Source organism: Engystomops pustulosus, chromosome 7 (genome assembly GCF_040894005.1).
Source record: "Engystomops pustulosus chromosome 7, aEngPut4.maternal, whole genome shotgun sequence".
In the NCBI taxonomy this organism is placed as follows: domain Eukaryota; kingdom Metazoa; phylum Chordata; class Amphibia; order Anura; family Leptodactylidae; genus Engystomops; species Engystomops pustulosus.
In genome coordinates, this window is record NC_092417.1 from 122,083,380 (window position 1) to 122,323,807 (window position 240,428).

Below are 240,428 nucleotides of genomic sequence, written 5' to 3' on the forward strand. Positions count from 1 at the left end.
TGTTAAATTTTTTTAAATGTATTAAAACACAATAAAACCTATATAAATTTGGTATCACCGCGATCGCACCGAACCAAAGAATAAAGCTATTTTGAGTGCACAGTCAAAGTCGTAAAAACTGAGCCCACAAGAACGTGCACGTGCGTTTTTTTTTTCAATTTTTCTACATTTGGAATTTTTTTTCAGCTTCGCAGTACACGGCATGTTAAAATAAATAACATTACAGGAAAGTAAAATTTGTTACGCACAAATTAAGCCCTCACACAGCTCTGTACACGACGTAAAAATGAAAAAGTTATGGATTTTTGAAGGTGGAGAGCGAGAAATGAGCGAAAAAACCCTGCATCCATAAGGGGTTAATGCCTTGGTATATAGAGAGGGATCTTCTCAGAGATTATTGTAATTATTGCGACTATTATTATTATTATGGAGATTATTATTGAGATGATTATTATTATTTTTTCTATTATTAATAATCGTCTCCATAATAATAAAAATAATAAAATTTATAATAATAATTGTCTCAATAATTACAATAATAATCTCTGAGAAGATGCCTCTCTATATATTAGTGCAGTAAGTCTGTGTCACAGTTTGACATTAGCAGATAACATGTCTTAGTTACCAAAAATCCTCAGCTCTGTATCACTGGGTACATAGCTCAGTTAGTTAAGCTACTGTCTACAGTGCAGAAGGTCCAAGGTTCGATTCTCAGCCTGGGCAAAACTTTATGTAATTTAATTAAATAAAGAGCTTGTGTCTGGGGAAGCCCTGGAGACCATATATGGACAGATGCTGATCTGACCTGATGACGTGGTCCCTGCTCTCTCTGCTAAGCCGACACTTCTCTGAAAAGGATTCCCTGCCCGATGTCTGCTCTGGGGAACCCTAGGAGATGCAGTGACCATATATGGACAGAGATCTGAAGCTGATGACGTGGTCCCTGCTCTCTCCGCTAAGCCGACACTTCTCTGAAAAGGATTCCTTGCCCGATGTCTGTAGAAGCCATTCTGTACTGTGAGTTCTGGCTTTCAAAGTATTTACTATGGGGACACAGCGGGACCTGGGGGGAAAATCCGTGACAATCTCATAGCTGCCCGTGACGCGGGGCAGAGGTACGAAAAACGGGAAAGTCCCGTCAAAATCGGGACGGTTGGGAGCTATGCATTTAGTCCACCTCCTTCATTGGGATGGGAACACCATGTAATACAAGCTCACTTTTGCAGCGCCTGTAATCCATCTGCGTTCCACCACACATAACGCAAATCGCGTCAGACTGGAAGTGGGCGGAGCTTGCCTGGAAGTGATGCTCCGTGGCAATTGATGATGATACAGGAGGAGGGCGTATCATGATACTTATCAATATGCTTTGAGCCAGGATCGAAAAGTACTTCTTACCCCACAAGCTAAAGAGGAGTAAGCCTTTGAACCTCTCAGGGCCATTATGACATTTGGTAAAGGTGCTGAGGAGGTCCATAGAATTTTTAATGAACATTGGCACATCTTACAGATGGACCCTGACATTCAGGAAGCAATTGGCTCTATTCCTCTCATCACATACAGGAAAGGCCAATTGCTGTAAGATAGACATGTACATAATCACTTCAGTACTCGGGATTACACCTGTAGTATGGCAGTGTATGGTAGGATCAATCAGACAACCTAGGTTTAAAGTACCATAGGGGGTCTGAAAAATAGTAAAAATAAAAAAAGTTTTAAAAAAAACATAAAAATTCAAATCACCCCCTTTCCCTAGAAGTCATATAAATATAAATAAACAGTCTGCGTTGTCCGTTGAGGATTCGGGTCTTCTGGGGATTCACTAAGGTAGTGCGCCCGATATCCACCAGGTGTCGCTAGAAGTCATATAAATATAAATAAACAGTAAAAATCATAAACACATTGGGGCAGATTTACTTACCTGGTCCTGTCGCGATCCAGCGGCGCGTTGTCCGTCGAGGATTCGGATCTTCCGGCGATTCACTAAGGTAGTGCGGCCGATATCCACCAGGTGTTGCTGCTGTGCTGAAGTCCGCCGGAGTTCACTATCCTATTCCTGGTGCAGGTAAGCGACACATTTTTTTAAAACATTCCACGGTTTTACCGAATCCGTCAGGTTTTCCGACGGCCACACCCCCAGATTTCCGTCACGTGAAAGCTGGCACCGATGTGCCACAATCAGATCGCATGCGCCAAAATCCTAGGGCAATTCAGGGAAAAATGGCGCAAATCGGAAAAATACGGGAAACCCGACGAAAATGTGCGAATCGGACCCTTAGTAAATAACCCCCATTATTTGCCATTTAGGAAAATATTAAAAAAAAATAAAAAGTGATCAAAAGGTAATACAGTCCTAAAAACGATAGCATTGAAATCTTCATCAAAAGTCACAAAAAGTGACACCACCCACAGAAGTATGAAAAGTATGTATTATAGCACAGAAAACAGAAGAAAATTGCAGGCAACTACGTCTTTTACACATATATGATCCACCTTGACAACTGCTGGGTCTGCAAATTCACTGGGTGGTGCACTCCGGGTAAGGTATGACAACCACAGTATGTAGGACAAATCCAAAAAATGAAGAAGAGACGGGTCACTCACCACAACGTGAAGGTTTATTTCAGCCGGTTGGAGCAGGTAGAGAGGTACCGGACACGCCACAAACGACGCCGTCGTTTGTGGCGTGTCCGGTACCTCTCTACCTGCTCCAACCGGCTGAAATAAACCTTCACGTTGTGGTGAGTGACCCGTCTCTTCTTCATTTTTTAGAAGTATGAAAAGGTTATTAGTGCCAGAATATGGCAAAATAAAAAAGATTTTGTACTGGAGATTTTAATGTTTGTAAATGTATGAAAACATTATAAAACCAATACAAATGTGGGGATAATAGACATGTCATTTGGGATGCACAGTGAGAGATGTAAAATCCAAGCCCACAAGAAAGCAATTTTGTTTTTTCACCATTTTCACTGCACTTGGAATGTTTTTCCCGCTTCCCACTACACAGCATGGGATATAAATACCATCACTATGGAGTGCAATTTGTTACATAGAAAATAAGCCCTCACAGACCCCTTACATGTAAAAATAAAAAAGTTCTAGATGTTTGAAGAAAGATAGTAAAAAATGGAAATGAAAAAACAGGTCGTTAAGGGGTTAAGACTGTTGCTCAAGGTGTAGTCGATGCAGCCATCCAGATCACTAAGCAAACTGAATGAGGGCAGACAGAATTCATGGATAGTCAGAGTCAGGACTGCTTCTGCCATGAGACCGGGTGAAGTTCCCGCCGCAGACAGCAGATTGAGGACCCTTTAAGAGGCGGCATTTTGCCACCAGTAGTACGTACTTGCAAAACTGGCAAGTCCGCACTACCTGAAAAATAAATTATGCCTGCGCCTTTAAGGTGCTGATGTATTTCATAGGTAGAGAAGTGCAGCACATCTGGCTGTGCAACGGCATCACGTACACCGGCCTGTGTCACTATACACAATGCGGCTGCCAGCGGGAGTGGAGCTGGAGGTAAGTATAAGGTCTATTTTTTTATGGGTGTCAGCTGTATATACTAGCAAAGGGGGGGGGGCAAAGGCTGTATACAATTGTACTGGGGGCAGGCTGTATATAATAGTACCGAGGATGGCTGTATATAATAGTACTGGGGGAGGCTGTATATAATAGTACTGAGGGCAGGCTTTATATAACAGTACTGGGGGAGGCTTTCCATAATAGTACTGGGAGCAGGCTGTATATAATAGTACCGGGGGCAAGCTGTATATAATAGTACTGGGAGCAGGCTGTATAATGTAGTAGTGGGGGAGGCTGTATATATTATATATATATATATATTATATACAGCCTCCCCCACTATGTTATATTAAGCCTGCCCTCAGTACTATTATATACAGCCTCCCCCAGTACTATTATATACAGCCATCCTCGGTACTATTATATACAGCCTGCCCCCAGTACAATTGTATTGTAGTATTATTATATACAGTCTTCCCCCCCAGTACTATTATGTACTGGGGGGAAGACTGTATATAATAATACTGGGGGAGGCTGTATACAATAGTACTGGGGGAAGGCTATATATAATAGTACTGGGGGGAGGCTGTGTATAATAGTACGGGGGGAGGCTGTGTATAATAGTACTGGGGGAGGCTGTATAGTACAGATGGTCCCCTACTTAAGGACACCCAACTTACAGATGGCCCCTAGTTAAAGACGGACGTCTCTGCACACTGTGACCTTTAGTGAAGTTTTCTGAATGCTTTACTATAGTCCCAGGCTGCAATGATCAGCTGTAAGGTGTCTGTATTAACTTTTAATACATTTTGAAACTCCATTTTGGTCTGGAACTACAATTATAAAATATACAGTTTTGACTTACATAAAAATTCAACTTAAAGTGTAACCGTCATTTCAAAAAACTTTTCATATGTTGTAGGGCAGGCAATTTTAAGCCCTTTTGCAATTAGATTAGTTACCCGAATCCTACTCCTTCCTCTTGTATTCTTCTGACTTCCCCTAGATGTCAGCAATCTCACATATGTCTGTTACTATGGACATAGTAACATTCTTATCTCTCCTCAGCTTTCCCTACACTTGTGTATAACAAATAATCCACACTGACAGAAACTGCAGCCCCCCCCCCCCCCCCATCACCTCACACAAGGAAGTGGCAGGAGACTCTCTCCAAGTCTACAAGCTGTCCTGTCATGTGCTGTGCTGGAGTGTTACTTAGGTAGGTAGATAGATAGACAGATAGATATGATATGATATAGATAGGATATACATAGATAGATAGATAGATAGATAGATAGATAGATAGATAGAAAAATATGAGAGATAGATAAATGGATACTAGATAGATAGATAGATAGATAGATAGATAGATAGATAGATAGATAGATAGATATATGGATAGGAGATAGATAGATATGATATAGATAGGATATGCATAGATGGCTAGGAGATAGAAAGATATTAGATAGAGGATAGATATGAGTAGATAATAGATAGATATATAGATATATAGATGGATACTTAGATAGATACATATAAGATAGATAGATAGATATGAGATATACAGATAGATAGGAGATAGATAGATAGATAGATATGGGCAGGGCCAGTTCTAGAAGTGGGGCCCTGGGCAAAACCTAAAAGTGGGGCCCCAAAATAAACCTATCTTATGATTAGTCACAGTCAGTAAGAGGCTCCTTTTAGTATGGTAAAACAAACTGTAATATGGGAGAATTTTATCGGAGATAGATGGATGATAGGGAGATTGATTGGGAGCACGGTGGCTCAGTGGTTAGCACTACAGCATTGCAGCACTGGTCAACATCTGCAAAGAGTTTGCATGTTCTCTCGGTGTTTGCGCGGGTTTCCTACGGGTCCTCCAGTTTCCTCCCACACTCCAAAAATTACTAGTAGGTTGAATAGATTGTGGGCCCCACTGGGGACAGGGACTGATGTGACATCTCTGTGCAGCACTGCATAATCTGTGTGCGCTATATAAATAAAGAATTATTCATTATTATGATAGAAGATAAATATGAAAGATGAAGAGAAATAGAAGATTGATTAATAAATAGAGAAAAAATGAGATTTGTAAATGGTCAGATTGTAGGAGATGATAACTAGGCAGATAGATGATAAGCATCTTCACCCGGGAATTCAACCAAGGGGTACTAACCCTTTCACTGCCAGGCATTTCTGGATATTTTGTCGCGTTATTGACCAGAGCTATTTTTACAATTTTGACGTTCAAAAATTAAAATTTAAATTATAGCAAAAAGAATTAAAAGAAAAACCCAACAAACCACATAATATCTGAAAGCAGACATTTGGCCCATTTTCAAAATTGCATTAAAGGAAACCTACCATTTAGAATGGCAGGGGTAAGCTGTAAGTACCGAGCATCAGCTCAGGGTGAGCTGGTGCCGATACTTACTTTCGTTAGTGTTATAAACCACGGTATTGCGGTTTTAACACTTTTTAAACTCTAGACAAGAACAGGCTTCGGCGCTGCGTGCGCACGATCGTGCGCGCGCCTACATAGGGAATAGCGGAGATGTTGTGCGCGCACGGTCACGCGCAGCGCCGAAGCCTCTCCTGCTCCAAAGTTTAAAAAGTGTTAAAACCGCGATACCGCGGTTTATAACACTAACAAAAGTAAGTACCGGCACCAGCTCACCCTGAGCTGATGCTCGGTACTTACAGCTTACCCCTGCCATTCTAAATGGTAGGTTTCCTTTAAAGAGTTTATAGACAAAGGCGCCTTCATGCGATTTTGAATCAAACTGAAACATTTTATTAAAAAAAACTAAAATTTGACTTTGATGTAAAAAAAATGTGATCCAAACTGAAAATATTTACCTTCACATCTCCTAAATGTAATAGATGGACATGTGTAGAGTTCACAAATGTCCCATATTGATATGTTCACATAAATAAATCCACATAATATCACTAAAACTGTAATAACTAGATATCTGCATTTCAGCAAGAAATTTTAAGACAGTCACAACCTGCAAAATACAGTATAATAATAAAACAGAATAAACAGTAAAGGCGCCATAAATCCTATAGAATTTTGAAAGCAGACAACCAGGCGATGCATTTGGCAATTAACATGTAAAATTTCCTCTAAAATATGTACAAATCCAGATACTTATATAAAGAAAATATATTTTCCTAAAACAGTAAGATGTGAGGAGGTCATACATACCCCACATGTGTATATTCACCAAAATATGCAGCAAATGGAACGTTACATCCACAGGGGCACCAGACAAAATTGCACTGAGCGTCACCCAGTTATATTATTGTTTTCTCCTTACACAATGGTAACCCAAATAAATAACTAAATATCTATAAACCAAGCTACCAAGTAACATATAAAATGAGTATTTCATTATGTGTGAGGTGCAGCAGCTCCTGTGTGCAGTGGATTCTCCCTGCAGCCTGATGGCCAAAAATTTTTTTTTTGGGGGGGGGGGGGGTCACACGTCAGAGGGCTGTATATTTGGCTCTGTGACACATAGAACCTCACTTTTTCTCTGGATCCCTGGCACCTAGAAACAAAATTCTAGATTCATTTGAAACAAGAGATTCTCCCCTTTCAGGGGGCCCTGGGCAATTGCCCACTTTGCCTACCCAAAGCGCCGGCCATGGATATGGGATAGATAGATATAAGATAGCTCTGTTGTCATTGGTCAGCAGCAGGCACTTGTGATGAGGTGACAGGAGGCAGGCTCCGCCCCTCAATCTTGCTGATTGTAGTTTTTTGAGAGCTGGAAACCGTGGTTGCTATGTGCCAAAAAAGGTACTAAATGAGGACCGAGAGGGAAAATACTTTGAGGAATGATTCCCAGGGACACCTGGAGCAGAATTATGTATTTTAGTTTTTTTTTTGCTCAGAATGACGGAACAAACAGAACAGCATTTTCAATTTTCGTCTCAAGCAGCAAAAATGCTAGAAATCGGCCATGGTCAGAGACCAAGCAAAAGATATAGACAGTCAGAATAGATTCAGAGGTGGAGTCCAATAAATGGGCAGGATGTCACATTAGAAACACAGGAATAAACAGTGGTGGATACAAGCCATGTGAGGGGGTTAAATACAGGAGAGGACACTACTGGTAATTTGGGATTTAACATGTTGCATTTTTAATGCATTTTGAAACGTATTACAACAGCTGAAAAGAGTGGATTTTCCTAATTACATTACTGTTAACATTTTAATTTACAAAATGCATAGTAAACGCAATGTTAACACATGTGTTAACGTCACGGTTTTTGCGTTTTGTAAACACAAATGTTAACAGTAATGAAATAAGGCAAATCACCTATCCTCAGCTGTTGTAATTAGTTTCAAAATGCATTAAAAACGCAATTAAACTGCTATGTGTGACCTCACCCTAAGAAGTAACCAATAAAAAAAATGCAAAAATTAAAAAATATTGACAAAAGAGATTACTGTGCAAAATGTTAAACAGTTAAAGCATGTGAAATAATTCCAATTTACATTTTAAAATTGGGTTCATGAAAAAAAAAATTCCTTTGCACCTGCCCTGGACCAGGTGCAGAATTGTCGCTAAAATTGGCGCAAAAAATTGCGCAAAAAGTCGCATGGAACATCTGGAAAACAAAGATACATAAGGCACACTGCGTAAGGTGCAAACAAAGGCGTACTTAAAAGTTGCAAAAATGGCGCAAAAACTGCAAAAGTCGCTAAAATTAGACAATTTGGCTAGCTGAAACTATGATACATGTACCCCAGTGAGTGAGTTCTGAGGAACACAGCAAGGTATTCTATGCTGAGGAGTGTAAGGGGAGATGAAGAAGACGGGCAGAGGCAGAGTGAGTTCACACAGCTAGCAAAGTGCAGTGCATGTGAGGAGCAAATTGAGGAGGATAGCTTACCAAGGTTGCTGGTGTCCCTGCAGTTAAAGCTCAAGTAGAGAGTTGTTTCTTTGGGAGCCTCCATTACCACAAGGCAAGTGATATACTCCTCTATACATCCCCTGGGAGCCGGTATTAGTTGGAAAGAGTTAAACATCACGTTGACCCACAACACCTATCTCCCAGGGGCCCAAGTCAGCAATTAACCGCATCTGGGTTTGAACATCCCGACTGCGGTCATGAACAATTTCCCCTACCAGTCCTTTCCCCGCTTTTGAGCACTGTATGTGGCAGCCCCTGGTGCCCCTCTTTGTGGAGAACCTCGGGCCTGGGAGAAGGGATGCTTGAACTTGGCATCACCAACAGGATCAACACCATTCCGTGAGGGGAGTGATTGAATAAGGCCAGCAGCCATATTACAGCCTACCATGTGGGCGAACGACTCCATGAGTGAAAGAAAGCATGGTCTGTCATCTTGCGGCCTATTGCATGTAGAGATGCACATGGGCTCCACAACCAGGCCTGCTCACCCTGTTGGAGCCCCAGAGACCCCAAGCAGCTATCGCCAGCAACAGTAAGTGGTACCCTTCAGAGAGGGATAAGGAGAAACAGCAGTCAGTCCAGAGAGGCCCGCAGCAGTAATACTACCGCTGACCATGCCGTACATTTCAGGTGCTGCATGGCTGCCACAGTACACCGGCAAGCTACATACCCTCAACGATTTTAAGTAAAAGCTTACTAGTTTATTTGGACTTCCACCAGTCCTGGCCATCCACCAATAAAAAGACTGTAAAAGATATCTTTATTAAATTGAAAGGCATATTTGACAACAAAATGACAGCAGAAATAAAGATGCAAAAGGCCAAGGATACAATCTGTGACTATGCCCTTAACCTGCTGGAGGCACTGCGGGCTGTTAAACAGATTGATCCAGATGAAGATAAGATGTTAACGGAGCAATTTGTGAAAGGCCTGCTATCCGAGTCCATCAAAGCCCAATTGCGTATGATGTCCCTTAAGAAACCGGACATGTCCAGTTTAAAGACCAAGCCATCCAGGTGCTATGGGAATATACTCATGCTTATAGTGAGCCAGTAAAGCAGCCGTCTATCAGGTGTCACCAGGGGGCAGTGTCCTCCCTGCAAACATTGCCTAGTTTACATTGCCAGATTGAAGCTGAGAACCCCTCTGCAGATTTGAGGTGGCAGGTACAGGAGTTAACCAAAACTGCAAAACTGTACCGCTTCTCCAAACAGGTGCTGTCACCGAGGAAATACAGCGGACTTCCAGTCCAGATGAGCTTCCCTGGCATCTACCACGGCAGAGACTACGCCATAACAACTACCTTCCACTGGATGTTGTCCCACTGACCAATTTGATCCCACTGGATAACCCATCTGCAGACGCTGCAATAAGGTTGGTCATATTGAAAGGGAGTATCCTTTAAATGGGTGGGCCCTGGAAAAGTGGACCAGTCCCCAAGAGTAAGACAATCTAGTCCATCTAACTGGAGCAATAAGTATATAGGAGGTTGACAGCTAAGAGCTGCTATAGTAATAGATAAGTAATAGATGGTATCTCCTTCACAGTCCTCCTGGACACAGGTTCACTGGTAACCATAATTCCATATGCTGTGTACCAGAGGTACTGGAGTGACAAAGACTTCAACAACTTCGCACAGATGGTGACCTATCTGTGATATCCAGTATTGGCCAGCCACTGAGGTAAGTGGGCTACAAAGAGGTTACCATCCAGGTGGGATGGGCAGAACTCAATGCATTGTAATTGTTGATATGGAAAGAGGTGAGAGTAACCCCCATAACCTTGGCAATGAATGTTATTGAAAACTGCTTGGGTGAGGTTTTGACTAGTTTATGGCATATGACCATGTCAGACCCACACAAAGAAGGAAATATCCTCAGCAAAGATTAAGGCCTTGGTGCAGCAGCAGAAAGAATTATCGGAAGGAGAGATTGACAGTTTTATGCGGATAGCAATGGATATCCAGCACCGTTGACAGATTGGTGACAACAGATGCAGGTTGCCATTAACACCACTCCCCAGCATCAGAGGGATGGCATGTACAGAGTCGCACAAGAGTACGAAAGGGTCTTTAGAAAGCACCCCTTAGACTTTGGTCAAGTGAAGGGCATCCAGAACCACATTCCCACTGGGGACCATCTGCCAATCAAAGAAAGGTACCATCCTGTACCTCCTACCCATTACCAGTGAGCCAAAGGTATGTTTAGAGAGATGAAGCAAGTCGGGTTGATTAGGGACAGTTGTAGTACATGGGCAGCTCCCCTCGTGTCGGTGAGAAAGAAAGATGGTGCCATGTGCATGTGCGTAATTAATCTGATTATGCATAAGGATGGTTACCCCATACCGCGCATAGAAGAGTTCCTTACATGCTTAGGTCGGTTACATTCTTCTCTACACTAGACTTCACCAGTGGGTACTGGCAGTGCAGCGCACCAGGAACATTTCATTGTCAGACAGTGCTGTTGTGCCTAGACCAGTGTATCACAACCTTTTTGTACCTAGGGACGGGCTGCACCCAAAATCTTTTACCAGGGACCGGGCCGGGTCTTGGTCCCTGGAAAATAAAACTGTGCCCTTTTAATGTCATGATAAGAAGAAGGCTATAGAAAAGGGAACAAAATAATACCCCATTTTCTATATCAACCCACACACATCTATAATGTCCCGTTGTCTTTGGGCTTTTCACTATGAGGAATAAAATATACATACCACATACGCAAGCCGACCTAATTGTAAACCTAGGTACCTAATTTTACCACAAAAAAATGGAATAAAATTTATTTTGAGTATAGGTCTAGGGTGGAAACTTCAGCTGCTACTCTTTAATAAAATGTCCAAGCAGCAATCTCCATTCACAAAAAAAATGCCTCAGCAGTGGCCTCCCTTCACTAATAACATGGCCAGCAGTGGCCTCTCCTCACTCATAACATGTCCAGCAATGACCTCCCCTTACTAATAAAATGGACAGGAGTAGCCTCCCCTCACTAATAACCTATCCAGCAGCTGCCTCCCTTCACTAATAAAATGTACAGCAGTGGTCTCCCTACACTAATAAAATGTACAGCAGTGGCCTTGATTAATAAAATGTCCGCAGCAGCCTCCCCACCATTAATGAAATACCTGCAGCAGGCTTTCCGCCATTAATGAAATGTCTGCATCAGAGCCTCAATGAAATGTCTACAGCAACTCCCCTTAAAGAATTGTCCCCAGCAGTGTCCTCCCCATAAAATATCCTCAGCATTGCTTGCCCCAGAAAATGTCCCCAACATTGCTTCCCCCAATGTTCACAGTGGAGGCCCCATAAAAATAAAGAAAACACTTACCTCCAGAGCTACTCTTCACCCCGCAATACCAGCTTCTTTTGTCCTCAGCTGCCCGACACAGAGGGCAGAGGTCCTGTCGCCACTTGATTACATCATCATAATGGGTGTGTGTGGGTAGAAAGCATAGACATGGCTCTGCCTGCACTGCAGGGAATCTGAGGACAGAAAAAGTTGGGGCTAGGGGGTGAAGGGGAGCGCCGAAGGTAAGTTATTCCAGGACTTATGAAGAGCACTTGCAGCATCTGGCGGAAGTCTTTCTAAGCCCTCTCTAACTTCGGCTTAAAGGTGAAGCCATCAAAATGCCATTTGCTGAAGCCTAAGGTACAGTACCTAGGTCACGTCGTAAGCACCGAAGGATAGGCACCAAACCCAGACAAGGTGACTGATCAAAGACTTGCAGAGACCAGCAACAACCAAAGAGGTACAGCAGTTCCTGGGCCTAGTCGGCTACTAGCGAAAGTTCATCAAGAACTTCACTAAGATGGCCGGGCCCCTTTAAGACCTCCTAGTAAGCCATACCAAAACTGAGGCTAAGAGTGGACAGATTGGAAGAATCTTTCCAAAATCTGAAGAAAGTACTCACAGGAGAAGAAGTTTTGGCATATCCAGATTATGACCGCCCTTTCATCCTCCACACGGTTGCTTGCAATACATTGCTCTGAGCTGTATTGTCCCAAGAAGAATCAAGGAAAGGAGAAGGTGATCAACTATGCGAGTAGGAAACTTTCCCTGACTGAGAGGAATCCTGCAAACTACAGTTCTTCCAAGCTCGAGTTCTTGGCCATCGTATGGGCAGTAACGGAAAGCTTTAAGCACTATTTGGATATCAAAATTTTGAATGCGTGGATCCACTGGACCACCATAGGAGGTGGTACTAGCCGACACCTGGGATCGGAGTCTAAGTGGCACCTGGTCTTCACCAGCGGGTTGGACTTGCTGCAGCAGGGTACCACCAGGTCGTTCCACAGGTGCGACTAGCCTGCGGTGGCAGCTGAGGTCAAGGTACATTAGCAGGAGACAGTCTTGCGGTCAGGTCCAGGCACAAAGTCAGGGCAGGCGGCAGAGATGCATCGTCAAGTCCAATCCGGAGTCAGCAACGGGAGGTCCAGGCAGATGGGGAGAGGTGAGTCGCGCGGCGAGTGCAACAGCCCGCACGGAGGTACTCAGGTGTGCCTGCGACCTGAGACAAGGGTCGCAGGGGCACCCTTGACTTTGGCATCCGCCAAGTTCACCATCTACACAGATAACAATCCGCTAACTCACTTGGATTGGAGATGAGCACATTGGAACAGAGATGAATGGCCGACTTGTTTAACTATGAGTTCAGGATCATCTACCAGGCTGGTGCCAAAAACAACAATACAGACGGCTTGTCCCACGTACCAAACACTCCTGACCCAGATGAATAATCAACTGATGTGGAAGAGATCGAGATGCCAGCATACTATAACAGGGACATGTACCATTTTGCCATGTAACGAGAAGGAAAGCTCTGGAAGAGTCTTTAAATCCCTTGCCACACCATGATTGGGCTGAAACCCAGAGAAGTTATCCAGCCATCTGCATGATCAGAGACCTTATTGAAGTTGAAGGTTCATCCCTAGGTCCAGATGCACAGGGGGATGCACAGCATTTGTGGATGGAAGGGAAGAGGCTCTTCATATTCAAAGACAAGTTGGTCAGGCTAGCTATCAATCCACACACCCATTAGCTAGTATGGCAGATTGTGGTCCCGAGGAAAGATGTGCCCATGGTCCTTAAGGTATACCATAACCAAGCAGGCCACTTCGAATGGAAGAAGCTTGAGGTCATGATTCATAATCGCTTCTATTAGACGGGTATGAGACAGTCCAATGAACATTGGTGCAGGTAATGCATCCCATCCTGCCAATCAGAAGGCTCCTTTGCAGCAGATTGTGGCATTAGATCACATACAGCTGATTCTAAGTCTTTTCTTGACGATGGTAGACCACTACTCATGTTTCCTCTTGGTCACCCCAGTGTGAGAGCAAACAGCAAGAACCACTGGAAATTCATTCCAGGAGTATTTCTGCAAACCTCATGGCTACATAGATCAAGGTGCAGCATTTGAAGCGGAAGTCTTTCATGAGTTCTGTTCACTGTTTTGGTGTAAAAAGATCCGTACAATGCCATGTCACCCCCAAGGCAATGGTTTATATGAGAAGATGAATCTTCTACAGACTTTGTCATTAGAATAGAGAAATCAATGGCCAGAGGAGCCTAGAGCCTGTGATGAAGATGTACAACCAAATCCCCACAGGGTATGCCCCTGCCTATCTGATGCGTGGTTGCCCAGGTAAACTACCAGTTGACCAAGAGATTGGAGTTTTTACCCCTGAAACTATATCTAACATGGAAGATGGGACAAGACTGGAATCAGATAATGTCAAATGATGATACGAATGTTAAATGGGAGAAATTCAAATCTATCCTGGGTTTTTATACTTCTAAATTTATTCCAATAGGTAATAAGTATAGACGGGCTAGATTACACCCCGCGTGGCTTACAGCTACAGTTAAAAGGGCAATTAATGAGAAAAAGAGGGCATTCAAAAAAATAAAAATCTGACGGGTCACCTGAGGCTTTCAATATTTACAAAAAACTTACCAAAATCTGTAAAAAGGAAATCAAATCAGCCAAAATACAAAATGAAAGACAGGTGGCTAAAGATAGCAAAACAAATCCCAAGAAATTTTTTAAGTATATCAATGCAAAAAAAAAAAAAGGTTGGACCCCTTTATTCTGAAAATGGGGCATCGGTGACTGAAGACCAAAAGAAGGTGGAGATACTTCATGGGTTTTTTAGCTCCGTTTATACGGTGGAAGAAAGAACTTCTGACGTGGGTGGTGCCAGTGCGGGTCTTGCATCCTGTAATATACTAGACTGGCTGAATGTAGACATGATCCAATCTAAGCTCAATAGAATCAATGTGTACAAGGCTCCTGGACCAGATGGGTTACACCCCAGAGTTCTTAAAGAACTCAGTTCTGTCATTGCTGTACCGCTGTCTAAACTCTTCAGGGATTACGTAATGTCTGGTGTGGTGCCAAGTGACTGGCGCAAGACAAATGTGGTGCCAATATATAAAAAGGGCTCTAGAACTTCGCCAGGCAATTATAGGCCTGTAAGCTTAACTTCCATTGCGGGGAAATTATTGGAAGGGTTAGTAAAAGACTATATACTGGAGTATGTGACATCCAATAATATAATGAGTGACAGCCAGCATGGGTTTACGAAGAATAACCCTGCTTCTATGAGGAGGTGAACAGATGCCTGGATGGAGGAGCAGCTGTGGATATTGTGTTCTTGGACAAAGCATTTGACACTGTCCCTCATAGACGCTTGATGGGTAAAATTAGGGCTATTGGTTTGGCAGAAATCATTTGCAATTGGATTGAAAACTGGCTAAAGGGTCGTATCCAGAGAGTTGTGGTCAATGATTCCTACTCGGAATGGTCACCAGTTATGAGTGGTGTACCCCAAGGTTCTGTGCTTGGCCCCCTACTATTTAATATATTTATTAATGATATAGAGGTAGGAATTAATAGCACTGTGTCTATTTTTGCAGATGACACCAAGCTGTGTAGTGTAATACAGTCTATGTAGGATGTTCATAGGCTGCAGGGTGACTTGGACAAACTGAATGTTTGGTCATCTACTTGGCAAATGAGGTTTAATGTGGATAAATGTAAGGTTATGCACCTGGGGGCTAATAATCCAAAGGCAAAATATGTCCTTGGGGGAGTAAATCTGGGAGAGTCCCTTGTTGAGAAGTAGATCATAAATTGAATAACAGCATGCAATGTCAATCAGCTGCCTCTAAAGCCAGTAGGATCTTGTCATGTATCAAAAGTGGTACGGACTCTCGTGATAGGGATGTAATATTACCACTGTACAAGGCATTGGTTCAGCCTCACCTGGAATATGCTGTCCAGTTCTGGGCACCGATCCCTAAAAAGGATGCCCTGGAGCTGGAGAGGGTTCAACGTAGAGCCACAAAAATGATAAGGGGTATGGAGGGTCTTATTTATGAGGAAAGATCAAAACAACTAGATTTATTTAGTCTGGAAAAGAGACGACTACGAGGGGACATGATTAATTTATTTAAATATATGAATGGTCCATACAAAAATATGGTGGTAAGTTGTTTCAAATTAAATCAAATCAAAAGACAAGGGGGCACTCGGGGTCTCCGTTTGGAGAAATCAAGGTTTAATCACCGGAGGTGACAGGACTTTTTTACTATGAGAACTGTCAATCTGTGGAATAGCCTGCCCACAGGCTCTGGTCGCAGCAGAAACAGCAGAGAGCTTCAAGAAGGGTCTAGATGCCTATTTACACCTAAATAACATTGATGGTTATGTTATATAGAATTGTTTCCCCTAAATCCCTTCCTCATCCAATCCCTTGATGGACAAGTGTCTTTTTTCAACCGTACAAACTATGAAACTATGTTGATTGGAATGCTGCAAGGCAGCTCCAATTCCAGAAAGTACTTGAGTCTTGCACAAGCCCGTGAGAAGCAAGCCAGAGACTTCAACAAATATGTTGTGGCTGCTCCATTATCCCCAGGTGATCTAGTCTAGAAGAAAAGAAGATTCCTTAATTGGATGATCAGTGGACGCTCAGACCTATACCATTGTACATTTCTAAAGACGGAGGCAAGACATATACTACAGTTCTATTGCCATGTACCAATGTGAATGTGTACTAAGCTAATTGTATTCTCTATTCTCAGATGTAAAATGGAGTATCCCTCTTCCCAAATATCTAAATGTAAATGTATGGTGCCTCAGTAGCTTGTATGGCCTGTGGCAAACTGAGTCAGTTGTTTGGCCTGCATGTCAGACAACCCCAAACCTAATACCCAGGGGTTCAGCAACCGTAGAGAATCAATGATATATTGTTTCTAGAAGCCACTCCCGACAGTGGATTAGTGGATGCCTACCCGCTGGAAGGGATATTAGATCCAGGTCCAAGTTCCGTTAGTGTCTTAAAGTCTTAAACTATGTGATGTTTAAAGTGCAGAAAGGATAACCTATGTGAGGTTGAACCCACCAGCATTTTAATTGAAGAACCATTTTAATTGAAATCATATGTTTGTAAATTGTAATTTCTGCCCTTGTAAATATGTATATTAGAGATGGGGGTAGTGTTCCTCACTGTAAGGCAGTAGTGTTCCTCCCTGTAGTGAGGTAGTGTTCCTCACTGTATGGCGGTAGTGTTTCTCACTGTATAAGATAAGATAATCCTTTATTAGTCCCACAGTGGGGAAATTCACAGCGTTACAGGAGCAGAGGGGGTACAGAGCGTGAAGTACAAACTATAACAACAATAATATTAGGGATAAATGAACAAAAAGAAAAGGGGGATAAAAAGACAAAAAAGAGACGACAGTTTGATGTTTAGTCTGTGGATGGGACCGACAGGGACTGGTTAGGTGGGGGGCACAGGTTACTTCTGTTTGGGCCTTGTTTGTTGAATAGCCTGATGGCAGCGGGGAGCAGGGCCGGATTAAGGTTGGTGGGGGCCCCTGGGCGCAAAGTCTGGTGGAGGCCCCCACTGAGTGTACATGTCCTCCTGATGCCATTCCACTATCCCAGCAGTAACACAGCTACATACAGCCGCCTCGCCCCCAGTAACACAGCTACAAACAGCCGCCTCATCCCCAGTAACACAGCTACATACAGCCGCCTCATCCCCAGTAACACAGCTACATACAGCCGCCTCATCCCCAGTAACACCGCTACATACAGCCGCCTCATCCCCATTAACACAGCTACACACAGCCGCCTCATCCCCAGTAACACAGCTACATACAGCCGCCTCATCCCCATTAACACAGCTACACACACCTGCCTCATCCCCAGTAACACAGCTATACACAGCCGCCTCATCCCCAGTAACACAGCTACATACAGCCGTCTCGCCCCCAGTAACACAGCTACATACAGCCGCCTCATCCCCAGTAACACAGCTACATACAGCCACCTCACCCCCAGTAACACAGCTACATACAGCCGCCTCACCCCACAGTAGCACAGCTACACACAGCTGCCTCTCCCCCAGTAACACTGCTACATACAGCCGCCTCATCCCCAGTAACACAGCTACATACAGCCGCCTCCCCCCCAGTAACACAGCCATATACAGCCGCCTCATCCCCAGTAACACAGCCATATACAGCCGCCTCATCCCCAGTAACACAGCTACACACAGCTGCCTCTCCCCCAGTAACACCGCTACATACATTCGCCTCATCCCCAGTAACACAGCTACATACAGCCGCCTCATCCCCAGTAACACAGCTACATACAGCCGCCTCATCCCCAGTAACACAGCTACATACAGCCGCCTCATCCCCAGTAACACAGCTACATACAGCCGCCTCATCCCCAGTAACACAGCTACATACAGCCACCTCACCCCACAGTAGCACAGCTACATACAGCCGCCTCATCCCCAGTAACACAGCTACATACAGCCTCCTCATCCCCAGTAACACTGCTACATACAGCCACCTCACCCCACCGTAGCACAGCTACATACAGCCGCCTCATCCCCAGTAACACAGCTACATACAGCCGCCTCATCCCCAGTAGCACAGCTACACACAGCTGCCTCTCCCCCAGTAACACAGCTACATACAGCCACCTCACCCCCAGTAACACAGCTGACTACAGCCTGGCAGGCACACGTTAGGCGTGCTGAAGAGGAGAAGAGGTGATCGCGGCTCACCACTCCCCTCTCCATAGAGAATAGAGCTGCATGGTCGTTCTTACTGCACGCTTTATCTCTTTTGCGGGCGCAGCACGAAACAGTGAGTACTCGTTGTGCTCACCGTACCGAGCCAAGGCGGTATAGAAGCCTATGGGGGAAGTATATCCAGTAGCAAATTTGTGGCCAGATATACGTCCCCCATACGTTCTTGTGAATGTACCCTTATACAGACATGTTTATACAATTACACACATTTATACCCTGATATATACACACCTTTATATACTTATATACACACATAAAGTTCTACACTCGTATGCTTGCACCCATACATACACACAAGTATACACTTATACGCACACATTTATGCACTCAAATACATTTATACACTAATACACAGAGTATACACAAACTCAAAGTATATACGCACATACAGCAAATACACACACATTCAGTATATACAGCATATACACACACATACGGGAAATACACACGCACATTTAGTATATAGAGCATAAACATACATACCATATACCCAGCATTATGTATATATATATTTAAATGTACACACATATATGCGTTTATAAATACAGTATATGCATCTATACATAGTAGATGCATATATACACATATACACAGTGCATACACCTATACACAGTGTGTGTGTGTATATATATATATATATATATATATATACACACACACACACTGTGTATAGGTGTATATACTGTGTATATGGGTATATACAGGGTATATGTGTATGTATGCATCTACTGTGAATATGGGTTCTTCCCGCGGGGGGCGGGGGGCGGGGAGGTCGAGCGGGGCTGCTTGTTCGCGCGGGCCGGCTGTGGGTTGGTAGCTCAGCCATGCATGGCAGGGTATGGGCGCGCCAGGAGGCGGTGACCTGTGCCGGGGGGGAGGGGAGGTCGGGTGGAGAGGCGGACGCAGTGTCATCTGTGCCGAGGGGGGCGGGCGTGGAGGTGGACGCAGTATCATCTGTACCGGGGGGGGGAGTCACCTGTGCCAGGGTGGGCGGGCGGAGAGGCGGAGGCAATGTCACTTGTGCCAGGGGGAGCGCTGCAGCCGCGCTGCAGCGGCCATCTCAGGAGCGGGGACGCGGCATCGCAGGGGGTGCGATCTGGTGGGGGCCCTTAGGGGGGGCAAGATGGTGGGGGCCCGGGGCTCTAGCCCCGGGAGCCCCGCCTATAATCCGGCCCTGGCGGGGAGGAATGACTTACGATAACACTCCCTTTCACATTTGGGATGAAGCAGTTGGTCTCTGAAGGTGCTCCCCAATGCCACCACAGTCTCATGCAAGGGATGGGAGCTATTCTCCAGAATAGACTTCAACTTACACAGTGTCCTCCTCTATGGCGGTATTGTTCCTCACTCTATGGCTGTATTCTTGACCACATGCCTCCCAGTAGATAGGTAGTCCCAGCACATACCCCCAATAGATAGGTAGCCACAGCACATGCCCCCAGTGGATAGGTAGCCACAGCACATGCCCCGAAGTAAATAGTTAGCCACAGCACATGCCCCCAAATAAATAAGGTAGCCACAGCACATGCCCCCAAGTATATAGGTAGCCACAGCACATGCTTCCCAGGAGATAGGTAGTAACAGCACATGCTTCCCAGGAGATAGGTAGTCACAGCTCATGCCCCCAGTAGATTGGTAGCGCCAGTACATACTCCCAGTAGATAGGTAGCCACAGCACATGCCCCCAGTGGATAGGTAGCCACAGCACATGCCCCCAAGGAGATAGGTGGTCACAGCAAAAAAAAAAAAAAAAAAAAATAGAATATTCACTTACCAGCGCTCCCTGCAGCCAGCTCCTCATCGCTTCTCTTTGACCCAGGCTCATGGCGCCTGGGTAGTACAAAGGACGTAGGCAGCGCATGTGTCCACTGATCAGTCTAACAGACACACAGCAGCCATCACTATTTATTAAAGATCTGCCAACAAAAGAGCCATATCTGGCTCCCGAGCCATAGGTTCCCAACCCCTGATCTACTATCTCACTACCTAGACGACTTCTCATCTTGGAGACCAGGAAGGCGGCCGGACCTACACACTTACTGCAACCCAAGCCCACTAACATGTAGTACCGGTTGTACAACCAGTTAAGGTGAGCGTAACTAACTTGAAACACCTACCAAGTTTTCTAAAATAAATTTCACACATTTGCCGCCCACTGTGTCCCGATCATAAATCATTTATACTCTTAATAATAAATTTAAACATCTTGGATAGTAATTTTTTCCTCCCCCTAATTTTTTTTTTTAAGTCTATTATGTATTGATTACTTACTTTTAAATCTCCCCTAAACTCCTTACCCTGTGAACTAACCGAAAATAGTTTTTGTTACCAATGTTGTATAGTTCCTTCAATGTATTAAAGGGGATTAACCTACCTTCTATAAAAATTTGTAAAATTAACTGTATTCCCTTATTTTCCCCAAATAAATCTGCTGTGAAAGTGCTCTAAATCTTTCAACCTCTGATTCTGCCATAGTGGCGAGAATTTTGTGCTAGTATTTATTTCAAAATTTTTTTTAACCCATTCTCATACTTTCTGAAAACAACAACATAGTGGTAAACCTCTACCTACAAGGAGGTCCAATCGACCTGATTCCAATAAAACTAACCCATTACTAGTGTCTATTCCCGCTGCTTGAATTACTATCTCATCTACCCTCCTATTAGATATTACAAAATCGCCGATGTGAAGTATACAAAGAAATTGGGCATCGGCCACCCCCCTTACCCTCCGGTTTATAGAGTATTTTAAGTTTTATTCTTGCCCTTCCTTCCCCAAATGAGATCATATATTAACCTCTCAATAATCTTAAAAAATTTACTATTTACTATAGCTAATTTGTGAGATTTTATTAACTCTTTGTTGGAAATGAAAATTAGGAAGATTTTTTTTTTTTTTAGTATATTATTTTTACTCTATGGGTCTCCACGATTACGAAAAGACTTCATTTTTATAGGTTTTTTAAAGTTTTTTTCCATTTTTACTGAATAAAAAGTAATTTGGCGAAAATGTTAATTTTAGCATCACCGATTTTCATATGCATAACTTATCTGGTTAAGGACTTATTTTTTGAGAGAAGGATTGTTTTTTAGTGATCTTATTTTAGAGTCCGTAACAAATTTTTATCACTTTTAAGAGCATTTTTTGTGGGGGGTTTTTACGCGGTTCACTTTCAGTTTTATTATGCAGATTGTCACGAACGCAGTGATACCAAATATGTGGGGGGTTAGCATCACCATATTTTATATGCATAACTTCTTTATTTTTCGTCTGGCAAATCTGTTTAGGGGCTTATTTTTTGCGAGAAGAGGTGTTCTTTTTAGTGGGTTTTGTGTGTTTGTGTTTTTTTATACTTTATTAAGTGTTTTTATGGGAAAGTGACATTTTAGGGGCTTATATTTTTATGTATTTATTTTTTATCTGTGTCTTCATCACATCCAAGGCTGTCTGGTTTCTGAAGATGTTACAAGAGCGCATGTGTCCACTGATCAGTCTAACAGACACACAGCAGCCATCACTATTTATTAAAGATCTGCCAACAAAAGAGCCATATCTGGCTCCCGAGCCATAGGTTCCCAACCCCTGATCTACTATCTCACTACCTAGACGACTTCTCATCTTGGAGACCAGGAAGGCGGCCGGACCTACACACTTACTGCAACCCAAGCCCACTAACATGTAGTACCGGTTGTACAACCAGTTAAGGTGAGCGTAACTAACTTGAAACACCTACCAAGTTTTCTAAAATAAATTTCACACATTTGGCGCCCGCTGTGTCCCGATCATAAATCATTTATACTCTTAATAATAAATTTAAACATCTTGGATAGTAATTTTTTCCTCCCCCTAATTTTTTTTTTTAAGTCTATTATGTATTGATTACTTACTTTTAAATCTCCCCTAAACTCCTTACCCTGTGAACTAACCGAAAATAGTTTTTGTTACCAATGTTGTATAGTTCCTTCAATGTATTAAAGGGGATTAACCTACCTTCTATAAAAATTTGTAAAATTAACTGTATTCCCTTATTTTCCCCAAATAAATCTGCTGTGAAAGTGCTCTAAATCTTTCAACCTCTGATTCTGCCATAGTGGCGAGAATTTTGTGCTAGTATTTATTTCAAAATTTTTTTTAACCCATTCTCATACTTTCTGAAAACAACAACATAGTGGTAAACCTCTACCTACAAGGAGGTCCAATCGACCTGATTCTAATAAAACTAACCCATTACTAGTGTCTATTCCCGCTGCTTGAATTACTATCTCATCTACCCTCCTATTAGATATTACAAAATCGCCGATGTGAAGTATACAAAGAAATTGGGCATCGGCCACCCCCCCTTACCCTCCGGTTTATAGAGTATTTTAAGTTTTATTCCTGCCCTTCCTTCCCCAAATGAGATCATATATTAACCTCTCAATAATCTTAAAAAATTTACTATTTATCCATATTGGAGTAACAGTAATGACATGTCATGTAATGAATCTGTCTACCACTGAGAGTGATAATTTCGTCCCTATTTTAACTTTCTTCCTAATCCGCTGTATTAGTGGAACTAAGTTATCATCTATATAAGTACTGGGACTTACAGATACTTTTATCCCTAGGTATTCTATACGTTCACCCCTCAATTGGACATTCACGTCATCAGTAATGTTAAGCTCAAAATCATCCAGGGAAAGATGTTTCTTGACTTAAAGGACACCTGTCATCAGGTCAGTGTCACTTGTCCTGTCACCTCTACCTGTTGGAGCAGCTCACAAGGATCCCATCCCAGCCTTTATCTAGTTATTTCATACATTAATCATTGTAAAATCATCTATTCTTTATTATGTAAATGAGGCTGGTCACATGGTCAGAGGCAGTGACGTCACCCCTGTTACCCCTCCCCTCTCCTCCCCCTGCTCATGTCTGTGTGTAATGTATAGTAAAGCATGGCTAGTGTGTGTGTGCTGCATCTGCTGACATGCTGCATCCTCCTAATATACAGGTGAGAGACACAGACATCAGCTACACATGAATCTGACATGTTCTGCTGTAACATGGCTGCCTGGAGCTGCTGTATCTCTCCCAAACACACACACATGCACACACAGGCTGCAGGGGGTGTGGCCGCCAGCACCAGGAAGCACATCATTATACAGCCTCACATCATTATACAGGCTGTCAGTCAAGCACTGGGGGTGTGGCTGTGCCTCCCACTCATGAATAGAGTGGACAGCTTGAATATGCTAATGCTTCATTGGACATTTCACAGGTCATTTGCATACAGATTTAGGACCTCATTGCTTAGGTTTACAGGCATGTAGAGGGACAATGAAGGGATAGAGGCAATGCTCTCTAATGGCAGTTTATGAAAATATATTTAGTTTAGTGGGGTTATTTTGCATGACGGGTTCTCTTTAATGTAATGTTTGTGAAACCCTTATTGAATGTACAGCACCAAGAAATTAATGGTACTCTATCAATAAATAATAATAATAATTAGTCAGTTTAATCAGACCTGCAATTGTATTCTTTTATTTTCATTTAAATGTATGTTCATTAAAGTGTTTTTTTTACATTTTTATAAAATGAAATAAAAATTCCAGCAAATTGACGCCCCTAGCTACTAGCTATGGCTTTAATTAACCTGGGTTATCCTCCTGGCCAATCATAGCCCTGGCAACTTGCTTGGGGCATCGCTTAGTCAGATTGGCTGCTTGGCCTAGCAATATGTCTTTGTCGCACGGGCAAAAAATGGGGGGTAATCAATGTACACCTTCTATATAATTTCATGTTGTATGAGAAAAAAACTATAGAAAAAAAATGTGTGAGTTTGCAACTCATGATGGGGACAGATTAATCAAAAGTGGTGCATGGTCTTCAATAATATGTTGCAATCTGCGTGCGACACAAATGTCTTTATAAGTAAGAACTCGTACACATTTTCATCAATTGGTACCTATCAACCGAGGAAAGAGGTCTAGGAGCACATACCTATAACCATACATTTTCCCCAGGAGTATAAGCAGGTGTGTTCTAACACCCAGGTTATACCTTCCACCCTCGGGTCTGTACCCCCAGCCTGCAATCTGCCATCAGCTCTTGTTGCTCCCTTCCACTATGTTTCTGTTGTATATGAGCTTTCTTCAGGCTCAGATGATGATGATGATAGGCCTCACTTAAAGAAGCAGAACTTTTCTGATTAGAAAATGTTTGTGGATGAGGTAATTTTTGGGGGATTTTGGTTTACTCTTGTTGATGTCTATTTTTCCTTTGTTTGTTGTATATTTATTTTGTTGGGTTATCGCTTAACCCCTACGGGACTCAGCCTATTTTGGTCTTTAAGACGCGGTCCCATTTTCCAAATCTGCCCTTCATCACTATAAGTCCTTATAGCTTTGGAATGCTATAAGATGTCCAGGGGATTTGGAGATTGTTTTCCCGTGACACATTGTACTTCAAATTAGTTTAAAAATTTGGATGATATCTTTTGTGTTTAGTTATGAAAAAAACGAAATTTGGTTAGGAAAAATTCTTTCTTTTCAACGTATGAAAAAGCACTTTTGAGAAGTTTTTTAGCCCTTAAGGTGTGTTATAGGAGTTAAAACAAAACGGAGGTGCGGTCTACAAATTGAAATATTTTTTGACAATACATTCATTTTGGGTGGAAAATTAAACATTTGCAATGGATTAAAAGAAAAAAGGCTCCAAAAAGTTTGATACCAAATTTCTCCCGAGTACACTGATACCACATATATGGTGGCTTATTTTTTTGCCACATGAGATGCACTTTTCTGATACATAATTTTGGGGCATCTATAGCTAATTTGTGAGATTTTATTAACTCTTTGTTGGAAATGAAAATTAGGAAGATTTTTTTTTTTTTTAGTATATTATTTTTACTCTATGGGTCTCCACGATTACGAAAAGACTTCATTTTTATAGGTTTTTTAAAGTTTTTTTCCATTTTTACTGAATAAAAAGTAATTTGGCGAAAATGTTAATTTTAGCATCACCGATTTTCATATGCATAACTTATCTGGTTAAGGACTTATTTTTTGGATTGTTTTAGTGATCTTATTTTAGAGTCCGTAACAAATTTTTATCACTTTTAAGAGCATTTTTTGTGGGGGGTTTTTACGCGGTTCACTTTCAGTTTTATTATGCAGATTGTCACGAACGCAGTGATACCAAATATGTGGGGGGTTAGCATCACCATATTTTATATGCATAACTTCTTTATTTTTCGTCTGGCAAATCTGTTTAGGGGCTTATTTTTTGCGAGAAGAGGTGTTCTTTTTAGTGGGTTTATTTTAGAGTGTGTAACATTTTTTAATCACTTTTTAGAGCATTTTTTAAAGGTAATAATTAAAAATAATCTTTTTTCGGAAATTTTTTTGCGTTTTTCCCTGGTGTTTACAGTGCAGGTCCAGGAACAATTCTGTTTTATTATACAGATTGTTACGGACACGGCAATACCAAATATGAGTTGTTTTTTTGTGTGTTTGTGTTTTTTTATACTTTATTAAGTGTTTTTATGGGAAAGTGACATTTTAGGGGCTTATATTTTTATGTATTTATTTTTTATCTGTGTCTTCATCACATCCAAGGCTGTCTGGTTTCTGAAGATGTTACAAGAGCCAGTGGCTCATTGTAATGAATACTGTGCAAAAATGCCATATACTGTAATATGTTCAGGCCATCTAGGGTTCATGTACCCTAGAGGGTCTAAAAAGTAGTTAAAAAATTAACTAAAATTATTTTAAAAAGTAAAATACCTGAATGTTCAAATCACCCCCTTTCCCTAGAACTGATATAAAATGTAATAAACAGTAAAAAGCACAGACACAATAAATATCATCACGTCCCAAATTGTCAGATTTATCAAAATATAAAAACAGTTATTGCTGGTGGTGAACCACACAACAGAAAATGGCGCCCAAATGTCCGAAATGCGACTTTTACATTAATTTACATAACATAAAAAATTAAATAAAAAGTGGCCAAAAAAATGTCACACAGACCCCAGTATGGTAGTGATGAAAACGTTGGATCATTTCGCCAAAAAATGACATCTAACACAGCTCCATACACCAAAGTATTTAAAAGTTATTAGCATCAGAATATGGCGATTTTTTTTCTTTTTTGTACACATTCGTTTAATTTTTGAAAATTAATTAAAACACAATAAAACCTGTATAAATTTGGCATCACCATGATCATACCAAACCAAAGAATAAAATAGAGGTGTTATTTGGAGCGCACAGTGAAAACTGAGCCCACAAGAACGTGACGCGAACATGTTTTTTTTTCCAATGTTTCCACATTTGGAATTTTTTTCCAGCTTCCCAGTACACATCATGGCATAATAAATAATGTGTTAAATAAATAAATCTGTTACGCACAAAATAAGTCCTCACACAGTTCTGTACTTGGAAAAATGAAAAAGTTATGGATTTTTGAAGGTGGAGAGCGAAAAAATTAGAGAAAAAAACATGTATCCTTAAGGGGTTCAGTGGGGAAGAAGTGAATCCACCTCTCCCTGCATAAAACCCGCCCATAAATGATAATTTATTCCTGCAGTACATGGTACACAATGAGGCATTTATGGGGAGAATCTTCAATACACAGAAATTAATGATTCGTATAATTGAGTGGTGAAGAAAATTTGTGGTCCCAATTACAAATGCTGCCACAATTCGTTCCCACACTTGTCATCTAGGACATCAGTCTCATTTTGACAGTGTGAATATGATACAGATCCCTCCCCCCTGTCGGAAAGGTGAGTAAAGTGTTAGTTTTTTTTTAAAGGTTGTTATGCTTGGGGCAGGGGCTGGCTGGCTATATACTTGAGGGATGGGCTGTCTATATACTGGGGGGCAGGGGCTGCTGGCTATATGCTAAGGGGCTGGCAGGCTTTATAGTAGGGGGGCAGGCTATATACTTGGGGGCATGTGCTGGCAGGCTATATACTGGGGGCAGGGGCTGGCTGTATGCTGGGGGGGCAGAGGCTGGCTGTATACTGTGGGGCAGGTGCTGGCAGGCTATACACTGTGTGGCAGAGGCTGGCTATTTACTGGGGCCAGGGACTGGCAGGCTGTATACTGGGGAGTAGGGAGTGGCAGGATATATACTGGGGAATATGGGCTGGCAGGCTATAAACTGGGGGCAGTGGGCTGGCTGTATATTGGGGGCAGGGGGATGGCCAGCTATATACTGGCTGGAGGCTGGGACCAATGCATATCCAGTTTTTTGTGTTAAAATAAGGTACCTTGGCTTATACTTGGGTCGGCTTATACTCGAGTATATACAGTATTAAACAGAATGTATATAACAAAACATTATAGAATAATGCAAGTTAACTCTTGATGTAAAATAAAGTAAGAAGTTTTGAGTTTGCATAATTGAAACGTTCAAATGTCCACTAATGTCCAGGTTAATGCTCCTCTAATACAGGGCACTACACTGTTGTCATCATTTTGTAGTTAACAGTCAACTGAATATTAATGGACCAGAACATTTTCCTGTTGCTGTAGATGACCTCATTAGAAACAGAAGGCACCAAAACCACATGGGTGCAATTTATTAACCCAATGACATGTGGAATACCCTCAATTTAATTTGTATGAGTAGTTGGCATTCAAGCAACAAGACGCAAAAAAAGTAAATTATGCTGTGTAAATTTTTTGCATAAAATAAAATATTGTCATTTGTGCTTAAAATGTACAAAAAAAGGTGAATAAACAAAACAGAACACAGAACCCAAAATATAAAAAAATCTGAATGTTGCACACATTTGCACCAGTTCATTTGTGGAGCACTTTGAGAAACTAGTGTACGACATAATTCTGTCAGACACAGAGGCGTAACTAACAGCCGACATCCCAGTGTAACACACGTGGTCGAAGTGGGCTCCAATCCCGGGCGCTTAACCAGTTAAATGGTTAGCGTGACCACAACATTTAAACTGCCTTCCGGGGGTCTTTCCTCCACAATCACCCGCCGCCCCATGCCCATCTTCGTGGGGCGCAGGAACTTTCCTATGGCAGTCCTGAGGTCCGATCAGGACTCCAGGGCTTTCTGCAGGCAGTGCCTGTAAGATGACATCTGTCACTACATCGGTGCATAGGCTGATGCTTCTAATACTGTGCAATACATCAGTATGGATTCATTATCATGAACAAGCAATGAGATGATTGATTGTTCATTTCCCATCTTGGGAGAAATAAAAAAGTAAAAAAAAATGTTATTCAATAAAAAAATAAAAATTTGAAAAATGCCCATATGCCCCATTGTCAGGATCAGTGGTAGTGGCTCCTCTGGACCACCACGGATGATGAAGTAGGCCAACACTTGGGACCAGAGTCTAAGTAGCATCCAATTTTCACCAGAGACCACCACAGAGAGGGTAGGGCTTGCTGTGGTGTGGTACCACCAGGTCATTCCACAAGCGCGACTTTGTCGGTGGTGGTGGCCAAGGCAAAGTACAGAATCGTAAGACAAACTCATGGTCGGGGACAGGCAGTAGGTTGCCACAGGAAGCATGGAATCAGAGTCAAGGACGTGGCGGAAGTTCAGAACAGACAGTACGGGATCGGAGTCAGGAACGCAATCGAGGTCACAACGGTAAATCAATTTAAACGCAGAGGATATAAGAACAAGCTGTCTCAATGGCAACGAGGCACAAAGATCTGGAAGGGAAGACAGGAAGGGGCTGTAAATTTATCAGAATTGGCAGCCGGCCAGCAGCAATTATCGGCACGCTGGCCCTTTAAAGCTCTAGAAGCCGGTGTGTGCTGGACTGTCGGAGCAGAGTAAAAGTAAATAATTATTGAACCCGCACAATGAACGCCGTAAAAAAAATTGTTATAAACGTGCAGTTACATTTATACTCCTGAATGATACTCTTGCAAAATACAACATGTCCTGCAAAAGATGATAAGCCATGAACCAGGTCCACAGCCAAAAAAGGAAAACTGTTATGCCATTCGGAAGACAGCGGTGCAAAAATAATAGATTTTTCCCCACATCAGGGTTTTATTTGGCAAATTTAGTAAAACATAAGAAAAACATTAAAGTATGGTATCCCTGTAATTGTATTAATCCATAGAATAAAGATAACATGATTATGAGGCTATACAGTGAACACCAAAAAAAAGTAAAAAATCCAGCACAGAATTGATGCTTTTCTACTCCTGCCCTCTGGAAACACTGGAAAACACTGGAAAAAGCATTGCATCCCGCAAACAAAATGCCATCACATGGTCACAATAACCAAAAAGCAAAAATTTTATAGCCTACAAAAGGGGCCAATAAGGAAACTGAAATGGCCACATGTGGGGGTCTCTGTACTCGGGAGAAATTGCATAACAAATGTGTGTACGTATAACTGACAAAATTTGACTATTCCAAATTTCACCTACATTTTCATAGTATCATAGTATATAAGGCTGGAAAAAGACGCAAGTCCATCAAGTCCAACCTTTAAGAATTAAATACATCTTTTATCCCCATAACCCGTGATATTTTTTCTCTCCAGAAAGGCATCCAGGCCTCTCTTGAACATGTACATAGAGTCCTCCATAACAACCTCCTGCAGCAGAGAGTTCCATAGTCTCAATGCTTTTACAGTAAAGAACCTTTATCTATGTTGATGATAGAATCGCGTAGAGCAGTGATGGCGAACCTTTTGGAGACAGAGTGCCCAAGCTACAACTAAAACCTACTTTTATGTCGCAAAGTGCCAACATGACAATTTAAGCAGTAACTTATTGTTCCCTGCTGTATGGCAGGTTATAATCGTATTGGCGTACTGAGTTCACCAATAAAATAGATAGATGATGGAGAAATTTGGATATTAGCTTCCCTCCAGGGTCCCCTGAAGAGGCAGAATCAGGGGACCAAGAGCAGGAACTCCAATGACAATCCATCTCTATCCACACCTTCTTGCTCCTCCTGTAGTCCAGGCAGCCAAGGAAGTCACTTTAAAATAGCACTGAGCATGACGTGTCCTGGGACACAGGAGAAAGCATTAAGTCCTAGCTGGCAAACTCTGTGTTGGGGTGAAGGCCTGGGTGCCCACAGAAAGGGCTCCGAGTGCCAACTTTGGCACCCGTGCCATAGGTTCGCCACCACTGGCGTAGAGGATGCCCCCTTGTCCTGGTCACAGGCCTAGGTATAAAAAGATCTTTGGAGAGATCCTTGTACTGTCCGTTCAGGATTTGTACATTGTAATGAGGTCTCCCCTCAGTCGTCTTTTTTCTAAACTGAATAATCCCAAATTTTTGAATCTGTCAAGGTATTCTAGTACCCCCCACCATTCTCCTAATAATCTTGGTTGCTCTCCTCTGCACCCGTTCCAGTTCTACTATGTCCTTTTTAAACACTGGTGTCCAAAACTGTACACAATATTCCATGTGTGGTCTGACCAGGGATTTGTATAAGTCCTTTTTCAGCTCCAGATTTACAAATCCCTCTGTAATGCTAAACTATCAACCTCAGTATTTATTACTTTACACAGCCTAGTATCATCTGCAATATTGAAACTTGGCTGTGTAAACCCACTACAAGGTCATTATTAAAAATAAGTGGCCCCAATATTGACCCCTGTGTCAACCCAATCTGAGAATGCTCCATTAATGATAACCCTCTGTTTTCTATCACTAAGCCATTTACTTACCCAAATACACAGATTTTCCCCTAGTGCCAGCAGTCTCATTTTATGTACCAACCTTTTATGCTGCGCCATGTCAAATGCCTTTGAAAAGTCCAGATATACAACATCCCCCAGATCCAGTCCGGAACTTACTTCTTCGTAGAAGCCAAACAGATTAGTCTGACAGGACCGATCTCTCATAAACCTGTGCTGACTCTGGGTTATAAGGTTATGTACAGTGAGATACTCCAGGATAGCATCTCTAACAAACCCCTCAAATATTTTCCCCTACCACAGAAGTCAGACTCACAGCTCTGTTGTTTAGAGGATCGCTTTTTGAACCTTTTTTGTACATTGGTACCACATTTGCTATGCGCCAGTCCTGTGGAACATAACCAGTCCTCAGTGAATCTTAAAATATTAAAAATAACGGTCTATCACGGTACATAGTTCATGCAGAATTTTGATTCTATTACTATGAAGATCTCAAGGGGTTAACAATCTTGTTAAAAGTTGTTTCTGATAGTTTGAGGGGTGCAGATTTGAAAATAAGTTGATTTTTTTAACTTATTTTTTTAATGCTAAATATTTAAAATTTCATTCAAAACATTAATTATCCCCAAAATAGTCAATTCTGAAAATAAGGGAAAACAATATTTGATGTGACATCATAATAAATTATCCAGACATTTCAAAAATTATGAAAATGTAAAGTAGACATATGGGAAATGTTATTCAGCAACTTATTTAGGTGGTAAGTCTATCTGCATCAAAACACGATGATTTAGAATTTAGAAAAAGGCAAATTTAAAAAAAAACGAAATTTTTTTTCTTTTTTTTGTAAATAAACGCAAAACTTATCAGCCAAAATTTGTGAGATTTCAGAATCGCTTTGATAAGTAACAGTGTTTAAAAGTTAATATCATATTAAGCAATGCAAGTCAGAATACAAAAAATGGGGCTGAGCCTCAAGCTACAAAATGGCTGCATCCTTAAGGGGTTAACATTGCTAATAATGTTGATATTGAAAATTAACTAATACACCAGATAGCTGATTTGTTAAAACCAAAACAAGACTTTATCCAGCTCACATCTTGGCAACACAAGACAGAAAGAATTTAGCCCCTGTCATTTTTACTTAATAGCTTATTGTTTGCTCAATTTAACAGCAAGATCATCTGATTGCCCTTGGCCTGACATTTGGGTAGAAAGTGCAAACAGAAAAATAGATCCAACAGAGCGAAACACATTCTTCTCTAAAAATCTAGTCTAATATGGGACAGAAGCAACATGTAGGGAGAACGTCATGGACAACACAAAGAACATGTCTATATGCCTCCTGCTAGCTGGCTGATATGCTCTCCAACACACAGACAAAACAAACAAAAGAGGTTTTATTCTTCATAAAAAGATCTTTTTTTTTAGAAATTTTAACTCAGGCATTAAATTAGGGCATAGCTAATATGCTTTATCTCATTAAATTGGGTTAATTCATCAAAGTATAATGTGTTCCACATACCTTTATGCTTGAATGTTTAAACAGACAAAATAATAAGCTAATTTAGCCTTTAACTAATGGTATAGAAATGTTCACACACTGACCTGTTACTGACTAAAACACAACAGCAAGAATCGGAAAAAAGAAAATAAATGATATGATGTCATGTTTCATATTATGTTCTTGCCTCATTTTACATTGAAATATTGAATCTAATGTAAAAGGTCTACTAAACTAAAAGCAATGACAAATTGCAAACAATTAGAATATTACCTATATATATATTGCTACTTAAAAAAAGGGTTACCCAGACTATTTCAATATTTCTACCAATCTTCAGAATAGGCCATCAGTATCTAATCAGTTGGGGAGTGACAGTCTGATCTTGTTGCAGTGAACACAGCGGCGTAGTGTGGCAAAGCGAGTGTGGAAAAGAGAGTGTGCAAGTTTTGCGATTGATATAAGTGTGTGCAGTGTCCAAAGTGGGATTTAGGATTAAGGGACTTAAGTTTGAGGGACGTTGGTAGGTAACTGTTGTATTTTTGTGTTACTTTACTGTGAATTCTTCTTTTCTTCCTTATTGCCATGTATGCTTTCCTTGAACAGCCGTTCGAGGGGGAATACTGCTATGTGGGACGTGTGAAAATTGCTCATCTGGAAGGACAGATTCTGGATCTAAATGTGCAAGTTTCGAGGCTGCGGCAATTGACAATATGGAGCAAAGTTTGCTGCTCCGGGAGCACAAACTCTCTGGGGAAGATGAGTGTTAGGATGGAAGTATGGAGGTGCAGAGTGAAGTGGCAGCTAGTTGGGTAACATCTAGAAGGCGGGGTAGAGGGAAGAGTAGCAGGGAGTCGAGTCCTGATGTGGTGCACCCAAACAAGTTTGCCAGGCTGGCGGATGAGGGGGATATCAGCTTTGGGGTAGCAATGCTGGAGCAAGACATGGCCTCTAGCAACCAGGGGACTGTCTGCTCCAGTAAGAAGGGTAATGGGAGCACAGGCAAGGTCATACAGGTGCTGGTAGTGGGAAATTCGATTAGTAGGGGTACAGAAAGGGCAATCTTTCACAAAGACTGTGCATACCGAACAGTGTGTTCAGGGTTTGGCATGTTGCGGATCGGGTTGCCAGACTACTGGGACGGGCTGGTGAGGAACCAGTGGTCATGGTCCACATTGGCACTAATGACAAAGTAGGAGGTAGGTGGAAGGTCCTTAAAAATGATTTCAGGGATTTAGGCCATAAACTCAGGGCAAGGACCTCAAAGATAGTTTTCTCCGAAATACTACCTGTACCACGTGCCACACCAGAAAGGCAGCGGGAGATCAGGGAGGTAAATAAGTGGTTCAAAAGTTGGTGTAGGAAGGAGGGCTTTGGGGTCATGTAGAACTAGGCTTACTTTTCTGATGGCTACAGGCTCTACAGTAGGGATGGGCTGCACCTCAATGGGGAGCTATTTTGGGGGGAAAATGGCTAGAAGGTGAAGGAGTGAAGACTTGGGGGGAGGGCAACTACACTTGTTCAGGGCAAAAAGACAGTGTAGATAGAGAGCTGGGAAGAGTCATGGGCAATTGGGGAGGAAGGGGGGCTGGGGGAACCCATATAAAGTGCATGTACACGAATGCCAGAAGCCTCACAAACAAAATGGAGGAAATGGAACTCTTAATGTTGGAGCGCAAATATCATATAGTGGGTATCAGCGAGACATGGCTGGACAGTAGCTTTGACTGGGCTGTTACTATAGATGGTCATTGTCTTTTTAGAAATGATTGTATAAATTAAAAAGGGGGAGGGGTTTGTTTATATGTGAATTCTTGCCTCAAGCCTGTCCTGCGAGATGACATCCGTGAGGCAAATGAAAATGTGGAGTCCCTATGGGTGGAGATAAGGGGAGGGAAAAAGACTAATAAAATATTAGTAGGGGTTTGTTATAAGGCTCCAAATATAATGGAGGCAGCAGAGGAAATGCTGATAAGTCAAATGGATGCAGCTTCACAGCTTGGTGAAGTACTTCTCATGGGGGACTTCAATTACCCAGATATTGACTAGGAGGCAGAAACCTGCAGGTCCTTCAAAGGCAGCAGGTTTTGTCGACAACAAAAGACAATTACCTGTCGCAACTAGTCCTGTAGCCAACAAAAGGAGGGCACTGCTGAACCTTATCCTAACCAACAGACCTTACGGTATCAAAATTACAGGTTGGGGAGAACCTTGGTAATAGTGATCATAATATCATTGATTTTGTATTACGCTTTACTAAGAGCATTAGTGGAGGGGCAACCAACACTCTAAACTTCAGGAGGGCAAATTTTCAGCAACCAGGGGAAGACTGTCAGAAACACATACCATATGGGAAAAAGCATAAAAGGAACAAGAAAAAGCCAATGTGGCTAACTAGTGTTGTAAGGAAAGCAATAAGCGAGAAAGATAAGGCGTTTAAGGTAGCTCTGAGGCATTACAGGATTATAGAGAGAAAAATAAATCTTGTTAAAAGCAGATAAAGGCTGCAAAAATAGAGACTGAGAGAAATATTGCCAGGGAGAGCAGAAATAATCCCAAATTATTTTTTCAAGTATATAAATGATTAGAAACTAAAAACAGAGAGTGTTGGCCCTCTTAGGAATAACATGGGGGTCATGGTGGAAGGAGATGAAGAAAAGGCCAATCTACTGTTGCCTTCTCGAGTGTCTTTACCCATGGAAAATCCCATGGTGGAAGACACGATAAGGAATGATGTAAATTCTCTTTGGAATGTCAACAGTTTAACCCAGGAAGAGGTACGGCACCACCTCGCAAACACTAAGATAGATAAATCACTAGTGCCAGATGGAATACACCCCCGGGTTCTACATGAACTAAGTACCGTGATAGACAGACCGTCATTTTTAATATTTGAAGATTCGCTGAAGACTTGTTATGTTCCACAGGACTGGCACATAGCAAATGTGGTACCAATATACAAAAAGGATCCTGGAAACTACAGACCTGTGAGTCTAACTTCTGTGGTGGGGAAAATGTTTGAGGGGTTTGTTAGAGATGCTATTCTGGAGTATCTCACTGTACATAACCTTATAACCCAGCGTCAGCATGGGTTTATGAGAGATCGGTCCTGTCAGACTAATTTGATTGGTTTCTACGAGGAAGTAAGTTCCAGACTGGATCTGAGGGACGCTGTGGATGTTGTATATCTGGACTTTTCAAAGGCATTTGACACATAAAAGGTTGGTACATAAAATGAGACTGCTGGGACTAGGGGGAAATCTGTGTATTTGGGTAATTGGCTTAGTAACTTTAACTGTTTATTACTATCTCAGTTTGTTACCTAGAAACTCAATACTGGCATAATATTAAAGGGGGAATCTCCATTTTGAAATGACACTGTTTGGGGCATTTGTTATGTTGGGCGCAGGGTGGTGCTGAAAATGTGCTATTTTTACAGTGGGATGTAAGTTTGTGGCCCAAAGGCTTAATGATGGCGCATGGACTAAAAGGTTTAGAACTTCCAAAACTGCTTTTTTGCTGCACTAATTTTGTGCCACAAATTGCACCACAAAATAAGTCTGAAAAATAGAAGTGCCGGATTGTGTTGGATTCAGAAGTGGGGCCACAATTTTGTGCCCAAAAAAAGAACCAGACTGTTGGAAAACAGCTAAATTGTGTCCAACCCTAAATTTAGATGCAAGAGATGCAGCAAGGGAGAAAAAAAATTCTGGCAGTTTTCTGCACAAAGAAGGTGTGAGATACAGGGAGACTTACAGTTTGCAGAAGTACATGGACTCTCTGAATCTGCAGCTGAACCTGGGGCAGGGTGACAGATTGAAGCCATACATAGTTTTTACACATTTTGGTATAGGTTTATTCCAATCTACTGTTAATTAAAAAACTTGAGAACATGAGAAAAAAACTGTTATGGTTAATCATTTATCTGCTAATTCTTTAACCCTTTCAGGACCTGGCCCTTTTTTGTTTTTTCATTTTTCACTCCCTTTGATCAAAAATCCATAACTTTTTTATTTTTCCATGTACAGAGCTGTGTGATGGCTTATTTTCTGCGTAACAAATTGCACTTCATAGAGATGGTATTGAATATTCCATGCCGTGTACTAGGAAGCGGGAAAAAAATTCCAAATGCAGTGAAATTTTTAAAAAAACGCATTTGTGCCGTCTTCTTGTGGGCTTGGATCTTACGGATTTCACTGTGCGCCCCAAATGACAGGTCTACTTTATTCTTTGGGTCGATGCGATTACGGGGATATCAAATTTATATAGGTTTTATAATGTTTTCATACATTTAAAAAAATTAAAATTTTGCCAGGAATTTTGCCATCTTCTGGCGCTAATAACTTTTTTATACTTTGGTGTACAGAGCTGAGGGTTATGTCGTTTTTTGAGGATTTTGATGGCGTTTACAATGTTATCAATTTTAGGACTGTTCGACCTTGTGATCAGTTTTTATAGAATTTTTTTTTTTTAAATGACAAAAAAAGTGCCATTTTCGACTTTGGGCGTGATTTTCCGTTACAGCATTAAACACAGTGAAAAACCGTTATCAAATTTTGATAGATCGGGCATTTTCAGACGCGGCGATACCTAATGTGTTTATGATTTTTACTGTTTATTTATATTTATATCAGTTCTAGGGAAAGGGGGGTGATTTGAGTTTTTAGGGTTTTTTATTATAATTTTTTTTTTTTAACTTTTTTTTATTTTTAGTATTTTTCAGACTCCCTAGGGTACTTTAACCCTAGGGTGTCTGCACGATCCTATCATATACTGCCATAATACAGTATGGCAGTATATGTGTATTTTACTACTCATACATTACAATGTGCTGATAGCACACTGTAATGCATGGGTTAACCCTTCGTTAGACCCGAGGCTACCATGGCGACGGATCGCCGCTCCCCGATGATGTCACGGGGAGCGGCGATCCCCGAAAAGATGGCGCCGCCGCCATCCTTTTGAAGCCGCCGGCAAAGCTGCACCCGCGATCGGTGCTGGCACCGATCGCGGGTGTTACCGGTAAGCCTTTGCTGCAATATGCAGCAAAAACTTACCGGCTATGGAGAGGGCTCAGCGCGTGAGCCCTCTCCATGCACCCGCGGCCGACCCGTGACGTGCTATTACGTCACGGGTCGTGAACAGGTTAAAGTCTCAAATCTTTGTACAACATAGTGGATTGCTGTGAGATTTACCCCTGCAGTAATCATGCACACATCAGAAACCCCACTCGAGTGTGATCAGTTTTAAAAGTGTGTTACTACGAAACGGCTTGGACACAAAAATGGCTTAAAAAACTCCACAGATAATATATTAAACACAATCATTGTCTATACTTAGCATCAATTCACGCTTTGGGGACATCTACTTTCTAGAATACCCACCAATAATTACAATAAATGAAGTAACTTCAAATTTTTATCACAGCTCAGCATTGGCAGTAGCATATAGACTCCACAGCTATGATCACACAGTGCTGATGATGTTGCACCGTAGCTAGGGGTTCACTTAAGGACCCCAGGGCTGCCTGTATTAACTGTCTATAACTGTCAGTAGCTAACAGTATAATGCACTGCACTACATGAGTAGTGCAGTGTATTATACAAGATAAGTAGAAAAAGAAATGATCGCGGCACTCACCGATTGAAGGTTTCTTTATTCCATTTGAAGATAAAATCAGTCCGACATATTTAGTCAAAGTGGGGTACAGGTAGGAGCAGGGGATTAGGCAAGGCGACAGCTAGAGGCTAGAGAAAGCGCTGGAAGGCGTGAAACGGCTGTCGCCTTGCACCCAGGACTTCACCCCAGCACAGAATTTGCTAGATGTGAGTCAAGGCTTCCTCCTGTGGTCCAAGACAGCCATGGACAAGCAATGCTCAGCGCTATTTTAAAGCAACACCTCTTTGGCTGTCAGGACTACACGAGAAGCTAGAAGGTGTGGACAGAGATGGATTATCATTGGAGCTCCTGCTCTACGTCCCCTGATTCTTCCTCTTCAGGGGACCCTGGAAGGAAGCTATAATCCAAATTTCTCCATCATCTTTCTATTGTATTGGTATCCTCAGGACGCCAACACGATTGATACAGCTTGGATCAATAGGTTACTGCATAAATTGTCATGTTGGCACTTTGAGACATAAAAGTAGGTTTTGGTTGTAGATTGGGCACTCTGTCTCTAAAAGGTTCGCCATCACTGCTCTATATGTTTTGACCCAGAGTAAGAAAAGTTTTTATGTTATTTAGTTATTAGAAAAAAACAATATCATATTTGTGTTCTTTTTTAAGTATAAAGTACAAAAAGGGTTGATAAAAGTTCAGTAGGACCTATATAGCAAAATTGTGCTATAAAAAAAATAGATTCCGTCACAAATAAAAAAAACAAGAGCCAATACAGCTATAGTCACAGAAAGACTCTACAAGGCACCAGAAAAATAGTTAAATGTCATTGCCAGTCCATGTTACACCAAAGTAGGTAACTTTTATTATTTAATAATAATAATAATCTTTATTTATATAGGTAGTCCCCGATTTAAGGACACTTGATTTATAGACAACCCCTAGTTACAGACGGACCTTTCTGCCCAATGTGACCTCTGGTAAAGCTTTCTAGATCCTTTAATTTACTACATCCTTTACTACATTCAGACAAATGTATGCCTGTCCGGCTATGCATCAGGAGCGCTGTTTACCATTCCCCTCCCCATAGAAAATAATGCCGCACGGCCGTTTTTATGACTGAAGATAGAACACGTTCTATCTTTTTTTGCGGCCATGGAACGGTAGGTTAAGCACTCATTGTGCTCACCGAACCGAGGGAGGGTTCCATAGATGATCGGGAATGTATATGAGGCTTCAAATTTGCAGACGGATATAAGTCTCACATATGTTGGTGTGAATGCACCCTCACTATGCAATGATCAGCTGTAAATTGTCTGTAATGAAGATTTGTTGAAAATCCTTGTCTCCAAAACAGCAAAAAATTTTGAGAATCAAATTGTCACTGGGATAAAAAAATTTTTTGTCTGAAGCTACAATTATAAAATACAGGCAGTCCCCTACTTAATGACACCCGACTTACATATGACCCTTAGTTGCGGACGGACCCCTCTGCCGACTGTGAACTCTGGTGAAGCTCTCTGGATGCTTTAGCTGCAATGATTAGCTGTAAGATGTCTATAATGAAGCTTTATAGATACTCCTTGGTCCAATTACAGCAAAAAATTTAGAAAATCCAATTGTCACTGGGGCAAAAATTTTTTGTCTGGAGCTACAATTATAAAATATACAGTTCCGACTTACAACAAATTCAACTTAAGAACAAACCTAAAGAACCTATCTTGTACAGAACCCGGGGACTGCCTGAATAGCGTCATCATATTTTGTAGTGCTCAAAAAGTCATTGGATATTATGACATGTGGAACAATAGGAGTGAGGGCCCTGCTAGCAAAAGAGCTCACAGTCTATGAATTAATCTTTTATTTTACTGGCCTCTAGTACATAGAACTTTTTTAGTATTAACCCCTTAACACTGAAGCCACTTTTCACCTTCCTGACACGGCCCATTTTTTCAAATCTGCCCTGTGTCACTATAAGTGGTTATAACTTCGAAACGCTTTAACATATCCAAGTGATTTTGAAATTGTTTTCTCATGACACATTGTACTTCATGTTAGTTACAAAATTTTGGTTGTATGTTTTGCATTTATTTATGAGAAAATCAGATATTTGGTGAAAATTTGGAAAAATTCTCAATTTTCGAAATTCAAAATGTTCTACTTTTTCCACACATGAGTCATAACACCAGAAAACATAATAACTAACATTCACCAAATGTCTACTTTATACCTCCGTGGTTTTTTATACATACTATCATTTTTGTAGGATGTTATGGGGCTTTGAACGTTAGGTGCGATTTTTCACATTTTCATAAAAAAGCAAAATCCTGCTATTGAGGGACCTGCTCAGGTTTGAAGTCACTTTGAGAGGCCTAAATAAAAGTAAAACCCCATAAATTACCCCATTATAGAAACTACACCCCTCAACGTACGTAAAACAACTTTTATGAAGTTTGTTAACCCTTTAATTGGTTTACAGGGGTTAAAACAAAATCGGATGCAATTTTGAAATTTTTTTTTTTACTAAATTAATGTGTTTTTCATAAAATGTACAAATTCTCAGTGGATAAAATACCAAAACGCTCCACAAAATTTGATACCCAATCTCTCCCGTGTATAGTAATACCCCATATGTGGTGGTAACGTGCTGTATGGGCACACGCCAGGGCATCGAAGGGGAGCTGCGCCATTCAGAGCAGATTATGCATTGTCACTTTATAATGGCTATACAATAAGGACTTATTTTTTGCGACATGAGATGAACTTTACAAATACTTCATTTTAGTGGGTCTGTAGCTTTTTGATGAGATTTTATTAACTCTTTAATGTATGGAGGAAAAGAAAATTGTCAATTTTGGGTTCCTTTTTTTTGTATATTTTGGGGGTCGTACACCATACACTAAAAATACTATAATATTTTTATTCTCTAGATCACTACAATTACGGTGATACCTCATTTATATAGTTTTTTATATATTTTACAGGAAAAAAACAAATATAAAGAAAATCTCCTTTGTTTTTGCATCGCCATCTTTTCGGAGATATAACTTTAATATTTTTTTGTTGACAGTGCTAGTTTAGGGCTTATTTTTCATGTGTTGAGTTGTCCTTTTCAGTGGTACCATTTTGGTGCACATAACTTTTTTATGATCACTTTTTGGAACATTTTTGTGAAGGGATTTTATGAAAATTTACATTTTTGGCGAGTTTTTTCGCGTTTTGTTATTACGGCGTTCACCGTACGGGTCCAATAATGTTTCTGACTTATTGTACAGATTGTTACGGACGCGGCGATACCAAATATGTGGGGTATTTTGGAAATTTTCAGGTTTTTTTCACTTTATTAGATGTGTATAGGGAATGTTTGTGTTTAGGGGGACTTTAACTTTATTTAATTAATTATTTTTATTCAAAAGTGTGTTATTAGTGTTTTTTTACCTTTTTTCTTTACTTTTATAGGTTAGCTTGAACAAGTGATCCATTGATCACTTGTTCAAGCTATTCTTCACCTAATACAGTGTAATACAGAAGGCAGGGACAGAAGGCAGGGACCCGGCTCCCGGCAGGAGGATCGCGCAGCCCCGGGCACCGGCAGTCCCAGGGCTGCGATCGGAGCAGCGGACCCCGTTCAGGAGCCGGCGCCAGAAGCTTGACGTACTATTACTGCATTTTGCGGGAACGCACCTCCCGCCATGCAGTAATAGTATGTCAAATGTCGGGAAGGGGTTAAAGTGAGTTTACTATGTGTTTAAATTTCCCATTCTTAACTTTGATTACTTGACAGCTTATTTTAACTCTTTATGAATACATTCCTTTGTAGAAATCATGTCAAAGCTCTCTTATGGGACATAAGAAAAACCTTTTTGTATAAACTATTCTTCTTTCTCAGCAAGAATTCAGAATATTAAAACTAAGGACGGGGCCATAGAAGTCTTCACCAGAAGTATAATAAAGACAAAACAATAATTATAGGCCTGTTCTTTACATTGCATGTAGCAATGGGTAAATGTACACCATGGGTAAATGAATTTAGAACAATAGACATAATGGGATCTTTTGGTAAATAATTTTGTTATATTTTATGTACTTTCTCAACCATGGGTTTCTTTAACCATTGTGAGAAAGTGAGAGGTATTGTGTGGGAAAACCGCTATCTGTCTTACAGGCAGATGAAATACATGTGGTAAAAGCCCTGGGTTTGTCTGCAGTAACCCAAGGGTTAATGCAGACATGATAAGCAGGAATAGTCTGTTTTGTCTGTGTTGGCCTAGCTAACACAGACACATTTGTAATGTCCGTACTGGGCCTGCTTATTATGGAGTAGGGGTAGGCTGGTAGTGGGACTCCTACTCCACCCGGGCTTCGGTCCTGGGTTTGTGAATTGCCCACAGGTGCAGGTCACAGGCCTCGTTAGGGTCTGATTTAGGCTGCAGGCCAGAAGCAGTAGGAGAGGCCCTACCTGGAGAGCTGAAAGTGAGATTGCATTCTCACAGCAAAGGTAACTGAGGGTCTCCTGTCTTGCTGCTGGCCAAGAGCGTGTGCCAGGCAGCCTGGTACCCGGATAGCTAGGGTCCTCAAAATGTATTAGACAGCGCCTAGCCGGGCAGGAATTACTTTTATAATGTTTTTGCATGTGCCTAAGCCAAGGCTGAATTTGTGTTCTGTTTTGCAAGTGTGAATAAACACTTAAGTTGGACTTTTAAACCTGCGTGTGTCACTGCTTCCTGCACTGCTACCTGTCAACTACCAGAGCAATTCCCCACACCATGCATTGGCACTTTAATATGGCAGGCTGATATGTATCAGGAGTTAATCTTTGCATTTGCACTTTTTTGAGAGATTTGCACATATTGATGCGCTTTATATTATTTTATGTATTCTAAAATATTATATTTTATAATTATGACTTGTTTAGTGTTATGCTGATGAACCATATGGACCTTCAGGAATGATTTAATATTTTTTTGTAGTCATCTACAAATGTTGTAATGAGGTTTTTTAGATTATTTTCTTTTGTGATTTAATATGTATGAACCAGTTCACACTCTTATATCATTGGATTGTGGTAAATTGTAGTATTATGTCTATGTCAGCTGTAGGTGCAAACTGTATACATTTTTACAAACTTTAATTCTATGTTGCAAATATTTTAATATTATCAGATATTTCTGTTTGACTTTCTACTAAAAAGAACATAAAAACTGCTTGAACATGTATATAAAGTGACTGTGCCAGTTTTGTGGCGTGGCTGCACTGTCTGCCTGTCAAAAAATTCTGTGCATAAAGGGGCATTCCAGTGCAGAGTTGGTGGTACACTCAATTTAGGCACGCAGGTGCTTGCAGGGTGCATGTAGGGTGTGTCAAATTATTGAAGACTGTTCATCAGTATTCAAGAATCTGGCAAACTCTGCACATTAGTGAGGCAAACTGAACTGGAGACAGTCCCTCCTCCCCTACCCCGCAAGTATATAGCTGGCCTGCCACTGTCATCCAGTATATAGCCAGCACTTGCCCTCTGGTATATGCCGCCCTCTGGTATATTGACAGCCAGCCCATACCCCCCAATATATAGCCAGCCAGCCCCCTTCCCCCAGTATTTAGCCAACCCATACCCTCTATTATATATCTAGCCAGCCCATGCCCTCTGGTATATAGCCAGCCAGCCCATTCCCCCCAGTATATAGCTCGCCAGCCCATGTCCCCGAGTATATAGCCAGCCAGCCCATGCCTCCTAGTAAATAGTGTGCCAACCCATGCCCCCTAGTACACAGCCATCCTGCCCATGCCCCCCAGTTTATAGTCAGCCATCCATGGACATAGAGGTATGGGCTATGGTAAAGAAATTGCAATTAATGCTGCTTGAGAAGGAGAGATATGGGGTTGCATGGAAGGTATGTACTTTATGTTTTTTATGCTGTATTTGTGTATATGGTGTGTGTATTTGCTGTATGTGTATAAGTTTATAAATTTATATATATATGAGTGCATAAATGTGGTGATTTTAACTCACGCATAAGTTTACAAATATGTATATTTTTTAAGTGTGAAGGGGCCCATTCAGAAGTCTATTATGGGGCCCTGCCTCTCCTAGTTCTACCCCTGAAAGTGATCAAAAGGTTTTACAGTTTGCTAACCCCTGCAAAGATCAGGTTTTTATTAAATCCTCCATTTTGCAATGTACTAGGAAACAGCAAAACAAAGAAAATTAAATAGTACCACTAAAAAGCAGAATTTGTCATGCAGATAAAGAATACTCATTTATCTTTTCAAAAGGAAACATAAAAAAGTTATGACATTTGGGTTGCAGAGGTGCAAGGAGAAGAGTCTTGTCCTAAAGATAGATATATTGTATGTATATATAATAAACTTCTCTTATGTCTTAAACTATGACATTTTTGTTATTTCACTCAATGACTTGAACATAAAATTTTGTATTTTATTTCTTTGGATGCAGTTTTAATTGCAAAGGGTATTGCAGTAAATTTACTTCATATGCTCTTGCTAATAAAATATTAGCAACATGGAATTTTACAATGCTCTTCACCAATCAGAATTAAAATTCATGTCTTTGGGAACATCGAGCAACAAATTAAAGCCAGCAACCCAGTATTTTGGCACCAGAGCTGGCTGTGTAAGTTTCTGAGGGAGATAGTAGTGATTCATTATCTTCAGTATACAGCATAAATCTGTACTATTTATATTTAAAGTCAACACTGTCTGTACCATTCAAATGTATTCATCTTATGTATGGTGGTCATGCACCTCTTTGTCCCCTTTCTGGAACAACATTTTATCTACTTAGATATCCTCCTTCTTGGGATCCACATTTAACCATATTGGTGGTCACTGACTTACATTCCCCCTGTAGTTCACTGAAAGTGCATTGTCCGACGATAACGCACTGTGCCGCCATTCACTAAGATCGTGCACCCGATATCGTGCATGTGTCGCTCAGGTCCGACATAAATTGGTGCATATAAGTGCATTGTCTTGCAACACAATTTGAAAGTTAAATCCTGCGCTCAGTCCGAATAAGTCGGATCGTCCGATGGCATGCCCCCTAAATAGTGTCGTATGGAAGCCAGCGCACCTGCACCAAAAAAGGATTGAGTGCACCAAAATCCCAGCGCAGACACCTGTTAAATAACTGTCCAAGCTGTGCTCCATTAACTTTAAGGTTAGAAAACTTGCTAAAAGCAGATAGGGTCCTTACTAGAGATGAGCGAACATGCTCGTCCGAGCTTGATGCTCGGTCGAGCATTAGGGTACTCGAAACTGCTCGTTGCTCGGACGAATACTTTGCCCGCTCGAGAAAATGGCAGCTCCCGCCGTTTTGCTTTTTGGCGGCCAGAAACAGAGCCAATCACAAGCCAGGAGACTCTGCACTCCACCCAGCATGACGTGGTACCCTTACACGTCGATAGCAGTGGTTGGCTGGCCAGATCAGGTGACCCTGGGATAGACTAGCCGCTGGCCGCGCTGCTCGGATCATTCTGTCTCTGGATGCCGCTAGGGAGAGAGCTGCTGCTGGTCAGGGAAAGCGTTAGGGTGTTCTATTAGCTTACTGTTAGGCAGGAGTGATTCTCAAAGAACCCAACAGCCCTTCTTAGGGCTACAATAACGTTCTACTTTTTTTATTTTAATTTGCATCTTTTACCATTTTGTGAGGAATTAGCAGGGGGACTTGCTACCGTTGTGTTTAGCTCTTAGTGGCACACATATCCATAGCAAAGACCGAAGTGGGAAAATTCAGTAGGGGTTGGATTTCTATTAGGCAATAACTCAGTGTCATCTCATCTGGCATAGTAGTGTGCTTCCTTTGATACTTGGCTAGAAAATAGCCATAGGAGAATACAAACAGCTTCTTGAAGCCTACAGTAGCGTTCTATATATTTGATTTCTGGTTGATCTGCTGGTGGCTTTAGTTTCTGCAGTGCATGTACTTGCCAATTCTGAGCAATTTGTAGTGAGACTTGCGACCGCTGTGTTCTGCGCTTAGTGGCGCACATATCCATAGCAAAGGCTGAAGTGGGAAAATTCAGTAGGGGTTGGATTTCTATTAGGCACTAACTCAGTGTCATCTCATCTGGCATAGTAGTGTGCTTCCTTTGATACTTGGCTAGAAAATAGCCATAGGAGAATACAAACAGCTTCTTGAAGCCTACAGTAGCGTTCTATATATTTGATTTCTGGTTGATCTGCTGGTGGCTTTAGTTTCTGCAGTGCATGTACTTGCCAATTCTGAGCAATTTGTAGTGAGACTTGCGACCGCTGTGTTCTGCGCTTAGTGGCGCACATATCCATAGCAAAGGCTGAAGTGGGAAAATTCAGTAGGGGTTGGATTTCTATTAGGCACTAACTCAGTGTCATCTCATCTGGCATAGTAGTGTGCTTCCTTTGATACTTGGCTAGAAAATAGCCATAGGAGAATACAAATAGCTTCTTGAAGCCTACAGTAGCGTTCTATATATTTGATTTCTGGTTGATCTGCTGGTGGCTGTAGTTTCTGCAGTGCATGTACTTGCCAATTCTGAGCAATTTGTAGTGAGACTTGCGACCGCTGTGTTCTGCGCTTAGTGGCGCACATATCCATAGCAAAGGCTGAAGTGGGAAAATTCAGTAGGGGTTGGATTTCTATTAGGCACTAACTCAGTGTCATCTCATCTGGCATAGTAGTGTGCTTCCTTTGATACTTGGCTAGAAAATAGCCATAGGAGAATACAAATAGCTTCTTGAAGCCTACAGTAGCGTTCTATATATTTGATTTCTGGTTGATCTGCTGGTGGCTTTAGTTTCTGCAGTGCATGTACTTGCCAATTCTGAGCAATTTGTAGTGAGACTTGCGACCGCTGTGTTCTGCGCTTAGTGGCGCACATATCCATAGCAAAGGCTGAAGTGGGAAAATTCAGTAGGGGTTGGATTTCTATTAGGCAATAACTCAGTGTCATCTCATCTGGCATAGTAGTGTGCTTCCTTTGATACTTGGCTAGAAAATAGCCATAGGAGAATACAAATAGCTTCTTGAAGCCTACAGTAGCGTTCTATATATTTGATTTCTGGTTGATCTGCTGGTGGCTTTAGTTTCTGCAGTGCATGTACTTGCCAATTCTGAGCAATTTGTAGTGAGACTTGCGACCGCTGTGTTCTGCGCTTAGTGGCGCACATATCCATAGCAAAGGCTGAAGTGGGAAAATTCAGTAGGGGTTGGATTTCTATTAGGCAATAACTCAGTGTCATCTCATCTGGCATAGTAGTGTGCTTCCTTTGATACTTGGCTAGAAAATAGCCATAGGAGAATACAAATAGCTTCTTGAAGCCTACAGTAGCGTTCTATATATTTGATTTCTGGTTGATCTGCTGGTGGCTGTAGTTTCTGCAGTGCATGTACTTGCCAATTCTGAGCAATTTGTAGTGAGACTTGCGACCGCTGTGTTCTGCGCTTAGTGGCACACATATCCATAGCAAAGGCTGAAGTGGCAAAATTCAGTAGGGGTTGGATTTCTATTAGGCAATAACTCAGTGTCATCTCATCTGGCATAGTAGTGTGCTTCCTTTGATACTTGGCTAGAAAATAGCCATAGCAATAGGATAGGATTGTTTGGTTCTAAAAACTCAAAAAAAAACAAAAAACACAAAAAAAAACAAAAAACACAAAAAAACACAAAAAAAAAAAAAAAGTTATAACTCTCATTTTAAAAATGTTTAACCCCAGGGCTAGGGGTAGAGGACGAGGGCGGGGACGTGGGCGTCCAACTACTGCAGGGGTCAGAGGCCGTGGTCCTGGGCGGGGTGAGACACCACCTGCTGATGAGGGAGCAGGGGAACGCCGCAGAGCTACACTCCCTAGGTTCATGTCTGAAGTTACTGGGACTCGTGGTAGAGCACTGTTGAGGCCAGAACAGTGCGAACAGGTGATGTCGTGGATTGCTGACAATGCTTCGAGCAATTTGTCCACCACCAGTCAGTCTTCCACGCAGTCCACCCATGTCACCGAAATCCCCACTCCTCCAGCTCCTGCACCTCAGCCTCCTCCCCCCCAGTCTGCCCCCTCCCAGGAAAATTTGCCATTTGAACCGGCATACTCTGAGGAACTGTTTTCTGGACCCTTCCCACAGTCACAAACCACTTGTCCGGTTGCTGCTGAGCAATTTTCCGATGCCCAGGTTTTCCACCAGTCACAGTCTGTGGGTGATGATGACCTTCTTGACGTAGTGGAAGTGTGTAAAGAGGTGTCCGACGATGAGGAGACACGGTTGTCAGACAGTGGGGAAGTTGTTGTCAGGGCAGGAAGTCCGAGGGGGGAGCAGACTGAGGGATCGGAGGATGATGAGGTGACAGACCCAAGCTGGGTTGAGAGGCCGGGTGAACACAGTGCTTCTGAGACGGAGGAGAGTCCTCGACCTGAACAGGTTGGAAGAGGCAGTGGTGGGGCCAGACGGAGAGGCAGGGCCAGAGCTGGTGCATCAGCGCCACTGTCAACTAGTGAAGCTCCCGTGGTGAGGGCTCTTGCGGCGAGGGCTAGATCTTCAGAAGTGTGGAGGTTCTTTAAGGAAACACCGGATGACCGACGGACTGTGGTGTGCAACATTTGCCAAACCAGGCTCAGCAGGGGTTCCACCACTACTAGCTTAACTACCACCAGTATGCGCAGGCATATGAATGCTAAGCACCCCACTCAGTGGCAACAAGCCCGTTCACCTCCGGCCGTGCACACCACTGCTCCTTCCCCTGTGTCAGCTGCTAGTCAGCCCCCTGCCCAGGACCCTGCCACAAAAACCCCATCGTCGCCTCCACGATCCTCCACAGCATCCACCAGCGTTCAGCTCTCCATACCCCAGACGCTGGAGCGGAAACGCAAATATAGTGCAACCCACCCGCACGCCCAAGCCCTTAATGTGCACATCTCCAGATTGCTTAGCCTGGAGATGCTGCCCTATAGGCTAGTAGAGACCGAGGCCTTTCGCAACCTCATGGCGGCGGCCGCCCCTCGGTATTCGGTCCCCAGCCGCCACTACTTTTCCCGATGTGCCGTCCCAGCCCTGCACCAGCACGTGTCAGACAACATCATCCGTGCCCTGACCAACGCCGTTTCTGACAAGGTCCACCTGACCACGGACACGTGGACGAGTGCTGCCGGGCAGGGCCACTATATATCGCTGACGGCACATTGGGTTAACTTGGTGGAGGCTGGGACCGAGTCTGACCCTGGGGCTGCTCATATACTGCCGACGCCGAGGATTGCGGGGCCTACCTCGGTCCAGGTGTTTCAGGCCTACTATGCCTCCTCCTCCTCCCACCCCTCCTCCACCTCCTCCTCCGAACTACCATCCGTGGGCACGGCGCCATCAGTCGGTAGCTCTAGGCACAGCAGCAGTGCAGTCGCTAAGCGACAGCAGGCGGTGCTCAAACTGCTGAGCCTAGGCGACAAAAGGCACACCGCCCAAGAGCTATTACAGGGCATCACGGCGCAGACTGATCTGTGGCTGGCACCGCTGAACCTCAAGCCGGGAATGGTTGTGTGTGACAACGGCCGTAACCTGGTGGCGGCTCTGCAACTCGGCAGACTGACACATGTGCCATGCCTGGCCCATGTGTTAAATCTGATAGTGCAGCGTTTCCTCAAGACATACCCCAATCTGTCTGATTTGCTCACGAAGGTGCGCCGCATCTGTGCGCATTTCAGGAAGTCCAGCCCAGATGCTGCCACTCTCAGGGCAGCGCAGCGCCGCCTCCAACTGCCCGCTCACCGACTGTTGTGCGACGTGCCCACGAGGTGGAATTCAACACTGACCATGTTATCCAGAGTTTACCAGCAGCGCAGAGCGATTGTAGACTGCCAGATGTCAACTTCCACCAGAACTGGTAGTCAGGTCAGTCAGCTTCCTCAAGTCTACAATGAGGAGTGGACGTGGATGTCTGATATCTGTCAGGTGCTGAGTAACTTTGAGGAGTCAACACAGATGGTCAGTGGCGATGCCGCCATCATCAGCCTCACCATCCCGCTGCTTGGCCTGTTGAAAAACTCTCTGGTCAGCATGAAGTCGGAAGCTTTGCGCTCGTCACAAGAGACGGGGGAAGAATATTCCCTTGTTGATAGCCAAAGCACCCTGAGGTCTGTTTCTCAGCGCATATCGGAGGAGGTGGAGGTGGAGGAGGATGAGGAGGAAGAGGAGGAGAATGTTGGCGAGACACAAGAGGGGACCATTGTTGAGTCCTTCACTGTTCAGCGTGTATGGGCAGAAGAAGAGGAGTTGGAGGAGTTGGAGGAGGAGGAAATGGACAGTCAGGCCAGTGAGGGGAGTGAATTCTTACGCGTTGGTACTCTGGCGCATATGGCAGATTTCATGCTAGGCTGCCTATCCCGTGACCCTCGCGTTCAAAGAATTTATTCCAGCACCGATTACTGGGTGTTCACTCTCCTGGACCCACGGTACAAGCAAAATCTTGCCACTCTCATCCCTGCAGAGGAAAGGAGTGTGAGAATGCATGAATACCAGCAGGCCCTGGTGCACAAGCTGAAACAGTATTTCCCTTCTGACAGCGCTAGCGGCAGAGTGCGTAGTTCTGCGGGACAAGTAGCGAGGGAGAGTAGGCGAGCAGGCAGCTTGTCCAGCACTGGCAAGGGTACGCTTTACAAGGCTTTTGCCAGCTTTATGTCACCCCAGCAAGACACTGTCACCTGTCCCCAGTCTCGGCAGAGTAGGGCTGATCTTTACAGAAAGATGGTGAGGGAGTACGTAGCTGACCATACCATCGTCCTAAATGATCACACAGCTCCCTACAACTACTGGGTTTCAAAGCTGGACATGTGGCACGAACTGGCGCTGTACGCCTTGGAGGTTCTTGCCTGCCCTGCCGCTAGCGTCTTGTCCGAGCGGGTTTTCAGTGCAGCTGGTGGCATCATCACCGATAAGCGTACACGCCTGTCGACTGACAGCGCTGACAGGCTGACGCTTATTAAAATGAATAAAGGCTGGATTTCTCAGAATTTCCAATCTCCACCAGGTGAAGGAAGCTCAACCTGAATAATTGATCCACTCCTCCTCCTCCTCATTTTCCTCCTTCTCCTCCTCTTTGTACAGTAAAGCAGAGGAAAATGGCTATTTTTTGACAGGGCCCACTGGCTCTTGCTATAGTACTTCATGCATTTAATTTTTCTGGAGGGCCACCTACCCGGTCCTCTGTTTGAAACAATTTTTGTGAGTGCCACATACAGGCACTCAATCTATTCCATTTTTCTGGAGGGCCACCTACCCGGTCCTCTGGTTTGAACAATTTTTGGGACTGCCACATACAGGCACTCAATCTATTCCATTTTACTGGAGGGCCACCTACCTGCTCCTCTGGTTTGAAGAATTTTTGGGACTGCCACATACAGGCACTCAATCTATTCCATTTTACTGGAGGGCCACCTACCTGCTCCTCTGGTTTGAAGAATTTTTGGGACTGCCACATACAGGCACTCAATCTATTCCATTTTACTGGAGGGCCACCTACCTGCTCCTCTGGTTTGAAGAATTTTTGGGACTGCCACATACAGGCACTCAATCTATTCCATTTTACTGGAGGGCCACCTACCTGCTCCTCTGGTTTGAAGAATTTTTGGGACTGCCACATACAGGCACTCAATCTATTCCATTTTACTGGAGGGCCACCTACCTGCTCCTCTGGTTTGAAGAATTTTTGGGACTGCCACATACAGGCACTCAATCTATTCCATTTTACTGGAGGGCCACCTACCTGCTCCTCTGGTTTGAACAATTTTTGGGACTGCCACATACAGGCACTCAATCTATTCCATTTTACTGGAGGGCCACCTACCTGCTCCTCTGGTTTGAAGAATTTTTGGGACTGCCACATACAGGCACTCAATCTATTCCATTTTACTGGAGGGCCACCTACCTGCTCCTCTGGTTTGAAAAATGTTTGGGACTGCCACATACAGGCACTATCCAAATTAAATTGTCTCCATAGCAGCCTCCACACGTTGTCTCCATTGCTACCTCCAAAAGTCGTCCATATAGCTGCCTCCATACATCGTCCCTTTATCAAACGAGGTGTGTCAGGCAGAAATTTGGGTTGTTTTCATGGATTCCACATCAAAGTTGTTAACTTTGTCGCCACCCTGCTGTGTTATCCACAAAATATACTGGCAAACTTTTACCATTTAGGGATATTATTTCAGCGCTTCTTGCGCATCTGTTTACATTCCCCTCACCCGGCATATCCTAAACTTATAAGAACGCTACTACACTTGATCTTATACAAAAGGTTCTTAGAAGTGCTGTTTGGGGAGTAGCCTAGAGACAGGGGCTTGGATTGGCGAAAGCTCGCCTGGCAGCGGAACGCCAGCTCCATGCGCATCATGCGCTTCTTGCGCATCTGTTTACATTCCCCTAACCCGCCATATCCCAAACTTATAAGAACGCTACTACACTTAACTTGGTGCAGGCTGGGACCGAGTCTGACCCTGGGGCTGGTCATATACTGCCGACGCAGAGAATTGCGGGGCCTACCTCGGTCCAGGTCTCAAAGGCCTACTATACCTCCTCCCACCCCTCCTCCACCTCCTCCTCCTCCGAATTACCATCCGTGGGCATGGCGCCATCAGTCGGTAGCTCTAGGCACAGCAGCAGTGCCGTCGCTAAGCGACAGCAGGCGGTGCTGAAACTGCTGAGCCTAGGCGATAAAAGGCACACCGCCCAAGAGCTATTACAGGGCATTCCACATCAAAGTTGTTAACTTTGTCGCCACCCTGCTGTGTAATCCACAAAATATACTTGCAAACTTTGACCATTTAGGGATATTATTTCAGCGCTTCTTGCGCATCTGTTTACATTCCCCTCACCCGCCATATCCTAAACTTATAAGAACGCTACTACACTTGATCTTATACAAAAGTGCTGTTTGGGGAGTAGCCTAGAGACAGGGGCTTGGATTTGCGAAAGCTCGCCTGGCAGCGGAGCGCCAGCTCCATGCGCATCATGCGCTTCTTGCGCATCTGTTTACATTCCCCTCACCCGGCATATCCTAAACTTATAAGAACGCTACTACACTTGATCTTATACAAAAGTGCTGTTTGGGGAGTAGCCTAGAGACAGGGGCTTGGATTGGCGAAAGCTCGTCTGGCAGCGGAGCGCCAGCTCCATGCCAAGATCCAACTAACATAGTTTTAACTGCAGCACCTTTAATCTACTACTAGTTCACTGCCTCCATACATGGTCCCCTTATCAAACGAGCTGTGTCAGGCAGAATTTTGGGTTGTTTTCATGGCTTCCATGTTAACTTTGTCGCCACCCTGCTGTGTAATCCACAAAATATACTGGCAAACTTTTATCATGTACCGATATTATTTGAGCACTTCTTGCTCACCTCCTTTGGTTCCTCTCTGCCACCCATTGGTTTGAAGCCTGAGTCCATTTAGAGTATGTCGCCATGCCACTCTCTAGCCTGCCGCTGCTGCCGCTGCCTCTGCATGCCGTCCCCTATAGTGTCAGGGTCAATTATTGGATGTTTTAGATGCTATCTAGCTTCATTCTGTCACTCTGTCATGGCCATGCTGTTGCCCATAATTTTGGCATAATGGTGCGTTTAAGCAGCCTCAGAGGCATCCATGCATGCTGCCCCTGCTGTTTCCTGTCCATTTCCGTGGTGTTTCCATCCTTTTCTGAGGTTCCCAGGTGTTTGGCCAAGCTTCCCTGTGCAGAGCCTTGGTCCCCTTGAAAAATGCTCGAGTCTCCCATTGACTTCAATGGGGTTCGTTATTCGAGACGAGCACTCGAGCATCGGGAAAAGTTCGTCTCGAATAACGAGTACCCGAGCATTTTAGTGTTCGCTCATCTCTAGTCCTTACATTTCATATACTTACTACTGTGAGAATTAACATTGCAAGATTAAAGGGGTATTCCAGGAATATGAACGTCTGACACAAAAACCCATGATGATATAACTAAATGTCATTAGTCACAAAACAAAGCTTAAATAATTTGATTTTATGATTTACAAAGTTTATGGTCTCCCTAAAGTAGGTGGAGTTATCACTGAGATGGCCGCCACTGGAAACTACAAGTTCCATGATCCTTTAGTTCTCAGTAACTCCTCCTACCACTTATGCTCTGCTAACAGTGATGATATAACAGACTTTCTTTACCATAGTAATGATGTGTAACTGCCATCACCATAACACTGACCATACTGGATGCACTGCAACCAACCGACTACAGCCAAACATAGTGGTGATCACATGACCTACCCAGGCAGGTTCAGGCCATGTGATGTGGACATGTGACCAGCAGCCATCTTCTGTCCTGCAACGGACCGTGTGGAGGAAATTAACGGACTGATTAAAGGGCCAGTAGCATTTTAATTCTTCATTACAGTGTATGTCATCAGCATTATCTGCTAAGGGGAGCAAAATTTTAAATAACAACTAATTACATATTAGCTTATATTTTGAGTGCCCATTTGTATATGAATTATGCTGATTCCTGGAATACCCCTTTAAGGATATAATCTCAAACCCCGAATAAGAGAACTTTTACGCAAGAGATTTTAATATAATTGCACCTTAGAGCATCTAATGCAGGGATAGGGAACCTATGGCTCACGAGCCAGATATGGCTCTTTTGTTGGCTGCATCTGGCTCTCGGACAGATCTTTAATACATAGTGATGGCTGCTGTGTGTCTCTTAAACTGATCACTGAACACAGGCAGTGAGGTTACCGCAGCCTACATCCTTTGTATGACCCAGGCACCATCGCCTGGGTCAAAGAGAAGAGAAGAGCGATGAGAAGCTGGCTGCATGGAGCGCTTGTAAGTGAAGGCTCTTTTTTTTTTTTGCTGTGACTATCTATCCACTGAGGGGCATGTTCTGTGGCTACCTTTCTACTGGGAGTATGTGCTGTGGCTACCTTTCTACTGGGAGTATGTGCTGTGGCTACCTATGTAACAGGAGTATGTGCTGTGGCTACCTATGTAACAGGAGTATGTGCTGCAGATACTTATATACTGGGGCCGTGTGCTGCGGCTACCTATCTAGTAGCCCCCGGTCCTTATAGGTACCGGGAAAGTGCCCCTTTAAATCCGCGAGTGATGGCGCACATGCTGGCCAGCCAGGATGGGAGACGGAAAGTGGTGGGTTGAGTGAGCTCGGAAAGGGGCGCCGCTACAGAGAGGGGCATGGGCGTGCCTGCGATCCAAGACCTAGATAGCAGGGGCACCCGTGACACTGGGACTACCTATCTACTGGGGGGCATGTACACATGGTACGGCTCTTCCGGAATAACATTTTTAAATATGTGCCGTTCATGGCTCTCTCAGCCAAAAAGGCTCCTGACCCCTGATCTAATGCATAGTAATATTATTATCATGTGTACTCTCACTTGACTCCTATTGCTTGGAATGTACTCTTCCCAATCATTCCTCCCTATTATTGTGTTACTTTGACAATTCTTTGACTATAGTACTTTTAACTTAATTTCTTTTATGCGGTTTCATCTATGCTTAATATATAGTGAGAGATGTCTGAACCTCGGGTATTGATTGTTTTATGTTGTTAAAAAATGTTGAAAAAAAATCTACAAAAAATACCATTAATAAATGAATTAATCTTAGCTTGCAGAGTAGCATATCCAGTTAATAAAATGCAAGTGGGTTGTTTAAGAGGCAAAAACCTTGGGTTAATTCATGCATTGTAGGTTTTTCTAATATTGTAGATATACCAAATAGAACTGGATATTGAAAGAATGTAGTTACATCTTTGTGAATTTCAATTTATCACAGCTGAGGTAACATAAAGAACTGAAAGAACTCTAAAAACCCCTTTGTCACATAAGACGACAGTCATGGCACATAATAGCTGATGTTCGGGTGTGTCTCGTGCGACCCAGACATGTGCAGCCAATCCTACAAATTGAAGCCCCTAGCTACTATTCATAGCTGTGATTTGCCAAGGGGACACCCCTGGCCAATCACAACCATGGCTAGTAGCTAGGGCCTCAATTTTCACGGCCACCAATCTGCAACATATTTTGATATGATAAATGGCATTTAAAGAAGAACATTGCAAAAATGCTAAATTTGACCTGCTACTTGATTTAACTGTTGATTAGTTCATATCGTTAACTACATGTTTCATTTACAACATTTTTTATAGTCATTACTTGTGTTTTAATTTGTCATTTAACCCCTTAGCCACCAGCCTGTTTTGGGCCAAAATGTTCAAGGACTCTTTATAATTTCTCACCCTCACCTTTCAAAAGCTATGACTTATTCATTTCATTAAAGGTGTACGAGGGATTGGTTTTTTCAGGTAACATTGCTTTTTTCTTTTTTAAAGGTGCCATTCTAGTGTACAAAGAATTTGTTGATGAATTTTTTGCCTGACCCTACAAGACTAGAAAGATGCGCTTTTTATTTATTAGTGCTGCATATATGCCTAAGGTAACAAGTATGCATGACCCCTTTTATTAGCAATGCCTTTTTATTTGTTGTGAGTACTTTACTGAGAATATTGACTTTTTATCTTTATGATTACATTTAATTTTTTTTTCTCTTCCCCTTGCTTCACAAATATTAATTATATGGTGATATTTTCATAGACTTTGGTTTGCTTTGTGTAATTCCACGCACACAATTGTTTGCTTGGCTCCTGGCATTGGTACACTCCCATTCCTGGAGGTATAGCTCTGTCTTCACATTCCTTGCCACAAAATATCCTTCTTACAAAAGGATAAAGTCAGTGTCATTGATACACCCGCGATTCCTGTCGCGGATTGTGGGCACATCCGTGCCCCCCTATGTGCCACAGTTCCCACTGCTGCTGTCCCGCTCCCCGGCCTGGACTCACCACTCGACGCTCCTGGCTGTACTCTGACTAGGCCGCCCGCTCCAGCCCCTAGGGCGCGCGCTGGCTTTCCTGTATTTAAAGGGCCAGCGTCCTCCTGATTAGAGCTCAAGCTGATTAGGCTCGCCCTTATAATTTGGCACCTGTTGCTACTCTTCCTGTGTCCTGCTGTGCCTTCCAAGGTTCCTGTCCAGTGGAATCTTCAGGCCATTCCAGCTTTACCAGTGTTCCTCTGTGTGCCAGCATTACCAGTAATCCTCTGTGTTTCCTGCTGTCACCTAAGGTTTTGACTGTTTCCTGCATTTCCTGCCGTACTACCTTGGGTACCACCGCGGGCCTAGCCGCACCCGTGGAATGAACTGGTGGCACCCCGCCGCAACAAGACCATCCCACTTTGAGGCAGGCTCTGACAAAGACCAGGTGCCACTTAGACTCCATTCCCGGGCTGCGGCTAGTACCATCATCTCTGGCGGTGGTCCAGAGGGTCCACAGACTCTTCCCTAAGAGACTCTCAGACGGTTCGACCCCTAACCAAACCGTGACAGCTCACCTGAAGATTGTTAGCACTGAAAATTCCAAGCAAGGATATCCCTTGGTTCCAGGTTTAACAAAAAAGTAACTTCAAGTTTTTAAAATCACAAACTTTTGTCTAGTGCTTTTAAATTCACTTCTAGCATGTAGACATAAAAAGAAGACTAGGCAAATCCTATGTGTTTCAGTAAGATCACCTTATTGATGTCTTATTCTGAGTACCTAGAATGCGGTCAAAGTAATTGGGGACCTCTAAATGGGGCCCCTCTTCCCACTTTAAAATATACATATCACAGACAGGTAGGGCTAGCCTGTGGGTTCAGAATTAGGGATCACTGTCTTGTCTGTTTATCGGTTCCTAGCCCCCCCCCCCCTTTATTGCATTAGGCTTCAAAGTGGCAAAACAGGCCACAGACAGATTTCATCCATAACCTGCCCATTGTTATGTGTTCCCATTGAGTTCTAGGGGATTGCAGTCAGTTCATTCACAGGGTTGTAAAAACAATGGCTGTGTAAAAGAGCGCTTGGAAAATAATAGTATTAGCAATATGAGGCATCCAACATATCTCCCTAATAATTTATAATGAAAGATTGTCTACATTTTCCCAGCATGTTATACACCCTTTTGATTATTCATATTTTAAGTCTTCTTCTAGTCTTCTTTTTGTGATTCCAAATGGCATGTTATCAAAAAAAGATTTAAGACTTACAGGGCAATACTCCAAGTTCATGTTCTGAGCTGATTAGGATAATACAGTCCCTAAGTACTAAATCCAGAAGGTACTAAATAGAGATGAGCGAGCACTAAAATGCTCGGGTGCTCGTTACTCGAGCCGAACATTTCCAGATGCTCGAGTGCTCGTTTCGAGTAACGAGCCCCATTGAAGTCAATGGGAGACCCGAGCATTTTTCAAAGGGACCATGGTTCAGGAATAAAATGTGTTATTTAATTGAAAAATAATGTCTTCTGATAATTTGCAAACATCTGCGATCTATTCTTCACTGTTCCGCGCGTATATTATCTCCCGACAAGTTAGCAGATGTAAAGAACAGTGAAGAATAGAATAAAAACAGTGAACACAGTGAACACAGTGAACACAGGATCATTTAAGATAAAAACACAGTGCAGAACACAGTGCAGAATAGATTACAGATGTTCGGCACATCTGCTTACTTGTCGGGAGATACGCGCGGAACGGCGCGAACAAAATAGCATGTGAAGAACAATATATATGTGTGTGAAGAACACATTGCAGATGTTTAAATACATCTGCAATGTGTTCTTCACACATATATATTGTTCTTCACATGCTATTTTGTTCGCGCCGTTCCGCGCGTATCTCCCGACAAGTAAGCAGATGTGCCGAACATCTGTAATCTATTCTGCACTGTGTTCTGCACTGTGTTTTTATCTTAAATGATCCTGTGTTCACTGTTTTTATTCTATTCTTCATTGTTCTTCACTGTGTTTTTTTTAATTAAATGCTCGATCTCGAGCAGGGGAAATACTTGTCCGAGCAACGAGCCGTCTCGAGTACCCTAATGCTCGACCGAGCATCAAGCTCGGACGAGCATGTTCGCTCATCTCTAGTACTAAACCCTTTGTATCCAATTAGTACTTCTTCAGGATGATGATTGATCACTTCTTATAACATTGAGAATTTTCTCGTGGTGACAATCTAGAGACTTGAAAGTATGAAGCAGAGGATAAATCAGGATTTAACAGCACTATTCAATTCTTAATTTTTTTAAGCCTACTCTTTGTTAATAACAATGTCATTAAAGAAGAATTTTCACCTTTTTGTCATACCTTTCCACTGTTATTCCTACTAGATATTTGTCCACGGACATTTCCGATATAGAACATGCAACTATAGAACAGAGTAATAAAGGCAAAGTACGAACGAAAAGAGGAAAGGGTAATGAAAATATAAACCAAACATGGGGAGACACACAGATCCATACGTCTCCATCCCAATCAATTACATTGGCCCCCTGCTCATGTTCATCTTTTTTATAGACCGCACAAGTTTATCCATTATGACACAGGAATATCAGGAGACGTGTGAAGGCTCCCTGATCATTGATTTATGACAGCGGAGTTTAACTGATCAGAAATCTCCATTCTAAATAGTGGGTTACCCTTTTTTCCCTACAAACAGATGTGATATTTTCAATTAGATTAACCACATTTTATCCACCTTTTTTGGAGAAAATTATGCTGGCACAAATATTTTAAGATTAAAGAGTGTAAAGAAAGCTGTCTGATGTACGATTACTCACTAGTCTACCAAAACCCCATGCACTATCATTATGGTTAAGCCCCTTTACTAATCTTAAAAGTCATAGTTAAAAAACATCCTTTATTGGTGACGTTTCCAGCATTGATGTCTTTGCTATATTGGTCCTTGACGAATCAGAGGTTACAAACCTGACTTCGAGAAGGATCAATTGTAGCAGGGAAAGACTGGCCCTCATTGCATTAGAGAACAACGATAATATCATCATCAAATCATCGGATAAGGGGGGTAATGCAACCTTCGACTAATGCAATCTACTGATTAATGCAAAATGTGTGCAGAATTCCTCAAAGACAGAGAGGGATATGCGATACTTACTTCTAACCCCACAGAGTAATACCACAGGGAACTCGGGATCATTCTATCCACAGCACTCATGGAAAGACTTGCAACCTTCTATGGTCTCCCCAAAATACACAAAGGACCCAACCTTTGGTAAAATGAAAGCTGAGCTGTGATTTGTTGCTATGGGCAACTAGAAATATAATGACTTTCAGACAGCTTGATAAATCTGCCCCAATGTGCCAAAACTTGGGAGTTTACATTGACAAGGTTTCGGCACCATTTGTGACCTCTGTGCCTTCTTACACTCGTGACACTACAGATCTACTTAAGACACTTGAAGGACTTACAATTGGCCCTTACACCCTATTAGCCAGTATTGACGTGGAGGCACTGTATTTCTCCATCCCACACGAACTTGGCTTAAAAGTAATGGAATTTTATCTCCTGGGCTGCTGGGAACACCTGTGTGTTTTTGGTGAAGATTGACCAAATCCCATTAACATTGGTATAGCAAGCCTATGAGCTCGCTATATTAATGACATATTCATCATATGGAAAGGTACCCCTGAACAATTCATCAGTTCAACTGAACCTTAATACATTAGGTTTAAATTTTACCTATGAGATACACCCAACTTGTTTACCCTTTTTGGACATATTAATCCAAAAGAATAAAATGGGAGACAAAATTGTTTTTCAACTAGCCAAACATATACACAGTGAGCACAAGAGAGGCAGGTTTATCATTTATTGGCATTGATCTAGTCAAACAGTAGCACCACAAGGCTTAAATTAACAACTGAGTGTTGCATGCTTTCTTTTATCAAGTACCATTTTCATATACTATCTGTTTCATAGTTTCATAGTTTATACGGTTGAAAAAAGACACTTGTCCATCAAGTTCAACCAAGGAAGGGAAGGGATTGGATGAGGAAGGGATTTAGGGGAAACAATCCTATATAACATAACAATCAATGTTATTTAGGTGTAAAAAGGCATCTAGACCCTTCTTAAAGCTCTCTGCTGTCCCTGCTGTGACCAGCGCCTGAGGCAGGCTATTCCACAGATTGACAGTTCTCATAGTAAAAAAGCCCTGTCGCTTCTGGTGATTAAACCTTGTTTTCTCCAAACGGAGACAGTGCCCCCTCGTCTTTTGATTTGATCTAATCTGAAACAACTTACCACCATATTTTTTGTATGGACCATTCATATATTTAAATAAATTAATCATGTCCCCTCGTAGTCGTCTCTTTTCCAGACTAAATAAATCTAGTTGTTTTAATCTTTCCTCATAACTAAGACCCTCCATACCCCTTATCATTTTTGTGGCTCTACGTTGAACCCTCTCCAGCTCCAGGGCATCCTTTTTATGGACCGGTGCCCAGAACTGAACAGCATATTCCAGGTGTGGCCGAACCAATGCTTTGTATAGTGGTAATATTACATCCCTATCACGAGAGTCCATACCACTTTTGATACATGACAAGATCCTACTAGCTTTAGAGGCAGCTGATTGACATTGCATGCTGTTATTCAATTTATGATCTACTAGTACCCCCAGGTCCCTCTCAACAAGGGACTCTCCCAGATTTACTCCCCCAAGGACATATTTTGCCTTTGGATTATTGGCCCCCAGGTGCATAACCTTACATTTATCCACATTAAACCTCATTTGCCAAGTGGATGACCAAACATTCAGTCTGTCCAAGTCACCCTGCAGCCTATGAGCATCCTCCATAGACTGTATTACACTACACAGTTTGGTGTCATCTGCAAAAATAGACACGGTGCTATTAATTCCTACCTCTATATCATTAATAAATATATTAAAAAGTAGTGGGCCAAGCACAGAACCCTGAGGTACACCACTCATAACTGGTGACCATTCCGAGTATGAATCATTGACCACAACTCTCTGGATACGATCCTTCAGCCAGTTTTCAATCCAATTGCAAATGATTTCTGCCAAACCAATAGCCCTAATTTTACCCATCAGGCGTCTATGAGGGACAGTGTCAAATGCCTTTGCAAAGTCCAAGAACACAATATCCACAGCTGCTCCTCCATCCAGGCATCTGCTCACCTCTTCATAAAAGCAGATAAGGTTAGTTTGACAACTTCTATTCTTAGTAAACCCATGCTGGCTATCACTTATTATTCTATTTGATGTCACATACTCCAGTATGTAGTATTTTACTAACCCTTCCAATACTTTCCCCACAATGGAAGTTAAGCTTACAGGCCTGTAATTGCCTGGCGAAGTTCTAGAGCCCTTTTTATATATTGGCACCACATTTGCCTTGCGCCAGTCACTTGGCACCACACCAGACATTACGGAATCCCTGAAGATTTTAGACAGTGGTACAGCAATAACAGAACTGAGTTCTTTAAGAACTCTGGGGTGTAACCCATCTGGTCTCTATAGATAAAAAATATTTCCACAAAACTCTTTTCTTAATGCATCAAAATCTATCTCAGTACTTATATTTCTATTTTGGTTGTACTCAGAAGGAAGTCTTCCACTTTTGCCGTTATAATTCTTATTATGTTTGCCCCTGACGTATCTACTCACCAACCCCAAAACCTTTCTCTTTAGGGAACTATATATAAATACACAGAAGAATTTTAGCATTGAATTTATCTGTATGGTTCCTTTAGGTCCTCAGTGAATACTGAAGGAGGCTTCAGTATTCACTGAGGAGGATTGTGGCGCATGGAGGGTTAAAACAGTCCTTTTCGTCCATAAACCTGCCTCTGGTCTCCAATGATAACTCTCTTCCTACAACATCAGAACAGAAGCAGATGGGCTAACCTATTCCAAGGCCAACACCTAGGTTAAGCAGCAAGGTAACAAAATGGCCCTGATACACACCAAATACTATTTATCGGTCGGGGAGGGAGGCTCCCCACACATATCGTCGCCTGGAGCCACTTCCTTAGGGGTATTGTCATTGACTTTCACACAAAGCCGTGCCCTTTTGCATACAAGTTGGAGAAGGTCCTAAAATGGTCTAATACTCTTAATAAATTTGGCGCAAGGCATGTCAGACAGTTTTTTTTTACTCCAGGTGGAGTAAGCTTCATTTATCTCCACCTTTGACAGAATGTATGGTAATATTAAAGGAAAACTCTTAACATTTTCTAATTCAGCTGAGCAATCTTTTTTTAACTCACTGTTAGACCAGCACAGTCTCCAGATGTTTGTTGTTTTTCAAAATACACAATCGTCACCTTCATGACACTGCTGGACATCTTACTAATAAAACAAATGGATAAAGAAGTATGTTGTTTACAGTCTAAAACTTGAAAATTAGAGACTTTATAATCACACTTTATTATAACAATATTAAAATTGGCTGAAAATTAACCAGAGAATACTGAATTATTTCAGGTTTCCAATGTGTGCCCTATGGTAGCAGTAAGTATGTATTCCACAAGCACCTAATAAACAGCTGCCAGGTAGATTAATAAATGTCAGGTGACAGGACCCACATCATACCATAATCTCTCTGTAGTTATGAAAAGGACCCATCCACATGACAGCTGCTGCCATACAAGGACAAATCATTTATACTGTTGTATAAACTGGAGATCAAAATAAGAGAACAATATATGATTTTTCATAAAGAATGCAATCTCCATTGATCAAGATTTGGATGGATTTTTTGTAACTGGTAGACCATTCCACTAGAACAGTAGTTCAAAAAATTATAAAAAGTATATAAAAGGAGTATTCCGGGAATATGAACGTCTGATACAAAAACCCATAATGTTATAAATAAATTAATGTAACAAAACTCAATGTCATTAGTCACAAAATGGAGCTTAAATAGTTTGATTTTATGATTCACAAAATTTTATGGCTTCTCTAAAGTTATCTCCAAGATGGCTGCCACTGGAAACTACAAGTTCCATGATCCTTTAGTTCTCAGTAACTCCTCCTACCTCTTATGCTCTGCCCCCAGTTATGATGTAACAGGTTTTCTTGCCCTGTTACCATAGTAATGATGTGTAACTGCCATTACCACAACACTGGCCATACTGGATGCACTGCAACCAACCGACTACAGCCAAACGTAGTGGTGATCACATGACCTGCCCAGGCAGGTGCAGGACATGATGTGGACATGTGACCACACGTCCTGTGTGTGCTCTGCAACGGACCGCGCAGAGGAAATTAATGGACTGATTAAAGGGCCAGTAGCATTTTATTTCTTCATTACAGTCTCTGTCATCAGCATTTTCTGCTAAGGGGACCAAAATTTTAAATAACAACTAATTACACATGAGCTTATATTTTGAGTACCCATTTGTATATGAATTATGCTGATTCCTGGAATACCCCTTTAACTTAAAACCTTTTTCAGTTGCATTTTCTGATGGTTACAACAGTCACCATCAGTATGAAGTGTACAAGACTTTGCTTTGCATGACTTCAGCACATCTGTGGCCACAGAATATCACTAGTCACACTACTCTGGTGTGATTTTGGTCCACTCTTCGTCCAGTCTCTTCCACAGTTCTGTGGCTGTTGTGGCTTTCTTGGCTATTACTCTCCCGTGACGTCACCTCACTCTCTCATGCTCCCAGCATAGGAGAGGGAGGTGGCAAGGGCATGCATAATTAGTAGCCCAGAGTGCCAGACATTCTTTTTTAGGTGATCCCGGCAAAATTAACAATAGTGCCTGAATCAAAGTGAAGAGGAGTGGGGGTATATATTTTTAGCCTTTTTTGATTTTTAGTGGTTCATTTCCATTATTGCTATGTTAACACATATGTTAACATTTTGTTAATGTATGCATTTTGTTAACATAATGTTAACCCCTATGGCCTATTTTGGCTTTTAGGAATGTGGTCCCTTTTTTCAAATATTCTCTGTGTCACTATAAGTGCTTATAGCTTTGGAACGTTATAAGATACCCAGGGGATTTTGAGATTGTTTTCTCGTTCCTCAAATTAGTTTAAAAATTTGGATGAAATCTTTTGTGTTTAGTTATGAAAAAAAAATCTTTATTTTCAAAGTTCGAAATTCTCTACTTTTGATGCAGGTAGTCATAGCTCCCAAATAAATTCAGAACTTACATTTCCCAAATGTCTGCTTTATGCTGGCATGGTTTTTTAAGATTCCACATATTTTACTAGAATGCTATGAGGCTCAGAATTTAGGTGCCATTTTTCAAATTTTTTGGAAAATCAGCAAAACCCGTATTTAGATGGACATGTTCGACTTTTAATTGACTGTGAGAGGCCTAAATAATAGCTAGACTCGCAAATTACCCCATTATGGAAACTACATCCCTCAAGGTACGAAAAAGCACTTTTAAGAAGTTTGTTTAACCCTTTAGGTTTTTTTTAGGGGTTAAAACATAAACGGAGGTGCGGTCTACAAATTGTAATATTTTTTGACAATACACTCATTTTGGATGGAAAATTAAACATTTGAAAAGGATTTAAAAAAAAGGCACCACAAAGTTTGATACCCAATTTCTCCCAAGTATGCTGATACCCTATATGTGGTGGTAACCTGCTGTATGGGCCCCCGGCTGGGCATAGAGGGGAAGGAGGCGCCATCCAGAGCAGATTTGTATTGTCACATTGTACAGGCTATAATTTTTTTTCTTTTTTTGCCACATGAAATGAACTTTTCTGTTATATAATTTTGGGGCATCTATAGCTAATTGGTGAGATTTTATTAACTCTTTGTTGGTGGAGGAAATGAAAATCATCAATTTTTTGGAAGATTTTTTTGGGTTTTTTTTTGGCCGTTTACCATACAAAAATAGTATATTATTTGTATTCTATGGGTCGCCACAATTAAGAAAATACCTCATTTATATAGATTTTTAATTTTTTTTCCAAATTTTACGGAATAAAAAGTAATTTGGCAAAAATGTTAATTTTAGCATCACCCTATTTTCATATGCATACCTTTTTTTATTTTTCCCCTGACAAATCTGGTTAAAGGCTTATATTTTGTGAGAAGCGTTGTTCTTTTTAGTGGTCTTTAGATTGCTCAACATTTTTAAATCACTTTTTAGAGCATTTTTTAAAGGGTATTAATTAAAAATTATCTTTTTTTCAGAGAGTTTTTTTAGGTTGTTTTTTACGGGGTTCACTTAGCGATTCCAATAACAATTCTGTTTTATTATGCAGATTGTCACGGATGTAGCGATACCAAATATGTGGTAGTTTTGTGTACTTTATTCAATTTTACTGAATAAAAATGAATTTGGAGAAAATCTTTTACATTTTGGCATCACCATCTTTTCATATGCAGAACTTTTTTATTTTGCGGCTGACAAATCTGGTTATTTTTTGCGAGAAGAGTTGTTCTTTTTATTGGTCTTATTTTAAAGTGCGTAACATTTTTTATATCACTTTTTAGAGCATTTTTAAAAATGTATTAATTAAAAGTTATCCTTTTTCGGAACATTTTTTGTTTTTTTTTTGGAAAGTGACATTTTAGGGGCTTATATTTTTATCTATTTATTCTAATGTTTAAACTTTAGAGTTTTTAACTTTGATTACTTATACAAACTTGAACTTGAACCAGCGATGCCCTGATAGCTGGTTCAAGTCCAATACACAGCTCTACAATTCTTATTCATTGTAGAGCAGTGTAAACTGTCTGAGCATGCATACGCAGCACTCGGCAGACCTTGGGGCTGCCCAGAAGAGGGAAGACCCCGACACGGGTTAACACTCGCGATCGGAGCCGGCTCCGATTGCAGGTGTTACAGCATGGTGTCAGCTGTAATAGACAGCTGACAGCAGCTGTTTCTGGTGCCGCCCCCGTTCGTGAGTCGGTGCCAGAAGCGGGACGTTACCGATGCCGGTGCGGGAAGTATCTACCCGCAGGGACGTACCATAACGTCCTGGTGAACGTAGGTGTCAACAGTTATGTATTCAGGCAAATCTCTTCTCAACTGTTCTGATGTGTTTGAAAATGCATGTGTTACTGCCAGGTGTGAACGCACCATCACTGTGTATGTATGTATCTATATACATACTCATACTGTGATGCTGCCATGTGTTTATCTTTTTATTCCTATGTAGGTGTTATGTAGTGTAGTAGGACATGTTTTATTATATCTTTTTCTTTGTGATAGAGCAGATTCCTGTATGATGCAGAGCTACAATGCTCTGTCTCCACTGCCTTGCTCTGCAATAGATCTCTTTACAAGCACTAACACTGCTGTTTCTGTGCCCTGATTAGCTGAGCGGGTTGTGCACATTCATGTGAATGCCCTGAGTGCTATTGGCATCACTACCAAGGATGTCATAATCAGGAAGTCTCACCCACTTCAGGAAAAGCTGAGGGGGTCTTAGAAATAGCCTCATCTATCTATTATCCCATAGCCCAGTGTAGGAAGAAGCCAGAAGCATGATACAGATATCATTGGAATTAAATGCTTTAAACTTACAGTCTTTTTTCAACCATATAAACCAGTGATGGCGAACCTTTTAGAGACTGAGTGCCCAAACCACAACCAAAACCCACTTATTTACCCTGATGTGCCATTTTAAGCAATAACTTATAGCTACCTGTTCTTCCACTTCTTTAATTGTATCGGCCACCTGAGGCCACCAATACAGTTGAAACAAGGTGGGCAAATTCAGACTATCATTGTAGCTTCTCTCCAGGGTCTCTCTGTTTAGAAAGAATGGTGGCTCCAGCATGAGGAACTCCAAAGATAATGCACTTCTTTCAACACCTTCTCACTTTTCAAGCAGTTCCAAACAGTCAATGAAGTGTCGCTCATCTCATAAGTTGCCTGGGATTGCAGGAAGATTTGGTGGATCCTATTTGGTGAACTCTGTCCTGGGCTGATGGCCTGAGTGCCCACAGAAAGGGCTCTGAGTGCCACCTCTGGCACCAGTGCCATAGGTTCGCCATCACTGATATAAACTATGATACTAATCTGTCCACAAAACATGCTAGTCCTTTTGATGCACAGACTTGGAACATCCAACTACTCTTGCAATGGCTGATAATGTCACCCCTTTGGCCTACATCTGGTCTACCTTCTACAGCAGGACTTAAAATGGCACACCATTCTTTTTTTAAAAAGGTCAGTGAAAACTGGAAAGTTAGGCTGACAATTAAATAGGGTTTGTCAGATAATTAACCCATTAAAGACCTGACCCTTTTTTGCTTTTGTGTTTCAGTTTTTTGTGGTACTTACCGTCAAAAATATCTAACTTTTGTATTTTTTCATGACCAGAGCTATATGAGGGTATGTTTTTTGCGTAAAAAATCGTACTTCCCAGTGTCATTATTTTTTTTCCATGCCATGTACAGGCAGTCTCCAGGTTTACGTACAAGATAGGTTCTTTAGGTTTGTTCTCAAGTTGAATTTGTACAGTATGTATGTTGGAACTGTATATTTTATAATTATAGGTTCAAAAGAGGGGGGGGGGAGTTTCAAGGACGAGAAGTGCACAGCTCGACTGATATTTTATCAGCATAAAAAGACCAAAACAGGTAGTCACAACGCATTTCAGGGATCGGGGGTCCCCTTTTTAAGGTGACATTAAAGTTCCGATCCTGGGCAGTGTTGTTTTATAATTATGGGACCAATGATTATCAATAAAGCTTCATTACATACACCTTACAACTGATCATTGCAGCCTGGGACTAAAGTAACATTCAGAGAGCCAGCGGTCACAGTGGGCAGAGGGGTTAGTCTTTAAATAAGTCAGATGTACTTAAGTAGGGAAAAATTGTGGTGAAATTTACAAAAAAAAGTGTTTGCACCATTTTCCTATGGGTTCTGTTTTTATGACTTTTAATGTGCACTTCATGTACGACCGGTTGGGCATACATCACCCGCAAAAGAGAGGAGGAGGGGTGACGCCACCCCTCTCCATTGCAATGGAAAACATACGGCTCGTAACACGGGGAAAGACAGGACATGTGCAGTTATGTTCCGTACATGTGCGTCACCATATCGCTCTGAGCAGCCATTGCTGGTCTATGGGTGACGTATGCTTAGTCGTGTGAATGTCTTAGTCTTTCCTCCATTGTAATATAATGGTATGCTATACTCGCATTCATATCTAGACTATTTAATTAATTTGTAACTATACTCAAAAAGTATATAAAATATAATGTGTCATTATAATTTCTTGGAGAACATTTTTAGATTAGTAAAGGGACCATCGCCCAGCTCTGCTGTAGCATCAAGACTGTCAAGATATGTGCCTCTATGCCCATTTCATGACACTTTCTTCTATTGTGTTGTACAAACAATTGCACCATTTGAGCTAGTGGATGAACAGCTGAAAGTCTTTATCCATGTAAACATGTCATATGAAGGTGTAGGCACAAATGATAAATCATTTTTCAGAGCCTATGTCTTGAAGTCCATATGTTTTCTTTTTGATAAATTGATCACTTGCTATTGGTTTTCACTATAAAAACTTTCTATTTTTGTTACCTATTGACCATATAATGGTTATAGGAGGGTCTTGTGACTAAAACATCTTCTCCGGGTTAATTCTTTTGGGAGACTATTCTGCCTCTGCCTCCACCCCTGGTGTTTATGGTATCTGCTCCAGATTGAATAGGGTGATTATATTGTTTTTTTAGTTAAAGGGGTATTCCTATTTCAGCTAATTAATGTTATTGTTTTTATGATGAAAAGTTATAGCATTTTCTAATATCCTTTCTGTATCAATTCCTCACAGTTTTCTAGACCTCTGCTTGCTGTCATTCTATAGAAAGCTTAGGGAGCACATTCACTTACCCGTCCCGTTGACGCCGCCGATCCGGAATGTCCGATGAGGATTCGGAGCTGCCGCGATTTACTAAGATTGTGTGTCCAATTTCCTGCATGTGTCGCTTCCCCGCTCAGGTCCGCCGGAGTTAACCTTCACCTTCCTGGTGCATGTAAGTGCGTGTCTTGCGACACAATTTTGAAAGTTAAATTCAGCGGTTTGTCAGAATCAGTCGAATTGTCCGACGGCCACGCCCACGATTTGTATCGCATGAAAGCTGGCGCGTGCAACAAAAACCCCTGTGCAATTCAGGGAAAATTAGAAATATTTGGGAAACCCAACGGAAATGCTTCCAACGGACCCTTAGTAAATGTGCCCCAATATGTTTATTTCCAATGAACAGAAATCTGCCCATGGTCACACAGGTGCGTGGCTCGTTATAGCACACAGCTCTGATTACTCTCTGTGATACAAACGAGCCTCACACATGTCTGACCAGGGTCGGATTCTGTCCACTGGAAGGAAACATTTCTATTGAAAGAAAGCAAGCAGAGATCTAGAAAACTGTGAGGAATTGATGAAGAAAGTATATTGGAAAATTGCATAACTTTTCATCATACAAACAATACCATAAAATGGCTGAAATGGGAATACCCATTAAAGGCAGTCCTGTTCAATTTTGAGGCTTCACTATCTGAAAATCCATTGAAAGGTTCCATTGCTGATTTACCCTCAGCTCCAACAGGGTTCAGAATATTAAAAATATTGTTGTCCTTAAAATCTTGGGTCTAACAGCAGAATTGAAAATTTTTGCGTTCCTTTACTTGATAAGTGAACCATTCTATGGTAAATCGTAAGCCTGTTTCTTTCCTTTTGTATTCACTAGAGATGGGAAGAAAGAAAGAAAGGAAAAGAAAGGAAAAGAAAGGAAAGGAAAGAAAGAAAGACCCTCGATGACATGTGCAGACCTGTAAGCCAATCAGCGACCAGCAGGCTTATGTTATGTCACAGCCCTATAAAAACAGAAGGCCATTTCCAATCCCAGGGTGTCCGCTTTGAGGGATCAGTATAGCCCAAATTGCAGTTAGTTTTTGCTGCTGAAGTTACTAGCAAGAACTCTGTGTAAAATCCACATAATTTATGGAGTGATTTTTGCTCCAATCCCAGGGTGGACATTTTGGGGGATCTCTATACCCCAAATTGCATTTCTTTTTTGGCAAAGACATAATATTTTCATGAAAATTATAATGAATGATGCATGTGGCGTCTTTAATCTTCAAATTTAAATGAAAAATTTCAACTTCAAATTCATTTCAAACTCTGTCATTGTGCCACACTGTGGCCTACCATGTTGCTGCCAACTGACCATTGTCTCCCTGGAACACCCTGTGATTTCCATAATGCTGTTTTCACCCTCCACCACTCTATGACGTTGCCACTATGTTTGGTTTTCCCCTTCATTTCATCTGTCACTACGAATGAAAAGCTTCAAGATTGATAGCCAAAAGCAGCAGTGGATACAGAACACAGAGAATATGCAAATATCCCATTTATTGGTCATCTCTGTTCTGGATCAACTCCTGTGTGTTTTTGGCTTTAGCAATACTGATGATGGATTACTGACCGATTGAAAGAAAACACTGCCGAATGAAAAGAAGGGCAAAATGATCAGTGACATAAATGCAAAATTACTGCCGATACCCTCTCCACTCTTTTGGGGGGTTTCTACATGTATCTACGTTTAACAGAACAGGTTCTGTCGTCTATGGAATCATTTGATGTCAGTGTAAAAAGAGTGCACTCTTTGATGTTATAGTGGGATCTTGGCCCTCAGCTCAGTCCTTTAGAGCTGGCACAGATGTTACCTTGTCAGGCTACGTTCCCACTTCATTTATTTGGTGAAGTTGGCCTATGTAAGTGTCCATGGAATTGAAGAGTGAAGCGATTCTAAGAGCGGCGCTGGCATGTGCATGTCATATTAAAACACAGCATTGTTTGATGACAACGCTCCCTATGCATATTTGAGAATGTCACAAAGTTCTACAACACCTTACAGGCTCTCTGCAGCCATGAAATACCTGTTTTTTAACGTGATACGACATGAATCGATTCGAGCCGAATCAAATTTTTTTGAAAAATTCTGTGAACCTGGTCGAATCGAATTTTGACAAATTTGCCCATCTCTAGTATTCACAGCACACCCAATGTCATCTTTTAGCTTCATCATTGAGATGTAGCATACCTCCTCCAATAACAGCCTCATAAAACTTATAGAGGAATCAATTGATTCTTTTTCACACTCCCAAGAAATTCAGCAGATCTAATTCTTGCTGCAGGCACTTCCTTCAAGTTTCTGACCTATATGGGGTTGTCCCACCTCCCTGCTACCTCTTTGCCATATCGAAAAGAGGAAAGTTTTCCAGCTGAGAAGATATCTAGAAAATGTTCAAGCTTTATTGGTTATTTCCACAGTACATCTTAATGGTACAATAAAAGTCAACACATTTCTGGCAGAATACTGCCCTTATTCATGACTGCCAGTATTCTGCCAGAAACGTGTTGACTTTTATCGTACCCCTTAGATGTACTGTGGAAATAACCAATAAAGCTTGAACATTGCCTGTATATTTTTGCAGATGGAAAATCCTCTTTATTTTGATTTGGTTCTCTCACTGTAACAGTGGGGTTTCAGGTATCAGGTATTGCAGGGGCAAGACAGTATCCATACATCCCTTGCCATACAGGGAAAAAATGTGTTTATTTCAAATCAGCATGATAGATTACTTTGTTTTAATGGCAGACAAGAATTGGCTAAGAATACTTGCACAGCTAGTCAAGGGGATTAGGGGAACTAGCTGTCTTAGGTATGCAGCCACCTTAAAAGACCTGTTTTGAAATGTAAAAAAAATGAATGCAGCACCAGACCTATATACATGTTGTGTGTAGTTTTGCAAAACAGTTCATTCACTGGCTCAGATATATCATATGGTTTTATCAAGGTATTCCTGTTCTAACCTTTATTTTGGGAAGTACCCCCACCATTCCACTAGATGTCACTCTAATGTACATTCTGGTGGATCGCTTTCACAATTATGGGCCAATTACTTCAAGATCTTCTTTTCTCAAGAGTTTATAAATGATAACAAAATTAATCCCTTTAGAGCTGCATTGGAAAGTATCTTTTTCACATGTTCAGCTGAAAATCATAATGTGAATTAGTAAAGAAATAGTGTAGAGAATCACATAGTGTAATATAAGTAGAAGTTGGGTTACAATCTGACCAGGTGAACATGACTGTGGAGTCCCCTCCAGCCTACTCCCTTTCATACACAAATAATAAATCACAAGGGTTGCATGAGATATATAAACATGGCTGCTTAGTTTCAGAACTTGCTACACATTTTACTAAGGATTAAGACATTACAAACATGTCTTACAAGTAAGTGGCACTTTTTGTAATGGACAGCACCATTTTATTATGCATTTATTATGTATTAGCCTCATACAACTCAACTTTTTTGTACTGAATGTATAAAGCTAGACATGGCCATGTCAGTTGAATGCTAGCAAAAGCATAAACTAGCATATCAGTTTAACCCCTTAAAGGCATATTCCCACAAAGACAAGATTCTTAACTCAGGATAACAAAATAACATATTCTCTAATTCACTGTTATTAACAAAATATACAGGATTTCACAGATATAATTCAAAACTGCCTCTATTAGTCATGGTGTTTACATTATTGGTTGTTCCTGGATACGACCACAAATCTTATAATAGCTTCTCTTGTTTGTACGTCTGGAGTTCTCTCTGCCCCTCCTCCCTGCATTACAAGACCAGCTCAGACACAGGCACATCCTGCTACAGACTAGATAAGACTAGATATCTTTATCCGGGAGGGAGGCATATAGCAGAGGTGACTCTATGGGGCAGATTTACGTACCCCCGCAATGCGTCGTCCGATGAGGATTGGGGTCTGCCGCAACTCACTAAGATCGGTCTGCATCCGTTGCTTCTGTGCCGAGGTCCGCCTGAGTTCACCTGCTTCTTCCTGGTGCATGTGAGTGGGACTGGAGCAGGATCTCCAATGATAATATGACCTCAGATAAATAAAACCAATCTGACCGGAGCTCCTTCTGTATCATTTAATTGTCCATAGACAACTCCACAATTCCTTTCCACTTCCACTCTTTAAAAACTTTTCAATTATATTTCCACATTAAAAGATACTCCGATGGGAATAGACCGCTATTCAGACAGTTCTGCTGTGTTTCCTCACCCTTTACACTCACTGCAACTGTTGCGGGTTGCTGCAAAAGATTTAAGCAATGATAGTGCAGCATGTTCAACAAAGTTATAGTTTATTTGATAAAAACATACTCACAAACAAGAGTAAAAATGTGCATATAAAATCCACAATGCAGGGTTTTGGTACCACGGCTTCTTCCGGGCTATAATATATCATCCGTCTACCTCTTCTCATGCTCCCTGAAGTCCCACACAGCCCAGTATGTGGCTATATAAAATAGCGTTCATCATTGCATGACTTGGGGTGCACCAGGAGGATGCACTGACTGGTGAATTTTGTATTGGGGCAATATCCCATGTGCCCACAGAGAAAGCTCTGAGTGCCACCCATGGTACCTGTGCCATAGATCCGCCATCGCCGCCATGTACTATGACAATCTAAGCACATTGTCAGCACACATTTCATATTACAGAGCGTAATCACTCTCTGATTCTTACACTGACCTGTCTAGGGAGTGATAGGACCAAAAACCGCAAACCGCAAACTTAAATGTACCAACACAATATAGCCAAAACTACAAAGGAATGGCTAAATCAAAAGTAGGTGCAGCAGAAGACTTCCAGACCAGAAGAGTCCTGCTGCTGCCCATGCTGGGCTGTGTTATTTCAGTCCAACCCCGGCACCAACACCAGCAATTGCAAAAACTCCAATCCCGAATGTTGAACCTCTTAGACAATGCAGAAAAACGTGGATAACAGTGTCTAAGTTGGTGCAGAGTACCAATAATGTCACAGGCATATGGGTACCCTCTGAGGGACACCTGGGCTGCTTGTAGTATTCTTCTATTGGGCTATAACAGTGGCATATTATAAAAATTGGCCTAATTGTTTCCTGTACTTGCTTTGTGTCTCCTAAATTCTTGTATGAGTTGCATTGAGGGTTCATGCATACATTAAATACTGCACAGCCCCCTTCTTCTGCCATATCCCGTGCAGGATATTGGACATAACAGGAAGGGTCTTTGTGGCTTGCAACTCCCAGTGACTACACAGAAAGTTTACCAGTGTGAATATGACATTGGTGACCCTGTAAGGGTCTTTTACTCACCCTGGTAAACTTTTGTGTCATTGGCAAACATAGGTAAAATATAGAGTTGCAGCAAAATAGTCCTCAAAATTGTCAAAAGTGAATCAAAATTACAATTATATCATCCTTGGAAAATGAAGATGATGCACTGTGACTTATTGCTTGAGGTTATACATAAATATATATTTTATATGTATATACATGTTTTCTTACATATGTTTTTCTTAAACCGCCCTTTCATTCATTGTAATTGGGTGTGGTTGACTTTTAAACCTATGTACATACAGTATATGTGGATACTATAACTAAACCCTCTAAGACCTCAAATGCGTAAGATATTTTGACATTAGTTTGTTATGGATCTTAATCTAATCTCAATAAAGCCTGATTTGATCCTACATGCAAATGATGAAACTTCCTTTGAAATAACAGCATTCCATAGAAATATTAATTTTCTTTGGTGTCCACAATGGGTTAAAAAATTATTCATAGATCATGAATTTTTCTTAATTTTTAAATGTTATAGCCGCAAACTTAAATGTACCAACACAATATAGCCAAAACTACAAAGGAATGGCTAAATCAAAAGTAGGTACCTGTGTTAGAATGACCCAGTCAAAGTCCAGATCTAAATTTCAATGAAAATCTCCATCTTGACTTGAAATTAGTTAAAGCTATGCTGCACAAATGAGCAACAATTCCAGACACTAAATTGACTAAGCTAGTAAAGACATAGCTTGACAGACTTGGACCACACTATGGAAGACTTGAAGATTACTATTTTAATGGGAAATTTTAAGACACAGAGAGAAAGGAAAGAATGGGAGTATAAATTAATGCAGATATTCAACACCTTACATAGTGGCTTTAACATTCATGCCACCTTCATGACCTCCTACCTCTGACCTGGAGGCCACAAGCTCTTGTGTCTCGCCTCACAGGTTTTTAATGTTTTTATTGCCGTCCCGTCGTAAATAAGATTTCCCTGTATTTAACAACCTGTTATTTTAGAGGGGGGTTTTTTTATATCCTTAGATGATCACTGTTTAGTGTGTATAAAATGCTGTGGATTTTCTGTTTCATGCATAACATTATGTCTGACGAAGAGAACTAATATTCTCGAAAGCTCACCACCAAATATAGCCTCAAAAAGGTATTGCCTGATTTCTTCACTCTTCTTCTGCTCTCAATGGCTAAGAAGGTGCAAATCTACACTACTTTCAGCTGCTAATGCAGCTAAAGCTGGTCCTGTAATGTAGCAGGGCAGATTACGGGCACATGTGTGGAGTTAAACAATAAACTTTAACTGCAGGATTAACCCTTACAGGACTCAGACCTTTTTTGTATTTGCATTTCTGTTTTTTAGTCCCCTCATTCCAAAACCAATAACTTTTTTATTTTCATGTTCTGAGAGATGTATGAATTTTAGTGGCGCCATTGAATATACCATGAAATCTACGGGAAAGCTGAAAAAAATTCAGAGTGCAGTGAAATTGACAAAAAAAAAAACACATTTATGGCGTCTTCTTGTGGACACTGTTTTTATGGCTTTCATTCTGTGCTCCAAATATGACTCTCTCTTTATTCTTTGGGTTGATACGATCACAAGGATATCAAATGTATATTGGTTTTAATAGGTGTTAGTAGATTTTAAAGTATTAAAAAAAACAAAAAAAATATTTGCCATTTTGCCCAATTCCAAGGCCAATAACTTTTTCACACTTTCACACAGTTTATGGACCTATGCAAGGTGTCATTTTTTGCGGTACTAACAGCGTTTTAACTTATATCATTTGGGACCTATATGACTGTTTGATAATTTTTTATTCACATACAGATCACTGGAAAAATGGCAACAAATTGGCGATTCAAATATTTGGGTGCTGTTTTCCATTTTGGTGACCGGGAAAAATCTTTTTTATAATTTGATAGTACTGGCATTTTGGGAAGCGATAGATACCTTACATGTTTATGATTTTTAGCGTTTATTTATTTTCAGATTTTTATATGTGTTCTGGGGGGGGTTATTTAAACTTTAACTTTTTTAATTTTTTAAAAATATCTTATGTACTATTATTTTAAACCCTCTTGGGTACTTCAACCCTGCAGGGTCTGATTGATCATACTACATTCTGCAATTCTACCGTAGTGTCATGTACAGACAATTAAAGATCATACATGGAAAGCCGTCAAGTCTATATGAGACTGTAGACTGCCAATGGCAACCAATGGCCACTCTCAAATGATGTCACAGGGGTGTCGATCGTCCATCCAAGAAGGGGGTGCCCATTGTCAGCAATTTTAGGTGCTGTGATCGGGTTTGACTGCGGCACTCAACAGGTTAACTGCTGCAATTCAGTTTCAGCACCAACTGTGACAGTAACAGGCGGGTGTCAGCTGTATTATGCATACACACCCCACAGCACTGCCACGTAACAGTACGTCCTGGTGCGCGAAGGGGTTCATAAACAAATGTACATACAATGCAGTAAATAATGTTTCAAATAATGGAGCTGCTTTAGTCCCGCTGCTGGAGTCTTAGTCTTTCTTCAGCCACACGCTTGCGGTTCTTAAAGGACATACTGGTGTGTGCACTCTCTTGATGAGCTCTTCTTTTAGCTTCTTATGCCCTTTTTTCTTAGAAACAAAACTATTAGAAGCTTAAAGAAGAGCTGATCCTGCCAGAGGGGGGAACACACCTGCATGCCAGTGTGCTTGGTGTACAATACTTGAGCATGGTGGTAGATGTCATTTAAAGGAAACCTACCGTTTGATGCATTATGAAGCAAACATACCTTGAGATCGCTATAGCTACACTGATGCAAGATCATATCTTGGTTAATCCATGAGCTGGTTTTGCTGAAAAAACAATTATAACATTCAGGACCTTGGGAAAACTGAGCCAGCATGGCTGCCTAGATCATGGAGCTTGAAATTACAAATGGAGGTTAGTCAAGAATGACTAATAAATCTGAACTGGATCACGCATACATAGCAGCTAGGGGAGGGTGCAACAATTGATTATTCTGTCTGGCAGGGAGAGGAGTGATTGTATCATATTCCCCTGGAGAAAAAAACTCAGGAGCTAGGAGAAGCGCTGTTTATCAGCAGAACCACTCACCTCAGGGATTAACCAAGATATGATCAGTGTAGCTACAGCAGTATCAAGGTTTGCTTCATAATGTACCAAATCAAATGGTAGGTTTCCTTTAACCAAAGTTAAGGCCCAAGTAAGTACTTTTTTTCTTAGAGGCTTATCTCTCTGCCAGGAGCGCACAGCAAGACAACCACTCCTGTGTCTTACAAGCTGCTCTGACCTCTCACACTTAATCACTTCCTCTTCCTACCCTCCAGAATCTCCTCTTCTGTACCCTGGAGGCATTTACTGGACAAAGATTCAACCCTTTGTTACAGTCCTAAAAAGTTTTGAATGAATACTTATGTTTGCCACAGTTTGCAAAATATGGAAAAAGCACATATACAGATTTTCTTTATACTTGACAAAAACTTGATACATTGGGGCAGATTTACTTACCCGGTCCGTTCGCGATCCAGCGGCGCGTTCTCTGCGCTGGATTCGGGTCCGGCCGGGATTTATGATGGTAGTTCCTCCGCCGTCCACCAGGTAGCGCTGCTGCACTGAAGTCCGCTGGAATGCCTCGAAATACACCGGCCTATCCTGGATGAAGGTGAGTGAAATTTTCGCGACACAATTTTTTTTTAAATGCGGCGGTTTTTCCGAATCCGTCGGTTTTTCGTTCGGCCACGCCCCTGATTTCCGTCGCGTGCATGCCAGCACCGATGCGCCACAAAACGATTGCGTGCGCCAAAATCCCGGGGCAATTCAGGTACAATTGGTGCAAATCGGAAATATTCGGGTAACACGTCGGGAAAATGCGAATCGGGCCCTTAGTAAATGACCCCCATTCGGTTGCACTAGCACATCAAATATGAATTAAAAAATGTAGGTTTGTGGCTGTAATTTTTTTTTAGAATTGAAGAAAAAACTTTTTCAACACATTGTACATGTCGATCTGTGTAACCACAGTATACCATGTTTATGCGACCAATAACATTATTACAAAGCTGTGCTTTGTGTTCATATGTCAAGGTCTGTTCTTGGCTGTTTTATGGGTTGTTTGACTTCCACATTGTGCTATTAATCCTCACGAAAGGGCATCTTCCAGATAAATGGTTATTTTGAGCATGCAGTTTTAATGGATTGAATGTCCTTGAGAGATCTAATTTTAAGTTTTGTTGTAAATTGTAATTGAACATATTTTATCACATGTTGTTATTATTAGAGTTTGGACAGTGGTGTTTATAAATTCTATTATCTATAAATCTATTTTTCTCAAGGTTCATTGTCTCTGGAAATGTTGTGTACATACACAAGTGTGTATAAGGGCAATAGAGACTGCAACCAGGAGCAATCCGTAAGCTCAGTCTGTGATCATAATTCTGCCCTTGTGCACCATTCAGGTGTATAGATCTTCACATATGAGGGTTAGACATCCTACTATTAGTATTATTATTTTTATTATTTTAAAGAATTTATAATTCAAATAAATTAAACTTGCTTTCATCACTAAACTGAACTGTGTACCAATTCTCATCTGTCCACACATCATGTTCCTCAGCAAAAGGAGTCTAGCCTTATGATTCTTTCTGTTAATGAGAGGTTTGGTCACTGCAGTGGGCTTGAAATACAAATGCTCTTAAACTTTGAGAAGCTGCATGAGGAGGCAGATCCTTACTCTGTTCAGAGCTGGGGAGCAATTCCATCCGCACTGTTGAAATGATTACCTCTGGAGATTCTCTGCATTCTCCTGTCCTCTCTTGCAATAGGTTTTTGAGGGTGACCAGTGTGTCAGGACCAGATCCATCATATTGGTTTGTTGTAAAAATAAAGCAAAGCAAAATGCATACAGCCTACCGCCATGTAGTATAAAATGCATACAGCGTACAGCCATGTGGATTAAAATACGTCCAGTGTGCCGCCATGTGGTATAAAATGCATACCGCGTACAGCCATGTGGTATAAAATACATACAGCGTGCCGCCATGTAGTATAAAATGCATCCAGCGTGCCGCCATGTAGTATAAAATGCATCCAGTGTGCCACCATGTGGTATAAAATGCATACAGCGTATCACCATGTACTATAAAATGCATACAGTGTATACCACCATGTAGTATAAAATGCATACAGCGTATCACCATGTTGTATAAAATGCATACAGAATACAGCCATGCAGTATAAAATGCATCCAGCATGCCATCAAGTAGTATAAAATGCATCCAGCGTGTTGCCATGTAGTATAAAATGTATACAGCATACCGCCATGTAGTATAAAATGCATACAGCGTGCCACCAAGTAATATAAAATAGAAGCCCTGATAAATATCACAAATGCTGCATATACATACAGCATATATACACATAAAATAACAGTAGATACAGCATATATACACACAAACATATATATACACACACACATATTACACATATATATACACATATGATATATATATATATATATATATATATACACACATATGACATATATATACACATATTACACACATATATATCCATAGATAAGGTAACGTTACCTCTCTGTTGTGTTCTTGGAAAGTTCGTGCCTTGTCCTGCAGTGGCGGTGGCACGATGAGGGAGCCGGGAGCAGGAAGGGAGCCTAGAGCTTGAGCGGGGGGAGCAGGGAGCCGAGAGCCTGGAGGGGGGGCCTTAGCGTAGCGGAGTTGAGACGTGAGTGGAGGGGGAGGCAGGAGCCGAGAGCCGAGAGACCAGAGCAGGTACGTCAAGAGCCGGGAGCGGGGGGAGGGTGGGGGCGTAGGGAGAGAGAAGGTAGCCTGGAGCTTGAGCAGGGGCGGGGGGAGCAGGGGGCCGTGAACCTGGAGGGGCGGGGGGACATTAGTGGAGCGGGGTTGAGACAAGAGTGGAGGGGGAGCCGAGAACCTGGTGGGGGGGGGGGAGACGTGAGCGAGAGCGGAGGTATGGGTGAGAGCAAAAGTATGCAGGGAGTGGTGCAATACAATACAGAGCTGGCCGGGCGGCAGGAGTTTGATGCAGGCCGGCAGGGGGGGGGGGCGAAGCTCGGTGCTAGGGGGCGGGAGGAAGGTGCCGGCAGTGTCGCGGAGCAAGGTACCGGGTGGAGGGCTGCAACGCGGTCCCATCCGGCATGCGGGAGCTCAGTGCCAGCCTGTGCCGCCCCCTTGTGGAGCCTGAGGCGAGTTGCTCAACTTGTCTCATGGTAGGTGCGCCCCTGGTCCTACCTACATGATGTCCTGCATGCATATATTAGTACTAATATTTTGCAAGTTTTTTTAATTGGTTCCTGTTGCTGAGGGGCCATTTGTTTGCCTTTGACACAGTACAGCGGAGACTGTACTGTACAGCAAAAGGGCTAATTTAGCTGTGACATGAGAGATAGAGGCCACTACCTCTTGCTGACCTTGTTAATTGATGTAGAGAGAATCTTATCCACGTGCCAATAATTTTTATGATTGGATCTTTGGTTTTAGGACTTTTAAAAAAGTTGCAAATTTAGGTGCAAATCCACTCCAGTTCCCTACTTGGCATAAGAAATTATTTTTAATTATTACTGCCTAAATCTATGACTTTTGTGGGACTTTCAACAAAACAACAGCTGCCTTTGTGCAGTTTGCCTCACTCATGTGCAGCTGCTCCAGATTATCCAATAGTGGTGCATCCTCTTAATCTGGTCTGTTTTCAGTATGTGCACAAAGTTGCACCTTTTGTCAAATATTTGTAATAAATATGGTGCAAACTCCGACTAAGCATTACCATGCCCCTTTAGGTAGATAGTTTTCTAAAGTGTCGGACAAAGTGCAACCTTGACAAAAAAGTGGCGCAAAGATTTCATAAGTACATGTGCAAGCTCCAAAGACACCAAAAAGTAGTACATACACAATAATAAATCTATGCCAATGTATTTTTTATGGCTTATTTTTAGTTTCTGTCTCTCACAGTTTAAGTGTACATATTTTTTTTATGACAAACCTCTCATTCTTAATAATGGGGAACCTTCAAAATCAGTGGTGTATCAATACCACATGACTACATGGTTGCTTGCTGGGCTGAGGACTGGATGCAGTCAGTGACAGGTAATTGCAGCTCTCTGTCTTTCATCACCCTCTGACAAATGAAAAAACTGGTATGAGCTGTGATGGAGGGACACTTGTCTTGTCTTGGGACAGGCATGCTGTGTAGTAATAATATGGGCTTCTTTGCTTGCCTACAGACTTGGTATAGTTTTATAAGACTGTTTAGAGAGATTTTATTACTGTGCCAAGCATGGCGCTCATTGGCAGGGCTGAACGAGAGAGTGGCACATAGCCCATAAGCCCGGGTATGAGGTATGAGAGGGTCGAGAGTTGCAGAACATCGTCTGCAGCAGATATAAACGTAAGGTGATCACTCCATGGAGTTTATCTTAGTAGAAATTCAACTCCCACCCCTTACTTTTCAGCTCCCATTCTCTGTTGGTCTCCTTTCATCACACAGGCTGACAGCGTGGGGCCTGTGTGATGATTGTTCCAGCGCAGACAATGACTGATGACTAGAGATGAGCGAACACTAAAATGCTCGGGTACTCGTTATTCGAGACGAACTTTTCCCGATGCTCGAGTGCTCGTCTCGAATAACGAACCCCATTGAAGTCAATGGGAGACTCGAGCATTTTTCAAGGGGACCAAGGCTCTGCACAGGGAAGCTTGGCCAAACACCTGGGAACCTCAGAAAAGGATGGAAACACCACGGAAATGGACAGGAAACAGCAGGGGCAGCATGCATGGATGCCTCTGAGGCTGCTTAAACGCACCATTATGCCAAAATTATGGGCAACAGCATGGCCATGACAGAGTGACAGAATGAAGCTAGATAGCATCTAAAACATCCAATAATTGACCCTGACACTATAGGGGACGGCATGCAGAGGCAGCGGCAGCAGCGGCAGGCTAGAGAGTGGCATGGCGACATACTCTAAATGGACTCAGGCTTCAAACCAATGGGTGGCAGAGAGGAACCAAAGGAGGTGAGCAAGAAGTGCTCAAATAATATCGGTACATGATAAAAGTTTGCCAGTATATTTTGTGGATTACACAGCAGGGTGGCGACAAAGTTAACATGGAAGCCATGAAAACAACCCAAAATTCTGCCTGACACAGCTCGTTTGATAAGGGGACCATGTATGGAGGCAGTGAACTAGTAGTAGATTAAAGGTGCTGCAGTTAAAACTATGTTAGTTGGATCTTGGCATGGAGCTGGCGCTCCGCTGCCAGACGAGCTTTCGCCAATCCAAGCCCCTGTCTCTAGGCTACTCCCCAAACAGCACTTTTGTATAAGATCAAGTGTAGTAGCGTTCTTATAAGTTTAGGATATGCCGGGTGAGGGGAATGTAAACAGATGCGCAAGAAGCGCATGATGCGCATGGAGCTGGCGCTCCGCTGCCAGGCGAGCTTTCGCAAATCCAAGCCCCTGTCTCTAGGCTACTCCCCAAACAGCACTTTTGTATAAGATCAAGTGTAGTAGCGTTCTTATAAGTTTAGGATATGGCGGGTGAGGGGAATGTAAACAGATGCGCAAGAAGCGCTGAAATAATATCCCTAAATGGTCAAAGTTTGCAAGTATATTTTGTGGATTACACAGCAGGGTGGCGACAAAGTTAACAACTTTGATGTGGAATGCCCTGTAATAGCTCTTGGGCGGTGTGCCTTTTATCGCCTAGGCTCAGCAGTTTCAGCACCGCCTGCTGTCGCTTAGCGACGGCACTGCTGCTGTGCCTAGAGCTACCGACTGATGGCGCCATGCCCACGGATGGTAATTCGGAGGAGGAGGAGGTGGAGGAGGGGTGGGAGGAGGTATAGTAGGCCTTTGAGACCTGGACCGAGGTAGGCCCCGCAATTCTCTGCGTCGGCAGTATATGACCAGCCCCAGGGTCAGACTCGGTCCCAGCCTGCACCAAGTTAAGTGTAGTAGCGTTCTTATAAGTTTGGGATATGGCGGGTTAGGGGAATGTAAACAGATGCGCAAGAAGCGCATGATGCGCATGGAGCTGGCGTTCCGCTGCCAGGCGAGCTTTCGCCAATCCAAGCCCCTGTCTCTAGGCTACTCCCCAAACAGCACTTCTAAGAACCTTTTGTATAAGATCAAGTGTAGTAGCGTTCTTATAAGTTTAGGATATGCCGGGTGAGGGGAATGTAAACAGATGCGCAAGAAGCGCTGAAATAATATCCCTAAATGGTAAAAGTTTGCCAGTATATTTTGTGGATAACACAGCAGGGTGGCGACAAAGTTAACAACTTTGATGTGGAATCCATGAAAACAACCCAAATTTCTGCCTGACACACCTCGTTTGATAAAGGGACGATGTATGGAGGCAGCTATATGGACGACTTTTGGAGGTAGCAATGGAGACAACGTGTGGAGGCTGCTATGGAGACAATTTAATTTGGATAGTGCCTGTATGTGGCAGTCCCAAACATTTTTCAAACCAGAGGAGCAGGTAGGTGGCCCTCCAGTAAAATGGAATAGATTGAGTGCCTGTATGTGGCAGTCCCAAAAATTCTTCAAACCAGAGGAGCAGGTAGGTGGCCCTCCAGTAAAATGGAATAGATTGAGTGCCTGTATGTGGCAGTCCCAAAAATTCTTCAAACCAGAGGAGCAGGTAGGTGGCCCTCCAGTAAAATGGAATAGATTGAGTGCCTGTATGTGGCAGTCCCAAAAATTGTTCAAACCAGAGGAGCAGGTAGGTGGCCCTCCAGTAAAATGGAATAGATTGAGTGCCTGTATGTGGCAGTCCCAAAAATTCTTCAAACCAGAGGAGCAGGTAGGTGGCCCTCCAGTAAAATGGAATAGATTGAGTGCCTGTATGTGGCAGTCCCAAAAATTGTTCAAACCAGAGGACCGGGTAGGTGGCCCTCCAGAAAAATGGAATAGATTGAGTGCCTGTATGTGGCACTCACAAAAATTGTTTCAAACAGAGGACCGGGTAGGTGGCCCTCCAGAAAAATTAAATGCATGAAGTACTATAGCAAGAGCCAGTGGGCCCTGTCAAAAAATAGCCATTTTCCTCTGCTTTACTGTACAAAGAGGAGGAGAAGGAGGAAAATGAGGAGGAGGAGGAGTGGATCAATTATTCAGGTTGAGCTTCCTTCACCTGGTGGAGATTGGAAATTCTGAGAAATCCAGCCTTTATTCATTTTAATAAGCGTCAGCCTGTCAGCGCTGTCAGTCGACAGGCGTGTACGCTTATCGGTGATGATGCCACCAGCTGCACTGAAAACCCGCTCGGACAAGACGCTAGCGGCAGGGCAGGCAAGAACCTCCAAGGCGTACAGCGCCAGTTCGTGCCACATGTCCAGCTTTGAAACCCAGTAGTTGTAGGGAGCTGTGTGATCATTTAGGACGATGGTATGGTCAGCTACGTACTCCCTCACCATCTTTCTGTAAAGATCAGCCCTACTCTGCCGAGACTGGGGACAGGTGACAGTGTCTTGCTGGGGTGACATAAAGCTGGCAAAAGCCTTGTAAAGCGTACCCTTGCCAGTGCTGGACAAGCTGCCTGCTCGCCTACTCTCCCTCGCTACTTGTCCCGCAGAACTACGCACTCTGCCGCTAGCGCTGTCAGAAGGGAAATACTGTTTCAGCTTGTGCACCAGGGCCTGCTGGTATTCATGCATTCTCACACTCCTTTCCTCTGCAGGGATGAGAGTGGCAAGATTTTGCTTGTACCGTGGGTCCAGGAGAGTGAACACCCAGTAATCGGTGCTGGAATAAATTCTTTGAACGCGAGGGTCACGGGATAGGCAGCCTAGCATGAAATCTGCCATATGCGCCAGAGTACCAACGCGTAAGAATTCACTCCCCTCACTGGCCTGACTGTCCATTTCCTCCTCCTCCAACTCCTCCAACTCCTCTTCTTCTGCCCATACACGCTGAACAGTGAAGGACTCAACAATGGTCCCCTCTTGTGTCTCGCCAACATTCTCCTCCTCTTCCTCCTCATCCTCCTCCACCTCCACCTCCTCCGATATGCGCTGAGAAACAGACCTCAGGGTGCTTTGGCTATCAACAAGGGAATATTCTTCCCCCGTCTCTTGTGACGAGCGCAAAGCTTCCGACTTCATGCTGACCAGAGAGTTTTTCAACAGGCCAAGCAGCGGGATGGTGAGGCTGATGATGGCGGCATCGCCACTGACCATCTGTGTTGACTCCTCAAAGTTACTCAGCACCTGACAGATATCAGACATCCACGTCCACTCCTCATTGTAGACTTGAGGAAGCTGACTGACCTGACTACCAGTTCTGGTGGAAGTTGACATCTGGCAGTCTACAATCGCTCTGCGCTGCTGGTAAACTCTGGATAACATGGTCAGTGTTGAATTCCACCTCGTGGGCACGTCGCACAACAGTCGGTGAGCGGGCAGTTGGAGGCGGCGCTGCGCTGCCCTGAGAGTGGCAGCATCTGGGCTGGACTTCCTGAAATGCGCACAGATGCGGCGCACCTTCGTGAGCAAATCAGACAGATTGGGGTATGTCTTGAGGAAACGCTGCACTATCAGATTTAACACATGGGCCAGGCATGGCACATGTGTCAGTCTGCCGAGTTGCAGAGCCGCCACCAGGTTACGGCCGTTGTCACACACAACCATTCCCGGCTTGAGGTTCAGCGGTGCCAGCCACAGATCAGTCTGCGCCGTGATGCCCTGTAATAGCTCTTGGGCGGTGTGCCTTTTGTCGCCTAGGCTCAGCAGTTTGAGCACCGCCTGCTGTCGCTTAGCGACTGCACTGCTGCTGTGCCTAGAGCTACCGACTGATGGCGCCGTGCCCACGGATGGTAGTTCGGAGGAGGAGGTGGAGGAGGGGTGGGAGGAGGAGGAGGCATAGTAGGCCTGAAACACCTGGACCGAGGTAGGCCCCGCAATCCTCGGCGTCGGCAGTATATGAGCAGCCCCAGGGTCAGACTCGGTCCCAGCCTCCACCAAGTTAACCCAATGTGCCGTCAGCGATATATAGTGGCCCTGCCCGGCAGCACTCGTCCACGTGTCCGTGGTCAGGTGGACCTTGTCAGAAACGGCGTTGGTCAGGGCACGGATGATGTTGTCTGACACGTGCTGGTGCAGGGCTGGGACGGCACATCGGGAAAAGTAGTGGCGGCTGGGGACCGAATACCGAGGGGCGGCCGCCGCCATGAGGTTGCGAAAGGCCTCGGTCTCTACTAGCCTATAGGGCAGCATCTCCAGGCTAAGCAATCTGGAGATGTGCACATTAAGGGCTTGGGCGTGCGGGTGGGTTGCACTATATTTGCGTTTCCGCTCCAGCGTCTGGGGTATGGAGAGCTGAACGCTGGTGGATGCTGTGGAGGATCGTGGAGGCGACGATGGGGTTTTTGTGGCAGGGTCCTGGGCAGGGGGCTGACTAGCAGCTGACACAGGGGAAGGAGCAGTGGTGTGCACGGCCGGAGGTGAACGGGCTTGTTGCCACTGAGTGGGGTGCTTAGCATTCATATGCCTGCGCATACTGGTGGTAGTTAAGCTAGTAGTGGTGGAACCCCTGCTGAGCCTGGTTTGGCAAATGTTGCACACCACAGTCCGTCGGTCATCCGGTGTTTCCTTAAAGAACCTCCACACTTCTGAAGATCTAGCCCTCGCCGCAAGAGCCCTCACCACGGGAGCTTCACTAGTTGACAGTGGCGCTGATGCACCAGCTCTGGCCCTGCCTCTCCGTCTGGCCCCACCACTGCCTCTTCCAACCTGTTCAGGTCGAGGACTCTCCTCCGTCTCAGAAGCACTGTGTTCACCCGGCCTCTCAGCCCAGCTTGGGTCTGTCACCTCATCATCCTCCGATCCCTCAGTCTGCTCCCCCCTCGGACTTCCTGCCCTGACAACAACTTCCCCACTGTCTGACAACCGTGTCTCCTCATCGTCGGACACCTCTTTACACACTTCCACTACGTCAAGAAGGTCATCATCACCCACAGACTGTGACTGGTGGAAAACCTGGGCATCGGAAAATTGCTCAGCAGCAACCGGACAAGTGGTTTGTGACTGTGGGAAGGGTCCAGAAAACAGTTCCTCAGAGTATGCCGGTTCAAATGGCAAATTTTCCTGGGAGGGGGCAGACTGGGGGGGAGGAGGCTGAGGTGCAGGAGCTGGAGGAGTGGGGATTTCGGTGACATGGGTGGACTGCGTGGAAGACTGACTGGTGGTGGACAAATTGCTCGAAGCATTGTCAGCAATCCACGACATCACCTGTTCGCACTGTTCTGGCCTCAACAGTGCTCTACCACGAGTCCCAGTAACTTCAGACATGAACCTAGGGAGTGTAGCTCTGCGGCGTTCCCCTGCTCCCTCATCAGCAGGTGGTGTCTCACCCCGCCCAGGACCACGGCCTCTGACCCCTGCAGTAGTTGGACGCCCACGTCCCCGCCCTCGTCCTCTACCCCTAGCCCTGGGGTTAAACATTTTTAAAATGAGAGTTATAACTTTTTTTTTTTTTTTACTTTTTTTTTTTTTTTTTTTGTGTTTTTTTGTGTTTTTTGTTTTTTTTGTGTTTTTTGTTTTTTTTTGAGTTTTTAGAACCAAACAATCCTATCCTATTGCTATGGCTATTTTCTAGCCAAGTATCAAAGGAAGCACACTACTATGCCAGATGAGATGACACTGAGTTATTGCCTAATAGAAATCCAACCCCTACTGAATTTTGCCACTTCAGCCTTTGCTATGGATATGTGCGCCACTAAGCGCAGAACACAGCGGTCGCAAGTCTCACTACAAATTGCTCAGAATTGGCAAGTACATGCACTGCAGAAACTACAGCCACCAGCAGATCAACCAGAAATCAAATATATAGAACGCTACTGTAGGCTTCAAGAAGCTATTTGTATTCTCCTATGGCTATTTTCTAGCCAAGTATCAAAGGAAGCACACTACTATGCCAGATGAGATGACACTGAGTTATTGCCTAATAGAAATCCAACCCCTACTGAATTTTCCCACTTCAGCCTTTGCTATGGATATGTGCGCCACTAAGCGCAGAACACAGCGGTCGCAAGTCTCACTACAAATTGCTCAGAATTGGCAAGTACATGCACTGCAGAAACTAAAGCCACCAGCAGATCAACCAGAAATCAAATATATAGAACGCTACTGTAGGCTTCAAGAAGCTATTTGTATTCTCCTATGGCTATTTTCTAGCCAAGTATCAAAGGAAGCACACTACTATGCCAGATGAGATGACACTGAGTTATTGCCTAATAGAAATCCAACCCCTACTGAATTTTCCCACTTCAGCCTTTGCTATGGATATGTGCGCCACTAAGCGCAGAACACAGCGGTCGCAAGTCTCACTACAAATTGCTCAGAATTGGCAAGTACATGCACTGCAGAAACTAAAGCCACCAGCAGATCAACCAGAAATCAAATATATAGAACGCTACTGTAGGCTTCAAGAAGCTGTTTGTATTCTCCTATGGCTATTTTCTAGCCAAGTATCAAAGGAAGCACACTACTATGCCAGATGAGATGACACTGAGTTAGTGCCTAATAGAAATCCAACCCCTACTGAATTTTCCCACTTCAGCCTTTGCTATGGATATGTGCGCCACTAAGCGCAGAACACAGCGGTCGCAAGTCTCACTACAAATTGCTCAGAATTGGCAAGTACATGCACTGCAGAAACTAAAGCCACCAGCAGATCAACCAGAAATCAAATATATAGAACGCTACTGTAGGCTTCAAGAAGCTGTTTGTATTCTCCTATGGCTATTTTCTAGCCAAGTATCAAAGGAAGCACACTACTATGCCAGATGAGATGACACTGAGTTATTGCCTAATAGAAATCCAACCCCTACTGAATTTTCCCACTTCGGTCTTTGCTATGGATATGTGTGCCACTAAGAGCTAAACACAACGGTAGCAAGTCCCCCTGCTAATTCCTCACAAAATGGTAAAAGATGCAAATTAAAATAAAAAAAGTAGAACGTTATTGTAGCCCTAAGAAGGGCTGTTGGGTTCTTTGAGAATCACTCCTGCCTAACAGTAAGCTAATAGAACACCCTAACGCTTTCCCTGACCAGCAGCAGCTCTCTCCCTAGCGGCATCCAGAGACAGAATGATCCGAGCAGCGCGGCCAGCGGCTAGTCTATCCCAGGGTCACCTGATCTGGCCAGCCAACCACTGCTATCGACGTGTAAGGGTACCACGTCATGCTGGGTGGAGTGCAGAGTCTCCTGGCTTGTGATTGGCTCTGTTTCTGGCCGCCAAAAAGCAAAACGGCGGGAGCTGCCATTTTCTCGAGCGGGCAAAGTATTCGTCCGAGCAACGAGCAGTTTCGAGTACCCTAATGCTCGACCGAGCATCAAGCTCGGACGAGCATGTTCGCTCATCTCTACTGATGACACATCCGCCTGCAGTGGCTCAAAGGTGACCTGCCGCAAGTACATGTATAATGTCATCATGCGCCCCCTGTGCTGAAGCTCCGGGATCGAGGTGCAAGAAGAGGAACTGTTTTTTTTTTTCTTTTTGACTATAGGGGGCATCCCTGTGATTACTGGCCACTGGGGACTTCACTGTGACTACTGGGGGAATTATTGTGGATACAATGTGACTAATAGCTAGTGGGGGCATTACTGTGACTAAAGGCTACTGGGTGCTGGCACTGTGACTACTGGCTACTGGAGGCATTATTGTAGCTACATCGAGCATCACTATAGCTACTGGGGGCATCACTGTGGCTACTGGGAGCAGGCACTGTGACTACTGACTACTGGGGGCATTATTGTGGCTACTGGGTCAGGCATTGTAACTAATGGCTGCCAGGGGGCTGTTGGTGTGACTTTTGGTTACTGTGGGTCGCTGTGAGTATTGTCTACTGTGTGAGGGAAATGTGGCCATTGGTTTCTGTGTGGGGCACAGAATGCCAGTTTTTTAATTCCTTGCAAAACTATTTTCAAAACCTCTGCGCCAAGTTCAGACCTAATAGCCCAGTGGGAAGGTGGGGCTTATATCATAAGCTGATGTACAATGCGACAGCATATGATAAATGTCTCCCATAGAACCATCCCAAGGAGCCTGCCTGTCTATCAAAGTTTTAATGTACTAGAACAGTGGTGGCGAACCTATGGCATGGGTTCCAGAGGCGGCACTTGGAGCCCTCTCTGTCGGCACCCAGGCCATCACACCAGCATGAAGTTCACCAGACAGGAGTCAAAGAATCTTCCTGCAGAACCTTCCTACAATGATAGGCGAATTTGCTCTCCTCCTTTCAACTGTGTTGGTGTTTTTAGGAGGCTGAACGATTGAAAGTTGTCAAAGAACAAGGAATAATAAATTACCGCTGAAGTTGCTGGGCTGGCTCTTTGCAATAAATAAGTGGCTTTTGGTTAAAGTTTGGGCACTCAGGCTCTAAAAGGTTAGCCATCACTGTACTAGAAGATGATTTGTAATTTACCTAGGATGGTAACCAGGTACTCTAGGGTGTTGCCAGCTGGAAGTCCCCATGACACTGTATATTGTTGTCATTCTGGCATTAACCAGTCTTTTTTTTTTGCATCTGTTACGTCTATTAAATACCTGCCATCCAACCAAATAAACATTACAGAATGTACCAACCGAGACACACATGGCAGCCTTGTTCTCATAGAACAACATGTACTTAGATCATATATCTACTAAGACTATTATACAACAGGTACACAACAAGTTGATTCATAAAATAAATGATGTTTTGGGAAGACAAAATGAAAAACATTTTTAAGAATTTTAGATCACATTAGCATTGGTATTGTTAGTGTTTGATACATTAAATAGTTGCTAGCCTGGCAAAGAAACTCTATTTAGCAAATATCTTAAGACTAATTGTATTTGTGATGCATTGTTCTAAGAAATTGTTCTTTTGGATGCATCTCAATAGGAGCATTTAACCTTTAAATGACCAGCTAAGCTTGTTTACTTTTTGTCTCTTATTTTCTCATAAGCTCTTATTTATTCTGAAGTAGCTGCTTTTTTAGACTGCTTGGAAACACATACATATGTATACAGTACTGTGCAAATTTTTTAGGCAGGAACTCCCCAGATTAACCCCTTAACACCAAAGCCACTTTTCACCTTTCTGACAAGGCCCATTTTTTAAAATCTGCCCTGTGTCACTATAAGCGGTTATAACTTTGGAAAGCTTTAACATATTCAAGTGATTTTGAATTTGTTTTCTCGTGACACTTAGGACTTCATGTTAGTTGAAATAGAAAATGTTCTACTTTTTCCATACATAGTCATAAAAGCAAAAGGTTTGATAACTAACATTATCTGAATGTCTGTTTTATGTCTCCATGTGTTTTTTCATGTATACTCTCATTTTTGTAAGATGTTATGGGGCTTTGAACTTTAGGTGCGATTTCTCAAATTTTCATAAAAAACGAAAAATCCTGCTTTTGCGGACCCTGCTCATTTTTTGAAATGCAATTTTGAAATTTAAATTTTTGTTGGCTAAATTAATGTGTTTTTTAAAAAAATTTACAAATTCTCAGTGAAAAAAATACCAAAACGCTCCACAAAGTTTGACACCCAATATCTCCGGAGTATAACAATAGCACATATGTGTTGGTAAACTGTTGTATGGGCACGCGCCAGGGCATCGAAGGGCAGCTGCGCTATTCAGAGTAGATTATGCATTCTTACTTTATAATGGCTATACAACCTTTATTTTTTTGGAAATTTGGACAAATAAGGGCTTATTTTTTGCGAGATTAGATGCACTTTACAAATACTTCATTTTAGTGGGTCTGTAGCTTATTGATGAGATTTTATTAACTCTTAAATGTATGTAGCAAAAAAAAATCGTAAATTTTGGTTTCCTTTTTTTCTTGCATTTTTTTGGGACCATACACCATACAATAAAAATAACATATTATCTTCACTACGATTATGGTGATACCTCATTTATATGCCGTAGTTTTGTATATATTTTATTATAAAATTTTACTGAAGAAAAACTAATACAGAAAAAAATCAAATTTATTTGGAGATAGTGAAGGCATGTAAGCCGGTGCGCCACTATCCGATCGCATGCACCAACAACCCGGGGCAATTCAGTGCAAAACTAAAAAATTCGGGAAACCTGATGGAAATGCGGCGGACGGACCCTAAGCAAATATGTCCCAGTGTGTTACAGCCGAGTCCTGCTAGAAGGCAGGACCCGGCTCCCGGAAGAGGCCGCGCAGCCCCGGGTACTAGAAGACCTAACAAACACCTCAAATATTTTTCTACAACAGAAGTAATACTTTGTAACTCTACCTGGGTTAAACTTTTGACATTCCAAAGAGAATTTACATTATTCCTCATCATGCCTTCCAACATGGGATTTTTCTGGGCAAAGACAGTTGGGAAGGCAACATTCAATAGTTTGGCCCTTTCCTCATCTCCCTCCACCATGACCCCCAGGTTATTCTTCCACATTCTTCATTTTTAATTTCTTATCATTTATATGCTTGGAAAATAATTTGGGATTATTTGTACTCTCCTTGGAAATATTTTTTTTCGGTCTCTATTTTTGCTGCCTCAATGCTACCTTGGTATTTTAACACCTTAAACACATTATCCTTCTTTCTTATTGCTCCTCATACAGTACTGGTTAACCACATTGGCTTTTTCTTGTTTCTCATATGCTTTTTCCCATATGGTATGGGCCTTTTTTAGAATATTTGTGAAAATGTCCCATTTTTTGCGGTGCTTTTGTTTTTGAGAACATTGTCCCAGTTTATGCCTATAAGGTCCTCCCTTAGCTGCTGAAAATTTGAGTGTTTGTTGCCCATCTACTAACCATGTTAGTAAAGCATAATATAAAATCCATGATATTGTGGTTACTATTACCCAGGTTCCCCCCAAGCTGTAATTTTAGTACCCCGTAAAGTATGTTGGTTAGGATAAGGTCCAGGAGTGCCCTTCATCTTGCTTTCCCCAGAGTTAGTTGCAAAAGTTAATTGTCTTTAGTTGTTGACAAAAACATTCTACCTTTGAAGGACCTGCAGGTTTATGTCTCCCAGTCAATATCTTGGTGATTGAAGTCCCCCATGATAAGTACTTTTCCATGCTTTGCAGCCGCATCCATTTGACTAAATATACGGTTGAAAAAAGACACATGTCCATCAAGTTCAACCAATGAAGGGAAGGGATTGGATTAGGAACATAACCATCAATGTTCTTTAGATGTAAAAAGGCATATAGGCCTTTATTGAAGCTCTCTGCTGTCCCTGCTGTGACCAGCGCCTGAGGCAGGCTATTCCACAGATTGACAGTTCTCATAATAAAAAAAGCCCTGTCGCCAATGGTGATTAAGCCTTGATTTCTCCAGATGGTGACAGTTCCCCCTCAACTTTTGATTTGATTTAATCTGAAACAATTTACCACCATATTGTTTGTATGGACCATTCAGATATTTCTATAAATTAATCATGTCCCCTCTTAGTCGTCTCTTTTCCAGACTAAATAAATCTAGTTGTTTTAATCTTTCCTCATAACTGAGACCCTACATACTCCTTATCATTTTTGTGGTTCTTCGTTGAACTCTCTCCAGCTCCAGGGCATCCTTTTTATGGACCGGAGCCAACTTTTGAGCCACTTATTTACCTCCCTAGTCATGCCAATGCCTTTCTGGTGGGGCACGTGCTACAGGTAGTATTTCAGAGAAAACTACCTTTGAGGTCCTTTCCCTGAACTTATGGTAAAGTCCCTGAAATCATTTTTAAGGAACTTTTGACCCACCTCTTACTTTGTCATTAGTGCCAATGTGGACATGACCACTGGATCCTCACCATCCCTTCCCAATACTCGCTCAACCCTATCCTGCGGGTTACTGGATGGATCAATAGACACACAAGAAAACGGGGAACAAAACCATAACTACAGAAAAATGGGAACTTGGCAGTAGATGGGGAGACTTGGTGATTCTACACAAACTGTGAAGATGTTTTTTCTGTGAAGATGTTCTGGAGCTGAGAATTTATTGCTGTAATCTAAACTTTCATCGTAGTCATTTCAAATCTTTGTCAAAACCCTCCAGCAGAAACTGTAAGTTGGAGTTTAGAGTGGAAGGATCTGAGGATTTTTTCAACACCCGGATTTAAAGATAGACTAGGCAAAAACCCTGCAAGGCTGATGCCAATTTGCCCAAAGCATGGAAAAATATGGTGGTCAGAATAACTCCCTGGATCAAGAGAAACTACAAAAACTATGAAAACATTTCGTTTTCATACTGTCAGTACCTGACCAGAAACCGCGCAACCAAAGCATAGCTCCCTACCCTCCCGGTCCCGTGTTTTTTTACCTCTGCCCTGCATCACGGGCAGCTGGTAGATTGTCACGGATATTCCCTCCAGGTCCCGCATTACTGTCCCCGCGCCGGCGCACTCGCTGCTGCCGGCGACTTTTCATAAGTGAAAAGTCGACGGCTGCGTATATTTCTACGCCAGGCCCTGCGCCAGCGTATGATAAATATGCCCCACAGCCTCTATCCAATGAGCTATGAGCACAGTGATTATCTAGCTGAGGATTTTTGGTAACTAAGAGATGTTACCTGTTACTGTTACACTGTGACAGTGTCTTCTCAGAAGGATCTTCTCAGAGATTATTATTGTAATTATTCAGACAATTATTATTATTATAAATGTTATTATTTTATTATTATGGAGACAATTATTAATAATAGTAAAAATAATAATAATCATCTCCATAATAATAAAAATAATAATAATTGTCTCAATAATTACAATAGTAATCTCTGAGAAGATCCCTCTCTATATACCAGGGCATTAAGTCTGTGTCACAGTGTAACAGTTACAGGTAACATCTCTTAGTTACCAAATATCCTCAGCTGAATAATCACTGTGCTCATAGCTCAGTGGATAGAGGCTCTGTGTCATTATGGCACATGGACTCTGCAGGTTCTAGATTCAAATCCCAATCAGGCTAAAAACTGTTAATTATTATTATAAATTATTTTTATAATTTTAATATGGTAAAAATTTGGGACGTGGCCAGGGAGTGATTGGGGAAGTGGCTTAGGGGGATCCCCATTTTGTCCCTCTTTCCCTTCCACAAATGTTGGGAGGTATGGACTAGGTAAGTGGTGGCGAACTCACCCTGCGATGTCCCTGCGGGCTAAGGCAATGCCTGCAGAAGCTTAACCTTAGGCTCATACACAGACCTGAAACCAGAAGCGCTATTCCTGCTGCTACACACGTTCAAACAGATTCTGAACCATGTGAGCCAGACTCTGTACCTGACTAACAACAGTTTCCAATCAAGGGGCTGGGCAGAACATAAGGGAGTAATGGACACTATCTCCAGCACTGACTGGTTCAGCCATTCATCACTCAAACCACCACACTCAAACTCCCACACTCACTTTTCTCTTTGCAGTTTATAGGTTCCATGCCAAAAATAAGCCGCTGCTTTCACTGCAACAAATATCTAAAGATCGTAATCTTAGAAAACGGCAAAGCCAACAACATTCAATGAACATTTAACAATAGCATAACAAATTAAATTAAACTCACTGGTGTATTGGATAAAAAAAGCTTGTGATGTAGAAGGAAAAATGCTGCTTACTATCATTTGGGAAGCCAGGAAACATAGAAAAGTTGATGCTGGAAGAAAGAGATATTGTGGATCAATGCCCACTGGACTGCATGCATCATTCTCTGCATTTGTCCACAGAATGGTATAATGGCATTATGGGCCATTTCAACAACATTACTTAAATGATCAGGGGTGTAACTTAAGGGGGTGCAGAGGGTGTGATCACAACCGGGTCCAGGACGCTTAGGGGCCCATAAGGTGTCACTTCCATATGAAAAGACTAGTACTATAAAACATACATTATAGTCAGGGGGCCTGGCACAGACTTTGCACTGGGGCCATGCAGATTCAATTTATGCCACTATAAATGATCAATGAATAAAATGTTTACTTTCCTCCGTTTTTGCCCTTGTGAGAGTTACAGTGTTTTGCTATTTTTGTTCTTTAGACCATAAGAATATGAGACATAACCATAAAGAAGGGGTAGTAAATTGTCAAAAAATAAGATTAAGAGTCTTATAGATATTATCCCCCAAAAATATGAAATGCTTCACAAAATACCGTAGTATGTCTTGTTTGTGTAGGTGCCTTGTTAATCTTCTCTGTATTGTTCCATCCTGAGGTGCCATCTTTATTCTCTTGACAGTTCCGGTGCTCTATATGTACCTTTATTTTCTAAAAGACAAATAGTTATGCAAATAGTATTATGAAAATGGTGAGTTGTAGTAGTTTTGTGTAGTATCAAGCTTTCAAGTTGAGGTTCGGCTCATCTTCAAGTCCAAAAAAAAAGGAGTTTGATTGGCACTCACCAGCTCTGTTAAAAATAATTCAGCTTTATTCATCCAAGATGAGACAATACAAAGTGCAAGGATAAGGTGCAAAAACGAATAACAATCTTACGTGTTTCAGACACTAAGGTCCTTAATCATAGATATCCCTGAATGTTTGAGAGCAGTCTAATATCCTGGGCAGACCGGAAGTGGAAATTTCTACACAGGTGCCGGGCAATTAGTGCATTTCAATACTATCGGATTCAGGGTTCCACAAGAGATACAATAAACATACATAAAAACAAAAAAAATGTGAGAATATGTGAGTATGTACAAACAGGTTCATATAAAAACGTATCAATAATTTAAAATCAAATCATTTCTAACATTAAGACTTTTAGGGTAAATGCTGTCTCTCATTAATATCCAGTATCCTTCTCGGTTTAGCAGCTTTCTTCTTAGATTACCTCCCCTTTTGTTAGGCTTAACCCTTTCAATGCCGCTGAAAAGCAAGGTCTCCATGGTGTTGGATGGAAAAATGTCTGGCAGCATTGGAAGGGTTTCTGGCATCTGGATTAACCCCATTAAGATGTTCCCGGATTCTCTCTTTGAGAATGGGGTTAATCCAGATGCCAGAAACCCTTCCAATGCCGCCAGGCATTTTTCCATCCAACACCATGGAGACCTTGCTAGCTTTTCTTTCAGCGGCATTGAAAGGGTTAAGCCTAACAAAAGGGTTTTTTTAATGAACCTGTTTGTACATACTCACATATTCTCACATTTTTTTGTTTTTATGTATGTTTATTGTATCTCTTGTGGAACCCTGAATCCGATAGTATTGAGATGCACTAATTGCCCGGCACCTGTGTAGAAATTTCCACTTCCGGTCTGCCCAGCATATTAGACTGCTCTCAAACATTCAGGGATATCTATGATTATGGACCTTAGTGTCTGAAACGCGTAAGATTGTTATTCGTTTTTGCACCTTATCCTTGCACTTTGTATTGTCTCATCTTGGATGAATAAAGCTGAATTCTTTTTAACGGAGCTGGTGAGTGCCAATCAAACTCCTTTTTTTTTGGACTTGCATTTGCTTGTGAAAGTGGAAGACTCTTTCCTGGATTGAGCACCTGGTGGTGAGCGCACCTGTTTTGTTTCCTTTACATTCCTATTTTTGGCTCATCTTCCCCAAGTGGTTAACAGCTGTGATCAGTGTTGGCACCGATCATAGTCCTTAACTCTTTAAATTCACAAAAAAAGGGTGTGGGCCCTGCACAGCCAATATGCACCGGTTGTTTTATAGACACAAAAATGCCAGCAATTGTATACAAGAATAAAGCGTGTCAAGACAACCAAACTATAAACAAAATATCAAACTTTATTTACACATATGCAATTTTTTGACAAACACTGACCAATTTAAAACCACTTAAAACGTGTAACAATTACACAAACAGGACTCAATGGGATGAGGAAGTGTCCTAGTCATCCCAAGAAAACCACCCTGGCTACAACAAATCTTATCTGGTGTTGATTAATATACAATAAGAGCTCCCAAAGGGAATCAGCTACATAAAGTACATGGTAACACAACAGTATAGTAAACTTTCCTACATAACAATGATCACGGGTGATACACAGTGCCTTATTTCTTATGATCATTGTTATGTAGGAAAAGTTTACTATACTGTTCTGTTACCATGTACTTTATGTAGCTGATTCCCTTTGGGAGCTCTTATTGTATATTCATCAACACCAGATAAGATTTGTTATAGCCAGGGTGGTTTTCTTGGGATGACTAGGACACTTCCTCATCCCATTGAGTCCTGTTTGTGTAATTGTTACACGTTTTAAGTGTTTTTAAATTGGTCAGTGTTTGTCAAAAAATTGCATATGTGTAAATAAAGTTTGATATTTTGTTTATAGTTTGGTTGTCTTGACACGCTTTCTTCTTGTATACAATTCCTTAACTCTTTAAATGCCACCATTTAAATGGCTGCAGCCTTGTTCAGGACGAACCTGCCGTTTGCTTAGTGTGCCCCCATCAAATAGCAGTGTGAAGTACTGCTTCACTGCTAAACAGTCTTCTTCCAGCCTTGACTTATTCATGCTGGTGCCCTGTTATGTTTGGCTCTACAACCTTAAAAATATTACAGTCACTTGTGGTATAATGTCTTCGGGATAACAACACTGTGCTTCCTGAACCACTCCTAGTGAAGGTCATTAGTAGTTAAAGTGCACAGAAAACACCTTTAACCACAAATTATATTTTGGTATATCTAAATACACATGCAAATTAACATTGTCCTGCAAAAATCAAGCCTCAAAACAGCTCCTTAGGTGGGAAAACTAAATTATGTATGGGTCTTGAAATGTAGTCTGGAAAACATGTGAAAACTATTTTCTTTTTGTAAAGGATCATCATGCAAAATTTTTTAAAGAATTATACAAATTTGTTGTCTCCAGAATTGGACTGAACCAGAGAATAAATTATCATGTTTACTGCATGAACATGATTAATGAAAATCTTTTTAAAGGGGTTTTCCCACGAACGAAAGTTAGGGCCTATCCACGGGATAGAGCCTAACTTGCTGATCAGTGTGGGTATCAGTACTGAGACCCCCACAGATCGCAAAAACAAGGGGTCCATCGAGAGAATAAAGAAAAGGAACCACAGGAACAGGAGCATCGGGGAGCAGCGCCGAGCATTGGGAGCGCTGGAAGGTGAGTATGCTGGGCAAACTGGGGGCTGGCTATATACTACACTGGGCTGGGTATTTACTAAAGAGGGCTGGCTATATACTACAGGGGACTGACTGGCTATATACTACAGGGGACTGGCTGGCTAAATACTACAGGGGCTGGCTGGCTAAATACTACAGGGGCTGGCTGGCTATATTCTACTGGGGCTGCCTGGTTATATACTACAGGGGGCTCGCTGGCTATATACTACAGGGGGATAGCTATATACTACTGGGGGCTGACTGGCTATATACTACAGGGGCCTAACTGGCTATATAGTATAGGGGGCTGGCTATATACTACTGAGGCTTGCTGGCCATATACTGGGAGGCTGTGACCAATGCATTTCCCACAATTGACTTATACTTGAGTCAATAGGTTTTACCAGTTTTTGGTGGTAAAATTAGGGGCCTCTGCTTATACTTAGGTCGACTTATACTAGACTATATAAGAAGTGAATTTTTTCAGCATTTTCTTCCCATACATGGTTCATGAAAGTATATTAATACATTTTCTGTACCCTAAAATGGTCCAAATCAACTAAAAAAAAACACAAGCCCCAATAAGTATATACGAAAAGAGAATTTAAAAAGTTACCTTTTTGGAAGCTAATGGTAACTTTTTTGAAGCTAATTCTAGTTCATGCTTCTTCTAGTCATGATGTTGCTTATTGCAAGATTCCATTGTTAGATCAAAGATGATCTGACCTATTTTCTGTCATGGTGTTACTAGAACTATAAACACCGAGACCTAGTACATGAATTTCTACACATGGACATTGATTGTGCTTTCCCAATCATGCATTCCTTCAATTTATCAAGTGCTAGTGCATCGTGCTCCCTGCCCAACAGGTTGAGCCAGATTTACTAAAAGACTCAGTTAAACCCGACTCATTCATTTCTACCTGTACACAGAGGAAGTCTGTAATATTCTTACAACCTACACCACCAGTTTTCTGCAGTGATGAAATGAGTCTAGTATTGGCACATGGCAAGGCTGCATTTTTCAGTAGCTGCTTTTAGACACTTCATTCTAACAGACATTGAGAATGGTAAACTAGAGGGGAATCTTTACTTCTCTATTAATTTTGTAACCTTTTATTGTGGGTTGAAGGGTCATACAGTATAGCTACAGATAAAAAATAATAAATATCTGTGTACCTAAAGCTGCAAATAGGGGAGCTCACTGTGTGGATGGGAAGAGTTTAGGCTGTAAGCACATAAGCATTGGAGACTCTGTAATTTGCCTAAATTAAGCATAGCATGATACACCCTGGCCCAGATTTATAAAAAATATTGTAAACTGCAGTATGTGCAGTTTGCCTGTGAAGTGTGCAATGTGCGAACAATTCATGAAATGTGTTGCACGTTCTTCATGAATCTTGCGCCTCCTGCACTGCTCTGACATAGTGTACCAACTTTTTTTGGTGCACCATTAATATGGTCCGACTGTGCACACTCCTTTATGTGAGAATTTGTGTCGCATTGGGAATAGTGCAGCCGAGGCACAAATGAGTTGCATCCAACACAAATATGTTACAGGCGTCCCAAATGTGTCTACATAAATACATTTGCAAGCAGTTTGCACTAAAAAGTATGTGCAAAGTCGGACATAAAACTGGCGCAACCGCAACCGCTACGCCATTGTGTAACTAATCTGTAAACTTATCCACAGCTGAGCTATTCATGTGCAAAAGTGTGTCATACCTTATGTTATGTTCTAACATCTTGAAAAGGTCCCATGATTGCTCTGATCCATCATGTTCTTGCACCACTGAGAGAGCTATGTTGGTTAGTCTTTCTCTGGTTTCTGGTGAAAATGTAATGTGTGAATGCTCACCAAACCTCCACACAGAAAAAGAGAGTTGGGTGCACAGACCGAAAACCCCAGTATCTGGGGTAAAAAAGAAGTAATCGTTTAAATATAGTAAGTCTTGCAACAGCAAAAATCTGAAGAGGCAAAATTTAACAGTAAAAATGTATTGCATTAAAATAAATGAGTAATGGGGGCATGGCCTGCACGAGCTCCAGCACGGACGTGTTTAGCTAGAGCTCCATTATAAGGCCTCCTAAAGCGGCAAATAAAGCGACCCTCGGACTTCAAAACAACATTTTTCCTTCATCTCCGAGATCCAGGATGGCCACCAGAAGGAAATCTGGCCCGAGCTAGCCCGAAAAAGATAAAGGAGCTAATGTCGGACCGAGAACCTAGTTCAGGAGGATCGTCTCCGGCCAACAGTCGTGGAGCCCCTTCCCCAACACACAACAAAACTTACCTGCAGACATCAGATATTGCTCAGAAGCTAAATAACAATGTAGAAAAACTAGGAGAAAGAGTGGGCCAAATTGAGTCCAAAATGGGGGCATTAACGAGCTCACATAACGACCTAATAGATGCACATTACTCTTTAGCGGATGAAGTGTCAGCTTTTAAAGAGAAGCTAACAGATATAGAAGACAGAAGCAGCAGAAACAATGTTAAATTTAGAGGCATTCCGGAAACCATTGCACCAGCAGATTTAAGAGAATACCTTACATCTTTAATTAAGGTTCTGCTTCCAGAGATACCGGATTCAGAGATTATAATTGACAGAGCCCACAGGCTTCCAAAGCCTAAATCCTTACCTGATGATGTTCCCAGAGACACCATATCTAGGATACACTTCTTTCACATAAAGGAAGCTTTAATGTATGCAGCAAACAAGAAAGAGAACATCCAACTCTATGCAGATCTATTACAGGCCACTCTCCAAGCAAGGAGAGACTTTGCCCCGCTAACAGCTATACTGAGAAAAGCAGGCATTGCATATAGATGGGTCTTCCCAACAAAATTGCTGGTCCATAAAGATGGGAAAACCATGGCACTGAGGAGACCGGAAGATGGGATCAACTTAATGAAGACCGTGGGAATACAAAACTTCCAAGATTCACACCAGCCTTCTTCTAAGATACCTGTCATGCAAGAAGAGGACTGACTCCTAGATGCCTGAGGTACAACTTGATAGATGTCAAGATGTCCGAGGTACAGCTGTATAGGAGGCCGTAGAGTCACCTTCAGGAGAACTCCCCCCCCCCCCCCATTATACACAGACAGGTATTAGACAATTGGTTAATCTAATAGTTAATACCACTGTTCAGTGTATTACTGCTGTATTAATTGTTTTAATAACTGTAGTTGATAAAACTAATGTTACCCCTCCCTAGACCTAGTTTTTCAGCTACTAACTAAACTACTAAAACTTAAGGTAGCAAAGTCTAATTTACCACTTCACCAAGACATACCTGGCTCCTTATTTTCAGTCAAAATGACAAAATTTTTATCTCTCCATTTAAGAGGTCATCATTATGGAAAGAAGCTCTAAACTCACATTCAGAAATTTTATGTCTACAAGAGACACATTTCTTGCAAGACAAACAACCTAAGTTTTCCCACAAAAAATTCCCACATATTTATACCGCAAATGCTAAGAAAAACATGCAGGAGTCTGTATAGACATTAAAGAGAGTGTATCCTTTAAAGAGGGAGATACATAATATTAGTATGTGAGTTACAGAATGTGCTGCTCACACTGGTTAACCTTTATGCCCCTAATACGTCGCAATTAAGATTTTTAAAGAAACTCTTGAGGAAAATTAGAAAGGTCCAAAAGGGCCGTTTTAGTTATATGTGGAGACTTTAATATTCTACCGAACAATTTACTTGACAGAACAGCTGGTAGAATTAGATCAACTCCCTCGATAGGCGAGTGGCTACAAAATGAAAATCTCTTTGATACCTTTAGATGTCTTAATGCTGCTTCGAGAGAATACACCTACTACTCTCCTAGGCATAGGAGATTTTCTAGAATAGATCTTTTCCTAGTAAATAGATCATCACAAAATCGGCTACAATAGGCACGGCATCTTGATCAGATCATGCCCCAATTTTTCTTGAGCTCCATTTACACCCTAGATCAGTCACCTTTAGACAATGGAGAAATAACACTTTTCTAATGAACCTTCCATTACATCGCAAAATAATAGAAGAAGCGTTGATTGAGGGATTTAAGCTAAATGACACTCCTGACTTGGACCCGTTGAGATTATGGGATGCACACAAAATCTTTATAAGAGGGAGCCTAAGACAACTAGAGATCCGATATAACAAACTAAAGAATGCAAAATTAAAAGATACCCTTTCTGACATTGCAACAACAGAAAAACTAATGCAAAATAATCCTTCATCTTTCCTACATGAGAAACTATTCTCTCTGAGACACTCTTTACACAACCTCCTCATGGCAGAACATGATAAACAAATGACCTCGGGGAAAATGACACATTATATTTCAAATAACAAACCTAGTAGACTAATGGGTAGAAAGGTTAAAAAACAACAAAGAATATCTAATATTCACCCAGATCAAATAGCAAATTGCTTTAGCAAATTTTATGCAAGCCTTTACAACCTAAAAGATGACCCTAACACCCTACAACCTTCGGTAGAAACAATCAAGAAGTTTTTAGATAAAGTACAGCTACCATCTTTAACCCCTTAACCCTGAAGCCACTTTTCACCTTCCTAACATGGCCCATTTTTTCAAATCTGCCCTGTGTCACTACAAGTGGTTATAACTTATAATTTCCAAGTGATTTTAAAATTGTTTTCTCGTGACACTTTGTACTTCATGTTAGTTGAAAAATTTTGGTGGTATGTTTTGCATTTATTTATGAGAAAATCAGATATTTGGTGAAAATTTGGAAAAATTCTTGATTTTCGAACTTCAAAATGTTCTACTTTTTCCATACATAGTCATAACCGCAAAAAAACGTAATAACTAACATTCACCGAATGTCTAATTTATGTGGACATGGTTTTTTATGCATACTCTTATTTTTGTAAGATGTTATGGGGCTTTGAACGTTAGGTGCTATTTTTATCACATTTTCATAAAAACCGCAAAATCCTGCTATTGAGGGACCTGCTCAGGTTTCAAGTCACTTTGAGAGGCCTATATAAAAGTAAAACCCCATAAATTACCCCATTATAGAAACTACACCCCTCAACGTACGTGAAACAACTTTTATGAAGTTTGTTAACCCTTTAATTGTTTTACAGGGGTTAAAACAAAATCTGATGCAATTTTGAAAGTAACATTTTTTTGGCTAAATGAATTTGTTTTTCAAAAAATTTACAAATTCTCAGTGGATAAAATACCAAAACGCTCCAAAAAATTTGATACCCAATCCCTCCCGCGTATAACAATACCCAATGTTATACATGTAATACATGTGGTGGTAACCTGTTGTATGGGCACACGCCAGGGCATCGAAGGGAAGCTGCGCCATTCAGAGCAGATTATGCATTGTCACTTTTTATTGGCTATACAATCTTTTTTTTTTGGCAATTTGGACATATAAGGGCTTATTTTTTGGGACATGAGATACACTTTACAAATACTTCATTTTAGTGGGTCATTAGCTTATTGATGAGATTTTATTAACTCCTGTATGTATGTATGGGTGAAAAGAAAATTGTCAATTTTGGTTTACTTTCTTTTCATATTTTTTGGGGGTCGTACACTAAAAATACTATATTATCTTTATTCTATATGTCACTACGGTTAAGGCGATACCTCATTTATATAGTTTTTCATTTATTTTTACAATTTTACTGGATAAAACTAATATAGAGGAAACCTCATTTGTTTTTGCATCGCCATCTTTTCGGAGACGTAACTTTAATATTTTTTGGTTGACAGAGCTAGTTTAGGGCTTATTTTTTACGTGTTGAGTTGTTCTTTTCAGTGGTACCAATTTGGCGTACAAAACTTTTTTTGATCACTTTTTAGAACATTTTTGTGTAGAGATTTTATGAAAAATGTACATTTTTGTCGTGTTTTTAAGGCGTTGACCAAGCGGGTCCAATAATGGTTCTGAATTATTGTACGGATTGTTACAGACGCGGCAATACCAAAAATGTGGGTTTTTTTGGCGATTTTGTGTTTTTTTCACTTTATTGCATGTGTATAGGGAATATTTGTGTTTAGGGGACTTTAACTTTACTTAATTAATTCTTTTTATCAAAAAATGATTTTATTTAATGTTTTCAACACTGCGCATGCTCAGTGTGTTACAGCCGGGTCCTGCGATCGGAGCCACAGACCCCTCCGGTAAGCGCCGCAGGGGGGGGGGGTCCGATTCTTCTCAAATGCCCCTTGCACGCTGCAGTCAGCACGACCGCGGCGTGTCAGGGGTTAACACCCGCGATCGGAGAAATCTGCGATCGTGGGTGTTAGAGGCAAGTGTCGGCTATAACATATAGCTGACACCCGCAGCTTCTGGCGCCGGCTCCATTCAGGAGCCTGTGCCAGAAGCATGACATAATAGTACTGCATTTTGCGGGAACTCACCTCCCCCGATGTAGTACTATTACGTCAAATGTCGGGAAGGGGTTAACAGAAACACAGCTTTCCTCTATGAACTCCCAGTTTACTGAAGAAGAAGTACTCAAAGTAATAAGATCCTCCAAAATACAAAAAGCCCCAGGCCCTGACGGGTTTGCAAACGAATACTGGCGCTCCTCTATAAATGACACACAAAATAGCTTAACTTGCTTAAATCACAGTGAATGCCTCCTAAAAATCGTTTTAAGATGGCACCTAACCCCTTCCAGATTGTCAAATATATATAAAAATGTTCCCAATTATTGCTGGAGAGGGTGTGGGGAACAGGCCAATCTTCTTCACCTTTGGTGGAACTGCCCACTCATTAAGGAGTTCTGGGCACAAGTGATTAGCTTGTCAGAAGGCCTGTGTAAGAAGAAGTTATTAACCTCACCAGAAGTATTCCTTTTGAACATTTCGGGTGAAAATACCGCGCTTTCGGGGGGACAGAAAGGTATTTTTCACAGACTGTGCGCAGTAGCTAGATCAGAGATCCAGGCCAAATGGAAAAGCGACATCATACCCTCGATAGAGAACGTAGTCCGGGGGATGAACAAACTAAGAGATTGCGAATTCTATATGTATGAAGGGGGGATAATAAATACAAAAAAAATTGCAAACTCAGGCTGGAATCTGTGGTCTTGAAAAATATAATTTAAAAATAAAAGAAAATATATATATATTTATTTATTTATTTATCTTTCATATAGAGTGGCAAGAGATCAATGAGGGCATATTTTAGAAGGGGGAGTCAAAAAAAGGGAGGAAGCATAAGCAGGAAAGAATGTGAGAGGACAAGGGAAGAATTGGAGGAGAGGAAGGCCACTTAGGGTCCCATTCTCCTACCTCCCCTCTGCCTTTCCTTCCCTCTCGCCACAAGGTTCTGCTAAGTTCCTGGTTGCCCGTTTTTCTGCCAGACTTTTTTGTTGTTTTTCTGTTTTGTTTTGTTTTTTATCTTCCTTTTCCCTCCCTTTTCTGTTTCTCTATACATCTGGACGTAAAATATTGCATGATGTGTATAATGTCTTGGCTATCTTTTTTCATTCCATGTATGTGATGTATTAACTAGTGTGAAATAAAAATATTTAAAAAAAAAAAAAAAACTTAGCCGCTGATAAAGGAATTCTCCCATCTGAAATGCTTCGGGCAACAATTGTAGCAATTCCCAAACCAGGCAAATCCCCTACATCACCAACAAACTTCCACCCTATTTCTCTGCTAAACTGCAACACAAAAATGTATTCAAAACTAATAGCCATGAGACTTTTATAAGTTCTACCCACACTGGTGCATAACGACCAAGTGGGATTTACAAAGGGCATACAAGCTCCAGATGGAACCCGGAGAATAATCAACCTTATTTCAAAGGTTGAGTCCTCTCGGATGCCTTCTCTGCTCCTCACTTTGGATGCGGAGAAGGCATTCGACAGGATAAACTGGAACTTTGCTTTTGAGACCATGAACAAATTTGGCTTTAGAGGTAGAATTTCGAGTTCAATAAAAGCTTTATACTCCTGTCCATCGGCTGCAGTCTTAATTAATAACACTTTATCAAACACCTTCAAAATAACAAATGGAACCCGACAGGGTTGTCCCCTATCACCACTAATATTCACATTAATAATAGAACCTCTAGCAGAATAAATAAGAATGAATCCTCTCATTTCTGGGATCCCTGCCGTCCTCAGACAACACAAAATGGTTCTCTTCGCTGACGACATTATTTTAACAATATCTAACCCTCTAAATTCACTTAGGAATATTACAAGCCTGTTAGAAGAATTTGGAAAGGTTTCCCATTACAAGATTAATACTGATAAATCTCTCATTTTGGGATATAACATTCCATCCTCACTCCAACAACAAATTTGTAGGGAATTCCCGTTTAAATGGGAAAAGAACTTATTTACTTATTTAGGGATCAAAATAACTAACCCCATAAACAAGATGGCAGCAACTAATCTAATGGTATTGACAAGTTCATTACAGACAGAATTAGATAATATGTGTAAAATATTCTTATCTTGGATGGGGAAAATAATCATTTATAAAATGATGATATTACCTAAAATACTATATTTTTTCAGAACAATTGCAATCCCAATCCCAAAATTCTTGATAAATAGACTCCAAAGACAAATGTTAAAGTTTATAGGGGGAAACAAAAAACCATATCTAAACCATAGTATCTGCAAAAATCCTATATTCACACAAGAAAACAGGGGGCATGGGGGTCCCAAATCTATATAATTACCATACAACCTTCCTGCTTCAACAATTAAAAAGATGGTGGACATATTCAGCTTCATCAAGCTGGCCAGAAGTAGAAAAGGATCTAAATAAAAAACGTCCTCTCACTCACCATACAAACCTCCCTTATCCAAAAACACCAACGCTAAACTCCTCGGTTAAGGCATGGAAAAATATACTCACAGCATGCAAAAATCAGGAAACCAAAATCATACAAAACATTCTGAACCCCAAATTTCACTTCAAACCATTCATAGACAGAAGCATAACAGACATACAAGAATTTCTACAACAAGACCAGATACTATCAGTAGAGGAAATCAAAGAAAAATGTATGTTCCCAGGGAATATGGACAAACAAATATCAATCTTAAGAGAGACACTTATTCTCCACAAGATAGAGAAGACCAAACTCCGTATATCCTTATTTAATCTACTATATAATCCAAGAATCTCCCTACTACAAAACACCAGATCCATTTATGACCTATTAGTAGAAGGAGGAGGTGTTGCCAGGATGGCACATATAACTAACTGGGAAAAGGACCTGGGGCAAGAATTTACCATGTTACAATGGAAAGAGGCTAACTACTGGGCCTCATAAGCTTCTAAATGTTCTAATCTTACTAATCTTACTGTTCCATAGATAGTGACCGCGGCATTTATGGGGTTAATGCGCCATGGGGTTAATACAATTCTCTATAGAATGCCCTTATTTGTTTATCAGAAAAATCCAAACAATGGTTTTCCATTTCTGTTCCGTTAGCTTTATTGATTCTCTTGAGAAGTCTATTTTTTTTCTAACCATTAGAAGTGCACAAGTTCCTTCCATTTCTCCTGACTTGTAACATAGTTGGTACATACATGGATATTCATCCATTCTGCTAATAATTTTTTTTTTTTAACTTTAAGTATTAGTAAATTAATCAATTCATCTTTTTGTCTACATGTTCTCCTCTCATAGTAATGGAAAATTCCTTTCCATATACCAGTTAGGGCCAGAAATATTTGGACAGTGTCACAATTTTCGCGAGTTGGGCTCTGCATGCCACCACATTGGATTTGAAATGAAACCTCTACAACAGAATTCAAGTGCAGATTGCAACGTTTAATTTGAAGGGTTGAACAAAAATATCTGATAGAAAATGTAGGAATTGTACACATTTCTTTACAAACACTCCACATTTTAGGAGCTCAAAAATAATTGGACAAATAAACATAACCCAAACAAAATATTTTTATTTTCAATATTTTGTTGTGAATATAACAATCAATTGGAGGCAATCACTGCCTTAAGTCCAAACGCTGGATTTCCTCCTGCTTTGCCAGGCCTTTACAGCCGCAGCTTTCAGGTCTTGCTTGTTTTTGGGTCTTTCCGTCTTAAGTCTGGATTTGAGCAAGTGAAATGCATGCTCAATTGGGTTAAGATCTGGTGATTGACTTGACCATTGCAGAATGTTCCACTTTTTTGCACTCATGAACTCCTGGGTAGCTTTGGCTGTATGCTTGGGGTCACTGTCCATCTGTACTATGAAGCGCCGTCCGATCAACTTTGCAGCATTTGACTGAATCTGGGCTGAAAGTATATCCCGGTACACTTCAAAATTCATCCGGCTATTCATCAATAAACACAAGTGACCCAGTGCCATTGAAAGCCAAGCATACCCATGCCATCACGTTGCCTCCACCATGTTTTACAGAGGATGTGGTGTGCCTTGGATCATGTGCCGTTCCCTTTCTTCTCCAAACTTTTTTCTTCCCATCATTCTGGTACAGGTTGATCTTTGTCTCATCTGTCCATAGAATACTTTTCCAGAACTGAGCTGGCTTCTTGAGGTGTTTTTCGGCAAACTTAACTCTGGCCTGTCTATTTTTGGAATTGATGAATGGTTTGCATCTAGATGTGAACCCTTTGTATTTACTTTCATGGAGTCTTCTCTTTACTGTTGACTTAGAGACAGATACACCTACTTCACTGAGAGTGTTCTGGACTTCAGTTGATGTTGTGAACGGGTTCTTCTTCCCCAAAGAAAGTATGCAGCGATCACCCACCACTGTTGTCATCCGTGGACGCCCAGGCCTTTTTGAGTTCCCAAGCTCACCAGTCAATTCCTTTTTTCTCAGAATGTACCCGACTGTTGATTTTGCTACTCCAAGCATGTCTGTTATCTCTCTGATGGATGTTTTCTTTTTTTTCAGCCTCAGGATGTTCTGCTTCACCTCAATTGACAGTTCCTTTGATCGCATGTTGCCTGGTCACAGCAACAGCTTCCAAATGCAAAACCACACACCTGGAATCAACCCCAGACCTTTTAACTACTTCATTGATTACAGGTTAACGAGGGAGACACCTTCAGAGTTAATTGCAGCCCTTAGAGTTCATTGTCCAATTACTTTTGGTCCCTTGAAAAAGAGGAGGCTATGCATTACAGAGCTATGATTCCTAAACCCTTTCTCCGATTTGGATGTGGAAACTCTCATATTGCAGCTGGGAGTGTGCACTTTCAGCCCATATTATATATATAATTGTATTTCTGAACATGTTTTTGTAAACAGCTAAAATAACAAAACTTGTGTCACTGTCCAAATATTTCTGTCCCTAACTGTATTTATTTCAATACCTTCACCTAAGACATCACCACCTGTAAATGGCTCCATGGAGGGGCTGAAACGTTGTATGTTTTTCACTGTTGGTGAATAAACCATTAATGTTTCATTATAGAAAAGATGTAGAAACCAGCTAACCCACGAGTCTTGTGTCTCTTACTCCTCTCCCCAATGTAAGTGGTGCTCGGGACACTCCGAAGCCAAGGATATAAGTATCACACCAATTCAACATAAGTCTGGCACATAAACACTTGCACTTCAAAAATTGTTGCATGAAATCATCTTACAGCAGTGTCCATTGATCAACACTTGGTGTCTTATTCATGATCTACCTCCATGGTGTCCAACAAACACATAGTAAATGCAATGTTAACACATGTGTTAATGTGACGTTTATATTGCATTTTGTAAATGCAAATGTTAACAGTAATGAAATAAGGCAAATCACCTCCCCTCAGCTGTTGTAATTAGTTTCAAAATGCATTAAAAACTCAATTAAACCGCTACATGTGACCTCACCCTTAGAAGTAACCAATAAAAAAAAAAATGAAAAAATATAAGAATTGTGACAAAAGTGGTTACTGTGCAAAATGTTAAACAGTTAAAGCATGCAAAATAATACCAATTTACATGTTAAAATCGGGTCCATGAAAAAAAAACTTCCTTTGCACCTGCCCTGGACCAGGTGCAGATTTGCGCCAAAAAAGGCGCAAATAAAGTGAAATGTCGCAGGGAACATCTGGAAAGCAATGATACATAAGGCACACTGCACAAATGTGCAAACAAGGCGTACTTGAAAAAGAACAGAGTTAAAAGTCACAAAAATGGCAAAAAAACTGCAAAATTCGCTAAAATTTGACAATTTGCCTAGCTGAAACTATGATACATGTGCCCCATAATGGAATTCAAAATAAAACACAAAGACTAATTCATGGCTTAATTCATGATGACTGATTGGAAAAATATATCCATAAACATTGAAATATATATTTACTGTGTATACTGTATATACAAAAAATGTGCTGAAAAACCTCACCTGGTCTTATACACAAGTCAATAAAAAGAAAATAATACTCACCCTCCAGCTCCTGGATCCTTGGCGCATCTCCAGATTCTCGGCGCGGCTCCTCTTCTCTATTTCTTCTCTAGCCAGCAGATTCGCGTCCATGCGATCTGCCGGCTGGAGCACACTATAATGCAAAGGTGTTGCTGCTGATGACATCATCAGCGGCGACACCGCCACATCATGGTGTGCACTGGCCGAATGGACGCGACTTCTCTGGCTATTACAGAAAAGAGAAGAAAGAAGAGGAGCTGCGCCGAGGATCGGGGGTAATTGAGTATCGCCGGAGGGTGAGTATTAAGTTTTTCTTTTTTTATTTGCATACAGGGGGCTGGCTGGCTGTATACTATATGGGACTGGCTGTATACTACAGGGAGCTGTCTGTCTGGCTGTATACTACATGGGACTGGCTGGCTGTATACTACATGGGACTGGCTGTATACTGGAGGGGGCTGGCTGTATACTAGAGGGGGCTGGCTTGCTGTATACTAGAGGGGGCTGGCTTGCTGTATACTAGAGAGGGCTGGCTGGCTGTATACTACATGGGGCTGGCTGGCTGTATACTGCACCCTCGGCTTATACTCGAGTCAATAGGTTTTCACAGTTTTTGGTGGTAAAATTAGGGGTCTCGGATTATACTCGGATCGGCTTATACTCGAGTATATACGGTAATCCAAATACATTCCCTGCTGAACTAAGAACCACATCTTGGGAGCAACTCTCAGATGTCATAATATTTTACAAAACCTATACCAAATAGAACCCTATCTTCTAATTCAATATGATTAATAATATGCAATAATGCACATATCATACTAAATACCTATATGTACAATATATTAAGCATCTTATTAATCCAGTATATATGTGTAGACATAAAATTATACCAGCTCTTCAGTACATAAGTATGAAGTCTAGCCTTTTATTTAATCACAAAGGCTACTGAGGAAAGAGCTGCTTGCTCTGAAACGCATCTAGCCATAACAGCCATAAAACACAGGATCGTGGCCCAACCGATAGCCACTCACGGAGAGAGCACCCGTAAACGACTTTAAAGAGACTTGCAAACGAAATATCTCTTGCCACAAACTCCTAGGGATGGACGCATCCCGCTGCTTGTAACAAAACACTCACCACGACCTCAGGACAAAGAAGTTATAAAGCTGCAGAAACTCTGTCATCTGACGCAAGATCCACGCCAAAACAGGCGCCTTGAACGCCATTGCGCAACACACGTGGCGGTGAAGACGACATTGTTCATACAACCTTCTATTATCCTCCGATACGGAGAAACCGGGGTCTGTGACGAGAACAAGCCAGAACCAACGAACCGTGAGTGCCTGTCCACATAACGCTAATTGCAACATATCATTGGGCCAATCCCATTTTTTTTGCCACATATACTGCAGATATAGGGCCCTATATCCTGCCAGTTGCAAAAGATACCTCCTGGATATCCACTTTTTTACCATATGCATATGAACGTTTTTATATAAAAATATTTTTCTCTTATACCTCACAATATAAGTAAAATACTTATCCTTAAACCGTGTTTTTTTTTTTTTTTTTTTAACTTTATTTTAAACCAGTTGTTTTTTGTTATAAAGACCAAACTTTTATGTACAGACGTCTGTAGGTCTGATTTTGCATTATCTTTGTATTTATTTGTATATAATTAGATTACATAAATTTAAATTTTCATATTAAGAAATCTGGCACCGGCCCTTATTAGTGCCCACCTATACACCAATTTCACAAACCAACAATTTTCTCTTTTCCCTTTTCTGGTGTTTAAGGGTTAAGGTGGTAGCACATAAGAACGGTTTTATAAGTCTGATAAGTGCCACTAAACATTTTTTCCTTTTATTTAATCCCATTGGTTGCCTAATGTCTAATGTAAAAATCCCAAACATTTCTCTGTTCAGGCCCTTCCTTTTTATGTCAGCCCATCGTATCGGTTGAGTAACCCTTTTAATGCCCTCCCAGGTAAAACCTCTGACCTGTTTACTGTGGATTTCCCTGAAGTGTCTGGAAATGGCTGATATATTAACTGAATCATTTGTGACATCCGACACAAATTCTGACACAGATATTGTCAAATTTTGATGTTAAGCAGGCCAGATGTGTGGCCAACATTTTGTTTCTGACAAATCGTGCAACATGCTACATAGCTTTAAATGTTGTAGTTTCTGCTTGTAACTGTAGAACTAAATGTAGTATTAACATGTAGTGAGAACATACTGTGCACTGTTTGTGCCCACATTTATAATTACTGTTTTGCCTAAGCCAATTCTTTAGATTGGCTAAGACAGATTCTGTAATAATAAAGGTAGGTATTTTTTCACCATCTTTTGAAAACTTTTTTTTTCACTTTTGAAAACTATTCACTGTACGCTGTAAAGAAAACCACAGAACAATTAACTTCCATCTTATCATTACAGGGCATATTAGTAAGGTTTATCCCTTTGGTTAATGGCACAGGTTGAGACCTTTTATCTTGTTTTTTTTATCATATTTTTTTTTTAACTTTTTTTTAAATTTTATTTATTTTATTTACCCTAGGTTGTCTGATCAATCCTATCATATACTGCCATACTACAGTATATCCCATATAGGGCATATTATCCGTACATTCTCCATATGGTATATTCCCCACTACATGACTGGGATGACACGAAGTGGCTAGAAGTATAGAATTCCCTGCTATACTTTTCCTATATGGATTAATCCTCATTCTATTGCCATTTCCAGATAATTGTATGTCCAAAAATATGGGTGTATTTCAGATTGAAAAAATTATGATTAAAGATAGGAAACAAAATCATTGAAAGACTGTTCCATGTCCCTCCACACCCACACAAGGTCATCGATATATATCGACCAAACCAATCAAATGGAATTCCTGCGAGGGTTGGAGGGAGTCCCAACTCCCTCGAATCAAAGTTTTCCTGAAATTCTAAATGAATTTCGATTAATTAGAATTGTTTAACCACATTTAGGACATTCCTCCCTGAATCCTAAAACATTTATTAGAAAGGGCACATAGGCTTAATAAGTTTGGTCAAAATCTTCCACTGCGTTTCGTTAAATATCTCTGACTTCAAATTCAGTGTATGCCTCCATCCTCTCATAATCTTATCTCAATCTCTTCTATTGTTTTGTTTATTACCAGATCTCTTGTGCATATCCTTGCCAATCTCCCTATAAAGACATAGGGGGAGATTTATCATTAGCCAGGATTTTGAGCAGTTGTCTATGTGTTAGATTGGCAGGTTTCCAACAGTCAGATTTATAGTCCGGTATATGTGCAGTGTTTAATGCCTTCTGATGTGACTATCATCTGTGTGATGACTGCACTAGTCGCACGTATGTTTAACATCTGCTCAATTTATGGCTTTTTGCCATGTTTTTGCACAGGAAATTCTCAGATACCTCAAACATAAAATTTAGCAAACCTTCCCCTGTAGTACCAATGAACCGACATACACCACCTCCTATGAGGTGTAGTTTTGCGATTAAATTTGCATTCTTTTGAAAATTCTCAGTTAATAAATGTGGTGTTGCACACTCTCTGGTGTATTTTTTCCGCCACTGCGTGACTTTAGAGCTGCATTTTTTTCTTGCTTAAAGAAAAACGCAAAAATAGTTGTGAAAAAATTTGAGACAATTATACGCCAAGAAGCTACATAGGACTAATGATAAATCTCCCCCATGGTCCTCATTACAAATTATATTTCTCCTAATGAAAAGTAAAAAAGTGAAGCGGCACTCACCAAGGACGTTTTCAGCTTTATTCAGTAGAGTGGCAGTACAGACAGACGTGCAGGTGTGGCAAGCGACAGGCCGTTTCCTGCCAAACAGGCGCTTTCTCAAGCCTAATTTCTCCTAATACTTGCTATCATTGGATTTCTTCCTAAATATGTCAGTATCTTAGTGCATTTTTCCATTTTAGCATATGTTAATCTCCCTATAAGTGCTGTCTTTTTCACTTCACTCTTTATTTGTAAACTATGTAAACTCGTCAAAAGATTTTAATCTCCTCTCTCCTTTATCTATCAGATCGTCTAATCTTCTGATTCTCTTTACTCTCAGGCTCCAACCAGTTTCAATATTCTTTCCATTTATTCCTTCCTAACAGCTCCGCAATGTTAAAAAAATCTGAACTTTCTACAAACAGCTGGAATCTACACTCACCGGCCACTTTATTAGGTACACCTGTCCAACTGCTCGTTAACACTTAATTTCTAATCAGCCAATCACATGGCGGCAACTCAGTGCATTTAGGCATGTAGACATGGTCAGGACAATCTCCTGCAGTTCAAAACGAGCATCAGTATGGAGAAGAAAGGTGATTTGAGTGCCTTTGAACGTGGCATTGTTGTTGATGCCTGAAGGGCTGGTCTGAGTATTTCAGAAACTGCTGATCTACTGGGATTTTCACGCACAACCATCTCTAGGGTTTACAGAGAATGGTCCAAAAAAGAAAAAACATCCAGTGAGCGGCAGTTCTGTGGGCGGAAATGCCTTGTTGATGCCAGAGGTCAGAGGAGAATGGGCAGACTGGTTACAACCAAGGTAGGCAGAAGAGCATCTCTGAACGTACAGTACATCAAATTTTGAGGCAGATGGGCTACAGCAGCAGAAGACCACACCGGGTGTCACTCCTTTCAGCTAAGAACAGGAAACTAAGGCTACAATTTGCACAAGCTCATCGAAATTGGACAGTAGAAGATTGGAAAAACGTTGCCTGGTCTGATGAGTCGATTTCTGCTGCGACATTCGGATGGTAGGGTCAGAATTTGGCGTCAACAACATGAAAGCATGGATCCATCCTGCCTTGTATCAACGGTTCAGGCTGATGGTGGTGGTGTCATGGTGTGGGGAATATTTTCTTGGCACTTTTTGGGCCCCTTGGTACCAATTGAGCATCGTTGCAACGCCACAGCCTACCTGAGTATTGTTGCTGACCATGTCCATCCCTTTATGACCACAATGTACCCAACATCTGATGGCTACTTTCAGCAGGATAATGCGCCATGTCATAAAGCTGGAATCATCTCAGACTGGTTTCTTGAACATGACAATGAGTTCACTGTACTCAAATGGCCTCCACAGTCACCAGATCTCAATCCAATAGAGCATCTTTGAGATGTGGTGGAACGGGAGATTCGCATCATGGATGTGCAGCAGACAAATCTGCGGCAACTGTGTGATGCCATCATGCCAAAATCTCTGAGGAATAATTCCAGCACCTTGTTGAATCTATGCCACAAAGAATTGAGGCAGTTCTGAAGGCAAAAGGGGGTCCAACCCGTTACTAGCATGGTGTACCTAATAAAGTGGCCGGTGAGTGTGTATATATATATATATATATATATATATATATATATATATATATATATATATTATATGTTGTATTTATCTTGTTGTGTGTTTATTATGACAATGTATGTAATGTATATTATTTATATTTATATTAAAAAAATAAGAGGAAAAATAATAAGGGTGAACGCGAGCACCCTTGACGTGTCCCCCTACCTAGCCTAAACGATTATGACATTTCACCTTGTGCCACCTCCTGTGCCTGGGGCTCTCTATACATTGTCTCAACTGCCTTGAAGAATAATCCCTCTTATCCCATCTTTCACATTGCATTTTCGAGCAGGCTACCACCAGGTCATTCCATAGATGCGACCAGCCTGTGGTGGCAGCCGAGGTGGAGGTACCTTAGCAGGAGACAGTCTCGAGGACAGGTTCAGGCAGAAGGTCAGGGCAGGCGGCAGAGATGCAAGGTCAAGTCCAAATCCGGGGTCAGCAACGGGAGGTCCCGGCAGATGGGAACGGGAGCACAGGCACACGGGACACAGCAACGCAGGAACACGGAGGAACTCTGGTAACACAGGAACACAGAAGGAATCTGGTAACACAGCAACACAGGAACACGGGAGCAGGAACACACTGGATACTGTGAGACACTGAAGGGGTTAACTGTGGATGGGCGGTATGTTTCCCCTAGGTTTTGCTATTATGCAAGGCCTTAGTGCTGAGGTTGTGTTGTCCAGCACCTTGGACACAGGTGATGGGAGCAGCCTAATCAGTTTTGCATAAAGCCACTGAGCAGAGCTGGAAGTGTTGTCTCTCTGGAAGGAGGCTGGAGAGCACGCAGCCTTGACCTCTGTGCCTGGAGCAGCCAAGTGTTTTTGTTAGTGGTGAGTCAGAGAACCATTGTTTAGTTAGCACCCTGACGGGTAGGATATTATTTTGTTTTTGATGCCTGAATGTAAAGGCTGTTTTATTTTTCCTGCTGAAATAAACACAGGCTAGACCTGTTTTGGACTATACTTTGGTGTTACTGTCGTGAACTGCATCACAGCACCCCGCTACCACGGTCTCTACTGGGCCAAAACCCCCACATATGGTGGAGGATGCGGGCAGTTCAAAAAGACATACACCTGAAAGGCTTGATACATCCTGCAACATTGCATGGCCTGGGTGAAAACAGCTGGCAAATTGCAGGATACAGCCAAGATGGAGGACTTTATTAAATACCTGCAAGAGGAGGCCAGAGCTAATCGGCAGCAGCAGCAGGAAGAGTCCCAGGCTAATCGGCAGCTGCAGCAAGCCATGCTCCAGCAGCAGGAGGAGAGGTCCCACCAGCAGCAAGCCATGTTCCAGCTGCAGGAGGAGAGGTCCCGCCAGCAGCAGGAAGAGTCCCGAGCCATGTTCCAGCTGATGATGGAGAAGCTTTCTGGCATTATGGCAGCACCGCAAGCGACGACTACTGAGGGATCCCATACTGGTCTGCAAGGGTACCCGGTTGTCCAGCGTTCCGCACGGGCTGCAGTACAAAAGGCTTTACAAAAAATGGTGACGACCGACGACGTGGAGGCGTATCTCACTGTGTTCGAGCGAGTAGCTGAGCGAGAGGAGTTACCGGCTGAGCAGTTGGCAGATGTCCTGGCACCGTTCCTGACCGGCGAGTCGCAGAAGGCTTACTACGACCTGAGTGAAACGGAGGCCCGTAAGTACCCCCAGCTAAAGGCGGAGATTCTGGCTCGTCTTGGGGGTCACCGTTCAAGTTCGCTCCAGCCGGGTCCACCAGTGGGCTTACTCAGAAAAACTACCCCCACGCTCCCAAATGCATGACCTAATCCATCTTGTCCGGAAGTGGCTACAACCAGAGGACTGCACCCCAGCACAGATGGTGGAGAGAGTGGTCCTCGACAAGTTCACCCATTCTCTGCCCTCTCGGCTCCAGCGGTGGGTTGGACAGGCCGGTCCCACAAAAGCTGAGGAGCTTGTGTCCCTAGTAGAGAGGTATCGGGCTACGGAGGACCTTCTACTTACCTCTCCCACACGAAGCAGTGCCAGTGACAGGGTCACCAAACTAGCTGGTAAGACTGCTACTGCGGAAAAGGGGAAACATGTCAGGTTGGGAGGGGGTTCATTGGGGGGCGTGGATACCCAGAAACCCAGTGAGGCTCGTGACAGAGGTCATGGCCGTATCCAGTGCTGGCGGTGCCATGAAATGGGCCATATTGCTGCCAACTGTCCACTGTCAGTGGAGCCAATGGACTGCAACCAGACCCGGCGAGTGTCACTGTTTGCCCGGCCGGTTCTGGCGGCCGAGTCAGTCACGGATGCAGAACCCCAAGTGTGCATGGTCACAATCGGTGGTCACACAGTGGAAGCCTTGCTAGACTCAGGGAGTCTGGTCACCCTGGTGCGGGGAACTTTGGTTGATCCTGGACTATACAGTGGGCGGAGAGTGGGAGTGTTGTGTATACATGGGGACACTCGCGAATATCCCACTGCTGTCATCAACCTACATACCCCTTGTGGTACTATTGCCCATGAAGTGGGGGTGGTGGGGACCCTGTTTCATGAAGCTATTATCGGCAGAGACTTACCGGTGTTTTGGGATCTCTGGAGACGAAGACCCACCTCAGGTGCTGTTGCGGATAATGGACATCAGGTATGTCCGGCCTTGGCCCCTGAACCCTTTGAGGCCGATGTACCCACACCAGCAGTAGGGGTGACCCCATGTGATGAATTCTCTCCCCTAGAGGTCCTAGCTGGTGAGGTCGAGGGCCATGAGGAGGTGGCCGACATGCCGGACTTTGAGATTTCCCGTGGAAATTTTGGGGCTGCACAGCTCCAGGACCCTACCTTGTTTAAAGCACGGGAGAATGTTAAGGTGATAAATGGGGTACTCCAAATACCAGGGGCTGACAAAATATACCCCCGAATGGTGATTGTTGGGGAACTGTTGTACAGGGTCGACCAGATACGGGGTGAGGAGGTTGAGCAACTTGTAGTACCCCAATCTCACCGTAGGCTGGTACTAGAGTTGGCACACAAACATGTGCTGGGAGGGCAATTAGGTGCTGAGAAGACCCGAGAGAGGATCCTGCAGCAATTTTTCTGGCCCGGGGTGTGGGAGGAGGTAAACCGGTATTGTAGCTCCTGCCCTGAGTGTCAACTTACTGCCCCGGTCTCCCACTTCAGGAGTCCTTTGGTCCCGCTACCAATCATAGAGGTGCCATTTGAACGGATTGCAATGGATCTGGTTGGCCCCATAGTCAAATCCTCAAGGGGGCACCAATACATCCTAGTTATCCTGGACTACGCTACGCGGTATCCCGAGGCGATACCATTAAGGAACACCTCCTCCAAAAATATTGCTAGGGAGCTGTTCCAGGTGTTCTCACGCACAGGCCTCCCCAAGGAAATCTTGACTGACCAGGGTACCCCATTCATGTCTAGGGTAATGAATGAGATGTGTAAGTTACTGCAGGTAAAACAGCTCCGCACCTCTGTGTATCATCCTCAGACAGATGGCCTGGTCGAGAGGTTTAATAAGACCTTGAAGGGGTCAGCAAAGATGGGAAGGACTGGGATTGTTTGTTGCCCTATTTGATGTTTGCCATACGTGAAGTTCCCCAGTCCTCACCCTTTGAGCTGTTATATGGCCATTCCCCACGTGGGCTTTTGGATGTAGCCAAGGAGACCTGGGAACAGGAGATGACCCCCCATCGTAGTGTGATAGAACACGTCTCCCTTATGCAGGACCGCATAGCGGCGGTAATGCCCCTTGTAAAGGAGCACATGACAAGGGCACAAGAGGCCCAGTCTAGGGTCTACAATAGGTCAGCCAGACTCAGGACCTTTAACCCAGGCGACAGAGTCCTAGTCCTGGTGCCCACCGTTGAGAGCAAGTTCTTGGCAAAATGGCAAGGACCATATGAGGTCATGGAGAAAGTGGGGGAGGTAACCTACAAGGTATCTCAGCCGGGGAGGAGGAAACCCGAACAGATATACCATGTGAACCTCCTAAAGCCATGGAGGGAAAGAGAGTCCCTGATGGCCGTGGGAGTAGAAAAAGCGTCTGTTCCCAAGAAGGTGACACCGGAGGTAGGTGTACCCGATGCCAAGGTGCCTGAAGTACGGATCTCGGAGTCCCTCTCCAGGGCCCAGATTCAGGAAGCGAAGGAGTTTGTGCTCCGAAATGTGGATGTGTTCTCTAAGTTACCGGGACGTACGTCAGTCATCAAGCATGACATCATAACTAGAGATGAGCGAACATGCTCGTCCGAGCTTGATGCTCGGTCGAGCATTAGGGTACTCGAGACGGCTCGTTGCTCGGACGAGTATTTCCCCTGCTCGAGATCGAGCATTTAATTAAAAAAACACAGTGAAGAACAATGAAGAATAGAATAAAAACAGTGAACACAGGATCATTTAAGATAAAAACACAGTGCAGAACACAGTGCAGAATAGATTACAGATGTTCGGCACATCTGCTTACTTGTCGGGAGATACGCGCGGAACGGCGCGAACAAAATAGCATGTGAAGAACAATATATATGTGTGAAGAACACATTGCAGATGTAATTAAACATCTGCAATGTGTTCTTCACACACATATATATTGTTCTTCACATGCTATTTTGTTCGCGCCGTTCCGCGCGTATCTCCCGACAAGTAAGCAGATGTGCCGAACATCTGTAATCTATTCTGCACTGTGTTCTGCACTGTGTTTTTATCTTAAATGATCCTGTGTTCACTGTGTTCACTGTGTTCACTGTTTTTATTCTATTCTTCACTGTTCTTTACATCTGCTAACTTGTCGGGAGATAATATACGCGCGGAACAGTGAAGAATAGATCGCAGATGTTTGCAAATTATCAGAAGACATTCTTTTTCAATTAAATAACACATTTTATTCCCGAACCATGGTCCCTTTGAAAAATGCTCGGGTCTCCCATTGACTTCAATGGGGCTCGTTACTCGAAACGAGCACTCGAGCATCTGGAAATGTTCGGCTCGAGTAACGAGCACCCGAGCATTTTAGTGCTCGCTCATCTCTAATCATAACCGAACCCCACATCCGGGTACACCAAAAACCCTACCGGGTCCCTGAAGCGCGCCGGCTTGCCATATCCGAAGAAGTCAGGCAGATGTTAGACCTGGGGGTTATCGAGGAGTCTAAAAGTGACTGGTCGAGTCCTATAGTGTTGATTCCCAAACCTGATGGTTCCCTACGGTTCTGCAATGATTTTAGGAAGTTGAACGAGGTGTCCAAATTTGATTCTTATCCCATGCCCAGGGTTGACGAGTTGATAGAACGACTTGGACAGGCTAGGTTCTTCTCCACCCTTGACCTGACGAAAGGGTATTGGCAGGTTCCCCTTACTGACAGGGCCAAAGAGAAGACCGCTTTTGTTACTCCTGATGGGCTTTTTCAGTACGTGGTACTTCCCTTTGGGCTACATGGGGCTCCCGCCACATTCCAGAGGTTAATGGATCTCGTGCTAAAACCTCACCGGAGATATGCCTCGGCCTACCTGGATGACATCATAGTTTATAGTACCGATTGGGAGAGTCACCTGGCCAAGGTGCAAGCAGTGGTAGACTCCCTGAGGGCAGCAGGGTTGACGGCGAACCCCCAAAAATGTGCACTGGGTCTGGAAGAGGCCCGTTACCTGGGGTACCGTATTGGGCGAGGTGTCATCAAACCCCAAGTAAATAAAGTGGAGGCGATACAGCAGTGGCCACGACCTATGAGCAAAAAGCAAGTGAGGGCTTTCCTAGGCATAGTGGGCTATTATCGCCGATTTATTCCCGATTTTGCTACCATAGCGGCACCCCTGACTGACCTGACCAAGGGTAGCAGGGCGGTGATGGTAAAGTGGAGTGAAGAGGCTGAGGGGGCGTTTCAGCGACTTAAGACGGTTTTGTGCGAGGGACCGGTACTGATCACCCCTAACTTCACCAAGACCTTTGTTGTGCAGACTGATGCTTCTGACGTGGGCTTAGGGCAGTGATGGCAAACCTTTTAGAGACCGAGTGCCCAAACTACAACAAAGGCCCGCTTATTTATCGCAAAGTGCCAACACAGAAATTTAATTAGTGATTTATACTCCCTTCTCTGTCACAGTTTTCATTGATACCAACACCCTGAGGAGAGCAATAAAGCAGAAAATAGTCCCAGGTCGAGCTGTCACTTTAAAATAGCTCTGTGCACAGCAAGTCCTGGGCTGTTTGGGACTGCAGGAAGATACATGGAGTCATCTCTGGTGATGGCCTGAGTGCCCACAGAAAGGGCTCTGAGTGCCACTTATGGCACCAGTGCCATAGGTTAGCCATCACTGGCTTAGGGGCTGTACTGTCCCAAGTAGTGGAGGGTGAGGAACATCCTGTGACATTCCTGAGCCGCAAGCTCACACCCCCTGAGAAGAACTATAGTATAGTTGAGAGGGAGTGCTTGGCGTTAAAATGGGCTCTGGAATCCCTGAGGTATTACTTGATAGGGCGACAGTTTACACTAGTGACCGATCACTCTCCCCTCACCTGGATGAGTCAGGCCAAAGAGAGGAACGCCAGGGTCACAAGGTGGTTCCTAATGTTGCAGAATTTCAAATTCACGGTGGAACATCGAGCAGGAAAGCTGCATGGGAATGCCGATGCCCTGTCTCGTACCCACTGTCTGATGGCCAAAAGTGTTCGCCCCCACAGGGTCAAACAGAGGGGGAGGGTATGTGAGACACTGAAGGGGTTAACTGTGGATGGGCGGTATGTTTCCCCTAGGTTTTGCTATTATGCAAGGCCTTAGTGCTGAGGTTGTGTTGTCCAGCACCTTGGACACAGGTGATGGGAGCAGCCTAATCAGTTTTGCATAAAGCCACTGAGCAGAGCTGGAAGTGTTGTCTCTCTGGAAGGAGGCTGGAGAGCAAGCAGCCTTGACCTCTGTGCCTGGAGCAGCCAAGTGTTTTTGTTAGTGGTGAGTCAGAGAACCATTGTTTAGTTAGCACCCTGACGGGTAGGATATTATTTTGTTTTTGATGCCTGAATGTAAAGGCTGTTTTATTTTTCCTGCTGAAATAAACACAGGCTAGACCTGTTTTGGACTATACTTTGGTGTCACTGTCGTGAACTGCATCACAGCACCCCGCTACCACGGTCTCTACTGGGCCAAAACCCCCACAATACACAGGAACGCAGGAATACACAGGAATACAGGAAAACATAGGAACCCAGGAGTATCGAAGGGGAGCTTTCACAATGGCGTAGACACACAAAGATCCTGCAGAGCAGGAAGGGAGGTGCCGGATCATGAGGTGGAGGTTTTCAGCCAGCGAACCAATCAGTGGTGCGCTGGCCCTTTAAATTTTCCGGCAGCCGCGCGCACCCTAGAAGGCGGGGGGGGGGCGCGTGCACGGCAGTCCAGAGGATAGCAGGAGCCACGGAGGGACACGGGTGGACCCGCGATCCAAGACAGGGATTGTGGGAGCACCTGTGACATTATCTCTCTTTTCAAACCTATCATCTTTGGAATTTCTCTAGATAACAATTTTCTCAAGGCTTCTATCCCCATTGTTTCAGGGATGCAAACATTCAGAATATTATTCTGCCTATTTTCCAATTCAATAAACTTATCCTGAACCTTTTCTTTCTCTTTATGAATTACTTGCAAATGGTGATGCAGATTTTCAACCTCATCTTCCATTACTGCTAACTTTTGTTCTAAATATTTAATTTTCTCATTCTGTTGCTTAAAGAGAACCCGACAGGCAAATTAACCTCCAAAACTAAATATATTTATAAACTGTCATTAGAAAGCATTGCCTCTATTCCTTCATTGTGCCTCTACATGCCTATAAACTTAAAGCGGTTGTCCCACAAACCAAGTTAGGCCATATCCATAGGATAGGGCCTCACTTTCTGATTGGTGAGGGTTTCAGTGTTTAGAGTATTCACTAGAACAAAGGTCCGATGGGGTCTCAGTCGGACCCCTCGTCATTCACGGAGATTAATGGAGCAGACGGCCATGCATAACAAATTATTATATGTCTCTATTACATAAATAAAGATATACGACCTTTGTTTTGTGGTAAAGGTTCATCTATCACCCTTTTTCTATTGCACTGCACAAAGTGAATGGCTTGGGCTTAAAACATCACTTTGCCTGGGGGTACTGGTGTTCTGAATAAGCCACTGACCACAATAACACCATAGACCACAATAGTCATCTCGGCCCTTGGTTTTCCGTCCAGGCACTCCTCTGCTGAGAAGATTATCCTGCACTGGTCTCTGGCTGCAGCTCACACACAGCAACATGATCCACTGCTTTCCTGCAGATTTAGCCCAAGTGCACCAGCATCTGGGCCTCACTTTCCAATCTCTCCCAATCTCACTACAACCTTGTGCCACGCAACCATCCGCTCAGATCACCTCATGCCCTTCCACAACCAACAACAGGCTACTGTCATACTCCATGCCTAGCTATTACACAGTCGGTCAGGTTTGTCCCTGCACGATCACAAGCGTGCTGCCACTTGGTGCTGCCCCAGTGGTCCAAAGGAAATTAAAGTACAAGTGATTTGGGGGACGTCACCAGAACCCCTCCAGACTCCAGTGTCTCTGGCTTATACATGCCCCTCCAAGCACTACACCCCTGCCTCCCTGCTCCTCTGCGCTCGCCCTTCCCACTCTGTGCCAGAAATATTGCAGCAATACAGAGCTTATATGCACCCACAAGATTTCCAGCAGAAGGAGCAGGGAGGTGGGGAGAAGTGGCATGTAATAGACTAAGAGAGGAGCCCAGAAGGGCTCTGGTAATGTCTTCCACATTTAAATAAAGATAAAGTTAATTTTATAGCGAAAATACAGGAACAACACTCCTTATAAACATTGTGCTCTAATTACACTGCAAGGATCTACCCAGCAACGTTAATGGATAAAAAAGGAAAATCTACTGGTAGATTTCCTTTAACCCCTTAGTGACCACTCAAGTGATGCGGTTTGAGTGATAGACGGCTGAGCCAGTCAGTGCTGGAGGTAGTGTGCCTTATATCCTGCCCAGCCCTTCATTGGGTGCTGGTATTGCAGTCTATCTGTATATCTAGTGCTCTTGCCATTGCGTTTCTTGCTATTCTGTGTATTGACTTCTGCTTTGCCCACTGAAAATTCTATTTGCTATACGAATCTCTACCTTTGCCGCCATCTTGGTTTTGACCCTGTTTGCTTGACTATGCTTGTCTGTCTGTATCTGTTGTTTGTCCCTCAGTATCATTTATCTCCTAGTGTGACACCATTTTCCTGTCTCAGTCTTGTGTTGGTTTCTGTGTACCAGTGTGAACACTGGTCTATATCTGTATTCCGGTTACCTGTCCGCTGCACCATCCAGCAGCTGTCAGACAAAGTGAGTTTTCCTGTCATCTTGTTGGGTAACGCAGAGACCCTTAGTTAGGTTCCAGATAGCGGGTTTGCCCTTGTCAGGGCGGTTTATCTGCTTCAGGGAGGGCCTTAGTCCGCAGGGATGTCTCAGGGTAAGTTCGCCACCACTTACCTAGTCTGACAGCTAGCGCCAAGCCTGGTTGTGGTTGCGCGGTTGCTCGTCAGTTACTGACATATAGCTTTTGGAATGAGGGGCATAAAATACAGTAACGCAAAAATGAAAAATGGTTGAGACCTAAAAGGGTTAAACTGTTGGGGGGTGTAAATGGGGCCAGATATTAATTGAACAAGAGAGGGACTGTAAATGGGTTACTGTATATAATTATACTAAGGAGGATTTGTACGTAGTGGGCGTATTGTATTTAAACTTGGTGTGGACTGTATATTAAAGCCTTTAGATAAAAAAAATAAGTAAATTAGAGGGGGGACGTATATGAATAAGTAAATTAGAGGGGGGATGTATATGAATAAGTAAATTAGAGGGGGGCTGTATACATATTTATTGAAGGGTGCCATCTATAAAATCATTATGGGTGTGTATATAAATCAGGAGGATGTTGTGGGTAATTTAATGATAACAGGATTGAGGCTGAGTTCATGGTGCAATTACATTGTATTTTTATATGGCTCTGGCTCTGTTTTATTGACAAGTGTTCTATTTTAACATCTTAGCGACCTTGTCCTTTTTTGTTTTTTATTTCCATTTTCACTTCCCGTCATCAAAAATCTATCCTTTTTATTTTTACGCGTAAAGAACTCTGATGGCTTGTTTTCTGCTTAACAAATTGCACTTCATAGAGATAGCATTTATTATTCCATGTTGTGTACTGGGAAGCAGGAAAAAAATTCAAATACAGTGAAATTGGTGAAAAAAATGCATTTATGACACGTCTATTTTATTTTTTGGGTTGCTGCGATCACGGGGATAATACTTTTGTTAGGTTCCATAATGTTTTCATACATTTACAAAAATTAAAACCTATACAAATTTTTTTTTGCCATCTTTTGGTGCTTAATAACTTTTTCATACTTTGGTGTACAGAGCTGTGGCTGCTGTCATTTTTTTCCGACTTTTGATGACGTCTAATTTGATGCTTCTAATTTTAGGACTAAACAATATTCAATTCACTTTTTATTACATTTTTTTCATTTTTCAAAATGGCAAAGAAGTGCCATTTTTAACTTTGGGCTCTATTTTCCGTTATGGGGTTAAACGCAGTGAAAAATAGTTATTATAGATTTTGACGTGACAATACCTAACGTGTTTATGATGTTTACTGTATATTTATATGACTTCTAGGGAAAGGGGTGTTTAATTTTAGTTTATATAAATGATAGTTTTTTCAATATATATATATATATATATATATATATATATATATATATATATATTTTTTTTTTTACTATTTTTCACACCTTTTAGGGTCCTTTAACCAGAGGTTGTCTGATTGATCCTACCATATATTGCCATATTGCATTGTCCATACGATTGTCCTATAGAGCTGCTGCCGGGAACATCACCTCCACAAGGTCAAGTTCACCCTCTGTCCGTGCCTGAAACTGGGGGCATGTCGGCCTATATCAAGGAGAACCTGCAGAAGGGGTTAATCCGCAAATCCTCTTCTCCTGTCGGTGCTGGTTTCTTCTTTGTGGCCAATAAAGATGGATCTCTCTGCCCCTGCATTGATTAAAGGGGGCTCAATAAAGTGACGGTAAAGAACAGATATCCTCTATCATTGATCACGGAATTCTTTGACCACCTCTGTGGTGCCAAGGTCTTCTCTAAATTGGACCTTGAGGGGCATATAATCTTATCAGCATCTGTGAGCGTGATGAGTGAAAGACCACCTTTAACACCGGAGATGGGCACTTTGAATACCTGGTCATGCCCTTTGGACTATGCAATGTGCCTGCAGTATTTCAGGAATTTATTAATGATGTCTACAGAGACTTTCTATACACCTGTGTCGTAGTCTACTTAGACGACATGTTGGTGTTCTCTTCTGACCTGGAGTCTCATGAAGTCCACGTACAACAAGTTCTTAGGCACCTAAGGGCCAATCGTCTCTATGCCAAAGTGGAGAAGTCCTAGTTCCATCAGAAGAACCTTCCGTTTCTCGGATACATCTGTATGCCTTTATTGGATCCAACCAAGTTGTCTGTGGTACTTAAGTTGCCTAGTCCAGTAGGATTTCGTGCCATACAGAGATTCCTTGGATTTGCAGGCAATTCAATGCACACTTCTCTTCTCTCTCCCATTGTGGCCTTAACAAGAAAAGGCGCTGATCCCAGACTCTGGCCTCCGGCGGCTGAGGAGGCATTCTTCTAACCTGAAATCTGACTTTGCTTCTGCTCCTGTTCTGAAATGGCCAGATTTAGAGAAACCGTTCCAGCTTGAGGTTGACGCCTCCTCGGTAGGTGCTGGAGCTGTTCTCACTCAGGCATTTGTCTGTGGGCCCTTTCTATCTGTGGCTTTTTCTCTAAAACCTTCTCTGGAGCTGATAGGAATTACTCCATAGCAGATCAGGAACTCCTGGCCATTAAACTTGCCTTGGAAGAGTAGTGCCATCTTCTGGAAAGAGCTCATCATCTGGTCAGTGTATACTCTGACCACAAGAATCTCCTGTACCTCCAGACTACTCAGCATCTCAATCCACGACAAGCCCGCTGGTCCCTTTTCTTTTCATGTTTTAATTTTCTGATCCATTTTCATCCTGCTGAGAATATTTAGGCAGATGCTCTCTCCCGTGCTTCTGATGTTATTGGGAAAGAACCGGCTCCTCCCTCCTGAATGGTTGGTTGTGGCCGATCCAGTGAACCTCCAGCAGCTCCCTTGTGGCAAGACTTATGTCCAACCTGCCCTTGGGAAGAAGATTTTCACTTTTGGACATTGCTCTCGTGTGGCTTGGCATCCTGGGGTGCAGCGCTCTGTAGCCCTCATTTTCCGTTTCTATTGGTGGCCAGACCTGGTCCAAGACGTATGGCATCTTTTGGGTTCCTGCACCTCCTATGCTCATAATCCATCTTGCCTTTAACCTGATGGTCTCCTGATGCCATTGCCGATACCCAGACTTCTGCTGCATATAGTTTTGGACCGAGGGGTCCAGTTTGTCTCCCGCTTCTGGCGTTCTCTATGCAATCAGCTACAAGTGAATTCTGCATACCATCCACAGTCAAATGCACAGTTAGAGAGAGTTAACCAAACTCTGGGCTGCTACCTTCGTCATTTTGTCTCTGTCCATCAGGAACATTCTGGAGGATAACATTTTGGACTGTGGCCTCCTGCAAAGGTTCCTCCAAACCAAGAAAAGAGGGAGCCCAAAGGAGGGGGTACTGTAACAGATGCCTCCGCGACCTGGGTCACTGGCACACCCATGCCTCTCCACGGTCCCCGGCTCCCCTACCTGCCTTACCTGTCCATGTTCCTGCTCCAGCAGCCCAGTGAGAGCATCCCCACCTCCTAGAGCATGTGTGCCAGCACTTGAAGATTTAAAGGGCCAGCGTAGTGCTAATTGGTGCTGGCCATTCCCAGGAAATTGATAAAAGTCGGCCCCTCCAAGCATTCCCCACCTGATTTTGTGCCTAGTGCCACTGAGAACCTATTTAATGCGTTTTGCTGTGTTTCTGAATTCCCGTTGTGACCCCGGCTCCATTATTGACTCTGATCCCGTGCTGCCTGCCCTGACCTATGGCTATGTCCCTGACTCCGATCCTGTGCTGCCTGTCTCGACCACCTGCCTGTCCTTGACCACGAGTTTGCCTTACGATTCTGTACTTTGCCTTGACTGCCACTGAAAAAAGTTGCACCTGTGGCCAACTTGATGGTACCAAGCCACGCCAAGTCCAACCTGCTTTGCTGTGGGCTCTGGTGAAAACCTGGTACCACTTAGCCTCCGCTCCCAGGTGTCTGCTTATGTCATTGTCCACGTTGGCACAGAGGATCTACTGCGACTGATCCTTTCACACTTGCAGCCGACGCGTGACATGCTATTGCGCCATTGGTCGTTAGAGGATTAAAAGCTTTTTAACATTGCTATTAAAACTGCCAGCTGACACTTTTTGACTCAGTACATGTATGGCTTCCAGTCAGGATGTTACCTATTAAGATTTTTCAATGTTAAGTCATATCTGAGCTGACCTACTATCTGTCATGTAATTACCAGGACTATAAACACATAGTACTAAATGTTCTGCATATGGATATATTTATTGCGTTGTCCGGTCCCATACCAAATTACCATGAAGTATAATTGTCAACTTTTCTACGGGGAAACTTTATTTGCATGTTATTCAAAATGTACCTTTCACACACTAAAACCTGCCTTGCAAGGTATATGCATACCTTGCAAGGCAGGTTTTAGTGTCACAGGTTTTAGGGTCACTAAAATCTGCCTTGCAAGGTATGCCTATACCTTGCAAGTCAGGTTTTAGTGTGTGAAAGGTACATTTTGAATAACATGCAAATAAAGTTTCCCCGTAGAAAAGTTGACAATTATACTTCATGGTAATTTTGTTTCCCTTCAGCCTTCACAGGGGCCCATAGGAGGATTCCTCACTCCCTAGACAGGAAACAAACACCAGGAACTGTTTAAAAAGCCCCTCCTCTTTACCTTAACCAGTTTAATTTCAGAGGACTTTACTTGGATACAAACAAAAATTCATAAAAATTTTTGTTACACAGCAAAAAAAAATCCTATTTACAAAATATAAACCTGCATAGGTCAACCAATGGTGGAAAAAAAAACCCTACCCCTGTGGAGGCTAAAGTGGAAAAGCAATTACTGGTAAGGATAATTGCCATCTTTTCCCCACGCCTCCAAAGCTCCACCATAGGAGGACTAACAGAGAAACTGTGGACGACAGAAGACCGAACACTTGTCCGGATAAGTCATAATCTGAAAGTACATAAAGTTTATAAAGACAAAAGAATATTTTAGGATTAGGATGTGAAAGACGGCTCTGCTTAGGGAGCGGAAACTGTTATAGTGAAATGAGCCTTGAGTTCTATAGGTTAACGACATTTTAAATATACATTCTGTTGACCATGAACACTAGAGAAAACCTTTGATCTTCAATGACTGCATGAAAAATGATCAAGTTTGTCATATTTTGTTGGCTATGGTAATGGCTACTAAATACATTGATATAAAACTAAGATATTGTAGAGACACCTCCAGCCAAAGTTCATAAGGACTGATGGCTAAAACAGACTACTTGAGGACCCATGGAAGCAAAAATAAACCTGAACCTCGAGGGTTGAGACATTTTGTTGAGGCCTGATTAGAGAAATTCTAAGGTTTTCTTGACCTTATTCTTGATGAAAGAGAGAGAAGACAAATTCCTTTATCCAGAATGAAAAATTTCACAGAAAAATTCCATCCATCTTTTTTTACTTTTTTTGACTTTGCTCCTTCTACCTATTTGCTTGTTCAAATAGACCACTGTAGTTACATTGTTTAATAGGATTAACACTACCAGTGTAGGTGGTTTCCAACATACTCCTCTGTGGAGGATCCACAGAAACCTACAAACACAATAAATGTATTACTTGTTGTGGTATGGTTGTCTGATTTCCAGAGATTTTCAGGGTGATAAAAGTAACTTTTGAGCCCACAGAACTGTTGTATTCCATGATCTCTTGATGAGATATGGTTTACCTGTGAAGAGAAAAACAGAAATTGGATTGGAGATAGAAATAAACAATCTTCTTTGGAACCTGTCGTGATGCCCTACCAAACAACCTTCAGTTGATTTGGAACCAATTTAGATTTTTGATAACTTATCACATTGATACAAATTTGCCAGGTAGGATGTTCACAGTTGCTTAAACTCCATTTTGAATTTTGTGTACTTCATTTAGAAGTTCAGGCCTGGCAGATGGAATATAGCTCAGTATGTGTCAATTTTGCTTTCTTATCTGAAAAATTGATTAGGCAAAGCCCGCATAATGGGCCAGGTTGGCATGGCAGCTGCCAGCTCGCTAATCCCCATAGCAAATAGACACGCCACACCGTCCCAAGGGTGCCAGCACCTGGACCCAAGCGGTGCTATGGAATCAATGGTCTGGCGCAGGTCTGTACTGTCTGTTGTGTGGCTGCTGCTCCCCCTACTGCTGGTTGCTGCAATCTTCTCCAGCTAAGGTCCACGCCATCAGCCATGGCTGGGGTCACCTTGCTGGTCAAAGCTGACTTTGGCGGCCGCTTGTTGGACTTATCTAGTTGGACGGAAACGCATGTTTTTAAAACGGTCCAAGAACGAGACGTGTGGCAGCACCCTGAGGGTGCATTCACGCATGTCATCCTGATCCATGGGTTCTGTTATTATGCATTTTCCGGCTTTGAGAGCAATTTTTTTAAATTACTAAAGTCTAAGCAGTCTAAGTCTAAACAGCCGATTACATTTCCAGCAATGAAGAAATGCTTTCAAAGCTGGAAAACTCATGCGTTTTAGACCCATGCATTTTGACGCATGGTCAGAATGGCCGCTTCAGGAGGCCACGTGTGAATGCTTACGGGGTTTAATTTTGTTACAATGCATTTTCTATACAAAATATCACCCATAAATAGCATACTTTCAGGGTTGCCGATTCTTGAACATAGATACAAACACGTAAGAGATAACCATGGGGTATACCCAAATTACACACCTTTAAAACAATAAAGGAAGGATTGCCCAGACAAGGGGGCTTAGCTGGATATCTAAATTCATTGTTATATAGTATAGGTTATACTACTATGTTTCTTTGAAATCTACTATAGAGAACTATCGCACAATTCTGTACAGTGAGTGAAGGTTTGGAGAAAAAAATTAATAATTGATGATCAACAATGTCTTATTCGCTACTGATGAAATTGTCATGAGTGCCCCTGATACTTTTCTCTCGGGTCGCAGGCGCACCTGTGCTCCTCTGTGTGCCCCTCCACGATCCAGCTGTGGCTCCTGCGGTCCTGCAGATTTAAAGCGTCAGCGAGCCGCTTATTGGTGCTTCCAACCGTCTGACCTGTTAAGTTGCCAGCCTCTTCCTTTGACCTTTCCTGGATCTATGTGCTTTTTGACATTTAAAAAAGCTTGTTCCCTATGCCCTGTGATTGTTTGGTGAATTCCTGTTGTGATCCAGGTTCCGCTCCTCTGCTGCAAGCCCTGACCTTCTGCTCTGCTTTTGACCTCGATCCTGTCCTGCCTGACTCGGCCTCCTGCCTCTCACCGAGAGCAAAGTCACCTGTGGAGCTACCTGGTGGTATTTTGCATTTTATACAATTTAAGCAAGGGAAACAACCCTTCCTGGTTATAGATAAAGAGGACTGGACAGTGGTGTTCTTGGGGCCAATGTCCGACCTCACCAGGTCGTCTTTTAAATTTCTCATCCGTCTGTAGGAGAATAAGGGGAGTTGTTCAAAAATATTAGATTTATTCAGTCCATCTCTCAATATCATCCAGTGTTTCCTAACTATATTAGAAATAAGGGGACTCATTTCTGTGTACGTAGAAACAAATGTTAATCGGTCTGTCGTTAATTTCATGGGTGTACTATTCAAGATCTCGTTCCTATCTCTCAGTTAATGGACACAAATTAGAGATGCGCGAGCACTAAAATGCTCGGGTGCTCGTTATTCGAGACAAACTTTTCCCGATGCTCGAGTGCTCGCCTCGAATAACGAGCCCCATTGAAGTCAATGGGAGACTCGAGCATTTTTCAAGGGGACCAAGGGTCTGCACAGGGAAGCTTGGCCAAACACCTGGGAACCTCAGAAAATGATGTAAACACCACAGAAATGGACAGGAAACAGCAGGAGTAGCATGCATGGATGCCTCTGAGGCTGCTTAATCGTACCATTATGCCAAAATTATGAGCAACAGCATGGCCATGACAGAGTGACCGAATGAGGCTAGATAGCATCTAAAACATCCAATAATTGACCCTGACACTATAGGGGACGGAATGCAGAGGCAGCGGCAGCAGCGGCAGGCTAGAGAGTGTCATGGCGACATACCCTAAATGGACTCAGGCTTCAAACCAATGGGTGGCAGAGAGGAACCAAAGGAGGTGAGCAAGAAGCGCTGAAATGATTTCCTATGTGAACAAAAGGTTGACGGTATATTTAGTCGATAACACAGCATGGTGGCGACATAGTGACCAAGGTCCATAACGTATCTGGTGAAACACCCAAAAAATTAGCCTGACACAGCTCGTTTGATAAGGGGACGACATGTGGAGGCAGCCATGGAGATGACTTCCATGATTAAGAGTGACAGTATGGGGCATCCATATTGCGCTGCTATGATTGCAACTTCAGGTCTCCAGCATGGCGGCGACAGATGGGTCGAATTCCATTATGTATCTGGTGAAACACCTGAAAATTGTGCCTGACACAGCTCGTTTGATAAGGGGATGATGTGCTGTATATCCTCTCGTGCTCCAGCGTCTGGGGTATAGAGAGTTGAAAGTTGCGCATGGAGACATTGGTGAACGCTGTGGAGGATCGTGGAGGCAAAATGGACATGAAACAGCAGGGGCAGTATGCATGGATGCCTCTGAGGCTGCCTAATCTTGGGATGGAGCTGGCGGTCCGCTGTCAGGCGAGCTTTCGCCTGTCCAAGCACCTGTCTCTCGGCTCCTCCCCACCCAAAATGGGCCTGGGGGCCAGAAGCGTTTACTTTGAAAAAAATTTAATTTTCAAAGCAGGCGGGGTCGTTTGAATATTTCACCTAGGAATAATGGAATAGCATAGCGGTTCTATTTTTAATAGTTTTTTCGGAAATGGTTCCATGATTAAGAGCGACAGTATGGGGCATCCATATTGCGCTGCTATGATTGCAACTTCAGGTTTCCAGCATGGCAGCGACAGATGGGCCGAGAATCATTATGTATCTGGTGAAACACCCGAAAATTCTGCCTGACACAGCTCGTTTGATAAGGGGACGATGTATGGAGGCAGTAAAGTAGTAGTAGATTAAAGGTGCTGCAGTTAAAACTATGTTAGTTGGATCTTGGGATGGAGCTAGCGGTCCGCTGCCAGGCGAGCTTTCGCCTGTCCTCCCCAAACAGCACTTCTAAGAACCTTTTGTATAAGATCAAGTGTAGTAGTGTTCTTATAAGTTTGGGTTATGGCGGGTGAGGGGAATGTAAACAGATGCGCAAAAAGCACTTAAATAATATTGGTAAATGATAAAAGTTTGCCAGTATATTTTGTGGATAACACAGCAGGGTGGCGACAAAGTTAACAAGTTTGATGTGGAAGCCATGAAAACAACCCAAAATTCTGCCTGATACAGCTCGTTTGATAAGGGGACGATGTATGGAGGCAGCTATATGGACGACTTTTGGAGGCAGCTATGGAGATGACGTGTGGAGGTAGCAATGGAGACAACGTGTGGAGGCAGCTAAAAAGACGACGTGTGGAGGCTACTATGGAGACAATTTAATTTGGATAGTGCCTGTATGTGGCAGTCCAAAAAAGTTTTCAAACCAGTGGAGCAGGTAGGTGGTCCTCCAGAAAAATTAAATAGATTGAGTGCCTGTATGTGGCACTCCCAAAAATTGTTTAAAACAGAGGACCGGGCAGGTGGCCCTCCAGAAAAATTAAATACATAGAGTACTATAGCTAGAGCCAGTTGGCCCTGGCAAAAAATAGCCAGTTTCCTCTGCTTTAGTGTACAAAGAGGAGGAGAAGGAGGAAAATGAGGAGGAGGAGTGCATATATTATTCAGGTTGAGCTTCCTTCACCTTGTGGAGAATGGAAATCCTGAGAAATCCAGGCTTTATTCATCTTGATAAGCATCAGCCTGTCAGCGCTGTCAGTCGACAGGCGTGTACGCTTATCGGTGATGATGCCACCGGCTGCACTGAAAACCCGCTCGGACAACACACTAGCGGCAGGGCAGGCAAGAACTTCCGAGGCGTACAGCGCCAGTTCGTGCCACATGTCCAACTTTGAAACCCAGTAGTTGTAGGGAGCTGTGTGATCTTTTAGGACGATGGTATGGTCAGCTACGTACTCCCTCACCATCTTTCTGTAAAGATCAGCCCTACTCTGCCGAGACTGGGGACAGGTGACAGTGTCTTGCTGGGGTAACATAAAACTGGCAAAGGCCTTGTAAAGCGTACCCCTGCCAGTGCTGGACAAGCTGCCTGCTCGCCTACTCTCCCTCGCTACTTGTCCCGCAGAAGTACGCCCTCTGCCGCTAGCGCTGTCAGAAGGGAAATACTGTTTCAGCTTGTGCACCAGGGCCTGCTGGTATTCATGCATTCTCACACTCCTTTCCTGTCCAGGGATGAGAGTGGAAAGATTTTGCTTGTACCGTGGGTCCAGGAGAGTGAATACCCAGTAATCAGTGCTGTAATAAATTCTTTGAACGCGAGGGTCACGGGATAGGCAGCCTAGCATGAAATCTGCCATATGCGGCAGAGTACCAACGTGCAAGAATTCACTCCCCTCACTGGCCTGACTCTCCATTTCCTCCTCCTCCAACTCCTCCAACTCCTCTTCTTCTGCCCATACACGCTGAACAGTGAAGGACTGAACAATGCTCCCCTCTTCTGTCTCGCCAACATTCTCCTCCTCTTCCTCCTCATCCTCCTCCACCTCCTCCAATATGCGCTGAGAAACAGACCTAAGGGTGCTTTGGCTATCAACAAGGGAATCTTCTTCCCCCGTCTCTTGTGACGAGCGAAAGCTTCCGACTTCATGCTGACCATTGAGTTTTTCAACAGGCCAAGCAGCGCGATGGTGAGGCTGATGATGGCGGCATTGCCACTGACCATCTGTGTTGACTCCTCAAAGTTACTCAGCACCTGACAGATATCAGTCATCTACTGGAAGTTCTGGTGGAAGTTGACATCTGGCAGTCTACAATCGCTCTGCGCTGCTGGTAAACTCTGGATAACATGGTTAATGTTGAATTCCACCTCGTAGGCACGTCGCATAACAGTCGGTGAGCGGGCAGTTGGAGGCGGCGCTGCACTGCCCTGAGAGTGGCAGCATCTGTGCTGGACTTCCTGAAATGCGCACAGATGCGGCGCACCTTTGTTAGCAAATCAGACAGATTGGGGTATGTCTTGAGGAAACGCTGAACTATGAGATTTAACACATGGGCCAGGCATGGCACATGTGTCAGTCTGCCGAGTTGCAGAGCCGCCACCAGGTTACGGCCGTTGTCACTCACAACTATGCCTGGCTTCAGGTTCAGCGGTGCCAGCCACAGATCAGTCTGCGCCGTGATGCCCTGTAATAGCTCTTGGGCCGTGTGCGTTTTATCGCCTAGGCTCAGCAGTTTGAGCACCGCCTGCTGTCGCCTAGCCACGGCACTGCTGCTGTGCCTAGAGCTACCGACTGATGGCGCCATGCCCACGGATGGTAATTCGGAGGAGGAGGTGGAGGAGGGGTGGGAGGACGAGGAGGCATAGTAGGCCTGAGAGACCTGGACCGAGGTAGGCCCCGCAATCCTCGGCGTCGGCAGTATATGACCAGCCCCAGGGTCAGACTCGGTCCCAGCCTCCACCAGGTTAACCCAATGTGCCGTCAGCGATTATATAGTGGCCCTGCCCAGCAGCACTCGTCCACGTGTCCGTGGTCAGGTGGACCTTGTCAGAAACAGCGTTGGTCAGGGCACGTATGATGTTGTCTGACACGTGCTGTTGCAGGGCTGGGACGGCACATCGGGAGAAGTAGTGGTGGCTGGGGACCGAATTCCGAGGGGCGGCCGTCGCCATGAGGTTGTGAAAGGCCTCGGTCTCTACCAGCCTATAGGGCAGCATCTCCAGGCTAAGTAATCTGGAGATGTGGACGTTGAGGGCTTGGGCGTGTGGGTGGGTTGCACTTTACTTCCTTTTGCGCTCCAGCGTCTGGGGTATGGAGAGCTGAACGCTGAGCATGGATACATTGGTGGATGCTGTGGAGAATCGTGGAGGCGAAGATGTGGTTTTCGCACGGGAGGTGTTTGGGCCGGGGTCCTGGGCAGGGGGCTGACTAGCAGAGGCAGCAGATGACACAGGGGAAGGAGCAGTGGTGTGCCCGGCCGGAGGTGAACGGGCTTGGTGCCATTGAGTGGGGTGTTTAGCATTCATATGCCTGCGCATACTGGTGGTAGTTGAGCTAGTAATGTTGGAACCCCTGCTGATCTTGGTGTGGCACAGGTTGCACACCACAGTCCGCCGGTCATCCGGTGTTTCTTTAAAGAACCTCCAGACTTCCGAAAATCTAGCCCTCGCCATGGGAGCTTGACTACGTGAAACATTTGGCGCTGATGCACCAGCTCTGGCCCTGCCTCTCTGTCTGGCCCCACCACTGCCTCTTCCAACCTGTTCTCGTCGAGGACTCGCCTCCGTCTCAGAAGCACTGTGTTCACCCGGCCTATCAACCCAGCTTGGGTCTGTCACCTCATCATCCTCCGATCCCTCAGTCTGCTCCCCCCTCGGACTTCCTGCCCTAACAACAACTTCACCACTGTCTGACAACTGTGTCTCCTCATCGTCCGACACCTCTTTACACACTTCTTCCACTAAGTCAACAATGTCATCATCACCCCAGACTGCGACCGGTGGAAAACCTGGGCATCGGAAAAGAGCTCAGCAGCAACTGGACAAGTGGTTTGTGACTCTGGGAAGGGTCCAGAAAACAGTTCCTCAGAGTACGCCGGTTCAAATGTCAAATTTTCCTGGGAGGGGGCAGACTGGGGGGAAGGAGGCTGAGGTGGAGGAGCTGGAGGAATGCCGATTTCAGTGACATGGTTGGACTGCGTGGAAGACTGACTGGTGGACAAATGGCTAGAAGCATTGTCCGCAATCCACAACATCACCTGTTCGCATTGTTCTGGCCTCAACAGTGCTCTACCACGAGTCCCAGTAACTTGAGACATGAACCTAGGGAGTATAGCTCTGCGGTGTTCCCCTGCTCCCTCATCAGCAGGTGGTGTCTCACCCCGCCCAGGACCACGGCCTCTGACCCCTGCAGTAGTTGGACGCCCACGTCCACGCCCTCATCCTCTACCCCTAGCCCTCGGGTTCAACATTTTCAAAATTAAAGTGTAAACTGTACATTTTTTTGTATTTTATTTTTGTTTTATTGTGTTTTTTTGTGTGTGTTTTTTTTTTTTTTTTACAAAACGATGCTATCCTATTGCTATGGCTAGTTTCTAACCTACACTGCCAGCACACAACTGGATTTTGTGCTGTGCCTGATGACTTATGAGTTATAAAAAAAAATAAAAGTTAAAAAAAAAATCAGCAGACTGTGCCTAATTCAATCAAACCCCTAAAAAATTGTCCCACTTAGGTGTTTGAGATGTGTGTGTCACTAAGAGCTAAATATAACGTTCCCAAGTCTCTCTGCAAATTCCTCACAATATGGTACTAGCTGCACTACTAGTGCCAGCAAGGCCAGCCACAAGCAAACCAACAAAATGTATATATAACGCTATTGTAGGCCTAAGAAGGTTGGTTGGGTTCTTGTATGCCTAGTTTCTAACCTACACTGACAGCACACAAGAACTGGATTTTAAGTCACTTTAAGTTTTGGAAAAAAAAAATCGTCAGACTGTGCCTAATTTAATCAAACCCCTAATAAATTGTCCCACTTAGGTGTTTGAGATCTGTGTGTCACTAAGAGCTGAATATAACGTTCGCAAGTCTCCCTGCAAATTCCTCACAATATGGTACTAGCTGCACTACTAGTGCCAGCAAGCCCAGCCACAAGCAAACAAAAAAAAAATATATAACGCTATTCTAGCCCTAACAAGGGCTGTTGGGTTCTTGTAGACTCACTCCTGCCTAACAGTAAGCTAATATAACACCTTAACGCAATCCCTGCAGCAGCAGCTCTCTCCCTAGCGGCATCCAGACAGAGAATGATGCGAGCAGCGCGGGCAGGGGCTAATCTATTCCAGGGTCACCTGATCAGGCCAGCCAACCACTGCTATCGACGTGTAAGGGTACCACGTCATGCTGGGTGGAGTGCAGAGTCTCCTGGCTTGTGATTGGCTCTGTTTTTGGCAGCCAAAAATCAAAACCGCGGGAGATGCCATTTTCTCGAGCTGGCGAAGTATTCTTCCGAGCAACGAGCAGTTATGAGTACGCTAATGCTCGAACGAGCATCAAGCTCGGACAAGTGTGTTCGCTCATCTCTAACACAAATGTATACCGACAAGTAACTTCTGATACCAGATTCACTATAGAGAGAAAATTGAGAAGTTTAGTCAGTGAGGCAGTACTAGGTGGCATCATAGATGTGGATGTTGAAAAATTTCTTATAATTGAGTCACCCAGAACTCTAGTTCTATATACCCTGCCCAAGATTCATAAATCAGAAGAATTGATTTACCTGTCTCCAAACATTTTGTGAAGGCAAAACATACAGAATTCCAACTACGAGTAAGAATTATTGATCATGTCCCACCACATAGATTGGGGGGTAATAGGTCATATAGATTACGCAGGAAGGAATTGGAGTGGATCCATAGATTGGATACATTAAAACCCAAGGGCCTTAATGTTGAATTTAGAATAACGGATATTGCTCAATAATGGGCGTAACTCCAGTGAGGATGGACACTGATTTTTATATCCGATTAGGCGAAACATATGTACTGAAGTACATATAGTATGAAATATATGTACTTCAGTAAAAAATAAAGATATATAAAACTATATACTTACCATATTTTTCTTTTAGATTTCGTAATTACTTCACTATAAGCACTTCACTGTAACCCACCCACTGAAGACACGATCATCGCTGCCTACCATAAGGATCAGATATTCTGTAATTCAGCTTTTTTCACTAAATAATTAGGGGACTGCGTTTACCTTGGTGCAAATAGTCTCTGACAGGGGGTCGCTGTGGGGAAGTTATCCTGACCCTAAATTTGCACCCGCTGGGCATTTGTCCTGAAAGGGTAGCTATGGACTGAGCCAAAAACTCAGCCATAATACAGTTGCTGGTGTTAGAGCATTTACTCCTAGGTCCCTTGAGACTCAGCAACTGATTTATTCATAAGCTTGATTCAGAAGTGGATTTTTACACTTACCTGATACATTGCAGCCTTCCCCAATATGGCGACGCAAGCTTCAGCACTCTAGCGCGCATGCGTGCGTGCTGTCGTGTTCACGTGATCGCCTTTTTTCTTTGTTGTCTAGTCACATGACCGAGAACATGCGTAGTGACCAAGGCAGGACTCCGACGTCCTTATGTAAGTGAGAGATTGTTATTAACCCCTTAACGCTCTGCGCCGTAGCTCTACGGCGCAGAGGTATAAGGAGTGTATGAAGAGGGCTCACGGGCTGAGTCCTCTTCATACAAGGGTAGGGAGTTTTGCATATTGCAGAAAACCCCCACCGCTAATAACCGCGGTCTGTGCTTGCACCGATTGCGGCTATTAACCCTTTCATTGCCGCCGGCAAAGTCGCCATCTTTATTACGATCGCCGCGCCCCCCAACGTCAGCGGGGGGCGGCGATCGGTTGCCATAGTAGGCTCAGGTCTTCGTTTGACCCGAGGATACCTGGCTTCTGCAGATTCGTTACAATGACCAAGTGGCTCATTGTAATGAATGTGCTGCAAAAATGCCATATATTGCAATACAGAAGTATTGCAGTATATGGTAGGAGCGATCTGACCATCTAGGGTTAATGTACCCTAGATGGTCTAAGAAATAGTGGGAAAAAAAAGAAAAAAAAAAGTTTAAAAAATAAAAAAAATTTATAAAATATTAAAAATTCAAATCACCCCCCTTTCCCTAGAACTGATATAAAACATAATAAACAGTAAAAATCCCAAACATATTAGGTATTGCCGCGTCCCAAAATGCCCGATCTATCAAAATATAAAAACGGTTACGGCCGTCGGTGACCTCCGAGGAAGGAAATGGCGCCCAAATGTCCGAAATGCGACTTTTACACCTTTTTACATCACATAAAAAATGAAATAAAAAATTATCAAAATGTCGCACAGACCTTAGAATGGTAGCAATGAAAATATCGTCTCATTTTGCAAAAAATGACACCTCACACAGCTCCATGCGCTAAAGTATAAAAAAGTTATTAGCGTCAGAATATGGCAACATTTTTTTTTCTTTTTTGTACACATTCGTTTAATTTTTGAAAATGTATTAAAACACAATAAAACCTATATAAATTTGGTATCACCGCGATTGCACCGAACCAAAGAATAAAGCTGAGGTGGTATTTTGAGTGCACAGTCAAAGTCGAAAAAACTGAGCCCACAAGAACGTGACGCACGTGCGTTTTTTTTTCAATTTTTCCACATTTGGAATTTTTTTTCAGCTTCGCAGTACACGGCATGTTAAAATAAATAACATTACGGGAAAGTAAAATTTGTTACGCACAAAATAAGCCCTCACACAGGTCTGTACACGTAAAAATGAAAAAGTTATGGATTTTTGAAGTTGGAGAGCGAGAAATGAGCGGAAAAACCCTGCGTCCTTAAGGGGTTGAACTACATGCACTTATGCACTTTATAGCATTGATTCAATGATGAAACAAAGCCTAATGTATATTTTGGGTTCGGTTTTTTCCTCTCCCTTTCCCATTCGTAACGGCACGAGACAGGGGTGTCCATTGTCCCACCTTCTCTATATTCTGGTGATGGAATCTTTGGCTTGTGCACTTCGTGATAACCCGTCTGTAAGGGGCCTAGAGGTCAAAGGAAAGCCTTATAAGCTCTCACTGTTCGCTGATGACTTACTCATTTATGTTTCTGATCCGGTGGTAATTTTACCCAATATTATGCGTGAGTTTGAGGCTTACAGTAGAGTAAGTAATTTTAAGGTTAATGTCCAAAAATCTGAGATCTTGAACATCAATATCCCGAATCCTCTGGTCTCCTCCTTGTCCTCCTCCCTTCCCTTTAAATAGGCAAATGGTCATATTAAATATCTAGGAGTGTACATCCCATCGGACCTGAACCAAATTTACGCTTTGAATTACGCTCCCCTGCTTAGGAACATAGAAACTGACCTCAAATCATGGAGTTCTCTTTCCCTATCTTGGTTTGGTAGGATGAATACGCTTAAGATGGACTCACTGCCCAAGATCCTATACATTTTTCAGACGGTTCCCTTAGATCTAAGTGCAGCGTTCCTGGATCGCCTCCGGAAACTAGCCACTAAATTTATTTGGAGAGACTCTCCCCCTCGGATAAAACATAGTATTTTAACAAGACATAAAGAATTGGGGGGGGGGCAGGTCTCCCAGATTTCTCACGCTACCATAAGGCGGTCATAAGTAAAGTGGTATTAGATCTGACAAGCCGAAATAGCGGGAAGTTATGGGTAGATCTGGAGTGTTCCCTCCTTAACATGGGACATCTCCCAGATTTGTTTTGGCTCCCCTCTAGGAGTGACTGGGATTCCTACAATATTTCACCACTAATGATGCACATCTTAAAAGTGTGGGGTAAATTTGCTACCAGGGTTAAACTTATTAATGTCCCTGGCCCTCTTTCTCCGACCTTGGGACTCGCCGGAATGCCGGAAACCTTAAAAAACTGCCCTCTTTTACTAAACGACAATGGCCGTCATAAGACTCTGGGAGAGATACTATCCACAACAGGGATACGGCCCCTAAACGACATATTAGGAAATAGAAGTCCTTATCCGGGGGTATGGCTACATTATCTTCAACTACGTAGTGCTATTCAAGCTCTGACTTCCAGGGGAACCTTGATCTCCACACCTACGCCATTTGAGTCTATTTGCAGATCGGCCAAACCGACGCCTCATGGAGTGTCTCTAGTAAACTGGATGTTGTCGGGATGTGAGGGGGAGGACCTGGCACTGCCCTATATGAGGGCATGGGAAGCGGAGTTGGGTAAAACCTTCACTAAAGAACAGTGGGAAAAGTCCCTCCTCCTAACTCATAAGATGTCGGTGTCTAACAAGATTCAGGAGACTAATTTTAAAATCCTTACCAGATAGTATAGAACCCCCACTCGCTTGCACAGTTTGTTTCCTTCGGTCTCTCCTATCTGTTGGCGGTGTCACAAGGACAGGGGTACCATTCTTCACTTATGGTGGGACTGTGGAGTGGCAGCAGTCTGGAATGCCATTTGGGATCTTTATAAGCAGCTACACGGCTCCATAGGGAGCATTTCTCCTGATATTGCTTTGTTGTCGATGCTCCCAGGAAGGCTCAGAGACATCAAAAAAGGTCTCCTACGTCACTGTAGACTGTGGAAATCCACCTCTCCTCCTACCAGATTACTGTGGGTGGAAGAGATGGACCGATTGAGACGTATGGAGGAATTGAGAGCATTAGATAACAACCAATACAATGTTTTTCATAAAACTTGGTACAGGTGGGAGACTTCAGGAACTCACCCGCTTTACTCTCCTGGATACAGGTGACTTAATAGCTGGTTTCGCTGACCCAGTAACATGGGGCACCACCCCAACCTTGAGATGTAGAGATAGATTCCTTGTCCCCCCCCTTTCCCTCCCTCTCTTCCCTACCCCCCTTATTTTTTCACTTTTGGATGTTTGGTTAATTATAGGTATGTTCATGTTTGCTTTGCTGAGCTTGAGACCTACTTGCATATGATGCTTTGTCATAACTAAATATGGGGCTGCGACCCGAACATGTGCCTGACTTGTAGGCTTTCCGCTCGCTTGCAATAAAGTTTATTGAACCATAATGTATATTTTGTAACAGGAATGTTTACTTTGATCACAATGATGTCACTTCCTCTGTATGTGTGAATAAACGAGTAAGTTTTTGCTACATTTAAATCTCGGAGTGCTGCAATTTTTTTCGTGCTTTTATATGTGGATGGACCCTGGTTAAGGTCCTGGGATGTGCTCCTGAGTTGTTCTCAGCCTTACCTTGAGTGCTGCCACAGCTCGTAAGATGTATATAATATTATATATTATGTATTGTGGGGTTTGGGGGTAACTTAGCATCAAAGGTAGAAGCTTCTGGACCTCATAGGGGACTTTTGTGGCGCTGAGCCCAAAGCAATAATGTAGGAGCTTGTAGCAATCCAAAAGAATCAGCTTTACTCAGCTTTAAAACTATTACAGGAACAAAAAATAATAAACTCAATTCTTGAACCCTAGCTACCTTCTCAGCGCTCTGGCTCTCCGTGAGCTCAAACAAATTCAGTCCTCTTGGGACAGACCACCTGTCTTTCTCCAACTGGTCCTAAGTCCTCCTGCTGACTCCAGGACACACAGCACTGGCTTGTTGTGAGCTCTCCCTGGGCCAGGGATGGGAGTGGTCAAGCTCCTTTTCAACCCTGGTTGTGGGTCGCCCTCCAGCGCCCTCTAGGTTCACCCTCTTACATATCCTCCCCCTCAGCTCACCACTTATGGGGTGAGCAACCCTGGGACAAGACGTGTAATGACAACATCCCTTTTAATTTAAGTTGACATGTACAATGTCTGTCCACATTTTCTCAACTGTAGCACACGGGTTTGGTGGTCTCATCTGCCAGGTTCCTGTCATTCTGCTTTTGCTGGATCTTGTCATTTCTGTTTCTTTCTTGAGGTTCGCCAGCTTAACATTAACAATGACTTCCCACCATCTTTTACTTTTGTGTGTAAAGAAACACAGTCCTGTTTTACAATTACTTTTTTTTATCAACAAAGAAACTCTACATTTCAACCGTTTCTTCTTGAAATCTACATCAGTTTGTTTATTGGTTTATTTTTGCACTTTGCGGATAACATGGAGACAATATCCACCATGGGATTAGGCATTTTAACCCCTTAACGCTCTGCGCCGTAGCTCTACGGCGCAGAGGTATAAGGGAAGTATGAAGAGGGCTCACGGGCTGAGTCCTCTTCATACAGAGGTGGGGGTTTTTGCATTTTGCACAAAACCCCCACCGCTAATAACCGCGGTCGGTGCTTGCACCGATCGCGGCTATTAACCCTCTAAACGCCGCCCGCAAAGTCGCGGGCGGCGTTTAAAAGACAGCGGCGCGCGGGCGCCGCCATCTTTTTTTCGATCGCCACGCCCCCGAACGTCATCGGGGGGCGGCGATCGGTTACCATGGTAGCCTCGGGTCTTCTCTTGACACGAGGCTACATGGTTTATGCAGGTTCGTTACAATGAGCCAGTGGCTCATTGTAATGTAAGACCTGCAAAAACGCCATATATTGCAATACTGTAGTATTGCAGTATATGGTAGGAGCGATCTGATCATCTAGGGTTATTGTACCCTAGATGGTCTAAAAAATAGTGAAAAAAAAAAGAAAAAAAAAAGTTTAAAAAATAAAAAAAATTAATAAAATATTAAAAGTTCAAATCACCCCCCTTTCCCTAGAACGGATATAAAACATAAAAAAAAGTAAAAATCACAGACATATTAGGTATCGCCGCGTCCCAAAATGCCCGATCTATCAAAATATAAAAACGGTTACGGCCGGCGGTGACCTCCGAGGCGGGAAATGGCGCCCAAATGTCCGAAATGCGACTTTTACACCTTTTTACATAACATAAAAAATGAAATAAAAAATGATCAAAATGTCTCACAGACCTCAAAATGGTAGCAATGAAAACGTCGCCTCATTTCGCAAAAAATGACCCCTCACACATTTCCGTGCGCCAAAGTATGAAAAAGTTATTAGCGTCAGAAGATGGCAAAAAATTTTTTTTCTTTTTTGTACACATTCGTTTAATTTTTGAAAATGTATTAAAACACAATAAAACCTATATAAATTTGGTATCACCGCGATCGCACCGAACCAAAGAATAAAGTAGGCGTGTTATTTGGAGCGAAGAGTGAAAGTCGTAAAAACTGAGCCCACAAGAACGTGACGCACGTGCGGTTTTTTTTCAATTTTTCCACATTTGGAATTTTTTTTCAGCTTCGCAGTACACGACATGTTAAAATAAATAACATTACGGGAAAGTAAAATTTGTTACGCACAAAATAAGCCCTCACACAGGTCTGTACACGTAAAAATGAAAAAGTTATGGATTTTTGAAGTTGGAGAGCGAGAAATGAGCCGGAAAACCCTCCGTCCTTAAGGGGTTAAGGGCTGCGACAACATACATCTGGTCACTCATCTGAAAGATTCTTGTCCTTCCCTTTGGAAGTACTTTGATATTATTGGCCAGTTCACTGCACTCATAGTACTGCACCTTTTCAGACTTGTCTTTTATCTGCTTGCTCTTTACTTTAACTCCATTGTTTTCCACAACTATGGGAGACAGTTTCACCTCTTCAAAAGCCTGTAGGTTTACATTTAATTTTGGCTTCTTAGTTTTATTATACAGCTTTTTGTTGTACAAAGGCAGAGTCTGACTTTTCAAGCCCTTGATTGCACACACTGTACAATATAATGCACGACATTCTTATCTTTGTAACATTACTTTACTTTCTCTTCCTCAATAGCGGCTGGTTTTCCTGGTTTCATAGCCATCTAGCATATTTGCTTATTTGTTGCATGAGGCGAATATTAAAATGCTACCCCCCCCCCCCTTTGCTACTCCTGTTCCATTGCCCGCTCCCTGTTTAGTAAATGCTGAAAACTTTACTAACAATTAACATCCCCACAGACAGGCTCACTGACACTGTGTGACTGACTACAGGTTCTGAGTCAATAGTGGCATCTCCTACCTAATAGATGACTCTCTCTTCCATCAGAAGGACTTTATTCAGGGTTCTCTGACATGGCTGAACTCACGTCCAGATATCTTCACCTCCATGCAGCACATCTCCACCCGACATCCCTAAAAACCCACAGTCACTTAGAATATAAAGTCTCCTGGATAACAACAAAAGAATCTGGCCCCATATAATATATACAGCCCCCCACCCCAGTATAGAACGATTCTGGCCCCATATAATATATGCAACAGCCCCCCTCCCCCCCCCCCCGTATAAAACGTTTCTGGCCACATATAAAATACACAGCACCCCCCCTCTACCCCGCCCCCCACAGTATAAAACAATTCTGGCCCCATATAAAATACAGAGCACAACCCCCCCCCCCCCCCACACACACACACACACACACACACACACCGTATAAACCGTTTCTGGCCCCATATAAAATACACAGCACCACCCCCCCAATAAAATGGTTCTGGCCCCATATAAATAATATAAATATGTACAGAAGCCTCCTCACCCCTACCACGTTATATTAGTATTCGCCCCTTAGCCACATTTAATTAATAAAAGTGCAGGAAAAATAATAAAAATGATACTCACCTGCAGGCGGGCTGCTCCCACGGCGCACGGCTCCGCAGTGTGACACAGGTGGCGTGACGTCATTTTGTTATACATTTTCTTCAAGGCTTCCAGATCTGTTTCAATTTCTCCACGTTCAAGATGTAGTCTGTGCAAATTCTTAGAAAAACAGGACGACATCTCCATCATTTCTTTGTCCTTCTCTTGTATCAGAATAGACACCCTTTCATTACTGGCATAAGAAATTTGTAGCTCCTGCTCCAGCTGACAGATTTCAGTTTATAGAGTCATTACTTTTTCTTCAAAAACTGCAGCTCTGCTCTGCCATTCCTTTACTTCATTAGTAGAGATGAGTGAACACACTCGTTCGAGCATTAGCGTACTCGAAACTGCTTGTTGCTTAGACGAATATTTCGCCAGCTCGAGAAAATGGCATCTCCCGCTGTTTTGATTTTTGGCGGTCAGAAACAGAGCCAATCACAAGCCAGGAGACTCTGCACTCCACCCAGCATGACGTGGTACCCTTACACGCGCTGCTCGCATCATTCTCTGTCTGGATGCCGTTAGGGAGAGAGCTGCTGCTGGTCAGGGAAACCGTTAGGGTGTTATATTAGCTTACTGTTAGGCAGGAGTGAGTCTACAAGAAACCAACATCCCTTGTTAGGGCTAGAATATTTTTTTTTTTCTTTGCTTGTGGCTGGGCTTGCTGGCACTAGTAGTGCAGCTAGTACCATATTGTGAGGAATTTGCAGGGAGACTTGCGAACGTTCTATTTAGCTCTTAGTGACACACATATCCATCTCAAACACCTAAGTGGGACAATTTATTAGGGGTTTGATTGAATTAGGCACAGTGTGCCGATTTTTTTTTTTCAAAACTTAAAGTCACAGGCACAGCACAAAATCCAGTTGTGTGCTGTCAGTGTAGGTTAGAAACTAGCCGTACAAGAACCCAACAGGCCTTCTAAGGGCTACAATAGCGTTATATATATATTTTTTTTATTTGCTTGTGGCTGGCCTTGCTGACACTAGTAGTGCAGCTAGTACCATATTGTGACGATTTTGCAGGGAGACTTGGGAACGTTCTATTTAGCTCTTAGTGACACACATGTCCATCTCAAACACCTAAGTGGGACAATTTATTAGGCGTTTGATTGAATTAGGCACAGTCTACCGCTGTAAATTTACAGTTTACACTTTAATTTTAAAAATGTTGAACCCGAGGGCTAGGGGTAGGGGTAAAGGACGAGGGCGTGGGCGTCCAACTACTGCAGGGGTCAGAGGCCGTGGTCCTGGGCGGGATGACACCACCTGCTGATGAGGGAGCAGGAGAACGCCGCAGAGCTACACTCCCTAGGTTCATGTCTGAAGTTACTGGGACTCGTGGTAGTGCACTGTTGAGGCCAGAACAGTGCGAAAAGGTGAAGTCATGGATTGTGGACAATGCTTCTAGCCATTTGTCCACCAGTCAGTCTTCCACGCAGTCCACCCATGTCACCGAAATCAGCACTCCTCCAGCTCCTCCACCTCAGCCTCCATCCCCCCAGTCTGCCCCCTCCCAGTAAAAATTGGCATTTGAACCAGCATACTCTGAGGAACTGTTTTCTGGACCCTTCCCAGAGTCACAAACCACTTGTCCGGTTGCTGCTGAGCTCGTTCCCAATGCCCAGGTTTTCCACCGGTCGCAGTCTGTGGGTGATAATAACATTGTTGATGTAGTGGAAGAAGTGTGTAAAGAGGTGTCGGACCATGAGGAGACACGGTTGTCAGACAGTTGTGAAGTTGTTGTCAGGGCAGGAAGTCCGAGGGGGGAGCAGACTGAGGGATCGGAGGATGATGAGGTGATAGACCCAAGCTGGGTTGATAGGCCGGGTGAACACAGTGCTTCTGAGACGGAGGCGAGTCCTCGACGAGAACAGGTTGGAAGAGGCAGTGGTGGGGCCAGACGGAGAGGCAGGGCCAGAGCTGGTGTATCGGCGCCAAATGTTTCACGTTGTCAAGCTCCCATGGCGAGGGCTAGATTTTCGGAAGTCTGGAGGTTCTTTAAAGAAAGACCGGCCATGCCTGTCCCATGTGTTAAATCTCATAGTTCAGTGGTTCCTCAAGACATACCCCAATCTCCCTGATTTGCTCACGAAGGTGCGCCGCATCTGTGCGCATTTCAGGAAGTCCAGCACAGATGCCGCCACTCTCAGGGCAGCACCGCCTCCAACTGCCCGCTCACCGACTGTTGTGCGATGTGCCCACGGGGTGGAATTCAACATTAACCATGTGATCCAGAGTTTACCAGCAGCACAGAGCGATTGCAGACTGCCAGATGTCAACTTCCACCAGAACTGGTAGTCAGGTCAGTGAGCTTCCTCAAGTGGACGTGGATGTCTGATATCTGTCAGGTGCTGAGTAACTTTGAGGAGTCAACACAGATGGTCAGTGGCGATGCCGCCATCATCAGCCTCACCATCCCGCTGCTTGGCCTGTTGAAAAACTCAATGGTCAGCATGAAGTCGGAAGCTTTGCGCTCGTCACAAGAGACGGGGGAAGAAGATTCCCTTGTTGATAGCCAAAGCACCCTCAGGTCTGTTTCTCAGGGCATATAGGAGGAGGTGGAGGAGGATGAGGAGGAAGAGGAGGAGAATGTTGGCGAGACACAAGAGGGGAGCATTGCTCAGTCCTTCACTGTTCAGCGTGTATGGGCAGAAGAAGAGGAGTTGGAGGAGTTGGAGGAGGAGGAAATGGACGGTAAGGCCAGTGAGGGGAGTGAATTCTTGCGCGTTGGGACTCTGGCGCATATGGCAGATTTCATGCTAGGCTGCCTATCCCGTGATCCTCGCATTCAAAGAATTTATTCCAGCACCGATTACTGGTTATTCACTCTCCGGGACCCACGGTACAAGCAAAATCTATCCATTCTCATCCCTGGAGAGGAAAGGAGTGTGAGAATGCATGAATACCAGCAGGCCCTGGTGCACAAGCTGAAACAGTATTTCCCTTCTGACAGCGCTTGCGGCAGATGGCGTACTTCTGCGGGTCAAGTAGCGAGGGAGAGTAGGCGAGCAGGCAGCTTGTTCAGCACTGGCAGGGGTACGCTTTACAAGGCCTTTGCCAGTTTTATGTCACCCCAGCAATACACTGTCACCTGTCCCCAGTCTCAGCAGAGTAGGGCTGATCTTTACAGAAAGATGGTGAGGGAGTACGTAGCTGACCATACCATCGTCCTAAAAGATCACACAGCTCCCTACAACTACTGGGTTTCAAAGGTGGACTTGTGGCACGAACTGGCGTTGTACGCCTCGGAAGTTCTTGCCTGCCCTGCCGCTAGTGTGTTGTCCGAGCGGGTTTTCAGTGCAGCCGGTGGCATCATCACCGATAAGCGTACATGCCTGTCGACTGACAGCGCTGACAGGCTGATGCTTATCAAGATGAATAAAGCCTGGATTTCTCGGGATTTCCATTCTCCACCAGGCGAAAGAAGCTCAACCTGAATAATGTATGCACTCCTCCTTCTCATTTTCCTCCTTCTCCTCCTCTTTGTACACTAAAGCAGAGGAAACTTGCCATTTTTTGCCAGGGCCAACTGGCTCTAGCTATAGTACTCTATGTATTTAATTTTTCTGGAGGGCCACCTACCCGGTCCTCTGTTTTAAACAATTTTTAGGAGTGCCACACAGAGGCACTCAATCTATTTAATTTTTCTGGAGGACCACCTACCTGCTCCTCTGGTTTGAAAACTTTTTTGGACTGCCAAATACAGGCACTATCCAAATTTAATTGTCTACATAGCAGCCTCCACACAACGTCTTTATAGCTGCCTCCACACGTTGTCTCCATTGCTACCTCCACACATCATCTCCATAGCTGCCTCCAAAAGTCGTCCATATAGCTGCCTCCATGAATCGTCCCCTTAGCAAACGAGCTGTGTCAGGCAGAATTTTGGGTTGTTTTCATGGCTTCCACATCAAACTTGTTAACTTTGTTGCCACCCTGCTGTGTTATCCACAAAATATCCTGCCAAACTTTTATTATTTACCGATATTATTTCAGCGCTTCTTGCGCATCTGTTTACATTCCCCTCACCCGCCATAACCAAGCCAATTACTTATAAGAACAGTACTACACTTGATCTTTTACAAAAGGTTCTTAGAAGTGCTGCTTGTAGCCCCTGCCTGCTTTGAAAATTATAATTTTTTTCAAAGTAAACGCTTCTGGCCCCCAGGCCCATTTTGGGTGGGGAGGAGGCGAGAGGCAGGGGCTTGGACAGGAGAAAGCTCACCTGGCAGCGGACCGCCAGCTCCATCCCAAGATCCAAATAACATAGTGTTAACTGCAGCACCTTTAATCTACTAATACTTTACTGCCTCCATACATCGTCCCCTTATCAAACGAGCTGTGTCAGGCAGAATTTTCGGGTGTTTCCCCAGATACATAATGGAACTCGGCCCATCTGTCGCCGCCATGCTGGAGACCTGAAGTTTCATTAATAGCTGCGCAATATGCATGCCCCATACTGTCGCTCTTAATCATGGAACCATTTCCGAAAAAACTATTAAAAATCGAACCGCTATGCTATTCCATTATTCCTAGATGAAATATTCAAACGACCCGGCCTGCTTTGAAAATTATAATTTTTTCAAAGTAAACGCTTCTGGCCCCCAGGCCCATTTTGGGTGGGGAGGAGCCGAGAGACAGGGGCTTGGACAGGCGAAAGCTCGCCTGGCAGCGGACCGCCAGCTCCATCCCAAGATTAGGCAGCCTCAGAGGCATCCATGCATACTGCCCCTGCTGTTTCCTGTCCATTTCGCCTCCACGATCCTCCACAGCGTCCACAAATGTCTCCATGCACAACTTTCAACTGTCTATACCCCAGACGCTGGAGCGCAAGAGGAAATACAGCACATCATCCCCTTATCAAACGAGCTGTGTCAGGCAGAATTTTCAGGTGTTTTACCAGATACATAATGGAACTCGGCGCATCTGTCGCCGCCATGCTGGAGACCTGAAGTTGCAATCATAGCAGCGCAATATGGATGCCCCATACTGTCACTCTTAATCATGGAAGTCGTCTCCATGGCTGCCTCTACATGTCGTCCCCTTATCAAACGAGCTGTTTCACCAGATACGTTATGGAACTTGGTCACTATGTCGCCACCATGCTGTGTTATCGACTAAATATACCGTCAACCTTTTGTTCACATAGGAAATCATTTCAGCGCTTCTTGCTCACCTCCTTTGGTTCCTCTCTGCCGCCTTAACCAGGCAAAATACTGATACATACAGTGCTACACGTTATCCTCGGCAAAAGGAATTTTTTAAATTGGATTGAAGCCTGAGTCCATTTGGGGTATGTAGCCATGCCACTCTCTAGCCTGCCACTGCTGCTGCTGCCTCTGCATGCCATCTTCTATAGTGTCAGTGTCAATTATTGGATGTTTTAGATGCTATCTATCCTCATTCGGTCACTCTGTCATTGCCATGCTGTTGCCCATAATTTTGGCATAATGATGCGATTAAGCAGCCTCAGAGGCATGCATGCATGCTGCCCCTGCTGTTTCCTGTCCATTTCCAAAATGATGGTGTTTCCATCATTTTCTGAGGTTTCCAGGTGTTTGGCCAAGCTTCCTTGGGCAGACCCTTGGTCCCCTTGAAAAATGCTCGAGTCTTCCATTGACTTCAATGGGGTTCGTCATTCGAGACGAGCACTCGAACATTGGGAAAAAATTGTCTCGAATAACGAGCGCCCGAGCATTTTAGTGCTCGCTCATCTCTATTTATTAGTTATGTGAGCGTCCCTAGTTATTGTGCATCTCTGTCAGAAACTGCTTTCCTCACGTTTACAACTTCATTCTCCTTATCAATCAATTCAGTTGAGAGGTTTTTATACTTTGTATCCTGAATCTCCAACTGATTTTGCAAAAACTCACTTTGCTCACTTTTAGCACGTTTAGTTCTCTCAAGCTCCTCTTCTAGCAAATGAATATCACACCTTAATTTTTCAAAGTGCATTCTCTTACACGGTCATCTTGGACATGCTGCTCCTTTAAATTCTGTAGTTGCATCCCCAGCATTTGCTTTTGCTCCACACTATGTAGAACTTTACTAGACAGAGACCATTTCATCTAATCAAACTCCTTCTTAGTGACATAGTCCATTACAGACAAACCCAGCACCACATTTTACCATTACTGCAGCATTAAGTAATGGAGTCAAGCTCTTTCTTTAATTTCACATTTTCTTTATCAGACACCTTAAGTTGCTATTTCCAGTCAGCTATTTCATTCTCGTACACACACCTGAGGGTTTTCATTTGATCTTGAAGCTGCTGAACCACACTGTTTGGCTCTATGGGATGTACATGCTCACTGGTATGTGACACACATGCAGCAGGATCATATTCAATCATAGAACAAAGGTGCTTCTTAAAGGAAACCTACCACTTGAAGTGGTAGGTGTAAGAAGGCAATAACGAGCACTAGCTCAAGGTGAGCTGGTGCCGGAGCTTATTTTTGTTGTATCGCACTGTATCGCGGTTTAAAAAACTTTTTAAACTTTATGGCCGAAGCTGCTTCGGGGCGACTGTGCGCGCAGCTACAAGAGAAGTGAAGGAGACCCGCGTGCACAGTCGCAGCTTCGGCCATAAAGTTTAAAGAGTTTTTTAAACCGTGATACAGCGGTTTAAAACACTTACAAAAATAAGCTGGTGCTCGGTATTGCCTTCTTACACCTACCACTTGAAGTGGTAGGTTTCCTTTAAAAATGAAATCACTTTCATGCAGTGTATTGGCTTTACTTGCAGCCTGCAGACCCGGTTACAAGTTTTGCGACCCTCTGCCTTGAGACTGCAGCACTAACACACCTGTGTTCAGCTTTGCTTTATTTCAAAGTAAAACTTTCTTTTTCTTGCCCATTGTTTAATGTCAGCAGAAGAAAATATTCCGAATAAATAGCGTCACGTTTTACTGTTCACTTTGTAGTCAAAAAGCATTCAAGTAAACAGTCCTTCTGTCGCACTACAACAAGATATCTAAACATTTGACTCAGCCGACGGGACAAGGACGTAGAAGATCAGGGGTTACATTTCATGCAGCTCTGCAGGGGTTATATACTATGCTACTGTCAGCATCAGTGGTAGTGGATCCTCTGTACCACCGCAGACGATGACGTAAGCCGACATCTGGGACCGTAGTGTAAGTGGTACCCGGTTTTCACCAGAGCCCAGCGCAAAGTAGGTTGGACTTGTTGCAGTGTGGTACCACCAGGTCGTTCCCCAGTCGTGACTTTGTCCGCAGGCGTAGAACAAAATTGTCAAAATAGAGAAAATATGCGTGGCACATCTTATGAAAATTCCAAAACTTTTGTTCTTCTTACATTAAAAGGTACAAATAAAGTGACATGTAGGCAGCCCACCTACACGTTTCAGCTTGTTCCCAAGACTTAGACATGGTGTCAGTAAAAACAACATGGTATGCAGTTAAATTGCCTTCATGCACCTGATTAATCAATTGTGTCATATCTAGAGATGAGCGAACATGCTCGTCCGAGCTTGATGCTCGGTCGAGCATTAGGGTACTCGAGACGGCTCGTTGCTCGGACGAGTATTTCCCCTGCTCGAGATCGAGCATTTAATTAAAAAAAACACAGTGAAGAACAATGAAGAATAGAATAAAAACAGTGAACACAGGATCATTTAAGATAAAAACACAGTGCAGAACACAGTGCAGAATAGATTACAGATGTTCGGCACATCTGCTTACTTGTCGGGAGATACGCGCGGAACGGCGCGAACAAAATAGCATGTGAAGAACAATATATATGTGTGAAGAACACATTGCAGATGTATTTAAACATCTGCAATGTGTTCTTCACACACATATATATTGTTCTTCACATGCTATTTTGTTCGCGCCGTTCCGCGCGTATCTCCCGACAAGTAAGCAGATGTGCCGAACATCTGTAATCTATTCTGCACTGTGTTCTGCACTGTGTTTTTATCTTAAATGATCCTGTGTTCACTGTGTTCACTGTGTTCACTGTTTTTATTCTATTCTTCACTGTTCTTTACATCTGCTAACTTGTCGGGAGATAATATACGCGCGGAACAGTGAAGAATAGATCGCAGATGTTTGCAAATTATCAGAAGACATTATTTTTCAATTAAATAACACATTTTATTCCTGAACCATGGTCCCTTTGAAAAATGCTCGGGTCTCCCATTGACTTCAATGGGGCTCGTTACTCGAAACGAGCACTCGAGCATCTGGAAATGTTCGGCTCGAGTAACGAGCACCCGAGCATTTTAGTGCTCGCTCATCTCTAGTCATATCCGGTTTAAAGAAAATGTTCTTGATCGGCTAATAGCAGTGTGAATTACAGGTACACTTGTAGCAGGCGTATGTCGTTTATGTTCAATACATCGAGCATCATCAGTTACAGACGTTGCATGGCAGTGTAAATTACAAGTAAACATATTGCAACAGTGAACAATTTGTATTCAATACATCATGCATCATCAATTATAATTGTTGCAATGTTAGTAATGTTGTAAGGCTTGCGGTAGTTCAGTTGGACAATCCCATACAGGGAATATATACAGGGGAATAAGGGACCAGAAAGGGGGGAAAGCATAAACAAAATGGTGTTTCTGTCCTATGTAAAAGGGAATATACGTATAATGACAACCGTAGAAAAATCCTAGAAAAAATACATTAATGAATCAATATATATAGGACATATCATTTTTGGAGTTCATTAGAGATGAGCGAACATACTCGTCCGAGCTTGATGCTCGTTCGAGCATTAGCGTACTCGAAACTGCTCGTTGCTCGGACGAATACTTTGCCCGCTCGAGAAAATGGCAGCTCCCGCCGTTTTGCTTTTTGGCGGCCAGAAACAGAGCCAATCACAAGCCAGTAGACTCTGCACTCCACCCAGCATGACGCGTTACCCTTACACGTCGATAGCAGTGGTTGGCTGGCCAGATCAGGTGACCCTGGGATAGACTAGCCGCTGCCCGCGCTGCTCGGATCATTCTGTGTCTGGATGCCGCTAGGGAGAGAGCTGCTGCTGGTCAGGGAAAGCGTTAGGGTGTTCTATTAGAATAGTGTTAGGCAGGAGTGATTCAACAAGAATCCAACAGCCCTTCTTAGGGCTACAATAACGTTATACTTTTTTTTTTTTTGTTTGCTTGTGGCTGGGCTTGCTGGCACTAGTAGTGCAGCTAGTACCATATTGTGAGGAATTTGCAGGGGGACTTGCTACCGTTGTGTTTAGCTCTTAGTGACACACATATCCACCTCAAACACCAAAGTGGGAAAATTTATTAGGGGTTTGATTTCAATTAGGCACAGTCTGGCAGTTTCTTTTTATTTTACGTTTATTTTTTCATAACTCAGCGTCATCTCATCAGTGTGCTTTCATACTTGGCTAGAAAATAGCCAAAGGAGAATCCAAACGGCTTACTTACGCCTACAATAGCGTTATATATATTTTATTTCTGGTTGATCTGCTGGTGGCTGTCCTTGCTGCAGTGCATATACTAGCCAATTGTGAGGAATTTGGAGTGAGACTTGCGACCGCTGTGTTTAGCGCTTAGTGACGCACATATCCATCGCAAAGACCGAAGTGGGAAAATTTATTAGGGGTTGGATTTCAATTAGGCACAGTCTGGCAGTTTCTTTTTATTTTACGTTTATTTTTTCATAACTCAGCGTCATCTCATGAGTGTGCTTTCATACTTGGCTAGAAAATAGCCAAAGGAGAATCCAAACGGCTTACTTATGCCTACAATAGCGTTATATATATTTTATTTCTGGTTGATCTGCTGGTGGCTGTCCTTGCTGCAGTGCATATACTAGCCAATTGTGAGGAATTTGGAGTGAGACTTGCGACCGCTGTGTTTAGCGCTTAGTGACGCACATATCCATCGCAAAGACCGAAGTGGGAAAATTTATTAGGGGTTGGATTTCAATTAGGCACAGTCTGCCATTTCCTTTTTTATTTTACGTTTATTTTTTCATAACTCAGCGTCATCTCATCTGGCATAGCAGTGTGCTTTCATACTTGGCTAGAAAATAGCCATAGCAATAGGATAGCATTGTTTGGTTTTAAAAACTAAAAAACACAAAAAAAAGTTAAAAAAAAAATTAAAGTTATAACTTTCATTTTCAAAATGTTTAACCCGAGGGCTAGGGGTAGAGGACGAGGATGAGGGCAGGGACGTGGGCGTCCAACTACTGCAGGGGTCAGAGGCCGTGGTCCTGGGTGGGGTGAGACACCACCTGCTGATGAGGGAGCAGGGGAACGCCGCAGAGCTACACTCCCTAGGTTCATGTCTGAAGTTACTGGGACTCGTGGTAGAGCACTGTTGAGGCCAGAACAGTGCGAACAGGTGATGTCGTGGATTGCCGACAATGCTTCGAGCAATTTGTCCACCAGTCAGTCTTCCACGCAGTCCACCCATGTCACCGAAATCGGCACTCCTCCAGCTCCTGCACCTCAGCCTCCTCCCCCCCAGTCTGCCCCCTCCCAGGAAAATTTGGCATTTGAACCGGCATACTCTGAGGAACTGTTTTCTGGACCCTTCCCACAGTCACAAACCACTTGTCCGGTTGCTGCTGAGCAATTTTCCGATGCCCAGGTTTTCCACCAGTCGCAGTCTGTGGGTGATGATGACCTTCTTGACGTAGTGGAAGAAGTGTGTAAAGAGGTGTCCGACGATGAGGAGACACGGTTGTCAGACAGTTGTGAAGTTGTTGTCAGGGCAGGAAGTCCGAGGGGGGAGCAGACTGAGGGATCGGAGGATGATGAGGTGACAGACCCAAGCTGGGTTGAGAGGCCGGGTGAACACAGTGCTTCTGAGACGGAGGAGAGTCCTCGACCAGAACAGGTTGGAAGAGGCAGTGGTGGGGCCAGACGGAGAGGCAGGGCCAGAGCAGGTGCATCAGCGCCAAATGTGTCACGTAGTGAAGCTCCCGTGGCGTGGGCTCCCGCGGCGAGGGCTAGATTTTCAGAAGTCTGGAGGTTCTTTAAGGAAACACCGGATGACCGACGGACTGTGGTGTGCAACCTTTGCCAAACCAGGATCAGCAGGGGTTCCACCACTACTAGCTTAACTACCACCAGTATGCGCAGGCATATGAATGCTAAACACCCCACTCAGTGGCACTAAGCCCGTGCACCTCCGGCCGTGCACACCACTGCTCCTTCCCCTGTGTCAGCTGATAGTCAGCCCCCTGCCCAGGACCCTGGCACAAAAACCCCATCGTCGCCTCCACGATCCTCCACAGCATCCACCAGCGTTCAGCTCTCCATACCCCAGACGCTGGAGCGGAAACGGAACTATAGTGCAACCCACCCGCACGCCCAAGCCCTTAATGTCCACATCTCCAGATTGCTTAGCCTGGAGATGCTGCCCTATAGGCTAGTAGAGACCAAGGCCTTTCGCAACCTCATGGCGGCGGCTGCCCCTCGGTATTCGGTCCCCAGCCGCCACTACTTTTCCCGATGTGCCATCCCAGCCCTGCACCAGCACGTGTCAGACAACATCATCCGTGCCCTGACCAACGCCGTTTCTGACAAGGTCCACCTGACCACGGACACGTGGACGAGTGCTGCCGGGCAGGGCCACTATATATCGCTGACGGCACATTGGGTTAACTTGGTGGAGGCTGGGACCGAGTCTGACCCTGCGGCTGGTCATATACTGCCGACGCCGAGGATTGCGGGGCCTACCTCGGTCCAGGTCTTTCAGGCCTACTATGCCTCCTCCTCCTCCCACCCCTCCTCCACCTCCTCCTCCGAACTACCATCCGTGGGCATGGCGCCATCAGTCGCTAGCTCTAGGCACAGCAGCAGTGCCGTCGCTAAGCGACAGCAGGCGGTGCTCAAACTGCTGAGCCTAGGCGATAAAAGGCACACCGCCCAAGAGCTATTACAGGGCATCACGGCGCAGACTGATCTGTGGCTGGCACCGCTGAACCTGAAGCCAGGCATGGTTGTGTGTGACAACGGCCGTAACCTGGTGGCGGCTCTGCAACTCGGCAGACTGACACATGTGCCATGCCTGGCCCATGTGTTAAATCTGATAGTTCAGCGTTTCCTCAAGACATACCCCAATCTGTCTGATTTGCTCACGAAGGTGCGCCGCATCTGTGCGCATTTCAGGAAGTCCAGCACAGATGCTGCCACTCTCAGGGCAGCGCAGCGCCGCCTCCAACTGCCCGCTCACCGACTGTTGTGCGACGTGCCCACGAGGTGGAATTTAACATTAACCATGTTATCCAGAGTTTACCAGCAGCGCAGAGCGATTGTAGACTGCCAGATGTCAACTTCCACCAGAACTGGTAGTCAGGTCAGTCAGCTTCCTCAAGTCTACAATGGGGAGTGGACGTGGATGTCTGATATCTGTCAGGTGCTGAGTAACTTTGAGGAGTCAACACAGATGGTCAGTGGCGATGCCGCCATCATCAGCCTCACCATCCCGCTGCTTGGCCTGTTGAAAAACTCTCTGATCAGCATGAAGTCGGAAGCTTTGCGCTCGTCACAAGAGACGGGGGAAGAAGATTCCCTTGTTGATAGCCAAAGCACCCTTAGGTCTGTTTCTCAGCGCATATCGGAGGAGGTGGAGGTGGAGGAGGATGAAGAGGAAGAGGAGGAGAATGTTGGCGAGACACAAGAGGGGACCATTGTTGAGTCCTTCACTGTTCAGCGTGTATGGGCAGAAGAAGAGGAGTTGGAGGAGTTGGAGGAGGAGGAAATGGACAGTCAGGCCAGTGAGGGGAGTGAATTCTTACGCGTTGGTACTCTGGCGCATATGGCAGATTTCATGCTAGGCTGCCTATCCCGTGACCCTCGCGCTCAAAGAATTTATTCCAGCACCGATTACTGGGTATTCACTCTCCTGGACCCACGGTACAAGCAAAATCTTTCCACTCTCATCCCTGCAGAGGAAAGGAGTGTGAGAATGCATGAATACCAGCAGGCCCTGGTGCACAAGCTGAAACAGTATTTCCCTTCTGACAGCGCTAGCGGCAGAGTGCGTAGTTCTGCGGAACAAGTAGCGAGGGAGAGTCGGCAAGCAGGCAGCTTGTCCAGCACTGGCAAGGGTACGCTTTACAAGGCTTTTGCCAGCTTTATGTCACCCCAGCAAGACACTGTCACCTGTCCCCAGTCTCGGCAGAGTAGGGCTGATCTTTACAGAAAGATGGTGAGGGAGTACGTAGCTGACCATACCATCATCCTAAATGATCACACAGCTCCCTACAACTACTGGGTTTCAAAGCTGGACATGTGGCACGAACTGGCGCTGTACGCCTTGGAGGTTCTTGCCTGCCCTGCCGCTAGCGTGTTGTCCGAGCGGGTTTTCAGTGCAGCTGGTGGCATCATCACCGATAAGCGTACACGCCTGTCGACTGACAGCGCTGACAGGCTGACGCTTATTAAGATGAATAAAGCCTGGATTTCTCAGAATTTCCAATCTCCACCAGGTGAAGGAAGCTCAACCTGAATAATTTATCCACTCCTCCTCCTCCTCATTTTCCTCCTTCTCCTCCTCTTTGTACACTAAAGCAGAGGAAACTGGCTATTTTTTGACAGGGCCCACTGGCTCTAGCTATAGTACTTTATGCATTTAATTTTTCTGGAGGGCCACCTACCCGGTCCTCTGTTTTAAACAATTTTTGGGAGTGCCACATACAGGCACTCAATCTATTCAATTTTTCTGGAGGGCCATCTACCTGCTCCTCTGGTTTGAAAACTTTTTTGGACTGCCACATACAGGCACTCAATCTATTTCCTTTTTCTGGAGGGCCACCTACCTGCTCCTCTGGTTTGAAAACTTTTTTGGACTGCCACATACAGGCACTCAATCTATTTCATTTTTCTGGAGGGCCACCTACCTGCTCCTCTGGTTTGAAAACTTTTTTGGACTGCCACATACAGGCACTATCCAAATTAAATTGTCTCCATAGCAGCCTCCACACGTTGTCTCCATTGCTACCTCCAAAAGTCGTCCATATAGCTGCCTCCATACATCGTCCCCTTATCAAACGAGGTGTGTCTGGCAGAAATTTGGGTTGTTTTCATGGATTCCACATCAAAGTTGTTAACTTTGTCGCCACCCTGCTGTGTTATCCACAAAATATACTGGCAAACTTTTACCATTTACGGATATTATTTCAGCGATTCTTGCGCATCTGTTTACATTCCCCTCACCCGCCATATCCCAAACTTCTAAGAACCTTTTGTATAAGATCAAGTGTAGTAGCGTTCTTATAAGTTTAGGATATGGCGGGTGAGGGGAATGTAAACAGATTCGCAAGAAGCGCTGAAATAATATTGGTAAATGATAAAAGTTTGCCAGTATATTTTGTGGATTACACAGCAGGGTGGCGACAAAGTTAACAAGTTTGTTGTGGAAGCCATGAAAACAACCCAAAATTCTGCCTGACACAGCTCGTTTGATAAGGGGACCATGTATGGAGGCAGTGAACTAGTAGTAGATTAAAGGTGCTGCAGTTAAAACTATGTTAGTTGGATCTTGGCATGGAGCTGGTGCTCCGCTGCCAGGCGAGCTTTCGCCAATCCAAGCCCCTGTCTCTAGGCTACTCCCCAAACAGCACTTCTAAGAACCTTTTGTATAAGATCAAGTGTAGTAGCGTTCTTATAAGTGCTGTTTGGGGAGTAGCCTAGAGACAGGGGCTTGGATTGGCGAAAGCTCGCCTGGCAGCGGAGCGCCAGCTCCATGCCAAGATCCAACTAACATAGTTTTAACTGCAGCACCTTTAATCTACTACTAGTTCACTGCCTCCATACATGGTCCCCTTATCAAACGAGCTGTGTCAGGCAGAATTTTGGGTTGTTTTCATGGCTTCCACAACAAACTTGTTAACTTTGTCGCCACCCTGCTGTGTAATCCACAAAATATACTGGCAAACTTTTATCATGTACCGATATTATTTGAGCGCTTCTTGCTCACCTCCTTTGGTTCCTCTCTGCCACCCATTGGTTTGAAGCCTGAGTCCATTTAGGGTATGTCGCCATGCCACTCTCTAGCCTGCCGCGACTGACGCTGCCTCTGCATGCCGTCCCCTATAGTGTCAGGGTCAATTATTGGATGTTTTAGATGCTATCTAGCTTCATTCTGTCACTCTGTCATGGCCATGCTGTTGCCCATAATTTTGGCATAATGGTGCGATTAAGCAGCCTCAGAGGCATCCATGCATGCTGCCCCTGCTGTTTCCTGTCCATTTCCGTGGTGTTTCCATCCTTTTCTGAGGTTCCCAGGTGTTTGGCCAAGCTTCCCTGTGCAGAGCCTTGGTCCCCTTGAAAGCATCGGGAAAAGTTCGTCTCGAATAACGAGTACCCGAGCATTTTAGTGCTCGCTCATCTCTAGAGTTCATACCTTTTGGATACCTGGAGCCTAATGCTAAAATCCAGTATGTTTCTCGTCTGAGGAGCATTTTCCTCCAATCGCCTCCTCGGGCTGGGCGAAAAACTCGTTGCAGTCCAATGAAACGAAGGGAGGAGAAATCTTGATTATGACATTCTATAAAATGTTTGGCTGCTCTGGAGGCATTAGTGTAACCATTTTTAATATTCACAATATGTTGGCTGATTCTAGTTTTTAATTTTTTAACTGTGCACCCTACATATACACTCACCGGCCACTTTATTAGGTACACCATGCTAGTAACGGGTTGGACCCCCTTTTGCCTTCAGAACTGCCTCAATTCTTCGTGGCATAGATTCAACAAGGTGCTGGAAGCATTCCTCAGAGATTTTGGTCCATATTGACATGATGGCATCACACAGTTGCCGCAGATTTGCCGGCTGCACATCCATGATCCGAATCTCCCGTTCCATCACATCCCAAAGATGCTCTATTGGATTGAGATCTGGTGACTGTGGAGGCCATTTGAGTACAGTGAATTCATTGTCATGTTCAAGAAACCAGTCTGAGATGATTCCAGCTTTATGACATGGCGCATGATCCTGCTGAAAGTAGCCATCAGATGTTGGGTACATTGTGGTCATAAAGGGATGGACATGGTCAGCAACAATACTCAGGTAGGCTGTGGCGTTGCAACGATGCTCAATTGGTACCAAGGGGCCCAAAAAGTCCCAAGAAAATATTCCCCACACCATGACACCACCACCACCAGCCTGAACCGTTGATACAAGGCAGGATGGATCCATGCTTTCATGTTGTTGACGCCAAATTCTGACCCTACCATCCGAATGTCGCAGCAGAAATCGACTCATCAGACCAGGCAACGTTTTTCCAATCTTCTACTGTCCAATTTCGATGAGCTTGTGCAAATTGTAGCCTCAGTTTCCTGTTCTTAGCTGAAAGGAGTGGCACCCGGTGTGGTCTTCTGCTGCTCTAGCCCATCTGCCTCAAAGTTCGACGTACTGTGCTTTCAGAGATGCTCTTCTGCCTACCTTGGTTGTAACGGGTGGTGATTTGAGTCACTGTTGCCTTCCTATCAGCTCGAACCAGTCTGCCCATTCTACTCTGACCTCTGGCATCAACAAGGCATTTCCGCCCACAGGACTGCCGCTCACTGGATGTTTTTTCTTTTTCGGACCATTCTCTGTAAACCCTAGAGATGGTTGTGCATGAAAATCCCAGTAGATCAGCAGTTTCTGAAATACTCAGACCAGCCCTTCTGGCACCAACAACGATGCCACATTCAAAGGCACTCAAATCACCTTTCTTACCCATACTGATGCTCGTTTTGAACTGCAGGAGATTGTCTTGACCATGTCTACATGCCTAAATGCACTGAGTTGCCGTCATGTGATTGGCTGATTAGAAATTAAGTGTTAACGAGCAGTTGGACAGGTGTACCTAATGAAGTGGCCGGTGAGTGTATGTCAGTGTATTTAGTGCATCATATTGAATAGACTACGTGATGGGAGTCACAGTTCATGAATGCATTTATTTTCTGTGTCTTGTATGGATTGATGTTGAATTCCAGTGTCTTGTTGACCACATATTTACAAACATTACATTGTAACTAGAGATGAGCGAGTACTAAAATGCTTGAGTGCTCGTTATTTGAGTCAAACTTTTTCCGATGCTCGAGTGCTCGTTTCGAATAACGAACCCCATTGAAGTCAATTCGAGACTCAAGCATTTTTCAAGGGGACCAAAGCTCTGCACAGGGAAGCTTGGCCAAAAACCTGGAAACCTCAGAAAATGATGGAAACACCATGGAAATGGACAGGAAACAGCAGGGGCAGCATGCATGGATGCCTCTGAGGCTGCCTAATCGCACGATTATGCCAAAATTATGGGCAACAGCATGGCGATGACAGAGTGACCGAGTGAGGCGAGATAGCATCTAAAACACCCAATAATTGACCATGACACTATAGGGGACGGCATGCAGAGGCAGCGGCAGGCTAGAGAGTGGCAGGGCGACATAACCCAAATGGACTCAGGCTTCAAACCAATTAAAAAAATTCCTTTTGGCGAGGATAACATGTAGCACTGTACGTATGAGTACTTGGCCTGGTTATGGCGGCAGAGAGGAAACCAAAGGAGGTGAGCAAGAAGCGCTGAAATGATTTCCTATGTGAACAAAAGGTTGACAGTATATTTAGTCGATAACACAGCATGGCGGCGACAGAGTGACCAAGTTCCATAACGTATCTGGTGAAACACCCAAAAAATGAGCCTGACACAGATCATTTGCTAAGGGGATGACGTGTGGAGGCAGCTATGGAGACGACTTTTGGAGGCAGCTATGATGACGTGTGGAGGCAGCAATGGAGACGAAGTGTGGAGGCAGCAATGGAGACAGCTACAAAGACGACGTGTGGAGGCAGCTATAAAGACGATGTGTGAAGGCAGCTATAAAGATGACGTGTGGAGGCTGCTATAAAGATGACGTGTGGAGGCTGCTATAAAGATGACGTGTGGAGGCTGCTATAAAGATGACGTGTGGAGGCTGCTATGGAGACAATTAAATATGGATAATGCCTGTATGTGGCAGTCCAAAAAAAGTTTTCAAAACAGAGGACCGGGTAGGTGGCCCTCCAGAAAAATTAAATACATAAATAAATTAAATACATAGATGTATTGATGTAAACAAAAGACCGCATTTGATTATGTCACACGTGACGTACAGTACGCTTCACCGGCAGAGAATGTGGAATAGGATTTCTGGAGACTAGCTTGCTAAACAGTAGCAGGCACAATCGTTCAACTACAGTAGACAAAATTTATTGCTATAACGAAGATTTCCCACCCCAAAAGAAAATTAAAAGAGAATTTTTTTTTTTTTTTTTCGTTTTATAACTTTTTTTTTTTTTTTTTAATTTCTTTATGAACGAAACATGCAGAAGAAATCAGAAAGCAAACTGAAATGCAGATTGCTGAATGTCCCGGTACTAATGTGAATACAAAAACGTATTAGATTAAGCCACACGTGACTTACAGTAGGCTTCACCGGCAGAGAGAATGTGGATTGGGATTTCTGGAGACTAGCTTGCTAAACAGTAGCAGGCAGACTAAGCTAGATGAAATTGCATTTGCATCACTGACAGCACACAAAAGGATTTTGTGCTGTGACTTTCACTTTCACTTTTGAAAATAACGTTCGCAAGTCTCCCTGCAAATTCGTCACAATATGGTAGTAGCTGCACTACCAGTGCCAGCAAGCCCAGCCACAAGCAAATAAAAAAATAATAAAATAACGCTATTGTAGCCCTAACAAGGGCTGTTGGGGTTCTTGTAGAATCACTCCTGCCTAACACTTATCTAATAGAACACCCTAACGCTTTCCCTGAGCAGCAGCAGCTCTCTCCCTAAGGCATCCAGGCAGAGAATTATTTGAGCACCGCGGGCAGTGACTAGCATATTGCAGGGTCACCTGATCAGGCCAGCCAACCACTGCTATCGACAAGTAAGTGTACCACGTGATGCTGGGTGTACTGCAGAGTCTCCTGGCTTGTGATTGGCTCTGTTCTGGCCGCCAAAAATCAAAACAGCGGGAGATGCCATTTTCTCGAGCTAGCGAAATATTCGTCCGAGCAACGAGCAGTTGCGAGTACGCTAATGCTCAAACGAGCATCAAGCTCGGACGAGTATGTTCGCTCATCTCTAATCGTAAGGCCTCTTGCACACTAGCGTTGCGTTTCACGTGCGGGTGCAATGCGTGAAAAACTGACGTTTTGGCTGCGTTTTTGTTCCATTTTTCCTTGGAGTAATTTGCGTTTTTGCGTTTTTCACGCGCGTGTTGTTAGCGTTGTTTTTGCGTTTTCGGCGCATTTTTGACGCGCGTTTCAATGGGAGACTCGAGCAGTTTTCAAAGGGACCATGATTTGGGATTAAAATGTGTTATTTAATTGAAAAATAATGTCTTCTGATAATTTGCAAACATCTGCGATCTATTCTTCACTGTTCCGCGCGTATATTATCTCCCGACAATTTAGCAGATGTGAAGAACAGTGAAGAATAGAATAAAACCAGTGAACACAGTGAACACAGTGACCACAGGATCATTTAAGATAAAAACACAGTGCAGAACACAGTGCAGAATAGATTACAGATGTTCGGCACATCTGCTTACTTGTCGGGAGATACGCGCGGAACGGCGCGAACAAAATAGCATGTGAAGAACAATATATATGTGTGTAAAGAACACATTGCAGATGTTTCCATACATCTGCAATGTCTTCTTCACACATATATATTGTTCTTCACATGCTATTTTGTTCGCACCGCTCCGCGCGTATCTCCCGACAAGTAAGCAGATGTGCCGAACATCTGTAATCTATTCTGCACTGTGTTCTGCACTGTGTTTTTATCTTAAATGATCCTGTGGTCACTGTGTTCACTGGTTTTATTCTATTCTTCACTGTTCTTCATTGTGTTTTTTTAATTAAATGATCGTTCACGAGCAGGGGAAATACTGTTATACTGGTCACCTAGCAACCCTTACGTTTAAAACGCATTGCACTCGCATTGCACTTGCAATGTTTGCGAGTGCAATGCGTTTTTGATACGTCCCCATAGACTTGAATGGGGCGTGAAAAATGCGCGTGAATCGCAAAAATAGAGCATGCTGCGATTTTGACGCGCGTGCAAACGAACGCAAGCACGCGCGTTGAAAACCACGCAAATGGAGAAAGACCCATTGAATACAATGGGACAGAGTGCAATGCGAGTTCTGCGCGTCAAATGCACGCGCAGAACTCGCGCGTGAAAAACGCCAGTGTAGAAGGGGCCTAACCCTCCACATTTATATAATCCTTTTACTGACAGACAAGTTTTGTCCTGGGATTTAGTGTTAATTAAACAGGGGGATAAGATGTTGGCTAGTGTTTGTCCTCTTTTAGCTACACATCTGTGTCCTTCCTTCAGAATTTCATTGAGGATAGTGTCCTGGTTTAACATGGGAATGTATTTTTGTATTATTTTCTTAATCATGTTGTATTGAAGACTGTATGGGGTACTAAAGGTTGGTATACTTTGTGTGTCACTTATTGCTCTATCTTGTGTAGTATTGTCTTTCTTGATCAATAATTTAGTTCTATCAATTTTGTCAACTTTTTGCGTGAATTCTCTAAAATGTTCTTAGAGTATCCTCTTTTGATTAATTTGTGTTCTATATTCTTGGTTTGTTGTTGAAAACTGGAGTTTTCAGAGCATATTCTTTTTGCACGTAACAATTCTCCAAAGGGTATAGCATGTATGGTATGTGTAGGATGGCAACTGGTTGCAGACAATATGGAATACGGGTTTAGTAAACATACGTGTTTACTTGGTTGCATGATGGTGACACTTAAACAAAAATATCAAGAAAATGTATTGTAAGGGACGGATCTTCTTGAGTGAATTTGAGATTGACATCATTGTTATTTATGTATGTCATGTATTCTTGAAATGTTTCTTTTTTACCTTGCCAGACCAGTTATGGCAGATATGTGGACGATGTTATTCTGGTGTGGTAAGGTAAAAAAGAAACATTTCAAGAATACATGACATACATAAATAACAATGATGTCAATCTCAAATTCACTCCTGAAGATCCGTCCCTTACAACACATTTTCTTGATATTTCTTTAACAGTGTCATCATCATGCAACCAAGTAAACACATATGTTTACTAAACCCCTATTCCATAATGTCTGCAACCAGTTGCCATCCTACACATACCATACATGCTATACCCTTTGGAGAATTCTTACGTGCAAAAAGAATATGCTCTAAAAACTCCAGTTTTCAACAACAAACTAAGAATATAGAACACAAATTAATCAAAAGAGGATACTCTAAGAACATTTTAGGGAATTCACGCAAAAATTGACAAAATTGATAGAACTAAATCATTGATCAAGAAAGACAATACTACACAAGATAGAGCAATAAGTGACACACAAAGTATACCAACCTTTAGTACCCCATACAGTCTTCGATACAACATGATTAAGAAAGTAATACAAAAATACATTCCCATGTTAAACCAGGACACTATCCTCAATGAAATTATGAAGGAAGGACACAGATGTGTAGCTAAAAGAGGACAAACACTAGCCAACATCTTATCCCCCTGTTTAATTAACACTAAATCCCAGGACAAAACTTGTCTGTCAGTGAAAGGATTCTATAAATGTGGAGGGTTACGATGTACTGTTTGTCAATATGCGGTCAACAAGACACTGGAATTTAACATCAATCCACACAAAACACAGAAAATAAATGCATTCATGAACTGTGACTCCCATCACATAGTCTATTCAATACAATGCACTAATTGCACTGACATATATGTAGGGTACACAGTTCAAAAATTAAAAACTAGAATCAGCCAACATATTGTGAATATTAAAAATGGTGACACTAATGCCTCCGGAGCAGCCAAACAATCAAGATTTCTCCTCCCTTCGTTTCATCGGACTGCAACGAGTTTTTCGCCCAGCCCGAGGAGGCGATTGGAGGAAAATGCTGGAAACATACTGGATTTTAGTGTTAGGCTCCAGATATCCAAAAGGTATGAACTCCAAAAACGATCTGTCCTAAATATATATTTATTCATTAATATATTTTTCTACTGTTGTCATTATACGTATATTCCCTTTTACATAGGACAGAAACACCATTTTGTTTATGCTTTCCCCCCTTTCTGGTGCCTTATTCCCCTGTATATATTCCCTGTATGGGATTGTCCAACTGAACTACCGCAAGCCTTACAACATTACTAATATTGCAACAATTATAATTGATGATGCATGATGTATTGAATACAAATTGTTCACTGTTGCAATATGTTTACTTGTAATTTACACTGCCATGCAACATCTGTAACTGATGATGCTCGATGTATTAAACATAAACGACTTACGGCTGCTACAAGTGTACCTGTAACTCACACTGCTATTAGCCGATCAAGAACATTTTCTTTAAACCGGATATGACACAATTGATTAATCAGGTGCATGAAGGCAATTTAACTGCATACCATGTTGTTTTTACTGACACCATGTCTAAGGCTTGGGAACAAGCTGAAACGTGTAGGTGGGCTGCCTACATGTCACTTTATTTGTACCTTTTAATGTAAGAAGAATAAAAGTTTAGGAATTTTTATTGGATGTGCCACGCATACTTTCTTCTATTTGGACTATTTTGGATAATCAAGCCAGAAGCACGTGGGCACTCCAAACAAGCTTCCACTTTCCTCAAAGCAAGTACCTGGATACAAGGGTATGTGAGACATTTCTCTGTGCTTCTCTCTCTGTTTGCTACAAAATTGTCAGGCAAACTCATGATCAGGGACAGGCAGGAGGTTGAGACAGGCAGCACGGGATCTAAGTCAATAATGTAAGCGGGGTTGCAAAGGGAATTCGGCTTTCTCTGAGGCACTAGGCACAAAGATCCGACAGGGGACACAGGAAGAGGCGGGAATGTATCTTGGCAGGTGGCCAGCTAGCGCCAATTATCGGCACACTGGCCCTTTAAATCTTACAGAGCGGGTGCTCCTAGGAGGTCGCCGCTGGAACTGGGAGAGGTGAGTTAACAGGCATGCAAGCTCCGGGGGCACATTAAGGCACATGGGTGCACCTGCGACCCGTGACAGCTACCTGTAGTTGTCCTAACATTTATAGAACACTTACATCAAGAGAACTAGGAACAATAGTAAGAGAACATGTTTGCATCATAATTAAAGCTAAAAAAAATGACTATCATATATATTCGAGTATAAGCTAACCCCAGTAGCAGCCAAGACCCCTAATTTTAACACAAAAAATACGGAAAAACCTATAGACTTCAGTATAAGCTGAGAATGGGAAATGCATTGGTCACACCCCCCCCCCCCCTCCACAGTATATAGCCTGCAAGCCCCTGTAGTATATAGCCTTCCATATCCCTATAGACAGGGCCAGTTCTAGACAAAGTGGGGCCCTGGGCAAAACTAAAAGTGGGGCCACAAAATAAAACTATTTTATGACCAGTTACAGTCAGTAAGAGGATCCCTTTAGTATAGTAAAACAAACTGTATGGTAGAATTTTATAGGAGATAGATGATAGGGAGATTGATGAGCAGCACGGTGGCTCAGTGGTTAGCACTACAGCCTTGCAGCGCTGGTCCACATCTGCAAAGAGTTTGTATGTTCTCTCCGTGTTTGTGTGGGTTTCCTCTGGGTCCTCCAGTACTCCAAAACATACTGGTAGATTGAGGAGATTGTGAGCCCCATTGGGGACAGGGACTGATCTGGCAAGCTCTGCGCAATCTGTGTATAAAGGAATTATTCATTATAATTACATGTATTATGATAGAAGATAAATATGAAAGATGATAGACTTCTAGATGCAGAACTATAAAGTAGATAATATATATATATATATATATATATATATATATATATAGTAGATAGATATGAGAGATAAATACAGTAGAAGAGAAATAGAAGATTGATTGAAAACTAGAAAGAGAAAAAGCGAGATATAGAAATGGGCAGACTATATAAGATAGATAACTAGACAGATAGATATATAGACAGGAGATAGATGATAAGCATCTTCACTCGGGAATTCACCCAAGAGGTATTAACCGTTTCACTGCCAGGCACTTCTGTATATTTGGTTGCGTTATAGGCCAGCGCAGTTTTTAGAATTTTGACATTTACAAATATATTGAAATTACAGCAAAAGGAATTGAAGTAAACCGCAGCAAACAGGCTACATACAGTAGCAGGGAGGCTACATACTCGAGGGGGGCAGGCAGGGTATATACTCGAGGGGGCAGGCAGGCTATATACTCAAAGGGGCAGGCAGGCTGGCTATATACTCAAGGGGGCAGGCAGGCTGGCTATAAACTCCAGGGGGCAGGCAGGCTGGCTATATACTCCAGGGGGCTGGCAGGCTATATACTGGGGGGGGGGGGCTGAGACCAATGCATTTCCCACCCTCGGCTTATACTCGAGTCAATAGGTTTTTCCAGTTTTTTGTGTCAAAATTAGGGGTCTCGGCTTATACTCAAGTATATACGTATCAATAAAACAGATTGAAAAGTAAAGGCACTAAATAATTTGGAAAGCAGACAACCAGGGGATGCATTTGTCAATTAACATTTGACCACCCTCATGTAACTTTGTGATAAACGCAAATTATTATAAACAATAAGTGCATTGAAAATGCCTTGATAACGTATGTTTTTACATAAAACTCACATCAAAGTGAGAAGATTTATATATACCACAATACTCAACATCAAGAATTTACTCTCCCTAAAATGCTAAAACAAAAACCATGAAATATTTGGTTTCTATCCACAAATGTGTTTAAAAAGTTATAACGCACAAAATAAAAAGCTCCTATTCTGTCAAAATCCAATTTTTCCAGAAGTCAATTGGCAATAAAATGCAAAGATTGCATGAAAATTCAAAAGAATACTTATATAAAGAAAACATACTTTCTTAAAACAGTAAGATGTGAGGAGATCATACATCCCCCACATGTGTATATTCACCAAAATATGCAAACGTGAAATCCACAAGGGGCACCAAACTATTTTTGCATTGTATGTCCCTTACACAATGGTAACCCATATAAATAAATATATATCCATAAATCAAGCTAAAGAGAAAATAAGTTGCTTTTAGATGTATTAGCCGCACAATAACAGAACCCTCCGCGCTTCATAAGAATTTGAGTGACAGTGTCATAACGTAGGTGTAAATAATGGTGCAAAATAAAAACTTTATTCCAGAACATGTGTGTGTTTTTGGTGTTACATATAACTTTATGGACATGTTCTGGGTTGCGGGGTTAATATGTAGCGACATTAGGCGAAGATGATCGAAAGTTCATCTTCATCAGTCAATTTTCGCAAAAAACCCCCCCAAAAAATAATTTAAAAAATAAAAGGAGCAAGTGTGTTTTTAGATAGTTCTGTATAGGAGAGGGTTAAAAACATGAATATTAGTTAATATTATTCCTCATCAAAGTGTAGTAACATATAAAGTGAATATTTCCATTATCTGTGAGGTGCAGCAGCTCCTGTGTCCAGGAAATTCTCCCTGTAGCCTGATGGCTAAGAATCTGTAGGGGGCACACTTCATGGGGCTATATCTCTGGCTATGTGACACTTAGAACCTTATTTTTTCCAATGAAAGAGGTGAGTCTCCTCTTTGATATGAATCTAAATTTGTGTTTCTAAGTGTCAGGAAAACGGAGATATTAACTGTTAAAATGCTGTCTGGATCTATGATATCTAGAAACACAATTCTAGATTAATTTGAAAGAAGATCCTCTTTCAGGGGGCCCTGGGCAAATGCCCACTTTGCCTACCCATAGCGCCGGCCCTGCCTCTAGTATAAAGTCTGGCAGTCCCTGCACCCAATATAAAGCCTGTAGGAAAAAAACAAAAAGTGTACTTACCTACCGAAGCCCCCTGGCAGGTCTTCATCTTTCCATTGCGGCCCCAGCATCAGCTCCCTGTCCCAGCATGGTCCATCACAGACACCATGACATCAGCCATTCGCTGACGATATAGTGTGTGCGGATGCCGGCGCACACATTAGAATGTCAGTGTGCGGCTGACGTCATGGTGCCTGTGACGGACCACGTGCGCAGGGGCGACGGAAGGTGACTACACTTTTTGGGGGGGGTTTTTTGTGACTGGAGTATAAGCCGAGGTAGGGTTTTTCAGCACATTTTTTTTTGCTGAAGAACTCGTCATATACTTGAGTATATACAGTAATTGGAAAGAACTTAAAGGAAACCTACCACTTGCAAATTGTACTTCTAAGCATCCAATACCGTGCGCCAGCTCAGGGTGAGCTAGTGCCGGAGCATATCTTAGTTATTTTCATAAACCGCTGTAATGCTTTTAAACACTTTTGTAATCTTAATATTCGAAGCAGCTTCAGCACACGGTGGTACGCGCTCGATGCACCATGCGCGCCACTGTAGGCACGTGACGTCACCGATTCCTATTCAGGCGCACTCACGGTCGCGGGCATGGTGCACCGAGCGTGTACCACTGTGCACCGAAGCTGCTTTGAATATTAAGATTACAAAAGTGTTTAAAAACATTACAGTGGTAAAAGCATAAAGCATTTCATACAGCGGTTTAGGAAAATAATGAAGATATGCTCCAGCACCAGCTCATTTGTAAGTGTTAGGTTTCCTTTAACCCCTTAATGATCGCCCTATTGGGAATCTACGTCGGTCATTAAGGGTACTTCTTCTGACGCGACGCCTTTCTACGGCGCCGCGTCAGAAGAAGATTTCGGGACATCGGGTCAGTATAGTGCTGTGTCGGGCTGTGATATCACAGCCCAGACCCGGCACTAACACCCGGGATCGGAAAAACTCCAATCCCGGCTGTTTAACCCCATTACACGCCGCGGTCAAGTGTGTCCCACGTGGATCGGACCCCCCCGGTGTGCTTACCGGGGGATCCGATCCCTCCTGCCGCTGCCCCCTGGGTCCGGCGAGTGACCCGAGGCTTCCGGCTCCTCTTCTCGCCGGGTTCTGCCTTCCAAGTGTATTGCAGTGTAGAGGCTTGAATAAGTGATCGGATGATCGCTTGTTCAAGCCAAAAGGTGGAAAATATGTGAAAGTAAAAAAAAAAAAAGATTAACTCATTTTATAATAATAATTAAATAAATAAAAAAATAAAGTCCCATAATCTCCCCAGATACACATATAATGCAAATACAGTATATAAAACACAAAAACACACGAAAAATGTACATATTTGGTATCACCGCGTCCGTATTAATCTGTACAATAGATCTAAATCAATATTGAACCCGCTCGGTGAACGACGAAAAAAAAAACTACGAAAAACTTCCGGTAATATACAATTTTTCATTAAACACCATCATAAAAAAATGTTCTAAAAAGTGATCAAAAAAAGCTACCTTCCCTAATATGATATGACTGAAAAGAACAACTCTTTTCGCAAAAAAGAAGCCCTCAACCAGGTCTGACAACAGAAAAATACAGAAGTTATGGCCCTAAAAAGTTATCAATAGGAAAAACAATGCGATATACTCCAATATTGGTTTTGCTCAGGAAAATTGAGCAAAGATAAGAAAAACTATATAAATGAGGTATCACCGCAATTGTAGTGAACCAGAGAATAAAGATAAAATATTATTTTTATGTTATGGTGAGCGGGGGGGGGAATGCTAAAAATCCAAAATAAAAATTGATGATTTTGTTTGTGTCCCCCTTGAAATAGTTAATAAAATCTCATGAATAAGCTATAGACCCCCAAAATGAATTATCTATACATTGTATCTCATCCCGTAAAAAATAAGCCCTCATATGTTTGCATTACCAAAAAAAATAATTTATAGGTAGTACAATGTGACAATACAAATCTGCTGTGAATGGCGCCTCCATTCATTCTATACTTAGCCGTGCGCCCGTACAGAAGTTTACCACCACATATGGGGCATCAGTACACTCGGGAGGAATTGGGCATCAAACGTTGCAGTGCGTTTCATCATTTAATTTATTCTGAAACTGTCAGTTTGGCCTAAATGAATGTATTTTCCAAAAAAATTCCATAGTTTCTAAATCGAAGGTCCATATTGTTTTAACCCATGTGAAACACTTAAAGGGTTAATGGACTTAATAGAAATTGTTTTACATACATTGAGGGGTGACGTTTCTATAGTGGTGTCATTTATGGGGTGTTACTATTATTTAGTCACTTGGAAGCTGAGTTTTCCCTCAAAATGTGAGTTTTGGCAATTTTCATGAAAATGAGAAAAATCGCACCTAAAGTTCTGCACCTCATAACATCCTAGAAAAATGCGGATGCATAAAATATCATCCCAACATAAAGCAGACATTCCGTAAATGTTAATTATCAAGCTTTTTGGGTAGTTTTACTTCCTGTCTGGAAAGCAGAACATTTCAAACTTGGAAAATGAAGAATTTTTACAAACTTTTGCCAAATTTTCACTTTTTTTCAGAATGAATCGCAAAACGTATCACTTAAATTTTACAACTAACATGAAGTACAATGTGTCACGAGAAAACATTCTCAAAATCACCGGGATATGTTAAAGCGTTCCGAAGTTATAAACAATTATCGTGAGACATGTCAGATTTGAAAAATCGAGTCTGGTCATTGAGCTGAAAACTAGTGTCGGTGATAAGGGGTTTAACCCCTTAACGCTGAAGCCACTTTTCACCTTCCTGACACGGCCCATTTTTTAAAATCTGACATGTGTCTTTTTAAGTGGTTATAACTTTGGAACGCTTTAACATATCCAGTTGATTTTGAGATTGTTTTTTCGTGACACATTGTACTTCATGCTGGTTGAGAAATTTAATCAATATATTTAGTATTTATTTATGAAATAAATGGAAATTTGGCAAAAATTTTGAAAAAAACAATGTTTTCCAAATTCAAAATTTTCTACTTTTTGGAAAGTTGGTCATATCACTAAAATAACTTTATAACTAATATTTTCCACATGTCTGCTTTAACTTGGCATCATTTTTCAAACCTCTTTTCCTTTATTTAGGATGTTAGGAGGCTTATAACTTTAGGTGCAATTTTTCAGATTTTCACGAAAATCATCAAAACCTACTTTTGGAGGGTCAATTTAGTTAGAAGTGACTTTATAAGGCCCACATGACAGAAAACCCCCACAAATGACACCATTTTAGAAACTACACCCCTCAAAATATTCAAAACAACCTTTGGGAATTTTGTTAACCCTATGAGCGTTTCATGAGGGTGAAAGATAAATGAAAGTGAAATTAGAGAAATGTAATTTTATCTTACTATAGATTCATTGAACACTAAAATTTGCACCTTCACAATGGGTTAAAAAGGAAAATGCATTTTACAATGTTGAGGGCAATTCCTCCTGAGTATGCCAATACCCATTTTGTCACTGTACCATGCTGTACGGGCACAGGGGGGCACCTGGAAGGGAAACAGCGTTGTTTCGTTTTTGCAGGGCAAATATGGCTGAAAAAGTTTTCATGTGTCAGGATGCATTTGGAGAGCCGTAATGGTACCAAAACAGAGGAAAGCCCCAACATGAGACACCATTTTGGAAAGTACACCCCTTGGAGAGTTTAGCAACGTGTAATTTGTGTATTTTCCCCAACAGGTGTTTGATTCAATTAGGCCCCAAAAGGGAAAAAAGGTGAAAATTTTCTAACAAAAGTCACTTTTACCCCAAATTTTTGTTAGCCACAAGGGATAAAAGATTAAACAACCCCCATAAATGTGTAAAACTATTTCTCCTAAGCACAGAACTGCACCACTTTTGCATATAAAGTGTTGTATGGGTGCACAGTAGGGCTCAGAAGGGAAAGAGGGGCTTTGGCCTTTTAGAAGCCAGATTTGACAATCATCCTTTACATGTGTCAGGATGCATTTGGAGAGCCCTAGTGGTACCAAAACAGAGGGGAACCCCAACAAGTGTCACCATTTTGGAAAGTGCACCCTTTGGAGAATTCAGCAAGGTGTAATATGTGTATTTTCCCCTACAGGTGTTTGCTTCAATTAGGTCCCTAAAAGGAAAAAGGTGAACATTTTCCCAAAAAAGTCACTTTTACGGCTAATTTTTGTAACCCATAAGGCATTAAAGATGAAACAACCCCAAAAAATGTGTACTAGCATTTCTCCCGAGTATAAAATTGCCCCACACATGCAAATAAAATGTTGTATGGGTACGCAGTGAAGCTCAGAAGGGAAAGAGGGGCGTTGGCCTTTTAGAAGCCAAATTTGACAGACATCCTTTACATGTGTCAGGATGCATTTAGAGAGCCGTAGTGGTACCAAAACAGAGCGGAACCCCAACAAGTATCACCATTTTGGAAAGTACACCCCTTAGAGAATTTAGCAAGGTGTAATATGTGTATTTGTCCGTAAAGGTGTTTGATTTAATTAGGACTTAAATAGATAAAAGGTGAACATTTTCTTATAAAGGTCATTTTACTCCTAATTTTATATAGCCACAAGGGATAAAAAAATGTAATAACCCCCCAAAATGTGTAAACCTATTTCTCTCAAGTGTAGAAGTACCCCACATGTGTATATAAAATGTTGTATGGGCGCACAGTAAAAGGAAAGGGGAATGTTTGCCTTTTAGAAGCCAAATTTGACAGAAATGTTTGACATGCATTTGGAGAACCCTAGTGGTATAAAACAGAGAAGAATCCAAAAAGTGACCCTAATTTTTGAACGCACACCCCTTAGAGAATTTTGCAATGTGTAATATATGCATTTGCCCCTACAGGTGAATGATCCAATTAGGCCCTAATCATTAAAAAGGTGAAAATTTTCCTATAAATGTCACTTTACCCCTAATTTATGTAAGCCACAAGGGATAATATATTAAATAACCCCAAAAAAGGTGTAAAACTATTTCTCCCGAGTGTAGAAGTACCCCACATGTGCATATAAAATGCTTTATGGGCGCACAGTAGAGGAAAAGAGGGATGTTTGTCTTTTAGAGGCCAAATTTGCAAGAAATCCTTCACATGTGTCAGGATGCATTTGGAGAGACGTAGTGGTACCAAAACAGAGGAAAACCCGAAAAGTGACCCTAATTGTTGAATGTACACCCCTTGGGGAATATAGCAAGGTGTAATATGTGGTGTAGTGTAATACACGTGGTGAAATGAGCATTTTGAACATACAGGTGGTTTCCAAATATGATGTGCAATGGAGTCCAAGATGGAAATTTCAATTATTTCTGGAAAGTTCAGTGCCCGTTATGTGGCGCCCCTTATGAAATAATGGAGGGGTATAGGGAGCAACGGGACATAACAGTTGTTACAATTATTCATTTTACCAAAATTAATTCACAATAGGTTGGGCGTGAATTGTGAATGTCTAGTGTATAAGGAGGTAGAATATACCAGGGGACCAACTAAACTTTTGTCACTCTGGAGTTGTCGCAGGTCTCTTAGTAGTATGTAGTGTCCATCCTTACTCCTCTTTTGGAACAGACTCTTTATTGAGTCTTATCTTTAGAAGCAGCAGAATTCACCGGGAAAATGCTGTCCTGGCAAAACACAGGAACATCTAAACCAGAGGTACTGGGGCCCCGTCCTTCTTGTCCCAATATTAGTTTCCTAATATCTTCCTCTTGAAAACGGAGAAATGATACGGCAGGACCTGCACATTGGAACAGCTCGTAAGAGTTGTACAGCATCATCTGTACAATGTGCACAGCCAGCACTTTTGTACCATATCTTCGTTTTTCGTAGGGAAATTATCGCCAAGTGTTGCTCTTATTCACCCTAGCGATGCCCATTGTGACGAATATTGCTGCTTTTGGCTGGACCAAATCGACCGGCCAATAGCGGCAAACATGGACAGAGGGGGGCAATAAAACCCCTCTGGACCGCAAGGCAAAATTGGTGGCTGTCAGGAACAGCCGCCACCCTACCCCGATCACCGTGTCTACAGACATGGTGACCGGTATTACTGACGTCATAAGTAAATTCGCTGCTATTGGCTCATCTGAATTGATGAGCCAATAGCAGCAATAATAAACTGGGGGTGTGTGGGGGGGACGTAACCCTTCTGGTCCATGGGGCAGGATGGATGGCTGTCAGGAACAGCCGCCGTCTTACCCCGATCAGTGAACAGCTGCCGTCTTACCCTGACCGGTGTTGGAAAGTCACTACCCGCCGCACCGTTCTATAACAACGCTCGTTGGCTATAGGCTATACAATCTTTATTTATTTTTTAAGCAATTTAGACAAATAAGGGCTTATTTTTTGCGAGACGAGATGCACTGTAAAAAAAACTTTATTTTAGTGGGTTTTTAGCATATTGAAGCAATTTTATTAACTTTTTACGTGTGGAGGAAAATAAAATCATCAATTCTTCTTTTGGATTTTTAGCATTTTTTGGGGGGGGTGTTCACTGTAGCATAACAATAATATATTATCTTTATTCTACGGATCACTACGATTACGGTGATACCTCATTTATATAGTTTTATTTTTATTTGTCCAATTTTATTGAAGGAAAACTAGAATAGAAAAAATTGCATTTGTTTTAGTATTGCCATTTTTATAGCGGCATAATTATAGTATTTTTTGGTTTACGGAGCTGGTTGTAAGCTTATTTTTTGCGTGACAAGTTGCTCTTTTTATTGGTATCATTTTGGTGCTTGTAACTTTTTCGGATCACTTTTTAGAACATTTTTTGTAAAGCAATTTGATAAAAAGTTTTAATTTTTGACAAGTTTTTGGGTTTTTTTTTTTACCACGTTCACCGAGGGGGTCCAATTATGATTAGGATTTATTGTACAGATTGTTACGGACGCATCGATACCAAATAAGTGGGGTTTTTTTGTGATTTAGTGTTTTTTATACTTTATTACTTGTGTAAAGGGAAATGTGGTGTTTGGGGGGACTTTCACTTTCTTTTATTATTTATTTTTATTGTAAAAAACGTTTATTTATTTATTTTTACTTTTTTTACTGTTACTGACATCTAAGCTTGAACAAGTGATCTTCTGATCACTTGTTCAAGCTTTTTTACAGGTTACACAGTGCAATACAGATGTATTGCACTGTGTAATGTAAGACACTGAGCATGCTGCGCATGCCCAGTGTCTTACAGCCGGGTCCTGCCAGGAGGCACGGACCCGGCTTCCGGAGGGAGATCTCGCAGCCCCGGGCACCGGCAGTCCCGGGGCTGCGATCGGAGCAGCGGACCACCCCGGTAAGCGCCGCGGGGGGGTCCGATTCAACTTCAGGTATCTTTAAATGCCTCTAACACGCCGCGGTCAGCGCGACCGCGGCGTGTTAGGGGTTAACACGCGCGATCGGAGAAATCTCCGATCGCGGGTGTTAGAGGCGGGTGTCGGCTATAATATATAGCCGACACCCGCAGCTTCTGGCGCCGGCTCCGTTCAGGAGCCGGCGCCAGAAGCTTGACGTAATAGTACTGCATTTTGCGGGAACGCACCTCCCGCGATGCAGTACTATTACGTCAAATGTCGGGAAGGGGTTAAGCCAATCCTGCACCATTTAATACATAATAATACCTTTATTTATATAGCGCAAACAGATTACGCAGTGCTCCACAGAGCTTGCCAAATTGGTCACAATTTCTACCAGAAACATAATTGCAATCCAAGGGAGTTTTTGGTACAAGGTATAGAGATAATACACTGTGGCATGAGAGGAGGGGACATGAAAAAAACTTTGGAAGAAAAAGAATGCAAATGGATTGTCCGATTGGGAACGATGTCTCTGATAGGATTGAATAAAGCATTTAGCTTTTTTTGCCCCTTTCCTAGCATAGTAGAAGTATAGAATCATAAATTCCTTTAATAGCTTGAAGCCTCTTTAGCCACATATGTTATGTATTTATGTTGTACTTTATATAATTATCGATGTAGGTGATATTACTTTACGATTCCAATTTTGTATTATCAATGCATTTTTTACCCCCTAGGGCAGGGGTCAGACTCTATGGCTCGCGAGCCAGATATAGCTCTTTTGATGGCTGCATATGGCTCGCAGCCAGGGCTCCTATCCAGAGGCATAACTACAGCCGCAGCAACTGCTAAGATGCCTGCCAAGACCAGGGGCCGTATGTCCGGGCCCCTGTTGTGCCCCCAGCTGTAGTTATGCCCCTGGATGTATTCGGCAGAGCAGCGCAGGGGTACGCGGGGTTAATTCAGGGGCGGCGCCTCCCTCTCTGTCCTTGCTGCAGCCTCCACCATCTGTGAGAGAGGGAGGGGAGGAGTCTGTCTGCCTGCAGCCAATCCCGGGGCTGGATGTAGCAGCGCGGGAGATTCATTCAGAGGAGAGAGCTGCATACTCCAGAGACATCCAGCACCTGAGGAGAAGGAGTCAGCAGCCGGGAATCAGCCAGAGATAAGTCCTCCCTCCCCCCAGTGTCTCCTCACACTCTGCCTTAGCCTTTTAGTGTCCTGTGTGCAGGAGCAGCTATGAAAATCTCCTGAGACCCCTCTGCATCATCCCCTCATATCTTCCCCCACCACTGCATTTCTACATTAATGTGAGGTTCTGCAGCAGCTTAGACACATAATAGCTTGGGCCAAAGACAAAATTTGTGTGCACAGCCCCTTTAGGTGCAGATTTTTCAGTCTTGTGGGACACAGAGCAGCTGCCACACAAAACTGGTGCAAACATGTTATAAATACATGTACAAGCTCCAAAGATGTTCTATGCAGTGCAAAGTCTCCAGAAAACTGGTGCAGATACTTTAATAAATGTCTATTATAATGTTCTGCAGCTTTTGGCTCATGTATGGGGATGTTCTGCAGCAGTTGGCTCATGTATAGGGATGTTCTGCAGCAATTGGCTCATGTATGGGGATGTTCTGCAGCGGTTGGCTCATGTATGGGGATGTTCTGCAGCGGTTGGCTCATGTATGGGGATGTTCTGCAGCGGTTGGCTCATGTATGGGGATGTTCTGCAGCAGTTGGCTCATATATAGGGATGTTCTGCAGCAGTTGGCTCATGTATGGGGATGTTCTGCAGCGGTTGGCTCATGTATGGGGATGTTCTGCAGCGGTTGGCTCATGTATGGGGATGTTCTGCAGTGGTTGGCGTCTGTATAGGGATGTTCTGCAGCGGTTGGCGTCTGTATAGGGATGTTCTGCAGCAGTTGGCGTCTGTATAGGGATGTTCTGCAGCGGTTGGCGTCTGTATAGGGATGTTCTGCAGCGGTTGGCGTCTGTATAGGGATGTTCTGCAGCGGTTGGCTCATGTATAGGGATGTGCTGCAGCGGTTGGCGTCTGTATAGGGATGTTCTGCAGGGGTTGGCGTCTGTATAGGGATGTTCTGCAGCAGTTGGCGTCTGTATAGGGATGTTCTGCAGCGGTTGGCGTCTGTATAGGGATGTTCTGCAGTGGTTGGCTCATGTATAGGGATGTTTTGCAGCGGTTGGAGTCTGTATAGGGATGTTCTGCAGCGGTTGGCTTATGTATAGGGATGTTTTGCAGCGGTTGGAGTCTGTATAGGGATGTTCTGCAGCGGTTGGCTCATGTATGGGGATGTTCTGCAGCGGTTGGCTCATGTATGGCAATGTTCTGCGGCAGATGGCGCGTGTGTAGGGAATGTTCAGCAGCGGATGGCACGTGTATTGGGGGGTTCTGCGGCAGATGGTGCATGTGTTCCTGATTTTTAGTAAATTGAAGCTACAAATTCGCTATCTGACTGCGCAACCTCTTTTTTTGTTTGCTTTATTTAAAACCAACACTTTTAAAAGTGCCACTCACAGAACAATCACTCCAGCAGTCATTGGTAAAGCAAGGAGTGTTCCTCCTGCTGTACTAAGCCGCCACTGGACCAAAACAATGGTAATTCCCTGTAAAATAAAAACTAGATAATTTACATTGGAGCTTGCCATGTAGGACATCTCGCCCAGCACTCTGGCTTCTTCCTTCTATTGCGCAGGCCCTATTAGCTGCATCTCTCATGATCAGGTGGGAAGAAGCCAGATCCAGTCATGCTTTATCCAAAAGATAGAGTTCAGAGATTACGACCAGCTTGTCACTGGGTTTATGAAGTACGTTTTTGTATAAGACAAACAAATCGCCCAATCGGACGTATATACCCAATTGTCACTAAAACATAGCTTTTATTAATCTTTACTTAAAAAAGAAAAAAGAGAGACTGAAAAAGTACAACAAAGGGAGAGAAAGTGTAGTTGTATCCAACACACTGTGATTAAAATTACAGACAGTGTTTTGTCAGAGCTTTCATTGTATGATAAGTCGGGAGACAACCTATGTAGGTGTAGACTGTATTTATTTTGAATTTTTACTCTGATCTAATTAGCAAATAGGGATCTAGAAGGCATGTGTATCTATCCCTGTCGGGAAGCCTCCCTAGAGTATGAGCAGGGGTATGCAAGTCCTCCCCTATGGGGCAGATGTCGCCCATGCGTTATCCTCACACTTAGAGGATTATTGCAGTTCTGCTTCACTTATCCCTATTGCTATGCTCTGATAAGTATTCTATACAGTCTACACTACAACGGTTTTTAAATTTTATTCATATCCCTCTTTTGCTCTGCAATCTCACTGCTGATCTAAAATTTCTAATGATATAGCCCCCCCGACATGTTTCGCCACATAAAGCAGCGTCCTCAGGGGTGCTGGGGCTATAATGCGGCACACCACGTGAATCCCCGTCCTTTATAGGTCCTCATCATGACGTGGTAAAGAAGGGCCCGTCTCTACCAGCCAATTAGGAGGCTGGATCCCACCAACCAATAGTGGTGGTGGGTTGTGTCCTCTATTATCCAGTCATGTAGTCACTCTGTAACATCACTGGATGCGGCCGTTATCTGCGCATGTCTGTTTTTCTTAGCGCCGGCCTCTCTCATCCCAGTGCGCATGCCCATACACTTTAGGTCTAGACCTCGCGCATGTCCGTTTTACTTAGTCTCCGCAGACCCACTGCGCACGTTCACAGATGTGCGCTCAATTCCTTCTCTCCGCGCATGACATGGTACTTAGATTGTGTTTCCCTTTTCAAGTACCATAGGTCTGCCTATCCACAGAGCTGGTAAGTGGAATGTGGGCTGGGATATAGAGTGGACTCTAATGACTAGGTATTATATAGCTAGGTAAGAGAATACAGGGCTATGAGAGTACTAAATATTGAGAATATAAAGTATATGCGATTCACTCTAGGTTTCGGTACTTTCAGTGTGCCCCTCAGTATTGGGTTCACACTTTTTTCACAAGGAATACTGTCTAACGGTACAACTCCATATTTTATAAATGGGTGATGTACATTAGTACCTCTGGCCGAGTCTTCCACACGTAGTACTCTCATTCAGTACATATCCATCTTAATGTCGGACTGTCCCATTACTTCACGTTCTTAATGTTGTTTCCTATCTCCGTTGGGATTATTTACCAAAAGAAGGGGAGAGGTGGTGTGCCTAATCGGTTGGATTGTCCTTCTTCCTAAAAAATTCTTATATATTGTCACTTGTTGAATCAAAGGGGATTCATTCATAAGAAGGCTGCATAGGTGAACCCCTCATTTAAGCCTCTTGGGCTCAATGTTCCCAATCTATAAATCCATTTCGCCTCCAGCTGGAGGAGGCCTCGATCGAGGTACCCCCTCTTATCCCTGTTTTTAGGCAATCTATTCCCCAGAAGCGAAGTTGTTCAAGGTCCCCATTGTGCACTGATTTCATATGTTTTGATAAAGATATATCCTTTTTAGTTCTTACGGTACTAAGATGTGAGGAGACCCTTTTCTCAGCTCCTGTACCGTTTTACCAATGTACAACGAAGTCTACGCAACAACGAAGTCTACGTGTGGAAACGACGCGAGCAAGGCCCATATGCCAATACAAGTACGCCAAAATCCATCTTGAAAAAGCGAAACAAAAGGGGTAAAAGGAGATATTATAATTCCCGAGTCAGTTTCTCGGAAACAGAAGAATCTAGAGACAGTCTGTCCTCAAATCAAATGTCTTCTCAAACGGAAGATGAGCGGAATGGAGCGAGACGTAAAAATAAAGATACTACGAACAAATCCAAGCCAGGAGAGAATCAAAGACCACCTAATAAACCGTCAAAAAACGGATCAGACGGTCAGGACGCAAACACAAGAAACATGGGAGTGAAAACTCGGGCCAAGAAGGACACTTAACAGAATCTGTTATAAATCTCTCTAGTAGAATTTTGTCCGATAATCAACTAAAAATATTAGCCAAAGGTCTTAAGTTTTCCCCTACAGTGGACTTTAACCTATTTAATACATTATTGGACATTAATAAATTAGTGCGTAATATTACGGTAAAGAAACATTTCAATGATGTGGACACATCAAACATGAATACAGTAGACATAATTGAGAGTTCTACATTTTCTACTAATAAACACAATGAATATATAGCAGACCTCATGAGATCAGATGTCATTATGGGCAATTTCCAAGAACAGGAAAATGTATTGACACTCAGGTTATTAGAATGTGAACAGTGTGAAGTCAATGACTGTGTAAATAATGAATTTCATACCACGAATGTGGATTTTTACACTATTAATTCACGGGTTCCTGCCCTAGATCATTTTCAGGATATAGTCGAGAAGGAATTGGTAGCACTACATAAAAAAGTGAAAGAAAAGGACTCACACCAAACACATCAGAACTTATTCAAGGGAGAAAGGGAGGCCCTAAAACAACTCAAAGAGGATCCAGATTTAATCATCAGGTCTGCGGACAAAGGGGGGGTCATAGTAGTGATGGATGCCGCCCTTTATAAGATCCTCAACGAAAATATGTTGAAGGATAACAACACGTACCGCACCTTAGAGTCTAATCCCACCAGTTTAGTCCAAAAACGCTTATTAAAAATACTGGATGAGGGGGTTGACCTGGGTATCATCACACAAAAAGAGAAAGATTTTCTATACGTGGCAGATCCCATCACTCCAGTCTTTCATTCACTCCCCAAAGTCCACAAGAATTGTTTCCCACCACCTCTAAGACCTATTGTGGCTGGGATAGGGGGGGTGGGTGAGAGACTGGGGGAATGGCTGGATCATTTCCTCCAGCCTATTACTAGAGTTACCCCATCGTTTTTACGTGATACAAAGCATTTGTTACAAATTATGAAAGATTTCGAATGGTAAGAGCAGTTTAAATGGGCGTCATGTGACGTCACTGCTCTGTACTCATCTATACCGCACGAACTAGGTCTCCTTTTCCTACGAAGGCACCTGGATAGGTACAGTACATACAGTACAGTTCTAAAAGAATACATAATTCTCACCACTGGATTTCTACTCCATAATAATTTTTTCTATTTCGACGGCACATACTACTTGCAAGTGGAGGGGGCCCCGATGGGGGCCAAATTTTCCCCCTCCCTTGCTAACATATATATGTTGCAATGGGAGGAGACTTACATTTTTTCACCCTCCAACCCACACCGGGCGTCTATAGTATGGTTTGGTCGGTACATAGACGATCTGGTGTGGGTGTGGAGGGGGTCAGAAATTTTGTTTACAGAATTTGTAAATTATCTCAATGATAATCAAATGAATTTAAAATTTACTTCCATGTTTGGAGGGAATTCAATCCCATTCTTGGATGTAACTCTAATAGGAGAGAACAATAGGGTTAAGAGTGTACCTTACAGGAAAGAAATGGCAAGAAACACCACCCTGCTAGCATCCTCATGTCATCCCCCCCACGTTACACAAAACATACCATATGGGGAGTTAGTACGTCTTAGGAGGAACTGCTCTGATGACGACGACTATGAAAAGGAGAAAATGAGCCTTAAAGTTAGACTCAACCGGAGAGGATATCACAAATCCGTAGTCAATAAAGCGTCAAGTAGGGTTTGCAATTTGAAGCAACAAGATTTATTAATAGACAAATCGAAAAATAGAGGAAGAGGGGTCAGTCCTGCAACACAAGAATCTAAAACTTCTATAATATTCACCACGACATACAGTAGGCAATTTAGGGAAATCACCAAAATAGTTCAAAAATATGTCCCGATTCTACTACAAGATCCTACTTTGCACACTTTGTTAAACAATGGTATCAAATGTGTGGCGAAAAGAGCTCCCACGATAGGGAGTGCTCTCTCACCTAGTCTGTTTAAAAGTCAAAAAACCAACACGACTTGGTTAAACACCAAAGGTTGTTACAGATGCGGCCATATACAGTGCAAAGCATGTAGTTACATTACAGTGGATATGAATATAATATCTTGCACTACCAATAGGAGTTATCCTATTCGGTCATATCTTAACTGCAACACTAGTAATGCCATTTATTCGATTAAATGCACCAAGTGTAATGTACAATATATAGGACATACTACAGGTCCTCTCAAAATTAGGATCCGCCGTCACTTATCGGACATTACCAACGAGTCAGTAGGCATCTCTGCGGCATCGAGACATTTTAGAGAAATACATGGCAAATCTGCATGCCACTTTACATGGACTGGTTTTGAGAAGGTGACACATCCAATTAGGGGAGGCAATATGAAAAGGAAGTTATTGAATAGGGAAAGTTACTGGATTTTTGTAATGGAAAGCAGAGTACCACATGCATATGTACAATTCGTAACATGCATATGTACAATTCGTAACTCACCATAACATTGTTGCATAGTCCCCCAGTACGGCAGCTTATGTCTAGCCAACACACAATATTGTTGTCACAATGGGCTTTGACATATTTTACTCACACAGTTGTTGTTTGTTTTTTAAACCCACACTCACCTGTTGTTACTTTGTTCCGGACTTCGCTCCCGGTCATGTGACTTAGTGGGAGAAGGTCATGTGATCATGGAGGCGCGGCCCGGCACAGGTGACTGCTTAGCAAGGAGGGTGTTCCCTTCTCTGAACCACCCAGCCGATTAGCTTTAAAGGTGAGTGTGGCATGTTAGCAGACAGGTTAAGATTAAGACGGTTCTCCGTCGAAACGCGTCAACCTACCTGTATCCTCATGTATATGGCGTTTTAATCAATAAAGGAGAAAAGCATTGGCATCGTACCCATGTGAAGTCTATCGTGTTGTGCCGGTTTATCACTGGTTTTCCTGTTCACGCTTTATGGCTATGGATTGTTTTCTCCGAGCACCAGGATATCTCCACAAAGAGTGTACAGCCAAGACGGTCTGAAGGTTGGGTGAGCCAGCTTTACTTTTGTACCTTTTTCTACTTAGTAGTGGAGGTTACACTTTCTCTTTGTTTTACCAATGTACATCTTTGGACATCTACACTGTGCGACATAAATAACCCCTGTTGTTTTACAGTTAATATAATGTCTTATCTGATATGTCCGGGTGTTATCTGGATTAGAAAATTCTTTCTTCCTGGACATATATTTGCAGAGGGAGCAGTCCCCACAGGGAAAGGAGCCAGTTGTTCGAGGTGGCAGCCATGTCAGTAGAGCGGGGCGTTTTTCAGTATAGTGACTGTGTACCAGGAGATCTTTTAGCTTTTTCCCTCTTCGGTATGTTATTGATGGGTATTCTGTTAAGGCAGATTGGATGTCACTATCAGCCATCAAAAGGGGCCAGTATTTTCGAAAGATATCTATTATTTCCTGTGAGTATCCGTCAAAAGTACCTATACATCTAATTGGTCCACGTTGTTGTTGTTTTTTTTATCATTTTTTAGCAGGGTTTCACGGTCTGTCCCCTTGCTCTTTGGTAGGCCCTATGTAGAACCTTCTTTGGGTATCCCCTACTTCGAAATCGTGTGTATAGTTCTCCACATTCCTTTTCAAATTCCAAGTCAGTCGAACAGTTCCTCCTTGCCCGGAGGTATTGTCCCACCGGGATACCCCTTCTAAGGGGAGTCGGGTGCCAGCTTTTCCAGCTCAGCAAGTTATTGGTTGAGGTCTCTTTTCTGTATATGGAGGTCTGTAAAGAACCGTGTTCATCTATTTTGATGTTGAGGTCTAGGAAGCAGATATTTTCATGGTGTATTTCCGAAGTAAAGTGCATTCCTATTGTGTTAGTGTTCAGGCAATGGACAAAGTTCTTAAAGGTGTCTCTGTCCCCCTCCCACAGGATCAGGACATCGTCAATATACCTTCCCCAGAATGCTACGTGTTTGGTGAACTGTGCTAGCTCTTCAGAGAAGACAATTGTGGACTCCCACCACCCTAGAAAGATATTCGCGTACGTGGGTGCACAAATGGTCCCCATGGCGGTGCCTCTCACCTGATGGTAGAAGGCACCGACAAAGAGAAAATAATTGTCAGGAGAAATCTTAGTAAGGAAATCAGGAAAGTGTTGTGTTTCTTATATTGTACCGCTTTTGTGTTGAGAAAATAAGTGACTGCTTCCAGACCTAATGTGCGTTGGATATTACTATATAGGGCCTCAACGTCCAAACTCGCCAGGTAGGTATCCTTCGTCACTGTTATTCCCTGTAATTTAGTAATCACATCTTTCGTGTCCCTAAGATAGGATGGTAAAGAGGTCACAAAGGGTCGTAATAATTTGTCGATATACTCGCTTATCCCCTGAGTAAGGCTGTTGACACCTGAGACACTGGGTCTCCCAGGTATCGGTTTGGCTCGTTTATGCACTTTTGGTAGTGCATAAAATGTTGGTATTGTAGGTTTTTTTGTATAGAGATATTTAAACTCATCCTTTGAGATCATGTTCTCCTCAAGGGCCCCCATTAGTAGATCTGAAAGTTCTTGTACGAATCTACCTGTCGGGTCTCGCTCCAGTAGTTTATATGTATCTCTGTCTGCCAGTAGCCGTTTGACCATGTCCACATAGTCACATTTATCCATCAGTACCGTGTTCCCCCCTTTGTCCGAGGGTTTGAACACAACCCCTTCTAAGAGCCTTACGCTCCTCATTATCCAAATTCGAGGCTATCATTCTTTTGTTTGGTTTAATTTTCTCAAGGTCATTCGTTATCATACTTACAAAAGCCTCGATAAGCGGGTACTGTGAGAAGAGAGGTGTGTTCTTACTCTTTGGTTTTAAATTTGTTAGTGGTGGGGCTATGTCAGTAGGTGCCATTATATTCTCTTCTGCTAATTCTGATAGAAGTTGTACTACTCTCTCGTCATCAACAGTGGTCTCTTGTTCTAGATGTTTGTGATGTTTATGTAAAGCTATTTTTCGGGCAAACAGATTTACGTCTTTTATCCAGCAAAATCTGTCAAAGCTTGGTACAGGGGTAAATGATAAACCCTTTCGAAGTACCCTCAGTTGGATTCCACTGAGTTTTAGCCCTGAGAGATTAATCACCAGTTTATCTACCTGGTTTTGCTTAAGGACATCTGTGTCTATTTCCCTCTGTATCCCCATATCTCTCTGTCCCTTAGGGACATAATCGGGGTTGTCCCTAAAAAAGAGACTACAGGGGGGAATGTTTGTTGAGGGTTCCTGTTTACTCCCACCTGTATTGGAGTAGTAGTGCTTACTAGGTACGAAGTAATGGTGTTGTAGGTTCCTGGTCCCCCAGTGAGGTTCACATGTGACGTCACCGGGGCAGTGACAGGGACAAGCTCTCTTTGTCGCTGGTCAATTTCGGCTTTTTTCTGAGGTTCACTGGGGAGTTGTCCTTCTCCCAGATGTGCTGGCTTCTTAAAACTCTGTTGGTATGCTAATTTTTTGTTTTTATTTTTACGTTTGGTTCCACTTCTACCTCCTGCTACCGTTCTTTCCTCAGAGGCTGAGGTTTCAGATTCCGAAATGTCAGAATAATAGTTCTGACGTTGGTTGTTTTTATTGTTATAGACTTGTCCTGTTTCAAAGTCAGTACAGTCCCTTATATATTTGCAGTGTTTCCTCTCTTTAATTTCCGTTGTATATGTACTTACATTTTTTTGAGTTTTTCCTCTAGGGCCTTTTTTTAGCAAACTCTGCGTTGTTGCTAAATGTCTGAATCTCCTCTATTTCTTTCTATAAGGTCTCACTTGTTTTAAGCAGATAGGCTTTTTCGTAGTCATAGAGATAATTAATCAATCAAAGGGAACTCTCAGTTAGTATTTGTTGCCAACCTCGGAGAAATTCTGTATCCTCTTGGTGGGCGTTTGAGGACAAATTAATCCTCAATCCTGTGTAGATAATTTTTTGTTTGAGGTAGGTTTCCAAGCTAGCCACTTCCCAGCTGGCTCTTATGTAGGACTTATATGTTTTGAACAATCCCTTAAAGGCTATGTTGATATCTACCTTATTGAGAGGAAAGTTTTCTTTTGAGAACACAAATCCAGCTTCTGTTGGAATTGAATCAAAGGTAGGTTTCTGTGATAGGAAACATGCCATGACCTGGGTAAATGTATAGGTTTGCCGATTGCTCCTCAGGTAAACCTAATGGAACTTATTGTTCCTAGGTCAGACTCTAGTGAGGTGGTTACCTCTATTAGTTTTACTTTATCCAAAAGATAGAGTTCAGAGATTACGAAGAGATTATTCATATCCCTCTTTTGCTCTGCAATCTCACTGCTGATCTAAAATTTCTAACGATAAAGCCCCCCCCCGACATGTACATTAAAAAGAAGCCAGAGTGCTGGACAAGATGTGCTGCATCACAAGCTCCAATGTAAATGATCTATTTTTTATTTTACAGGGAATTACCATTGTTTTGGTCCAGTGGAGGCTTAGTACAGCAGGAGGAACACTCCTTGCTGTACTAATGACTGCTGGAGCTATTGTTCTGTCAGTGGCCCTTTACAGGGCAGCCATCAGGAAATTCGGGGCCCCATACAGCAAAAGTGTCTGGGCCCCAACACACCCCAAAACCGAACAAGCCTCCTGCCCCCCGCAGTGACCTTTCACAAACAGGGTTTGAGGCCTGTTGCTACGACAAGGCACACTCTTCTGGTAGATTGCCAATAGGAGTCATACTTTTGGTCAAGTATATTTATTATAGTGCAAATATGGCATCAAAAACTAAAGCATGGTGAACAGTAAACATATAAAAGTGTTTAACAGACAACATATAACAAATATAACATTATAAAGTGCAATTGCTAGGGCCGCCACTATCTTTTAATGTTTTAATAAAGAATTGTGTTAATTACCAGTGGGGGTGCTCCAGTGCACCTAAGGGCTCTTTACGTCACCCTGCCACCAGTCCTGAGGTAATCTGAAGTCCTGGTACCTGTGCCTGCTCAGCAACCTCTGTGAATCACTGCATAAGGGTCAGGACTTCTTTTCCTTCCCATTGGTTCTGAGGAAATATGAAGGAGCGTTCATTGCATGCCCCAAGGAAACCTAAAGTCCCAGCACCTGCACACTGATTCACAGAGGCTGCTGAGCAGGCACAGGTATCGGGATTTCGGATCACCGCAGGACTGGCCGCTGGGTGACTTTGCACTCCACAGACAAAAGCGCACATACACTATATATGCATAATACACATAAACACATATTAACACTGCCCCATATATACTCTACACACGCTATATTCACACTACACATATAAATACATACACCATATGAAACACTGAAATTCAGTTGCACATAAATATATTATATATATATATCCACGTACCTGTACAATACTAATAATATTGCAGTAATGAATATATCACATATACATAAATATATACCAGCTGCGAAAAAACTGCACGTTAGTATACAGCGCCAAAAAAATGACTGCACTAAAGGGCTGCCTCTAAAAACACCACAGTCACTGACAGTATAATATCACAGGAATAAAAATTATGTCCTAATTACATTTATACAAAGACCGGAGGCTGTCTGATTTTAACCCTTCTATTACAATGTGTGATTTGCACATTGTAATAGATGATGTAGAAAATCCGCATATACTGTAGTATGGCAGTATATGGTAGGATCAGTCAGACAACCTGGAGTTAAAGTACCCTAGGGGGTCTGAAAAATAGTAAAAATAACAGTAATGCCCCCCCCCCACACACACACACATATATATAGTAATGGCCCCCACACACACAGATATATAGTAATGCCCCCCCCCACACACATATATATACAGGCAGTCCCCGGGTTACATACAAGGATTATCAATAAAGCTTCATTACAGACACTTTACAGCTGATCATTGCACCCTGGGACTAAACTAAAGCATCCAGAGAGCTTCACCAGAGGTCACAGTGGGCAGAGGGGTCCGTCTTTAACTGTGGGTCGTCGGGTGTCCTTAAGTAGGGGACCGCCTGTATAGTAATGGCCCACACACACACAGATATATAGTAATGGCCCCCCACACACACACAGATATATAGTAATGGCCCCCCACACACACAGATATATAGTAATGGCCCCCCACACACACAGATATATAGTAATGGCCCCCCACACACACAGATATATAGTAATGGCCCCCACACACACAGATATATAGTAATGGCCCCCCACACACACAGATATATAGTAATGGCCCCCACACACACAGATATATAGTAATGGCCCCCCACACACACAGATATATAGTAATGGCCCCCCACACACAGATATATAGTAATGGCCCCCACACACACAGATATATAGTAATGGCCCCCCACACACACAGATATATAGTAATGGCCCCCCACACACAGATATATAGTAATGGCCCCCACACACACAGATATATAGTAATGGCCCCCACACACACAGATATATAGTAATGGCCCCCCACACACACAGATATATAGTAATGGCCCCCACACACACAGATATATAGTAATGGCCCCCCACACACACAGATATATAGTAATGGCCCCCCACACACACAGATATATAGTAATGGCCCCCCACACACACAGATGTATAGTAATGGCCCCCCACACACACAGATGTATAGTAATGGCCCCCCACACACACAGATGTATAGTAATGGCCCCCCACACACACAGATATATAGTAATGGCCCCCCACACACACAGATATATAGTAATGGCCCCCCACACACACACAGATATATAGTAATGGCCCCCCACACACACACAGATATATAGTAATGGCCCCCCCCACACACACAGATATATAGTAATGGCCCCCCACACACACAGATATATAGTAATGGCCCCCCACACACACAGATATATAGTAATGGCCCCCCCACACACACAGATATATAGTAATGGCCCCCCACACACACAGATATATAGTAATGGCCCCCCACACACACAGATATATAGTAATGGCCCCCACACACACAGATATATAGTAATGGCCCCCCACACACACAGATATATAGTAATGGCCCCCCACACACACAGATATATAGTAATGGCCCCCACACACACAGATATATAGTAATGGCCCCCCACACACACAGATATATAGTAATGGCCCCCACACACACAGATATATAGTAATGGCCCCCCACATACACAGATATATAGTAATGGCCCCCCCCCCACACACACACACACAGATATATAGTAATGGCCCCCCACACACACAGATATATAGTAATGGCCCCCCACACACACAGATATATAGTAATGGCCCCCCACACACACAGATATATAGTAATGGCCCCCCACACACACAGATATATAGTAATGGCCCCCACACACACAGATATATAGTAATGGCCCCCCACACACACAGATATATAGTAATGCCCCCCCCCCACACACACACACACACACACACAGATATATAGTAATGGCCCCCACACACACAGATATATAGTAATGGCCCCCCACACACACAGATATATAGTAATGGCCCCCCACACACAGATATATAGTAATGGCCCCCCACACACACAGATATATAGTAATGGCCCCCCACACACACAGATATATAGTAATGGCCCCCCACACACACAGATATATAGTAATGGCCCCCCACACACACAGATATATAGTAATGGCCCCCCACACACACAGATATATAGTAATGGCCCCCCACACACACAGATATATAGTAATGGCCCCCCACACACACAGATATATAGTAATGGCCCCCACACACACAGATATATAGTAATGGCCCCCCACACACACAGATATATAGTAATGGCCCCCCACACACACAGATATATAGTAATGGCCCCCCACAAACACAGATATATAGTAATGGCCCCCACACACACAGATATATAGTAATGGCCCCCAACACACACACACACACACAGATATATAGTAATGGCCCCCCACACACAGATATATAGTAATGGCCCCCACACACACAGATATATAGTAATGGCCCCCCACACACACAGATATATAGTAATGGCCCCCCACACACACAGATATATAGTAATGGCCCCCCACACACACAGATATATAGTAATGGCCCCCCACAAACACAGATATATAGTAATGGCCCCCACACACACAGATATATAGTAATGGCCCCCAACACACACACACACACACACACAGATATATAGTAATGGCCCCCCACACACACAGATATATAGTAATGGCCCCCCACACACACAGATATATAGTAATGGCCCCCACACACAATTTATAATTTTAAAAAAATAAACTCTAATACTCACATTTCTTCACTCCCCTTTTTCTGGCCTTCATCCTCCGTCTTCTGTACTGGGCACGTAGTGAGGCGCCCAGCGCTGGCAGCGTAATGACGTCATTATGCTGCCAGCGCTAGGACGCTTACCGTCCTGTGCGCTGCTTCAGTGTGACAGAGCAGGAAGTGTCAGTGCGCGTCACTTCCAGCTCTGTCATGAGCGCAGCTCCAATACAGAATGCCGCGGACGGCACAAGCACCGCCCCCACCGGCCCAGAATCATTAAATTATAGCCTGCCAGGCCAGCAAATTCACGGGGGGTCCGACAGACAGAGGCATTAGTGATTGCCCCGGCCCGGGCCCCCCCGTCCGATGGGCCCGGACTGCGGTCGGTACGCCACTGCCAGCGGCCCCCGGCGCCTCCACCCCACACCACACATATTGTGTGCAGCACAGACCGCACAGTCTGCGGCCCACCGGCCGGGCCCCCGGGCCCCCCCCCCTAGTGTCTTAGAGTCCGGGCCCCATAGGGCAGTACCAGTTGTACTGCCCTATCGGCGGCCCTGGCCCTTTAAACATATTGTACGGCTCTCTCAGAATTATATTTTAAAATATGTGGCACTTATGGCTCTCTCAGCCAAAAAGGTTCCTGACCCCTGCCCTAGGGGCTTATTGATCATGGTGTTAACCCCTTAACGACCTGGCCCTTTGTTTTTTCATTCCATTTTTTATTTTTGCACATAAATAGCACAGTGATGGCTTGCTTTCTGTGTAACAAATGGCACTTCATAGTGAACGCATTGAATATTCCATGCCGTGTACTGAGAAGCAGGAAAAAAATCCAAATGCAGTGAAAATGATGAAAAAACGCATTTGCGTTGTGTTCTTGTGGGCTTGGATTTTACAGCTTTCACTGTGCTCCCCAAATGACATGTGTACTTTATTCTTTGGGTCGGTGCGATCACAGGAATTCCAAATTTTTTATAGGTTTTATAATGTTTTCATACATTTACAAAAATTAAAACCTCCTGTACAAAAAAATAGTTTGCAATCTCCATCTTATGCCACTAATAACTTTTTCATACTTTGGTGTACAAAGCTGTGGATGGTGTCATTTTGAGCGACTTTCCCTGAAGTTTTCAATGCTACCATTTTTTAGGACTGTACAACCTTTTAATCACTTTTATTTTTAATATTTTTCAAAATGGCATCGTGGGTGTTACCGGTAAGTCTTCGCTGTAATATGCCGGCTATGGAGAGGACTCAGCCCTCTCCATCTACCCGACACGCCCCGTACTATTATGGCATGCGTCGGTAAGGGGTTAAAGAAAATCTTCCATGAAAATCAAGCATGATAGACCAGGGACACTTACTCATAGATCCAGACACTCTTACTCATAGATCCAGACACTGTGCCTTTGGTAATTTTCTTATATTTGTAATCCAAGGCTTCCTTCCTTCTAAAAATAACATTTAAAATTATGCTAATGATCCAGGAGGGCTTTGGGGTCTTACCAGTAAGGGAGCAGAGGTGGAGACAGTCTTACAGCCTGTGAAGTTGCTGCATGGAGGGGCTCTGGTAACATCCCAGGGCCCTTGAGACTAACTAGCATAATATTAACCCCTTTCCGTACCCTGACGTAACTGTGTGTCATAAGGTGCAGGTAGTTGCCGCACCAAGCCGGACACAGGGGCGGACTGACCATTGTACCCAGCGGGAATTTTCCTGGGCCGGTCCGGAGCTGGTGCGGGGCCGGTCCGTACTCCCTACAATTTTTCATCTAATCTATAGTACCTGCATCATACGATGCTATTGATTAGTACACCGCTGCTTCTGCGTCTGTGTATACAGGCAGCTACACAGGTTGCGCAATTGACGTCATTGCGCGACCTGTGTTGCGTGGAGGAGGCTGGCACTTACCATGTTAGCTGTCCGGCCCTCCGCGGCTTGGTGTAAGAGGCGCGGAGCAGTGACGTCACTATCCCGCACCTCTACACCAAGCCACCGAAGACCAGGGACATGAAGAAACCTGGAGTATTATGTTTTGTTTGTTTTTTTTAATGATAGAATGGGGACAATAATTATGTCTGGGGCAGGGGGTGCATTAGGGCTGGCAGGGGCATAAATTATATGTCTGGGGCAGGGGGGAGCATTAGGGCTGGCAGGGGGCATAAATTATATGTCTGGGGTGGGGGGGGGGCATTATTCTATATCTGGGGCTGGCATGGGGCATTTATGTATATCTGGGGCTGGTAGGGGGCATAATTGATATGTCTGGGGCGGGGGGGGGGGGCATTAGGGCTGGCAGGGGGCATAAATTATATGTCTGGGGCGGGGTGGCATTATTGTATATCTAGGACTGGCAGGGGGCATTAATTATATGTCTGGGCCGGCAGGGGACAGTATTCTATATCTTGGGCTGGCAGGGGCATTAATTATATGTCTGGGGTGGGGGGGATTATTGTATATATGGGGCTGGCAGTGGGCATCAATTATATGGCGGGGGCATTATTGTATATCTGGAGCTGGCAGGGGGCATTAATTATATGTCTGGGGGGACATATATTTTCAATATTTTTGGCTGGCGGGGGCATTAATTATATGTCTGGGGTGGGGGGCATTATTCTATGTCTGGGGTAGGCTGGGGGTATAAATTCTATGTCTGGGGTGGGATGGGGCCATTAATTCTATGTCTGGGGCAGGCTGGGGCCTTTAATTCTATGTCTGGGGCGGGCTGAGGGCATAAATTCTATGTCTGGGGTAGGCTGGGGCCATTAATTCTATGTCTGGGGCAGGATGGGGCCATTAATTCTATGTCTGGGGTGGCTGGGGCCATTCAATTTATATCTGGGGCAGGCTGTGGCATTGATTCTGTGTCTGGGGCAGGCTGGGGGCATTAATTTTATGACTGGGGAAGGCCGGGGCCATTATTATTACACCTGGGTCATAGTCGGAGCTCTATCAATACTGGGGTGGGGGGTTAAGGAGGTTAAAGGATAGAAAGAAAAAATAAATTATCCTTACATTATGGGGCACTATTTGTGTGGTACTAATATTTCAGGGGGCTCTATTACAGTATTTGGGGCACAGCATTGGTGGTTGCAGAAGAAGGGACAATGGGAAAGTGCAGAACATAAGACATCTGTGTGGTAACCTCTGCAGGAAAGCTGTGTACCTGGAGGAAGAGACAAGGTGATGGTGGAACTAATGGAGAAGATGAGGAACGAGTACAATCCGAGGAAACGTCACCTGATGTCACTGAATGCAATAGGTGAAGATCTCATGTGTTTTCTGTAGCTGTTTATGATACATACTGATTTTTTGCATGTTCGCTTCTGTGTATATATGTAGTATTATAGTAGTAATATTCTCGTACATAGGGGGCAGTATTAGTTATATTCTTGTACATAGGGGGCAGTATTATAGTAGTTATAGTCTTGTACATAGGGGGCAGTATTATAGTAGTTATATTCTTGTACATAGGGGGCAGTATTATAGTAGTTATATTCCTGTACATAGGGGGCAGTATTATAGTAGTTATATTCCTGTACATAGGGGGCAGTATTATAGTAGTTATATTCCTGTACATAGGGGGCAGTATTATAGTAGTTATATTCCTGTACATAGGGGGCAGTATTATAGTAGTTATATTCCTGTACATAGGGGGCAGTATTATAGTAGTTATATTCCTGTACATAGGGGGCAGTATTATAGTAGTTATATTCCTGTACATAGGGGGCAGTATTATAGTAGTTATATTCCTGTACATAGGGGGCAGTATTATAGTAGTTATATTCCTGTACATAGGGGGCAGTATTATAGTAGTTATATTCCTGTACATAGGGGGCAGTATTATAGTAGTTATATTCCTGTACATAGGGGGAAGTATTATAGTAGTTATATTCCTGTACATAGGGGGCAGTATTATAGTAGTTATATTCCTGTACATAGGGGGCAGTATTATAGTAGTTATATTCCTGTACATAGGGGGCAGTATTATAGTAGTTATATTCTTGTACATAGGGGGCAGTATTATAGTAGTTATATTCTTGTACATAGGGGCAGTATTATAGTAGTTATATTATTGTACATAGGGGGCAGTATTATAGTAGTTATATTCTGGTACATAGGGGGCAGTATTATAGTAGTTATATTCTTGTACACAGGGGACAGTATTATAGTAGTTATATTCCTGTACTTAGGGGCAGTATTATAGTAGTTATATTCTTGTACACAGGGGACAGTATTATAGTAGTTATGTTCTTGTACATAGGGGGCAGTATTATAGTAGTTATTTTCTTGTACATAGGGGGCAGTATTATAGTAGTTATTTTCTTGTACATAGGGGGCAGTATTATAGTAGTTATTTTCTTGTACATAGGGGGCAGTATTATAGTAGTTATATTCTTGTACATAGGGGGCAGTATTATAGTAGTTATATTCTTGTACATAGGGTGGCAGTATTATAGTAGTTATATTCTTGTACATAGGGGGCAGTATTATAGTAGTTATATTCTTGTACATAGGGGGGCAGTATTATAGTAGTTATATTCTTGTACATAGGTGCAGTATTATAGTAGTTATATTCTTGTACATAGGTGCAGTATTATAGTAGTTATATTCTTGTACATAGGTGCAGTATTATAGTAGTTATATTCCTGTACATAGGTGCAGTATTATAGTAGTTATATTCCTGTACATAGGGGGCAGTATTATAGTAGTTATATTCCTGTACATAGGGGGCAGTATTATAGTAGTTATATTCTTGTACATAGGTGCAGTATTATAGTAGTTATATTCCTGTACATAGGAGAAAGGTATATAAGGCTTACCGGGTCGTGTGTTTGCATCATTTACTGATCGACAGGTCACATTCTTTGCACATTAGATTCACTTACTAGCAAAAGATGTTCTTGTTTTGCCATCTACCAACAGTTTGTCTGTTATAACCCCACCCACATTATCTGACCACACCCACTTGTTTTGACTCCGCCCATAAAATGGGGCCACTTTTACAGTTTTTTCCAGGGCCATTTTAAATTCCCAGTCCGCCCCTGGCCGGACAGTTACTTCATGGTGAACGCCCGGGCTCAGAAGCTGAGATTTTGCAATCACTGCGGGATCCGAACAGTATGCGAGAGCAGAGCTTCCACACTGAGCAAGTAAACAAATGATTACTTGTTCAAAATAAAACAGTCAAATATATTATATATATTATATACATACACACAAACAAATACAACATATTAAATAGTGCAAATCATCACAAACCCTACATATCATGTATCAGCGTGTCTGTAACAACCGTAAAAAAAAAATTAAAAAAAAATTATATTTTCACATCTGAGCTCATAAAAACGGAATAAAAAGTAATCAAAAAGCTATATAAAATGGGTATTGCCATATTCATGGTGACCCACAGAATAAAGATAACATATTTTCATGGTAGAGCAGATAAAAAAATGCTAAAAATGCTTAACCAGAATTGATGAATTTTTTTTAACCACCACCAATAAAGATTAAATAGAATCTCATCAATTAGCTACTGAATCCCCCTAAATCATGTACCTCAAAAGTGTATTTCATTTGGGGCTTGGCCCGAGTGTGAATGATTCCGTGAGTCCGGAGCTCCGCAGCATCGACTACCGAAAGAGCGTCTAAAATCAACTACCGGAGCCAGTACATGAAGCAAAATGCCCATAGGCATCGGGGAACAACAGTAACGCAAAGGGGGGGGGGAACGGGGGCAAAAGAAAGCCCATAAAACAATACTTTAATACAGGCCCAGCCAGAAATCAAGATGGTGCCGGCTCCCCTGTGTTCAAACCGAGCACACGCTCCAGGAGAACAGCAGATTGTCCCTGTTTGCTGAAGGTGAGGCAGAGGCTTGATAGCCCCTGCAGATCTCAATCCCTGAAAAATATGCCAAATAGATGGACTTAAGAAGCACACACAGTTTTAGAATGGACTCCACCAACCTTTAGCCAAGATGTATGCAGCATGCTCCCACTCCAGCTGCAGCACAGCAGCAGTCCTGAGGCAGCGTCTCCTTCTACCTCTAACAGCACGGTGCTTAGTGGTTAGCATTACAGCCTTGCAGCACTGGGGTCCTGGGTTCAAGTCCCAGGGTCAACATCTGCAAAGAGTTTGTATGTACTCCCTGTGTTTGCGTGGGTTTCCTCCCGATCTTCCGGTTTCCCCCCCAAAATATACTGGTAGGTTAATTAGATTGTGAGCCCCATTGGGGACAGGGACCGATTTGGCAAGCGCTGCGTAACCGGTGTATATAAATAATTATTAACCCCTTTAAGACGCAGCCATTTTGTAGCTTAACGCTGACATGTGTCATTTATATGGTTATAACTTTTGAACAATGTTACTCAAAGCAATTCTAATATTTGTTTTTTTCCTCACATGTTGTATTTTAGTGGTAAATTTTGGCTGACAAGTTTTGTGTTTGTTTACAAAAAAACTGAATTGACTATTTTGGGGATAAATACGGTTTTTGATGAAATTTTAAATATTTATAAAAAAACCCCATACAATCAACCCATTTTCAAATCTGCACCCCTCAAACTTTCAGAAACATCTTTTGGAAGATTGTTAATCCCTTGAGATCTTACATCAAAATGGAGGCGAAATGTAAAAAATGTACACATTTCCAAACAATGAAAAGAGAAAACCCATCTTAAAATTAGTTATACAATTTCTCCCAAGTACAGAAACCCTCACATGTGGCCGTTACTTGTTTTATGGGTGCACAGCGAGGCGCAGAAGGGAAGGAGCGCCCTGCAGCTGCCAGGATTTTAGTTTCCTCATTGGCCCCTTTTGTAGGCTATAACATTTTAGCTTTTTCATTATTGGGGCCATTTGACAGCATTTTGTGTTACCATTTTGGGGTTGGTATCTCCTATTGTTGAACATATATGAACTTTTTTTGAGGGCAGGACTAGAAAAGCATCAATTCTGTACTGGATTTCTAAATTTTTTTAGGTGGTCGCAGTATAGCTTTTAATCATGTTTTTCATGATCAGGTTTATCATGTTTTGAAATATTTTTATTCTATGTATAAATACAATTATGGGGATACGATACTTGAATATTTTTTCTAATGTTTTACTAAATTTGCCAAATAAAACCCTAATGTGGGGAAAAAATCTATCAGTTTTGTATCTTCTGTGTGGCATAACATTTTTACTTTTCTGAGTACGGAGATGGTTGATGGCTTGTTTTTTGCAGGACATGTTGTACTTTGCAGTAGTAACATTCTGGAGTAACATTTTTTTATCACTTTTTATTGCAATTTTTTCAGGATTAAATAGGTTAAAATCATAATTTTTGGCAGGTTTTTAAACAGTTTTTTTTTTTACTGCGTTCATTGTGCAGGTTCAAAAATTATTTACTTTTATTCTAAGGGTTGTTACGGATGCAGTGAAACTATATATGTGGGGTTTGCGTTATGATTTAGATTTTTTTGTGCGTTATATGTCTCTTTATATGTTATGGGGCTTGTGGGCATTTTTATAAATTTATGAATGTATTTTTAAGACCCCCAGAAGGCAGTTTAAATGCCTCTGTCGCGTTGACCACAGCATTTCACGGTTAAACACCCGCAATCAGAGCCCACTCCGACCACGGCTGTTACACTGGGGTGTCGGCTGTTAGTTACAGCCCACACCCTGTGTATCCCGATGCAGGGTCGGTTCCAATCTTGAACTGATTCGGCATCAACTTAGTGTCCGATGTGTGCAGAAAAAGGATGGGCTGGGTGGCACTACTGAATGTGTGCTTAATTCCACAGGGTGTTACTGTCACTGTTTGGTTATAGTCTTCTCAGACATGTCAGTTGCGGATTCAAGGAAGAAAATAGGAGAACTGTGGTGCTCTAATTCCCAGAGTAGACAAGTCCACAAGTCTTTTTGTGAGTCCCTGCGTCCTCCCGTCCCCTTGAATTGTAAACTGCACATCCTGTTTTTGTAGGTATAGACAAATAAATTGCATTGGAAGGAGACATCGCGGTGAGTGCCATTCCATTACCTCTCTTGAATATTAGTGTCCGATATATTGGACGCTGAGCATTAAGTCACTGAGCTCAGGGTCCGATATATCAGACATTGAGCATGAACCGCTTAAAGGAATTATAACAGCTTGCCATCTAACTGCTCTGGATCACTAAGATCTTCCACAGCAAGCACAACTAAGCAGAAGCTTAAAGACTTCAACAGACTTCTTCCTATGAAAATGAGGTGAGCAACTCTTCATAATCCTCACAAATACAGCCGAGGAAGCATACATGTTTGCCATATTCCAGGCTACAGACAAATGTGTGCTGAAAACTATGTTGGGAGTGCTTAGATCTTCACTGCAGAAAGATCTCTGTACTTTGATTAAACCTCTGCAGGGTTCCATTGATGAGTTGGGAGAATTCAGCAACTCCTTTAATAATCTAGCAGATTCTCACAACTCGCTGTAAAATACGGTCCCTGCTGTCCAGGCTAAACTTTCCGGAATATCAATTAAATGACTGAGAAACCCCTTTCCTTTGCCTTTAATTCTGGACCTGTTTAATCAGGTGGAGGGGGCCAAGTAGTTCTCTAAAAGTGATTTGAGAGGGGCCTACAATATCCTGAGGGTCAAGGAAACAAATCTACATACTCCAAAAGAGGATTTTGAGAATCTTGTCATTCCATTCGGTCTCACTGGTGTCCCAGGCTTTTTCCAAAATGTCATTATTGATGTTTGGGGTCTGCTTCTAGGTACAGGTGTACTGGTTTACCTTGATGATATTTTGATTTACTTCAATGACATTTCATCTCATTGGAAAAAGGTAATAGAGGTCTTACAGATCCTCAGAGAGAATGCCTGGTATGCGAAGCCAAGAGAAATTTTTATTTGCAGTTTTTTGGGGTATATTTTGTCATCTGAGGTGTTCAAGATGGACCCAGAGATGGTAAAAGCTGTGTTGGAATGGCCAAGGCCTGAGACCTTGAAAGCATTATAAAGGTTTCTGGGCTTTTCTGATTATTATAGGAAGTTCATATAACTGATTTGACTAAGGAGGGAGCTGATCTCAAGCAGTGGCCTCTGAAAGCAGTGGTCTTTGAAAGCAGTGGAGGCTTTTGAAACTCTGAAAACTGGGCTCAACTCAACTCCAGTGCTCATCCAACAAGATGGGGAGTTGCCCTTTATTGTTGAGGTTGATGCTTCATCTGTGGGAGTGGGTGAGCAGTGCTATCACAGGAGAAGGAGGGGAAAACTTCATCCGTGTGCCTTCTTCTCAAAGAAGTTTTGTCCAGCTGAATCCCACTGTTGGTGACCCAGTTGTTAGCCATCAAATTGGCCTTGCATCACTTGAGACATTTTTGGAGGGTTGTGGACATACAGATCCTTACAGGTCATAAAAACTTAATTTACTTGGATGCTGCAAAACATTTAAATGCTAGACAGGCCCAGTGGGTGCAATTCTTCTCCCATTTTAATTTTTCGGTGACCTACGTTTCTGGAACCAGAAATGTCAGGGAGGATGCTCTGTTTAGAAGTGTAACTCCGAATTATGAATCTGATAAACCTGAATTTATGCTAAAAAGGGGTATTGTGTTGGCAGCCCTGGATACTCAGATAGTCTGATTCTGAAAGCTCAGGACAGTGCCACTAGGGCAGTGATGGCGAATCTTTTGGAGATAGAGTGCCTAAGCTACAACCAAAACCTACTTATATGTTGCAAAGTGCCAACATGACAATTAAAGCAGAAACTTATTGATCCCTGCTGAATCACAGGTTTTAATCATATGGGCGTCCTGAGTTAAACAATACAATAGAAAGATGATGAAGAAATTTGGATTGAAGCTTCTCTCCAGGGTCCCCTGAAGAGGAAGAATCGGGGGACCCAGAGCAGGAGCTCGAATGACAATCCATCTCTATCCACACTTTCTACTCCTGTAGTCCTGGCAGCCAAGGATGTCGCATTAAAATAGTGCTGAGCATGGCATGTCTTGGGCTGTTTTGGACCACAGGAGGAAGCCTTTAGTCCTATCTGGCAAACTCTGTGTTTGGGTGAAGACCTGGGTGCCCACAGAAAGGGCTCTGAGTGCCACCTCTGGCACCCGTGCCATAGGTTCGCCACCACTGCACTAGGAGAACACCAGGGGCTAAATTGTTTGTTCAGACAGCCCTGCAGGGTCAGCGGTTACAAGAATGTTATAACTCCAAATTGGCAGGCCATCCTGGTGTTGCAGAGACTAAGAGGTTAGTTACTAGGAATTTCTGGTGGCCCGGGAGTAGAGTGGAGGTGGCGGTGCATTTTGCTAAATGTGTGGTCTGTGCCAGATCGAAGGCTTCTCATGCTCAGATGGCAGGGTTACTGCACCCATTGCCTATTCCAGGTAATCCTTGGACACATTTGGCCATGGATTTCATTACAGATCTGCCATGTTCAGAAGGTAAAACCGAAATTTGGGTAATTGTGGATAGATTTAGCAAAATATGTCACCTGATTCCTTTTCCCAAGTTGTCCACAGCAAAAATCTTGGCTAAGGAATTTGTTAAATATGTGGTTCATCTGCATGGTGTTCCAGAGAACATAGTCTCTAACAGAGGTTCCCAGTTTGTAGCTAGATTCTGGAGGGTGTTTTGTGGTAGATTGGGAAAGGAGAAAGATTGACCTTGTAGTAGGTGACCGTGTGTCTCCTGACAAAAAAAAAAATTAAAGTTGTAGGTCCCTTCTAAAATGTTAGGTCCTAAATTTGTGGGTCCTTTTTTGGTGACAGAGCTTATTAATGATGTTTCAGATTGGACAATCCTCCATCGTGGAAAATTAATTTGGAGATTGAAAAATGAAGGTGAGTTCAGCTGAGGCTATGCCTGTGGTTGTGTCTCCCCTGGATTCTGATGGAGAGGTCTCATGAATTGTAGACTGGTGATATTTGAGGGGGACCCTTCAATATTTGGTGGCCTGGAAGGGCTATGGCGTGGAGAATAACTCCTGGGTCCAGGCTTCTGAGGTGTCTGCGCCCAGATGCGTGGCAACTTTCCACCAAAGGTAACCTGATGCGGCTCGTCCTGGGAATCTGGGGAATTCCCGTCGAAGAAAGGGTTCCTGTCAGTATTTGAACCGGCGGTCTTTTGCCCTTTCTGGTTGGTTCTATACCACTGTGCTATGTGTCTTGAATGTTTATACCTGTCCTGTCCTCCCTATTGCCCTCCTTCCTGTATTCAGTCTCGGTTGTGTGCATGCTGGGATTGCTAGTTCTCCAAGTTACTTGCAGCAATCTTTTCGCTAGGAAAATGATGAAAGAATGGTGTTGTAGGAAGAAGAATGGCACTGCTACATCTTGAAACTTCAGTGTGAATAGCCACCAAATAAATATGTTCACAAATTGGACACACTTGGGGATCATTTAAGTGAATAAAGATTCCTTTGTCAAAAAAAAAATCATTGGTGCTCTATTCTCAGAGGGAGCAAGTATAAAACAAAAAGAGAGCTATAGAAAAACAATGGCACTCACCACTTAAGTAAAAAACAAGCACAAAAGGGATAAAGGGAGGACTGTGAAACACCTCACATATGGAGGAGCATATATAAGGCACAGAATTACCCTGTTTGTTACACCACTTGCAACATCCTCCACCAGTTCCTTGCCTTTGGTACCTGAGTGGTTGGCTGAGCCCTGCCTAGCACTCGTGTTGGTCTTGGTAGCTGGGTACTGGAGGAACAGACCTCGCCCATGCCGGGCAGGTATCTGGCAGGTCAATTTGCAAGAAAAGAAGGAGATGTTGCGAATGGATGATAGTTCTCCCTGGGGTACTCCCAATGTAGGTGTAGGGATTCCTATGTAGATGTTAAATGGGGTGCCCTTGATGTTAGCAGCTTTCAGAAAGGGATCACAGAGAGACAAGGGATGTCAACCATAAACTTACAGTTCGTTTATTTCAGAACATGGAAATGTCAACAAAGATAACGATTCAACTGCTTCAAGATCGCTGGTTGGATGGTGTTTGGCAAAGTTTGCTCACAGCCTGGTATAGGTAACTTCAGACTGGAGGTGAATGGCTGATTCAGAAGCAGGGTTTTAGGCAGGTTCTTGTGGTAAAAACCTGCAGCAGCAGGCCGGGTATCCATAAGAATTCATAAACATGACATCTCATTGGTCAGAGTACACACATAGTCCTTCCAGGCAGGTGTTAAGCAGCTGCACTACCATTAATAGACACTATATGGTGCACAGAGGTATCAGGCTCTATGGGACACATGTCATCAAATGGAAGCACTATTTTGCAACCATACTGCATTGGCGAGGATGTTGCATGTGTATATATGTTTTAGGAGGATGCTGTATGTTAATTAATAATAACAGGATCAAGGCTATGTTCACATGATGCAATTGCATTGTGCTTTTATATAAAATCTGTGCTGTTGTAGACAAAGTGGGACTTTCGGCAAAACTAAAAGTGGGGCCCCAAAATAAAACTATTTTATGAACAGTCACATTCAGTAACAGGGTCCCTTTAGCTCTCCACAATTATAGCACTTTGTCGTTTACAAATAGTAGTATGGTAAGGAAATCTGTAATATGGGTCTGCAGTAGAATTTTATAGGAAATAGGAAGATTGATAATAAAATATAAATATGAAAGACAATAGATTTATAGAAGATAGATTTTTAGATGCATAAATATAAAGTAGATTATATATAGATAGATAAACTATAGAAGATATATAAATATCAGAGATATAGATAGAAAATTGATTGATAGATTAAATGGTTAGATAACTAGACAGATAGAAGCAGTGTCGGACTGGGGTGTAGAGGGTCCACCAGAGGAACCGAGTCTATGGGCCCACCTTCTATTAACACATTCCGCTAGCGTTGCATTATTAGCGCACAGGGGGCGGAACGCGGGCCGATCGCATATTCGGTTAGTGGGAACCGCATGCGATTGATAACCCGATTGCATGCGTTTCTCTGGAAACGCATATGCGATCGCCCCGACCCCTGCCCCCTCAGGCATGCCCTCATGCTCCGAACACACGTTGTTTTTAAACCACATTTTAGGGTGCGTCCACACGTTCAGTTTTTAAAGCCAAAAGCAGTTGTGGAGCATAACAGGCGAGACAAATAATTGAAAGCTGCTGCTCCTACTACTTTTACTTCATTCCTGGTATGGGCATCAAAAACTGCATCTGAAAAAACGTGTTCGCACCCTTTAAATGCAATACAACAGCTGAGAAGAGGTGATTTGCCTATTTACATTGCTATTAACACGTGTGTTCACAAAACACAATTTTAATGCAATGTTGACACATGAATTAACATAGTGTTAATGTTTCAGTTTCATGATTACATGTTAACACATGTGTTAACACCACATTCAATTGTGTTTTTGAAATGCATTACAACAGCTGACGAGAGGTCATTTAACATTTGCGTTTACAAAATGCAGCATAAATGCGATGTTAAATCATTGTTAACTTATGTGTTAACATCACGTTTACACTGCATTTAGTAAACGTAAATGTTAATAGTAATGTAATTAGGCATATCACCTCTCCTCAGCTGTTGTATTGCATTTCAAAACGCAATGAAGAAGCAACCCTGAAGAAAAACGCTTTGAGGGTGCTGTCACACATTGCATTTTAGTTGCGTTTTCACACGCATTACAACAACTGAGGAGTGGTGAGTTGTCCAATGACATTACTGTTAGCATTTTTGTTTACAAATAGCAACATAAACAAGCTGTTAACACTTATGTTATCGTGGTAACAAAACACTAATTTTAACACATTGCTAGTATATGCGTTAACATCATGTTTATATTGTGTTTTGTAAACATAAATATTAACAGTAATGTAATTGGGCAAATCACCTCTCCTTAGCTCTTCATTCACACATGGCGGTTTGGATGGCGTTTTGGATGGGTCAGACCACATGCGTCTTTAAATGTTATAAAAAGACAGATGGGATGTGCAAAGAAAACGGCTATATTCAGAAGTAAGTAGCAAAAAAAAGATAAATTTTATTTATACAATACACTAAACACTAACATTTAAAAACATCTAAAAATGAGCACTTTAAGAGGTAAAGTGCTATCTACAGTGCATGACAATAACATGTGCTGTTCTCCCCCTACCTAAGATAATGTAGAATCTTAACTTGGTGTTTATATACAAGGTAATACAATTAGTAATGGACTGTGCATTGGCTACCTATGCAGTCATAATACAAGCAGTATCCTAAAGTCAATATTTGAATGATATTTCAATCGGAACAAGCAATGCAACTTAGTCTAGTAAAAAATATGCATGAAAAATGATATCACCAAGTAGTTGGGTGGAGGAGATAACGCGCCCCACGCGTTCCGCCTACGATGTGGCTTCCTCAGGACCCCTGAGGAAGCCCCGGTAGCCACTTTACCCCTCCTACTCACCATGTTCGGCGCGCAGCTGCTCGTAGCTGCGCGCCCTCGTCCGCCGATCCTGCCGTCTGCGCATGCGCAGAACAGCAGGCCCGCGCCTGTGCAGCCCCGGCTTCGGAGCAGTGACCGCGCAGGCGCGGGCCTGCTGTTCTGCGCATGCGCAGACGGCAGGATCGGCGGACGAGGGCGCGCAGCTACGAGCAGCTGCGCGCCGAACATGGTGAGTAGGAGGGGTAAAGTGGCTACCGGGGCGTGGAGTAGCCGCCTCGTGTAATCTCAGATGCGGCTACTCCACGCCCAAGTAGCCACATAACAAAATTAACATATTCGAGTAATAAAAGTTTACAAAAAAGTGCGGGGACGTGAGGATTAGCCCTTAAAAGGGCTATCCTCACGTCCCATTGATTCACCTACCACCCGATCTACCTTTATAGGTAGATTTGTGGTGGTAGGTGCCCTTTAAGATTCTACATTATCTTAGGTAGGGGGAGAACAGCACATGTTATTGTCATGCACTGTAGATAGCACTTTACCTCTTAAAGTGCTCATTTTTAGATGTTTTTAAATGTTAGTGTTTAGTGTATTGTATAAATAAAATTTATCTTTTTTTTGCTACTTACTTCTGAATATAGCCGTTTTCTTTGCACATCCCATCTGTCTTTTTTGAATATGCATAACTGCCAGGGATGTGTGGCATGTTGAGTTATCCATACTTAACATAAACGTTTAAATGTTATAATGCATTTGGCTACACTGGAAGAGTCTTTTTCATTGTTGGAAGTGTAAGCAGATTAAAAAACGGATTAAAACAAGCTAAATGCATGGTAAACATGCAATCACGCATGCATTTTCAATGTGTTTAAAAATCCACCAAGAACCTCAGAATGTGACCGCAGCCTCATACGTAAGCATTACATTTATATACAACCTTCATGAATATTTACACTTTCTACACAAATACACATATAAATTGCACTTTTTTTCGCACTAAATACCACCTGTACATGAACATTGCACATACATACAAACAACATTCTCCATTACTCGAGCTTTCACCCAAAACATCTCAAAGACGGTATTCCAGTGGGACAATTCCTAAGACTGAGACGAAATTGCAGTAGCGAAGAAGAATTCAAAACTCATGCGAAGGATTTGACACAAAGACTACGGGATAGAGGATATCCCAAAAAAAGTGTTCTCTAAAGCATATATACGGGCCAAAAATAGTAACAGAAGCGAGATCTTACACCCGAAAAGAAGAACCAATGACAGAAAATTACGTTTAATTACAAACCAATGGAATGAAATTCATACAATAATGAGAAAGAACTGGAATTTGACACGAAACCGACAACAACAGCTAGAAGGGCTAAAAATTTAAAGGATCAAATCACTAAAAGCCATTTCACACGGCCAAGTGCAACAAGGGGTTTCAAGATTAAAGGAAGTTATGCATGTGGCAATAGTAATATTTGCCAGTACATGGCAGCACAAGAAGCCTTCAAGGACCTGGCTAAAGGTAAGGCATATCCTTAAAATCACTATATTAATTGTAGAACTAAGAATGTAGTATATGCCATCGTTTGCTCATGCCCTAAGGTGTACGTGGGACAAACCAGTCAAGAACTAAGATAAAGAATTCAACACCACTTTTCCACGATCAATACTGCTAAGCAAGACTTGACAAAGGACAAGAACTTAACATCGGTGGCGACACATTTCCTGCAACACCATAACTGTAAGTGTAAAGATTAGAGATGAGCGAGCACTAAAATGCTCGGGTGCTCGTTACTCGAGCCGAACATTTCCAGATGCTCGAGTGCTCGTTTCGAGTAACGAGCCCCATTGAAGTCAATGGGAGACCCGAGCATTTTTCAAAGGGACCATGGTTCAGGAATAAAATGTGTTATTTAATTGAAAAATAATGTCTTCTGATAATTTGCAAACATCTGCGATCTATTCTTCACTGTTCCGCGCGTATATTATCTCCCGACAAGTTAGCAGATGTAAAGAACAGTGAAGAATAGAATAAAAACAGTGAACACAGTGAACACAGGATCATTTAAGATAAAAACACAGTGCAGAACACAGTGCAGAATAGATTACAGATGTTCGGCACATCTGCTTACTTGTCGGGAGATACGCGTGGAACGGCGCGAACAAAATAGCATGTGAAGAACAATATATATGTGTGTGAAGAACACATTGCAGATGTTTAAATACATCTGCAATGTGTTCTTCACACATATATATTGTTCTTCACATGCTATTTTGTTCGCGCCGTTCCGCGCGTATCTCCCGACAAGTAAGCAGATGTGCCGAACATCTGTAATCTATTCTGCACTGTGTTCTGCACTGTGTTTTTATCTTAAATGATCCTGTGTTCACTGTTTTTATTCTATTCTTCATTGTTCTTCACTGTGTTTTTTTTAATTAAATGCTCGATCTCGAGCAGGGGAAATACTCGTCCGAGCAACGAGCCGTCTCGAGTACCCTAATGCTCGACCGAGCATCAAGCTCGGACGAGCATGTTCGCTCATCTCTAGTAAAGATCTCAAAATTTTCAGACTCGACAGGATTTAAACAAACATCAGGGGAGGAGAAGCAACAAGCAGACTATTACAAAAAGAATCGCGCTGGATCTACGAACTACAGTCGATGAAACCACAAGGCCTGAACGAGGAACTTTTATTCACGGGATTTTACAAGAGAAAATAAAAAGGTAACCAACGCATAATTCAATGTAATCTTGTCTACCACACATACATCACTAGATTTAGCTCTCACTTTCTCACTTCACCGAGTGCCCTGTCACACCACTCAGCACCAACAGCACAACCACTGGCTATCATTACACCAATTGACATAATTTCACACACGCAACGGTTAGTATCTCACACTGCACTAATACTTTAATGACTCACATCACTACCAACCCACAATTCACCACAACGGCATAACCACTTCATTGCACGACAGGTATTCACTTTTTACTTTAAACTCACTCTGCATGCTGCACAGTACCGCACTCGCACGTTAATACTTTCACTGGCACTTAATTTGTTTCTAGGACACAACTCAGCACTTTTTTCTTCACTATTCACCCCATGCACCACCATCTGGGATCTACTTCCCCAGCTTTAATTACAAGGCCCGCAGATCCGCACATAATGTATATATACTTACCTTATTGCCGTCTCCCCCTTCAGAAAACCCTCCGATATATGCATAGTGCAGGAGGTGGAGCCTGATGTCGCCAACCACTAGACGGAAAAAGAAAGAGGAAAAAAAGAAAAAAGAACATGTCTTCTACATGTCTTCTACGTATAGTCGACTACAAACCAATTGATGCAAAAATTGCTCCAAGGACATTGAAATACTCTAAAACTACAACACTGTGGAGATCTAACTAGGATCCAGTTTAATGTGCAACCACATTAGACATATTAGAGATAACAATTTACCCGATTGTAATCAAGTGCATCTCCATGGAGATCTGGAGGCGCCGGCGTCTCCCTGCGCATGCGCAGTGCTCACACAAGGAGGCAGGAGGAGTGGGGCACTACGCGTGCGTGGCGATGACCCGGTACCCGGGATCTCGCGATATTTCGCACACCAATGGTAGGGAATATCCGACATAGCCAAATGGTATTTAACCCCGCTGATTGATATGCCATTTACCCCTGACGAAGCCACAGCGAGGTGGCGAAACGCGTGGGGCAGTGGCCTCCCCCTTCGATCTGACAAAACTTGGTAAAGTTACATGGCTTTATTTTTGTACTAAATGTTACCTATGTATTTTTGACTTATTACCTGTGGGTCATCCTAGTTGTCCTTATCTGGACTGCCGGGGGGGGAGGGGGGTCAAGCATACCAGCTAGCCTGTATTGGAGGTGTCCGGTTGCTCCCATCTTTGTGATGGGTGTTTGCTGTTTTTAATTGTTTTTAATACATATCAATAAAATATTCATTTTATACCATATATAGTATTTTATTTTAGGCCCTGTAACACCAGAATCTACACTCACCAGCCACTTTATTAGGTACACCATGCTAGTAATGGGTTGGACCCCCTTTTGCCTCCAGAACTGCCTCAATATTTCGTGGCATAGATTCAACAAGGTGCTGGAAGCATTCCTCAGAGATTTTGGTCCATATTGACATGATGGCATCACACAGTTGCCGCAGATTTGTCGGCTGCACATCCATGATGCGAATCTCCCGTTCCACCACATCCCAAAGATGCTCTATTGGATTGAAATCTGGTGACTGTGGAGGCCATTTGAGTACAGTGAACTCATTGTCATGTTCAAGAAACCAGTCTGAGATGATTCCAGCTTTATGACATGGCGCATTATCCTGCTGAAAGTAGCCATCAGATGTTGGGTACATTGTGGTCATAAAGGGATGGACATGGTCAGCAACAATACTCAGGTAGGCTGTGGCGTTGCAATGATGCTTAATTGGTACCAAGGGGCCCAAACAGTGCCAAGAAAATATTCCCCACACCATGAAAGGAGTGGCACCCGGTGTGGTCTTCTGCTGCTGTAGCCCATCTGCCTCAAAGTTCGACGTACTGTGCGTTCAGAGATGCTCTTCTGCCTACCTTGGTTGTAACGGGTGGCGATTTGAGTCACTGTTACCTTTCTATCAGCTCGAACCAGTCTGCCCATTCTCCTCTGACTTCTGGCATCAACAAGGCCCATAGAACTGCCGCTCACTGGATGTTTTTTTCTTTTTCGGACGATTCTCTGTAAACCCTAGAGATGGTTGTGCGTGAAAATCCCAGTAGATCAGCAGTTTCTGAAATACTCAGACCAGCCCTTCTGGCACCAACAACCATGCCACGTTCAAAGGCACTCAAATCACCTTTCTTCCCCATACTGATGCTCGGTTTTAACTGCAGGAGATTGTCTTGACCATGTCTACATGCCTAAATGCACTGAGTTGCCGCCATGTGATTGGCTGATTAGAAATTAAGTGTTAACGAGCAGTTGGACAGGTGTACCTAATAAAGTGGCCGGTGAGTGTATTTGGGTTTCATGTGTTTATTCACTCTGTTTCACTGGTGTGGGGGCCGCATAAATTTGGGCAGATACGCAACTGACAGTTGCAATTGTATGTACTTTGCACATACATACAGATTCTACATGCATACACGTTAGATACAGTATATACAGTACATTCATACTCAAAAGAGTCAATACTTACCTTTCTTACACAATGGATCTTGTAGTTTTGCCTTCACTGTTGGACAGTAGTAGAGGCAAAGATATTTGATCTGAAGCTGGGGCTTGGAGGGGACAAAAAGGCTGCTGGGGGTGATCAGATGATAACACTGAAAAGATGAGGGGTGGGGGGATGTGGGAGTAAAAGCAGCTTGGGAGGGGGGATATCACAAGTGTACAGCAGGGGTTAAAACATAGAAGTGGGCAGCTGAGATGGATCACAGGACTGAGCATGTGGAGGGTGATACAGGTGGAGGGGACATATAAGGAATAATTCAGAAAAGCTGATAATCAGGTTAGGAGTAAGAGTACAGTAGAGTGGAGGAACCAGTCTGCAGGACACTGCCATAATCTTCCTGTCTTCTGGCTCTGTTCCACTTCCTGTGTAACTCTTTCAGCCTCCCCCTCCTGTCACTGCCGACTGCATAACAATGTAATCAGCGCAGCACAGGGCTGGAGAGGCAGGAAGACAGGATCGCCAGTAAGTAGCTGGAGAGGAAGGGAGACAGGATCTCTAGCCAGAAGCCTGTACTGAAGCCAGCTCCGAGCTGGTGGGCGGGGCTTACTCCTGTGTGTCCTCTCCTGCCTGTAAGTTCAGATAGCAGGGCCCACCGGAGGTTTCTCCGGTGCTCCGCTGGGCCAGTCCGACACTGGATAGAAGATATATAGACAGATGATAGATGATAAGCATCTTTACCCCAGCATTAAACCGAGGGGTATTAAAAGAGCAATACATCCTCTGCCCACAAAAGTCCACATTCAGGGGGTCCCTTTAGGAAAGGTGGCCCTTGGCAAATGCCTAATTTGTCACCCACTAACGCCAGCCTTTTACACAATAGAAACACATTGAGCCAAACGCATATGAATTTGTAAGATGCAAAATGTGTTTCGCATTGTTAATCATTATTACTATTACTACTATTTTCCAAAGCATTTGCAATGGTTTTAAAAAGACAATGCATTGTGTGAACCAGCTTTATATTCATTAATTATGGGGTGCTATAATATCATTAGGGTGTGGTATATATAATACATTAGGAATGATCAAAATACAGGTGAAGACATATGGTGGCGAATTCTGCAGTGATGTCATAACTGGGAAAAATTGGAATGAACTCCCCTTCCTGATGAAACAGATCACCTCCTGCAAGGCACAAGATGTCACCATTGCTTGACCTATTATTGTGTGAATAGCCAGATATACTCACAATAAATGTATAGGAAAATAAGCTCAAAGTGGAGAGTGAGTGCATAAACGTTAAAATATAACTTTTAATAATAAATGTATAAAAACGTGCTATTGAGTGTCACATACCTAATCTTCTGGATAGGACACTATGCGCAGAAGAATATAATACTCCAAGGTATAGTAATGGTGCACCATCCAGTAAGGCCACTATACGGATTATCAAGTCGTCTTATCGTGATTCGGACGCGAGTTGCATCAGCGGGCTGAAGACAGGGATTCCAGAGTAGGACTCTGAGGACTCATCACGAAACGCGTCAGGGACGTTTGGATCATTTTGGCGTTTGTAGGGGGCACGTCTCAGTCCAACAGGGACAGCTGTGGACTGCCCTTGTTAGGGCGGGAGCCTTGTGGGTCCAGTAGGGAGAGTTTTTCCCCCCTCCCCCTACTCTGTAATCCCTGTCTTCAGCCCGCTGATGCAACTCACGTCCGAATCACGGTAAGACGACTTGATAATCCGTATAGTGGCCTTACTGGACGGTGCACCATTACTATACCTTGGAGTATTATATTCTTCTGCGCATAGTGTCCTATCCAGAAGATTAGGTATGTGACACTCAATAGCACGTTTTTATACATTTATTATTAAAAGTTACATTTTAACATTTATGCACTCACTCTCCCCTTTGAGCTTATTTTCCTATTATTGTGTGAGACAGCTCTCTGTATGGGTAGAGTCACAAACTGCAAAAAAATTGCTCTGTTCTGTTGACAGATTTTCTACCGTACAAGCTTTTTTTATTTAATGACACTTCTTAACTGTGTAAATACATAGCTTCTAGTCGTGATGTTGCCTACTACAAGATTTTTCAATGTTAAATCATTCATATCTGAGCTGACCTACTTTAAGGTCACAGTGTTACCCAAACTATAAACACAGTACTAAATGTTCTTCATATGGATATATTTATTATGCTGCCCTAATCATGCATACCTTGCAAGGCAGGTTTTAGTGTGTGAACATACTGTAGGGTACATTTTGCATAACACGTTTCCCCATAGGACACAGGAAGATCATTGTCCTTGTTAAGTAACTAATGTTACTAAAAAAAATACTGTGATATATTCTCTTGGAACAAAACTCAATGTGATGCCAATGTGAAATACCAGCTATAGTATATTATCTATTAGGTAAGGCTGAAACTGAAAGTCTTCTTCATAATCTGTGTAAAAAGCAAAATGAGCAGCATAGGGATCACATTAAAATGTCTCTCATCTCCTCTGTAAAATAGTATGCAGTAGCCCAGGTCCCAAGCTTTCTAGGGGGCCCATGGCCACGCAAACCACCCACCAAATTTTACACTGAGAAAGACCTCCACCCATTCTTAATGCACCCTTGCAGTATATGCTGCTAGTGGGGTAAAGTCATAAAGTCACAGCTCTGAAATAACACCCATCTCTCATACAATCATGGAAATTATACATTTACATACAATTAGAATGACAGAAATTTAAAGATTTTTGGTCTGGACAACATCTTCTATACATCTTTAGCTGAGCTGGTCACCGTAGCAATTCACTTCAATACCAGAGTAGTGCAGAGTATGTTGTCAGCAATTGGGGCAGATTTATCAGGGCTTGTGTGCCAGTTTCCTGTCATACAAACCCTGAAATCAGCCTACTTCCTGGCACATAGGGAGGAATTATGACGGTTTTCCCCATTACTCCAACTTCATGCCAAATGGACATAGAGAAGGACTACCTATAGCCAGTGTGGAATTCTACACCAGGTCGGACCCGGAGTAGAATTTCCTGGCAGTGCAGCTGGCTGCTGAAGGCCTAAGCCAGTGGTGGCGAACCTATGGCACGGGTGAAAGAGGTGTCACTCAGAGCCATTTCTGTGGGCACTCAGACCATCACCCCAGGACAGAGTTCACCAAATAGGACCAAATCCACCAAATCTTCCTGCAGTCCCAGGCAACTTAAGAGATGCTTTAAATATAAAGCGACACTTCATTGGCGGTTTGGAACTGCAGGAAAAGTGAGAAGGTGTGGACAGGGCTGCATTATCTTTGGCGGTCATCCTGCTCGACCCTTCATTCTTCCTCTACAGAGAGACCCTGGACCCTACAATGATGTTATTTCAACTGTATTGGTGGCCTCAGGGGGCCAATAGGATTGAAAAATGTGGAAGAACAGGTAGCAATAAGTTACTGCTTAAAATGCCATGTTGGCACTTTATGGTAAATAAGTGGATTTTGGTTGTGGTTTGGACGCTCTGTTCCCAAAAGGTTTTCCATCTCTGGCCTAAGCCTTCTGATAGATCAGGTGCAGCAGGAGTAGTGGGGTTTAAAAAATGGTGTGGTAGCTTATATAAATCTCCCCCATTGAGTTATCATAAGCTCCAGAAAGACTAATATTTTATTTTAAAGGGTCATTTTGAAGAAATAAAGCTCAAACATTCTTTTTTTATTTAAATACAATAAAATTAAAGCTTAAAAATGTTAACATAATTTTTGATTATTAAATAGTGCAAATTCTAATATTGAAATACAAGACCGTGCGGGGAATTTATTTACAATGGCATTTTAACTCCCCATAGGCTAAGATGCTGTGGCTTAGAGCGGTTACTAAGGGGTTGTGCCTCCCCTTATGGGAATTTTTTTTTAAAAAATTAAGATTTTGAGCAAAAAATTCATCCTATTCTGACACGAATAACTTTTTCATACTTCAGAGTATAGAGCTGTGTAAGGCGTAATTTTTTGGGGGGACTTGACGTTTTCAATGCTGCTATTTTGGGGACTGTGCGACCTTTCGATCACTTTTTATTAAAGCTTTTATGTGTAAAATGGCATAAAAAGTGTTGATTTTGACATTTGGGTATATTTTTCCATTACAGGAATACTCTATATTTTTATTGACTAAGCATTTTGGGTCACAGTGATACCTAAGCGTTTGTGATTTTTAACTTTTGAAATAATATTTTGTTTTATACTGTACATATTGGTGTCATGGGTACTCCTCACATATGGCCCCATGCCCCTCTGTGCTCCCCAGGCTCACTCACCTTGCCTCAATCCAGCGCTGGCTGGGCCGGTCCGGCTGCCTGTTCTGTTTAAATTCCAGCCCTTTCCTGTGTCCCCTGCTGGATCTTCATGCCTTGTGCCCTAGAGAAAGCTTTGTTCCTATGCCCAGTGCTGATATTGTGATTTCCTGTTGTGACCCCAGTTCGGTTATGGACTTTGATTGCATGATGCCTGTCCTGACCTTCTGCGGCTGGCAAGCAGATTGTTTCATCCTGCAGTCAATGCTGAGGACAGACCGGGGGCCATTATTATGTCCCTAGCTGTCCATCAGAGAAGACGGCACCCCGTAATTGGATCTGGGTGCCGAAAGGATGAGGGTGGAAGCGCCCTCCCTCACCAGGTATTTAGATAACAACTTGATTGGTTAACCACTTAAGGACGGAGCTATTTTGTAGCTTAAGGCTCAGCCCCATTTTTTGGATTCTGACTTGCGTCGCTTTATATGGTTACTTATCAAAGCGATTCTGAGATTGTTTTTTCCATACATGTTGTACTTTATTTTAGGGGTAAATGTTGGCTGATAAGTTTTGCGTTTAGTTCCGAAAAAAAAAAAGAAAAAAAGATGAATTTTTTGAAAAATTTGCCATTTTTGAAATTCGAAATCATTGCGTTTTCAGCCAGATAGATTTACCACCCAAATAGGTTGCTGAATAACATTTCTCATATGTCTATTTTGCATGTTCATGATTTTTGAAATGTCTGGATAATTTATTTTGATGTCACCCGGCTTACAAATCGAATATCGCTTTTCTGGATTTTCAGAATTGACTATTTTGGGGATAAATAGTTTTGAATGAAATTTTACATATTTAACATCAAAACCCCCTATGTAATCAACCCATTTATAAATATGCACCCCTCAAACTATCAGAAACAGCTTTTAGGAAGATTGTTAACCCCTTGAGATGTTCATAGTAATTGAATCAAAATAGAGGTGAAATTTTGACTGTTCATTTAGCCCTAAAATTTACACATTTCCAAAAGATAAAAAAGAAAACCCAGCGCTGTTAGAGTCACATCCGGGTCCCTGTTCTTTGCTGCATGGGGGACTCATGCCAAACTTAACTGGGGTGACGGTAAAACTGAAGGCCTAGCCTAAGTGAGGGCGATTCAGGCGATCGCATAGCCGCCCAAATTCTTTTCACTATATGTACGGGTCCAGGCCTTGTCTGGCAACCCAGCTTTCCTGAACCGGCTGTTAAAACAGCAGATGGATCAGAAAACTATTTTGGTGTAATTTATAGACCCCCTAACATCCCTGAGGAAATAGAGGGTCACCTATATAAACAGATGGAGCGAGCTGCACAGGAGGGGAACTTAGTGATAATGGGAGACTTTAACTTTCCAAACATAAATTGAGGTCAGGGCTCATCTCCATCTGTGAAGGGAAGACATTTTATCAACTTTCTGCAGGATAATTTTATGGTGCAGCTTGTAGAAGATCCCACAAGAGGTGATGCATTGTTGGATATGGTGATTTCTAACAATGAGGAGATCGTCCAAAATGTCAGTGTCCGGGAACCCCTTAGGAACAGCGATCATAATATAATCATTTTCCTCTTATTCTGTAAAAAGCAGAAACAGCTGGGAAAACCGCAAACTTTGAATTTTAAGAAGGCTAATTTCCAGAAATTCAGGGCTGCAATACAGGATAAAGACTGGGATCAAATACTGTCATGTGATGATACTAATGTTAATTGGGAGAAATTCAAATCTATTCTGGGTAATTATACTCCTAAATTTATCCCAAAAGGTAACAAGTATAGACGGGCTAGATTACACCCCACGTGGCTTACAGCTACAGTTAAAAGGGCAATTAAAGGGGCGTGGCCGGCCGTCAGCCAAGATGGACGCGTGAGCGGAGAGCTCCGGACCCCTGGTGCTAATAACGCACTAAAGCAACAGAGAACACTGGCACCCAAGGTTAAAAAACGCCCGAGAAAGGGGCCTGAAGCATTACCGCCCAAGAAAACTCCTCCGGTCGGCACCTTGGACGGATACGTTCGGCGCAATCCCGCTCACTCTCCGGACCGAGCGCCATTTTGGCCGCAAGACGCACGTGGCGGCAGCGAGATCTCCCTGCAGAAAATCACCCCGTAGAGAAGGAAGGCCATGTCTCCCACATCGGCAACGGGACGCGCAGCCGAACAGAAAGGTGAGCCTTCCACCCGCTCCTCCGCATCGGCCCCCACAACCAGACATACGGCAGCCAAGGAGCAGCCCGACCCGCCCGCAGCAAGGGTAGGCAGCGCACCGAGTCCCCTGGCAGGAGGGAAAAAGGAGATAGATGCTCCACATGAAAAGGGGAGACAGGGAGCAAAGGACTTGGGAAGCAAAACCCCCCTTAATACAGGAGGGAATAAGGCACAAGTAATACCCCCTCCAGGGAGAGATAGCTCACATAACAGGAGCTACAGTGCTGTAGCGAGAGTTAGCAGGGAGGCAGAGCTGGGTCACCTCAATCCAACACTGACACTATCCCAGAGGAGCCCACATGAGCAGGCGTCAAACCCTCCTATGAAAAAGCAGTCAAGCTCACAACCACGATCCCCTGTTCTGCGAGAGGAGGATTTGGCATTAACTCCCACTTTTACAAGATACCAAGAGCCCTCACCCACATGGGCTTCATCTCCTGAATCACATACAGAACCAACAGGGGGCTTCTCAGCTTCTAACACAGAACTTAACACCCTACAAGCTTTTCTACAAAACCTCCCTACTAAAGAGGATTTCAAGCTTCTTATAGCAGAGGTGAAAGATACCTTGAAAGCTGAACTAACAGAAGTGAGAAATGATCTGCAGTTGGTTACGGGCAGAGTAGACTCTCTAGAAGTGGCTACAGAAGACTCTAGGCGCAACATGGCACAGCTGCAATCCCTCGTCTCCTCCCAAGCGGAGGTTATGCGAGATATCACCAGACACTTGGAGGATCTGGATAACAGAGGGAGACGAAATAACATAAGAGTGAGGGGAGTGCCGGAGGCAGAGGGAGGAGAAAACATAAAAGATTTGCTACACTCTTTATTCACTTCTATACTAGGAGACCCCTCTGTCCGGATAAAATTTGACAGAGCTCACAGAGCCCTTAGACCAAAGTCAGCAGGCTCTGCCCCCAGGGACATCATTTGCAGGCTACAAGATTATGAACTTAAAGAACGTATCATGTTCAGAGCAAGGAAGCAACGGGAGCATGAGTTCCAAGGAGCAAAGATACAGCTATATCAAGACCTCTCATGGATGACCCTGCAGAAGAGAAGACAACTGCGGCCCCTCCTGGACATCTTACATCAACATGGGATTACCTATAGATGGGGCTATCCTTTTGCCTTAATAGCCACACATGAAGGCCTGACGATGACACTGCGCTCATTCCAGGATCTGATACCATTCTGCGAAGCATGGGACATACCTGTGCTTCCTATGCAAGACTGGGAAGCGGGATATTCAACCCCAGTAACCATACCTGCATCCGAATGGCGGATAGTGCAAAAAAAGAGGAGAGGGTCTGCTGGAGAATCCCCTACCTAGGTCCGACAGATCCTTTCTGAAGATATCCTTTCTAGAATGTGATCTTAACAGTACAATGCTATTCAGCCAGGACAAAAACAAGTTTTTCAATGTGTTCATAAGTTCACGTACCTCTGCACCAGGGGTCTGACTGCAGACGTACTTTCTAGTTATTTTTGACAGTATTAATAGATACACTTCTAGGTTGTGTGACCCCATCTTGGCTGTGCCGCGGTCTCACATTACCCCGTCTGGGACTATTGAGTGATCTCGCTGGTATACACCAGACGATCCCTCAGCCACCTGCTGGTTTTCTCCCTTTCCTTTTTTTTAAGGGAAAAGGTGGTTTAGATCCCAACCAGAAAGGGAGCGATATTTCTCTCCCATTCTGGTTTATACCCTTGGTATAACTTAAGTGTTATTGTATCTTGTCTTTTTACGTCCTTACCCATTGGTGTGTTCCCCCCTTCCCCTTTTTCTCCTTTTCCCTTTCTCTCTCCTAGACCTTCTCCACTCATCTCGAAGGGAGATAATAAGGACACCTTCCAGCTCAAAAGTCGTAAACAGTGAGTACCCCAGGATTTAGAGAATAACAATGGTAAAACTACTATCGCTGAATGTCAAGGGTCTAAATTCTCCAACCAAGCGCAGGTTAGCCTTAAGGGAAATGAGATCCAGTAGGGCGGACATAGTTTACCTGCAGGAGACACATCTTGACACAAGAGGATCATTCGCTTTCGCCAGGCACTTATACCCAGAGGCCTATTTAGCTTCCCATGACAGTAAGAAAGCCGGGGTAGCGATTCTGATTTCCAGCTCATGCACGATGCAGGTCTCCTCTGTGATCGCTGACCCGATGGGACGTTACCTCATCCTACAGGGTACGCTACATGGCAACCCAGTTCGCCTATGCAACATATATGCCCCAAACTCCTCCCAGGTGAGATTCCTCACCAAGGTACTCAATAGAATAGCTAAATTGCCCCCAATGCCACTATTACTGGGAGGGGATTTTAATCTCATCTTCTCTACTTCAATGGATAGGTTAGCAATGACGAATTCCCCAGTCAGTCGTTCCCAAAACAACATGGCATCAGCCTTTCGTAGCCTTGTTCGGCACTCCTCCCTATACGACCTATGGCGGGTTTGTAACCCCAGAGAAAAAGAATACACATTTTACTCTGCCCCACACGGTACCCATACCCGCATTGACTATTTCTTTGGAGATATTCAAATCCTGCGGATGATGAGAGATGCGGAAATAGGGACCATTTCCTGGTCTGATCATGCCCCTTTGGTGCTAAACCTTAGAGACGAGTTTACCTACTTACGCGCCTGCCATTGGAGGTTAAATGAGGCCCTGCTAAAAGTCCCACAAGGAAGAGTTATCCACGTCCCCAGCTGAATATTTCCGCTTTAATGTAGACTCAGTATCGACTCAAGCCATACTTTGGGAGGCTCACAAAGCTGTGATGAGAGGGTACTGCATAGAGCAAGGGACAAGATCCAAACGGGATAGGTTGCGGCAGGAAAATGATTTATGTAGGGCAATAAAGTCCATGGAGACTGATATGGCAGAAAACCCGACCACAGGGCGACTGAGACGATTGGTTGAGCTTAGGGAGACTTTGAGAGAACTCCAACTTAAACAAGTGGAGAGAATGTTGGTATTCTCAAAGCAGCGTTATTATGATAAAGGAAATAAATCACACACACTGCTCGCGAGGCAGCTCCGGGAGAGACGTGAGAGCCAAACTTCACATGTTATCAAAGGACCCTTGGGGTCTATGCTACATGATCCAAAGGCAATTGCAGACCATTTCCAGGCCTACTATGCCAAACTCTATGCTTTACCTATTCCTCAATCATTGACAGTAGAGGATAGAGAGAAAGCCATACAAGAGTTTTTGCTCTCCTGCTCTCTCCCTAGACTGTCCACGGACGCGGTCGAATCCCTTAACACTCCTATAACCCCTGAGGAGATAGAGGAAGTGGTCAAAGAACTCCCCAACGGAAAGGCACCAGGGCCTGACGGCCTAACATACCTTTACTACCGAACATTCCTCCAAACCTTACTCCCCCATATGACGCGCTTATTTAACTCCCTTTTAGAAGGGGAATCTCTTCCTTCTACTCTTACTCATTCTTATATTACAGTAATCCCCAAGCCCGGAAAGGAGGCGACAGAGTGTGCAAACTATAGGCCAATCGCTCTCCTTAACTCTGACTTAAAGATTTACACAAAGATCTTAGCGAACTGACTGCTCCCTATACTTCCCCACATGATCCACAAGGATCAAGTGGGATTCATTCCGTGTCGCCAAGGGGGAGATAATACTAGGAGGACGATTGACTTAATAGAGGTCCTAAACCACGCAAAGGAATGTGCGCTCATACTGAGCTTAGACGCAGAAAAAGCGTTTGACCGGCTGAACTGGCCCTTCATGTTCAAAACGCTGGAAGCTATGGGTTTTGGGGGCCAGTTCATGAAGGCAATTGCAGGCCTGTACGCTAAACCCACAGCGACAATAAAATTCCCTCACGCTTCTTCTAGCCCTATAAATATTAAAAATGGTACTAGGCAGGGATGTCCATTGTCCTCCCTCTTGTTTGTACTATGTATAGAGCCTCTAGCAGCTATGATACGCCAAGACCCAAATATACGTGGGGTATTGGTGAAGGATAGAGAGTTCAAATTGTCACTATTTGCAGACGATGTCCTCCTTACCCTGACCCAACCACATATGTCCCTTCCAAACCTCCAGGCCCGCCTAAACCACTACGGTCTCTTGTCGGGGTACAAGGTTAACACCACCAAGACTGAAGCTTTACCGCTCAATATGACACCACAAGAGACAGACCTATTACGAGCTAATTACAAGTTTCGTTGGCAGACATCAGCCATTAAATAATTGGGGGGTAAACATTACGCAGACTTATAGCACAATATATGACCAGAACTTCCCAAATATGTTTAAAGAAATACGGCTACTGCTTAACAAGTGGAATTCTCTCCCAATTTCATTCTTTGGTAGGATTGCGGCCATAAAAATGACTTTGCTCCCCAAACTACTTTATTTATTTGAAACCCTGCCTATCCCAGTACCCCTAGGAAACTTGAGATCGATACAGAGTGCTTTCATTCGATTTGTGTGGGCCCACAAACGACACAGGGTGGCAAGGTCTGTATTACTTGCTCATAGATCCAAAGGAGGATTGTCGGCACCAGACCTAGTTAAATATTACTGGGCGGTTCATCTCAGACGAATCCCGGCTTGGTCTACGTTGTGGGCCTACTCGAGGTGGATGGAGGTCGAGAAGCTCTGGTTGGCCCCATTTCATCTCAATGCTTTTTTATGGACACCAGGGATACAACCCCCAGAAGGCCCACTGCTGGGCCCAATCGCTTTTACTTTATACCTCTGGCGAAACTGCTGTTCTAGATTCCCCTTGATTTCAAAATGCTCGCCCATGCAGTCATTCTTATATACACCACTTATGCCCCAGAATACACCAGGACCAGTAATAAGACCCTGGCATACCAAATGCTTGTTCCGTTTCGCAGATGTAGTGGATCATAGTACAAGGACAATACTTCCTTTCAGCACCCTCCAGGAAAAATTTGACATTCCGTCTTCCTCCCAATATCACTACCTACAAATCCGCCACTTATTGCAAACCCTAGGAAGCTCCGACACAGTCTCCAAGCCTACCCCTTTTGAATACCTATGTAAAACCACCACGCACACTTCAGGACTCATCTCTGACATTTATAGGATTCTATTACATCCTGACCCAACAGAGGAGGTATCACACTCTTACATGGCCAGGTGGGAACGGGTGGTAGGATCCCCGATCACACAGGAGACCTGGTGTCGTATATGGCACTATGCAGCCAAATCATCGACGTGCACTGTTTACAAGGAGAACCAATATAAGCTGTTATATTTCTGGTATCATACTCCAGCGCAATTACATCAGATATTTCCGGAAATTCAGGACATCTGCTGGCGTTGCAGGGAGACAGGTAGTGACTTACACCATATCTTCTGGTCTTGTGCGAACATTCGGCCGTTCTGGGAGGAGGTTAAAGACCTGATTCATGACACACTTTCAGTTTCGATCCCTCTTACTCCCCTGTTCTACTTGCTTAACATAGCACCACAGCCTCTACCTAAGCTGTCCATGAGGTTAGCCTTACATATCCTTACAGCAGCCAAGTGCTTGATAGCACAACACTGGAAGAGGTCGAACCGGCCAACCAGAGGGTCCCTCTTGGCAAGAGTGAGAGAGGTCAGGAGTATGGAATCTATGACGGCCTCAATGGATGATAAAATAGACCTTTTCTCCAAGATCTGGGCCCCATGGGATGCATATTGGGCGGGTATGGTAAACCAAAGAGATGATTGACCGGGAAGCAGGCACAGCTTATAGAGAGATCTCTACTTCTTCTCCCCTCTTTCCTTATGTATCTTTGTCTGACGTCTCCCCCCATGGTTTAAGGATTTGTTGTAATGTTGTTTATTGGGCTCCGAGTGAGCTATCCTTTTTGTAATGACTACATGCAAGATGTATATGATAGATGCAAATCTGACTACTGATCTATGTAACTGATGATTTAAGGTTAACCTTTTGCAACTGAGTGTTGACTATGGTTGATTTCTCTTTTTTTTATTTCCTGTTCTGTTATTGCTTACGATATCTGGATTTCTCATAAGAATATTGTATAAAATATTTTAATTGAAATAAAAATACAGTTAAACAAAAAAAAAAGGGCAATTAAAGAGAAAATATTTAAAAATATAAATCTCACCTGAGGCTTTCAAAACATACCAAAATCTGTAAAAAGGAAATCAAATCAGCCAAAATACAAAATGAAAGATTGGTGGCTAAAGATAGCAAAACAAATACCAAGAAATTTTTATAGTATATTGCAAAAAAAAAAAAATGGGTCAGAACAGGCTGGCCCCCTTTATTCTGAAAATGGGGCATCGGCGACTGGAGACCAAGAGAAGGCGGAGATAGATTAATATGTTTTTTTTAGCTCCATGTATACAATAGAAGAAAGAACTTCTGACGTGGGTGGTGTCAGTGCGGGTCATGCATTCTGTAATATACTAGACTGGCTGAATGTAGACATGATCCAATCTAAGCTCAATAAAATCAATGTGTACAAGGCTACTTGACCAGATTGGTTACACCCCAGAGTTCTTAAGGAACTCAGTTCTGTTATTGCTGTACTGCTGTTTAAAATCTTCAGGGATTCCGTAATGTCTGGTGTGGTGCCAAGTGACTGGCGCAAGACAAATGTGGTGCCAATATATAAAAAGGGCTCTAGAACTTCGCCTGGCAATTAAAGGCATTTAAGCTTAACTTCCATTGTGGGAAAAATATTGGAAGGGTTAGTAAAAGACTATATACTGGAGTATGTGACATCAAATAGTATAATAAGTGACAGCCAGCATGGGTTTACTAAGAATAGAAATTTTCAAACTAACCTGATTTCCTTCTATGAAGAGGTGAGCAAATGCCTGGATGGAGGAGCTGCTCTGGATATTGTGTTCTTGGACTTTGCAAAGGCATTTGACACTGTTGGCAGAAGTAATTTGCAATTGGATTGAGAACTGGCTGAAGGATTGTATCCAGAGAGTTGTGGTCAATGATTCCTACTTGAAATGGTCACCAGTTATGAATGGCTCTGTGCTTGTACCACTTCTATTTAATATATTTATTAATGATATAGAGGTATTAATAGCCATGGGTCTATTTTAGCAGATGACAGCAAGCTGTGTAGTGTTTTACAGTCTATGGAGGATGTTCATAGGCTGCAGAGTGACTTGGACAAACTGAGTGTTTGGTCGTCCACTTGGCAAATGAGGTTCAATGTGGATAAATATAAGGTTATGCACCTGGGGGCTAATAATCCAAAGGCAAAATATGTCCTTGGGGGAGTGAATCTGGGAGAGTCCCTTGTTGAGAAGGACCTGGGGGTACTAGTAGATCATAAATTGAATAACAGCATGCAATGTCAATCAGCTGCCTCTAAAGCCAGTAGAATCTTGTCATGTATCAAAAGTGGTATGGATTCTCGGGATAAGGATGTAATATTACCACTGTACAAGGCATTGGTTCGGCCTCACCTGGAATATGCTCTCCAGTTCTGGGCACCGGTTCATAAAAAGGATGCCCTGGAGCTGGAGAGGGTTCAACGTAGAGCCACAAAATTGATAAGGAGTATGGAGGGTCTCAGTTATGAGGAAAGATTAAAACAACTAGATTTATTTAGTCTGGAAAAGAGACAACTACGAGGGGACATGATTAATTTATATAAATATATGAATGGTCCATACAAAAAATATGGTGGTAAGTTGTTTCAGATTAAATCAAATCAAAAGCAGTCTGGAGAAATCAAGGTTTAATCACCAGAGGTGACATGGCTTTTTTACTATGAGAACTGTCAATCTGTGGAATAGCCTCAGATGCTGGTCACAGCAGGGACAGCAGAGAGCTTGAAGAAGGGTCTAGAACATTAATGGTTATGTTATATAGAATTGTTTCTCATACAATCCCTTCCCTTCCTTGGTTGAACTTGATGGACAAGTGTCTTTTATCAACCATATAAACCATATAATACTATAAAAAAGACATCAGGCAGTGTGGCGTTTGCGCCAAAAATCTGACTACTCGAAGAGGACGAGGTGACCGCACACTGGGGGAGCGAGAAGAGTTGATTATAGTTTTATTTATCAAACAATTTATTGTTTTGTTATTATACTGAGGAAGTTTGTATGTATGTATGTATGTATGTATGTATGTATGTATGTATGTATGCTAAAGGAATCTGCACTGTCCCATTTACAATCATCATTTTGCATAGCTGCTCTCAATGACTGAGGGAACGCCATAGACTAAGTTTTGAGCAGAAATTTTTACCCTGCGCTTTTCAAAATACACTTATTAACCTTCATATAAAGGAACCATTGTCTGCATTTGTCATAGCTAGGAGCAGTTATTTCATATCCCAGGCAGCACCGGGATTCTACAGCTAGTATGTGTGTGTATTACTTAGTGGGGCTGTGTATATATATGTATTACTAAGGGGGATACGTGTGTATAATATATATATTAATATTACTAGGGGCTGTATATACATTGTGAGAAATTGAGAGGTGTCGTGTGGGAGAACCGCTATCTGCCCTACAGATAGATAAAAAGCACATGGTAATAGCCCTGGGATTGTCTGCAGTATCTCAAGGGTTAATGCAGACATGTGGTAAGCAGGAGAAGTCTGTTTGGTCTATGTTGGCCTAGCTAGCATAGACACCTTTGTAATGTCCGTACTGGGCATGCTTATTATGGAGTAGGGTTAGGCTGGTAGTGGGACACCTACTCCATCCGGGCTTCGGTCCTGGGTTTCTGTATAGCCCACAGGTGCGGGTTACAGAATTCTTTAGAGCCTGATTTAGACTACAGGCCAGAAGCAGTAGGTGAGCCACTACCTGGAGAGCTGAAGGCTGGACCGTGTTCACACAGCAAAGGTAACTGAGTGCCTCCGGATATTCTGCTGGCCAAGAGCGTGTGCCAGGCAGTCTGGTACATGTATAGTTAGGTGCTGTTATTGTATTGGGCAGTGCCCAGCCGGGCAGTGTTTATTTTGTATGTGCCTAAGCCAAGGCTGAATTAGTATTTTGACAAAGTAGTGTGAATAAACACTTGATTTTTGGACTTTAACTCTGCGTGTGTCCCTTGCTTCCTGCACTGCTACAAGGCATCTACCAGAGCAATTCCCCACAACATATTTATACGTATATATATCTTTCTCTCTGACTCTCTGTCTGTAATTGACAGTATCTCTGTCTGTCTTTGACGGTCTACCTCCCTCCCTTTCTGACTGTTTTTCTCTCTCTCTGCATGTTTGACTGTCAGTTTCTGCGACTGTCCCTCTCTTTCTCTGTCTATCATGGTCTTTGACTGTGTCTTTCCCTGTCTCTGTGGTCTTTGACTGTGTCTTTCCCTGTCTCTGTGGTCTTTGACTGTGTCTTTCCCTGTCTCTGTGGTCTTTGACTGTGTCTTTCCCTGTCTCTGTGGTCTTTGACTGTGTCTTTCCCTGTCTCTGTGGTCTTTGACTGTGTCTTTCCCTGTCTCTGTCAGTTTTGGACTGTCTCTCTTTGACTATATCTCTCTGTCTCTGTTTGTCTTTGAACTTATGAAGAAAAACATATTCAAACCAGCCAAATGCATGGTAAACATGCAAAGATGCATGCAATTTAAAAATACATGCATTTTTAGTGTGTTTAAAAACAAACTAAGAACTGACCAAGAATACACCGAATTACATTTAGTTTGCGCTAACAGATGCGATTTCAAGCGCATCACAACAGTTGAGAAGAGGAGATTTGATGAATTACATTGCTGTCAACATTGTGTTTACAAAATGAATGTGTCAACGCGTTTGTTTGGTAAATGCGATGTTGACATAAATGTTTTTGGACTCCTCATTTGCTCTGATGCGTTTGAAAATGCATTTGTTAATGGAATGTGTGAATGCAACCTCAGAGTGCGTTCACATGTACCACTAGCCGCGTTTTCAAACGCGTATCGGGAATCTTTGGCGGTCATTAAGGGTACTTCTTCTGACGCGATGCCTTTCTACGGCGGCGCACCAGAAGATGATTTCTGGACACTAGTGTGCTCACCGGGGGATCCGATCCCTCCTGCCGTAACCCCGGGGCCCAGCTAGTGCCCCAAGGCTGCCGGCTCTCCTTCACGCCGGGACCCGGCTGTATGTATGTAACTGAGCATGCTCAGTTACTTACACTGTACACTGCAATACAAGTGTATTGCAGTGTAAAGGCTTGAACAAGCGATCGGATGAACGCTTGTTCAAGCCAAAAGGATGGAAAATGTAAAAATAGTAAAAAAAAAAAAAAAAAATTAAATCTTATAATAATTTTTTAAATAAATAAATAAAATAAAAGTCCCATAATCTCCCCAGTTACACATATAATGCAAATAAAGTATAAAAAACAAAAAACACATATTTGGTATCACCACGTCCTTATTAATCTGTACAATAAATCTAAATCAATATTGAACCCGCTCGATGAACGATGTTAAAAAACAACACGAAAAACTTCGCGTAATATACAATTTTTTATCAAACACCATCACAAAAAATGTTCTTAAAAGTGATTTAAAAAAAAGCGACGTTACCTAATATGATACGACTGAATAGAACAACTCTTTTCGCAAAAAATAAGCCCTCAACCAGATCTGACAACAGAAAAATACAGAAGTTATAGTCCTGAAAAGTTGTCGATGGTAAAATCAATGCGATTTTCTCCAATATTCGTTTTGCTCAGTAAAATTGAGCAGAGATAAGAAAAATTATATAAATGAGGTATCACTGCAATCGTAGTGAACCAGAGAATAAAGATAAAATATTATTTTTACGTTACGGTGAGCGGGGGAAAAAACAAGGTGCTAAAAATCCAAAATAAAAATTGATGATTTTGTTTGTGTCCCCCCTTGAAATAGTTAATAAAATCTCATGAATAAGCTATAGACCCCCAAAATGAATTACCTTTACATTGTATCTCATCCCGTAAATAATAAGCCCTCATATGTTCACATTAACAAAAAAAAATTAAAATTTATAGCTTGTACAATTTAACAATACAAATCTGCTATGAATAGCGCTGCTTTGATCCTATGCTTGGCTGGGCGCCCATACAGCAGTTTACCACCACATATGGGGTATCAGTACACTCAGGAGAAATTGGGCATCAAACATTGCAGCGGAGAGGTTAAATATTTCTGTTAAGTTTACATACATTACAGGTTATAATACATGAAATTGAAATCAAACAGAAACAAAACATGGGGTGGGAATATACATGGGCTGTCACGGTGGCTTGATGGAAAAGAAATTAATGGTGAGAATAATTCAACTTTTCCCCTAGTGTCCCCCATGACGGCCCCACTTTGAGAGATAAATAATTTTTAAGGGGGTACAACAGCCTGTACAAAAGCCCAATTCTTTAGTATTTTTTATATCCAGTCTATAATGTCTAGCGAAAGTCATATGGCTGGACCAAGTTGCAGCCCTACAGATTTCTTCTATTGAGGCTCCTCTCCTCTCTGCCCAGGAGGCTGCCATGGCCCATGTTGAATGTGCTTTTATTGATTCAGGAACCTGTAGCTGCTGGGTCGCATATGCTGCTTTAATGATCTGTATCCACCTTGCAATTGAGGCTTTGGATGCCTTTTTGCCTTTGTTGCTGCCCCCATATTGAAGGAGGATGTGACTATCTTTCCGCCATAATTCAATATGCATTAGGTATTGTAATAAAGCTCTTCTGACGTCCAATGACCCAGCACCTTCATTGCTTCCCTCACTGTACAATGGTGACGTCTCAGAAAGGATATCATTTTTTCTATTATCATATCTCTTTTCTCTGCAGGAAGAAAAGACATCTGGATTTTTCCCAGTTGATAATCCATCCCAGCTGTAGTGTTGAGATGGTCAGGTTTCTGTGCATTATCAACTCTTCTTCCGTTGTTCCAATAATTAACAAGTCATCCAGATACAGAGGGATTTTCCCATTCTTCAGTCTTAAATGGGCCACCACTTCTATTAATATTTTTTTTAAAGTCTTTGGGGCTGAGGAGACTCCGAATGGTAAGGCCCTGTACTGGAAACAGGTTATCACTCCTTCTGAAGAGGGAACTGCGAACCGGAGATATTTTTGGGATAGTGGGTAAATCGGTAGGTCGATTGTGCAAAAGAACGCATGTTGAGGCATTAAGTTGGTGGCTAAACTGATCTTCTCCATCTTGAACTTCCTGTAAAGGATAAATTTGTTTAGAGACTTCAGATTGAATATGAGACGAAGCCATTGGGTTTTGTTATTAGTAATAGAGGACAATAATGTCCCTTTGAACCTGAATTTTGCGATACAGGTATTATCACACCCATGTTCTGAAGTTTCATGACTTCCTGCCACAATTGTAGAGAAAGAGAGAGGTTTGGTTGTCTGGTCACAATAAACTTTTGGGGAGGAAGAGCTGTTAATTCCAATTTGTAGCCATTCTCTAGGATATTCAGGAATTTGTCGTTATCTGGGACCACTGTTTGCAAAATCCCAGGAGTCTTCCCCCACTCTGGCCTCATTGCTGTCTGAATGGCTGTGTCGCATTACTGGAGCTAAGCAGGAATCCTCTCCCTCTTCCTCCTTTTGAATGACTCCATCTCCCTTGTTTCCCTTTTCCTTTATAAGAGAATTTCCTTTCTTTTGATTCACTAAAGGGCTGTTTTCTCTGGACACTTTTTACTTCTGGGAATCCTTTCTTTTTGTCTGCTGCTTTTTCAAGTATTGCATCTAATTCAGGACCAAACAAATACTCCCCTTGGAAAGGGATGGCACATAATTTCAATTTGGAACGGAAGCCAACAGTCCACCGTCTCAGCCATAATGTATGCCTGATTGAATTAGACAGTGCTCCCTCTTTTGCACTCTTTTTACGCATTCTGCTGATGCGTCGGCTATAAATGCAGTAGCAGATTTAATGGTTGCTATTGTGTCCAAAAGTATTTCCCCGGATTTCCACCTCTGATATGATTCTCCAGCTCTGTTAACCAGAAAAACAATGTGCGGGACACTGTAGTGGTGGATATATTTTGCTTTGAGGTTTAGCATACTCAACTCCCAGGCCTTTAACAGACTATCCAGCGGATCTATTAATTGTATCGCATATTCGAATGCGAGGTCTGTCGTTTTTGCATTTTTTTGTCACCTGAATATCCACTTTAGGGGGATCGTTCCATAAGCGAGAATCTTGTTTGTCAAAAAACAATCTATTTTTAAATTCTCGGGACAATGAAATTCTATTCTCTGGCTCATTAACAGGAAAGACTTGTTTTCTTAGATCTTAGGATGCCAAAGAGTTCATCGTGAACTGTCTTTGACTCCTCAATATCTTAAACGTATCTCACACAGCATTAAGAAGTGTTTCTAGATCTTCTGAAACAAACATACCTAGACTCTATTTTTGTCGCTGATTAAGAAGGAGGTGGTTCGATTTCAAATGGGACTCAATGAAGCTCCTCATCTCGTCCATAAATGATGATTTCACTTCACGCATTAATCCGTCAATACAGTCTTTGCATACCGGCTTTTTTTTATCTGCAGGAAGCTTATTATAACACATATTACATCTTCGGAGGATGTTTTCTTTTTCTCAGCCTCTTTAGGTTTGTCCACATCCTCTTTCGACTTCTCCTTCTCTTTAGGAACCTGTCTAAGAGATGCATGTGGAATTTGGTGAAAAAAGGAGGATAATCCCCCCGACCACCCCAGAAACCACTCACAGGAGTTATAGGCGGGGATTCTGGTAGAAACATATCCATGTTAAGGAACTCCACGCTTCCATGTTAAAACAGAGAACATATATTTAGATTACAGTCACGGCCATAAGTTTTGAGAATGATAAAAATGTTAATTTTTACAAAGTGTAGTGCATCAGGTTTTATAATGGCAATTTGCATATACTCCAGAAGGTTATTAAGTGATCAGCTTAACAGCAATTAATTGCAAAGTCAATATTTGCCTAGAAAATGAACTTTCTCCCCCAAAACACATTTCAACTTCATTGCAGGCCTGCCTTAAAAGGAGCAGCTAACATCGTTTCAGTGACTGCTCCATTAACACAGATGTGGGTATTGATAAGGACAGGGCTGGAGATCAATCTGTCATGATTAAGTAAGAATCACACCACTGGACACTTTAAAAGGAGGCTGGTGCTTGGCATCATTGTTTCTCTTCTGTTAACCATGGTTATCTCCAAAGAAACATGTGCAGTCATCATTGCAATGCACAAAACTGGCCTAACAGGGAAGAGTATTCCATTGTTGCCAAAAAGGCTCCAGGGCGCCCAAGACAGACCAGCAAGTGCCAGGACCGTCTCTTAAAAGTGTTTCAGCTTTGGGATTGGGCTACAAGCAGTGCAGAGCTTGCTCAGGAATGGCAGCAGGCAGGTGTGAGTGCAGCTGCACGCACTGTTAAGGAGGGCAGCAAAGAAGCCACTTCTCTCCAGAAAAAACATCAGGGACAGACTGATATTCTGAAAAAGGTACAGGGAGTGGACTGCTGAGGACTGGGGTAAAGTCATTTTCTCTGATGAATCCCCTTTCCGATTGTTTGGAACATCTGGAAAACAGCTTGTTCGGAGAAGACAAGGTGAGCGATACCACCAGTCTTGTCTCATGCCAACTGTAAAGCATCCTGCAACCATTCATGTGTGGGGTTGCTTCACAGTCAAGGGAATCGGCTCTCTCACAGTCTTGCCTAAAAACACATACATGAATAAAGAATGGTACCAGAATGTCCTCCAAGAGCAACTTCTCCCAAGAGCAGTTTGGTGATCAAAAATGCCTTTTCCAGCATGATGGAGCACCTTGCCATAAAGCAAAGGTGATAACTAAATGGCTCAGGGAACAAAACAGAGATTTTGGGTCCATGACCTGGAAACTCCCCAGATCTTAATCCCATTGAGAACTTGTGGTCAATCATCAAGAGAGGGTGGACAAATAAAAACCAACAAATTGTGACAAAATGCAAACATTGATTGCGCAAGAATGGACTGCTATCAGTCTGGATTTAGTCCAGAAGTTGATTGAGAGCATGCCAGGGAGAATTGCAGAGGTCCTGAAGAAGAAGGGTCAACACTGCAAATATTGACTTGCTGCATTAACTCATTCTAACTGTCAATAAAAGCTTTTGTTACTCATAATATGATTGCACTTGTATTTCTGTATGTGATAAAAACATCTGACAAACACACATAAAAACCAGAGGGAAACAGATCATGTTAAAATATAATATTCATGTCAATATCAAAACTTATGGCCATGACTGTACATCTAAAGTACATGTACAATACAGGAAGACAACTCCTGACCTTATTCAGAACCTTTTCGTAGATTACAGCAGATACCAGGATCGGATCTGCTACAACTGATGGCGATCTTAGAAGACCTCAGAGCAGCATGCAGAATCAGCGCTGGCGTTCAGCTGTTGAAAAATCCTCGAAGACCTCAGATCAGCGTGCGCCATTTTCAAATTTGTCGCCAAATTCCAGTTCTAGAGAGCCGCCAACGTCACTTCCGGTGTGACGCGGCTCACCGGAAGTCATTATTTGGCTCCAGAGCGTGGTCGGGAGCGGCAAGATGGCGGCACCAAGTGACTTTGGCTTCAGGGAGCCGCAGACAGAGCCGGCTGGAGAAGTCGAGGGACCAGGAAAAGGATGCCCGGCCCAAACTCCCCCAAACTGTCCCACTTGGAGGAGACAGGGCGAGAACTCTCCACTCCCTGCCCCGTGTAGGGACAGGAAGCCCCTGGTATGTGGATGTAGGGGGGGGGGGCTATTTAACCTTTTCGCTTCGTGTCCCTGCTGAGTCAAGGGTCATCCTGGGGCCATCATGGGGGGACAGTAACAAACAAACATCACGTTTAGTAAATCAAATGTTAAACAATAATGTATTTAGGCAAATCAAATCTTCTCAGTTGTTGTTATTCGTTTCAAAATGCTGTCTAAACACAACCAAAACGCAATATGGTGTTATCTCATGCTGAAAAGAGGAAATTTGCTGTTGGCGTTTTGTAAACTCATGCATTAACATTGTGTCAATGCATGCTTTTTGTAAACGCAATGTTGACATCAATGTAATTAGGCACATCTCCTTTTCTCAGCTGTTGCGTTGCGTTTCAAAACAGTTTGACACAGAGGGGCACATTTGCCAAAAACAGTAGTGTGCAGAGTGCACCAACTTTTTTGGCGCACCTATAACACGGGGCATACGACACACTTCTGACAGACTTTCCATGTTAAATGTGGCGCACAGTCTAACTGTGCTCCTGACCACCAATTTCTGTGACACAATTTTTGATGTGCGAAGA

The 240,428-nt window shown here is 42.9% G+C and overlaps 2 long non-coding RNA genes across 2 annotated transcripts; one reads left to right on the plus strand and one right to left on the minus strand.

The window, feature by feature from the left end:
* The first annotated feature begins 3,417 nt into the window (after positions 1-3,417).
* Positions 3,418-72,190, plus strand: LOC140070798 (uncharacterized). Its single transcript, XR_011848988.1, has 3 exons — positions 3,418-3,522; positions 9,669-9,828; positions 70,887-72,190. It is a non-coding gene; the product is annotated as an uncharacterized lncRNA (long non-coding RNA).
* A 1,298-nt stretch (positions 72,191-73,488) lies between these two features.
* LOC140068950 (uncharacterized) lies at positions 73,489-195,497 on the minus strand. Its single transcript, XR_011848651.1, has 3 exons — positions 194,680-195,497; positions 97,517-97,630; positions 73,489-74,312 (listed from the first exon to the last, which is right to left on the minus strand). It is a non-coding gene; the product is annotated as an uncharacterized lncRNA (long non-coding RNA).
* Between the last annotated feature and the right edge of the window lie 44,931 nt (positions 195,498-240,428).